Here is a 253074-nt window from a genome sequence, read left to right as displayed (position 1 = left end):
TTCAACAGCATCGTCAACTATTTTATCTTGGCTCCATCTCTCAGTGAATCAATGTGTTTCTCGGAGTCCCATCTGGTCTGTCACATCTCAAACTCACGGTTTATTGTATTTAAGAAATATTTGGGGACTAATTAGATCATGAATAATTCAGAGCACCTGAACTGGTGGCCAAATTTCAACGTTTTCTGCGAGACAAATTTACACCTCACATGAACACCTAAAACACGGCCAGAGGAATGTAGGGCAGGGCTCCTGTTTGGCCTCTTCGCTTCATCAGGTGACTCAGACAGGACTACAAGATGCAGACATATGTGCTCTGCTGTAGGCCTGAGCTACAGGGAATATGCTACGTAATATGCACCACCCGAGTGCTTCCTGGCTGTGTGATTACTGTGGCTACTGTTGCCACGACAGGCTCAGCAGAGGTCATTTGCATACTTTATGACTGCAGGTAAAAGGAGACATGTGAGACAGGCAGGGAGTGACAGCGAAACGGAGAAGGGAAAGAGATGATAAAAGTGTGCGTCAGTCACAAGGGCCGGCAGTTAAAAACTTCCAATTCATCGAGAGGCCCCGAGATGTGCTGATGGGTGAAAAGCAAACAGCTCGGAGGTAGGTTGCTTTTTGACAGTTTGTTTTCTCGGGCAGGACACATGTTTTGTAGCCAAACCTCCTGTGATGCAGTCTTTCTGCTGCTGCTGTTGTTTTTGTAGCTTGCTCTTGACTCTCGGGGCTAGTTGGAGCTCAGGCCTGGGTAACTACACACTTGTCTCTGTTTGCCTCCTCCTGTTTTGTCTGTAGTAGATCAAATGGAGTGCTATAAGAAGTGTTTATCTTATTTGAAATCACTTAATAAACAGGTCTCCAGGCGGGCTGCATTGAAAGAGGGAATAAAGGAGCTGAGGGTTGGGGGATGAAAGATTACATGGATCCCTATTATTTTAATTAAAGAAAATCAAGTACCTTCTGTTCTTGGTATTGAGTAGATTTTGTACATTTTGTTTGCCGAGTCAGAAAGAGAAAGGCAGTGTACTTTAACCTACATGAGTAAACGATTGTGTAATCATTTACACAAGCACAGAGTGCATCATAGTGCGTGGAGCTTTCAGCTAGAGATGCAGACTAGTCTGTTCTTGAATGACATGTCTTAATGATTCATTAAATGCCAACATTTATGCTATAATTTTTTTTATTCATCTGTTCCATTTGTTTCTAATGAATGACTAATTGGCAGCTGAAAGTGATTGACAGGTCACAGTAACTAGAAGAGGTATCGGAGCTCAGAAATATGGCTTATCCAAAACTAATTACATGTAATGACTTATTGCCAGGGAAAGCATTCTGACAGACTGCGGTATCACATTTAAACTGAGATTAAAGGGAGTGTTTAGTGCAAGAATAAAACATATGCAGGTTGATTTAGGGACAAAGTGGAAACACACAGAATTGTAAGCAAAGTTGATCAGTGCAATTTCAAGTAGGACAGAAACAATAAACCTGTTGGAGAGGCTGTTAAGGCGAGGCTCTTGGATGTGAATTACAAAGCAGCTGTTGCCGTCAGCAAACCACCAATTTTCCTGTTGGGGTTTTTAGGATTACACGTTGCAAATATTTTTGGAGACAAATAATGAAGCAGGCAAGTTCACTTCTCATTAACAAAAAAACACACACAAAAAGATGTGAATCTCAATAAAGTTCTGTGTGCAGGTGCGGCCACATTATTCAGACAAATTAGTTCTCCTGAATGCTAACCAGCTCATAAACACCAACATGCAACAGCATCATATTACTGAACTGTACACCTCAGAGTGGTCCTAATTTGTTTATCCTCAAATTAAAGAATAATAGATGTCTATTTTAAACTCGTTGCAGCTCCATCAGGATTTTATACAATACTATGAGTTTAATTATATGCTTGTCTGCACAGTGGGGTAGTGGTTAGATATACAGTAACCCTTGATTTGGCAGTTTGTATTTTCTCTCTTTGCATGTGTGGGCTTTATTCGAGTTCTGGTCTCTACTCTGACCACATGATATCATTGATTTGAGAGTATTTGTGAGACTCTAAAATATCTGCGTTAATGAGACTACGTGTAGATGTACTCCGTGTACTGGGAGAAAATAGAATATAGCAGAATAGAAAATGCTTTAATGGGTGATTATTATTTAGTGTAAGACTGAATTTATACTTGCAGGTCCTCAACAAGCACATTCACTTTTCCCAATAGGCCTGTTGTGACCTCACTGTCTTTACTGGAACTTCCAGTAGTTAAGCTGATAATCCACTTGCTCATATTTTGAGGAAGAGTTGCACTCCCACCTTAACTTTACAGGGTCATAAAAGCTATAAATCTTTCGAGAGATAGTGTCTTTGTACATACGACCTGTGCAAGCCGTATTGCTTTCTGTAGCTAGTAATCATGCCACATATTAAAATAGATTTTTGTTTGTTTATTAGTTTATTTGCTTTTTTGTTGTTTACCATTTGGTCAGCAAGATGAGCTGACCCAGTGTAAAACCGGCATGTGGTTATCAGTAAAAACATTGACTCAAAGAATTGCTTTTTTTTCTTTTTGCGTATTTGTGCATGTTGTATTGATGAAACTTGTAGTTATTTCTTTTGGACTGCAATTCTTGCCTTTGTTGAAATGTCTCCTGAACACCAGGGTCACTCCTCCCTATCTCCACAGAGGCCTCTCTGATCTGCTGCCCTTCCTTTGAGATTGTTTATGTGTGTAGGAGCTCAGTTCTTACGCGGGAAGCAGAACAAAGGCTGCTGAAAAATATTCAACCGAAAGAACATTTCCTATTAGGAAATCAATAGTATCACAGATTATCAGTGTGGTTGAACTATCTACCCTTTGAATTTGTTTACCACTGTACTTATTCCTACTCGTCAGTCTCAATGAGTTGGCGAGTAAAATTTATTTTAAAATGCACAACACTGACAGAAAAAGCAAACCTTTTTGGCTTTTTATATTGAATTATAGAAATATTCAAATGAGAGTGCCACAAGAATGCAAAGGACTGGAGTGAGTGCAAATACATCCCAATAATAAGGTAATTGGGGGGGGGGGGCAACTTGAAGTCATTAGAACATTTGTGATATCTGATACTGTGCCAAGCAGACTATGGAGCTGTTGCAGAAGCCTGTAGTTTAGTTTGACTCTGATAACAGGGTCATTCACCTCTTTTAAGTACTGTATTCCAGAGGAGCTCTTTACATACACTGCTGAGAATTCAGCAGTGTGGCTCCCAAAGAAAATTAAGATCTGTCTTTGGGTCAGTAAACTCTCTTTTCTTGTCAGCTTAGCACAGCTGGCTCAGGGAGAGGCATGAGACCTGCCTGAGGGAGAGCAGGACGCTGATAGCTAGTGAGGTGCAGTATTGCAGTGAAAGTGATGCAGAGGCACAAAGGAGATTCCTGCAGCTCCCATAGGCTGCTGCTGATATTGCTGTAGAAACTCTGAGGTTGTTGTGTTCCACAGCCTTGCAGGGTTGAAAATGAATGGCTGCAGTGTGTGGCTATACTGTTGAAAGCCAGATGTGCCATCATATTTGCATCTGAATGGCATTCCATTAGCAAAGTGCTGACCTAGCAATTCTGGCAGGAATGGCTGAGATTGAATCGTAGTAGAAATGCTGAAACAAAATTAACAGAAAATAAGATAAGTCCATATAGCTGTGCTTAATGTGACTTTATATCCATACATTGTATTGATAAAAACAAGCACAGCCATATAAAGGTTTGTAATATCAACAGGACTGCATTTGCACAGAGTAGATTTCTTTTCCTTGCGCTTACCCTCATGCTTCCACTATCTAATGATGTTTCTAAGCTAGATGCATTGATGTAAGCACATCTTGGCTAGACTTCCTGTCTCTTCTTCTTCAAAAGGGAAGGCCAGCAGTTGATTAAAGCACTGTCACCTAGTGGCTGAAGAGGGGGCACAGTTTTTGTTCCTGCTAATGGCCACTTAACACAACCTTAACCCCCTCAGATGGGAAATGTTTCACACTGGTTGCCCTTTCTCATGCAACTAACTGGTGGATCACCTGATCCTTTGTGATAAATATGGAATGGAGCATCTAAAACACCTTTTCTCACAGTGGGATTAAAAAAAATCCCCAGACTTACAGTATTTCAACATATTATATTCTTTGTATCTTTTATGCCATGCACCATGTATCAAATTTGTCATACGACAAATGACTATTGTATTAAAAAAATTTTTTTTAATTAAACGTTTTTTTTTTTACAAATTGTCATACGGCTGGGTGCCATTTCATAAAATTTGCCAAACCTGATTTAGTCTCACACAGTTTCACTTGTGGAAGATCTTCTTTGGAGTTCTTAAACAGCAATGCATGATTTTAAAGGAATACAACACAGCTTAGAGCAGAACTCCAGACTACACTCCCAAATGTCCATAGAGATGAACTGCACATCAACAAAATAGCCTTCATTGAGGTTGAATTCACTGCAAGGGCTCCATCTGACTAATGTGTCCTAATAAAGCTGCAACTGAGTATACCTGATGGGGACAGGGTTAGATATGTGGCCTCCAGGAAGACAAGCCAAGACTGGATGAATTTGCTACTTGAGAATCCAGGGACACTGTCACTCTCGTACTCGGGAGAGCAACCAATGGAAAGCACCCATTTGGGCAAATTTGGGGGAAAATGAAGGTTTTGGAACATACTGGGGCAGTGAATGGCCCAAGGAGAAGTGGATTAGGGACTGGGTTAAAGAGTTTCAATGGACATTCTAATGCCTTCTTTTACCATGAAACTGGGTCAGAATTATAATTCTTTGTACCCATCATGAATTTGATGTGCAGTCCTCTGCGAAGGCACAAGCAGGTAGCTAAAAACTTCTATAAGCCTATTGGCATAGGTATTTAAAAAGTGAAATGTCCCTCAAATGTAGCTGTGGCTCCTTGTGGTGATGGAAACTTTTGTTGGTGTATCGACTTCTGTCTTTAAGTTTGTCGGATGCTGCCGCTTCAACGAAAAACAGATCTCAAATATAGATCTCACAGACATTGACTGAAGATTATGTGTGCCAAATGTCATAGTCAAAGTCATATATTAGAATAAACAAATGCATTAAGGTCATTTTAGAGGCATCAAGGTGGGAAATAAAGGTGCCATAGGCTTGGAAAAGGAGTTAGAGTGAGAGCAATTGTCAGTACGTGTTTGCAAGTTTGTAGGATACTTTTAAAATTCTTCTATAAACCTTCCAAGCATGCTCACCTCACATCTTAGTGGGTTGAAATATCAAACTGTTTCTGGATTGTTGTTAGAAAATGAATTTGTCCTTTCCTCATCTCAATTGGAAACTGACTTTTATTGCAGGGTGAAAGATCAGACAACCAGCCTGAGCAACCATGCAAACAGTAAAATATTTGAAACATTTCAATCAGATCCAAAACACTAGGTTTTTTTGGGGGGGAATTACAAATATTTTGCAACTCTATCATCAATCCAGGTGAAAAATGAAACGTGTTCGGTAATAACATAACGCACAAATTGACAGAGAACAATGACAGCCCAAGCGGAATGCTCCATATAATTGCAGTCTATTTACTTGTTATATTGCTGATACTAATGCAGGGGCATGGAAACAAACAACGAACAAACAAAGAAAGTAATACAAGAGAGCAGAATGTTAAGACAAGACCTAAAACAAGGACAATGTACTGGGAAAACGAAAGACAAAATACAGCCCAAAACCTTGGGGCAAATACAGGCGTGATATCATGAGAGCATCTCTGATATAGGATGAATCTTGTTGACAATTAGAGGTCATGTAGTGTAATTGTCTGTTGGGTTGTGGTCCGCTGTGTGGTGGATATGACAGGTTGTCGTGGTCATGTCAGTACGTCATTGAGTTGAAGGAAGAAGCCTTGTTGGAAAGCCAGGCAGCAATTGATGTGGCCGTGGACCTGGACGACAGCTGATCAGTGTTAAAAGGTAATTGACGGCTTTCTTAACCCCTGGAAGCCACAACCCTTTGGAGAGTAGCAGAGAGTGCCGGTGGCTTTGTCCAAGAGGTGTTTGTGGCTAAACTTGTGGGATTTGTGCTTGTAGGGAGCTTAGTGTGTTTTTGTGTAACTCCTTCCTTTCCCATTTGTTGGCTGCTGACTTGTTAATGGATATTGATTGCTGAGTATTTGATAATTGTGTATCTTTTTTTCTTGGATGTTTTTGTTTTAGCTCTGCCTTATGCAAGAACTTCCTTTTCTTCACCCTCTTTAGCTTTGTGTTTACTGTATTCCACATTAACTTTGATTGGCACAATTTTGTTTTCGTTCTTTGTGCAGCAATCTTTTAGTTATTTCAGAAAACAAAAATTAATAACTTCAACCAAAATTCCACTTCACCATGAAACCTTGAGTAATAATAATAATAATAGTAATGCTCACTTCAAAGTACAAAAGAACTTGCATGCAATGTCCAAGTGTTAAAAGTTCATCAGAAAGTCGCTCGTGTAATTATTTCAAATTCATCAACATCTCCTTGAACTTACCTCCACACAGTGTGCAGTACGTTGTCTCACAGCGGTGAAGCTGTATGGAGCTCATGATGGAGATGGAGCTCGACAGAGGGAAAAAAAAGACAGATTGAACGAAGAAGCACAGGGACCATTATACCCTTCAGAGGGTTATGGCGACCCCCTTGTAACTGATGTTGCAGTCATTCTCCGCTGTCCTCTGCTCTCAAGCTGTATGACAAATATCTGTTTTCTCTTTCGATCATCCTAGGGGCTGAAATAATGCACTTTGCCATCCCTAGTCCCCAAATGCCAGGCACGCATCAGCACTTATATCCTCTCAATACTTGGTTTTTCCCTTTTCTGGTAGCACTACACTTTCTCCCTTGCTCCCTCTTTGCTCTTTTCTCTGGGCTTTCTTTGGAACTAATGATACAGTGTAAAGCTGATGCCAGCGCCTGATGGCCATAGTCTTGTGAAAAAGTAGTCCAAAAAGTGGCAAAAAGGACTCATTTCAATTATTCTCTGTGCTCCTAGTAGAAGATTAAAATGATGATCTGGAAAACACTTCACACTGTGTGGTTTTCGTTCTCCGGAGAACTGTGTTCATTGTGTTTTGTAACACTGCGGCTGCAATGCAAATCACAATCATACCCTCTCTTGTTACTTCTTATCTGTTCTTTAGATGTGGAATCGGAAGAGAGTCCTTGAGCTGGGCTTTTCTAAAACACCCACTCACAGATTTTTTTTCTTTCTTTTTTTACAGACAAGTTCTTTGTTTCAGTCTTTTTTCATCTTTTATTTTTTTGATATAAGCACACAACTCACAGACACGTACAGCTATTTTTGACATATGGCGAGAGTGAATTCTTAGAGCTGTTGTTTACTTCCGAAGCTTATGCTTGACGTGATTTCAGAGTGAAGGTGGTACTGAGCTGTCCTTCTCTTGTGCGTTGCATGTTTCAAAAGACCAGGCTTGAAAGCTGTGCAAGTAAATGCAGCACATACTCAATTATACAAGCATTTGATGGAATGGCGTTTTGAAGCGTATACTGGACCTCCATAGGAACCTCAGCCATTTGTTCCTTTGAACAGTAAAATAACCACCTCTTTGAAAATATAAACTTAACCAGTGACTGAAGGCTGGAGCACATAATGAATTGGAAAAACTATTGGAGGACAATGTGATTGGAGTGTATTTATCCTACCACAAACACTCTGATAGCTGGACTACAACATTGATCTTACAATTCAATTTAACTGGTCTCAAAAATACAGCTTGGCATTGCCAGCAAAACAAATTGTGATTCTCTTCCACTCCTTACCCATCACCAACATTCTGGCTCAGCCATTACCGAATGGCCTTGAGTTCTCAAATTCGTTGGGCCATTAGAGTGCTTATTTTGGCATCTTTGCAAGTGAGGGAGCCTTGAGTTTCCCATGACAGTAAATAAAACATCCATGAAGTCGCATTAAATAATGTAAACACACGGAGAGTAGGTAAAACCTGAACAGAAAGAGGAAATGGAGCGTTAAAAGGTGGCACATTTGTCAGGACTACCCTTGGGCCAAAAAGCCCATCCCGATCCCCACCTGCCTCACATACTGTAATCTTCAAAGTCTTCACAGTACATCAGGTGAATGTTGTGCAGCATGATGTGAACACAGACAGGCAACATGACTTTGGAACTTGGTATTAAAAAACAAATCCCTTCAAATAAACACATGGACACAAGATTGTAGTGTGATGCGTGTGGTCTGATCAGGAGTCAACATAGATAACTTGGATAGTGGTTTATATTTGGATCATAGCATATACCATAATGGTGTAATGGTTGAATTAGCTATGTTTAAATACACTTGTAGAGATCAGATCAGGTTCTTTTTCTCTGTGCATCTTCTTATTCTTGCTAAATGTAAAACCTGAGTTTCCAATAAGTAAATAATAATAAAAAAAACGTTTCCCAATTCTCAAAACTGGTCTTGACTAAATCTCTGTTTTGTGCAAAATATGATCTCATCAAACATTTTACTTTTGTCATGTCCTTTACGCCCTTTTAAATAATATAGTGTGATGGGGTTTTGAATTAACATCTTCAACCATTGGCTAACATTTACATACTTGAGTCCTGATTGCTGCTTGTTGCATGTGTTGTTTATCATTGCTGATTTGATGCTGGTGTTTCATTTAAAACAAAAAAAATACTTCAACCAAGTAACTGAGTGAATTTGTAATACACATGCCTTTCAGTGTAGTAAAGAAGTTAAAAATGGTGGAAGAGTTATTCTTTCAATTATATGGATACATTTGAAGTAACTGACTGTAGTAACTTGTAAAGTATCTTTATTACATCTTGAAGAAGCGCTTGTATAACATAGTTGTGTAGCACATTTATTTATGCTGCATCATAGTTCAATGACTGAATGACTCATCTTGATTTTGAATATTAAATAGAATATGGATACAATTTGTGTGTGTTATTATTATAATTTTTTTTTTTTTAACAATATTTAATTATGAAACACAATGACAAGACAATCAGTTGTGGCATTTTTAATAAAGGTCACACTTGATGTTGCTGCATAAAAAATGGCATGGCAGACCTGTTTGTTTATCATCTGTGTAATCACACTTGAGTAGCTAGTAAAACACGTCATAAATATTTTACAACAGTCTTTGTTCCATGTGGAAAACGGTGCTGTTGGTCATGCTTGCTTTGACTTTTATCTTTTGTCAGTGATTTGACATATTAGTTGATGTGGCATTTGTAGAACTGTGATCAAAAGGATAAAGTTTCCATTGCATCATTAAAGCAGAAGATTCTGGTCCTTTTTTAGTTTAATTTTTTTTAAATTTTTTTTTTTTTTATGCACATTGTAGTAAAACAACCACATCGCACTTAATAAAGAGTGTTATACTGCGTAATCTCCACATGCTGAGACATAGCCCTGTCCTGAGATTTGCTGAGTGTAGGTGATAATAATTCTTAGAACAGGTGCTGCACCATAAGCCCCAAGGCCTGGGGAAGTGAATGATTAGTGGCACTCCCCCAAGATGCATTGCTCTTCTGTATTAAAACCAAACTCTGCCTTTTATTCCCTCCAGGGTTTATTAAGTGGGCCAGTTGCCATAGCGACGCTTTGGCAGGATATTGCCAGGATAAGCCGTAATGGGTCTCCTGACGCAGTTCACTCTCCTCCTGTGGAAGAACTTCACTCTCCGGAAAAGACAAAAGGTACACTTGTGCTCACCAGCCCCCCCACTGCAAATCAACCTATATCTGCCAAAATTGGTCCGCAATGGTGGGGAGATGAGGGGATGGTCCTAAAGTTGTGTTATCAAGGGCAACTAAGGTATTCGTGGAATGGATCGGTAATAGGGAGGATTTACTACGAAAATTGGCTCCTATAGAAGTAAGCCTCCTCTAACTCTCCCACCAGAAAAGAAGAACAATCTTGCCTTAATGCCAACCAATTCAAAGTGTCACCTTCAATTTTTGGTGATTTATCTCAAGTGGATGTTATGTCACATAGCCAGTACTTTACCTTGAACAAAGCTCATGTTCTAGTTTCCAGCTCTCCAGTGAATGTGGTCCAGGAGTGTTAAATGCTTTGTTTGAAGGGCATTTACTCTTTTTTATTGTCTTCCTATCAGCAACCTCACCTAAGAAATACTGTCCAAGTTGAATAGAAGTGCCATTCAAAGTAATCACAAAAATAAAAATCAAGCATAGTTAATTTCTATCTTTTACCAAATAGCTCTAACACTAAATGTTCTCTTTCAACTTTTATCAATCGAGTTTTATCAGTTTAAACAAACTTTCTGCTTTCAGTGATGAAATCATCTCATCTTCTTACAACCTTTAGACTCTGAAAACTGCTTTGGCTACTTCAGAGTTTTTGCCCACACTTCATCTGCTTCATCTAAAACTGCATCTCCATGTCTGCTGTGTACAGTTTGAAGTCACTCTTATCAAAGTGAAAATGCACTGTCTGAAGCTCACCAGAAGAGTGCATATGAACCAATCTAAATACACTCTTGCTCTTTTAATGATTCAGTTTTCAGGAGTGAGGACAGATTTGTCAGAAAGTAGTCATCAAGGCTTGTTGGTAGAAAAACAAAACTGCATTGTGAAGGTGACACCTGAGATGAATTTGAGGTTTTGTTTGATACTTCACTTGGTTGAGGTGAAGTACACAACACTAAGATTTGCTGATAGATAATCCCTGTCCTTCTATTAGTGATTGTATATTTGTAACTAATGACATTATCTCATAATTGTCCTTCGAGGCCCACGACGACCTGGTTCGCTCATTTTCAAACGAAAAAAAAAAGTTTTGTTGCGTTTTTGGTGTCTGTTTACATGGCAATGGTGCTCAGAGCCATTGGAAATTAATTTTTTTGAAAATGGCTCCCAAGGAGAAACTTTTTATAGCAATAATAATAATAATAATGAAATGTAAAACCCACTTTAAAATCAAACAGCATTTCAAGGTGCTTGGTAAAATTGTACGTGCCATTGTTAATATTCATAGCCTATTGTACTCTGCACATATGTGGTTTCATTACCTAAACAAGAAACAGCACCCACTAGTGGCCCATTATGAAAACCAAATAGTTTTTCACCATTTCTGCTGTTTCCTTGTAAATGGACATCGTTTTAAAAATGTCGCTATGCAAGGGTGAAACTTTCTAAAACAAAAACAATGTATAAATTCAAATGGGGCCTAAGATCTTCAATACAACTCAGGAACATCTCCAGAAGAGAAGTTGAAGCCAGCAAAACAAAAATGTAAAGTTCAATATTTATTTTAGCAGTGTTTACATGAATTGTAAACTATAATATGAAATAAACAAACACAACACGATTGACTGAAGGCCTGTTTGTTTGCTGATTATTATCAACTTTTATGAGCACCAATGTATCTGACTACACCTTAATAACCTGAAATAATGTTTTTACATCAACCTTTTTCTATTTATGAGTATTTTACCATGTCTTGATTGTGTCGATTTTGAATGAGGAAATACAGAAATGTGTCCAAACCAAGAATTTCCTAAGTACTCTGAACTGAAATATAGCCCTGTCAGACAACCATGTCTATGTCCTTGTACCAAACCTTTAGCATTATAAACCATTGATATATTGCTGACATAATGGCCTATGGCGTCAAACATTACACCACACCAGTCAGGAGTTCACATGCTGCAAGAAGATAACAGTTGACTATGTGTTGCAAAAGCATTTCAAGGGTCTGAATAAGTCATTAAGGAATGTGGTTAGCCATATGAGTCATTTCTTTTAGAGAGATATTGCCGTTCGTGAGAGCTGCAGCATGTTCTTTGATTTATACCCTTGCAGTTATGATCGAAGCAACATCCACCCACTTGTTTTGTTCCGGGTTCAGGCACAACAGCGTGCCTGTTGCTGGAGATGAACAGAAGACAGACACAAAAAAAATTAAAATCTGCTTCCAATCAAAGTTCACACTTTCTTTGAATAACTCGAGGCTTTTGCAATTTTACAACGTTGTATCTGGGAAGCATTTCTTTTGATAATTTTATCAACCAGCGGAGAGAACCGGCTGGTATCCTTTTGTATCAAAAAGAAATATGCAGCTGCTCCCTTGCAGAACTATGTAAGGGGACGCTGGCAGTTTTGTGCATGAAATGTCGGATATTTGGCCAATGTCAACATGAAATATTGTTATTAGACAAAACCAGTGGGAGCTAGCAAGGACAATGGTGCTTCTGGAGGGCTTGTGGAGGTTAATGACCAATTATATGAATGCCTCACCAAGCATTTTAAGATTTTATAACAGGCATGAAACTGATTTTATGGTCCAGTATTTCACATAATTTCATAGGAGGAGATTATCTATTCACAAAGGCTCTGGTGTCCGATGGCAAATGCCTGGGGAGTCAGACATTGAAAAAGTCCCCATGATCTTTGTGTTCCCTCTGCATGCCTTTTCTTTGGAATATATTATGATAATTCACCCTCTCAGCAGAACTGCCACTGACACACACAGACCGGATGGAATTAAAGAAGTGAATTTGAAATTCTGTCTAGTTGCCTTTGAAATATATGAAATGTGATTTCCTGCTATTTTCTCATCAGCAAGTCACTGATGAATTCCACAATTGAAGTTTCACATTATGCCTGAATACCAACTGAGCTAAATAAAGTGTGCTCAACTCTCACTTCAATTCGTAAGGTTTCCGCGGTGTTGTGGCATAACAAGGAGCACACTGTGTGTTAATAAATTTCCCTCACCTCTGCCTACCCTCCCATTTAATTATGAAGAGAATAACATGTCTTCTCTTATTATCTGTGGCAAAATGTCATTAAATACAATGCCTGAACATTTTATGGAGGCGAGAGAGGGAGGGAGTGGCTCACTGGGGCTTTCCAGCTGATGCCCCTGAGCAGGTCACTTTATTAGAAATGTTGGGAGAGATGAGTGTGCAGGCCCATCGGGTCAGCTGAGGTTAGAGAGAGGGCTCGGAGGGGTGTGGGATGGTGAGTGATGGTGTGGTGAGGGACACATAAAAGCCTAGATGGCACATGGCATGAGCTGTGCCGTCGAAGAAAGATGAGCTATAGCCCCGTGACTTCTGCACTCTAATATATGACTATACAGCACTGTATGAGGTTTGTGTATTTTTCTGCTGATAGGAAAAAGTCCACAAAGGGACGAACTGCTTGAGTTTGTGCTTTTATGAAGCATATTCCTGTATCATAATGATCACAAAAATAAATATGCAGCATATTTGGTTTATGTGGAAGCTTGAAACTGCCCTAAAGACAACATAGAGACCAGACCCTTGAAATCCATCAAGCATTTAAAATATTAAATGTATTGTAAGCAGTGATGCTGGTAACACATTACTTCGTAATCTGACGCGTTACTATTTATAAACTAGTAATCAGATTAAAGTTCCTTGTCCAAGTCACTGTGCGTTACTATTGCAGTGTCCCGCAGTGCTCCACAAGCTCACCTGATCTGCCCCCTTCTTCACTCTAAACCAATCACAAGCCAACTCGCTCTAACGGTGCGTTCAGGTGACACAAAAGAATCGGAACTCACAAACATCATCAATAAAACTTGTCATTGCATCAAGAACACAACTGCAGAGATGTTGCATTATTTTAGTAATTTTCCTGAGAAAATTATATATTGGCAGGCAGCTGGTGGATGAGAACGGGCAGTGCAAATAAATAGATACATAATGCAACAACAGATTACGGCTACATCACCAGGTAAATAAATGTACAACAGTAATATGTTCAGGGTTCTCTGTTATGAGGTAACTTGTTTTTCTGTAAAAAGAAAACAAAAAAACCAAAAAAAACCCAAATGAAATAAAACATTTCTGTATTGGCAGTGGCAAATAGCTTGTTTTTTTTTAAAGATTCTTTTTAAAATTTGAGATTAAAAAAACCAACATACAATGAAAAGTTTAAACTTCTGTTTGGGGACACTTTACCTGTTGTTCCTTTTTTGTTTGTTTTGTTTTTAGTTTATTTTCCAGTAATGTATAGCGCAACTGGGTATATGGAATTAAATAATTTGTATTTCTCTCTGCATCCTTTGTCAGTCTCTGACAAGTATCCTCTGATGTGGAGTTTTGTAGCATTATTTTAGGGTGCTGCTTTAAAATATTTTATTAGACATCACCTCTGTGGTTGCTGCTCTCTCCTTTTGGAGGACAACATATTGCCCTGACATTGGGCACATATATAAAGTATATACTCTCTATCAGAATAACCAGAGAAGGAAGAAAAATGAAGTAAAACCTTGAGGTTCATGGTTTGTGCTTTGTTGCTTTCTCTCTTTACCCATTCCCCAGGGTGGAATAAAAACCCAGTGTGTCACATGGGGCACTACCTGCTGGCAGGCATGAAGTGGTGGTATTAAAGCAGGGAATTGGTTGACACTCTTCATCCAGGAGAGGATTGAGTGTAGCTAGAGATGTAAAGGAGTGCGTGAAGGCTTCAGCTTAGGGAATCACAAGCAGGGGCAGCTGTTTCAGTCTTCTGCTTGAGGTGATAGCAAAAGTAAAAGCACAACATATGGACTTGGGCATTTGTGTCTACATTGCACATATGTCAACACGGATAAAAATAGCCTCACACATCCCTCACACAAGGCACCTAAGGCTTGGAACATTGGAACAATATTTAAAAAAATAGGATTGGAAAATGAAACTTGTATTTTCAATTCATGTTATCCTGTAATTTGTCTTTCAGTTTATTTATACCTTGTACGTTTTCCATTGTTAAAATGTACTGGCCACCTAGCTTAGCATCACACAAACATTACAACTGAGGAAATACTACCTTGGCTCCATTCACAGGTGATACAATCCATCTACCCTTTGTACACCACTAAAGCTCACTTATTTATTAATTAAACCACCTAAAACATAAATGTAGTAAGGGTATTTTACTGTTTGAAGTGAGGTTAGGGTCTGAACTATATCTTGGCATTTTGTGGCATTTGTCAGTTTATAGTGCTGCTAAGGAAAACCAACTGGCTGCTGGCCTTACGTTGGTCACATAGACGTAGCACAAACCTTCTCCCAAATGTCAAGCTCTTCAGTCAAAGCCAATAAAAAATACTGCTCATTTACAAGATGGCAATTAAAATGTGTCAGAAAATAAAATATAACTGAATTGTCCTTTGTACAGGTGCGGCTGGTCACTGAAATTGTCTGGCCTCTGTTTCTCTTCTTCATCCTCGTGTGGGTGCGATCTACCAATCAGCCATTATACAAAAACCAATGTGAGTACTGGCCTCTTTGAGCTATTTAACACATCACACATTCAGTTCCTATTCCACATCAATCCATTAAATATGCACAAATATGTTTATTGTTGTTTAAGGAAATAATTGATGTCAGCAAAAGGGCAAACTTTGCCTGTGCTGTTATTCCATATGTATCCCCAAAGGTTGGTGGAATAATAAATGTTCATCTCTGCTCCTTCAGGTCACTATCCAAACAAAGCCATGCCGTCAGCTGGCGTGCTGCCCTGGCTTCAGGGCATGATGTGTAATATCGACAATCCCTGTTTGAACTATCCAACTCCAGGGGAAACACCAGGCCAAGTCAATAACTTCAACAACTCCATGTAAGTACAGGGATGTTCCATGTGCTTTCTTTCAATACATTACAGAATCTGTTGGAGCGCAACATTTTAGTTAGGATTTTAGACTTTACTCACAATGTATGATGTTTCTCTCTGTTTTTGTTAAACCAGAATCTCTGGGATGTTGATAGAGCTGCAGACCACGTTGGTGAACAGATCTATTCTCAGCAGCGCGCGGTTGCTCGTAGACGACATTGAGCAGTGGGCTTCTGTCCTGCCACTGTCTAACCCTGGTAATGGCTATTTGAATGCCGATGATAGTGCTAATTGCATTACACATTATCTGATGTACTGTAACACAATGCTCGTTGCAAGATAAGCTTTATTGTGAGTGTTTTACCACCAAAAAACATGAGCGGATTGAAGAGTAAGGTCAAAAAGTACTTTCTTCTTTATTTGTGTAAAAGTTTAATTGCCACTGAGTAATGTTTCAAAAAGTAATTGATATTGTAAATACTCTGCCTCAGCAACAATAACTCTGCTATGCTTTTGTTAAGTACTCTTCATCAAGGAAAGTATCCCCTTCATGTGGATGACAAGTTTGAGGATTTGTTATTCTCCTTTATCCCTCAAAAACAATGGCGTGTGATTATTTATGATGCAATTTGCTGTGCAGACTGACAGATCGTTTGTCTTGATAAGTTGCTGCTTTGCATTAGGCTCATTTAGCCTGATGATATTCAGATTTTCATACGCCACCTAATTTGCAAAAAGGCAGGGGAGGAGGGGGGCTGCTGCTGTTCAACAAGCGGCTTGTGGGCCATTTGCATCTTGGGGTCGCTGGCTTGTAATATACAAGATTAAATCCATCAAAGATCTAAGCCTGGGCATAATTAATGGGACTCGCTGTCTGAAGCGAGAGCACAAAAGGTCATTAACACGAATGGGGAATGGAGAACTATCAAAAGACTATGGAGGCAAAGGTGATTGTGTTGTTCTTTTTTTTGTTTTCACCATGGGTTGATTAAAAAGACTCAGGTGGTCACTTCAATCAAAAAGGCAACTGTGCTCAGGAAGCACACGGACCATGTTCTGCTTCCCTGTAATCTAACCCTGCCAATTTCTGCTGATGGCTCTGTAGTCATGGGGCGCATAGTAATACGACTTCAGTCGGGATCACAGCCTGTTGTCTAAGGTGAAAGCAGACTATGAAAGACTGTGATTAATTCCACTTGTTTTCACCAAACATTTATCTTAATTGAGCTTTAGATGGCTCAGCATGAGTCACTTCCTCCCCTTCATCCCCCATCCACATAATTGGCTGACTTTCCCCTTTTACAATTGCCAAAGTGATAATTTCATTACATAAGCACTTCATCATTTCAACCACACATGCCGACATCCCAGCAAGAGGAAAACGCATGTTCAACATTAGGGATGAGACAATTACTTTAAATCATGGTAATATCTTTGACTGTTTGGGCTAGTGAATCAAATCATCTTCACAATCTTCTTATTCTTCCGGCAGTTTGCTGTTAAGGTTCAGCTGTCTCTTGTATCTTCTTTCCTCCTTCCTTTCACCAATCGCATGGATGTCTTCCTTCACTCCATCTATGAAAGTCTCTCTATCATCTCGCCTCCAAACATCAACATCATTTCTCCCGGATTCCCACCAAGCTGTCCAATTTGAACTGTCCATCTGATGTACTCAATCTGTCCATTTCCATCACTTACTGTGAAAACATAAACATCCTCAGCTTTGCCATGTCGAGTTTGTTCTTCAAATCAAATTCCCATCAAAACAAACCTGCATAATAACCCATGTAGCAACCAATATTGTAACAGGGACCAATAACATATGCACACATGAAACATACTGGTAGTTATTTTCTTGTTATATTCTTATCCTCATCTGTTGGACTAATATGTGTACGTGTTGGGGTGACATTTCATTCAGCAGCTGTGCTTCAGGGACTTTAAAGACAGGGCTTAAGCTTTAACCTTGTCCTTTCAACATCTGAGTCAATCCAGCGGTGCTTTTTGATCAACCTTCTGTATTGGAAGGGTTTTTGTCCTGCTTTCTCTGGCTCTCAATGTTTGACTGATAGATGTTCATTTCAGTAACAAATACAAACAACACAAAGGTTTTTGCATGCATTCTGATTTTTGTGCAGTAGTTGGCTTTTGGCTGCATAATATCTACTGAACAGATGGAAAGTAAAGAGGATTAATGTCCAAAACTATCAAAATGAGACCCAGGTTAATAAGAAACTAATTATTACCCGTTCATGTATTCCATATCTTACCAGTTGTGTATATCATACCTTCAAACATTAAGTAAACTACTGATGATAAACTGTGATTTAATGGTTTTTCATTTTTATGTTGAAGCTCAACCAGTTTTCCTGAGGGGCATTCTGGGAAGCAATGAAACTTTCTCAACCTACCTGGAAGATGATTTATCAGTACCACCATCGGTGATCCAAAGCCTCATGAATGCTAAAATTCAACTCAATCCAGTAAGTATCACTCCACATCTCTGCTGGCATGCTAAAATAAAACCACCAGACAGAATTCAAACTACTTACAAAGTAGATCCCCCACCACCACCAGCATCACCACCTTGTGTAAATGAAAAGTGCTAAATGTTACCAAAGTGTTCAAAAGACCGAATGTGCCAAGAGGGCCATGTTTGAACATTCCAACATAAAAATGTCCTGGCTAAGAGCCGCCTCTGGGACTCTTTGTCTTGACAGTCACAATCAAAGCATTCTCTAGTATTTGCTGAGCAAAAAGTGTTTTGAAGCTGCCAAGGATAGGCAATTTGGACTGAAACGGATTGTAATAAGTGTAATAAGTATTTTGTCTCAGAATGTTCCCCAATTGATAGTGCTGAACGCACCGAGTATTATCAGATTAACTGCAAGAAGGTGATTATGTTTCACTGACAAAGATGACAGGGACAGCTAAATACATTTTGTAGTGACTAAAAGATTCCAACGATGCAGGAGAATGTTTGATGGTTGCAATGGGCTCTGGTGTGAACTACAGTGTGCTCCTCCATAGTAAAATATCCACTTCACATGCCATACTCTGTCACAAGTCACCTAATGTCACTTTGACATTTGTGCATACATGTTAAGCTTTTAATCATAAATCATGATGCTTCTTAAAATGCAGATTTATTTTTTAGATGCGTGCCTTCCCAAGGCCAAACGACCTGAGGAGTATCCTATGTGAAGGGCAAGATCTGGATGAGTATGTCCAATTCAGCAACCAGGCTGAAAAGGAGTCTTTTCAAAATGTCAGCTGCTCCCTCACTTCACAGCAGCTGATTAACACCCAGCAAGTGCTCCTGCAAAACCTGGACAGGAGGAAAGTACTTTCCGAGGTAAGCTTTCCTCGCAGTCCCCTGCAGAACCAGTCAGAACTTTATCAAAGTCCAATTTGACTTTGATAAAGCTTAAATGTAAAGTACCTTGGGCACAATTAGTATGGTTTTGACAAATCTTGGGAAGTCAATGTGTTTGGGAACTGTGTTTACACTGATTGGTCTGATGGGGACACAGCGGTGTTACTGGCCAAGATGTCAATATTCAAAATGCTTTTATTTCCTGCCCAGAAAGGTCATCCACATCAAGCCTTGTTCCAAACTGCAGTGTCAGTGCTAACGGAGGTGATTTTTGAAATGTAAATTAAAGCTTTTGTAATATTTCAACCACAGACACTGCAGTCAAGTAATTGTGTCTGACAAAGCATTGAACCTCTACTTTGTAAATCAGAGTGAAATTTATGGGGGCAAAAAAAAAAAAAGTGTTGCTGTTAAGCACTGTCAATGCCTGTGATCCATCACTGACCAGAGAATATTCTAGTTTGTAGTCTCAGAAAGTGCATGGCATCTGTCTTAAGTCATCCACCAAACACCCACACCTGGACTTCACTATTTTGCCATGTTATATTACTCTCTGCTGAGTCATTGGCAGCTTCTGGACAGCTTACAGCTGTCGGTAGCTGGAGCCAGTCGCCGTCGTCTGTCATTCAGGAGCCCAGATGTGGTGATAGAAAACAAATTTCGTTTGCAGTCTGCGCTCATCCGGATCTTCAAAGAGTAGCGAACTGATGAAGCAATGACTGCTGCACGTTGCAGCTCATATAAAGCTGGCTTACTTCTTTCTTTAGGTAGTGTACCACAATGGAGTATTTGAAACCATCTTTAATATTATTGTTGTTTAATGATGCTTTGCATACTTGCAGAAAAAAAACCATTTATTTACACTGGCTAAACAGATAGTTTTGAGTAAAAGGAATTTTGACTGGTGTAAATCTTTGAGTTTTAATATTAGTCTTCAGCTTTCGTTTGAATAAAAGGCAAGAAATAAAGGCAGAAACCAATTAACAATATAACTTCAGCAAAAGTCTCCTCAGACATTTCACAAGGGTTTATAATACCTTCGAGTATCAAATCAATATATAGTGAAACAAAGTTGGTATTACCAACAATAATACAATAATATCATGTTGTACAAAAGCTTTATTTATGAAGAAAGGAGGTTCAGAAAAATAGGTTATTTAAAATAAAAACTATTCTTGCTTTTCCTAGTTCTGCATATCTCATAAATAATGTAACTTTTTACTGAGCTGCACATATGACGAAATGAGTTATGAATACAAAAAAAATCTATGCATTTCAGATTCAAAGACTAGAACTCCAGAAAATTTAAGGAATAATTTATGCAAATTGGAACACAAGCAGGTGAGCATTGACAAGGACATAGCCGCAGCATATGTACACAGGCAAACATCAAAATATGAACCAAGAACAGTGAAAACTCAACCATGAGTGGGGAAAAAAAACATAAATGAAAGACAAGGTAAACATTCAGTAAGACCTAAGCAAAGACGGAACCCAAAACACCAGAACCAGCGCTGTGGCATGGCATGTGTGATTACTGTGATTAGGCTTTGTAGAAGAAAAAAAAAAATGTCTTGAACAGCGTGAAATGACGTGCTTCTCTGTAAACAATCTCCATGGATTATAGTGTCTTTCCTCTTGTTCCTCACAGTTTCTATCTTCAGTGCCTTCCAGTAAGTGCAGTGAGGTCAGAAAAAAAAAGTGGTTCTTCTGCTGAGTGAACCACTTTATGCCACTGGGCTATCCTGTCCACGTAGAATTGCTGAAATTGATGGTTATGGTCATAAATTATTGGATGTGATGCTGGGAATTTTACACCTAAGCAAAAACGAAATGCCACAGTAGTGCAGTCCAGAATATTGTGTTGAGTCTTCTTTTTAAGGGTTTTCTGAGTGGAAGGTACTCCCCCTAATTCGAAGCATAGAAAAGGAAAAAAAAGAAATGGAAAATGGCCACATAAGGTCATTTTCAACTTGGATATTCCATCTTCACGTCTTGATGAAAGTATCATCCTCGCATGACTTGCAGCAAATTGAATATAAAGACAATATTCTGTGCCATCCAATTGGAAAAGCAAATTTAAGTTAAATGTTGCGCTTGTCTAACTCTGTGACTTGAAGAGAAAGAAAGAAAGAAAGTTAAACCTTGTTAATGGATCATTCAAGTCCAAACCCTCCAGCACCTGTTTTTTTTACTAACACTATCTCGATGTATTTCGACAGAAGGGCAGATTCATGTTTCTACTGTCCTTGCTTTTGGAATTGTCTCTGTCACGTCCACCTCTGAATGTCTTCCAATGATTTTACTCAAATCCATGCAATCAGGTGGGAATTATTTATTAGGACCAGTGTTTTCTCGAGTTCCTTTTAAATCTCTTGGTTCCCTTTGGGATGATGAAAGCCTGCACTTTTCTTTGACTTTATCTTTGAGAGAAAATATATGGGACAGCAAATCCAATAAATAAGTGATAAGGCAGGAAGTTCGTTGGGGAGAGCATTTGAACAATTTAAGCCCACGGGCATTTTCAGACACAGAAATAAAAAGGAAAGCCTGGACAAGATATGGTGGAAAAGCTCTTTGGCGCCTCAAGCAGATGGATGGAAAAGAACATCAAGCCTTCACACTTAAGACTCGACGTCACTGAATGATTGTGATAACAACAAGAGCAGCATAAAGAAAAGGACAAGAGGAGAAGTCAGTTTTTATCACAGAGGTACTGAGCGGCAGACGGTGATTTAGACGTTTTTACAATTTTGTTTTGGGATTATTTTTTGGAAGTCATTTCAGAATACAGGCCTCACAGAAGACTCGATAGAAAATGTATTTAAATATTGAAATATGCAACTCAACAGAGGACATGCAAAAGTCATCCAGCTTTTACCTGTTTGCTTTCTTAATTCAAACAAATGTTTTCATCACTTAAATATATATTTGTCAATTTATATCATACCATTGTGAATAACTATACTCAAATGGAAACTCTTGAAAGAAGTCCAGGTGGAGTGGGAAGTGGGACAGATGATGAGATCAGAAGTTATTTTACCCAAATCTACCTCATGGTACATCTGGGGACAATATATGCAATACATTTGTAAATCTGCAGTTTGTAAGTAATGGCGAGTTAATTAAGAATAAGGGAACTCTGTAAACAGAAGATTTCTTCATGGTCTGAAGTTACACAGTGCATCAACATCTGCTCTGTGTTAAGTCAACGACTTGAATCAAGCAGAGAAAGATAATTCAAAGCTAATTCAATACTCTATCGACAATATTTATTTTTTGGTGCACTCAGAGTCCACAGTGTAGTGCAAAGAAACAGAGCTACATACTATGGCAAATAATAAAATAAATAGGAACTTCAGCTTAGAGTTCAGAATAATAAACAGGCTAAATCTACAATAGTAATATTATACCCTGAGTGAATCTGGCCATCTTTAAGCACATGAACTAATGTTCCCCTCATTAATTCACAATTATAGCTGCTTTTTGCTCTCGTCTGACTACTTTGCATTTCCCCTCCTCTGTCATTGTGGCTACCAGTTGTCTTCACACATAATGTAGTTTTTATGCACCTCTCGTCAGAGAAGGCCTTGACCAATCTCATTTTGTTGAAAACCAAACTTCAACATACTAAAGCAATGAACACTGACCAATCAGACAGCCACTATGACAGGACAAGAAGTAAATTGGCTACTGAGATAAATCATGTATGAGAGCATTTCATTTGACCTGTGTTTCACTATTTTCACTATACTGTGCTCCTAATGTTACAATGCTCAACTCCTTTTCTTCCATCCATCACTTTCAGACGATTTTTAGCCGTTCTGCTGAAAATTGTCCAAGACTCCACTTTTCCACTCCATCTGCTCCTTTTGTCTGTCCTCCACTCACTAACAGTAGAAATGGTGCTAAATGAATACACTCAAGACTCAATCAGTGGCTCGGCGTTTGTTGAAGCCATGCTTGAAAGAGCTACTGTTTGTAAATAGAGCTTTATTTCGTATTTTGAATGCAGTGTTATCTATTCAGCTCTTAGACCCTGTGGTCTGTATGCTTGTGCTCTTTCAGGACCTTTGTGCTGCATATATTTCAAGTCTTTGTCATTTTATATGCTGAAAGACAATGCAGGCAACCCTCATACAGGCTATACTTGACACTTGATGCATGAAAATGACAGTGGTTGAAAGGGCATGCCATTTAGTTCCTCTAATTGGACTCATACTGTGTACCTTCAGAATGTCACTGTAACACTGAGTAACACTTGTCATTTTAATGCAGCTTTTATAAACCAGAGCCAGGGAAGATGTTGTTGAGACATAATTTACAGGTCAAGACGGACAAATTAGTAAGGGGAAAGTAAATAGAGGCTTTTGTTTGTTGCCATGCCAGTGAGTATAAATAAAAGGTTAATGTAGAACTGGTCTGCTCGGGCTCTGTAGCCAGCGTGTCCGTGCCACCTCCTACTGCCAAAGTGGAACAAGCATGTTTTTGGAAACAAGTGTGGGCATATTGTATACGGATGCCGTTTGCAGCCAGAGTGTTCATATGAGTGACTGTGCCATGATGCCACAGTATTAGGATCCCACCCATATCCAATAACAATTAATGTGATTGTTAATCATTATAATTAATCTAGTTTTCATGACATGTTAAGGAATCTTACTGGAACACTGAAAAATCAGTCAGTCAACTGACCGTCATATTGAATTAACATTGAGTCATGTTGTATTGTTCTTATTAAACTTTGGACTAATCTGATCTTGTGCTCTACAGCTCAGCTTTCTGGATTCAATCATGTATTTAGCTGCAGTTCACCTTCTCACTGATTTCACATTATAATATCACCCCAACTTAAGCCTAAAGCCACTGGTTTCCTGCTTGTAACTGGAAAAACCTGCAGTTTGCACACAAACATGTCGAAACAGTAAATATTGGAATACCTATTGTTTGTGGCATGTGTGCATGAATATTTGCTTTTTTGTAAAATGTTTCAAGTAATCATTTTTATACTGACATGGGCGTGTCTCCAGTCAGTATAACAGACAAGCGTTTGCCATCTTGGCTTCTCAACTTTGTAGAGAATTTCCTGAAAAGATTGGCCCGCTGAAGCAGTGGCTTCTTTTAAATCACTTTTTAATACACCTGTTTATGGACTTGCCTCTGTGTGATGTCATCATTTTTATAGCCTTTTGTTTTTATGTTCTTGTTTTTATCCCTCAATATTCTATCCATCCAAATCTTATTCATGTCATTTTTATTTGTCTGTTTTCTATCTCAGAGTCCATTTTTTGCCCATATTTTGTGTCTTTGCTTTAAAGTATCCTATTCTAACCTTGCATTAAATGTCTTTGCTGTTGAAAATCTTGGTTGAGTCACGTTTGCTGAAGTAGTTTTTAAACACAGTTTGAAAATGTTATGTGAATGCCAAAGGGTTCAGTTTCAAAACATTTACCTTTCCGAGCATTCTTTTGTATTCTGTTCATATATTTTACATTTACATTTTACATCCATCTTACTATTCTGCTCCTCTTTTAGATCAATTCAGCTTTCAATCTGAATGCACCAGACACATTGGCACTAATGCGGAAGACCTCCCAGAATGCATTGCCAGTCATTGAGGAGGTTAGTGTTGATTTCTTGTTAATAGTTATCTTGCTTAGTGATTTATGATGACAAAACTGTTTATTAGAAGAAAAAAAATCTTTAAATTTTTTTTTTTTACAAATTCCCATTTTTAGGTGGCCAGGTTGCAGCGCTCCATTTCCTTTCAGGCTGCGAGTTCACTGGATTTCCGAGCGGACATGATTGGCAGTGTCAATATGCTCCTGTGTGGAAAGGAGACCGACTTCAATTCCACCAATATGACTCTCGGTTTTCCCTCACCTAGACAGATGGCTAACAACCAATCAATTTCCATCATGGGCAACGGTTCCGGTAAGTGCAGCTGCAAGCTTCTTTATAAGGCAAAGCTGTCACAGACGACCTGTGTCTTAATCATTTATCTGCATCTCAGCTCAACAGCACTATATTTAGTCATGGAGCCAGGAAATTGAGAATACTCACAAACAAATGATGCGTAATGTTCAGTATCACGTGACATGGCAAATGATTAGTGGTCATTTTCTCACCATGGTTATTCTGTATGTCTACATTTTTTAATGTAAATTTTTTTTTTCAGTTTCATGGGGTAATTCTTCTACTCTTGCCAATATAGTGCAATATACAAATAACAGGAATGTAAAGGTGCAGTCAAAATGTATTGATGGATTGTAGGTGAACTGTGGTTGTCTAAGGAATAAGGCTCAAAAATAATTTGAGGGCGACCGTGGCTCAGGTGGTAGAGTGGTCGTCTTTCGGAGTGAGAGGTCGGAGGTTCGATCCCAGTCTACACCGGTCTATGTGTCGAAGTGTCCTTGGGCAAGACACTGAACCCTAAATTGCTCCCAGTGGTTCATTAGTGCCTTGCATGGCAGCTCTGTCCCATTGGTGTGTGAATGTGAGCGTGAATGGGTGAGTGAGCTGATATGTAAAGCGCTTTGGGACTGCACTCAGTGTGGTTAGAAGGCGCTATATAAATCCAGACCATTTACCATTTTTTTACCAATAAAAATATCTCTGCAGGGGAAAAAAATAGTTTAGTGCAGGATGCAGTCGGCAGAACATAATGTGCATGATATGACCACTTCACATGCGGGAAGAGGCACCTGTGGCACAGCTGGCACCTCTGCTGGAGCTGAAAACTAGGTTTGATTAGGAATACATTATCACAAGTTGGATCAGGTCCTGGCTTCAGTCGTCGCCAATCAAATTAGCTCCTCTCATTACATTTAAAAGCTGTCTTCCTCCCACCCCTGACATAATGTCATTTTCAAAATGGGAAGGGAAGTCCACGGCAACTTACCCCGAGTGAAAAGTGATGTTTAGTAGATGGTGACATGACATCTTAAAGATGAACATATGGAAATCCAAACTTTCCACCCAGGACAGATGGTGTCAATACAGCTTTTTCTGGGGTTGTCAACAGGCTTTTCTTCTGTTTAGAAAAGGAAAATATCCATGGCAGCCATACTGTCAGTCAGCTGTTCTGCTCAAATTCTCCAGAGCAGTTTGAAATACACTGAGGCTGGCTCTGCTTGACTTCCAGCGGTTGAAAAGAGTAAGTGCCATTCAAGTGAACAACAGCCAAATTCAAGCTGTTATGAAATATTGCATCCATTGAAAGAAAAAAGTTTCCATCCTCCAGATAAGTGGACTTTTGACTCACTTAATTGTGCTCCAACTATGCCCGGCTCTCTTCTATTGTTGCCAGTGTAATATGTGTGTGAAGCAGTTATTTGGTGTGCTCTCTATTAATTTATTATATATAAGCATTCTAATAACAAAAAAAATATATAGATTTCAGTAAAAGGCAGTCTTGATCGAGTTCAGTGTTGTAGAGTTGGGAGAGGAACTTTACACTTTGGAAAGATTTCACAATTTCTATTTCCGGTGCATCCCCAGGATGTCATCGTCTCTGGTCCTCATAATAATATGCTGCATACCAACCTGGCAACATGGTACAGTGTTGCTTTCACAGCCAGAGTTGAGTACTTTCCAGCAGTGTGGTGCTCCTTATGAAATATTTATTCCAAGTAGCCACCCTGAATGAAACTGCTGGATATTCACACTACTTTAAAAACTGGGAACTCTCTGTCCATGTCTGCCCTGTTGTAGCAGGTGAAGGAGTGTCCTGATGCCTGCCTGTCTTGTATTAATAAAAGGGAAAAAAGAGGCTTTACATGTGAGCATGGATCAACCTTTGATCTAATCCGGTAGACACTCTTTTCTCCTGTCCTTCAAATGTGTTGTTGATGGTGAAATCAGTTTAACTCACACACTGTGAGTACATAAAAGTTATTTGTCAATGGCTACACACAAACCACGATGCCAGTGTCTCCCTTAAGCCATGGTCACGAGTGTGTGTCCATGGAGACTGTTCACAGTAATACTATCTGAAAAGGTAAAACATGCAAGCTGTAGTTCCTATTCTCCTTAATCCATTGCCTGATTTTCATTTTTGACATTTTTCAATGCACTAAATATTTCATAATCAACAAGGAACCATCTGTTCGTGTGCATGTATGTGTCTGTGCACATCAGCTGTCTGTATCCACCCAGTGATCCAGGCTCCGTTATCACAGTGCTGCTCTTCAACTCACTGCTTTCTGTCAAACCTGGAGAAGCAATCATGTAGGTCAGATTTGTGCGACAACTGACTCACGGCTGTTTGTCAGCGTGTGTGGCGAGACAGCAGTCTCTCGTTGAGTGCCGCTCTGGATTTTCTTGAACTTGTCGAACCATGTTCAGGTCAGTCGGCGGATTAAAATTGTGTGAACTGTCCTGGGCAGTCTGGCAGTAGTATGGAAATCTCTACATCTGTATAACATTCTTCTTATTCCTCCCTACATGGCTCGGCGGAGCCCGAGAGACGTTATGGATTATCACACAGCGGACTGTGTAAAACAAGACCTGACCTGGCCTCGTGTGTGCTCTTGATGTATGGGTAGATCCCCAAATGCTGACAAACTTTTTGTCATGCGCACCTGTTTAAGCACACCTGATCCTATTTTCACCCATTTAAAGAAGAAAGCTGTTTTCTGATTTAGAATACATATGTTCTTTTCTTGTTTTCCAGACAGGAAAATATAGTTAAACTCAAATTAATAAAAAAAAAATTAATCTATATAATATCGAGGTAATTACATATAGTGATAAGCACTCTTGCCTCAGAACATTATCCTTGCTTTGAGTTCAGGCTTGTTGGCCATATGATTCAGAATTTGCATGTTTATTCTGCATGCATGCATACATATGTACATCTCCGGTCACAGAAAATGTGTTTGAGGTTAATTGGTGACACTAAAATTGCAAATGGATTGAAAAATGGAATGAATTGAATGTGGGTTTGTGTGACTGATCTTGTGTGTTTGTCCACTGAAGGACTCACAGCCTGTACATGTATTAAATTATATACATTTGGATGAAACAGTACAGACGATGAATGAAATAGATATGCTGTGATCTCGTGAATTGTACATTTTCAATTGGAAATCAATAAGCTTTTTTTTGAATAAACTTTTGTCACTGTATCCAAAGGAAACCAGAAATCAAAATTTCACAACAAGTTTATTTGGCAAGGGCAGGCAAGAATGTGTTTCCTCCCTGAAACGCTTGGGAAATATATATCTTCAGTGTGATGTCATGCAGCCTCATGCTCATTAGAGATCGTGCAGTCCTGTTTCATTAAAAGCCTGTTCTTTGGAGGAATCTGCACAAAATTAGATTTTAATAAGAAGCCTCTATTCCTTGGGAATAACGTTTCACCACAAAGTGGAATTGCATGCTAGTGCCAGCACAAATTAGCAAAAACATTGTATCTTCCTTACATAATAAGCAGTAACATCTCTGTTAGCATGCTAATGGCTGTTTTGGCTTTGCAGTGGCATTTCATTGTGCTGCACTATGTATAGTTAAATGGATCTGGAATATGCAGTGTGTCTGCATAATGGCCAATTACAACTCCTTTGTAAGTGTAAAAGTACACTCAAAGGAATAGCAAAACAGCAACAATAAAGGCCAACTCTGGGGTTTTGTAAATGGCTCAGTAATGCTCGTTCCTCTATTAATTGTTGACAGCAAGTTCTGACTCACTACATAGGGTAGTTGGGATGGTAGCTACTCCTGTGAACAATTTTTTTTAAGATGATTATTCTTTTATATTTTGTCCACAGAAGTTGAAATAATGAGGGGATGAGGTGGCTTGCTTATACTATGCTTGAAGTTAGATGTCTTATGAAGGGCCACATTAAGAAAACCCGCTATAATCTAGATTTACTCTTCATATAGAAGTCATTTCCTGCTATTTGTATTTTTCTGCACCAATATAAAACACATTTGCAGGTATTAGATTAGATGTAGAATTAGATGTTTATTTCAGTCCTGATGTCCTGCTAAAATATATTTGTGATATGCTGCTGGTATCTACCAAAGTTAGCAACTTATCCAACTTCCATCAGCCTGTTTATTTTTAAAGTACACGTTTGCACCTTTAGGTGGTGTTTTGAGTGTTTCAATGAGTCAAAGGAAAAAACAGTTAACCCACCAGTGGCTTTTTATTATAGTGTGGTCTGTCTTTTACATACTGAACCTAATCAGGAAAACTGCAACTAGAAAGCCAAAACTTTCAAAAGCTAAATATAAATGGCAGATAAAGTGAGTCAGTACACCAATCTACAAAAGATGACTTGAATACATGTGAGACAGGATAATCCAAGTGGTTCAATTATGGATCGGACAAGTAAAAAAAAAAAAAAAATGTTGCTGCTTAGATCATAATGAGAATAATTATGTGCTGTAACCGACTGTAGCTGTGATTATTTTTTTCTTCCGACAATATGTCACAATCTGATTTACACTTTAATTTTTTGTTCACCCAGAATTTGCACATTGATGTATGAATAATGAGTAAACACTATCCTTTTTCTGCTGTAATAGGAGGTACTGGAGCCAGTGAGGGGATAATAGGTGTTTGTCATGACAGTAATTGAGAGTAAACATCGCTCACCTGATACCTCTGGATGCCAAAAGCAGCCTCCCTGTGCCTGTTGTGACAGAACGACGTCAATGACATTTATTCAAGTTTATTTTCCTTTTCTGCACAGATGCCGTGAGACAGCACTTGATATGTGCTGCTTGTAGAAAAGAAAAGAAATAAAAAAACACATGCCCTTTGATTGATGCACAGACTAGTTCACTCCGACTGTCTGTCGTGACTGGCCCGGTCACTTTGGGTACGTGTGTCTGGCCTGTGCCTTGTGTTTGTTGGCTCCTGACTGCTTTGCATGAAATTCCTGAAGTATGGGTAATGAAAACTACAATTAATATCATCGTCTTCGTGTGGGGGTGCACTGCGTAAATGCACGTGCTTGCCAGCAAGGAGTGCCAGCATTTGTAGCGCGTCATCAGTGCTGTCTCACAGTAGTGCTGAATTGAGCTCATCTCCAGGGTACACCTCAAATTGATTACATTTGCCAGGTAAGTTGAGGCGCTGACTTGAGGCTCCAAGCAATTATTTGACTGTAGCTAAACCAGGTTGTAAAGAACAGATTCTCTCCTCGTTCAGATGGCTGTTTTGTAATAAAGTAAAGTTCTCTTGTCAAAAAGAACCACACAGCTCAGGAGAATCTGTAACCCTCTGTAATCTGATGCCCCCTTTAGTACACACAAATATCCAAAACCGATATATCTCTCCCAGGAAACTGCTATCTAATATTGGAGTGCCATGCATTCATCACTGCCATCTATATTCATATGCTATTGTTGAGTGAAGCCTTCTGTTCTCATAATCACTTTCATAATCACAAACACATTTTTGAAAAGGGGGATCTTGCTGTGTGCAGAGATGAAGTGTCAAAGGATTTAAATAGGAAAAACTGACACATTGCAGACACTCATATTGAGGTAAGATGAAAAATAGGATTATTTTTAGAATGTATTGGTGCAGGGCATAGGGATATGGATATTGCTCTCTCATCTGTTGTCCTATATATTCATTGCAGTTGTGTCCAGGACAGTCTGTCTTGACTGGGTGACGATGCAGGTCAAAATGACCCCTGCAGCATCAGTAGGCCACACAGTGGTGTAATAATTTCCGTGTTGCCTTTGCATTTTCTAACATGGAAATGTAAACACTTGTTTCTGTGTGGTTGCCTGTGAATGAATGGACTGGTGATCCGTCCCCATTGTCAACTGATTTGTATAAAGCAGGCTCTTTTTAGATGTGAAGTATTTTGTTTTGCATTTGACTGAATTATGAGTGCCCTACAAACAAAGATTGTTCGATTGATAAGATAGATGACGATGCATTACATCACCATATTGAAATAACTAAGAATATCTGTCTGTAACTCATGAGCCTTTGAAGAAGTTAAAAGCAGTAAGGAGTCAATTTGAAGGATGTGAAAGCAGCGATACACTAGTAAAATGTAGGAAAGTGTAAACAAAAAAATAAAAGTGCTGGAGTTAAATACAGATACATAAAAGCTCAAAAAGATCCTAAAATGGGATTATGTGGATTTCCTAGCAATTAGATGTGTAATTATTACTAGTTTTGAATGTTCAGTAACAATGATCTAACTGGTAATTGAATTCACCGTTTTCATATTTCAGAGATCAAAATATAATTTAAAAAGGCTATGAAGTGAAAAGTACATATTTTTCTATTTCAATTTTTTAACACTTCATGTTTATTATTGTTTTGACAGATAGTAATAAGTCACATTTCCCCACCTATTTGGCTTTTTGCAATGGCCAGTGTCATCTTTGCTGTTTGTTTTTACCATAAAGCCTCATGTTGCAGTAAAATTACCATATCATTATTAGCTGGACTCATTCTGATGATTTATTGGCAATTACTGCCATGGCGATTCACGAAGCATCATGCCCAGACTTTGGAAGAAAATGCAACAGTAACAAAGTGTGAGCACGTCTTGTTTTTAGCCTGTGAAGGAAGTGACCGCACATTCACTCGGGGAAAAAGTGCTCTACTAACTTCAGTTTAGAGGCAAGATTGCTAATTAGTTGCTCTGCTGCAGCACATTAAATAGCATTTAAGATAACCAGGGAACACCACCTGGGTCCTGTAAGAAGCTTTTTTGCTCTTTACTCTTCGGTAACAATGACAACACACTGTGTGCCCATGACATGTAGCTCCAGCTAAACTTTGTTTACTTTGTGTCTTGCTCCCTGAGGTGTAACACCGGCGCATAGCTGCTGTCAATCACACACAAGCCCACCTCTCCAGCTGCTTGACAGGATGAGGCAGTTTCTGAATTTCACCAAGTGTATTTTCCCTTCACTTTGCATGTCCAAAATATATATCATAGCACATTCAGAGTGTGCAGATGTTATCTTGTGCTGCATCAATGAAAAGCCATTTGTGAGTGTCATTGGACTTTAAGATGATCAGTGTGTCCTCTAGTTTTAATTGCGGTACTGGTTGGGTTGTGTGAATACTAATGGCGTCGTTGTCTATAAACAATCTAAAACCAATCATCTTACTGAGATTGAATTGCATGTATTTTTTTTTTCACAAGTACAGAAAATGTTTCAATTTTCTTTGTTTCCACGGGCACATCGAACAGCCTATTGAGCAGAGAGGCTAAGGTGTGTATCACACACACTCCTTGTCTTTCAAGTGTTTTGATTGCATGAGGTGGCATCTGTGTAGCCTGTGGAGGGAACAGCTGGCCAGACCCAGACTGAGGGGTAGCCATTAGCTCTGCGCACACTGACCTCTGAGGAGCACCTGGGAAAGATGGCCAGCAGGCAGAGAGGCTAACATTTAATTGCACTGAAAATGGCCGCTAAAATCTCCCTGATGGGGACAAATGGTTGCTCTGGTGAGATGAAAGGAGAGTATGGAGCTCGATCCAGGCCTGAAGGTTTGTTCATTTAAAAAAAACAAATAATTAATTGGAAAAAAAAATTTTTAAACTAAATGTTCAAGGTTTGAGCTTCAATTTTGAAAAATTAAAACACTATTCAAAATAAAAATAAGGGGGTGGTGAAAGAAGGGTGGAAAGAACACTGTTGCAATGACAGGTGGTGGAACAGAACCACAGTTAGTGACAGATCAAAGAGGCGGACGTCCAGGTTGACTGGCACACGACAACCTGAACTGATCAATTGTCACATGCTCGCATGGCACACAATTCCAAAGAGGCATTTACAGTGGAGACAAACCAGACCCAGCAGAAGAACAAGCTTTCTAACCACTCCAGGTTCTACTGCTGGCAGCACAGCTCCTTGTGTAACTTATTCAGCACTCTCCCAACCTCGCAATATTCACATTGACAGAAGTTAAATTAATAATGATCCTGCTGCTGCTGAGCATATTGGCTTTTTTTTCACTCTGTTCACAGAAGATTTTCCTCATGTACTCTGGTCTGAACTCTTGCTTCGTGTTTCCCTCTGCCCATGTGTTTTTTTAAGTCATAATTGACCTCTTTGATGAGGAATTAATTATTTGTGAAGTTTTCTGTCCTCAAAGTTGTTTTTTTACAGTACCAGTGACTGTATCAAAATAGATTAGATTAAGCATTTTATTGAATAAACATTGAATAATAATTGAATGCTTTCTGTGGAAAAATAGCATAAAACTGTATATTTGATGAGGCTTGGATTATCTCTCTAGACAACAGACTACAAAAATGATAATCTCCAAAAGTTTTTGTCTAAAAGTTCAATAGGAGCAAACTTTTTTTTTCTTTCATTCCACTTGGTTAAACATTGATGGTAAGCCAATTAGTGAATGAAAGTGAGCTGATGCGAGATTGACGTAGAGTGAGAGAAAATACGAAGCAAACAAACAAAAAAATACAACAATTAGACCGACACAAACCTTCTCAAGTGAATTTTTTTCTCCAAGATAACCTGAACGTGATGTGCTCCAGAATCAACGTCAATCCATGACTGAAACAGAAGCCTCCTGCAACAGCATCCATCCATCTTCGACACTGGTGTTTTTCAGCTTAGGGTTGAGACGATGCAGTCTTTACCAGGCGTCACAGGGCAAATACAGTGGCAAACAAACACATACACACACATATGGATATTTTTGAATTGAGGGCGGGAACCAGGAGAAAACTTGTGCATACCCAGGAAGAACATGGAAACTACACAGAAATGCTCTCAAGCCTTAATTAATAATTACTTAGGCTAATTTGACTTTCTGTATCAACTATAAATACGTTAGCTGTAGAAAATACCAAGAATTCTCTCGCTGAACATGTATTATTTACTTTAGATTCATAACTTGACTGCTTTAAATACCAATATTTGCCTTATCTTATGTCAACAACATTAACCATTATTTGCTTCACTTTTGAAAAGCTTGTGTGGTGTCTAATAGGAATGGGTCATTTTGTGTTTATGGCAGTTTACTAGTCAGAAGCTTGTTTTCTCTTTTATGGCAACATGTTTACAGACAGTCACAGATAACACACACTTCTGACTGACCACACCCTTTTGAGGTCTGAAATGGTATTTCAAATTACAGAAGTACCCAAACTTTTTTGATTGTTTGAACATATTTTAGAAGGTGCTGCTCAATTGTTAGATTAAATACATTTTAAAAAAAATGGATCGGTACACAGTTATTTCCTTTTTCTACTCATGATTGTTTCAGGACCAACAGTATACACTAATTGGAAATTATGTAAAACAGAGTCAGTTCAGCAAATGCATCACTGCTCCCCCTCTGGAGTAAATATGTAAAACAATTTAAGTTCTGTACAGGAATGTTTTTGTTTATTTTAGCTTGCAGTTGCCATTAGGTGCGTTTCTCTTTGAAAAGCTGTTCTTAGATGCAAAAGACTGCAAAATGTGATTGATGAAAATATTTGATTTAAATATCATCAAACAAGCTTAATTGGCTAGATAATGTATGCATGTTCTGGTCTTTAAACGTTCAAGTAAAATGTGCTTATATCATATCTAATTTACTTAACTGACACCATGTTTATACAGTATTTGCTCCCGCTATGTTGAGTTAGTGTTGAAAGGTGGTTGTCATGGTAGTGCCATGTTAGTTTAAAGCTCATGTGCAATATTTATCATGTTTGCTTCTTGGACTTCTCAGATTTATGTGAAGATCAGACAGTGTTTTCTCCAGCCTTGGTCCCACGCTGTCCGATACAGTACATACACTGGAGTTTAAAATTCATAGGTGTGTTTTTTTTTTTAATGCTTTCCTTGACTTTCCCTGTCTTTTCTCCTCACCCCTTCTCTTCTGCAGATGCTTTTTGTCAGAGCCTCGTTGACACCCTGGAGGGCACACCTGGTCTGCGCTACTTTTGGAACACCTTGAAGCCATTACTGCAAGGGAAAGTCCTCTACACGCCTGATACACCTGCTGCTCGTCTCCTGGTGAAAGAAGTAGGTTTAGACGAAAACTGTTGTCTTCTTGAAAATGTTGCTTGTGTTGGTTTAAAGTCACAGTTCATTTTAAGATTAAAATCAGACTAATCTAGAGTGTCGATGGGAAGACGCCTCTGAAAAATAAAACAGGATCTTACAAGTTGTTGCCACGGAATATCGTGGACACTTTGGTTTGTCTTTTCCCAACCTGACATTTCTTTGAGAGATTAGTTCGAGTTTAATCACTGCATAAGCAAAACAAACAATAGACACGCAGAGAGGATTTTGCACTCAGAATACATAATGAGTGTGAGCCAAACCTGTCGAATTCACAGCGAGCGGTCCGGTGTTTGTGTGCGAGACCCTCTTCACACCAGACACAGGCAGATTGTTTACAAGTCAGTGTTCAGGGGTAAATAACCCCATTTACATGCATCACCATGGGGGGTGGAGGGTGTGTGAGTGTTACGATGTGATGAGTTTCTCTGGGGATTAACTGAAAGTGCAAATGTGGAGTCCTTTCATGTCTGTGTTGGCTCAGCATGAGGAGAGGAAGGCTCATCGGCTATACTTTCAGTCAGGGGACATCGAGATAAATGTACTTTGAATGTTGTTTTTGTTTGTTTGCTTTTAGGCAAATTCCACGTTCAACTCCTTGGCTATGCTGAAAGAACTTGCAGATTCTTGGGAGGAACTTGGGCCGCGTGTTTGGGATTATCTACAGAATAGTCCTCAAATCAATAGCCTTCGGGTGAGATTCCTCTGGAAAACACTCAACATGACTTTACATTACGTTTGTAGCATTTATGTATTTCAGAAAAGTTGAGGAAGACTGGAATTTGTTATTATTTGTAAAAATCCTTGAAATACCTCTATTTTTCTAATACAAATAGCAGTTCATACTGCAAGATAGTGACGTGAGTCTGTTCTCAAATATAACAGAGCTAGAGGTTGTCAATCTTGGTGACTGTTAATGATCCATATTCCATCAGACTGTACTTTGAGCACCAATCCTGAAGTTTTTAAGTAACAGAAACAAAGTAAGTTATTATCACTCAAGCTACATTCAGTGGCTGGATAAATGTGTTGATAGTAATATGCCAAAGAAAATACAAGAAATTACAAGACTTATATTAAATATCACATATTGTATTTAGATTCTAAATATTACATGTTTTTTTTAATACTTTTTACACTGAATGGCCCAGAGATCAAGGCAGGACTTGTACATATTCAACATATGTAGATTAATATACTTTTTCTATACATCCAATACATTTTTTTCTTCTATGTGAAAAATCTACCTATTCATTCCCAAATACTGGACTACTTATAGAGCCATCTAGTACTGTTACTGATGCATGCTGAAACACACCAATATAGTGAGATACTCGGTTAAAATCTTGAAATTCAAAAAAAGGAAACTGTGGCATCTTTTTTAAATGGTCTGTAAAATATTAAAAATGAGCCTCACAGATGCTGCAGGTGAGAATACCCATACTATGTACATCAATTTGTTGCAGCATCTGTTAGATATGCAGACTGAGGGAGGAAAGTAATTATGGATAAGTGCAGGATAATTTTCATCTTGGCAGAAAGGATTATCTATAGAAGTAAAGGACATGGACTCTTAGCCATCACTTCTCTCTACCTTCTCTCTCTCTCTCTCTCTCTCTCTCTCTCTCTCTCTCTCTCTCTCTCTCTCTCTCTCTCTCTCCGTATTTCCTTGACACTGACATTACTCCAGTGTCACTCCAAATGAGCTTATAGGCAGCTGGAGGGAAGCAGACATTGGGAGCTCCATATAGCGAGGGTATTCATTACCCTAGCCCTAACCTTTACACAAATGGACCAGCAATCCTCCTTTGTCTTCATTTTCTCCCAGCCCGGCTCTCTCCTTCTGCACCTCTCACTAAGAAGCTGGTGGCTTTAGAGGTTTGTCATCCTTCGAGGTCCTTCAAGGTCGCAGACACGTTTTGCGTTGATGGACCAATTACCATCACCACCACAACTACATTTGAGATGGAACATTTAGGGTTCAGCACTGTATAGAAGGACACACTGTACAATTGCATATTCACTGAAATTGCTGGAAAATATTTTCCACTTAACTATTTTTGCCTTTTCATTGTCCAAGTTAAAAACCTCAAAGTTTCAGTGACCCGTGATTGCAACTGTGGTTCCTTTGGCACCAAATCACTATTTGTGTGAGGTTGGTCATTGCATGAGCTTTATTCTCAGTGCAACCCTTTCATAACAAAGCATTTTATTGTACACATGACCAACAAGCTTAAATGACATTCTTGTAACTGTTTAGTGCAAATGCCACAGAGTTTAAATAGCGTACAGCACATTTTATCATATTCAATAGTCTCCAAATGAAGATATTCAACCTCTAAGCCAGTGCAGGAGCTATGGTCAATTTGCCAGCAGGACTTTCAAACACATCTCTATAAAATATACACATTTTTGATGGGTTATGGCCTCAATGTAGTGGTCACAAAGAGAGATGTACTGATTTTTGTAAAAGGTCACATGCAGCATGGAGATGACTTAATTTGACACTTTGTCCTTAGGTTAAGCAGAATATCATCAGAAGTGTTGACACTGAAATGCCACTGAGCACACAGGCCACAATATATCTGAATCTCAATTCTCAATTTCACACTGGAGAGGTCCAAATGCCCCATAGGCAATGTGACACCTGTCCCTGTCCAAAAAGTCGGGGCCACTTTGAAAAGGTGCAGCTCCCAAGCTACATGTACAAATGATCCTCAAAAGGTGCTTTAATTGACTTATTCTCTTAGTGGGTTTTAATTTCCTTTTTGCCAATCTCCCTGGTGTACATGACAGGCAAATTATCAGTGTTTAATTTAAGTGTATGTAGAAACACTGTCATTACAGCGCCGGTGTCATATTATTACTTGAGTCTTAATTTCACAGCACTAGAAAAGCGGAGCAAATACTGGGTGAGAGGGAGGAGAAGGGTTGTGGCTACTAAATAGAGGGTAACACATGGGTGGGAGTGAAATTGCCTTATTATACAAGAGTTATTGTACGAGGAGCTTTGAGACATTTATTTCTCTCAACAAAACTCACACATATGCACACATTCATCACTATTTTGCCAAGGTTATATTTGCTCCCTGATGAACATATCACCCTGTTATTTTGTTCCATGAGTCAAACAATTGCAGTTTGATCCATGACTGGTACTGACTAACTGACATGCATGTTCCTGTCCGTGTTGGTGAAATAGAATGAGAAGCGGGTATATCCTGTCTTTTCCCCTCTATATGGCTTTTATATGTTGTCTGTGTATTGTCTACACATAGGATTTTAGATTTGCATTCATTTATGGTTTTTAATGGATGTGTGCACCATGCAAATGTGCATCTGATTTGTGCGGTCATACAGTACATAATGCATGCTCTAAATGGGAGGGGAAAAAAATTGTGGATATCCATCTTAGAGTGGCAACGCTAACATCTATGTTAAGGCTCCTAATTAATTCTGCAGGAAAAAAAAAATGAAAGCCCGCTTCACTAAAGAGCAGAGCTGAACTCCCAAGCCTTTACTTCTGTATAATACACTGGTTTTAGACCCTGTTCAGCTTCATGAATATTCATTCACATTCATATCATATTTCTTTTATATCTGTAACAACTGACCACTGTCACTGTGAATAACTCCATGTTCTTGTTGTTAAAATCAGGCCTTGCTGAAGAATCCCGTGTTTGTGGAGTTGCTCAACCAACGCGTCACCGCAACAAGCTGGACCCCTGAGCTCCTGTCCAACTTTCTGTACAATGGACCCCCGGAGGATCGTCCTGCTGACGTGCCACAGTATGACTGGAGGGATGTATACAACTCCACGACACAGATCCTGGAGCTCCTCTCGACTTTCATCGGTGTATGTAACGTATATGTCACCTTGCAAACATCACTCATGGACCAAAAGAGGTTTTGAGATTTCGTCACCAACGCTTTTAGACAGATTGTTCTCAGACACCGAGTTATTTTTTAAACACAAACTAAATGTTAAAATGTTTTGAATTTTGCGAAAAGTCTTCCTTTGGCTTACTGGCTTGCAAAAACCTCATTGTGAATACAAGCAATTCTTGTATTCCTGATCTTTTTACTGTAATTTACTCTATCACTGCTCACAACTGACACACAGCTCTGGTTGAACATCATGGAAGCTTCGATGTGTAAGCCGAGTGCCTTGCAACTAAAGCACAATGCATCCATGTTTGGCATTGTGCTGTTTTTTTTCCATCCAGTTTCACAGCTCTTTTGTTGAAGTGTCTGGGCTTTGCTATTGTTCAAATCAAAATCAAGGCTGCTTTTCATCCTCTGCTCGCTGAGCTTTTGTACTTTTTCAAAACAAGCAAGAAAATAAATAAATGCTTCAGTCTTTTGTTCATTAAACTTTAATATCCTTGACTTAATGAACTGTCTCACACACACGGGAAGATCTGTCCCTACATTTCTTCCAACGATGATCATGAAAACACATTGTTCAGTACGAAACTGCAGCCGAAGTGGCATCAAACAGAGTTGTGTCTGTGAGACGGAACACAGACGTAGTCGACACTGATATACAGTATTGACTGTGGCACAGTTTGGTGCAAAGCCGTCCTTTGTCTGTCTGCAATGTGTGATCAAACACACACACACACACACACACACACACACACACACACACACACACACACACACACACACACACACACACACACACACACACACACACACACACACACACACACACACACACACACACACACACACACACACACACACACACACACCTCACAGTGGTGCAGTAGTTAGGACTGTTGCCTCATTGCCAGAATGTTTCTTGTTTGATTCCAGTTGAAGGCCTTTTATCGCTCCTCTTCCATGATTGGGGTTTCTCAGGGCTCTCCAGTCCAAAATTGTAAAGAAAAAAAAAAAAAAAATAGATCTGAGGTCAATTGCTGACTCTAAATTGTCCCGAGTTGTGAGCATGAGTTTGTCTGATGGACACGCAAAGCTGTCCTCCATCCTGCATGACCCAGAATTAGATAAAGTGATATTGAAGTTAATTGGAGGCAGTCATTTTGAGAAGCGAATGGATATTTTATCGATTACAGTAATTAGTAGCATAATGCTTTTGATGCGATATTTTCATGTATTGATCAATATAGTTGAGGAATAACCTATTTTTGCATATCTTCCCTGATGTTGCATCAGGTTAAGTCATGGATCCTGGGTGGGGAGAACCTGGGTTTGAATCCCCATTGTACTTTACAGGAAGCAATAACACCTGTAAAAGGGTTAGTCAACACTAGTATAATGGTGAAGAGTATATACTTTGACAAACAGGATACAATTATTTGCAGAGTATTATGTCACAACGTACCTTTAATAGAAAATGTACCGATATGTCCATGACTAAGCTTAATTGGGACCAAATATGATTGATTTTGATTATGTGCAATTGAGTCGGAGTTTTCACGATTGAAAATCCATTGTTTCTGGTCCCCTTGCTGTTATGGCTCCCATGTATTTACCACAGTTTACAATATGTATATCCTCAGTACAACCTAATCTTCTATACAGTTTGTCCACAAATGCAAATGAAAAGAAGTATCGTTAAAAAAAAAGGCTTTCACAGACAGGAAGGAAAACCAAGGTCTTTACTATTCATCTGAAAGTGTTTCAGCTACTGTGTCCTTAGGTGTATTTGCAATTGTGAGGTTTAGTTTGATTAAAATGCACCTGTTGTTAGTGTGATGGAACCCAGATGAACCCAAACAAGACTGTATGAATAGCATCGCTACAACCTCTTAATGACCAAATGGAGCACGATGACTCCTATGTCTCAGTCACAGACCCTCAATTATACAACGTGTTTCAAATGCATTTGTCAGTTGTGAGCTTGTAAGGATACTACACGGATCTTCACCCACATATTAAAAAGAATTCAGTGAAATAGTCAACAGTGTAATGGAAGTTATGAAAGGCTAGGCAAAATGTTTGTTTTAAACATTTGTGCAGAAGACGGAACTGTCCGTTTTCACTTCACAAAATGCCATTTAGGCTGCTGGTATTCAGTATCAATTTGTGGAATTTGGCACCAGCTTCATTGTCATGGGAAGTACAGTACTATAAAACCTGGATTACCTCTCAAGCATTCACATGAGCCAGTATTTTCTCTTTGAATGGCTTTCCTGAACATGCAGTTGACTTCATGATATGCCAAATTAATTATGAACATTAACATTATATTTGTAATAAAAAAACTTCATATATCCTGATTAAATTCATTGTCCATCACTGTTTTTGTATGCAGACTATGCACGGCGAGCAACCACCCACAGCCTGTGTCAGAACAAGCTGATTGCTTGCATATATGAGGAAAAACAGGTTAACAAGTGTCAATACTCAGCAGCAACAAGACAGGAGGCAGATCTTTTGAGAATATCTGCACACACATTATCATGTTTAAAATATTATCCAGTTTAAACAAATTATCCAATGAAGATCAAAGTGCAATGTTTTTCAGTCATTTAATTTTTTTTTATTTATAGCACATATAGAAATTACAGCCAGATCTTTCATTTATACACTATGAAAACAATTTATTATTAGTTAATAAATTAATATATTAATATTAATTTATTTCTGGACAAAAGTAACATTTATATTTAAAAGAACATACATTAAACTATGCAGAACTGTATTTTGTACTGAGTGCTGTTGAAAAATCTGCATAAAACCTAAAGGAGTTGAATGTCTAACTGAGCAGGTGTTTATGGAGAATATATCAATTGGATTCTTGTATTTTAAACATTTCAAAATCCACATCAGGTTTCACCAGTCCCTCAGCTCGAGCAGATCAAATATTAAGCTCTATTCCCCAATATCTCCGCTAACATCTCATTTTTTCAAAGCACCTTTGTGCTTGGATATAACAGACATTTGCATCAAATCTACTTTCCAACATTGGTTTTGCTGTCAAGAGACTTGGATTACTAAGAAAGCCATTGAAGTTTAATGCCACTGTCCCGTGTGAGAGAAAAAGCAACCTAAACAAAGTAAGAGCTTCACAAATAATGCCCAAACAAAGAAAGAAAACTGATTATCAGACATTTACTTTAAGTCATTCCGAGCAGAGGGGTAAACCAGCGCACAGCGTTAAGGTAACTCCAGTCTTTACCAAAGATGATGAGGCATGGACACGGCGACTGGGATTTATTTCAATCTAAAGTTGATTGATTGGTTGTCCGAATGAGCACAGAACATTTAGATCTAATATCCATATCTCTTGAAAAGAAAGTAAAACAGTTAAAGCAAGAGAAAAATGTAACTAAAGGCCAGGTTGGCCTTGTGATGGATGAACACTGTCCTTTGTGTTATTTGCCTCTTGCTCAATATTGACGGGCAATAAGCACCGGCTTGCCATGATGTTTCTCTGAATAGAAGTGATGATTCTGAACGGATGAATGGGCAAAATTCAATGAGTGTAAAATGCTGCGTTTATTGATAATAAAGCACATCAGGGTGGGATAAGGGAGAACTCGGAGCTTCATGGGGCCATCAGTGCAAACTGCAGCTGACATCTTAAACTCCACTGTTGAAAGAAACACACCAACACAGGAAACACCACGATTAGTGCTGGTGCAATTTGTGAGGGGCGGGTGTAAACATATCAGACATATCAGCATAAGTAGGGTGAATTAAAATCCACTGTAATGTTTTAGACTGAGCTTTCGCACGTCTAGCGCATTTTGGTTCAATTCAGGGTTTCTTTCTCAGTGGAAAACTACCTGCAGCCACTTGTTGCGTTTTGTTTGAACGTCATCATTACATTATTACATAGCATTTTGATAGTATGAGGTTGTGCTGAAGCAGTGGTGTCACAAATTGCAGGTGGGCAAAAAGGGGTCCATTATAAGGCATTGTGTGGCTTGAGGATGACTTTTAAAAGTGTAAAAGTTTCAAAGAAGAATTCACTTGAGATTTAGAGTAGCAGATATCAGACCTGGCTTGAAATCCAGAAAAGTAGAATAATAGCAAAGCTAAATTTTAATTTGTGCCAGAAGGGGGTAAAATGTTCACAAACATTTTTTATTCAAAAACCATTATGTGACAATATTATTGATTGGAATTCAACATGAATTGCAGCCAATAGCTCTTCTCTTGCTGCAAGCTTTGCACGTTGCAATACCAGTCATACTGTTATTGTATATATTAACAGGGTCCACTCATATTGATCCAATCACTTGGATATCAATCAGGAGCACCAGCTTTGGGCAGTGTGAAGCCAAACCATGTCTGCTCAACAGCATGTGTTGCCCCACTGATTGGATTGGCAAGCTCTCAACAGGGCCTGTTTCTCAGTCTGCAGTTGGAGTTAGATTGTTGATATAGGATTGCTTGGCTTTAGCTACGAGCCCATTGGGAAGAGAGAAGAATAGCACAGAAATCATAAAACATGGTTTCTCTTTCAATTCGAGGAAGATCCTAGCTGGCGTGAATAGTTGTGACAAAGTATGGAGAAGTGAGTGCTGAAAGGCCAAAATGGACATTTAAATTGAGGAAATACTAATCGTAAAAAACACCAACAGATGTAACGAGAACTGAAGCTTGTATTCAGTAATGTACAGTATACATTGTTCCTAGTCAAATCAGTTCATGCCCAAACTTTGGGCTAGTGTGGCTTCATTCCGCTCTGATTTACCCGATACTTTGTTCTGAACAAATGTTGTTGCTGTGATTTTTGTTTCCCACCATAGTTTGATATCGAATGCAGCCTCCTGAGGGAGAAATGATAAACCTATTGCTGCAGTAAGAAGTGTAGACAGCTGTCAGGTGTGACTGCCTCCCAGGATAGCTTGCTCATTACCATCTCATGAAACAGAGGGACAAGCCTACAGAGCAAGGGAGTGCTAGCTAGACTGTATCTCATTTTCTTGTCTCTGCTGAAGCACCAAACATTTCCCACCCCCTGGCAGCTCCAGATAATTTGGAACTGCATTCTGCCCGGTTTAGTCAATAGCTGAGTGATACTTTTTGCTAAATACCCATCTGTTGTACAGCATGCCTGGCTCAGTTGCATGACCTTTTTGCTTGATATTAAGTAACGACGTTAAAGAACTGACTTGCTTTAAGTGTACTGGAAACAAATAAATAAGCCCGCTGTGTGATACCTCTGTGTTTGTTGACAGTGTTTGGATCTGAATAAGTTCGAGGCGGCACCCACTGAAGGCCATCTGGTGAGCAAAGCCTTGGAGCTCCTGCAAAACGATACGTTCTGGGCCAGTGTTGTCTTTGAAAACCTCCAGCCAAACTCCAGCCGCCCCCCTCCATATGTCAAGTACAAGATCCGCATGGACGTCGAAGACATAGAAAAAACCAGCAAGATAAAAGAAAGGTATGTACCAGAGCTCAACCTCCTCACTGAAAGCACTGTGAAGTTTGTTAATTGACCGTTGTTTTGTCACAAATCAAAGTGGAAGCCCCCAGATTTGACACGCTGTCTTGTCGACTGGAGCATATTTACCTCTTGAAGACTTGTGCGTTAATTTAACTTACTGTGTTATTTGTTATTTGTTTTCTTTAGGTTTTTTTAATATTCCATACAAACATTTGCTTTCAGACTAATTTCTCTTTTGCTAATTTAATCTAATTGCCTGCTATTTGTACTTAAAATGCTCAACTATTCCAAAAGGAGCTTCACTCTGCAGTACTGTATTCGAAGAGGATGTGTTTTTTTCCCCTAATTATTAAAACAACCATGCCCTTAAAAAAAAAGAAAATTGTACATGAAGGAATGAATCCTCCAAGCATAATTTATAATTGTCGACAAAACCAGTACTGGTCTGGGCCAGTTTAGTTTGGGAATTTGATCTCATCATTTCAAACATTCTGACATAGACTTGACAGTGAAGTATTAGAGATGTTTTTCACAGCAGGGAAACTTTGAAATTACATTTGCATATTTATAGAGGGGGCCATTTTAATGAATATGAGGCAGGAGATGTCATTTGAATGTTGTTTGTTTCCCCCCCAAATAATTGGAATTGCTTTTTTTTTTCTGAGAAAAAGAAATCACATCTAGAAATTATTACTGAAAGTAGTGCATTTACTATACATCTTGGGACATGTCTGCAGGGGATCTTATTATTTAATTTACAGAGTTGTGAGTGGTATAAATCCAACTCTTTGGTTCAAAGCTCAGCAGGATATCCCACACTATCCAAAATACTCACATCAGCCCACATATGTTGCTGTTTTTATTTGTAATCATATTTGCTGTCCTTTTGTATGACCTCTACAATAATAGTCTCACCGTCTCTGAGGTTGTCATTTACTTCATACCATGTCATCATTTTCATAAGGTCGTGGTCTCCTGGAGCCAAAGACAACTCTTTTAACGACCTGCGCTATATCTGGGGAGGCTTTGCCTACCTGCAGGACATGATGGACCACGGCATTATCCGAGTGCAGACATCAAACACCCGACCACTTGGTGTTTTTGTCCAGCAAATGCCATATCCCTGCTTCGTGGATGATGTGTGAGTACAAAGGCAGTTGTTCTTTTTGTTTTTTGTTTTGCTCTTGTCATTCCAGTGATTAGAGGAAGAAGAAAGACATATTACAGCAATGCATTTCAGCTCACTCCGGGGAGTTGCCACTCACTGCCACCACAGAGTTGAGTTATGGTCTTATCATGCACTTAGGCCCTCTACATTTCCCCATGGAAGGATGCTCCTTCGTATTTGTCTAACTTACCCTTCCTTTAATATCTTTGCAGTTTTTTTCCAGCTTCTGTCCTCCTCCCTGACTGCATACAGATGAAAGAACTAAGATAAAGATCTCCTCAAACAATGTCATTGATGAAAGTAAATTATAAGTCTTTGAGAGTGAACATAATCATGCGTTGAAGGTTATCAAAGAAGAAGAACTGATTGAAAGCAGTGGGATGGAAACAGTGAGTCAAAACCATCGATTTTTGTCAAACCACAGGAAGTTTCTAAATAGTTGGTGGATGCTGAATTATTTAAGCAACCACTTTGAGTCCCTTCCCTCCTTGTATTTCATCCTCAACAAAGTGAGCATAACGGAGCCCAAGCCCAACATTGCTCCATAACCTGCAAAAGATTGATAGCAGCACTCCATCTGTGTTGCCTATGTATCCATTGATAGCTCTGGCTTCTATCGTGTTAGATCAGTCACCCAGGGACACAAATGATGTGATATCACACTGAATCTTCCACAGCCAAGATTTCCTCAGAGTCTTGGAAATTACTTCCATCCACACACCATTATGATCTCCATTAATAAAGTAAAAGCCCAGCGATGCCATCAAGAGAAGAGATAATTACCAGGGAGATTTAAGTCCAACAACACAATACACCCCACCACACCCCCCCTCACCTCTTTTTCAGTTGACACAAAATATCCACAACCCCTGGGAATATGCAGTTCCAGAGATTAGGCATCTCATTTCCAAAATATTATGTGCTTTGGATTGCACTGAACTTCCAGTGAATCAACCTTCAGGGGAGAGTTTGGATCAACATACTGTATTTAAAGAGACCGAAGCCAAAGGAAACATGGAGTGCGGGGTTTTGTATTAAAGATGCATTTGGGTTTCACGTTCCTACAAGCATCCTGCAATTGAAATACAAGTTTTGAATAATAATGACACGTGTTTTGTCTTAAAGGCATAGCAACTAAAAATGCATTAGCCACAAAAAACAGAAATCGCGGCGGTTTTACTGATCTGATGTCATCATCTCTATTTCCTATTGGTTATGAACAGCAGTAGTAGTCAAAAAGGTACACTGCATGAAAGTTTTGTCACATTTAATTCTGAGAGGATGAATGATTAGATTAAAATACATTTTTATGCCAGCAATTATTTCTCCTGATTTAGAGTCACATTGTGGCTTCAAGGTGAAATGCAATTTTACTGATTTGTGCTCTATTTTGTTGCTGATTTAGTCAAAAATAAATCAATGTTAGATTGGTGTACCATTGGTGCAGCATGCTAGGCAACGGGGTGGCTTGAGGGTGAAAGCTGGACTAAATATTGCACTCAATGGAGATAGTGGATCTTTAATGCGTGTTGCCATTAAAAATTGAAATGCAAGCTTATTCACTCTCGATAACAGAATATATACACTTCATAGACAGTCAGTGACGGATACCTCCCCCAGTGACCATTTAACTGTTTTTAATGCACCTGATTTTTAGAAGAACACTAACAACCAACCCTCCAGCTGCTAATAATTCACATTTTCAGAGGCACAATTTCCTTTTTGTTCGCATTTGTATCTCATTGTTGTGATAACGATCTGAAATTAAACGGTCATGGTACAGCTTATTTGCTCATGCCGACCTCGTTGCTTCAGTGCCCATCTTCCTAAAACAAAGGATTAATAATTATAGAAGATAAATCAAGGCCATAAAGCACTGCAATACCCCCAGTCCCTCCGCCATTTACTCTTTCGCCTGCTGAGACATTTGGGCATTTCTATCAATTATTAACACTTGAAAACTGCTTTTTCATTCATAAATAATTGAGAGTGAAATCACACAAAGGAAGATGTGCTAAAACACAGAGAGGCATGATGGGATAGACTTTGGTGGTAATTATTTTCTTCTCTGTGTGTCGCCAAACAATAAAAAGAGAGGACATGATGTATTCAGAGGAATGTGTCTGTGGTTTGCTGGCATTTCTAATTTCAGAGAAGCTATACCTCTACATACTCCATCAAGAATCCATGAAAATGTTATAATAAAGTTATGCAGGTAAAATACAACTGGCATTGGCAGAATGTAGCCCATTTCTGCAGGAATTCAACATGAATTGCAGCCATTTTTCTGATTTCACCACACAAGAGTAGAGTATATTCAAACAGAGATCAAGGACACTAACTATATCATACATTTCTGAGACATTATCTTTTTTGTTCCGTTCCTTTCATTTTTTTTTCTCTCCCAAACAATATTTTCCTCGTAGTTAACAATCCACTTTTATCTGCTGTGACCCCGACACTCATCAGCAAACCTGACTTTAATTTCCTTTTTGTGTTCCTCATTTCCTCCTCAAAGCTTTTGGCAGTAACACATGCAATGAACTACCAGCAATCTGAGCTACTTCAACCAAGTCTGACCCTGTTGGCTTTTTGAACCTGAGATAACCAAACTGTGATAGTTCGTGCTTTGTGTACACGCTGTGCACAGGCTTCCGATGGTTGTGTGGGATAAAGCCGAACCCCCACAGGGCCTAATAGCACGTGAACTTGTACTTTATCATTGGCCTCCGCGCTGTGGCATGCTCCTGAATCAGAGGCACGTCCTTTTGGGATCCTGAGGCGATGCTACCCATCAGTGGGTCCATCACTTTCACGTGGTGCTGATGTTAGATCAGACATAGTTCAAGCCTGTAATGGAACGAGGTAAAAAAAAAAAAAATCAAAATGTGGTCATTTTACTAAATCTCTATGATGGAATTGCCTCCATCTTTGGCATATACACTATGTATGGCCATGACACCAACATTCATTAAATTAGGTGCAGCAAAAAAAAAAGATTGAGCAGACATCAAAGGGGACATTTACCAGATTAGTTGAATGATTAACTTTATACAAAAATGGTTTGCCAAATAATGCACATGTTGCTTTTACCATGTCCACTGTGTTTAAAAAAAAAATCTAAAAAAAATCACATTTGCATAGTTATTATCTGAAAAAGAAAATGTCAGTGGCAATGTCAAAGTGGGGGGAAAAAAAAATCATCCCATGCAGTATGATGCATGCAGACACTGCACTTACATGTTCACCTTTGAGCATAACAAAGAAGTAATTTTTCATTCATCTATTATTCTTGCTTTACCCAGGAGGACATTCGAAGTGTGGTTGAGCTTCTTGTGGGCAGATGGTCATTTATGCATGAGCCATTATAATTATTTTCATGTAAATGAGCTTAAACTTCCTCTATAGTCTGGATTGTATCTCTGTCAACTATGGTCTTTATAGGAAGGCACACATGTCATTGCTACCTCAAGAGGAGCAAATAATAACGAGCACCTGCTTATAGTTAGTTGTTGTCAAAGATGACAAATTAATTGTTCTTAACAGTCAATACTTGAAAATGTCATCCTAATTTTTAGAAATTTCAGTTTCTTCTTCTCCAGCTAATTATATTTAACTAAAATACATAATCGAAGCGATAGGAAACCATCCATGAATACATTTATTCTCCTTTAAATGTATTTCTGAATAATACATCTTCAAAAAAATCTAACGTTTAGTTTTACTGTATCTGATCTTATAGATATAATCCATGTGTTAGATGAAAATATAAAAAGCCATATACAGTCTTAAGTACACTTTACGTCAGATTGACAAATGCATTCCTTCTTTAGATAATAATTTATACCAGCAGTAAAGGGATCCACATTTAAAAAATAAAGCCTCTTCTCCTCAATGAATTGCCCATTTTATGCACGCCAAGAAGCTCAAGCTCAGTAGTATATTTGCTTGAAATGAGACGAGAGCCTTTTTTTTTTTTTTTTTTAAAGAATAGTACACCAACCTCTGGGGAGGCTGTGCTCTACTATCTCTCGATTTACTGAGAAATCAGTCTTCCAGCTTTCCTAAATTTAGGTCAGGCTGCCAATGTAACTGGAGCTCCATAACACAGACCTGCCTGGAGTTCTATTACTTAAGCACCTTTGATCGATCAGCGAATGTATAATTCAAGAGCATCTGGTGGCAAGGTTGTCAGTGTCAGACACGGTGTGCATGACTGATCTTTTCCCTTCCGGTGCTCGGAGTTGCAGAAGGAGTTAACACAGTCAGCTGTTACAGAAACATTAGGGTGCGATCGAGACAATATAAGACCAGAATTGGTATTCTGTTTGATGAACTTTGCAACTTCACCCAGTTCACTTCCTGTAAAAAGATGCTAATGTTTGAATAAGCTATTAGTAGAAGTATTGCTGTATACTTCTCATTAAATGAGCAATTTCATTAGTGTCTTCTTGGGTTTAGTTGCTCCCATGTCTAAACTTTTAGAGACTCTGTGTCAACCTATCCTTTCCGGGAGCTTTGAAGGCTTGGTTTGAAAAGTGATCCTTCCCACGAGGGCATTGTAAGTGTCCTCGAAAACAAGTGTGTCTGTCTGTCATTCAAGTTCTCATGTAACTGAACTTCTTCCACTGGGCAGCTAACTTAATCTCTTTCTTGCGCCGGCAAGAAAGTCCCATACTTTTATAATCAGTGGAGATGCTTTATTAAAAATAGCCGTGTTCATTGCCTTATTCAAATGTTGTTTTTCGTTTAAACTTTGTAAAATGTCAATTTAGTCTTTAACATAAAAGTGCTGCGAGATATTAGCGAGAGGACAAGTGAATGATAATTATAAGTTGGGCTGTTTGAAAAGACGTGAAAATTTGCAAAAAAACAACTGACTGAAGCAAAAAAAAAAAAAAAACACCTTTTGAAAAAGCACTTACACAGAGCTAACTGGCAATTAAGTAAAGTAGATGTTTGAGTGAACCGTTCCCACTTGGCAGTGATTCAGGAAGGCTTTAAAATCTAACTTGTCCAAAATTACAGGAGAAAATCATTTCATGCACATGTGCTGAAAGTGTATTATCCCAATTGTTTATGTTAAATGGCTTAGAAGACGAGTGCCGTTCTGCCAATTATAGCAGATTTACTTTGTGCTGCATTATGCTTTTTTTTTTTTTACTTGCATCTCTCTTCAATATTTATGCCACTGAATCATCAGTGAAAAGTAGATCCATACTTGGTCAGAATGCATTTGATGTCCCTCCTTCACTGTCTCATAAAGCGAAGGAAGCACTTTATTTTATTGGCAGTGGAGATGATATTGACATGGCATTTTGGTGGCATTATGAAGCTGGTTTAATATCACCTTATTGTGGAGTAACAGCATCAAATCATACATCATCTCTGGCATGAGGTGAGGCACTAAAGGCTCGATTGAGCTGATGCACAATGTTTGCAAAGGTTAGCGCAGCGTAAACGTGATAACACCTCAAAGATGTTAAGTCGATGAGTAAATCTGGATCGAGAGTGTCAAACATGCGGCTTGTGGGCCAAAATAGGCCTACAAAAAGGTTCAGATGGATGACTTTGTGTAATGCTGTGTGAAGTTTAAAAATGGCAAAAAAGTGATTAGTTGGAACAAGTAATTGCTGTTCTTCATTTGCCCACTAGGGGCGCACTGTTTTGGTCAGAGAAATTCATAGCACAGTAATTGGCTCCACAACGAGGTAATTTGATAAATTCATGAATATTTCCAGTTTTCATTGTTTTTTTTTTTTCAAATATCCACAAAGCTTGTATTAGAATTGTCTAGTTCTTTGCACGTGATACCGCAATACTGGGTAGAGAGTGGATTCATCACCACAAGGCTTCCTTGTGAGCTGCTGTACTACATTCATGAACATTCTGAGATGATTCATTATCAGGAAAATAGATGTTAGAGTAGCACTGTCTGCTCACAAAGTGCCTGAATGCTGCTTTAGAGAGAAATTGTGTTGCCTGGTAGTTTATGTGCAATAAAGATCACAAAGTCGTCGGAGCTCACATTGAAATGGAAAAACATTGAAGAAACTTAATCATTGAAGGAATATTTTTAGTTAGCTATATTTTTCACAGCAGTTTTAAAGTTTCCCATTATGTTGAAAAAAGAAGTGACGCATAGGTGGATTTATGAAAACAGAAATTATCAAAACCTTTTAAAAGAAGGCTGCTATTTTTTATTTATTGTATATTGATGTATAGAAGAAGCCTTATTAATATATTTCACATTTCCAGACACATTGACTATTCTTCGCATGTGGACTAAGCATGAATTAATGTCTTTGGTTAGGGATATCATCCATCCATTCATCCATTCATGGAGGGTTATATGAATTTACTGTCTATACATAAAGTCATTAAGGGAATATATTAAAATCATAAGACATCTGTGTTTTTACTCATGTGATCTCAACCAATTATAAAATAAATGTGCTTCATGATGCCCCTGAGCTGAAATGACTTCAACAACCTAAAAGAAGACTTTGAATTGCATTTTCTTTAACAAATAATGAAAAAAAAATACCCATGCTGTATTTTGTAAAATAAAGTGTTTAGCCAGGGTTGCAGTTTTGTTTCATGAGTGAGGTTGTATGATGTATAGCTTGTCAGATCAATTGCTTTAAACAAGAACACCCCTTTTGCTCATAAACCTTCACTTTCACATACATACGGGGATCAAAGCGTTGGCAGCAGTGCACTCGTCTGGCACTGCTGCCTCTGTATCACCATTTCTTTTAGTTGTTAGCTTGAAGTTCTGATCTCTTTCAATTGCTTTCCTCTGCAAGCAGCTTCATACAGAGCATTGGAACCATGCTCCCCATGTTCCTGGTAGTGGCCTTCATGTACACTGTGTCCATGACCATCAAAAGTCTGGTTCTGGAGAAGGAGCTTCGACTGAAGGAGGTGATGCGAGCCGTGGGTATTCAGAACGGTGCCCTCTGGACCGCAACGCTCACAGAAAACATTGTTCTTCTCACAGTCCCCTGTGTGCTCATAAGTGTCATGGTTAAGGTCAGTAGAAATGAGTGACTTAATGCAGACTACCAAAACACAAAGCAGAATATTGAAGTTAAGCACATTATCATTATATAGGTTAAAAAAAAAAAAACACAACTTGCATATCTCAGCAATAACCTCAGCCTTTTAGTATACTGTAATTTGAAGATTTCTAGTCTCAGTGTCTCAAATACATGTGACTAAAAACAAAATACTGGATAAGCATCACTTGAAAATGCACTTTCATTAAAGAATCAGACTATGACTTTTAAATGAGGCACAGCCAAGAATAACAGGCGTTGAACAGAATGCATCCAACCAAGTAATCTAAGGCTGTCCTGGGTCATTCAGGGCAGGGGATAGTTCTTGCTTTGTGTTATGGTATTCTTTCTGTTGGTAATCATCACTAATCACGCAGCGGAGCACAGAATCAAATCATTATCTCTGATTCTTTCAAATCATTCCTCTTGGAATAATTAATTGAGCATGCAATCTGAACTAGAGTTTTTCTAATTAAAATCGCACCAATACCACTCCCTCCTATTTCCTATAATTGTTCTGGCTTCTTGCTGGCTGGTACTGTATATTTATATTTTTTAATATGCTCTGCTCTGATATGTTAACTGCTGAGTCAAACTGGAACAAATAAGATTATTTGGCCTGAAATTCTTCTGCGCCCACTAGAAATTGTGCCCCGAAGAAGACTCTGGAAGGAAGCACCGTTTTCTCATTTAATTCCTTAACAGTATTCATATTTACTGTATCTATTATTTCACCAGTGATCTACCACATGCAAAATGTAGACGAAACAAATCAAAATTAGGAGGCAGTGTTTTTTTTTTTAGTAGTATCTCCATGCACCTGATGTGTTATGCGTTGTAACTTGATTGATAGAATGGATCCAACTTCATCAGACATGGATGCATATTTGAGGGAAAAAAATTCAAGAAAATAAAGGAATTACACTAAATAAATCCAAACATTAAGTACAGTTTAGTGTTTTCCTTAGGAATCAATGTTTGGGCGTGATATCGTTGATCAAATGGTCCCCACACTTAAGAACCAGTTAGGGAATAACTACTGTTATAAAAAAGGAAGCCATTTATGCTTTTGGTGACATACTGTACGCCATCAGTCACCTTTAGATGGAGCATATCCATCAGCAGCTCCTTGTTTTGGAGACACCGGTAATCAAATCAAAAAGGATGGTTATTTCAGATTGGCCTAATCAATTTTTGCAGTTTAATTGGAAAATGCATCTGGTAAATAAAAACTGGTATTTGAACAGCTGGGTGAAATGTAATTTCCCATCAGCCTAATGTGTTTGCGAGTCATCAACAATTTGTAAACATTAATAACAATAAATCGAGTTAGTGGAGTGCCTTGGAGGAACAACTGCAAGCAGGATGCGTATTCAGATCACAGGACCATTCTAAATGATAATTTCACAGTCATTTTCTGCACATTAATAATAATAGCAAATCAAATGGTAATTATCATAAGGCTGTATCTGGATTAGTTGTGACAACAACCAGTTTTTTCATATGCACCTGAGTCCTCTGTCACGTTACACTTGTTCTCTCTTCCATTATGGAGGAGGTAATGCATTTACTGCTCGGCCTCCAGACGGATATATTTACACTGCTCGCTCACTTGGCTCCCACCTCAAATCAGCTAAATCAGGTGTTTGTTTGACAGGATTTCCTGTTCAAAAACCAACACTGATCAGTGACAATCAATACACATTTCCTCTCACAAACAGCCTGTCCTTGTTTTGACAACGTGAAACCAAATGTTTGTCACGTTTGAACTTGGTCATTAAAATTTGATTAATTTGTTGGGCACAACAACAATGAGAGCTGGGGGGGGGGGGGGGGATATGCAAATGACGGTGACAAAGAACACCTTCACAGTTGGAGAAGCTACTGACATCTAATTATTCACTCATGCATGCAGGGCAAAAGCTAGATAAGAACTAGAAGGGAAGTCAGAGAACACAGGTCTCTGTCAAGACCAACTGTTCACTCATTTATGATGTGCAAATCTGCAAATGCAGACGATATTTAGATCTAGGTACATTTCCAAAAGGACTTGAAACACACACATATATATATACACACACACACACACATATATATATATATATATATGTGTGTGTGTGTGTGTATATATATATATATATATATATATACACACACACACACACACGTGTAGAATACATGATATGGAGTTACTCTCTATGATGGCTTTTATATCATATTGTTTTTTTTGTTTTTTTTGTCTTTTTCTACCTCATTAAATGTGTCTAGAACTGAGGAAGGAATTAATTTGAAGCTAGTTTTGTTATACTGCAAACAAAATCATTATTTTGTGCTGTATTTATAAAATTTCATAACGACATTGTAAACCAGCACAGATGTTTTATTAAACTTTAGGCTGTTTCACATTTTGAAGGTTCGGGCTATTTTTAGCTTGCTGATTTACTTGTTTGAGATATTTTATCAATGTGAACTGTTTTAGTCCCTATATATAATTAATGCTGCTGTGCCGTAAGCAGCTAAGTCAGAGGTTCACCTTTGTTTCGGTACCTTGTTTCCAATCATTGTGCGTGTAAATGTTCACGGGAACCACAATCTCCTGGCAAGATAAAAAGTTGACCACCATTGCTTTTCTTGCATCTTCAGTCAAACCCCCTTCGCCACGGAGGGACAACAGAGAAACAAAAATGTCTGCCCTCGCAGATCTTCAAGAAGCAGAGATTACACTGCAAGCTTCACAGAAGGAATACGTGACCAGGGACTTCTATACTTGTGTGACATTTGTGTGACTTTCACTCTGAACACATCTCACATCTTTGACCAGTTCCCAGCAGTGACCTTTCCATTGGCGTTGGTTCTTAGAATTTGGTCCCTGCATTGAAGAACTGTACTTTCCCTTGAAAGAAAAGAAAAACAAATTGTTCCAAGTCAGATTGTGTCAATTTGAATTAAAATTGTTATTTTCAATTACATTTATTTGATCATTTAACTAATTGATAAGTGGGATGATCTTGATTCTTAGCTTACCAATCCTGTTGATGCTATATCATGCCTTAGAAGGTTTAACTGTGCAGCGAGCCAGTGTGTTAGTGCACAACACTGGCGACTCTTTCTGTCTGATTTTCATATTAAGGTCATATTGCAGGCAGAGCAAGATAATGAACACATTAACAAAGGATATAAATACAAATGCTTGTCAACAAATAGATGTCTTTATCACATCATGTATCCTGATACGATTACATTGTAATATCGGGTATGAATGGAGTCGTCATCACCATCGTAGTGTCTCGTCTGGCTCCTTCACCTTCCAGGTTTCTCCGCTCACTGGCGCGCTCCCTCCCCTTATTCATGACTCTGGCCTGGATCTACTCGGTGGCCATGGTTGTTAAGGGTATTGTGGCAGAGAAAGAGGCCAGGCTTAAGGAGACTGTGAGGATCATGGGCCTGAGAAGTGCCATCTATTGGCTGAGCTGGGCGGTGTCCAGTGTCCTGCCGCTGGCTGTCAGCGCTGTACTCATTTCCCTTATACTCAAGGTGATCTCATAATGATTTAACAGTGATTCAAGGAGGACCCATCTCTACTTTTAGAAAGTTTTGAACCATCACACCTCATTAGCTAATAAGACTTTTTGTTCATGAAATGATGAATACAAATGTCATACTATGAATGGAAAGCACAGCAGTGAAATGGACTCATTTTACTGACACTGTTGTACCTAAGAGTTAATTTATCCCGTGCAAATTTAGAGCTTGCTTTAATGGAAAGTCACATCTCACAGTCCTCTGTGAGGACATCAGTCATAATTGCATCCATACAATGGTCTTTTTATCGCAACGTTGCAAATGCTTTTTTGAGAGGGACTCTGGGACGACATCAGCATAATTTTGTATTGTTGTATGCACAAGTAGTTCTCTAAAATCAGAGAAGGGGCCTCCTTCAAACTGGTGGAATAAGAGAGTGACATTGTTAAGGGCTTTGCTATCATGTGGTTGTATCTCTTACCATTCCATACCTCTTAATCTACCATATCTGAAAATTCAGCATCAATAATCATATTTCCTGAATCTCAATGCCGGCTTGCTTGATATCTGCACTTGACCTTTAAACACTTCAAGGAACACTCATATTTTTCATCAAGTGTTAATACCTCTGTCATTTTCTCCTCCCCGCTCCATTCTTCCAACACAGTACGGCAAAATCCTGCAATACAGTGACCCCTCGGTCATCTTTGTCTTCCTGCTGGTGTTCTGCGTGGCCACCATCACCCAGTGCTTCTTGATTAGCGTCTTCTTCTCTAAGGCCAACTTAGCAGCGGCATGTGGTGGCCTCATCTTCTTTGTCCTCTACCTGCCACACGTCCTCTGCTACGCCTGGAGGGACGTCATGGGTTTCCAGGCCAAGGTTGCGGTGGTAAGTTTGACTCTGACATGGTTTTTAATATCTTCCCCCTGTTATCATTTATGAGCCATATCTTGTATTCAGAGGTGTATTTCCAGGTTATGTTTCCACCACTATAATCACACTCCGTCCCACAGCTTTTAAATCCAAGCATAGGTCTGATTTCCATCAGGAAATATGGTCCTACTTCCTTTGCCAATAGTACCTGCCCCATTTTTGTTGCTATCGTGAGTATCAGTCTCCTGGTGATTAGGTGTGTGCCTGAAAGAGGAATTTTGTGGTCTGAGGCCATTAACATTGCAGCAGAATTGCATGTGGAGGGTGTTTTAAAAATTCATAACGTCACTGCAAACTGCTTTTTGCTTGATCTCGCATATTTTGCTTGGATTTTGTTTGAAGTGGCCACACTCAAGTTATTCAAACTTGAAACATTTCCATGAAAGCAAAAGCTTGACACACACACACACACACACACACACACACACACACACACACACACACACACACTCAGGAAGTTGGGGATTTTCTCCTTTTCTCTGGGGGATAAAGATAAATAGTGTACCATTGCTCAACTTTCAGTGTAGCCTTTCTACGTGACCTTTATGGCGGTGGTGGTAGCATTTGTCCTCAAGCTGTCTCGGGTAGACAAAGGCGCACAGAATCTTGAATCTTCATTTCAGCGCGCGGAGATGCATCTCTGCAGAATTCTAATCAGGTCATGTTTTCTTTTTTGTCACTTTCAACAATGCAGTATGAGCGGCCAGTCTCATGTTTCTTAAATATCAATTTGAAATGGTGGCAGTCAATAATATCTTATGTTGGCATCAGACAGAAGTACTCTCTCCTTTTATCTTTCATCTTCACCTTCTCTTTTAAGTTCGCCTTGTTTTTCGTCAACAAGCAGAGCCACATCGGCAAGAACCGCTCGCCTTCGTGCTGCTACTTTAAAATGATGTAAATCCTTTTTAAATAAAACTTTTCAGTTCCTTTTGCAGACTGCATGCTGGCGAGGTTGGCGTTTTACATATAAAGCAGAGCGAGCCTTATTTAATCTCTACACAAAGTGCCATTGCTGGGTCCTCCCCTGGCGCACAGACTCTTCTCCCCTGCTCCAAGTAGATGGATAGCCCTCTAGCCCTCTAATTAGCATGAGCAATGTTCCTCTGACCAAACCACTATCCAGTTCATCCCCACACTTTATCAGAGATGTGTGTGTGTGTGTGTGTGTGTGTGTGTGTGTGTGTGTGTGTGTGTGTGTGTGTGTGTGTGTGTGTGTGTGTGTGTGTGTGTGTGTGTGTGTGTGTGTGTGTGTGAGTTTCTCTCTTCTTTCCCAACTCGAACAAAACTACGTCGTGCCGAGGCATACAAATTCTTCCCCACGTTGTCCCTGATAATGAAGTCTTTAATCGGAATAGAATTTCAAAAGATCACCTGAATTTATATGAACACTTTTTGATTGCACCTGCGTGCCAAGAGAGAGCCACAGGCAATGTACCAGAGAAGTACAATCTGTATGTTAACTGTTTTCTCCTTTCTTTTTCCTCCAGTTTTTAATGAGGTAAAAACAAGAAAGAGTCTGCAGTTCTTTAATGTGCTCGTAAACCAGGGATATTTTCAATCATTCAATTAGTTCTAAAACAAAAATACAAAATTGAAATTCCTTAAATATAATATAAAGCCTGCCACAATTTTCTCTGGTTAAATTGGTTTATTGATCTGACAGCTTTTGTGCCTCTCTTTATAATATACTGTATAAGGCGCAGTCAATGCAATGATTGGGGTTATTTGGAGATTTATCTCTGGAGCAAACCATAAAGCTACAGACAGGAAATGAGCAGAAAGGAACTATATGCCACATAATTTCCCGGCTGTGTCGGTATCTGCTTTAACCATTCAGCTATCACAGTGGCCTGCTGATATTTGAGTAAATGCCTGTACACATGAAGGCTCCAAATTGCTTGTTTAGTCCAACAAATCGACCAAACCAAAAACATCCGTGCTGCTAATTCCAACGTCTGAAAAGATAAAAAAAAAATAAAGACTCAGTATTGACTTAATATTTGGACTTGGAAAATGACTTCAACAATTGCAGAATTATGAAAATACAAGCCAATTCTCTGTCAGTCGATTACTGGATTAATTATCGGAGCTCTCGCTTCCTCTCGGCCTTTCAAAATGCAATTCATTTTGAAAAACCTTTTTCAGAGCAAATTTCTACACTGACATTTTTATGCAAATCTGGTTGATACAGCTGTAAAAGGAAACCCGTTCACACTGAACACATTTGTTTCTGAGATCCAGCTCAGCTCATTCAAAATGTCCGTCTTGGAGAGAGGAGGCTGACTGGACTACCTGTTCACCTGGCCTTTCATATCTGCTTTCATACGTGTTCAGCAGAGGGAGTATTTTCAGTTTCCAAACTAATGCCCCCCCTTTTTTTTTATCATGCCCTTTTCTGAAAAGTCATAGGAGTCGCTTTGTCAGTCGTTCATATAGAGGTTGAAGGATGTTTGCCCGGCGAGCCCTGCTGTCAGCCCTCATCCAATGACTGATGGGCAGATGAGCGGTGGAGAATTACACAGAAACTTGCCAGCACGGTGCGCAGCCAGGCTGGCATCACTGCAGTGCTCTTCAGACTCTGCCTGGTAGAATATCATCGGGTAAACCATATCTACGATGACTCGTCTCTAAAGCTTCCGCAAACACTTCTGCCAGAGAAAAAAATGCTGTGAGCAAATGAGGCGTGATGAAACAGCTGGCAGGCAACATGGCAACGTGGAGTGAGGGGCCATCGCAGATGATGTCTAATGGGCACGGCATCATTTGCAGTTTCCTACTGTATGAAAGATCCCACAAATCTTTGTTTGCAGCAGTCATTCTAATATTCATCACATAGGAGTTTAAAGACCTGAGAGATGCTCACAAAGGTAATTAGCCAATGAATGTGTGGGTAATGTCCCTTTCTTCATTGCTGATGTTTATGAATGGCTAATAGTTGTGGTCTGTGGTGTTCGATCTAATAGCTTCCACATGATTATTATTTTATAACGTGCAGAGAGTGTTGAGATTATTAACAGATGTCCATAGTTGTGCATTGATGTAAAAGTTGCTCTTTAAATTGAAAAATCTGTTTCAATGTAACTTGCTGTATCTCTACATCTTCAATTCTATTCAGAAATAAAAGTGTGGAAACTAAACCAATTTATGGGTTGACAATAACTTGTGTGCCAAACTAGTTCTTGGCTCGGACCGTTCACCAGGCAAGCACCCAAAACACCAGAGCCAGGCTGGCTGTTTCCCTCTGTTTCAGTCTTTATACTCTGCTAAGATGACCAGCTGCTCACTCCAGCCACATATTTAGTGTCAAATATGACAGTGGTACAAACCTCTCATCTGACTCTTAGCAGGGGGAAAAAAAAAAACCAAAACAAATGAGACTACTTTCCAAATTCCTGTACTTCATTAGCGGTTTGTGTTTTTCATTTGCAGAGCTTGTTATCAAGTGTGGCCTTTGGTTACGGATGCGAAACCTTCTCCAAGTACGAAGAACAAGGCATCGGTATTCAGTGGTACAACATTAACCAGAGTCCGGAGGACGGGGAACGCTATACTTTCATCATATCCATCCTCATGATGCTGTGTGATGCTGCTCTGCACTGGGTGCTCACCTGGTACATTGAAAATGTATTTCCAGGTATGTGTTGTGTACTGACTTCATAATATTTCTAAGATGTTGTGGATGAATGCTTTCATGAAATAGCAGCATAGTAAAAATATGTTAAGATGATGAAATACAAAGTCTTTTTTTTTATTGATGGCTCCTGAATCAACAACTTCTTAATTCCACTCGGTTTAACATCAATGAATCCATTATAGTGAAATAATACATAGCTTGATAGTTCAGTGAAACTACAGGCCATTTGCATTGCACACTTTAAAGTGAAGGTGTTGAAACAAGATCTTATGGAGGATAAATGACTTGATCATTTTTAACAACAACGTAGGCCAATTTACAAGAGGTGATTTTGAGGGTTTTGTCGAAACAATTGAGAACTCTATTTTAGGAAGGTGCTGACAAGATTATACAACTATTTACTGTAATCCAGTAAGACATCTTGCTACTGGTATTTAATTCCATCCACTTTTAAGTTACAAATCTTAAAAAGATGAGGTTTTGTCTTTCTACTTTTAAATGTATTTTATGTATAACTATTGTGCAGTGCTGACCACTTCTCACTGAGGGTAGCACACTTGTACAATTTAGTTGCTCGTGTTGCTATATCAACGGGCCAAAGTTTTTTTTCTCATTGATTCTAATTAAATGAACATCGGATTTGTGCCAGCCTGTCAAGGCGAAACCTACACTGTAAAGCAGCATATTCCCACTAGCCAAGCTGAAATTAAAATGTGAATAATGTTTTCCTTGATTGATCCCAGGCCAATACGGAATCCCTAAGCCGTGGTACTTCCCTTTCACTTCATCTTATTGGTGTGGGAAGCCATCAGAGACTGATGGGAACTCTGGCTTGCTGGAAGAGTCCAGTGTGCATAACGGTAAGATTTCACCTTTGGTGTTCAGCTGCAGCCCAGTGAGCCAGTGTGCGTTTGTTCACTCTACAGGGAGACGACTGCTGTTCTAACAAGAAATGCAAGTTAATTGGCATGGGTTGCAAACAAACATTAGCACCTTATTTGCCACGTACGGTGATAATGGAGCTTGTCGCTTTTTTGGGGGAGAAGGTGCAGATAGAATGTGTTTCAAGTGAGGAATTTCATCTAAAACAACAATTTCCAATTAACAATTGGCGCAGTGAGACGTGATCCGTTATTTTTAGCTGTCAGGGTTGACAAGTGTTTTTAGTTTCCCTTTATTTTTGTATTTATTTTTTTTAGCACAGTTTAGCTATTAACAAATATTCACATACAAAAGAGGACAAATTGTTGAGAGAAGTGATTTGCAGTGTGATTTGTGATGGGAGCAAAAGGGGGATGCTTTTTTTTAATGGGGGCATAAGAAGCCTTCATCAGGGTGTAAAACTAATATAAACTTTTTTCAACAAGAAGCTTTACAGTGTATTATATTATTAAAAATGAATATGATGCATAAATGATGTCATGTAGACCGGTGATAACTATATAGAATTTAAAATACAAGTATTTTAAGTTTTGTCCCATCTGCTGGTGAAGTGACTAACGATGCAGAGAATACTTTTTCTCCCTTGTGGTAAAAAATAATCAAGCAAAATGAAGGATATATGGACCAGAGGCGAGTATTACCCAACACCCCTCAAAGCAAATCACACCCTGCAGTTCTTTGTGTATATTACTTAGTCCATTATCTGAGTCTTTAATACACATTTTTAGCTTCACGATGTCCCCAATGAATTTTAGTTGGCTCTAAATATTTAATTTTAGCCACAGTTAGAGTCAGTGTCTCTATTCATAAGTATGCGTGTGTGTGTGTGTGTGTGTGTGTATGTGCGTGTGTATTTATGAATATATGCATGTTGTTGTGAAGCATATCTGGAGAAACCGCCGCCTAATGTGAGAGCTGGAGTCTCAGTCCGTAATCTCATCAAGATCTACAAGACTGGAAAGAAGGTCGCTGTGGACGGACTGAGCATGGACTTCTATGAGAATCAGATCACATCATTTCTTGGCCACAATGGAGCTGGAAAAACAACCACAATGTGAGCTCTAATATCTATTTCTCCAATGTTTTGCCACTTGGCTCGGCGCTCCTGTGATTTTGCAGGGTGCAACTAATCTAAATTGTACACAATGGCAACCGGACTGTCGCTACATCAATTCAGTGGTCAGTGCGTTCAAAGAGTGACATCTTCTGAGAGAACATTTATCACACAGAATCAGCTGTTGTGTTGATGGTGGGAGTTATCTAATTGGTGTTTAAAAAAAAAAAAAAATTGTAGAAAGGTTGGAAGGGGTTTAGGATGACAGGGAATAAACGAAACCCAGTGGCCCAGAAAGTATGAGCGACAGAAAGAGCAAGCGATGCAAGACTAAGGGCTGTGGGGGAAGACAGCTGCTCTGAGCAACTGGAACGAGATGTAACGGAGAACAATAAGAGAAAGGACAGAGAAAGGACGGAGGAAGGACAGAGGAAGGATTCTGGCGCACACTGAGGCTTTGTGTTGATTCGTTCACAGAGCGCAGCGTACGTCTGTGAGAAGTGTCATTGTAACTTTAAAACAAAAAGTTTACTTTTCGTGCGATTAATGCATCATTAATGAGCAGAGTAACTAAACCTAAAGGGAAATGGGACTTTTTTTCACATTTTATTTTCAGAAGCTGCAATGTTTGTCCACAAATGTGCCAAAACTGGGAAATTTACCATTAAATATTAATTTGTTATCCCCTCGTAAGTTTCAAAAGCTTTGTGTTTTTTTTTTCATTCACTGTTAGCTATTTACTTTTCTTTAGCTTTATTTTTATTTTATTTTACAACAAATTAATTCACTCCACATCCAGTAACATTATTCACGGGTTTGGTACCAGACTTTGCTCTGATGGTGAAATAAAAGCTCAACCCAGGCCCATTTCGCTTCTTCGTTTAGCTCCATGATCAACATTTATAAAACTTGTTGTTGTGAAGTCATATCTTTAGAGGTGTAACTGTAAAACAATAACTCTCCTTATTAACATTGTTCAATGGCCGGACTTTCTCTTTTACATCCTGTGGGGTTCAAAAATGAATGAAAATGTCTCGCTTCTGTTGGTTTTCAAAATACATTTTTAAATATTGATAACATGTTATTTAAATTGACTCTACCAGAAATAGTCAGAAATAATATCATGTTTTGTGTTTAATTAACTAGTATCTTTGAGATTCTCCAAGTTTATAGGTTTATATCATAATAAAAACACAGCAAGACATTTTTTGAAGATGAATTTTCTGAATCACAATAGTGATTCACAACATTATTCCGTACTTTTAAATAATTTATTTTCCTAATAAAACTAGTCAAAGAAGCCTTTATTTCTATATGTTCTTTTAATTGAATAATATTACAAGTCTATTTATTTTATTTATTTTACTAGAAGCATTGTGGAGATTTTCACATTTCTTTTGCAGCATTGACTGTCAAAAATCCCCAAATCTGTGAATTTCTAGATTTATTTGGTCATAGAGGAAGAATATTGTGTTGCAGTATAACTGTTTTTAACCACACGATGGTATTATATTTGAAATATAGTGTAATTAGATGAGCTTGGAGTGAATTTTATGTATCTTAAGGGCATATTTTAGTATATTAACTGTTCAAACTGAAAATACAGTCTCTTTACTTTTGACAGAATGAACAAAAATACTGTAGTCGGATAGTTGGATGTTTCCATGGGATTTAAACAAGAGAGTCTTCTGCTTTTGAGGGCAACAAACATGAATGTGGACATGAATTATACTCCTGATAATAACATTTTACTCCCCTTTCTAATATATTGGAACTACGAATAATCCTGGCTGCATTGTGAATACAGAGTATCGATGAGTCTTATTTGTTTTCTTTCCTCTGCAGGTCAATTCTGACAGGACTGTTCCCTCCTACGTCAGGAACAGCTCTCATCAATGGATGTGACATTCGCACTGACATGGACAACATCCGGAAGAGCCTGGGAATGTGTCCTCAGCATAATGTGTTATTTAATGAGTGAGTGAAATAAGCAGAACGCTTTGTTTTCAATTGGATTTAGTAGGACTATGCTTTATTTATTTATTTATTTATTTATTTGTTTGTTTGTTTGTTTGTTTATTTATTTATTTATTCATCTCTCCATTTATTTTTTATGTATTTATTCATTTATTTAAGTATAAATGAGGTAGGATCATTGCAGTGTAATTTATTCATATACATAAGAAAAAATTTGTCTTTAGCTCATGTTTCTCTTCAAACACGCCATTATCACTTTCCCTTTTTCTTTATAATACAAAATGACCTCTGTTCACTCGGTCCTCCACATTCCTGCTAATAGCATCACTTTCAACCAACACAATACTTTTTGTTTCACCTTTGTTTCACCCTTTATTTCTCTCTGTTCACAAACTGATTACCTGGAAGTCGACACTACTCTTACATCATAATTATGGCTGAGCACCTGCAAATTACTTGCATTAATATTAATTCCAGGGAGTGAAGGCGTCTATATTAAGTAGGGTTAAAATATTCATGCAGGCACAGACATAGGCTCCATGCCGTATTATTTCCTGAGCTGTGAAGCAGTCAAGACATTTTGATATAAGTCGAGGCTTTTCTATACTTAAGTTCACAAGCGTTTAATTACCCTAGTGGAGGTGGATTGTTAATGCAAAATGCATTAACGTGACACCTTGGATACTTCAAACACTTGGATATTCTGAAGTGGCAGGCATTGCCCTCTTTGGTCACTTCTTGGGTGTCACTCAAACGGGGTTTCTTCTGATGTTATTCCTCACTTTGCAGGCTGACAGTGGAGGAGCACATTTACTTTTATGCCCGACTGAAAGGACGCAGCCGCAGCGAAGTTAAAATTGAAATCGACCAGATGATTAATGACGTCGGCTTACCACATAAGCGGAAGGAACTCTCAAAGAACCTGTCAGGTGTGGCTCCATGAATGCATGTTGACATATTTTGTATCTGTGTGTGTCACGGGCGACATTAATGTCGGCATGTGTGAGTGCGCGCGTGCATTCGAGGTGGATATTATTAGGAGATTATCCTCTTCGCTCAGGATATACTATTCTCCTAGCGGCACATGTGCATGCTATCCGTCTCTACGCACACATCCACTGGAGCTGAGTGTCACAGGTTGTAATTCATTGTCTGGGGGGCATGAGCAAGTCCTACTTGATAAATTGTCCCCAGTCATGGATTGCTTGTGAGCAAAATCACTGAAATATGACTTTCAAGGTTGATCTATGCTGACATTTCCACTACATTAGCGCTGCATTGGATGCATTTTGAAGAGCTTGCTAAGAGAGTAAGCTGAAATTATGCTCAGAAGGTGTATCTGCCTCCCTATCAATCATTCCATGACGTGCAAAAAGACAATAAAATATAGAAAGATGTATCATGGCATTTTTTATTCCATCATCACATACCACTTCCGTTTTATATGTGAAACCAATTACTGACAGGCTGCAGTAGAATGTCTATGATACCAGGCAGAAGTGGTGCATGCGATTTGTGGGTTTCTTCTTTTTCTTTTTTTTTGTCATTCTAGTAGTCAGCCTTCTCATGGTGTTGCTACAATAACCCAACTCACTGTTTTGTCTTTCAGGCGGCATGCAGAGAAAGCTATCTGTGGCTATAGCATTTGCTGGTGGTTCAAAAATTGTCATCCTCGACGAACCTACCGCAGGAGTGGACCCCTATGCCCGCAGGGGTATCTGGGAACTGCTGTTAAAGTACAAACAAGGTATGGGATCAGTGGTAAGAACCGAGGCTGCACTAAAGTCTTTGAAGCCCTTATTTTTGGTAGAATTGACTGGATTGCGCAGAGTGCATGTTTGATCTCTATCAAACTGAGAAACTTTTCAAAACTGAGCTGAGCTCAAGGTAAACTTTTAACCAACAAGACTCAAACGTGTCCAGTATGAGAGCTGTTAAGGTAATGAATGGACTTTGGAGCCTGCAGGGGGATTCTTCTTTTTAGCCTTGCTGCCTGTGACACTCAATCATAGATGCTGAGAAATTGTGAATTGTGCTTAAAGGGATTGAAATGGAAGCGAGGACAAGTCGATCCCAGAAGCTTTAATTGACATTGCTATTTAACAGAGTCCCTAATTGTCTGCCAAATCAGTCAGCTTGTCACTCGAGTCTATACACTTTGTGGGTGCCAGTGGATGGAGGCAGGGCTTGGACATTATAGTAACACATTCTCTCAGCAGATGTCTAAATGTTTAATGTGCATTGAGTGACACTCCGCCCTCACTGTGTCATTAGCTTCTCTCTCTCTAATCAAGTCCTTTCCCTTCAATTGGGAGCCGGAGATAACTCTGCTATAATGAGAGCCCCCAACATTCTCGCTGCTTGAATGACTCGTGTTTTGTTCCTTTCTGGTCTTATTTGCACCGCAGCGTTGCTACGGTTTGTCATTAAGAGGCAAAAAAAATGTTAAAGGCAGTCTATTTGTATGAAAAAGCTGAAGGCTGAAATTGGACTTAATGCAGTGGTTCTTCATAGTTAATTAAGCGTGCAGGTTTTCCACACAGACAGGTTGAACACATTGCCCCAAGTGGATGTTGTTTTGATTAAATTCAGTGGAGGATTATTTTGTCTGCAGTACTCTAAACTTAACTCGAGCTCCTACAACCACTAAGGATACAGAGGAACTATTCATATGATCTTATAGTTAAAATAATGAAGTCGGCATTGCTTGCTATGGTGTGTCCTCTAAAAGGAATTGGATGTCCAAGTGTGAAAAAAGGCAACATGCAATTTTCTATTTGCAGGTTAGGTTTCAATAAAAATTACCATAACATATTTTAAGACTTAAAGCAAAAATTAACAAAATATGGATTTTTAATTATTATCCATTACTGGAAGTTGATTACTATTAAATTACCTCTCTCATTATTTTATAAAATGGGCCTTGAGGATGATATTAATATAATGGATTTCATACATTTATACAAGTGCCTTCAGCCTTGTGTATCTTTGCAGTGCATCAGTTTTTTGTCACTTGATTTATTGATGCTGATTGATATTTTACCCAACTTGTAAGTGTTGTGTCTAGAGGCATGACATACTTTGATTTTACTCTATATGGCACATGTAGCTAATACTGCCACGCCATTATACGTCTTGTACACACACACACACACACACACACACACACACACACACACACACACACACACACACACACACACACACACACACACACACACACACACACACACACACACCTTGTAAGTGAGAATTCCTTTTAATTTCAGCAGCTTTTATCAGCAGGCTTGAAATCACTGTAAAACAACGTTACTATTCAATAGGTTATTTATGAGGAATTAATCAGATGCTGCAGTTGATTAACCATGCATTAGGTCATGTCGGTGTATTTAACTGCATTAAGAGTAAAGAGTAATTTTATTGCTGGAGTAATTCAACGGCAGCCGATTTAGAGAGAAGGTGACAAAAGAGGAGAAAATATGTGTTAAAAGAAATAAGGGACACCCTTTTTATTTATGTACTTTGAATTATTTTTTAATTTCCATATTGAAGTAACAGGACTAAACTTTAAATATGGATGGGGGTGGAAATACATGTAAATGGTGACATACAAGGACCCACAAGAAAAAAAAAAAGGGTGCTATAAAAAGTGAAAGCACATAACTAGTTGTTATTACAAATCCATTTGAGAAAAAGCTGGCTGCCAATGGGCACCATAATTGTCTCTCTTCCAGCACTTACCTTGACAACATATTTACTGACAAAACCCATGTTGGACATTTGCAACAATCCCATTTATTGTTGACTCTGAGTGCAGCTGCATTCTCCTTTGTACTATACATAATGCATTTTTTTTTCTTTTTTGTGTGCCAAGAATGGAAATTAGTGCTGGGGTGAAGCCAAGCAACACAAATGAGATAAAAATGCATGGCTGTTTGTATTTTGGGTGGAGATTTTTTATGCTTGGTAAGTTGTTTTCATGACACGGGGGGGTGGGACCATTGTCAAGATTGCGAGGGAAATGTGTTAGGAATCAAACCTTTTCAGTGCAACATAATATAGACGGGAAACATGGGCAGTCTTTGAAACATTTAGCTTCATACTGAAACACAAGCGAAACACAGGGGCATCTGGTCGTTATAACTCAGTGGACAGGCTGTAAATGGCATGAAAGTAATTTGACAATTTATAGATTTAAATTGATTGCCAGAAACAACAGTTATGTCAGTTTTGTCAAATAATTCATTTTAATGCGGATGTACATAAACACTGTAAAATCAATTTCTATCAACTTGATTTAGGGGGAAGGAAGCTGAATAACAGAACCCAGATTTCCAGCCTCATACTATCGTACAGTGTGTGAGTACTAGCAATTTACCTGAACACACCCAACTCCATTTGATATATCACTTTGGGCTGTAATGCACCACAACACACTATAAATCAGAATACCTTTGTGGGCCATCTGCAGTCCAAACACATTTATTTTTCTCCCAACTCACAAATGATGCAGTGCTTTTTGAGTTGTTTTTTTTCCACCCTTGTAAACCACAACAAATCCCCAGGAAAATCATCTGTAAGTTTGAGCATCCCATACGAAATGAGCTGGCACAGTCAAACTAAACCTCAAGCAATCTTCCTCAGCCCTCCCCCCGTCATAAGCATAGCCCCCCCCCAATATGTTAAATTGACTGGTCTGTGGGCATTCACTCAACTTGGGTATTTTGTTGGAATTTGTATAGGGAGGTATCCAGACTTGCTTGGCATAGCATGAGGCAGTGATACTTAACGGAGGAGGGATGGATTTAGCCTCTCAGCTGGTAGTGGGGCTCATAAGAGGTGGGGTGGCGGGGGAATGTGAGAAGGGGTGACAGAGCGGAAATAGTTGTCCCAGCAAAACGGCTGTGTCGTGGCTGCATTTAATGACCTCCGAATGTGTCCTTGTGCCTCAGATAATGTGACCTGTGAGAATATGTTTTTAACTACCTCAGAGCAAAAACAACCATGCTCAGCACAGCCTCTGACCTTTTGCAATAAACACCTGCAAATTAGACAGGGTGAAACTCAAAAAGACTATTAAATTTTGTGGGCTGCTACGTGGCTAATGTTGACATACCTCCCAGGACACTGTCAAACTCTGACGGTGCTGCAAGAAAAGTGAAGAGATTTCAAAACTAAGTACTTTCTGACGACAGAAAACCTGTCTCTTACCATCCACATAATGATTTGTAGTCAGGAAGTCCTGCCATAGTTAGTATAAGACACAATAATAATAAAGAATAACATTTTTCAACCAGAAATGTAATGTAACAGTAATGTTCTCTGTTTTTGCAGGAGTAAGTTATTAGGTCACCTTACATAAGAAAATAAATAAAAACATGACAATGAACAACAAACCTATATCATTGGTAGCTTTTTTTTTTTTTTTTAATTGAACAGCGTTCCTTATTTCTACACTTGCAACTTCATACTCACATGTCAAGCAAATTAGAAATTCTTCGACCTGCTGCTCAACCAACGAGCTGAACAAACATGTTGCAGTTTTTACTAAAACTTTTGAGAAATGAATGTGTTTAATTGATCTTGAAGATTGCAAAGTCAATTTGTAATAGTCCAATAAAGAAACCAGGTTAACTCAATGTTTAAGCAGTGGAAAAGTGCTGTGTAAGTGTAATCAATTTACTATTCATTATTTACAAATGATGGGCGATTATATGTTGTGTGTGTGCATGTTGTCCAAGTGTAGTTAAAGAGTCTGTTGTTAATTCAGAGAACATCGTTTCTGATCTGGGAGTCGGTGTCTAAGTTTGGCGCTGGTTGAAAAAGCAACATTTCCATTGCTTTGTTTTCTTCTGAAGGATTTCAAAGGGTTAACATAACAAGTATGTCTTTGGATTTTGTCAAACACAACATAAAAGTCCCACCATGGACCACAAGCAAACCAAGGTCTTCTTGCTGGTGAGAAGCTCTGGAAAACACATTATCTCAACATTTTAAAAATATCTTTTTTAATCCCAATACAGATAAAGGTTAAATATTTTCTTCTCTAGAACATGACTGACTGAAACATTACCTGATCATATTTGGCACTGCTTTCATGCGTCTGCATGAAAGCAGTGCCAAATATTATCAGGTAATGCAGAGACATGACCATGCTGTGACTTCATTACAGATTTCGTGGTTTTTTTTTTCTGATTTCTTGGGTATGTGATAATTAACGTGCGCTATCTAATACGGCGTGATATGAAAGGACTAGAACACCTGTGAAAAATCTTGCGATGCCCACTGTAGTTGTCATTGGAGTTGTGTTCGGTTTGATGCCTTTTGAATCAAAGAACTTGCAGAACAAAAAAGAAATGGGAGAGATAAAATGAAACGTGGCCTCGTAAAATCAATGTAAAGTAGGCTTATAGGGTGGCCTCATCATCATTTTAATTCTGTCCCAGATTCCTGCCCACGCACTCTTCTGGAGTCTGCTTTGTTGCCGTGCAAATAAGCAGGTAGTGGAAAACAAAGTGGAATCAGCAGTAAGGAGATAAGTGACTACCCTGCAGAGACAGATTGTTATACTGTTTTTTAATTTGAACAGTTTTGATCTGTGGCATCTATCCCTGTGTGGGTGCCATTTAATAAGAACAGCTGTTAAAACAAACAAGGTCCAAAGAGAAAAATGCTTTTTTTTTGTCTGCAGTTTCTCTCTTTTTTTTTCTTCATATTTGCCATCTCGTATTTTTGATTTTCTTCTGCTCACACAGCAGCATGCACTATCTCGTCTTGCTCATTCAGGTGGCATCGATTGTGTGTATTTCTCTTTCTTCAGGTCGAACTATCATTTTGTCGACACACCACATGGATGAGGCAGACATTCTCGGCGATCGCATTGCTATCATCTCCCATGGCAAGATGCGATGCTGTGGCTCCTCCCTCTTCCTGAAAAAGTGTTTTGGGAGTGGGTACTACCTCACTCTGGTCAGAGATGGCAGTGAAAAAATGGCTTCTCAGCGCAGCGGCATCATAAGCACTCAGGACAAAGGCAGACAGACGGTAGGCATCTTGAACATCAACGTGTGTCCTATGATGGCTGGTTTAGTTGTACGAGACAACAGGGTGACATCTGATATTGTTTCATAAATTATTTTGCATATTTGGAGGAAATCTCACAAACCATAAATAATGTCTTTCGGGAACTCGCCTATAAAAAAAAAGAAAGTCGGGGGACGTGGGATCTTTGGGAGCTACAATCAAACAACTAATTTTAGTTCGCTGCTGATGATGCTGCGCATTCAGCAGCCAATGTAAAGCAAAACTACTAAATAACAAAAAATCAATAAATTGAAAGAAAACTGTGGTCATTACCAAATTAAATACATGATTTTGGCATGTGACAGAGCTACACTGAGAGTTGGGCCAAAATTGATTAAAACTACACTTGAATCATAATGTACTCCCAATGGAAGTCAAGCATTTTGCATGGCCGCTGTCACCATTTATGTGCATGAATGGTGAATGTGAATAACAGTGTGAAGTGTAAGGTTAATTAGAGGCTATAAACATGTAGATTTCAATTGAAGTGTATTTAAGAGACTTCTAATTTTCCCTGGTTATACACCACGTCAAATCTTGACCTTGAATAGGTTTGAATGCAAATGAATGAAAACGAGCATCCGGCTTAAAAACAAGCTAGCTGAAAAGACTCATCATTCAAGCACAAGGGCGCATCAGAATTATGGCTTCCCCCAGTATCAGTTTGATGAACAGGACTAATATATCTCTGAATGAGACTTAATCCATCGACCGGCACAGATTTAAAATGTCACCTTAAATGCATAGTTAATTTAATAATTACAATTAGAATTGAGTTTAAACTTTAAATGGCCTCCCTCCCAAATCATCACTAAAACCAATTAACTTAGTGATTTTTGGAAATGGGATGGGCACTGCATGCCTTCCAGCCACCACTTGTTGTGAAGGCATTATGGAAATGATATGGCACTCACTCACCACAGACGTCTTTATTAATGAAACCATTGTTTTTCTCAGTGTAGCCAACATCCCTCTGTGAGTTATGATGAACCTTAACACTGCTGACTCACTCCAGTCATAGCAAGGCAGTAATTGCACTTTGAAGGGACAGTCTATGATTGGGCCAAAATAAATTTTTCTTATAATTCTGGCCTTTGATGGATGGATAGATCATGATCCGGCTGCACATCTTTTGTCAAGATCATTTGTCACCCAATTCTAGCCGCTAATGGACATCCACTTTACAGTTGAGCTGAAGGGATGCTTTATGGATGTCCCACAAAGTTGACTATTCATTGGGAAGGTGGGGATAAACCATGATGACAGGGTAGTTTTAGCTTTCAAGTCCTCACTTGTGGCTCTCTTACTGATGTATGACAAACACATTTGAGAAAATTGTGAACCTCATCATCGTCAACAATTTTATTAATTCTCCATGACTTGATACTGAGAAATACGATGTAGATTGTATATGGAGGGAATTTGGACCAGATAACACACACTCAATTAAAACTTCCTCCATAGAAATGATTGATTCAGGATTGTACTGAGATTTGCTATCTTGTTTGAATCATACTGTTGCATCACTGAATACTAATTGAATGAATCATACCTATTATGATATCTACTACTCACAGTTTCTTTAGTTTTGCTAGTTTTTATTTTACACACTCCTTTGCTTGTCTTGCTGTATGATTTATCAGTCTGATGTCATCTTTAATTGATATCAGAGGCTCCAAGACACTCTTGAACTACTGAAAAAGACATAATACTAACTATTATGTCTTTTTATTGGGTAAAAAAAAGAAACATGAGGGAGAACCATAATTTCATTATCCTGAAAGATCTTTCACCTGTGCACATAGCTTTTGACACTCAGCATTGCAAATGTGTTCTCATTATTATCCCAAAACAGACCCTGGCCTGACCACACAATTACCCAGTCTTTTCTTAAAAAAGAAAAAAAAATATTCTTATTAAAATAACTTAGCATGACCCCACTTTAATTGGATGAGACTTCAAATTGGGAAAAAAGGCTCCAAGTCATCTGACCCAATAATCACCTTTATCTAGTGTATTATTGAATATTCTTTTGAATTTGCAGTGTTCTTTATCTTTTACGTCCCCGTCCCCTCCGTAATGATCATTGTTTAGTCTCTCCCAGCACGAGGACGAGGAACCGCTGACGTGCTGGATGATACTAATTGTCACCGTGCAGAGGGGTGATTCACACGTTGCTCGGCAATGGCGTTTCTCACACTTAGTTTTAATCAATTGAAGCGAATGAACAAGATGCACGGCTGCCAGTAGGACGAGCGCAATTAAAATTTGTCTCAAGGCTATTTGAGGTAAACAGAGTCATTTGTTTGAAATAAATAAATAAATAAACATCCAAAACACCTTTATGTGTGAAGTATAGAAGTATCCCCCTTTTCTGGCTGACACTTTTAGTAATTAATTGGAAGAGTTTGCAATTACACAGCCCATATAACTGGGAAACAGACTTGGACAAACTGTGGCTGCCCTGATCTCTTTTCAGTGTGATTAAACCCCTTTATTAAATGTCATAAAGTTCCTTAAAAATGCAGGGAGATTTATTCAACCTTTGCTGAAATTAAAGTGCACTCTTCATTTGCAGGTGTTGTCTCTGACTGAAAAGACCGTGGCCTTATATTCCATTACAGATTAACAGCATTACTTGTTGATGCTTGCATACGGCTTTATTTAGAGCAATTAAATAGAAACTTCTGGGTGCCAGTTATTTGATTAATGTATGACAGGAGTTGTCAAGGAGCGACTGTTCATCATTCTAAGTGGTAAGGCATGATAAAGCCGTTCTAATCCAATTCTGATTAACAGGAGACAGACTGTCCTTTGAGCAGCAGCCCAGATGAAGGCATCGGCAGCCAAAGCTGGAGCAACTCTGATCCCTCAGGTACAGACTCTATCACCGTTACTGTCAGTCACCCTTTTTACGACTCCTGCTATGTAAACCAATATGTGCTGTACACGCTATAGGCATTTTATATACTTTCCTAAATAAACAATTTGAACAAGTGCTCACAGTCATATCTAGGTCTTCCACGTCTTCCTATCTCGGTGCGAGCAGGTTCAAAACAGGCAGAGATTCAGCTGAAAAAACCTGCATAACTGCATCCATCACACACTCTTAAGTGCGCAAGCTAAGATATTTGTGGTGTGCCTAGCATAGTTAGAACATATACTTCCATTGTGAAGAGCAAGTAAGGAATTGTTTTATACATTTTTTTGGATTAGAAAATTAAAACCAAAAAAAATGGTTCTTGTGCTAATCAAGGTCCTCATGAGTGCTCATTGTCAGGACCCAAAGACAAGTTCAACTCACTGTTGTTTCTGCTCTCGGATCATGGGGGTGTTCAAAAGAACAGACAGACATCTGGAACGGCAATTATTTTCTTCTTCTTTGTTGCATCATCAGTTGTGGTTGATTTGCATTGTTTGTAGTTATTCTAGCTCTTCTTTTTCATATTCTTCTGTTTTTAATTGCTAATAATATCAACAATAAGAAAAGGTATTTTATCTACTTTGAAATCAATGACATATAGCTATAGTCACTGTCAACAATACTAAGGATTTAGGTCAATGTGACCGAATCAGAATCACAGATGTTTAAAAAGGATGCTCATAGCTATCAACTTTACGTGCTTTACCACTTGAATCCACAACTTCTGTGTAAATCTTACTTCCTGGAGCCACTTCCAGTGTAATGTCTCACTGTCCCATAACGTCTCAAAGTGCTATATTGTTTCTATTGAACCTTCCATTAAACATACTCAGGTGTATATTAAACATTAGCTTATCTTTCTAAGCTTATTTGGGGACAAATCAAATTTAGTTCAATAGAAAACACTAAAACACTAATCATGTCCATGACACAAGTTATAATAATTTGCTTTTGTGACCACTAGACTACTGCCATCTGCACAAGGGTTTCATAGAAATGTAAATATGAAGCGTTTTGCTGTACTATTTGACTTGTTTTGATCATACTACTGATGTAATACTGATCAAAAGAACAATGCAAGAAAGGGAATCTGTTTTCTATATATGAAGAATGAATCAGAATCCACTTTTATGTTAAATAAGAGTCAGAACTTGGCATGAAAGTAACTATCTTTCCCGAAGTGACAGCACAGTTGTCTTCATTAATACACACCAGTGAGCCTAGTGAAGCACACACAATCACAAATAATTCAGTCTGATGTGTGAAGAAGATCCATTTACTTCTTCATAAAGCACCAGGCCAGCAGTTGTTAAGCTGCAGTAATTATGTATGAGAGGTTCCGGATCAATAATGGATGTGGTGCGTTGTGCAACACTGTCCGAATTGATTCTCCCTGAGATCCAGCTTCAGAAAGGACGAGGAAGCGGAATTATGTCCACTGATCTGTTACTGTTTTTCTAAATGTCACATCAGCAGGTATGTCAGCTCTGATTAAAATATATTATATTTGTTTTTAGATTTGATTAGGAACATTTCATTGGTGCACTACAACATTAAGTTTAAAATAGATCGATTAAGTTTAGAATTTGTTTTTTAATTATACTTCAGAGTCATAAAGCTTCTTTTGCATCCCTCAAATAGTTTAGTATAGAAAACATCACAGGAAACATACAAATATCTATTGACTGCTTTTTCCCAGAAAGGAAAAAAATATTTTTGAGTTTGTTGAGGGGTTGATTCTTGTCTGTTATCATCCAGCAGATTTAACGGCTGTGAATCAACTTGTGCGGCGCCACATCCCAGAGGCGGTCTTCTTGGAGAGCATTGGTCAGGAGATCACCTACATACTGCCCTACAACGGTGCCAGAGATGGGACCTTTGCTGGGCTCTTCTACGAACTCGACCTCGCAATGGCTGACCTTGGCCTGACCAGCTATGGGATCTCTGACACCACTCTGGAGGAGGTAAAGCATTGACCACCCAGCCAAAGATAACAGCTTGCATCTATATACATATGAAATTACTATTTACATTCACGGAGGAGTACATAAGTATACAACAATTCCTTCTAGTGTTTCTTTTTCTTCTCTGTTACTCTTCATATACGTTTGCTCAGTATCATCATTCTGTGTCCTCGGATGGTGGAGTCCGTTCCAGGCTGGGACGCACTCAGGACAGTGCACAAGTTTACTCACGGGGCAAACCCCGAGACAAACAGGCACACAGACAAGCAATTCACAAGATGTGAATTTTTGAACTGTCGGAGAAAACCAGCGTATCCAAAGAAAATCTTGATATGCACCGAGTTTGAAAACTTCATGCAGAAGCTTCTCTGAATGTAACGAGAGTATTAAACACTATATCAACTTTTGGTCCACCTAGCATTGTTTCCATAGTAATAATGACAAAGTGAGAAAGGACATCCTTTGTAAATTCATAAAAGAAGGAACTATGGAGATGCAACATCAAAAAAATATGAAAAAAACCCAGAAGAGAATACTATCTAATGGAGGAGTCAATTATCTGTAACCATGAGTTTGAGAATCATCGAGTCCATTAAGGTATTGATTTTTACTCTCACCATGTTGATGATAGAAGCCAGAGAGCACAAGGACCAAGCTAATGTGTTAATGTTATTATAAAACTGACCTTGGAGCAGCTACATATTTACCAAAACTCTACCACAGAGAGACTTGAATCTCTGTGAGAATGTACGTGATGCATATTTCATCTTCTTGCATCATGTTAACTTCACAGGTTTTTTTTTTTTTTGGGGGGGGGGTTGGTAATTTGTCATGAATCATTACTATGATCACATATTTTTCAGGGTGAACTGTTTATTAATTCTATACCAAACTAATATCTAAATAGAATTTATTGAATAAGCTTTAATATGTTGCTCTCATCATGTATTATTACTTTACAGAGTGTTTCACATAATGTGCATCTCAGACATGCATTAGACACTAGTGGTCTGCAGGCGATGTGAATAATTCCTTTTGAATTTCTAAAGTTCAATGGTGGAATGGTTGGTTAATCCATCCATGTTTTCTTTTGAAGTTCATTAATTTTCATCAGAAATATGCTTTTGTTCTGCTTTGCAGCACTAATAAACAGGAGCTGAGACAATGGAAGAGTCACAAAATGTAATTTGGCACATTTTACATATTAAAGTATAACAAGGTTTAACATGCAAAACATGGTTAAATTGTATTGATCACAGGGGAAGGTTTCACAGGTAAGGATATAGATTATCTCTGACACATGGCTTGTTGTGCATTTTGTAATATTTAAAACATTTCAAACAGAAACCTGACTGTAATAACTCCACTGACGCTCTGAGTTCCAGAGCAGCTTGCATTCCTGCAGCTTGTGTGCTCGGGTGGTGGGAAACATAACATACTTACTCAGGCTCATGCATTATTGATAATCATGAGCAATTTGTTTATTTTGCAGATATTTCTTAAAGTGGCAGAAGACACCGGGGTGGATGCAGAAATAACAAGTGAGAGGACAGTGTGTATGTATGTTGACGCGTGTTTGGGGAAAAAACAGTTCACACTTTGGAGGTGATGATATAGTTTAACTGTGAAAACACGAAAAGCCTACCAAGCACATTTGTCAACCTCCTGGTGAGAATGTACTAAAGTCAGAAGCTCTGTGGGGGGGCAGAACTTCAGACAAACACCTTCACTATTAATTTTTAAAACACATCTTAAAACCCATTTTTATTAATTGGCTTTTAACCCAGCTTGAGACGCGGCTCCTGTTTCTATCGTTGCCATTATATTGTTTTTATGATTTTAGGCTTTTATGTCTATTTATGTATAGCACTTTGGTTCAGCTGTTGTCATTTTAAAGTGCTTTGCAAATAAAGTCGAGTTGAAATTATCTCACCACATTAATGTAATACACATTCGCCGAATAGCCACTGAGAAAAAGGAAGCTGTTTTCATACTCTACACATCAAGACAATAAATGTCTTTTTTCTACTACAAGCATATTTTGCTTGATATTTTCAACAGAAACTGGTCAAATGGTTAGATTTGGGTTTTTTACTCGGGATGATCTGAGGGCAATTTTTTTTTTTTTTAAAGGACTAGTACGAACACTAAACTAGCCTTTAGCTCGTTGTTGAAAGTTTAATTCATACTCCATATGCAAACGATGTGCGAAGGCTGTGCGTTGCCACGAAATACACTTGGCAAGCAACTTTGTTTTTATTTTTCCATTTCCAAATATGCATATCCATTTTTTTTGTTTGTTTTTTTTGTTTTTTACTTTTTCTGTAAAAACAACACACAAAAAACACCTGGGTTTATGCTTTTACAGGAAATAATATGGCATCTTGCAGGGCAGGTAGCTTTTCTTATTGTTATTTATAACCCTAAATTGGGTCAGGCCAAAACAACATATCTTATTTGTATTCCCACAGCAACAAAGGAGCTGCTGGAGAGAGACTGCAAACGAAGCTCCCGCGAATCCAGGAGAAACAGTATCGCGAGCGTTCGTACAAAAACAGGCAAGATCCTCCAAATCTGTCAGGAATATTTTTCATGTAATCAAAAATATATGTCCTTTTCAAATTTCTCATCTTTGTGGAGGAGGAGAGCATAAACTGACTTGCAATTCCTGCTTGATTCTTTTTGTTTTATGTTTCTCATGTAGAATCGAAGGAAAAGTTGACAAATAAAGTAGAGGGTAAGTCATGTATTCTGTGATTTCTAGTTATCGAATTTATTTTTCCCCTCACGTTATTTATTTTGAACTGTGTAACTTCATTGAGTGTAGCATCACAGGTGCATCCCAACCAATTGGGAAATACGCTGATTTTCCCCAGCATGCAAATTAAACTTGACACACACACACACACACACACACACACACACACACACACACACACACACACACACACACACACACACACACACACACACCAAGTTACAAGCCAAGCAGCCCCCCTCCTGGGAGCCAGACCACCTAAAGCGCCACCCCTTCACCCTATAACTAAGCCTCCTGGGCTCCACTCGCTGAGAGGCCAGGAGAAGAAGAGACCCCCAGCCCCAGAGGCAAGACCCTGGAGCAATTGGATGCAGTTGGCCACCCGCCGCACCCCCAGCCTCGACACGCGCCCACCACGGCCAGCCTATACACTTTATTAGCCCCCCCCCCCTCTTTCTGTTTCGCAATAAATCTTCTTTCATCAAAATGGCTTTTATAAGAATTAGCTTTATTATCATATTGACTACTGTTATGTTTTCATTGTCGGTACACTTGCAGATATTTAAAACCGAGGTGTCTATAAAGGCCGTATTTATCACCATTTTCCTCCTGAGTCGTGCCCAAATACCATTACCTAATCCATGAGTTGTGAAAATGAAAGTTTCTACATTGAGGAATGAGCTAAAGCTGCTGCCAGGTGCAACACTTAAGTTCTATTTGATAAGCCCATTAGCTCTGCAAAAATGCATGCTCAGCAGCTCTTTTACATATGCATAGTTGATAAATAACGCTGCGGGTTAATGTCCACTCCAGATCTGAGGAGAAGCACTAGTCTCATTGGGAGCGGGTCTGTGGTCATCACCGGATGGAAGCTGATCAGAAGGCAGTTCCTGGCTCTCTTTATCAAGCGCTTCCACCACGCCCGGAGGAGCCGCAAGGGACTCATTGCCCAGGTAATGGCCTCAGTCTGTCATATTGATGAATTGAAGGGTTATACTAGTGGACTTGCATGGGAAGATCAGGGTAGAATTGTGTGAAATACATGTTGGCCTTCAAAATCACTTAATGACATATATGATAAAGTGAACTAATTTGAAATCTTCGGGGAGAAAATAGCTCATCATGAGGGAGTCTATAGTTGTGGAATTAAAGTTGTTGAGAAGGAAATCTTCACTGAAGGCAGTATATAAGTGTTGAAAGCTGTTGATGTAATGCAGACCTGGTCTAGCCCCCGGGCCACATGCAACTCTTTGGCTGTCGCTGACCGGAAGTTGTGAATTGAAGAGAAATGACAAATGTTTTACTTTAATTGTGAAAGTAGCACCCCCATTCCAAAAACCAAAAAAAAAAGTGGGCCTATTATGATGTTTTTAACAGTTTAAAGACATAGGTAAACACTATTACATGGATTTTAATTGTTTTAAAATGTAATGCATTTCATCTGTAAAATTTTTTTTTTTCTCCAACCTGTACATTTGTTTTAAACTCCTTCACAATATGAGTTGGTATTAGAAATTTACCACAGTTTGGTCGGGGAAAAATTGAAGAAAGGTGCAAATATGATCACTCTACCAAAAAAAGATTAAAACTTAAGTATTTTAACAACAATCACACACACACCAAAAACTAAGCTGATATGATCCAGTGACACAAAAAGTTCAGAATGTAAAATAATAATCAAATTGTGGTAAATTAAATCAAACTACCTTTAAAAAGATATGCCAGGGAAACAGTATAAAAATATGATGAGCAGAGGAATAAGAGTAAAATGACAAAAGACTGAAATATTGGAAAAAAATCTAATATAAAATATTACTTGAATGTAGGTGTTTATTTGCATCTTTTAAAACGTTCTTCAAGAGAAATCACAGATTCTACGAGCTTTTTGTATGCAGGCATGCCTTCCACCCAAGGATCTAAGGCTCGCAATTGAGATGGGTTCAACATCTCAGAAATGTTTGGGGGGTGTTTGGGTTAAAATCAATGCTAAAACATCCAGGGGGGCAATAAAGAGAAGCTAAACTGGACTTATGTGATGTATTCTGTCAAAATCAATAAGATACCCAGGCGTTTGACAGAAAAAAAATTCACCAGTTTTCTCTAAATCTAAAGGCACAATTATTGTTTAAAATGTTTTCATACAAGAACATTACAACCAATGTTCCGGTGACGGTTGTTGGAGACCTTGTGTGAATAATGAAGCGAACCACTTTCATGTATTCTGGGATTGCCAGGTGAGTAGAAATTATTGGGAACAAGTTCATGACCATTTAAATAATGTATTTGGTGGAACCATCCCTCTTCGATGTGAAACAATTTATTTGGGCAACATAATACAGGAAAAATAGACAGCAATAACACAAAAAGCTACGTGCCATACTACTGGCAACAAGTAAATAAAGCATCGCGAGGAAATGGTTGAAAGTAAAACCACCCACCATTGAGGAATGGATTGACAGCATACATGAGGTGTACATTATGGAAAAGTTCTTCCTCAGGATGCAAAAGGAAAAGTTTAATCGAATTTGGACTAAATGGACTGAGTATGTGAAACTCACATGGTCAGACTTTAATTGATACCACCTGTAAGTGTAATCAAGTCTCTTTATCTGCATTCTATAATGAAAGCTAGAATCGCAAATGTTAAGCTCCCTTTGTATGGTTGTTCTTGTGGGTTCATAAATTAGTGACATGTTAAAATACTCAAAGGCAAGAGAGATAAGGATTTGACAACACTGCTGTTTTTATTCTATACATATATTATCTTTGATGTAAACAAAAAAATAGAAGCAATGAAAGTCCTGCTGAAGTGTCCTGCTTTTCAAATAAAAAGAAAACTGGAAAATAAAAATGTTTCCATACGACATTCCTGACATCGAGTACTAAAAAAATACTGAATAGATTGAATGCCTCTTGAAATGATTATTTGTTGCTCCACTAAATTTCACAAACAATAATTATCCCTACTTCAAAAGAAAATCACAGGATGGAAATAGAAGTCCTCATTGTCTGTGATCAAAAGAAAAGAAGAAAAGAGTGAAAGCCAAAAAGGAAGTCATCGCTTGTGTAGCAGAGTATTCATGTGGCTCAGTAGGTAACATCAGTTTCACCTGATCGCAGTGATTGGCACGAGAAAGCCAAAGTGACACTCATGATTTGTTTTCCCCTCAATTTATTGTGTACTAATCATATCTTTTCATTAGCTATGTATTGAAAGTGATTGCATAACAATTACATAGACGACAGGCTGCTATTAGCTTATTAGGTGTGTGTCTATATTGTTTTGTGCCCCATAAACATGATTTCGGAAGTCAAAAGCAAAATATAATTCAAGCAAGTCAAAACCAATTTCTACGAGTAGCAATTCTCAAGGTACTTTAATGATTTTAACACAACTTCCAAAAAGTGTGTCCAGGCTTGAATTGCATTAACAAACCCAACAACCACCCCCACTTTATATTTGGTGTGTGTGTGTGTGTGTGTGTGTGTGTGTGTGTGTGTGTGTGTGTGTGTGTGTGTGTGTGTGTGTGTGCGTGTGTGTGTGCGTGCGTGCGTGCGTGCGTGCGTGCGTGCGTGCGTGCGTGCGTGCGTGCGTGCGCGCGTAATATGACATCAGTTCTGACAGTTGCCATCATGCTGCAATTTGAACCAAAAGAGTCTACATTATCACAGCATTTGCGAGCAACATGGGCATGAAAAGCCGAAATGGGGGAGACAGAACAATGTTTCACCTTTGTGAAGTGTACTTCTTGTAATTTGCTGCAGTACCAAACCCCATTAGTCACTGTCGATCCCGGACGTCCCTCTTTAGTGGGGGGACGCAGAGCAGGATGGAAGGATAAGCCAGCGAGTGTGTTCATACAAGGGTGCACATTGTCTGCAAGGACACACCTACTACCTCTTCCTCTTTATTCATCTGGCGAAAGGTTTTTTTTTTTTTTTTTTTTTTTTTCCTCCTCCTTACCGCCCATCATGTCAACAGCTCCCATTGTCAGCAGATATGATTGTGTAGTTGAGGTAATCTCCTCAAATACAAGTGGTTAGGGGAATATAAAAGAGATTATGGTGTGGAACACAAAAGGAGTGATTTATGGGGTTGGAAGTTGGAGACAGGCGACTCTTGGTGATGTCAGAATCCGAGAGAGGCAGTTATTGCATCTTTTGTGGTGGGTGAGTTGAAGGCTTCTGGTATGTGGAGCCGGATTCATGCGGGCATTTTGTATTCCAAATGTGATTTCAACTTCAGCGTGTTTCTGAATGTTCAGAGTTTCTATTTTCATTTTGTTTATTGTCGTTTGTTCCAGTTTTTAACATGGGCATAATGGGTTTAATAGCCATTTGGTCTATTGTATTTGAAGGCTGTGAAAGGAAAATCCCTCATTATTGCAGCCGTAAAAGAAATATCCAAGGTGATGCTATTATCCACTTCAATGCAAGGCGCAGCAGTTAAGCTATTATTCACAAATAAAATTGGGGAGACATAAATGATCGTCATAGGAAATAACCTCAATCTAATGAGGCATTTGACTTTGCGGGAAAATAAAACACATCTTAATCATGTTGTGGTGTTTATAGTTTGGTTTTTTTTTGTGCATATAATCCCATGCTATTCTTTAAATCCTCACTAAACTTGAGAAGGCAATAAACTCGTGCATTGTTCATGGGAGTGCTTTGGCTTTGTGAGCGTAATGACTTTTCCCTGGTTTTTTGCAGATTTCTCTCAATGGAAAAAGCGCCAGCTGTCACCTGCAATTACTGTTGAGACAGAGAGGGAAAGACAAAGCAACAGAACCAGAATACCTCTTTCTTCAGCAGTCTAGCCATTAAGCTCTTCGGTCTCGTTGCTGCTCTTTATCTTCTTTCCCAAGCACATTTTTTGTAGCCGCGACTCCACGCTGTAAATTTTCAGATTTTCAATTGTAGGCCTCTTGAATTGACCTGGCAAATTGCGCACACGGCAATTAATCAAGTGTATGCAAACCTCCCCGACCCAACAATGATTAACCAGTAAAGATATTGTGCATTTTTTTTTCTGTCTCGCTGACCTTTTTAACTGTTCTAACAATGCAATAAAAAGAGAATTACATGATGAAGAAAAGTGGATTGGATGAGGGGAGGGTTGTTGGGGAAGCATGAAAGCATCTTTTTTTTTCTTCATTTTTCATATTGGGGGGACACATACACACAAAAGACAAGAGAATAGCAAGAAACTAATTATATCCGAGTGGCCCGATGATGGTGGTGGCGTTGAAAGTGTTTAATCAAACTCATAAAGCATGCAGAAGGGCCCAAACAAGTTGGCGGGGTGCATATTAATGTGCGCGCATTATTACATCGCTCCTGCGTTATTGTTGATTGCATCAGTCGTTTTGCATTTTGCTGCACGTAATGACAGAAAGGGGACTCGGGGAGGGGAGTGATGAAATTGATCTCTCATTGACTGTTTGAGTGCTGGAACGCTTGCACACGTAAACACACATCTGTACGACTCGTGCAAACACCCCGTAAAGACTAATAATGCTTGTTTAGTTTTTTGGTTTTTTTTTTTATTTGAAGGAGGCCAGCTATAATTTAATTGCTCATAAGCGTGCCGCTGTGTATTGTAACATTACGCTTGTCGTAAAATGAATACAGCTTGTTTCCTCAGATAAAGTGACACATTATCCAGCATGTGAACACTGACGAAAATAAGCATGATTAAGTGAAACTACAAGGTAGAAAATGTACAAAAATCCCTGATTAAAAGTTTGTATCTGTTGCAGAATGAATGTATAAAGAAGACTACTGACTGTTTAATGAGATTTTCTGACTTTAAATGTGTCTTCACCCTTCCAGGTGATCCTGCCTGCTGTTTTCGTCTGCCTTTCTCTGATCTTCTCCCTCATCGTGCCGCCATTCACCGAGTATCCAAGTCTGGAGCTGCAACCCTGGATGTACGATCTACCTCAAACCACCTTTTACAGGTAAGTGTGTTGCAGCTTCAAAAACCAATGTAAATCATAAAACATTGTAAATCTTTTTTTTTTCTGTATTTAAAATTATTTTTTTATTAACAGTGCATATTGTGAACGATTCAAACACGAGTAATGAAAAGAAGGAAGTTTACTCAGTATGAAAATAGCAATTTTGTAACCTCTAAAAAACATGCAGTATTAAATAAGACGGTAGACGAATTACACAATGGGGAAGGGGAAAGGAAAAAAAAAATTCCAAAAAACAAGAGGTCAAATCAGGTTCGACATCAGAGAAGCTTTTCAGCAGCAGTGACAACTGAGCGAGCTGAAGGACCCGCACAGTGACCCACGAAGGCTGCATTTCTGTCAGACAAGCAATTATCTGGTTATTTCTGGGGCCCATTTCTGGCATTTCCTCACATGTGAATGAAGCATGAGGTAGTTGAAATCTGTACCCTGTGGCAATGATGAACTACACTCCTCGCTCTCTTTTGTGGACACCAGCTTGTATTTTTTAGGCAGGCCTGCATGGAGGGAGTGGGCCCCAGTTGGTTACTTTCAAAATCTGGCTTGATCTTGCTTTTTTCTTTAAGAGTGCCAATCTTAGGAGCTTACTACATTTGCTTCTTACTACATAAGCAACCTAAAAGTCATTATCGTCATAAACAATGGTGGTGACTGCTTTGTAAGGAGTCCTTGCACGATGGGGAGGGCTCCACTGTATCATTGCCCAAGGACCGTACACTGCATAAAATGGTCTATATGTGAAACAGCTCGACACTTTATGTATTGTGTGAAGACCCTGATTTAAAATCCCTCAATTTATCTTGGATCCAGCATTATCCAACTCAGGGTCATGAGAGACTACAGCTGATCTCAGCTGTCCATGGGTGAAGGCCCTATACACCATCATCAGACACACTTGATTTATGCCTACAGACAATTTAGACTCATCATTTTGCCTTAAATGCATGTTTTTGGACTGTGTGAGAAATGTTCTGTACCTGGAGAAAATCCAGCTGCACTTGAACCAGGAACATTTTGCCCCCCCCCCCCCCCCCCCCCCCCCCCCCATCCACAGAGCATCACCGTGGCTTAAACTACATCATATAGCATATAGATACTTATTGTTTTCATCTAAAGTGGCATTCAAGCTGAATTTTGTCTACATTTTGGAGAGTTTTGATTTGAATGGCTCGTTGTAGATCAGTTTTTTCCGTACTTTCCCAAAATGTCTGTAGTCTTTAAAATTATTATACAAAAAACAAAGAAATCTAAAGTGTAAACATTCATCATCACATTGTGCTCATCGTTTCATTGGCAACAGATTTTGCATGGCAAAGGTCCTCAATTTGAACAGCATACCGTTCTTGACTCCAGCTTCATGTCGCTGTGAATCACAACTATAATTAGTGACAGGCCTCGCCTTGATGGATTTTAACTGAGCACAAGCACCCAGTGCAGTGAGATGTGTTCAGCCGTTCCTCTATAAGAATTTCAGAAAGTAGAGACAGTTCTTGTAATTGCAGAGATGCTTCATAAAGAATGACGATTGTAACGTAAGGCTGTTTTATATTGGTGCATTGTTGAAATATCCACATGTTCATGCTCGTAATATCACATATTTTGTCTTCCTGTCTGCCAACAAAATGATATAAAAATCTGCTGAATTCTAATGTGGATCACAGGTTACAGCATCTGTGTGAACTATCACACTAATCTTGACAGTGTATTCATATTGTGCTCTTTTGACATGAAGCTGTCTTTGCTTATCCAGTCTGCAGGTATTTCATTTCCCCTGGAAGCACTTTGTAGATATTCTCTTTGAGGATGTCAAGACACAATAACTGCAGCCTCATGTGAAACCAGTTTATACAAGATAGAATAGAAACTCCTGGTCAGATTGAAAAGCTGTTCACTTTATATTTGTATGCTTTCATTTGAAACAACCACATATCTGTCAACCAAATATTCTCATCTCAGACCACAGGAATCCAAAAGCACAGACTGTCCATAATGCAGAACTGTAGTACATGTTTAGGCCTCTCTTTTTACTGAGTAGAATCGATGATCATATTGCTTTTCAAATCCACTTTTACACTTCCACAATTATTTACTCTACTGGAGACTTATTAATTTGGAACCATTATGGTCTAACTTACTTTTAATAGTTTATGGTATATTTTATTAAATATCATCCAAGCATAGTTTTGTTTTTCTTCTGTAATAATATATAATAGAGCACCGACACCATAGCAGTATTGGATCCAATACTGCACAGACTACTTGTATGCATGAAAGCTCCCTGATACATCGCCGGCAGGTATGCAAGAGAGGACGAACGAAAGAGTTGTGGGGCTCACATACATGCTAAACATGATTGGGGTATGACTGATGACACGCATTCCAATTGGCATAGCATAACTGTTTTAAAAAGAACAGGACTGAAATGTGAGAATTATATGATCGCAATCCTCCTTTGAACATTGGGGCTAATCAGTCAAAACATCACAGAGAAAGAAAAATCATTAGGCCAAATCCAGCCGTCAGTGAGCTGAACTAAAAGAGTGAGCAACGAAAATTGATCAAACTTGCAGTTTGCTGTAAGGCTTTTATACTCGGAGAATAAAAAACAACTGCATTTTGTACACTCACGTGCTTATTTTCTATTACAAATATCATAAAAAGATGTGAAACTGAATAAATACATATTTACCCAGTCTTGTTTGCTGTAACATTAGAATTCTGTCCTGCCTCTCTCCATGGTGCTGAAACATACAAATTCAGGACATGTCTCTTTCTCTCTCCAACCCCCCCAATTGAATCTCTTCCCAATTCATTCAAGTCACTTTCCACAGTGATGAAACCTTCCTGGTCTGTATACTTCAGTCTTCAGTGCAGCTGAGCAACCACTGCTTTCAACTCTAAAACATGCCCTGGCTAACAAACACCTAAAGTGGCACCAAGTGGCTCTAAATGCTAAATGATTTTACCTAAATAGTCTCTACAAACACACAAAAAGGAGCACGGTTCCCCCAACCATGGTAGGATAACCTCTGTTATTCGAGTACTATAGTATAGTACGTGGTTTAGATTTCACACGTGAAAGATCTTGACAGTAACAATATTCTTTAGTCACTGCTGAAATGCATTCGAAATGCATGTTGTTTCCAAATTCCGTGGAGTTGTTTATGTCTGGAGCTTTTTTCTTTGTTCAGAGACTTTGAATGAAACCCCAAGAGGTAGGCTACTTTTCCTCTCACAGTCATCATCAAGTCTAACAGTTTAAAGGTGCATGGTTTTACTGTGCTACTTCAAGCTTTGAAGGCATTTAACAATGTATAGCTGTGACAATATTATCAAGATGAGAACCGGTGTATTTTTAGATTTTGGTTTGTTCAATTAATTTTCAAAAACGATGGCCTCGTAGTCTAGTAACCTGCAGTCAAGATAATAAGTAGTGGTTGCCAAATGCTCTGGGTAATTCTCACAATTCAAAGACTGAGTTAAAAGTGTAACTTTTGTTTTATGACATGAGGGGCAAGTCTACACTATAACCTGGACGTTATAGAAGCAGGTTTGAATCCCATTTCTGCCTGGTCCACCCTTTGGATCCTGAGCAAGGTCACGATCTTCCACATTTATAAAAAATCAAACACATGCATCACATGGATCATTGCGGTGACCATATAAGGTAGGGATGAGATCTCAGGAAAGAAAACTCTCTGACTTTATATCTTTCAAGCGGGCTTTTTATTACCTTATTATGGAACCACATGACTTTCCTCTCTCACTTCTTGTATGATGTTTCATTTTGACAAATGAATATCCATTAGTTCCGCCAGTTCTGTGTGTATGCACAAGTCTTCATTTTGGATTCCTCCAATAGTTTTATTATCTTAAATAACATGGTAACCCAGCCATTGTTAATTGCAAAACAGATGGCTGCACATAATCCATTTTTACAATCGGACCACTTCAGTTGCACTCAGTGGTGGCCAAAGAAATGACCTTCATGGAGACGCCTCTAAATGAGACAATGAACACTGTATTAATCCAAATGGTTGGCTGTGCTGTGACCACTGCTGGCAGAAAGCCATCACGATGGTCTTTATGAAACACTGTGTTTTAAGTCCCCCAGTACTCTTAAGATAAAGGGCAGGCTGTGTGGTTAGTAATGAAAATGAAATTGGAATGGGAAGATTGTTTAACGGAGTCACAGGGCTTAGATATGTACAGGACACTCAGATTATAATGAAAGGCTGTGAAGAGCTCACACTGTACACAGAATCTTGAAGAGGCTCCTATCTGTGAGCTTGCACAAGAATACACACCGGGAGGCAGCCGGACTTGAGTAACAGAGAACATTACTTCATCGTCAGCAATGTTTTGGGAATCATGTTTTTAACTATTTTGCTTGATAAGAGTTGATCAACTCAAGGATTGATCTTCCCTCCTTTATTAAGCAAACCCCAGTGGCGCGTATCATTGCTATTGAGTATTTATTTAAAATATACCACATCCAATTGCACAGTGTATATGCATATTGTCCTTGGAGGCCTGTGCGGATGTCAAAATGAGTTTAGGAGTTATGATCATCTAAACTCCTGTGATTTGCCAGTGGGAAGAAACAGATAAGCTGACTTGTAAAATCTAGATCAGCTGTGACAGAAGACAGATTAGTGGATCTGTAGAATCCAAACCAAGTGTGGCTGAAGATGGATTAGAAATTTTGTTGGCAAAGGCCTAACAAGTTTTAGCGTCTCAGTTTCAGAAAGATGACTAAAGATAAATTACATTTATGGTGTGTGTGTGTGTGTGTGTGTGTGTGTGTGTGTGTGTGTGTGTGTGTGTGTGTGTGTGTGTGTGTGTGTGTGCGTGTAGGGTTTATTTTTAATAATTACTTTATTTAATCAAGGTTGCAAATGTGAAGAATGTATTATCCTTCTGTACATTGATTCAATTGATTAAGTTGGCATAATTGTCTTCAGCCAACCCCCATAATTACAACAGATTTCAGCCAATCTTGACCACTACAAGTATAATTAGTTTTGCAATTTGATTGCGATAACCCCACAGAAAATCAAGCTTGGTGACCCTCAGATTTCAACATTAAGTCAATCCACTTTAAACTTACAACACTTATTTTATGTGAACCTATAAACTTCACCAAAAGAGGGTCACTGTCCAAGTTTTTTGTTCAGCACTTGTCTCAGAACATAAAAAACACTTAATGCTTGTTGGTCCGTTTTATTGACATTGTGACAGATTGGCGAACACTTAAAGTGACACTTGGTTGTTCTGCGAGATGAAACTGACAATTTTATTGCATGTGCAAGTCTTTCAACATGAATATGTATTTATTATTGTCCAACATATTCACAGCAACGACCTGCCAGAGAATGCTGAAGTATCCAAGGTGGTGGAAACCTTGTTAAGCAAGCCAGGCTTTGGGACTCGCTGCATGGATGGAGACCCCATACCGTAAGTATTCCTCAGAATTAAAAAGTCTCGAATGAAGCAGCGCAAGAATTCAGCCATTTGTGTGTGCCAAGTTATGCAGATAAATTGTTACATGTGTTTGTTTCTAGAGATTTAGCTGCAGAAGCTATTAAAAAATAACCCAGACAAGATTTAATGAAAAGGTTGATCAATAAATAACAAGCTTTTCACATCTAGTGTATATAATCCTGATTGGAGTAGTCACAATAATGAATGCTGATTTAAAGCCACACAAATCCCACATAGTTTTTGTGCATCACACATGCTTTAAATGGTTCATTTTGCTCACAAATTAAGCACTTTTAATTACAGATATATTATGCAGCAGTTATGAAATATAATTATTTGTAAATAACATTCTCTATGCTATTAAAAAAAAAAAAAAAAACCTCCTGGAGCTTAAAATATGAAGTTAGTATTCATTATATCTCAGTTCATTGGTTAATAGGCTTATTGATTTATAGGCTTAATTTCTCAAATTTTTCCCACACTGTGTAGCTGAAGTCAGAAATATTTGTCTTTTCCATACTCCCTACTCATGTCCATGGCTGGTAAACTTGATGCAGGGAACAAGTTCAACTGGTACAAGACTGAGTTAAATACACAAATGAGGTAGACACAGGTGAAACACATTAATGTGGGGCAATGCAGCAAGCACACAGAGGAAGCCACAAGGGCCAACCTGAAATGAGAGGAGGTGATGAAATAAAAATTAAACAGGAAAAACAGACAACGAACAAAACACTTGGTGAAAACTGACACTCATGCACGGCTGTCGGGGGCCAAGCTTTAACACGCCCCATCAATTCTGCTCCATATGACTATATCTCTTTCCAAAAAGCAGTGTTGCATGGTTTAAAAAAAAAAAAAAAAATCTGCAGTTCTTGCTCTGCATCAGCCAAAGTCCTGTTTTCTTTTTGTGTTTTGGTCAATGATGGTGATTACAAATATAATTGATCAATGTAGCATGAATGGATACACAAACACAAGCATGAACTAAATATAATAAGAATATGAAGTAGCCCATCTTAAAATGAAATCAAAGTAGTTGTCATGCAAATATCACACAAAAAAGTCTCTTGTTGAGAATCCTGCCTGGTCAAAGGGCCTCAAGTGTTCTGTCAGCTGACCAGTGTACAGGTCTGCAACATAGCTCAACAGATAGGTGACAATGCAACTGATTAGTTAATAATCTCGGATTACTTTGTTGTTCAGTGCCGATTTGTCAGTGGCTTTGTTATACTTCCAACTGTTTCTGCTTTTTAGCACTGCTGCCAAAGTAAACAACAACCTCTGATTCCTCATGTCAACAAAGATGGGTGATCTTCCTGTTTACACATAAATGACCAAGCACATACATAATGCATGGCTTATGAGCACATTAAAACAACTTCAGGCTGAACTTTCAATAAATCTTGACAACATATTAGTGGAATTAGAGAGTCCTGATGACTGTTATGTTCTTCTTGGTTTCAGTGACTACAGTTACTGTCAGGTTAAAAAACAGCTGATGTTTTGTATAAGATGACAACTATAACAGGCACCTTCTCTTAATGTTTTCCAGGAAGTTGCCCTGTTCTTCCCATGGGACCGATTGGGTCACTCCCCCTGTGGATCCGTCAATCACTGACATCTTTGTGAATGGGAACTGGAATATGTCTAACCCCTCTCCTTCATGTCAGTGCAGCACTCCTACACGGACCATTTTTTTACCTGACTGTTCACCTGGTGCAGGAGGTCTCCCTCCACCACAGGTGCGTATCTTACCCTGGAGGTGTGCCTTTCGATGGTAATGTCTGTAGAAAGGCATCCTGTTTGAATTTAACGTCTGAAGACTGATCAGCAACAGGGAATATGTCAGTGTCTGTCTGAGAGCCCTGAAGGCAGACATTATGTGATTCCTCCTTCAGGATCACTGTTACTGTCTGACTGCAACTCACTGGTGAAATGTGTGCACTTTCTGTTTGGGTGTGTACCCAAGATGCAAGGAGAGGGTGGATTGGCGAAAAATTAATATATAAATAGATAATTAAATAAATAAATCAGTGACGCAACAGCACAATAAAAGTGCTTATCATAGAAGCTTTGGGCTTATGGTCTGAAATTCCCAGTCAGCATCATTTCGATTTGAGAATGTAAAGGTACTTATGAACAAGGAATTTGCATTGCATTGCAGAATGTAAATCAGCCCTTTTGTGCTGCTTCTCTTTTGTGAACAAGTGTGCATGCATGAAAGTGGGGCCAAAATTGATTCGACTGGAAATACTCTGAATCGGTCATCGCCTGAAATTCGGCTGGTTCCACTACCTGCTAAAATTAGAGATAAGATATCCTCACAGTGTGTCTCTTCATCTCTTTCACCTACATGCCAACATTTCACATTTTAGCATCTCTCTCGGCTTTTTATTGCAGGCAGTGCCCGCGTAGACATTTTGAAAGTACCTCACCCTTTCTGCTCACATCTTGAATCCTGGGACCTTTGCGTGTCTCATCCTCTCGAAGTCAATACCAATCCTTCAGAGGCTATTACTTTGACAATATACATGGCCAAATGCATTGAGGGCAAATGTTATTCGGTCTAACCCGAAGAGATGTGATCCAGGCTGGGATCAATGGCTGAGTTAGGGACCCCACGATGCTGCCTATATCTGCCACCACCTGCTGACTGAACCAATTACGGTGCAGAAAAGAAGTGGTGTCTAATTTAGAGCCAAATGATTTGTACTGCTGTCTCCCAACGATAATGAAAAATCTGAGCCTGAGAGAGAATAGATTGAGAAGCTGCCACCATCACTCCAATGTCCTTCTATTAAAGATGGCTTTGTCTATTTATTTAGGCTTTGTGGCTTGTGGCTGCATTTTAAGAGACTTGAGTTTGAATGTTTTATAGTAAACCTCTTTGAAATCTGACACTATTTCTCCTTTCGTGGTTGTGAATTTAATGGATTTATCTTTTAATTCAGATAGGTGAAGAAGACTCTTGGTATCAGATATCCTGATATTCAGCAGTAAAACACTAGGATTTGGTTTATTTATGTGTTTTTTTTTAGTTTGGTTTTGTTTTGTTTTTGTGTTGTTGTTTTTTTATGTCCAGTGCAGTCTGAGCTGATAAGCATGGCTGCTGCTGAAATAAAAAGCACATTAGATAGCCTACTGTTCTCATGAAAAACATCCCGAACAAAAATATTTTTTGGCAGCAACATGCAAATCCATAAAAATGTCTTTATCATATGAAAACAGCTTTCTGGCAGATTTCCTTTCTTCTCTGTAGCTTGTAATCAGCACTCAGGAGTAATTTGGGTAATTATTGAGACATAACTTACACTAACTGCGGCTGGGTGGGGGGTGGTTCGGGTTCTCCACAGCGGTGTAGCAGTTAGCACATTGCACTCAAAGCATAAATGTGCCCTGTTTGAGTCTGCGTTGGGCTTGCAACCCCTTCTGTGCAGAGTGTATAACCCTCACTGTGCATGTGTGGGCTTTCTCTGGATGCTAAAGTTTCCTTCACGAGTCTAAAGAACATGCATTTGATGCTGTCCGTCAATCCACATTTGATCTGTGACTATGGTGAATACACAGTCTTTTAGATCGTCAGTTTCGATCTACTCGTGTGCTTCATGACCCTGAGATGATTGAGGGGGGGCTCCTGGAGCTCGGTGATGGCAGTATTTGGGGAATAGGACTGCAGACTCTGTTGTGCTCTTGTGTTTCAAATTGACATGCTGGGTGATTCTGACTATGTGGTTTCTGTAAGTCTGAATAGAAAAAAAAAATACAATTGTCTTAATAAGCACATATAAATGGATAAGCTGCGTTGTCATTTAAAAAAACACCTGCAATGGTTGACAATGTTCTTATGTAATCTCATAATTTATTATTACCAAACACTCCATACCATCCACATGTTTCCCATGCAGATCGACCTCTCTACTGCTGCCACTTAATAAATAATTGATACCAAATAGGCTACATTTCATGCCCGTTTTTCCATATTTCTGCCCACACATCTTTTGTTGCACTTATTTGAAAAGCATACATATATTTATCCACTTTTGTAGTTACCTGAAACCGAAACAATCACAGGAGTGACTTTAAATATTAAATAAATAAATTCACACGGTCGGTATGGTTGTAAAACAGATTGTAGCACTTAACATCAGCGGCTAGTCTAATCACGTAACTAAGCATTTATGCATTTATCTCTGTTGTACATCAAGATCAAACGGCTTTGTCAGTGCATCCCATTCTCTTACACTTACCCTTCCTATAAATCAGTGGCTTCCACAGCTATAATCATAATGGTACAATTAAACACAATTTACAGTCTTTCATATATACCTTCAGTCCCTACTTTGAAGCTTTAGACAATCACCCATCTTTTATTGTCACTGTGTTCAAGGGCCTTAGTTGCATCTACTAAATTATGTAGTACTACCAGTGATTATTGGATTAGCACTCTAAATGAGAAAGTTGAAGGAAATGAGACGAGTCATTGAATTAAGTATATTATAGATCTGGAATGATATACAGAAGGTTCTAGTATTTGTAATATTTCAACTTTAGAAATATAATAATATTCTTATGAAGCAATTTGGCCAAAAGTTATTTGTCACCTTTGTCAATACTAACTGTGAAAGTAAGGCTGTTATGAGGAAATTAGATTATGCCACACATCCTACACATTTTCACACCAGGGTCACCAAGGGGCCAAAATGCATTGTTGCCGACATAGGCAGGACAGGTTGCCATTTAATCACAGGGCTAACAGACTGACAATCGCCCACATATACACTCATACCTATGGGCAATTTATAGTCACCAATTAACCTTACAAGCATGTATTCACAAAGTGGGAGAAAGCCAGAGTGCCTGCAAAGCACTCAAACAGCAAAATAACATCACACAGAAAGCCTTCTCTGGCGAACAGGTTTAATAAAATATTAGGAACCTTGTTGAGGGAATGCAAATGTAGCCTTATAATTGCCCTATTATTCCCCTCTTTGAATGGTAAATGTGCTTGGATATATCGTTTAGGAAGGACAAATGAGACTGCAGTTTAGATGAACAAGTGCATCGGCCCAGTGAGTGACTTCCAACAAGGAGGCCATCAGATGACACAGTTTGAAACCGCCAGGCTCATTTTACACTCCTATTTCCCCACAAATCTACTATAGCATCCCCATAGTGTCATGATATGCAGTGTACTATTTCCCCTCTTGAGGTTTGATGTGTAATTCTTTGAACTTGTGTGAGTATTGGCCCTGTGCTTCTTCCTGTGACAAGGCCATCCAGGGCCATTTGAAAGGGGCAACTGTCCTGGTATCATGTTCAAGGATGATTGTTGCGACAGTCAAACAAGAGCAGTGCCCTTTGCTTGACCTTTTCCTAACCCTGATGTTCATGTCTACCTTATGACAGCGGTGTCGAGGAGTGCCCCATTTGTTGAGCTGCTGCTTGTATCTTTGTGTCTTCCAGGTAGTTGTTTAGGCTGTCAAGGTTTCTCATATTTTTTTCATTGTCAGTGCTATTCTGCCTGATTTTCTTTTAAATATATTTTATGAATTGTTACTACCTCTGCAGCGCTACAGCATGTTTTTTTGTTTTGTTTTTCATGTCATTGATCAGGTGGATCATGTCGACATACTTATCACTTTTATGAAAGCCAATTATTTGCTACATCTTGTTACATTCACTTGCATCATATCCTGTATACTCCTGTATTTACAACATTTCACTTGTTCATTCCAGATCCTGTAAAATGATTAATACAATACTTGAAACAACAGTGATGACATTAAGTTATTTTCATGAAACAAGATCATTGCCTGTGGCCATAGGAACTTTATATTTCGAACCTGTTACAAGTGGAGAATACATCAGGAGACAGATGAGGGCACGAGATCGTTTGTATGCACTGCGTGTGCTGTTAACAGTGACTTTTCTGTCTTCATCGCCCCCTCTGTGCATAATGCAAGGCTTTATTTATTTGGCAGAGGTCAATTTCTGTTACACACTAAGTCAGCCAGCTTTATAGGCCTTTATTTCATCATCTGCGATCTTTAAAGATTCATGCCACTGTGGTAGTGTTTGGCCTCATGTGGTGGAAAGATGAAGCATGATTTTGTGATGAAATGGCTTATCATGATCCTCTTTTTAAATATTAGAGGAAATGCTCCTCCTTAATAGTCAAAACAGCAGTTTTCTTTATAAATGACAGGGAATTAAAGTATAAAACTGCATCACTCAATACATCAATCTTTAGCCCTTATGGACCCCCTGCTGTGAAATCCAATTCACCAGTGGCTCATATCACACTTGTTACAGCTACACAGTGTAGCGTGTAATTTCATGTAAGGGACATACACATACAACAATACAGTCGGTAAACGGAGCACATAATTAAAGAAAAACATTGTTTGGTCGATCGTTTGTCGTGACAATACATTTCCAATAAATTACATAGAATTGGAAAGGCAGCTGATAGCCCATTTAAATGTGGCTACATTTTTAATGAACTTGGATTTGTGAGATGTGCAGCAGGGTTGAATACTTGATGTGGCAAATTCTCAGTGGCGGCACCAAATAGTTATTTCTGGAGTTAGTCTTGTTTTAAGCTTCTGTTCCCCAGCAGTCCTGATATCAACCTTATTGAACTTTTGTGGGATCGGCTCCAGCGTGCCGTTTGTGCCAGAGTGACCAACACATTGCAAATGTGGCACCATTCAACACAGAAACCAAACAGCTTTTTCAATCATATGAGATGTCTTGTGACCTACCAGCATTACAACAAGAAATAAATCTACCAAGAATGCATTTTTATTACTTTTTTTATTGCTAAGTTGGGAGAAAATAGTTGGAGGAAACAAAGTGACAGCGATAAAAGAATGAGTGCCTCCAAACACATATGTGCACTTTTACATGCTTGTCTACGTGCATAAAAACATATGCATTAATCATCATTGCTGCATTGCTCACCTGCCCAGCACAGTAGGTCATGGGGAGGGTCATAAACTAATGCAAGTCCAAGGCGAAGACCACCCACAGAAGCCGAGCACATCATGAGGATGTATTCCCTTTGACCTGAAAGCCTCCCCCTGTTGAATAAATCATGACAAAGAGTACTAGACTCAAACTAGTTTTCTGTTTTATCTTTCATCCTGTCGATCCTCTGAATATGCCCTTGAGAGACTATGGAAAATGCGAAAGAGAGAGAGAAAAACATGGACCGAACACCACAGGAGGTAGTGTGAAATCATTGTTTCCATGGTAATGGCAGGGAACACTAAGCCCACTATCAATTCTGAGGTATTGACTCTCATTCACTGGCGATATTTAACCTTCATAGATGAATAGGCCGTCATGCATGCAGAGGAATTGATAAAGCCGCCACGTTCGTCGTATTACGATTGATGTCTTTATCATTTGGAGACTGGCCTAACTACAGCTTGCAAATTACTCTCCTTGGCCTCATCTATCAGGTTATTGAAGCTACACATCGCCTTACTATTGGTGTGGAGAAAAAGGAGACATTTCCACTTGGGAAATTCAACAACCATTATCGTCATTAGTTTGTTTAATGAAGAAAATTGCTTAAACACAAGTTTTCATCGATTTCAAGTTGTAAAGAGTCCATGTGTACTTGGGGTTTTTATTGTTAGTCTTTTTTTTTCCTTTGTAATGTCTTTGGAAAGGATGGAACAGGTTTATATTTAAGTGTACTAGTACACTGGTCCATTGTGATGAATGCAGCACATTCTTAGGGTGAATTTGTCAAATTGTGAAACATCGCGCATTTCGGCAGGGACAATTGATCTCCATGTGAACAGAGTTGTATCAGCTGCGGTAGAACTCAGAACTATATACAGCCATTGTTTAAACTTGATGTTTTAAAAATGTGCTCCCTGCATGAATGTGCAGTTGTTGTACACTACATGAAGAATCACATAGTTGATTTTTTGCAAGACCTCAATCAAAGCAGTTCTTTGTAGATGGCAGGTGAAACACAATTTTGAAAGTAGCCATCCAATCAGATATGATCAGCACTGCAAAACCGTCAGTCACATTTTCTAAACAAAGCCCATGTTGGTGGTAAAACAAATCATCCTGGAACTAAATGTAGAAAAGTTATTCTGTGGTAACTAGTATAGTAGTTTGGTAAAGTTACTTTGTTCCAATAGCAAACTCAACTTTTGTTTGAAACACTTTATTGTTAAGAGGACCTTTAAAAAAAGAGAAGAAAACAATTTCATAATCCCTTCATATGGAATTTGTAGAAGGAACGGTTAAAAAAAAAAATGTTTTGAATGCCAGACTGCTTTGGAAACATGTGCAAAATTTAACTAAATACGAGTTCCCTTTAGACCTTATTATTTAGAACCAGAGAAAACCTACACGCAAGCTCTGCTCAGAATTACCTAAGTATCAAACTGGAAATATTCTTGCTTTAAGCAAAAGAGTTTCCCAATATTATAATACATTGCTTGATTCATAACTGTCAGTAAATCTTCTATTTTTGTGATGAGATCAATAAAGATACATTGCTCATCATCCCACAACCCCACTGGAGTGCAAGATCCCCATCCTTTTTCTGCCAAGCCTTGTACATTTGTCACTCTGACTGCCAAAGTGAATGGATCCAATTAATTGTCAAATGACCAGTCCACAGCCACCCTCTCGGCACAAAGCAAGTGATGCTCAAAAACAAAGGCAAGAAAGCTCATTGACTTGCAAGGAAAGGCCAATGGAGGTTGAGGTAGTGGTTTCCTTTTGTTTCTGCAAAACAGAACAGAATGGGGTTCGGGGGAAAAACTCATCTGGTGAAGGCGTGTGAAACTCAATCTCTCATGAGCAGCCTTTTTGTTGTGGTTAGCAACACTGAGCTTGTAACCCAGCTAGTGCTCGAAACACGACATCAGCTAATGGCGCTGTTTGGCTCAGTTTAAAATGACTGTCAGGATGTGATCATGTTAGACATAATCACACAACACGTTGAGAAAGACACAATACTGAATAACTCGCCTAACATACATGGTGAGAAAGACACACGCACACAATAGGCCACCTGCCACTTCCATTACGAGACATCATTTGACAAAAGGGTTTTAAAATTTCAAAATAACTCTGCACATAGAGGAGCACATCATTGTGCATAAACCTAATTCACCTGTTCTCTGTTGTGACAGTTCAACTGAATGTGACACGTTTCATCAAAGAAGATCCTGCTTCTTTAAGATTGCCTTTTCTCTGTGTACATAAGATAAAAGTTTGATTTTACCATAGAGGTGCAGTACAATATAACAAGTGCCAAGATTGATATAAACAGGGTGAGGTCTCTTATCTCTCCCATGCTTGCGCATGTCAGCTCATTCAGCAGATTTGATTACTCCTTAGTTTACATTTCCCTCTCCCCTACTTGCTTACCCAGCTATCAAGCTAGAGAACTGATGTCATGCACTGAATGCCAAATGCACTGAAGCTGTTTGCAGGTAATGAACAAGAGATGCAGACGCAGGTATTGCATAATCACAAAATGTTCCCATTTCCATGTCTTTTTGATGAGGGATATGGACCCAGGCCAAAATAATTAGACCCACACTGACTTCATGCCCACGTTTAAACTCATTGTACACACAGTGGAGTGTAAAGGCTCCTATTTTCAGTTCTGTTTGTTTCGGCGTTCCTGTGGCTTTTTCGAAAGAGATGCATGTTTGTTCAGAGATAAGCCAAGGTTGCCGTCCCTCCTCCTTATCTCTGATTCATAAGCCAGATGGGTCCTTTCCTTTCTCTGCTTCCTCCTTCTGTTTGTTCTTTGCCTTGTGGTTTGAGTTCTCCTCCCCCCCCCCCTTTTCCACACTTATGCTCTTTTCTACATTTTTAACTTATGTTTCCAACCTCCTCCTCCTCTTCTAAGAGCACGGTAACTTCTTTAATGTCACTGTCCATCCCCCCTTCCTGGTTTTACCTCCACTTTCTCTTTCTGCTCAACAGCATCCTCTGTTCCCCAAGGATCAAACCTGTCATATACTATAAAACCAAAAATGGTTGCTCAGAATGTTTTTACACCAATGAACTCAATTTAGGATGCAAAATAAGCCCCTCTCTGCTCACTGACACCTGCGCATCTGCTCCTTTTAAAGTCAACTACTATATGGGATATTAAAAGAGGAAAACACTTGGGTAATTGACACAAAGAGATAACCAATTAAACACCTCACCATGTGTACCTAAAGCTCACATCAAGCTGTTTGTACACAAGGGCAGATAGCCGGTGCAACTCAGTGTGTTGGTAAATTGCATTGCAGTCAGGGGTCTCAATTGCACTTTATCAAAGATCAGTCTGCTAATTAACATAGTGTTACCTCTCTAAATAGGCAGGCTAGAGCAGCTCAGTGTTGCTGCGCGCTGGGTATCACTCCACACTAGGTGGAGTGTATTCATAGCAGTGTGCCGCACCCTCTCCTAATTGGATGTTTGAATGTAGCCATTTATCCACAGAAGAGCATCTAATTAAGGTTCTTTGACATTAGACACGGCTTTCCCAGTTTGGCAGGGGTCTAGATTTCAGCCAGGCTTCCCATAGCCAAGCTTAATTAACTATTATGGTTAGGGTTGAGAAAATATGTTCCACGGTGGCGTGAACTGATTGCACCTGCAAAATTATTCTTGCTTAGAAGTTGGGTGGATGAGTTTTTATGGGTGGCTGAGCAGTTGCATCTGCTGGAGACAGTCTGTAGTGAGTCTTTCTTTTTTTTTTGCTCATAGGCTGCCGCAGGAAAATACAGGCACAGTTTAATGTGCAAAAGTTTCAAATTCTCCCACAAGTGAAATAACATGCATTGCACCTGTGAGAATGTCTCGCGCATCACCTTAAGATTAACCTTGAATTTAGTTTTTCAAACTGCAGAAACAGTTTAAAATAGCCTCATGCATCCAAAAGTTCAAGCTGTTCCAAGCATTGTTTTTATATTAGCACTGAATGACCGAGCTGAATGTAATGCAAAAGATTTCGCTCATACCCACAAACCTACAGAGGATTATCACTTAGCAGTTCCTGTCAGCTCCGTGGGGCATTTGCAGCTCATTGTTTTGGTTTTATGGTCCACTGACTTAATGTATTGCCCTGGCAAAATCTCATTTTAGGCAGCAGGAGGCAGCTGTTTTTAGTAAGAAAGCTCTCGGAGAGCAAGGCATTGTAGGCCACCTGCTCAGTCGCTGCAGCAGGAAGTTCAGGCGCTGGTCATAAAGTGTAGCACCAGACTCGGTTTTATGTTTTGCACATCAATTGGATCAACTTTATAAGGTATGACTTCGTTAGTTGTGAGTTTCCACCTCGTTTGGCTGACCCAAGGGTAAAATGGTATCACTAACACTGTTTACTTTTCTTTTTTTAACAGAGGATACAGAACACAACAGACACTCTGCTGGATTTAACCGGGAGGAACTTGTCAGACTTCTTGGTGAAGACTTATGAACACCAGGGTAAAACTAGGTAATACTTTTTACTGTGATTGTAGACAATGGTGGTCTGTTACTAAAAACAAACAAAAAAAACAGGTAAGACACACTATGAAATCTAACAAACACATCCCAAATAGTATTGAATTACTATGTTGGTGTAGTTATAAAAAAAAAAAAGGTACTATTTACTGTTTACATATTAATAACCCCCATATATCATAATATAAAAGGGTATATCTAATCGATTGTACGGTCTAAATAATTTTTCAAATTATATAATCATGGAGTAACTAATAAAGGATGAAACAGTGCTACAGCTCAGTGGAGTTATGGTAACTCATCACTGCCAACAGGAGAGCCAGATCTTTTCATACATCAGGGTTGATGATAATGAGGTCCTGAGACTACAATGTGGATCTGGATGTCACATCGTACTCACAAAAAGATTCCTCCTATGCTATGATCATCACATTTCTTCCAATTTATAATCACTATTTAATATTTTTTGGATGAATTATCATGGAGGAGGTATACCAATTACTTCTGCAATTGATAGTCATATGAAAGAAGACAAAGTCCTGCAGACCTTTGAGCCTTTTCCATCTCTGTGCATTATGCAGTTGTCATGTTTTGACAAATCCTGCTGGGCCGCTCTTTGACACGCTTCCCTTAACCTGTCATTTGGCTGTATGAAAACATTTAGAGCAAACTGTCACTGAGGGAAATGATTAATTGTAAGCTGTAGGTTGACGTGTTTGTTCAGCCTTGTGAAAGTGAGGTTACATTTTCAGTACATGGCATTTAGTTCAGTCTCTGCTTAACACTGTGTGTCTGTTTCTGTTGTATGACAATGCAGAATAAGTGGAAAACATTGAAATCATGCAAACTGTGTGGACATTTGATTCTTGGCAGAGAAAAGTCCATCACTGAGAAAACCATTCAGACAAAACTTCTTGTGAATGCAGTGTTTGTCTCATCCTCACAGCAAAAGCCCCTCAAAGTAATTACAGCATGTTGAGAAGAATGGCTGTGCTCGGCTGAGATTTCAGATGCTGCAGTTTTTCTTTCGAGTGAGATAGATTTGAGTTCACACTTGTTGATTTATTTATTTGCACAGGCCCAGGATGCATTAAAAGGGTAAGCGGGTTCAAAGCAACCGCATTTGGATTTTTGCACCAACACCTCTGTGTGTGTCCTTGGCATTATTCATGCGCACTTTCCTCCACTTGAACCTCTGTTTTTCATATCTCCAGGTATGGAGGGATCTCTGTCGGAGCAATCAACTCGCAGGTCCGTCTGACCGAGGCAGCTATTGAAGATGCCTTTAGGGATTTGAAAGACCTTTTCAGTTCATTTCAGGTATGCAATAAATGTATGACTCCGGGAGTCAAATGAGTTTATACCAAAGGCTTATATGTTTCTTACAGGGAGAAGAATATTTGTTTGGTACAAGGTCAGAAGTAATTTTGAAAATGGCCCAGAGAAATATGCCAAGACTCATGAAGCTTTAGAATTATGTCAAGTACACCGCATACAGTAATGTAAGCATAAACTGAAGACAGATTATGGCATCGGCCATGGAGACACACACACACACGCACACACACACACACGCACACACACACACACACACACACACACACACACACACACACACACACACACACACACACACACACACACACACACACACACACACACACACACACAGTCTTTAATTAAGGCTACCTATTTGGGGCTGATCTTTTTCCCACTTTCGAATGAAACCTGCTACTAAATTGTATGTTGCTGTGTGTTTCCTCTGTGGTGGGCAATTCCAAAACAGAACGAAAGTATAATAAGTGTTTGTCCCTCTTTTTGTTGCAGTTTATATTTTTTACTTGCTTGCAAGTAAGGCAAAGTTGTGATTCAGCCCAACGCCATTCTAAGCATTTTTGAATTGCTTTACAATACAGTTTATTTCATCACAGGCTTATTGAAATGTACTGCTTTGGAAACTAACAATGAGTCATGATCAGGATGGTGGTTTTGTGTTGCAATCTCATGCCCGACTTCATTGTGTGTTTGAACTCATTTTGATGACCGTGGACACATTTTAGAAGCTGGTTCTTTGCTGTCAAGGCTGCAGTTTCCCTCTTGTCTTCTGAGTGCGGCGCTCCTAATTGGAGTGCTGCGTTCTTTGTTCCGCCAGCTCAGTATCTTGGATACAGGTGATGTTATTTAGTGGACTTTTGGACCCTGTTGGATTCTTGAACAATTGAGAGTGAAGAATGAATTCAAAGTAGTGAGGAGGTTTAGATTCTTCAAATCCGTTTTGGTGAGTGTCCATGGCAACAGGCTATGATTGTGCATTGCTTTGAATAAATCAGAAAACCTCAGTCTTGGGTGCATAAAAATACGCGTGTTCACACAACCCTACAGTTCTTTTTACTTTTGCGTTTATTTAACTTAATATCAGTTTAATTTATTCAGCTTTCATTTTTATTTCCTAACCACTTCAGCTCACTCAGTCTTTCATGTCACTTCCATGATGCTCTACCCAAACAGTGTTTGATAAGCAACTCAAGTTGTCCCCTTCTTGTTTCCCTCCATTTCTCTCTCTCTCTCTCTCTCTCTCTCTCTCTCTCTCTCTCTCTATTTCTCAGCCTCATTCTTGTAGTCTCTCATTAACATTTCAAATTTTGGACATTCAAACTACTTTGAGATCAGCACATTGCTTTGCCCTCAGGCGTCTCCGGCCTCAGCCCTACCCAGGCTCCCTTCTCTGTCTCCGAGATCTTGACGCTAATGTGACTTTAATTCGTGCGGCAGCAGTGATGTAACCCTAATGGCTGGGCATTAGCCATCCCAGCTCTGCATTCCTTGTTATTAAAGTGCTGCACTGTCCTTGGGAAATGTCTGGCTCTCTGCTGCTGCTCGGCAAGCATTGTGATGTGAGATGGTAACTGGAAGTCGCGTGTTTTTTGCACTCTGGGCCACGTTTGCCGACTGGGAAGTAGGCTGTTTAATTGCATTTCCATGTGTCTAGCAGGTAAAAAGGAGGTGATGGGAAAGGTGAAAGCAAGAAGGTCTATGTGCCGTTAATGGCATAATTAAGCTCCAAAATGGCACACTGCTGTAGGTAGTGTTAATCTTTCCCCATTCTCTGAAATATCTATTCTACCATATCCCTTTCTATATTTGAATTATTCAAAGGATCAAACCCTTAATTTAATCAAATCTAAACTCCTTTCTGGCAGGTTCTCATACACTTAAACTCACACATGTCAGCACACTGCTGCACACACCGTTTGACCACTGATGTATGCAGGCCACTTTAGAATACCGGCTGCCCCCCCCCCACAAAAAAGTCACCACACACTCGAGTGGCTTTATTGCTGTCCCGTCAGCCATGGCACCGACAGCTCTGCTGGCCAAACCAGCCTTGTCATTGTCCTTGAGTGGGGAGGAGTTTGTCAAGGATTAGACCCAGGCAGCTGCTGGCCCACTTCTCATCTCATTTCAGCCACCGCTAATCCTCAGGAAGGCAGCCTATTGGAGCTGCTCGCCGCTACTTGGCACTATTCAAACCGGAGTGAAGTAAAAAGACAATAACGCAGGATATTCCTTCGCTTCTGCAGTAGGACGCAACACAGACAAGAGCAGGAGTATTGTTCTTTGCCCAGTGTGTGAATAGGTAATGACGCGGAACAGAGGGGATGTTATTTACCACAAATACTTCTGTCAGGGTGAATAGGGGTGTCTCTTCCTCTCCTCTCACACTGCGATATGGAGGGAGATAAAGAGTTCGTGCTGTGTTACTGAAATGATGTGTAAACATTTTGTTACACAACAAAAGAAGACTGGTTCTATAGCAGGGCAAAAAAGAGCTCTGAATACACTCTTAAGATGGTTCTACAGTTTGTAGAAAGTCACAGCATGGTATAAAATTGGCTGACTGAAGGATTGTGGGATGGAAATAAAAAAACAGACCTGGTATGATCTCCTCCGGTAACTGTCTTGGGGCTGGTGATATCTTTTTGTCTCTTTCTTTCTGCTCTCCCTGTTTTAGTCCAGACAAGCACTCGCACCTGAGCACACTCCAGCATTCTTGGGATGTCTCTCTTGATTTTTCTCCTCCTATTCTTCCCGGCCCCCCACCATCACCCAGTCTTCACCTGCACTTTACCTTCATCGACCTCTCCTGCCCCCCCCCCACACCTTTCCCACTCTCCTCCTCTACTATAACCCTCCAATGAAGGCAGAGTCCAACAGGAGGTCCATTTGCATTTATATCACATAAGTATTATGGCCGGGCTGAACAGCATGGTATCAACATGACACTCAGGGAATCGCACGCCTGTCATCTCAAGCATTCATCCCAAGGCTCATTTCACGTGAAACATGAGTGCAGGAAAGGGGCCTTTAATGCAACCTGTCCAGTCGACCATCTCCCTACCATTTTCATCTCCTTACCTTGCCACAAAGACCTGGCTGAAAGCCTCTGAAACAACACCTCTTCTGCTGTTATTTATTTTTCAGCTCACTTCCCCTACCTAAATCTACATTGGGTAATTAGGCAAACTGTGTTAACTGTGTTTGATGCGTTCTCTCACTTCTCATTTTAATTATTTTGCAATATTTAATTAAGCAGAAATGTCAAAAAAAAAAAAGGAAAAGTAGCCACAATAACAGGGGGCACACATTTTTCCCCCAAGTCTATGGAAAATAAGTGGCTCAGTACACCCAAATACTCTCCGGAAGTCTTAATTCTTGTCTTCATCTGCCTCATGTTTTGCATTTCAAAGAGCAGCGGTGGTTTTCCAAGTGTATCCAATTAAGTCTCCAACTTGTGATTTTTTTTTTTTTTTAATCTTGTTTTCTTCCTCTTCATTAGGATAATGTGACTGATCAGATTTTCCAGAATGCTGAGACAGTGCTGAAGAATCTGGGAACCAAAGACAACGTCAAGGTACTTCATTCATCGTCAGGCACCGTTACAATTCATCAAATCCGATGAACATTTAATGATTGTGGAGGTGAATTTAATCTGATTTGTTTTCACCTTTCGGGAAGGCACTGAAGTGAAAGCAGGGCATGAGTAGTGTAGGGACAAACCTGAATCTTCTTCTCTCATATCTCACTTGACCAATCCAATCTCATGATATACTGTCACAGTTGTTCTTTCAAAAACATTTGTATAGCTTCACACTTGTATTTAATTCCAACAATACAATCTACTCTAAGAAAGAAAAGGCCATTATTCTACTTTTAGTTGGCAAATATCAAAGTTTTTTTGCGGCATCAATAATATATATTTATAGAGAATATTTATAATTGTGATGATAGAAAAACTGGATCATTATTTCTTCCAACCTTTACAGATGATGATTCAGACTTACAGCTGACAGTAAAAGTAATCCCTATTGCTGCAAAAGTTGTTGAAAAAGTGCCAAAGTATTTTCTTTTATTCCAGGTTTTGTTTTGGTTTATTTTCTGACTGTACTCTATTAACTCACTGTATTCACAATGATACAATTTTATCATGAGGATATAACAATAATTAGTATCTGTGTGTGTAGAAATGTGCATACATAATTATAATCCTTTGTAAAAGGCTTTGTGCATTCATTATATTGTAATCTGTACTTCTCTGTTTGGATTGGTACAAGTTTTTTTACAGTTTATTACAGTAGGGACTATTTAGATTTTTGTGCACATGTAAATCTTCCTTTCCCTCTTCAGCAGAGAGGGTAAGTGTCCTGGAAATCTACCACAGACACTTCAAGTAAAAGTGATAAACGGTTTTGAAATGGGCTCAACTACAGAATGTTAACTTGATTCATGTTGCCCCTTCTAAGCATCTCAGAGCCACATTATTATGTGTCACTTATAATGCTTTCTCGCTGATTTAACAGCCCCCAAATTGATTTTCATTGTCCATCATTGTTAGTTACATTGTTGCTGGGAGCAATTTGTGATTCAGTGCCTTGCTCAAGGACACTTAAAAAGAGAGTCGGATGAATGTCGGATTAAATCTGCAACCTTTGATTAATCTAATTGTATAACTAAACACTTGTATAAAGGAGTACAATAAATAACTAATCAGAGGAAGAATAACCTATTATCGATTGTGGATTAAACTTCAGCAGAGCTCGTCACTGACGAGATACCACTATGGTCATATAAGTACTGGTAGTTTTCCAGATACCAGAATGCTGCCACATAAACTGCAGTGGGTGATGTGTTTCCACTTTCATGACTTTAAGTGTCAATCTCCCATTTACAAACAGTAATACACAAGCAGTGGCTGAGATGCTGCACAAAGTGCTCATCGTCCACCTCTGAGTGCCGTAATAAAACCATCAACTTCACAATTGAAGCACTACTGGCTCTGTCACCAAAGCTGAAGCCAAACTGATGGTTCTAAACGGTTGCCTACATCATATTCAACTAAACAGTTACATAAAGGATTAGAAAAACTGTCTGTCCATCCTCTATGGTGTTTCATCATTTAATGATTCATTTGTGTAGAGTATGTTAGCAATTATACTGTCAATGACAAATGTGTCAGTAAGTAAACTTTATTTATATAGTGTTTTTCACAGACAACGGTCAAAAAGTAAACATGTCTAAAAGATCATGCGATCAAGTACAAAGTTTAAAAAAACTTAAAATGCATAAGATGTAACTCGACACAGGGTTAGTTGGTCTGTATAGTTGTCAATTTTGTTTTGTTTTGCATTAATTACAAAATAGCCATCTCAAGGCACTTTTCCATGAAATTAGCACTTCAAATAAACAAAGAATTTCGAAGCAAGGGAAGTAGAAAATATGTTTTTTTCTTTCTGCAGGATCAGACTCGTAAATAATAAGATAATTTTTTTAGACATGGAGTCTTAACCTATAGCAGCCAAACTAGAAAATGGTGCAGGGTGACCTGAACCAGCCATAACTTTTGTGAATCTGAAGGTTTTTAATCTTAAAGGTTGCAGCTATGTTTACCTTCCTAACTGAAACTGGACGCGAGTTCCACCTGAGAGGAGCCTGATAGCCGAAAGCTCTGCCGCTGCCTCCCAATTTTGATGTTGGATGCTCGGTTTTTTAAACCTGCAGTGACCCTTTAGGTTCTGAATAAATTACCTTAAAGGTAGGGTCTGGCTCTGTTGCTCTGTCTTTTACTAAAATACTTATGTTCTCACTTTTGGCTGAGAATACAAACTGAAGAGCACCTCATAATTCAAAAGCTTTTTATTGCGACTTTGCTAAATTTGATAAGTGCCAGCCCAACCTTGACTTTCCCCAACGGCAACAAATTAATGTTTCCACATTCATTATAATACAATAAAACAAACAGTAGTATACACTAAGCAAGTGTGCTGTTTAAAGTGGACTACATTTCTATTTATTCTTAAGGTTGAGTTGACACCAGTGACTTCCAAATATCTCATAAGTATTTTCTACTTGAATTGTGCTCCTCCTCAAAAGGTTAATGCTTTAAGTAGTTTCCGAGTACAAATCTGCCTTCCGACTTATCCTAACATATTTTTCACTCTCTCTGTCACCCCTGTGTATTTATCAAATATATGCTCTTTATTATCTGTTATCTGGAATACATCAAATACAGTTTTAGCTGCAGACTTTTCCGAAAGTATCGGATGAATAAAATGCAATACGGAAAGACATTTTTGTCAAACTGGATTTGTGAGATACAGCTAGAACAGAGGGAGAAGTTAGCCACAAACAGAATGAGTGTGTCTGTATGTGTGCATCTATGTGTGTACTCAAATTTCTCCATATCCTCCTCTGTGATGCAGTGTTATGTTGGGCTGACACTCAAACACCACCGACTCTTAATTAGCGCTGCACTATCAGCAGGGAGCCTTCTCTCACTCCTACACTCTTTCATCCATTCTTTTTCTTCCACACCCCAGAAGCTACAAACTCACAGAATCACTTATATTAAAAAGAATGTCAGTGAAGATGTTTTCTGCTCCGCAGCTATCATGCTATGTCACATCGGGATTTAGTATTCACTGTGGCCCCTTATCTTACATTAAATGAGAAGTAATGTTTGTCAGTTCTGTTGCCTATGGAAGTGTTGACGTCCCTTTCAGAAATGTTTTGGATAATTTGAACCCCTCTCCTCCAAGCACCCTTTTTCCCCTTGGTGGACAAAAATATCTTGCAGAGCCATACTATATTCTTTGGGGATCTTCAATAATAACATCATACTGTTTCACTGCCATGCATCTTGCATGTGGAATGAGAGCTTCTCTGAAAGTGTCAACCGTATTTCTTCTCCACTGACAGGCCTTCCTCAATTTCTTCTATTGTGCAAAAGACATGTTTCTACTTTAAGTGATTTGATGTGCTTTCAGACAGCCATGTTGATGGTATACAGAGCTCTCACAATTCTAACAACCACACTTTTAAAACACAGATTCTTCCCTGATCCTTGTTTTTGTTGCACAGTATCTTTCTTTGGTGGTGTACAGGTGAGTAATCTTGGCAACACAATGGCAGACATGGGAATGTTTCTTTTGTTAACTGGGTGATGTATGGTGAGGAAGAAGACAATTCAGATATCGTGATTTCTTAATGAATTATAATGTAACCTCATAACCTATTTATTCTATAACTGGTTCACACTACTTACATCATCATTTGAAATGTTTCTCTATTCATAACCTCTTTGTTTAAGTTTCCTCTATTGTTTGTCCATGAACAAATTAATTTTCTATGGCCGGGTGTAGTTGCTAGGAGACATCTGACGAAACTGCAAAGCCTCCACATGCTGTTCTCAATGCCGGTGCCTGTCTCTTCCACCACAGGTATGGTTCTACAACCAGGCATACCACGGCATGGTGTCCTTCCTCAGTGTGGCCAACAACGGTATCCTGAGAGGAAATCTGCCAGCAGGACAGGACCCACGCCAGTATGGCATGTCTGTGTCCAACCATCCCCTCAACTTGACCAAAGAGCAGCTCTCCTTTGTGGCAATGTAAGTTTCCAGGCTTAAAAATGGGGTTAAAGGGTAGACGCTGCTATGGTTGTTACAGATGATTGTATCATGTGACTTTTTTGGCTTTGCAGTGAAAAAAGAAAAAAGTTCTTGCTGTTGACCTGTGTGGAATCTAACAAACGTATTGGTTAGATATGCAGGCAAATCTACACTGGCTGTGGATATGAAAGTGAACATCCACATCTGTGTTTATCATTGACTCATTCAGAAGGTGGACATCATATCTCCATAAATACTGCAATCTTGCATGGTGAAATAATTTTCAAGCACATTCAACACTTCTTTTTTTTTATACACTTTTGTTCTTTTTTTTTTCTTCATGAAGTTCTTCCCAATTGCACAGGGTCATTCACATAACAAGTCTCTGTTTTTAGGATCAATGAACATGTCACTAATATTGATTTGTGCCAGTAGAAAGTAAATGTACAGGAGCTTTTATGATTCAAAATAAGGCCTGCCTGAAGTTTTCCTCAGCTGCTCCAGTGCGCTTTCCTCTTGTTGGAAGCCAGTTTTGGATTTTATAACAATGCATCATGAGATGCCGGAGAGCGAGAGAATGACAGTGAATGAGAAGCCAAGAGAAATAAGGCACAGTGAGAGGAACGGACAAATTAAGTGAGGTAAGAAAAAAAAGCCACATCGACAGAACAGATGAACAAGATTGAATGTAATAGAAAGCCTAAGACAGATAGATAGATAAAGGATTTGTTTGAGTATGCACAGATTTGGAGGCCCATGGGAGCCCCTTACGAGGATATATCATCTTTTTTTCTCCTGTCTTATCCCAGGGCTAGCCAGCAAGCCTTTCCCCATGAGAGTCAGAGATTAATGACGTGCTAAATCGCAATATATTGTCCCACACCATATAGATCTAATTGCTCTCTCTATTGTTATGTTTTATGATCATGGCCAGCAATAGTTAAATAATGTGGAATCCTCAACATTATCAGTTGTTGACTTTTCACATTCTGTCTGTTCACAGTCCTCAGCGTGATCAATATGTTCAATAAAAAGCTGTTTGAATGCATCCCTCTGGAGCAAATTATCGTACAGTGCCAGGACTGCGGCTCCTGACAGTACACCGGCAATTCAGTGGCTGCTACCAATCATGGTAGTTTTATTCCATGGTCCCTCACGGCTGCAGCCCAATCCTCAGTTAGGTATTTATGTAGTGATCAGGCGCTGACGACAGCCATGAGTTAGAGAGGGAGGCCGCGCCAGGGTTACAGATAATTACAACATCCTGCGTGCCGTAGATTCAGGATGAGCCTCTTTTCCTCCCTTGCCTCTCTGTGCAGTGTGACGATGACAATTTATGAACTATGATGTCCAGATTAGCTTGGACACTGCTTCATTGTTGAATAACTGTGCAGGTTTTTACACAAGATGAAGGGAACAGGGGAGTGAGTAAATGTCTGGAGGAGCTGACTAAGCAGAATGTTAAAGCTCAATTTATCAATATATCAATTTTTTATATGTTCACTGGATCAAATGACAGTGCTTGTCGCGTGAAAGGTTCTGCTCATTCTGACGGAGCCCTGCAGAGATGGTTAGCCTTTGCTGCTTTGCCAATTTGGTTTGAAGACCTCTATGCTCCTCTCCTATCAACCCCATTTTTAGCAGCAGCAGGGGGTTCTTTTCTTTCCACAAACCTTAAAATTGTCTGTATGCTGCAGCCCCCTCACCAATAATCCAGGAGACAAACTATCTACAAACCAGCAACAGCTGGTGGAGAGGGGAATATGTTTAGTGGCTGAAGAATGGCATTTTCTCTCGGGCTCAGACCAAAATAGAACTAAACTGAGTATATACTTGACTCATGTTTATTAAGTTGCCGGAAACACAACTCCAAATGGATGCTGATGGTACTACCCGCAGGCTATTTGTGGAAATAAGCAATTGTTTGCTGTTTTTCAGTCGGTTCTCAGTCCTTTATGTACACACACATTTTACTATATCCAACTTTAAGTACTTGTGTTAAAGTCAGTATAATATGTAAAGGACAAACAATAGATGGTGTGAATCTAAATTTGTTGATGTTAGTTTCATGAATTCACTGGGAATAGTCTTGTAATTGTGAGTTGCAATATACTACCTGGTTTTATCTGGGACAAAGTTCAAGTTGTGATAAATAAGTAAACAATCAAAACAGCAAGAAAAAAAAGACTGTTCAGCAGATATAATCCTTCAGAGAAGAATGATGCATCTTTTGCACAAAAGTACATCAGTTGGATTATTCTCAACCTAGACTATTACAGATCGATTTAGCTACTACAATATACCCTTTTGTTTTTGTTTTTATTTTGTGTGAGATTGCTCACTGCCATCAAATTCAAAATTCATAAAGGCATTTCTTGAAGACCTTCCTGAAGCGACTTCTAAGAAATCCTGCAAACCCTTTTCTGATTTCTGATTGGCTCAAACCTTAAAGTGAAGCCAAATGCTGGTGGACACTCACTTTAACAAACATACAAAAGAATGACCATTCAAAATAAAAATTATTGAGCAGTTTTCTGGCTTCACTTTATATTTTTTTGAACATTAACTGTGTTTTTATTTTTGTTGTTGTTTTATTTAGGGTAAGAGAAATGCTTAGAGAATCCTTAGAGAAAGCAATGCCTTGGAAATCCCTTGTGAATTGTACCATCCCCGAGGGGGGCCAAGACATTGGGCTGTGAACCACTAGTCCAGCAAATGTACAAATGTATATTGTCTTAAAAATTGGAAAATTGACATAATTATCTATTTTTTGTCGTCAAGTTCATTTACTATCTGCGTCTCTCATCTGTTTGTGAAGTTTACTTTCATGTCCTTGCTGCCAATCAAAGTAAATTCTGTGGACTGATGGATTTTTTTTCTCTCTCCTAAATTACCATGAAATAACAAAACCACAATAATTTACCAAAAGCCAAAAAAGTGTCTCAGATACCTTGTCAAAAGTATTTGACATCTAAAGGAATCTGAGTATCAAATATAAAGTTCCGAATGAGAAGAGAAGCCATTGTGGAGCTGCTAATTTAGATCATAATTCTCCCATAATGACTCATTCCTTTTCAAGAGTTTGGACTCCGAAACGGCGCTGCGCCATCTAATCTGAAGTGACACTCCCCTCTAGTACGATTCATGACTAATTTCAATGCAGGTGATGTCACGAGTCACAAAACAAGGAACAGGGTGTGCAGGTGAGAAGAAGGTCAATGTTCACACCCACTCCATTTGCTACTTCGTTCTCTCAAGGTCTTTGTGCTTCATCTGATTAGCCATCAAAAATGGTGCCCTCTAATTTCCTCTATCATCTTCAGAAATGTCAGCTTTGGCAGCATTTCATTACTGAAAGATACATATTGCATTTTAATTGCTGGAGAATATCAACTTGGCAACTCACAGAAACGTCTCTTCTCACTGCTCCCTTGAATTTGACGTGTGAGTTATTTGTAATCAGCAAATTGAAAGCTCTTCAAAAGCATCCCAGCTAAAATTTATATTTTCAGCAGCCAAATTAATTAGGGACAACACAGTCAACATCAAACGTCTTCCACGTTACCTATGCAATGTTTCAGGATTCAAACAATAATGGCCCAAATGTTGTCCACTGCACTTGAGATTCAATACTTATCTCATATTTTCAGGCCGACCTGACAAAAACAAAACAGTAAAAAAACCTTGAGGAAAGCAGAACACATTACTTAACTCCCCCTGCTCATCTTTCTTGGGTTTCGATTATTAGTTAATTAGCAGATTGCTTGCTCCTTTTTCCATAGCAATTAGCCACCTTCAAGCGCTCAGGGTTACATCGTTCACAGCTTTGTCCCCTACATTACCTCTCCACCCAAACATGATGCGCAGCCCTTGAAAACCTGGGGAAATGTGGGCTGGCAACCCACCGCTGTCAATGATTCCATATTTATGTGTTCTAATTGCGCCTGGTTGGTGATGATAAATAATGTCGCTGCGTGGGTCAGCTTATTTAATATGGTAATTACGCAGTGGGATGTCTTGTGAAACATTATCAAAGGCCAAGGGTGAAAGATATGGGCGGTGAGGGCCAAAATAGTTGAATCTAATGCTAATTGAGGAGATGTGATGGAGGACATTTTCAAAGGTAAGGTGTCATGAAGGAAGATGTAAAACAGTGAAGTAAGAATCCCTTTGTTACGAGGAGAAAGAACCAATTTGTGATGAAAACTACTAAATGTACAGTCCATTCTTGAGCATTGATTGCTTGGTGATGGATTAATTACCACTCTTGACTCAAAGTGATAAGATCCCAGGTTGATTCCAGGCTCAATGCCTTTCTTCTTAATGTGTTGAAAGTTGAGAGTTATTTCTGATGGACATTTGATCACTCTCGGGTGAATTTTTCCTTTTGCCTGTTGTCAGCTAGGATTGGCTCCATCTATTCACAACTGCAGCTTGGACAAAGGCAGTACAGTACTGATGGCTATACATTGATTATGTATGAAATAGTCCTATGTGCCCTTTATACATGTTAAATTATGTTGAATATGTCACCATTTCTTGCTCATAAAGTCTCAAATAGAGATCCACTTCTCACTACTTTACAGTTAGAGATTGTGACATGCTATTGAGCACAGCTGTCACTCTATCTAATGCATGATTAAAAAAAATTAATAAACTACCATAAATATGACTTACTGAAGCCCTGTTTACACAACAACATTTTCAAGTGGAAACTGAAAGTTTTCATTATGTTTTATTTGAAAACGCAACTTTTGAAAACTGCTCAAAAGTGGGGATAATTGAGAATTCTCTTGACTCCTTTTCCGTTTAGATGGGGAGAAAAAAAACACAATCTTTTTTTTTTTAAATGCTGCTCCTGCACATGTGCACCACAGCAGTAGAAAACAGTTTTGCACATACATGAGAAGATGGACAATAACAATGGGGGCCTCCAGTGTCCATTCCAGATTCTCCTGGGACGTAACAGCAGTTATGAAATACAGTGTCTAGCGCGATATAAGATTAAGTTGCCAAGGAACCAAAATTATCTTGAACTGTGTTTTGCTTGGTTTTGGTGAGACGAGGTACATGTCTTTTCTCAGAAAATCTTTACTGGGACAACATGCTCCACCAGTCTGGCATCTCTCTCCTTCTCTTTTATGTTCACTGAAGTCGTTGTGTTGATGGCCTTGTGAATATTGACAAAAGCGAATGTTATGGTATATCATAGTGCCGAGTACCCACTGGACTGGAAAATCAAGTTAGCCAGTATTCCTCATGAAATCCATAGAAATGCAGTGAACATCATGAAAGAACTTTAATCAGTTTCATTGGAAGCATGGGACCCTTTAATTTAGATTTCAAATTGACTGAAGGTCTGCGTTTCGTAAAGACTTTGTATGTGTTTCTCATACAGCATTTCATGGGACCAATTTAATCCAGAGCAGCAATTGCAATTTTATATTTATTGCAATTAAAACTTCTCTGTTGTTTACACCTATTTGATGTAAATATTGATGGGTAAATATTATGCCTTCCCAAGTTTTCTGTTGCATGTTTTCCTGACTGGGCAATAGAACTACGATTTGTCAATACCAGCCTATAAGCAAATCATCAGTCCTGCATGATTCCTGGAGTATTATGTTTTGAGTGCAATCATCAGTTGTGCAAAAAAAATAACTAAATAAATAAACTAAAAAATCTCTAAATATTACACTTTGAGTTTTATATCAGATATTACAAAAACAAACTGCAAAAGGTTTCAACTGCAAATAATACATCTCACTTTGAGTTTTATTTCAGATATTAAAGAAAAAGAACTTTATCTTCTTGAAATGATTTTGGGGTTTTTAGGCTTCAATGAATTTCAAGATTTTAGCAAGGGACCATTTATTATTTAAGAAGGGGAAAAAAATGAAAGATGCTATCTGATGCCGTGTAAAGTTTGATTTGGGGAAACTGAAAAACAAGTTTGGCTGTTCAGTTTAAAATGTTGAGTTTAAGCATGAGATTTCACTAAGTATCACTTCACACTGTTTTGACAGCTTAGTTTAGATAAACCTACACACTGTAGTCATTCTGTCCCCGGTTTCCTTTTCTGCAGCTGCAAGGCGATGAAGCAGATGTCAAATTACAACAAGACAGTGCTGTATGTTAGCAGAATTAGTTGCTGTTTTTGTTTAGTTTTTTCAGAAACAGTTGCCAAACAGACTAAACACAGTTTGAAAGAAATTATTATACAAGTTGTTTGAAGGTTATTTGAAGAGGAACTAAATATATTCACATTTATTCAGGAGTTGTTCTTAGTTTGTCTTATGTGCTCTTTTCAACTCTGAGTTTTCTGTGTTCTCTCTTCGATCTCAGGGCCTCAACCTCCACCGATGTGGTCGTGTCCATCTGCGTCATCTTTGCCATGTCCTTCATCCCTGCCAGCTTTGTCCTTTTCCTCATCCAAGAGAGGGTGAACAAAGCCAAGCATCTGCAATTTGTCAGTGGAGTGAACCCAGCTGTCTACTGGTTGGCTAATTTTGCCTGGGACATGGTAAGTAACAGCTTCATCAGGATGCCCTCACAGCCACTAAATGGCAAACCTGATATGCTAAAACATTCACAGGAGCTCCAGTTGCATTATTTTATCCACATTTTAATCCCCCCCCCCCCCCCATTCTGAATAATTTATTTTCACCTAAGGCTATATGTTAAGAAATATAAAGCCTATCTCCTGTAATTGATAATATGGCTTTGACGCTGCTGCCCACTGGTAGAGACTTCATCTGCGCAACAGTTATTGGCTGAGGCGTAATTATCGACAGCAGCCTCCCCGCTGGTGAGGCTCAACAAGCTTACCAGCAGTTTCCCTGAGGCGCAGTGCAAGTAAACATTTCAACAGCTACCTTTGGTGAAGAAATGTCATTAGGACACTCATCATTATGGTGGATAAATGCTGTTTGAGTGCAAGACAAATGCACCTGAGCAGCCAGAATAATGATTCAAGCCTGAAGCCTAATGCTTGATCAAAATAGGAACATTACAGAGAATCCAGGTAGAAGGCTCTTTAATATCTCTGTATGATATTTTTTCTGTGAATGATGAATAAGTATGCATCGTTGCAGTCCAACTGTCTGTTTGCTTCATCTGTAATATATTACTTTTTCACCAAAGGCATATTAATCAAGTGTTTGATGTTTAATAATGGCATCATCAATTATTTAGGTTTAGCTCTTTGGCGGGGGAAAAAATTTACTCTGGAAAGCGTTTTTTTTTTTTTTATATCTTGAAAAAGCGTTGAATGATTACGGGTCTCTCACCCTCCTGCAGTTCAATGTGTCACTGAGCGACCATTTCCTTCAAGCAGAAGAGAATCAGACACGTCGGGCATTCACTGAATTAATTAGAAAATTAAAGCTCAATACATTTGAGTGCTAATTAAAAAGTCATCCACAGACTTCATAATTACATGTCCCTTCAGTTTGTCTTCATAAAAAAGAACGTCAAAAGCATTTTCACGTAGCTGTAAATGGCCCAAAGTGCAATTTGTTAATCATGTACAGACGACTTCTCCTGATGAAGAAAACTGCTTATTTTCTTTGTTTTTCTTTGTGTTTTGACAGTGTAACTACATCGTCCCCTGCTTGATTGTGATTGTGATCTTCCTCTGCTTTCAACAAGAGGCATACGTTTCTCCACAAAACCTTCCTGCTTTGATATTGTTGCTTATTTTATATGGGTAAGTTAAAAAAAAAAATCCAAAAAACCTTCCACCATTCACCTTGAATTTCATTCTTTTTTGTCTTTTTTTTTTTTATATTTGAAATTGCAGTAAATTATGAAGATAGTTTTGTGCTAAGGTTACTTTTTAATTGGGTTCATAGATTAACTATTTTGGTAGCCTTATTTTTCCATTGTTTTTCCTACCGCACTGTATTCACATTTTACAACATTGGAGCTCTACTGTTTCATATTTAAAGGGTCCCTGAAATAATTCTATTAAAATACACCAGTATTTAGCATTATTTTTCCCCCTTTCGAATGATATATGACACACCAATGACAATCACACCACTATCTTGCTCTTGAGCGCCGAACGTCTAAAAATGCCTTTAAATCTCCCGCCCTGTGAATCTGACCTAGTTTTCCCAACTTGCCGTAGTTTTGCGCTGTGACGTATGAGGAGTTATTTACTTCCGCCCACAACAGCTGATCGTAGTGTCTTGTTTACATGTGCTCTGCATTATCGCGTTATTTAGCAGTTTTTTAGAGTCATGCCTAAGCGTTGTGTTGCGGCTGGGTGTTCCCAAATGCCCAGTCCGTCTGTAAGTGTCCATAAATTCCCAAAAGATGAAACTTTGAGGAGATTATGGACAAAACAAGTGCAGCGCACTCGCTCCAACTGGACACCAACAGAGGCCTCCTATCTCTGCAGTCAACATTTCACGGATGACTGTTACGAAACAGCACCCGCAATCCGAGAGTCACTTGGTTTTGATGTGAAGAGGAAACGTATCCTGAAACCTGGTTCTGTCCCCACCATTTTTAAACGGCTTTTTAACGGATTTTTAAACCCAACCTTCAGTAAGTCTTTTTAAAACCTGCTAAAACTTAAGACAAATAGACCAATAAACTTTGCAAAACACCCACTCTGACACAAGGGTAAATACCCGGTCACACACAATATGTGCACACGGGTAAATACCCGGTCACGCACAATATGTGCACACGGGTAAATACCCGGTCACGCACAATATGTGCACACGGGTAAATACCCGGTCACGCACAATATGTGCACACGGGTAAATACCCGGTCACGCACAATATGTGCACACGGGTAAATACCCGGTCACGCACAATATGTGCACACGGGTAAATACCCGGTCACACACAATATGTACTCACGGGTAAATACCCGGTCACACACAATATGTACTCACGGCTCAAACATGTATGGTTGAACGCCTTGATTTTCTTCTAATTCTTCCTCCGATGATTCCTCTCCTTCATCTTCGTCCAAAACCAACGATACGTCACTTAAATCTTCGCTAACATCGCTCCTAGGTGCTTCTGTATCGCCAAACCCCTCCATTCTTCAATCAGCTGATGTTGTTTTGGCTGGGACATATAACCCCTCGTACGTCATATCCGGTCTAGCTCAGGCGGCTCACATTTATGGCCCGCAAATATACCGTCGTCTGCTGCATCATGTAAAGTCAATTAAAAGGGTCGGAATTCGGACTTTTATCTGGGAATGTTATATACCTTTCGAAAGCATATTTATTCTTCTTTCTAAAGATGAAATCTGAAAAACATTTCAGTTACCCTTTAATACTCCCATCTAGTATAATTACATTGAGTATGCCTTAATAATTATAATTTTTTTGTTTTTCTTTATTTTATTGTTTTATTTTCATTGCTGTAGAATTGCCAAAACAATGTAGCAACCTCCGTACAAACTAGCCAAGGCTAGTTGCAATGATTTGCTTTGGCACCCCCTGTAGAAGGAATTAGCCAAATGTACTCTTTTGTTACAGACTTTTTTTGTTACAGATAAACTCGTGGTTATTTTATTAGTTTTTTGTGGGGTTTTTTCAGGAAAATAATGTTATGTGTGTGACACTGGTGAATCTTCACTCATTATAACTAATGCTTTTTCAGCACAGTGCTCTATAGTTCTGCTTTCTTGTCATTGTTTTGATTTCAAGATATACTTTAATCAATCTAAAAGTTATAATAAAAACATGTTCACATAAACAATCCTGTCAGCAATGACACCGCAGTGTTCCACATATAGAGATATGGAAAAAAGTTCCAACTTTTTTGAAATATCCAGATTCAAAATGCCATGTTTAATAAACTGCAATGACATCATATAGCAAATTGTATACATAATTCTTGAACAAAAGCCTGTGATACAGTGTGAACTGAAGCAGACCATTTTAATTAAATGGTAATTCCATGAGACATTACTGTTCTTAAGTGGGCGTTTTTAAATATAGTGTATATATGTTTTTCTGTGACAGTTTCCTCCTCTGATAAATTCACAACTAATCTAAGGAGTACAATAATATAGCATTATTTCTCAGTAGCTGTTAGTATTACTTCAACGGAACAAAATGCTCTCAGAGGTCATGTTTAGAAGAGAGGTTGGTGCTGCTGGATGCACAGGACAATCATTGTGACAACAGTGCCTCACTTCATCTACTTCTCATGCTGAATTTGAACCACTGACTGCCAAGTGTGGGTGGCATTCATTCCTTGATGCTTTTATGGGTCACTTACTGGAAATTCAAATGATCAGAAGAGGCTGGTGGTGCCATGAAGCGGTACGGCTGACCTAGTAATCAGCATACATGAATAGGAAATAGCATGGATTCAGTAACACTTCAGCATGATATCTGCCTCTCCTGTTAACCCTGACTGTGGGCTTAATGAGTGTGGGCCATGTTTTGTTATCCCAACTTGTTATGGTTTGACTTGAATAGAATCAGGGGATTTTTATCTGTCATCCATGTGGCTATGTTTTAATTTTTTTAGGTGGGCCATCACCCCCATGATGTATCCTGCCTCCTTCATCTTCAATGTGCCCAGCACAGCTTACGTAATACTGACCTCCATCAACCTCTTCATCGGCATGAACGGCAGCATGGCCACCTTCATCATGGAGCTCATTGATGATGATGTAAGTGGCGGCCCCACACACTTGCACATGAATACGAAGGATACATACATGGAACTCCTGTGGCTCAGTTGGGAATTGGGATCTCCTCTAATCCCTGTGTTTTATGTGTCATCTCACCCTGTGCATACGTCAAAGTGTCTCTTGGCAAAACACTGATCCCAAGTTTATTTAAATGGTGTAACACCTTGCATGGAAGTCCACGGAATTGCTATGCGAGTGGTTTGAGTGAATGCAATAAATCATGTTAAATGACAATCTATTGTATAAGTCCATTTGAAGTCCATTAACTTTCACAATGCGATTGCCGCATATAATGCAATGCAGTTTTCTTCCAATCTGCCCAGCAGAGTCAACATATTGGAAAATTAAAACATCTTCACTTGTCTTTGTAAAGCAAAACGGATTAGCAAAGGAGTCCTAGATAATTTCGGATTGTACACGTGTACCTGAAGAAATGCATTTGCATGTGCACCAATCAAACACAACAGAAGGCACAAGTCGTATATAAGACCAGGCAAGAGCTTTCAGACTCTTATAGCTGCATTGAAATGGTTTTCATGGGCAGAGCGTAGCTGGAGATGGCTAATTGACTTGAATCATAGATAAACGCTCTGTGTTTTCACACCAAAGGCTTCCACGCATGTGTGGGTGGAGTGTACCCACCTGGTATAACTTTTAATATATTTCCTTTATCCTCTCAAGGATTTTTCAAAGGAGTTTTTTTCCCTATTCTCTTTAATGTTTAATCGTTTGTTGAGAATTGGGTCTTCGGAGAACTTTCCTCATCCATCTTTTAGCAAGTGTTCATTTTAACTGCAAGCTGCTTCAGTCTCCCAGGAATCAAAAGACAAAGACACCAAAAATGAGCTAAATAAGAAATGGAGAGTAGGAGAGGAGAGAGGGGATTGCTGACTGTCAGTCATTCGACTTTTGATTATAATTTAAATCAATTTCATGAAAATATATAAATTAATAGCCTGTCTGAAGTGCAGGTTTTGTGCAGCAGTCAGCGCTCTCAGTAGCAGGAACTCGGAGCCTCACAGGTGACTATCATGAGGAAAATGATCTATTTCTTCTTGATATCTTCTTCATTTGCTCTCAAAACTAAATGTGTCTAATTTAAAATTTTAGACTTGAGAATTATTTGCTTGAATAGCCCACGTCAGCTGCTCTTGAATTTTTCTGCAACCCATATTTTTAGCCGCGTGCCGATCAGCAACCCGTCAGCAACACGTCACCATGACAATCTGCTTATGCATCTGATGCTTCATCAGGACGTCTCCCGCAGCCCTCATGTGACACTTCAGACACGCCGTTATGTTGTCGGAAAGACTTTGCATCTGCGTAGTCTGTCCGCTCCGATTTGAATGTTTCCTGTGGCGCAGAGCGGCGATGGCATGGGACGATTCCTGTCTCCTAACCAGGCTGACTCATTTGCATTGTGAATTCATTATGAGCAGCATTCATTAACAATTTGTACTTTTCAGTTGGCACGTCTCAGCCCCTCACAAGTGGCTGTTGCCATTTTGTTGTCTCTGCATTCTCTTTATTTATTGATACAGCGTTAGTGGAGCCCATTACTCATAAAGGGTGCCGTTGTTGATAATTTAATGGACAGCGCGTTGCCCACTGGCAGTGTAAAGGGACGGATTTACAGCGCACTCCTCTTGTTCAAGGCATTAGCAACAGCGATAGTGTTTCTCTGAGGCTTGACAGGGACATGGGTCTGTGATAATTCTGCTAATCTGGCTTGATTTAACTGCTGATAGGAGATCCTGATGGGTCAGCATCAGTCAACAAATGCAACAACTCTCCGGGTCTCCATGTCCCCGCTTGCAGAGCTGCTATCTCCACAGAACAGGCTTTTCGCAAAATAACTAAAGTGAATGTGACAGTGCTCCGATGTGCTCCAGTTCACCAGAAAAGGTAGATCCCACACATGACAGCTCAATCCAGTCGTCTCGTTTTGTAGCTTTCAAAGCTTTGTCTCATCATTTTTAGACTCCTCTGCGGTGGCATTAGTTAAACACTGTCGCTCAGAAGCAAAGCTACAGGCTTCAGTCTGTTCTCTGTTTTCAGGCACAGGGTGAATCTAGATCCCTTTTGGGCATAGCACCATTTTTCCAACAGAGGGAATAAGAAAGAAAAAGTAGCAGGGAGTGAAAGCAGAGCTGGGGTGTTACAGACTCTGTGCCCTAGTTTTGTCTCGAGACCAATGGAAGATTTTCCTCCCCTCAGGAGTGTCCAACTCCCTGTGGACTGCATCAATCCCAGGCTGCCTTGTATGCTCAAAGCAGTGTCTGAGTCAATACTTCCACCATGTGCCACTTGGAGATAACCACAAGCACACATCCACCGTGCACGATAAAGCTATAGGTGTGGCAGGCACTACTTAGCTCATGTAATGTAATTGGAGTGCATTGTGTCAGAATCTGAATGATTTATTGACAAACTGTTTAAAAGAGAAGCAGTTTTATACACTTCATTCTTTCGACCTGATTTTTTTTTTAAAATCACTTGCACAGCCTGTGAATCAAACAGATCTTTAACAGAAGCCCTCACTGTACAACACAGCCTACACAAGCTCAAAAAAACTATGAATATCATATACAGAAAAAATAAAAACCCACTATAGCATACGACTCATATATTGTGTCTGCTTTTATTGTGATCCACAGCATTATGAATGAAGCTGTGCTGTGGGAATAAGCGCAGGACGCGATATGGGTCAGATAGGCGCAACACGACTTTGCCACCTTCAATACCATGTGAGAATGATTTATGGGCAAGAGGTAACAACGTAAGGGGGAAAATTGTCCAGCATTTCATCATCCCTGACTAAGAAGCTCTTAGGTCTCCTTGATGAACACCCAGACCAGAGAAGATGTGTTATTTAATGTATTGATCTCAATTAGGTCTCCCTTTCTTTGCATTCCTATGCCAGACAGACGGGATGTTTGCAGCCAAGGTCATAGCTGCTGTTTATCTCGACTTTCTTATCTGAGGTCAGGCTTAATGTTGAATGTAAAGAACTGTGGTGCCTTCAGGAAATTGCAACATATGCATCCCTGTGTGTGATTGGATGAACATCACCAACAGGGGAATAAACTAGACATTAAATGATTAGAATCAGTAGTGTCATAATAATCATTATTGCTTACAGTGGACTAGCTAATAAATATGTTTCTTTCTATATTCAATTGAAAATACTGCCAACAGACAAATATATTGGAGAGTAAATACTGTCAACAAATGTTATTCTAAACCATCTTCCTAAATTTGACTATTCATTTCTTTTTCAAGGTGTTAAGGAATCATGATAAACGACGATTTGAAGATGCACTATGTAATATTATTTTACTCTACAGGCATGATTTACAACATCTGCTGCTTAGAGCTGTGGAATATGATTGCAGCTCTATCTCCCCTTTTGTCCTCGAGCAAATGCATAAATGTAGATAAAAGGAGTGATGACTTATTGTTGAGCACATTGCCGGACATCTGAAGGTTTGCTTTGACATCATGATCAGTGAGACCTTTTCATCAGGCACAAAACTGCCAGAGAGAAACTAGGCCAGTGACCACCTACTTCTACAAAGAAAAGAAAAAAAAAAATCATCTCACATATTCATCTGCCCACTTTTGATCTTGAGCATCACTGTGTGTTTTGCTACAAAGGAAGAAAATTAAGTTTATCTGCTTTCTTCTCTTTGACCTGCATATCCTTGTGTGACATATTACAAATAATACTATGCTCTATGAATACTTAAGAAGACAAGATTCACATAAATCCATTCAAATCTGTGATTTATTTTTTTTCCTCCTGAATAAATGTTTATTTTAATCTATTCAGAAATGGTAAGAACGCTATTAGAAAAGCATATATTTGGTTTGTAACAAAAAACCGTCAGTACAGTCAGATGTTTTGTCTTGTTTGTGATCATATTTCTCCATTTGTGTCACAACAGAGGCGGCCTGCTCCCAAAACAACACATATCTATTACATTACAATGCATTAGTGGGAGTTTATACCACATCTCCAACACTGTCCGTTTGGTCTGTTTCATATCATTGTTTAGTACATGACGTAAACTTGTGTTTGATTTTTGAGTTAGTTCACTGCAGGAGAAGTACGTCGAAGGCATTATGGAAAACATGCTGAGAAAGAGATAGAAATCATAATACATATTGTGTTTTTACATTTCAGCTTGACATGAGAAAAACCAACAACCTTTAGTGACAAAACTAACTCCAAAAGCCGATGAAGAGAAGTCATTTCAACTGTGTGAGACATTCTAATCTTGTAAATGCACTTGATTTATACAATTTAAATATTTAACCCATAAAATCCTGCTCTCAAATTTGAATATCTGTTATACAAATCAGAAATTTTGGAGTGGTTTCCCCTTGAGAACTGCCATCATATGATTTAACCTCCTCCCAAGTGTTTTACTGATGATCACAGTGCATTAAAAGGGAATTGGTTTACATTGGTCACAGATGTTTAAAACAATGAGGCAAGAAAAACACATTGCCATTGCATTTGTTTCCTGAGGGAGAAATGCCTATTGTGTTGCTTCACCTCTTCAGGGGTTAAATAATATTTAAGAGCCTCTTTTAGGAGACTGTTTGAATGTCTCCTTTAAATTAGTCTATCCACACGGAATCTGCTCCAGCTCTGCAGACAAGGTTACTTAACTAGCTACAATGTACACAAATGCATTTGTTCCATTCTCATCCCTTCCTTGCATCATTTTTCCCATCTTTTGTGCATGAAATTTTCCAATAAATATACAGAACAATAGTTGTTTTATGTGGCAGTTTGCCATCTATTCTTTCTTTTTGATGTGGGGAAGATGCACAAGGATTTTTTTAGAAAAATGAAAATAACTTGAGAGCTCTGTTCAGGTGCACAAACTAAATAACCTTAACCAATGAGAAGGGATACAATATATACTTTGTTTTCTCTCTCTCTCAGAGTTTCACTGAAATCCACTTCATAAATATACAATTTACATGATATCATGCACTGTGTGTGTGTTTGTGTGTGTGTGTGTGTGTGTGTGTGTGTGTGTGTGTGTGTGTGTGTGTGTGTGTGTGTGTGTGTGTGTGTGTGTGTGTGTGTGTGTGTGTGTGTGTGTGTGTGTGTGTGTGTGTGTGTGTGTGTATTATAGAGAAGATAGAGGTGATGCATACTGTATACAAACTTGCCTAATAAACTGAGCAAGGTTCAGCATGACAGATGTGCAGCATCAGATACACGCCACAAAAGGCATACCTTGGTTAAACTATCTGCTTGCAATCCAGAACATAAATGAAAAGGAATAAATTGGCAATGTTCATAACTTGTCACATTTGGACTTTGAATGACTGATTTGTAACAATCTTCTTTTCTGACATCCACCAAACAAACCTGACTAAAATACAGTATATTTAAAACTTGTAATTTTCTTTTCCAGGAAGGAGAGACTCATAACAATTAATGCACTCATCATTTTTGCCAATAAAAAGCCTAGTCACTGAAGCTAAATTCACAGAGCTGTTACACATCCATGAATAAATTTAGCCACAAAAGCGACCATTATCTTGAAATCCTGCACACAGCTTTAACAACTCACGGCCCCCACCCAGCCTAATCTTTACCCGGGCTTGCCCGAAAACCGAAATGATGAATTTATAGTTTTTCTCCCTGTGTACAAAAGCTTTGAAGACTATGCTGCAATGAAGCAGAATGCATAATGCATGAACTTGGTTTTTGAACACTACGCTGCACCAAACCTCATAATATTTTGTCTCCCCTCCTTCAGCGGTTTCCCTCGTCTCACCCCTTTCTCACTTACTGTACTTCCTCCCTTATCAAAGCAGGTTTATTCTAGCCTTGTTCATCACATCCTCCGTTAATTACTCATTGCCTTTTTGCTTTACTAGGCTACCATTGAAACTGTTGGTCATAAGGGGAGGAAAGCAAATATGGGACGACACAGTTCTGTAACAATGATAAGACATAGGCAGGAAATGTCCCGTTAAGATGCAACTAGCTTATTTTGTATCTCTTGTAACACAGTGGGGGCAAAACATTTTTTATGTATGTATATATATATATATTTGCCTTTCAGTTGTTGCATGCATTATCAGAAGAAAAAGGAAAAAAAAGGCACACACATTGTCTGTTCTGTTTTTTTTCACTGTATAACTTGACTCACTTAACTGTGAGTTATATTTACACTGCTGTAAGCAAATCTGGCTCAAACCTGACTTTTGCCACATCCAATTATTTTTTTTATTTTTTTTTATTCCAGCCAAGGCCACTTTCATATATAGTCTAAAATGCAATTAATGCCCTTAGGGACAAAGACAAATAACAGTAGACTGCAGAGTTATAGAAGCAGATGATAACTGAACTGCTACTGCTAGATGGAGCATAAGTATCGTGGCCATATTGGATGAGGACTTTCTTTGCCTCAGGTGCCTTTGCCTCTATTGAGGGTCGTCTTTAAACCATCAAAATAATAACTCTCTGAACTTGTCAACCTCTTTTCATGCTCTTGCACATTCAAATGTTGCCTTTCACTCTAAAATACTTTATGCAAATAGTAGCGACGGTGGTTGTTTCCGGTTCAAGTCGCAACATAGCTTGTTACATATTTAAGATGAATGGGGCATGTCTGCAGATATTGTTCTGTGCTTGTGCGTTCATTCAGGGGTGTACACTGTTCAAATAATGTATGTTTGATTATAGTGGCATTTGCAATATGTGGAAAAGAAATCACATGATCATATGAACACATGTGCCTCGTTCAAAGATTGTGCATGATGCTTCATAATATTTGCTCAAATCCAGCATGGAGGAGGTGAATCATTTTTCATGCAGGGTTCCAATTAGAGACCCCCAACACAACTGTGCTCAGTGTGCAAAATGAAATGGTGAAGTCGCTTACGCACCATCGATCGAACAACTCACCTATCCGGTCCTGCTGATTCAAGAGGACAAGGCAACATAATGGGCTTGTGCTATACTTCATTCCCCATCAGTTTCAGATATCCAAAGCCGCTTGTTTATATTTGTGTGTATGCGTGTGTATTCTCCTTCTCAGAATGTCTCCCACATCAACGACATCGTGAAGCAGGTGCTGTTGATCTTCCCACACTTCTGTTTGGGCCGGGGGCTGATTGACATGGCAAAGAACCAGGCGATGGCCACACTTTTCAGCAGCTTTGGTGAGAAGCACACAGTCACATTTATGATGTAAAGAGACGACGCTAGAATAATCATTGGAAGGAAAAATCACATTTTAAGATTTGAGATGTATTATTCATATTTCCAGCAACCAAAAGTATAAAGATCTGACAGAGGAACAAGATGAAAACTTGTAAAACTCCTTTGATGAGATTATTTCTTTCAACCACTATAAAAAGACAATGCTGAGGGATTACTTACTACACGGGTTTCCAGGCACTGTAGTCCATAAAAAGAGACTTGAAAAGCTTAGTACATATTCATCATTGTGTGTGTCCTTGTAATATACTTTACATATGTGCCAAGTTTCACAGTTTTCACATCTGATATTTTGTATCAGTACTTAGATAAGACATTGCATTAGTTGTAGTAATGTTAGAATTTTACAAAAATCAACAAACGTCCGACTGTAAAACTGTTTAATAACGTTGCCTTAAAAGTTGTTTTTTTCTTTTTGTGAATCACTTTACGTTACCTCAAAATGTGAATAATAGTCAAAAACTATAAATGTAATTGGTAAGATATTTGAAAACCTATATATATATATATATATATATATATATATATATATATAGATATATAATTTCCAATTTCAACCATTGTGGCATTCTCTCGGATGTCCAACATTAACCAAAATTGGATTATCTGTGCTGTATCAGTTTCACTCTCACTGCGAGAGAGTTGGCATCTCTGCTTTACTTGGATTTTAAAGTACATTTGTTTGATGTGTTGTGTCCGGTCTCTAGTGAGGCAGCTTTAATTACTGTGAGAGGGAAATAGATTTTATCTTTTCCCTGTGTTAGAAATAATTCAGCAGAAAAGGGACCGCTTCGACCAGACGGGGGGGGCGTAGATCTTCTTATCCCCCTGGCAAATCGCACTGCTTTTATTACAGCCCTCAACATATATGAATCTGGAGACACATTATAGTGTTTGCCTTTTGGCTGAGGTGCAGCGCTATAAGTGCTGATATTCAAGTGTTGGCTCCCTAAATGGGTGATCAGAAATGAAGTAATTGCTGGTTTAATGTTGCAACTTTCCATATCAAGTTATCATTAAATACTCTTTTCCACGCACAAGGTTTCAAATTGATTTTCTTTTGATAATTCAATTTTTCATTCAGATGCACAGACACCCAATTTCACTTTATATTATGAAAAAATATATATTACAAAAAACGTTAAAAAAAACCTTCAACAAAAATAAAAACATTCAGGACTTTGCAGTACAACAACATCATTAAGCATCATTCATGCAAAAAGAGGCCCAAACAAGTATTGAGTGCATGGAAATGAACATGTTTTTCAGAGGCCTGACATTTGTGCTTTTTTGATTGGTTCTATGTGATACTCCAATTTTCTGAGACACAAAATTTTAGATTTGCATCATCTCTAAGCCATAATCATCAAAATTACAAGAAATAAAGGCTTGAAATATTTCCATCTCTGTGATGATGAATGATTCTATATAATATGAGTTTCACTTTCTGAAGTGACTGATAAAAAAATATTGAAGTTTTTCAAGACATTCCATTTTTTTTTAGATGTACCTGTTGTCCATTAGCGACGATATCTGTGGTTTAAGATGTCCTTTCAGTGTGGAATTTTCATGTTTCTATTTTTAATAGTCTTGTTTACACCTGCAAAACTGTGTTTGGGATCAATTGGTGATTTCACCATGAGTGGTTGCCTTTGATTTGTGTCGGTATTTCTAATTCATTAAGGACCTCTGCAGAAAGATCAGTCGATCCATCCATTAGCCTTTATTTTTGAAGCACTTTTCAGACAATAAATACAAGACAGTTCTTTACAGAAATGTGATAAGTCCCAGTAATGTGGTGATACTGAGCCACTTGTGACAGCTTAAAGCATGCGCCAGGTTTGCACACCTGTGTGGGAAAACATTTGATCTTTAACAAAGCTCCCAACCCTCCACTCGAGCTCTTCTCTTTCTGCATGACTTAAATCTAGACAAGGCAGAGGGAGAAGGCTGGAACCGTTGTTGAAGAGGTGGAGCCGGGGGTTGAGGAGGCCATCAAGAGGCAAAGAGGCACATGAAAAGAGGAAGAGGAGTCTTATCTGTAGAGAGATGGAGCAGGGAATAGTGGTTGGACGAATCATTTGCAGCAGTTGTGGAGAGCAGGAAGAGAAAAGCAATCACAACTTAAAAGGGCGAGTGTGGAGAGGGCTATTTACCAGAGAATGAGACTGAAAGCGCTTTCGTTTTTCTTGTTTCCTCACTCGCGCCCCCATAGGCTCATGGGTTGTAGATGCTGACATGGGGAGCAGAGAGAGAGAGAGAGAGAGAGAGAGAGAGAGAGGGAGAGATGGAGGGAAACAAGAAGGGGACAACTTGAGTTGCGTATCAAACACTGAGAGTCAGTGGTTTACTTATGAGTTCATTAGCCAAAAAAGGCTTCAACATGAAAAGTACAGGATGTCAGCAGTTTCCTTACATGACATGGGTGACAGCAATATTTTTTTGATATGTTTTTATTTTCAGTGTTTTATGGCCAAGTGGTGTTTTAAAATGCCAGCCTTCACCAATAGATATGTCTCAGAAAGTCTTCAGAGAGCTGACAAAATCCAGCTTTCCACCAAGTTTTGACAGCGATACTTTTGTCTGTCCATGAAAGAATAGTCCCATCTGGTAATTTATATCTGTTTTGACAACGTTTGTGCTAAATCGCCATGTGAAATTGTTGAGAGAAGAGCTGAGAAAAGACACATGGTTTTATTGTATTTTGATTCTGTTATTCATTCTGTATGTATTGACCTTATTTATTCACTGCTTCTTCTTTCGCCACCTCCACTTCTTTCTTTTTCTTTTTCTTTCCTCCTATTACCTTCTCATTTTATATATCAGGGGAAGATCGCTTCAAAGACCCACTGAGCTGGGAAATGGTGGGAAAAAACCTTTGCGCCATGTGCATCCAGGGAATTGTAATGTTTACCACTACAATCCTGATCCAGTATAAATTCTTCTGCAAACCAAGGTAGAAGTGGCTGTTTCATTTTGTTTACAACTACAATTGAACTGAATGTAACCCTCCAAAACATAGTCTGTGCTTGTCCTTTGTTTGAAACAGATGTCCTATTTATGTCTATTTTCTTACAATAACAAAAAGATTTGTCTGCTTTATAAATCAGCGTGATACTACACATTCCCTTGACTTAACATGTGTCTCCAATGTGTTTGTCAAATGTGCTGCAATGTCTCTTGAAGTTTTCTTAAAGTGATCTTTCTCCACAAACAAATGCTACTTATGACAATTACTTTCAACTATTTCTAAACTCGATACCATGTGCGTTCTTCACTCCCTGTCAGACTGATTTCAGCAAAGTCACAAGCTGAGGAGGAAGAGGACATCGATGTCACCCAGGAACGCAAGCGTGTGTACGAAGGCAAAGCCAAGAACGACCTTCTCAGGGTCTGTGACCTCACCAAGGTATGTCGTTTTCGGGGAAAAATAACTACTCCTTGTTACTGCCATTACTGGTGTATTCTTTCCATCGAACATTTGCAGTAAATATTAACCAAGGCTGGATGAGATTTATTTGGCGTCTCAGGTGTGAGTAAGTAATCCCTCCTCTGGTACCTTCTGCTGAGTTACTTCTAACACAAGGAGAGGTATAATATATCTCCCCGGCATTGTGACAAAATCTACTTCACCATCAGACTGGGCCATAAGCATCAAATGTCAGAGAAATCCAAGGAAAGCAAAGCGTGAAGAGAGAAACTCACACGATGAACTCTAATCTCACACTCATCCTGCACACCACATGCACCAAATCTCTCTCTTCTCACCATTCTCTCACATAAGACCAGATTCTTTATAAATATGTATGTCAGCATGCACACACAAGATCACAAGAGCAACACAGTCTTCCCTTTTGTCAACAGTACTGTGAACTGTGTCCTCTGACCTTAGTCTTTTACTGACCTCTGAACCTTTGACCATCCCCAGCACTTTTGCATATGAACACGCACTGCATTCTACTTCTACAGTCGTAGGATGTCAATTTCCACAATACAAATTATTCAGCTCATATTTGTTGTTATTGGTTTTATTCTTTTTTTTCATTGTCACATCTCATAACAACAATGTTTGTTGTTTAAAAAAAACATAGATACATGCCTGAGTAGCTTTTTTGTTGATAGTTTCAGACAACTGTAGACACTGTTCTGATCATATTTAATGCATCTGAATATGGCCATCAGCTTCATGCACTTGCAGTCAGCAAGACAATGAGCCAGGGGTGAAATTACAAAATGGCACAACTTCACTCTTAACTTCTCAGGTGAAGGCAGCATCCAAGGTCAGCGGTCCATACACACACAGACAACACACTCACATTTATGCCAATTTGGAAACATAAAGTATCGTTGAAGAAGGTTTTTGGGTTGTGAGAGGAAACTGGAGCATGTAGTGAAAGCATGCAAATTCCACAGTGCTAAGCACTACACATCTGTGCAGAACCTCATGTCTTACAGTTGTGGGATATTTGAATGTCAAAGCAAGCTCCAAAGTACACATTCTTCAGCTCACATTTACAGTTTGTTTTTTTTAAACCGCTGACTTTATTTTTTGTTTACATTTTCTTCAAACTTGATTTCAAAATTATTAATTACAGTAAGTTTGTTTGCTATGAATGGGTTTGTGTGTGGCATAGTTAATTAAAAAAACAAAAACAAAACCTCGACATGCACCTCCATTACTCCCATTTGCAAGGCAAATTGGAGAGACAGGTTGGTAGCCTGCAGCTGTGCCAATTCACAAACCTCGTAAATTGGCACAAGAGTCGAACAAGGTCCCATTTTCAGGTGGTATAAGTGCCTGTACACCTATACAGCTCTGGCCCTCCCCTCGTCGTGACAGGTGAAATCAAGTGCACTGTAGCAGCGCGTGCCGCGACACCGCTGAGATTAACGCTTCATCCATCGGCAGATGTTCCCTCCCCGTGGGCTGCGGGGCAGCGGGAAGTGTCACCACGGCAGCCTGCTTTGTGGCTCCAGAGCCGACAGCTGGACGATCTAACAGCCTTTTGCTTCGCACCACCGTTCTTCACTCTTTACTACCCCTGTCTCCTCAGTCTCACCTTACTTAATCTTTCACTCTCAGCCATGTGCCACACTCACCAGGATAATTACTGAGCAAGTGCTACGTGAAGCTGTTGGCTGGATAATGTATTTCAGATCATCTTACTGGGTGAAAAGTTCTTTAGAGTTGACAGTAATGTTCCTTCTCACTCTACTTTAGTTCAAAGATTCAGAATTTAAACACATGATACTCAGCTGTTTGTACACACAATTATACAATACCCAATGCTAAAATATAAAATAATAGTGTTGAGAGTTCCTTTTTATGATGACTGATATTTGTGTTCAGCAAGAACACAGAGAAAAAACAACTTACCCTGTGGATGTTGCCTCAAACATTTGTACCCGAGTTCTGTAGTTGTATTGGTTTTTCAGCACAGGTGGGAAATTGGCTTTTGACATCTGATTGCAAACGGTCTGTATTTTTTCCATTTCAATTCGTTTTTGTAACAATTCTGTCTCTAATCTATCCACCCCCCCATCCATATTTTATGCCCCTTTCATCCAGACTAGGGTCATGAAGGCTGCAGTTTACTGCACCTGGTATTTTACTGAAAGGCAGGGTTCACTCTAAAGGTTCTTTGTCAATTGCATGGCCAACAGAGTCAATCTCACACATGTGCACCTTTAGCCAGTCCAAACTTGTCAGCTGACCTAAAATCAAACTCTAAGATAGATTTGAGCTCCTCCTGCTGTCTTTCTCCATCGTGGGCCGAGAGCGCATTTTTAGTACAATCCAATAGTCTGCTGTAGTGCAAATGTGCCTTTATCATCAGGTTGATCTGAACTTGTTTACTTTTGACAGCAAAATCCTTGCATGCACTTTCATAGTTGAAAGCTTGCCTCAGAAATGAGACACAGTGGCCCATCACCACAAATGTACACACACACACACACACACACACACACACACACACACACACACACACACACACACACACACACACACACACAGACACAGACACAGAGGCATGAAAAAAGCCAAAGCAAAAAACAGCAGTGCATTGGCATAAGGCATCAGGATCCTTCCTTCCTGCAGTGCCCTCATTGACTCCCACCACAGCTGTGCCCCATCTATTTGGGGTGTAGATAACAAATTGATCAATGAGCACATAGCTTTGGTGGCCATGCGCCACGGGCTGGGGTCCTGTCATAAATCTAGGCATGCCTCTGAAGCGATTGACAGGCCATCAATCATGTGTCAAATTCCTGCTCCTCCCCTTCCTCTTCCTGCTCTAAGCAGGAGCATTTTGCTAGGCGCCCCACCTGCTAGCTTCCACTTAGCTGCTGCATTAGCGTCGGCACCGTAATCGATGGAGACTGTAATGGAAGTGTGTCCGTCTGTGAGCGTTTTTCAGGCCCTGGGCTGTCAGTTTAACCTTCCAGTCAGTCACTAAGTTGACAGTGAAAGTTTTTTTTTTTAAAGAACCTTGTGACAGCTGTTTGAACTGAAGAGACTGAGTGATAAGTGGCACCCTGGCATACTACAGGTATGCTGATGTGCTGATATGTACTCTGGGCAGTAATATGCTCCATTGACAGACATTTTTTGTGAGCTTATTACAGACAAGAAAGATGTTCAAAATCAGACCTTTTTCCATTCTCATAAAATAGTTCCTCTTTTTAAATTAATGAATATATTCCATTTCACACAAACAAATCTATAATTTTGATGGTTTTCTCATCTATCATACCATTTTATACAATAAATTCCCACCAAGGGACATCCTCATTGTGGTGTTTGCAAGAGCAATAATCACTTTGTTAAAACATAATGCCTTTTAATTTCATTGCAAGTCAATGACTTGGTCAGAATGTGACAAATGTGACAATGCAATACAGACAAAATAAAATGAGACACTTGCAATAGATTTTACTTTCAAAAGCCTCCATTGCATATGCCTCTGAAATTAACAGTATAGTCCATAACTCCACTCACATATAAGGAAGTACTGACCACACATAAACCATGAAAATTCACAGCTCACACCAAACACGGGTTTCATTCAAGACACTACATTTTGCATGATTATTTATGAAATATTAAAAACACTGGTTTCTCCAGGAGTATTTTACTAGGACTCAGGACATGGGGAGTAGTGGGATTGAAAGATATAAGCTCTTCTCACAGAATGGACCCATGAGCTAACAAATAATGTTGGAAACCTCTGCCTTCGGGTACTTCAAGATCGCCCCCAATGGTGCTATGAGTCATGTAATGGATGGACCCCACAACGGTGAGTTCTGGTATAAAGCACTGTGAGTGTTAACGTTACACCCTGAAATATAGCATTCACATCCCAAAGCGTGCCATTTTACAACCTAAATCTATATTTAAAGCCTGTGCTAATGCCGCCATCTCATTTTCTCGACTGTCTCATCTGATGAGATGTCGGCCTGCTTATCGTGACGGCTGCAGTGGTGCTCAAGTCAGAGGGGAATTATCCTTTAATTGCCTCCCTCCGTAGATGTATCTACTGCTTTGATGTTGCGTTAGCACTGTAGACTATCACTAAAAGGTGGCGTATATAATCCAGATTGATAAGTAGTGAGTGCAGCTGCCAGATGGCATGGGAATAGTGATGGATCTCTGCAACTCTTGCTTTTATCAAATGCTTTTGATGTGCCAACTGTGTAAATGTATAAATGTTATGTCATTGTCAGCCTTGAAGTTGCAATTCTACATTTATATTTGCTTGGTTGCAGTGAGACTATAGCTGATTCTTTCTATTGGAAGATGTTTTGTTTAGATACAAGAACGTATACTTTTAATGGTGAGAAATGTCAGCTGTCATTTACTTATTTTTAAATAAATGTTTCAGTTTTATTACATTCAGATACAGATTTGTAAACAGACACTATAATCCAAGAACAGTGCTCAAACTTTGAAAAACAGCCACTCTTTCATAACTCAAAAGGGCACAGCGTAGTCCTTGGTTCTGAATGCTGAATGTGTCAACTGTCACACTCAGCTGCAACAAAGACCTTGTCTTGTCTTTTCATGCAAGAGTAAGACAACACTGCTTTCAAATCTCTTTGAAAGGAAATCACAATAGTACATTGACTTGGATCCAGGAACAATACAATGAATGAATACCTCGTTTTTTTAATACTGGTCAGAAAAGTTAAAGCTGTTTGGATTTGAGTATACTTCAGAGACCTTCAGTGATTGTGCGAAAATAATTCAATTCAGAGTTTAAAAAAACTAAACAAAACAAAAAAGTAAAAAACATTTCATTGTTTTTGGTGCAACAACAGGATACTGAATCACAAGTAATAGCTTCATTTTTTTTCTTTATTTATTTTTTCTTTCTTTCTTGAAATGCTAGTGTACAACACTAGTGTTTCAAGAAACAAGGCTGAATATTCTCAGATGAAGATATACTGGTTACAAAATATGGTGTGCCACGACAATTTCAAATACATTGTGCAAAGAAACAACTCAAGCTTAATCCATTCATCAATTCATCCATCCATCTCGCTATGATAGCTTTTTGTAAGTGTAGGGTCACCAGAGGCTGAGAAAGGATGAAGGCAGAATACATCCTGGACAGGCCATGAGACAATCACACACTCACATTCACACTTAACAGTGATTTGAAGTCACCTGTTTATCTCAAATGCATGTTTTTGGACTGTGTGAGGAAAAGTGGAGTGCCTCTTGAGAGAAAATACAAACTCTGAACAGAAAGCTCCTCAGCCCAAACGTAAACTTGAGTTTTGCTCACTGTGAGACCTTAGCTTGGGTTATAAAAGAAGCTGGTGTTGTCTTTTCAAACTGATAATACAAAATGAAGAAAGCAGTCTTTAAATGCTTGCTGCCATTTGTTTGCCTCTGCTGAATGTGTAAAAGTGGGTGCTGACCTAAAAAGAATAGTGACAAAAGGCAAGGTTTTCTATTAACACTTTCTATGTGAGTAAGAATGTCAATTTAGAAACTGTCCAAAATGCCATTCATACTGGCGTGAATGCATTTTTAGACTTTGTTATGGTAGCAGTTAGTCCAAGGCAAGGCAGCAACAGGAGTAGAGTTTTCCATCCATACAACTGTTATGTGATGTGCACAGACTTTGATGTGGTTACATTTTCTCTTATCTACATAAACTGTGTTTAATGGAGTAATTTCAAGGTTTTTTTTTCTTTCTTTCTCTTTTTTTTACTTAACAGAGAACAAAGTGTTTTGTCATCAAGGTCATCACTTTATACTGACACTGCTTAAAGCAGCTGTGCCTGAAGTTGGCATCCATGCATAAAATAATAATATAATAATCAGCTTTTGAGAGTGTTGATGGTTATCAAAGAAACTGAAGAGACACTCAAAGTTAAGATGGAGTTCCTCGTCAGTGCAGTCATTGCAGATGCAAATACACAATGTTTTGTCCTCGACGACTCTTCTCTGTGCAAGTAACTTTTTCAAGATGGATTTTCCCATCTGGCTCTTCCTAAATGTCGGTAATGATCTCTCCTTGTTAAAATGAGTTTCCTCCACTATTTCTCTCTCTTCCCTATCATTCCCACCTGATTCCTTCATCTCTCCTCTTCCCTGCTGCTCTGGTCTATCGCTTCATATATTCTCATGCCATCCTCCGTGCTATCTTTTATACTGTCTGCACCCCACCTCCTGCCTTATTTCTCCCTCTTCCTCTCTTTCTCTCTGCCTGGTTGGTTGATTCATTTTATTGTCTGCTCCCCGCAGGTGTACTCTCGGAAGAGCACCCCTGCCGTGGACAGGCTATGTGTGGGCGTACCTGCCGCAGAGGTGAGCCAGATGCTGCTGAATCGCACAAGCATCCAGTCCGTTTTGCTTTATGTCCACGTCAGAAGACTTTCATGCATTTGCACATTGGATCAGCTTGGAAAATGTCTTGTGCGGTTTCATCTAAAAATGGAAATATGAGTTATATGACTGAAAAAGACACAATTTGAATATTGGTGATAATATTTACAAAATATTGATGTGTGAAAAGAGAAAGCAGTGAGTGCAAGAAAACGTTCTGGCTGTCGTTTATGGCGTGCTGTTGAATTCAAATCTGAATGTTTGGCTCAGTGTTTCCTCGATCTGAGTCGAATCAAAATATCTTCGAAGCGCCACATAGAGAAGGCATTAGGACAAACAGTAATCCCCTTGCCAGGCTTATTTCATGCTATTATACAACTGCCAGGCATGTATGTGCTATAAAAACACAGACCGCAGCAGTAGGAGCATGCAGATCCTATAATGATTGGTTCTGCTTACCTGACAGGAAATAATAAAAAAAAAAAATTCAATGAGAGAATGCAAAGAAGTGAACTTTTTGGACAAAGTGACATGTCCCAATTCATTGTGAGAGGTTAGATATATTAAATACAGCAAGGCACGCACACACGGACACACTGTACTACTGCAAGCTCGATTTAAACATAATCTCAAATACTGACAGCCATCCGTGCTCTGTGGGCTTTCTGCTCATATCCATCCGCCCGCTTGTGTTTACTCAGAGCGCAATGTAAATGCCAGTGGAATATTGTGATTCACGGGGCTCTGCTGATCACACACTACATTTCCATGCATTATTTACATCAAGCTTAGCCTTCTCCTATGCATTCACGAGCACAGGTCACAAACAAGCAGGGATCAATGAATGACAGAAATCAAATATTTATGCCGGAGCCGGAGCGCCCAAGGTAGGTCACGTGACCAGGGGGCTCCGCAGAGGCGACTTCCTGCCACAGTGGCCTCCAGAGGGGCGCAAAATCAGCAGCATCAGGAAGAAAATACAGAGTGAGGCGAGTGTTTGTTGTAGCAATTTACCAAGGCAGGGAGGGATGCTTTTGGGACTAGTAGGGTTTTCACCGTATTTGTTCCTGTGTGCCTGTCATGTTGATTTACTGGCTCTTGTTTTGTCCGTTTACAGAATACATACATTTTGTTATTTCACTAAACATGCATCATGACTATTTTTGCAATTATAAACAGGAAATAAATATTTGAACAGTGTGTAAGTAGATTCTATTAAAGAGCTAAATAGACAGTATTTATTTAGATAATTGTAATTGGAAATGTCATGGCGCATGGTTCTCTTCTTTTTGCTTTCCAATGAGGCTTGTATCTACAAAACCTTTTCCTAACAGACCACTCCTCATTGTCTCCACCAGTGCTTCGGTTTGCTGGGAATCAACGGGGCTGGAAAAACCACCACGTTCAAGATGCTGACAGGAGACATCCCAGTCTCCAGTGGAGAGGCTTTCCTAAATGGATACAGGTGGGGCGCTAAATCCCACTAGTGCTCCGAGTAACTCATCATAATTAGCCACCCAAGATGGCAGTTCAGATGGCGATCGGGCTGGAGTTGAGATTTTTTTTTTTCCTCCTGTAGTAGCTACACCCGTTCACAGCGTCTTCGCTGTAATCCTGCTTTCTATTTTTCCTTTTCAGATACTTTCTGCCTTTGTTTTTCTTGTCCAGGTACTTTCACTCTCTCTCTCTCAAACATGCTGCCATCTCTGCCTCTTTTTCTTTTTGTCTCCTCTCTGCTATATTCTCAGAAATGCTGAAAACTCTTCTTTTTTTTTTTTCTTACACCTCTTGCAGAGCTTGCACATATCTCATTCCTTTTCACATCTTCGCCCTGTACCGCACTGTGTTTTTTGTCTCAGCCTCAAAAATATCAGTCATAAGAAATCTTTGTACATGCCTGAGAAATACCTTGACACCACCGATACAAGACTCGGGCACACGAGAGAAAGGAGGCTTGCTATTCCTTATTTTTAGGAACAAACAACTGTGTTCCTCTACCTCAGCATGCATCTGTGAGTTGGCGCATCCGAACATGGTTGAGTGTGAGCTGCCGTTGGTTGTGCGTCACAGCGGCTGCTATAGATATTCATTTACGCTGACGGTAATTGACTTTGTGTACAAAAAAAAAAAAAGAAGGAAAGAGAGCTGAAAAGAGAAATGTTTTATGTACATCAGTGTTAATGTTGATTAATGTGGGTGAGGAACATCAAAGGAAAATCTTAGAGACCTTTAGGGGAAAAGAAAACTGAAAAGACAGAGAAGACAGAAGCAGATCTGAGTACACCCACTCCTCTATTTTCAGCTCATTATGCTTTCTGTGCATTGGCAGCAGTGATCGGCAGAAGAGGAAAAGCACCTTCTTCTAAATGAAACTTTTGCTCTCAACAATTGTCTCTCTTATCTGTGATTGTTGGCTCCCAAAGAATAGCTGGACATCCCAACAATGAACATCTATTTGCTGCTTCATGTTCGTGTTGAATGCTAACTGCATGTAGTGGCTTATTCACAGCCTCCAAGCCTTTTTTGTTAGCGGTGAGTGGGGGCGTTGACGGTATAAGTGGATTCCCTAAGTTAGACTGAAAAGGCTGATATATTAAAGTAGTATACAGCTTTCACTGTACACATAAAGCGCAAAGGCTAAATGTGAAATGGCAGCTTGTTAGCAGCTTCATGTTACATAAATACAGATAGCAAGATGAGTCAACTTGTCTGTAAAAAATTCAAAGGAATTTCTTCTCTATTATCTATACAGCAACATGTAACACATAGAAACCTATAAACGTGTTTATATCAGTTTTTGTTTCTCCAACCAGTTTATCTTATCTGTCTCTTTAAATCACTTTTAATTCTTGGCTGATAGCATCCTTCACACACCCGATACTTTTAACTATTTTTAAGCTGACCATCCCTCTTGGAATAGCATTTTTAGGCAAAATTGTGCCAAAAATTCAGCTATAAACAGAAAAAAATGTGTTACTTGTATGTATTATTAATATTATTATTGTAGATTGCTTGTTGCTTATTGCATTCATTATTGCTGCTGACAGTTTGCTTCCCTCAACACAGCATTTGCTGGTTATTAAGAATTGAATATCTCTAAAGATAGCAGCTTTGTAAGATGGCACAGCTTTCTCTCCTCTTTTTTGAGTGTGTGTGTGTTTGCTTGTTTGTTCTTTGCTACCAAGAGAGAGAGTTTTGGGGACACTTACTTGTGACTACAAGTGCAGAATGTGAAATGAACCTCCCTGCTGCTCTATATTAGTTTGGAGGGATTTCAAAAAGAAGTAGAGCCTTGACGGGGTCAGTTCTGATTTTTTTTGTTGCTTATTAGTAAGTTTTGTGAATATTTGATAACTCTTTCTGAGTCAGACTAAGACGTAATTTTATACATTTCAAGGAGGACCTAAATAAACCGTAAGCATAACCTTTTGATATTTTTCATTGTACATTAGACATGGTATCCTTGATCTTAGAAAAAACAATTGTTGTGGCTCTAAGGCCTTTTTATCTGACATATTAAAGCTATCACTTATTAACTTCCCTGTCTTTTCCAGCATTCGGACTGAAATGAGAGACGTTCATCAGAACCTGGGTTATTGTCCCCAGTTTGATGCTATCAATGATTTGCTGACTGGACGAGAGCATCTGGAGTTTTACGGCCGACTACGAGGGGTACCAGAAAACGAAGTTGCCATGGTAACACATCATATTCTTTGTAAATTTGACCCGAGTTAAGTCGCAGTTTCACTCACAAACCACTCAAACAGTCTTCTGCGCCACAGATTTGTTTCTTCTCTTAATTCCTTTTGTTTTCCTTATCAAATTACATGTAAGCCAAAATGCATGTAGGGCAAACTGAAGTGCATGTCGAAGTGATAGATAACCTCAATGGGAGAAGTCGTACATAATGAGAAATGGCTGCTGGAAGAAAAGAAGCAGCTGTGGGTTATGGCTCTACATTATTCACCAGGCCCAGTGGTGTGGCCCGCCCTAGGCGGCCTCCCTACACTCCTCCCGCACTGCCCTCTTCTGCCACAGTGAGATCAAAAGAGGAGGAGGCTGGCGGTGACCATGGGCCTCAGACCCGGTGCCAGGCCTTTGATGTCTTTAGCTGCAGTGCAAAGGGACCCAATTCTGTGCTGCTCGCAGAACTCTTAATTTCACTGTGGCCCATTGTGATATGGCTTCTGTCGGTGGCCAGTTCCTATTCAAAGTGAGCGTGTATTGCCCAATTTGCATAAGCAGTAAACAAATACATCCACATGCTCATGAAACTATGATGTTGGTCCTGAAGCATGCATTTCTTGGACACCCCCCCCCACACACACACACACACACACACACACACACACACACACACACACAAACACACAGACACACACTCCTGATTGCTTGTATTCGATGAAATGTTGTTGAAATAGCTGTGAGTACCTCAGCAGCCTGTGATTAAGGTCTTACAGCGAGACCAGCTGTCATGACTTGTCCTTGAAAATGACAGAGCTGCAATACGCTGAAAATACAAGGCAAAATATCATCCATCATGGTATCATCATGTCTCGAGTTGGAGCTCATGTGAACACTCCTGTTGACACCAGTTTGCTTTGTGTGATCAAAAAGGTGGCAGAGTGGGGGATCCAGAAGTTGGGGCTGGTGAAGTATGCCAGTAAGACTGCAGGGACCTACAGCGGTGGGAACAAACGCAAACTTTCCACAGCGATAGCCCTGATTGGCTGTCCTCCAGTGGTTTTCCTGGTGAGATATGTCTTTATTGATATGGTGTCAATGTGAGAGACTTGTTTTATGAAGAATGTAGTACTTCAAGTGCAGATCATGTGCAGATTCAATTCAACTTTATTTATATAGCACCAAATACAACAGATACTAAACAATGTATGGTAACATGTGAAGAGTATATACAACAAAGACATTTATAACATTTACAATGCTGTCGACAGATAACTGGTACATTACTTGCAGAGGGGACAAGTCTACTTTCTGCAGGTCACCTACTGGCTGTATTGAATTTATATATTTCCGGGAAAGAGCCAATTATTTGAGAAAATGTTGAGCACATAGAACTGTGTGTGCACATATTAAGTTCCTCTTCATCAGGACTTAAAACTCAGTGCCAAACCATTTTCTCATCAGTGGGAAAAGTAATGAAGGCATGACTCAGAATACGCTGCTTCACATGCGCTCAATTAAGTGGCTTAAGGAAGTTGTGTCGTGATTTTATGAGGGATTAAGTTTAATGAGTTAACGTGTATTTTGAGATCCCAGAGAGTCTCAACCGGTGACACATGTTCACACTATTTGCACAGTTTGTGTTTTTGCATGTGTAAACGCATCATTGCATTGTGGAAATACCAACATTTTAAAGTATTCGTGATCCAATTTATTTTTCCCATTAATATTGTCCACCTGTAAATCAATTGTGTTATGTTTGATGAACTGTATTGGATTATGCTCTTAATAATAATTTTAGTCAAGTAATGAGTAATCCTTGATGAATTACATGTCATGGATTAATCTTTCCAGACGTTTCTGGCTGGGTTTATAAGCTTTCAGGCAACACTGCTTCCAAATGCTGTTTTTTGACTCGCCGCAGCCAGACTGGCCTTCACTTTGAGGCAATTTGTTGTCAGTGTCTGTGTCAATTTCAGTATTGTGTGTTAGCCCAGGGAATCCAGGCAGCCTTGAGGTAGCGCCACGCAGGGTTTGCACAGGGACACATTGGGCACGGTGATGGAAATACCCCCCGGGATTTGTGGGATTCTGCTAGTGAGGGGAAGCAGGCCTGGAACCAAACCAGCCAATGGACTGAGTACTGTCACTCTCTAATCATGCATGGACAGACTAGCCCCGAGGAAAAGAAACAGCAAGTCACTGAGACTCTGTATATGTATGTGTGTATGTGAGCTGTGCTGTGTTGGAGTGTGCTTCAATATGTGTCCACATTGTGTTCTGATGTTTCCTTTGAGTTATATATGTATACACGTGCGAGTGCATGCTTGTGCTTGTGTGTGTGTGTGTGTGTGTGTGTGTGTGTGTGTGTGTGTGTGTGTGTGTGTGTGTGTGTGTGTGTGTGTGTGTGTGTGTGTGTGTGTGTGTGTGTGTGTGTGTGTGTGTGTGTGTGTGTGTGTGTGTGTGTGTGTGTGTGTGTGTGTGTGTGTGTGTGTGTGTGAGTGTGTGTGTCAAATTCTGGTCCCAGATTAATGGTTTCGCTAACCACAGCTATTCAGAACCGCTTTGATTCACCTTGTCTCTGTCCAGGATTCACCCTGCATTTGCCCATAACCCATTGGGATCAGCTCCAGAACCCCACAGCTCTGAATATGTTGCAGTGCTATAAAAGATGGATGCACACCTTGAAATTGTGTTTTAAAAGTGCTTCTTTGCAATGAATTTCCTGTTGTCACTCAGAAGTTTGTTTTTCATAGATTTGCATACGTTGAATTGAATGAAAATGTTTTTCAAAGACGTTTTGTTTACCTCAGGATGAGCCAACCACTGGGATGGACCCCAAAGCCCGACGTTTCTTGTGGGACTGCATCCTTAGTGTCATCAAGGAGGGACGCTCAGTCATCCTCACATCACACAGGTACAGCATCACTCATCTATCAATTGAGCTGTGATGGGTCGACACTTCACCCACTATGACAAAGTCAAAATATTTGGACTCTTCACCGAGGAAAGCACAGCAACCAGATTGCTCTCACATGAATGTGCGCCATAAATATTGTAATTATAATTGATTGGAGTTACACTTTAGTTGAAAGGTATTGTTTCCTGTGTGGCAGTTAATATTGGCTGCCAGAAACACACTGGCTGCTATAAAGCTTTCATGAAGCGTGAGGGCATATTGACTGACTGCAGCTTTTTTTTTCTCCCCCCCATGAAAAGAGAAACTGTCAATATCTGTGCTGGAGTCTTTTCATTATCCAAGACTTCCTGGAGCAAAGTTAAGTTTGCTAAGTTTTACTTCTGTTGCTCTGGCCACCAGGTTTTTTGTCATGGTTTTGAGCAACGAGGTGAAAAGAAATCCAAACTTTTGTCTGAAACTTCAAAGTTGACGGCCCAAATCGATATAGAACATTTAACAGTGTGCTCCCTTTTTGTTTTAAGATTTCCCCAACTGAATCATTTGCACTCCTGCCAGCATGAATACTTAAGCTCTGCTGCTGCTTCATTCAGAATATATTATCCTCATTACACGTGTTGCAGTCATGGAGAAATAAAAGCATTTGTTGTCGTCTTGGGCAAATGTGGCTGAGCTGCATCCAGTCGTCCATGCCACGACCAGGTGGTTGTGTTTTGTTAAGTGGCAAATTCACCAGGTTTTACAAAGTCATAATACTAATTGCAGCATTCTTCAGAAAGGTGTCACAGTTTCTGCCTCAGCTGCATATGACTCCTGCTTCAGCCTAACCATGAAAGAGAGAGAAAAATGAGAGGATAATGGCTACAGATGGTACTGTCCTCTGTCTCTCTAATTGCTAAATGTGTTGTCCACTTAAGGTGTCAGCGCAGACATGTAAAAATCCAAGATTGAGCTGTAAGTGAGAAAAGAGTTCATAAATGTCTAAAGATGTCGGGATAATTAAGCTCCACCTTATGAGACACACATAAGTAGTGCACATGTTGACTTCAAAAGGATCCCTGAAAAAAATGTCTTAGATGTCTGAGATTTGCTGCAAATAATTGTATTCTTTCTTTCTATAGTATGGAGGAGTGTGAAGCTCTGTGCACACGCATGGCCATCATGGTGAACGGGCGTTTCAAGTGCCTTGGAAGCATCCAGCATCTGAAAAGCAGGTAAGGGTCTTTCTTTAGTCACTCAGTACCAAGACAAAGACCAAGAACAGTAAAAAAAAAAAAAAAAAAAAATCTTTGAACTGCCTTGAATTGAGATGAAAGGTTTCCTTGTCCCCTGCTGAAGTCCTCTCTTATTTAAAGTGTATGTATAAATAACATAATAGCATGTATATGGGTAATAAAAAGGAATATAGAATTAGATTCAAGTTTTTCAAAGAAGGAATGGAAGGCTTGCTTATGCCTCTTTTATTATTTATCACTGCGGCTAAGGAGGACTGTAAAGGAGTTTATCAAAAAGTACAGTATACCAGTGAAAGTTCACACAAACTCTGTAGTGTTGGTGTTGTGAAAGGGTAAGTTCAATATCTTGCTAAACGTGTATGCCAATAACTAAAAGAGAGGACTGATTTCACTCGCATCTGAACATTTGAAATGGGAAAATCCTCAAAATCCCTTAACCGAATAGATATAGTATGTATTCCTCCCAAAATATGTTGGTGCAGCTAATCTAAAGTATAATTAACCAAATATGTGATTTTTGTTTCTATTTTCTGTTGGGCTTTTTTCAACCCGTATCTTTATTATCCTATTAAATAGACATCTACGCTTCGATCAAGCAATCAGTGAACAATGAATGATGAGATGCTAAAAGCTCACTTTGAAAATATGTACTCACAAACAAATGCACAATTTGTTGTTTTTGCATATATTTAAAAAGACAATCATTTTGAGCTCATCTGTCTGAGTGCAGACACTAATAACAATAGCTCCACATGTTTGGTTTCACCTCGATGCAGAAAAAAAATGAATCCCCTCTTGTAGTGACATTTACGTGATGCATGTCTGCTTCTGGGCAGCACAGTAGTACTGTGGTCACATGTACTTCCTTCAACAATCTGTAAACATACATATTAGGATAACCGTGAAATCCACATCACTCTTTGCCATCATCCAGTGGACTGGTGGTCTATCCAGGTCAGGGTGCTGATAGACTTCATGCCCAATTAAAGCTGGGACAAGTCCAAAGCTCTGGTTCAATATTAATACATTAATGGTAGAAAACATGGATGGATATTTAGATTCCTGCTGACAAACGCAAACATAAAATACTGTCTATATACCAAGGGGTGACATGTTCTATTTCAGTTCATTTATCTATGACCCCATAATTAAAACTTCACCCTTTTAACACATTATGTTGACAGTAATGCTGTTTTTACTGGTCAATACCAATATTTTGTGTCATAGCCAGAATATACCAGTCAATTATTTCTCATTTTATATTACTGCCACACTGTGATACTGCCTATCACTGATTTTTTTTAATGTGAAATATGCTTTCATACTCATAATTAAAAGGATGGTGGCAATATTAAAAACAAACCATAAGTCCAGATTTTTACAACTAATAGAGGTTAACATAAAAACATTGATCAGACATTGGAAACCACACACACACACACACACACACACACACACACACACACACACACACACACACACACACACACACACACACACACACACACACACACACATTCATACCCATATCCAAAACCATTTTAGAATGATCAGCGTGTACCTTGTTGGACTGTGAGAGGAAACACAGAAATAACATGCAAACTCCACACAGTAAAAAGAGTCCAAGTTCCAGGATTTAGTGTGCAGTGTCATCATTTAACTAAAAAGTAAAGTGTTTGTTTGCTTGATTTTATCTAACAAGAATAATATTGTCTAAATTTTACCACATGTAATGTCACATATACCAGTACAATAAGCTATGTATTGCATGTAAAGCCTTATCACATCCATTTCACATAAAAATTCACAGTCAGGTCTTTAGGGTTAATGTCCCAAATCTTTCACCATCATCTCGATTTTGCATCTTTCTCTTTGCAGCCCCATAAATTCAATTTCCAGCACGCCCGTCCTCATTCACAGCTGTAATAGGCTTTGTAGACATCCCTTGATGTGTTTTGTTATATGTCCATCATAGGCATCTCATGCCATTAACTCTTCGCACTCAGGTGTGCTGTCTGATTTTCATCTGACATTTCCCAAGGCCAGCACTTATGCCCCGAGCTCTGCGTCAAACAGGGAGGCCAATCCATTACCTTAGGTACAGTGTGGTGACATTATTACCACTCCTTTGTGTGAGCTTGTAACAGGAAGGACATTCCTCACACACGCACACTGACACACACAAGAGCTACATGCATGACAGGGATATGTTGGGGCAATCACTGGGTGGAGAGAAAGATCAATACACCTGGGATGAGGGGTGGAGCACACCATTTTTCAAGTTTGTGCGGGGGATTAGGGGGAACGCCTGGAACAGCAAGGAGGGGGCAGCAGTGTCAAGGGTATTTCTCATCAAGACTGTTAATGTCATTTCAATGGCTGGGCTTTTAGATCGCTGCAGATAGAGAATAGGTGACTTGTAGACAGCTTGTTGAGAGAAGAAGGACCACGTAGGAGCGCAATATACTATTCAGTTCCTCGCAGATGTTGAAGTAATTGGCAGATCCTTCATGTCATTTACATCCTGTTGGAAGGGGTGAGAGCATTGTGCCGTAAATAATTTATGAACCACGCAGGAGGTATAGTATAGGTAAGAGCCGTGAGGGTGACGGAGGGAGGGAGGGGTTGAGCAAGAAACAGGAGAGGGAGAACACAGGGTTAACACATGTCCTACTTCACATGCTATCAGGTAAAGAGTGGGATCGCACTTCACAAGACAAGCAAGTGAGAGGAAGCCAGATAAGCAGGACGTTTCCACTAGATTGTCACTGAGCTTATTTTAGATCTCACACAGGCAATTTACATGCCACCGAAATGCTATCGTTCAGTTCTCGCCATGCAGTGAATAATTTCTAATTAAGCGTCCCTATCTCCACTGCGCTCGGTGTAATTAATGTTTCATGAGGTGTGGGACCCTGTTAATGACTGAAAAGGCAATTAAGGAATGTCTTCCATGTTTTCCTTTCTCGCCGCTATCCCGCCACATGTTTGTGCTGTCATGTTGTCCCCACACACACTCCCACCCTGGAAACGGTGAGCATGCAGTGCTTTTTTTTTTAAGGTTCCTGCATGTTTTCCATGAAGCAAGAATGAAAGGGTTGATTTTCAAGCTGTTGCCCATTTTTAAATGGGAAGATGTCCATCAGCCAGCAGGGGTTTCCTTGGTGGGAGGAGGCATTGCAATGGAGGCAGGTGGTGCAAGCCGTTGTCCCACGGCGTAAGCAGCTGACCTGCCAAGCTGGGGGGGGGGGTGGGTGCATCTTCGTCCCACCGCTCCCTCGCTCACTCACTCCTCCATCTCTTTTTCATCACTGGCCCCAGAAAGAAGTGCAGAATCTCACCGCGGGAGCAGCTCTCACATTTTGACCCCCTATTGCTCATATGTAATACATGCTCACCCTCCCACATTCACAGCCCACGTGCCTCCACCCCATCACCTCATCCCACTACTCCCCTCCTTCAAAGACCTCTCAACATATTACCCTTATTTATTCCTCCATCCCTCTCTCTGCTCTCAGGTGGCGAGGCTTCCGACTCAGCCATCCAATTCCTTGTTAGTGCTGCCCCCTTTAGTTCAGCTCTGACCGTTGTCTCAATCACTCAGATGCCCTTCTGCTTGCTTTTAACAACCCTGCCTCTGTGTATCAATCAAGCCCCAAACGAGCCAAAAAACACATTTAAACCACCGGAGATGGTGGTCAGTGTGTGAGAGGGAAGCTGACAATTTGGCTTAACAATTTCAAAATGCCTCTTCATTATCTTCATGCGGCTGTTAAAAATCATCCTCTTCACCTGTCCTGAAATCGAGTTCCCTTGAATCGATCACTCTTCCTTGAATTTATAACAGACCGAAGGCGAAAGGGAGAAATAAATAAGTTGGGGAAATACGCACAAGAGGCTGTAAACAGGGTTTTAGTATAGCAGCGTACTGGCGTGAAAGCTCCCAGGTGTTAAGTAAACCCAAATGAAGTGGAGGAACCAATAAAAGAAGCTTCAAAGCTCCCCTATAATCTTGTCAGCCTGGAAGGACACCCGTTGCAGGATTTTTCACTGATTGATATCATTCATATCCCTGCCTCGTAGAGTACCTGCAATAAGTACACCACATTGCCTCAAGTCTTATTTTCTCCTTGCTTAAAGCACGTCATGATATAAAAGTGGAGTGTAAAGTGCCTTTAATGCATTAAGGTAATGCGCTGTGGGCGCTTGAGAGTTTTTACAAGAGTGGTGTCTAAAAGTTTGGATCAATCCCCCTGAAGTTGACGTTGAGAAGTCCAATAAACTCCCACTCACTTTGCGTCTGCTCTGCAGGTGTACCATTAACTAAATAGTTTACGGCTTTTAAGTGCATGTCACCCACAGAGATGGATGACAAAATAATTCTCTTTACAGTTTACAGTGCATCAGCAACGTAGGTGTAATTAAGACTGCAGGAACATTGTTGACATGAACCAGATGGTACACAGTATACAGTATATACAATGTGCATGTCTGAGAGGCATCTGAAAAAATGTTTATCTTCGCCTTTGATGAGAATCTTGATTAATGTGTATGTTTGATGTTGCTTTTATGTTATGTTTAGTTTGTGCTGCCAGCCAGACCAAGCTTCTACATTTACATTTGGTTGCAGAAATGCTGCAGAAATGGTTACATGTCTCTCTATTTTATGGGATGGATGTTGATGGTGATGCATGCAGGAGAATCCTGCAGCAATAACTTTAACAAGCTATGTGAAGGCCGTCCTTTAAGATTACTTATGAAATGCCATATTGGATGCAAACAGCTTGTAAAAGTACTTTAAATAAGTTTTGATACAGTGTCACGCACTATATCGATCATTTAAAAAACTTGAATAATTACCAGGGAAAATATTTCCTGATTAAGAATAAGTATTAAAGCTGAATTTTTTGTTAGCTGTGTGGACACAATGGCACTTACTGGTGCCATCATATGTCCTGCATCTATTGTCCATCTGTATTGATAGATTATCCATCCATCCATCCATCCATGTATCACTTGGCCGCTGGCTGAGCCCCCCCCCCCCCCCCCCCCCCCCCCCAAAGCACCGAGAAAGTTTTTTGGATGACTTCCTATCTGATAAAAGCGTCGCACCACCCCAGTGACCTCTTGCCTTGTGACCGCCCTCCCTCCCATGGACACAAATACAAGATTTGGCAGCTTTGAGGGTGACCTTTCTCGACTCCCTCAGATGAAGGAAGGCAGCCGAATTATTTTCTGCCTGTCATGCCCTTATCTGTGTCTGGCTGTTGTTTGTTTTAAATTACATGGAAGAACGACTTTCCTGCGGACCAGGGTGGAGGAGAGGATTGAGGCAGAATAATGAAAATGAAGAAGGAAGAACTGCATCGCAGATATTATGGCTGCTCTGCCGTGCTGTGTTGAGCCGCTGCATCATATCTGTAATGTAAAATATTATGAAAGGATTAGTGGAGACAATGCATTGCAGCCATGACTGAAAATATCATCATTTCGTTATTTTCTCACAGGCTGTCTTCAACCCCAACTTGCAAAAATTCAGCTTTTAGTTTTTACTCCACCAGTTAAAAGTCCATTAATTGTTTGAAACCTGCTGTGCTATTGTTATGACTATGCTGAGCTGTGCAGGCCTCACATTAATATCCATCCTTACCTTCCACACACAGGCAGAGTTTATTCCAGGAGAGCCAAGACAGTCTATCAAAGATGAAAGAAGTTGTTTTGTTGTGAATGCAGAAGCTGAGTAAAAGTGATGAATATGAAAGAAAGATTTTTTTTTCCAAAGTCCTCCATGTGTCGTTGCAGCGGGAAGGGAAATAAAAGTGGGAGCAGGCAGGGAGAGGGAATGAGGGGAAGCTAATTGATAAGTTCCACAGACAAGCAGCATTTCATTACCCACATACACACCAAACCCACCAAACCCCGGCCGCCACAATGCCTCCATGCCTTATTGAATCTTTGCAAACATGTTTTTGCATCTTGGCTGAGCCTGACAGTCCTTGGACAAAGGATATGTCCTGGGCTGGCAGTTATCATAAACACAAGGGATTATGGTCAGAGACTTGATTGGATGACGAATTAAGCTTGATATGTAAGGATGCCTGTGATGTTGTGGTACTAGTGTCTGTTTACAGATTGTGTGGTCTGTTACATCTCATTAAAATCATCAAGTGTGATGTGACTTCGCTCAGCAGGAGGCATGTTCTGGCTGTTCTTGACATAAAATGTGTGCTTTATTTGTGGAAGACTGTGCGACTTGTGCGAATCAAAGTGATGTTCATACTTGAAGGAAAATGCTTTTCATACAGGTTCTGTACATTTAGAGTCAATATAAACAGCTTGAAACAGCTTTTTTTCACTATGTCACAATTTGTTTTAGTAATGTCTTCCTAACGGTGATGTTTGACACGAAGTAGTGAAAGCAAACGCCATCATGAATAGTACAGATTTTTTTCTATAGTGGCTGCACTGCAGTGTAAACATTGGCATTCTCACATGATAGTGAGAGGATCCACATTTTGAATCTTCCAAGGTTGACCTTCGGGGGCTTTCTCTGTAAAGTTTGCTTGTTCTCCTTAGATTTGTGTGGATTTTCTCCATGTAACCACATTTTCTCTTATAACCTTAAATGATACATTGCACATACATATGCGTGTCTGTTTATTCACACGTTGGAGTGGTGACCTTTCCAGGTTACCCACTGCCTTTATCCATGTAATCTGTGATTGAATCCAGAATGCAGTGAACCTGAGTTGGATAAAATGCTATCGATAGATAGACGTTTTTCTCTTAATTGCAGTGTTGGCCAATTTACCATCTATGTCGGGCATTGGTGAAGTATTCCAAATCATGTCTGTCTTCTGGTGAAGGTTACGATTTTGCAAATTGCACTCAAATATTGCAATTTTCATGGTTTATGCAGAAATCGATCCCAAAACATGATTCTGATGCTGTTTGTCTCCTGTCCAGCTCCATTATGGCATACTAGCCACTCCTCTCTGGAGACTTGTAGCAGTATATTTCACTGTCGGTACTTAGGAATCAGGTGAAAAAGATTTGTTTCACATTAGAAGCTTCAAATAATTGAAGCACCCAGAGGACAGGGCAGGATTCCTTTGTACCTCACAAAGAGAGAACTGGGGTTCAAAATGTACTAACTGGAGCTTTTGGCCATGGAATAACAGTTACAGTCTGTGGACTGAGCACCTGGCCAAGGTAAACGCACATGTTTTTCTCTCTAACAATTGAACATTATGAGACATTCAATATTTTTTTTTTTTCTCACAGAGCTTTCACATCATTTCCAGCTAAATAAATAATTTACAAAAGAACAGTGTCTAATCGCTGCCCTGGGTTCAGTGCAGTCTAATTTGGAATGGTTGAAAGGTTCGCCCGTGCACACACATGCTGATACTTGCAGGCTGCCCAGAGCAGAATCCACATGATGCGTACAACATAATGTGTTTTACCGGGATGCTTTTGATTACCCACGGTGTGCAGCCCCTGGGGAGATCACAGTGCAGACACAGTTCTTGGAGCCTCCCTGTGGGATGAAGGCTGATGTTGAGGATGGTCAGCATGCAGCCAGGTCTATACTATGTGGATTAACCCCATCTCTGCCAGAAGGTGCCTGCATTATTGTCTCTTGTGTTCTCAACAAAGCAATTGTGCACATATTATTGATTATGAACATTCCCATTCTTGTGGTAATTTTGATTTTGTTTCATGTTCATTCTTTCATTCATTCATTTATTACTTGTGGGGACATCATCAGAACTCAAATCAGTTTTCTGTATCGTCTCTTTTTTAATGATGCAACTAATTTATGTTTAAGCTACATCGTGTCTTTGATTACGTTCAAGTACAATAAAGCCAGCGAGTTCATTTGAGTCCCTTCAGGATGCGGAGGACAATGTGTGCTCTATTCTACACTCTCCAAAGACTCATGATGATCATGAAAGAAAACAAAACCTTGGAAGGCTACAGGTCAAAATCTGAGTTTTATGACCTTGTGCAATTTAAAATGTCCAACTTTGCCTAAGGAAAGAAAACCTCAAATATAGTAAAAACATTTAAATATATCTCACTAGAACTTTATTTAATGAAAAATTAGCAAGCTAATCATGTGCTTTAATTGTAATATTTGATCATTTAGTAATGTACTGGAATTTGAGGTTTATATTATAATGCGTTTTTCGAGAAGCAAGATTTTGATCTGCAAGTCATTGTTCCTCAGCCTGATCCGTTTTCAAAAGGAGCATTAAAAACACTTATTCGTTTATAATTAAAAATAGATATCAAACAAGCACTCCTATATGCAATTTATGCAAATTCACACTATATCTGCACTGTGGCTCTTCAACTTCAAGCATTCATGTTTTTACTAAAGGGACTCTTCTACCCATGGGTTTGGTTCATTGTACTTATCCATGCGAGCGCAGAGCTTCACTTCCCCTCTTACTCCCTTTGGGATCATGTAGGTCTGCAGTTTATTCACCATATCTCTAATTGCCACTGAGGGAGCCTCTGACTCTACTTGCATGTTGCTCGCTACTAGCCACAATGGACATTTCCATGAGTAAATCCAACATTAGGGAATTAATTAGGCAGAAAACAATGGGTCATAAGAGTGCTAACGACAGAATAACAAGGCACAGAGTTTTATTTGGTGCTCACTAGACGTAGCACACATTCGGGAAGATGCAGAATGTTAATTAGCTTTAGAGCTTAGCAATATCCCATTTTCATCTGTGACAATATTTTATGTTTGGGAATTGTTTATGAAGTAAACTTTTGCCTGTTATGCATTTTGATATGTTTGGTAAATAAAGCATGCATTCTAATAATGATAACTTGGAGCAACAACATTTGTCTTATATTCTTTTAAATATCAGTCTGTTAAATCCTTAGCATTTTAAGGAGACAAATAAAGGTAAGTCAATAGCACCTCCTGCTTCATTGTTAGTACTGTAGAGTGAGAGAAGACACTGCTGGTTTGTATTTCTGGAGGATGGACTGACGTCACTTCTTTCACAACTAAAGTGACGTTTATTTTGGTTCCTAAAGAGCTCCCGAGGGTAAAAAATCTGTCTCTTTGGCTGCTAAATGCTAAATTATGTTCTCCAGCTTGTGGCTACCTTTTTAATGCTGCATTGAGTATGATGGAGATGTCACAGCTTTTTTTTGTTGTTGTTTCTAAAAACAACTTCCAATCTGCTGGACAGTTGCTTTATCGTGTGTGCAATCTGTTGTTGTTCTCCGGGGAAACATGAGACATTCATATTATGTTGTTTGTCTTTGCTGTTGAAGCCATGTGAGGACGCAGAAATAATATTCACACTTTCCTAAAAGCTTTTTTTTTTTGTCTTATCTTCTTACCTTTCAATCACACTGTTGTTTTCTTTCACATCCAGAACAGATGATTGTGTTGATTCCACCTCTTTGAACAAAGGGTCCTGAACCTGAGTGCACTGAAATTTGTCCATCAACAACTGAAGTAACTTGTAATGTTAAAGTGAGGCTGGCTTTGCTTTTGGCAGTGAGTGACTCACCTTCTGCTCCAACCCACTTCATCCAGGAAGCTCAAATTGGCTGGGGAAATATGTGGGCAATTATAATCTGAAAATGTATTCATATCTCTTCGCTTCCTGCCCCATCTGTGCCCGACGGTACACCACTCTGTCATCCATCACACCATGCCACGACCACAAGACAACAAAGATAATTATTGAGACAACCAACCGAGAGCAATTTGGCACTTGAGTGCTTGTTTTTCTTATTTTTGTTTAGTTTAGTTTTGTAGCAGTGAGTCTAATAGCCGCCCCTCTTGCAGATTCGGAGATGGCTACACGGTGATCGTGAGGGTCGGCGGCTCTCCTCCTGCTCTGAGACCAGTGGAGGAATTTGTTCAAGAGATCTTCCCCGGCAGCATTCTCAAGGAGAAGCACCACAACACGCTGCAGTATCAGGTTCCACACGCACAGGGAGCTCTGGCCCACATCTTCAGCCAGTTCAATAGCAGCCAGGAGAGGCTGAGCGTGGAGGACTACTCTGTGTCTCAGACTACTTTGGATCAGGTGAGGCAAAGAAACATTCATTTCCTTTCAATTAATAATACTACAGCTATTATCGATTGGGATATTTTACATATTGTTCATTGTTTGACTCAACAGTGAGCCAAAAAATTGGGAGTAATCACAATATTATTATAAAAAAATCTGATATGTTCACCTTGCGCTTCAGAAAACAGTTTTAAAAACCCTGTTTTAATTGTGTTGGTAGATTAAAAAAGTGACATTGATATCATTTATATTTTTGACGATATTGGCCTGTAAATGATGAGGCATCCTGACGATATACAGTAGTGTCTCTTGTCAGATTAAAATCTCTAGTCTTATAAGATACAAAGCCTCCCCACTTTACAGTCCTTTCCACAACAACAGACGGCTTAAATTCTGGCAGAGACAGAAACTTTACAGTTACTGTCTCAATATGTTGCAAAATGCTATGAGCTGTCATGAGCTACAGACTCTAATAGCCAATGAGAATGTTGCAGAGAGTAACATGACAATCAATGCCACAGCAGCCCAGCACCTAGACATTAGTTTGCAGTTTCTCAAGGAGATAAAAGTGATGTACATGGATGACTGAGAAATTCAGCTTGAATAAAACTTGCTAAAATCATTTGTAGGAAAAGAGTGATGCAAGCCTTCCAGTCAGGCAAGAAAAATGTAAGGGTCAGGGCCTTAACCCAACATATTTGATATCCTTTTAAACTTTTTAAAGAAATCACGATTAGAAGAAATAGTAGGAGGGTAAAGCTATTTTGTTAAAACAAGCATAGTCATTCATGCCAGTTGCAGTCTGTATATAAAGATACACCAGATTCCATATTGAAAGCATGCAAATAGCACAAGAGATTTTTTTTTTTATTGCTTATGGACGGTTGTTAATAATTACACCTGACAAAGTGAAAAATATTCAAGAATCTTTGATTCAGTCATGAATCACAACTTGGTGTTAAATAAAACATCTATAAGACTTAAAGAGCACAATTTGGTTCAAGCGCTTTGAAGTAGGCCTCTATTTTTCTCTTTATGTTTTTTTCTTACTCCGCAGTTCTTCTGACTTTTATTCCACTTTAGAACTTCAAAAGACTTTATGGAGGCACCACTTATCAACAGTAGGCAACTGTTATGTTATACATCCATATAGATTTAGAGATTATATACCACCACTTTAGTAAGTTGTTCAGTATTTTGACAAAACATTAACAAGTTCTTTATTGATTCCTGTAGTTATGCTAATTAGCAAAACAACAATTTGAGTTGTTTTCAGATTATTTCCCTGCAGAGTTCACCTTTGAGATGAGTAAAATTGAGGCTGAGGGTATTTGGGACCCCGCTGTAATTCTGTGCACCGACAGCTTCGTTTAGCAGAACATTCGCTCATCAGTCAATGCATTCAGCATCTTAAATGCACTCACTTAGTGCAAGTCTGCTCAGTGGAGGATAAGATTTAAAGTTCTGTTGGTGTCTACACATTGTCGCCTGCCATTTGAGCTGTCATGCTGACCAACGAGGACCAGGGTGAAACAGTTGAGCTGCCAGCCTCTGGTATTGATCACAAATCTGGACTGATCTATACAAAAAGCTCACACAGCTCGATACCTTTTTATAAAGAATTCCAGCCCCAGTGTACTGGATAGGTTCCTTGATCGGTGCGATAAACCGAGCGCCAAATGTTAAGACCCAGCTTCACCTTGCATTTTCTAAGCAGCCCCTGGGACCTGATACAATCAGATGCTCAGCAGCGAGTATGAGTCTGTTTTTGCAAACCCACCATTAGCGCAGCGGCAGATGAGCAGGTGGGAGGTGGGGATGACCTCCGAAGGGTCCCAAAAGGTCATCAGTCCATTCCAGCATGTGGGCAAAAGAGCCTCTCATTCTCTTAAAAAAGAAATAGACGCTTCAAGATGAAAGTAGGTATTATGTCTGATCCTTTATGTTTTCTTTTGCCGCTAACTGAAATTATGTCACATGGAGAGTCCTTCATTGATGTCAAGGATTTCATTAATACCATGACCCCTCCTCTTGGATAACTCATAATTTGAGATAAAACGGACTTTTGTTGCACCATTTAAATAAATGATGCCCTTTAGGTGGCACTTATCTCATCACTTTTAAAGTAATGCACATTATGAAGGCTAAATACTCTAACATGTGGTTTAATTTGGCACTACACGGGTCATTGTTTTTTAGGCATGCCGTAACCTCGCCCATGCATAATCTCTGCTTTAACCTGAATGCCAGCTTACGCCACATTCTCCACTGGTCAATATTTACCAGATCAGAAGCAGTAAATAAATCATACTTGGTCCAGGAGGTCACAGGGTTGAAACAAAGATGGGGAGGGCTGGAGAACCTGCAGAGACCCAGACAGTCACCTTTCAGCTGGTGATTTATAGAGATGAGCCTTGACCTATAGTATAACACCCGACTTGCACTACAATTAATATTGATCCACAGAGCCTTGAGCTCAGGCGTTAATGCTGATGGCCAAGACAGTGCAGGGCAGATTTAAAAGGAAAATGGGACTTTCTCAGCTGTCGCTAGGCCACAGATTGAGTGTTAAGAATGTGAAATAAGTGTTGCTTTGTGTGTGAACAATTGGCGCCGCATTATCACCAGGAACCAGAATAACAACACATCTGGGTGTGTTGGATTTCTACAATTATTCAGCCATTTTGGAAAAGTATGCCGTCTGAACCTGTGCACGAATATCATGCTGACCAAAAACCCTTTTCGTCTGCTTCCAAACAAACTGGTGCCGTTCGATTGAAGTATAAACGCAATATGTGACAAATGTCACCGCTGCAGTGGCGAGTGTCACTATTTTGATTCCTTTTATAGGTTTCATTGGCAATTGCAAGCTTTCATATGGTAAAAATTGCACTATCATCCTTCCACAAGTGCATTTAGCTTTGCTGTGGAGGTTATAACAGCCCTGTTGCATCATAACTGTCATAAAAGCATCCAATATTACATGTTTTGCTTTGATGGTGAGAATATCAATGAAAAAATGTGAACTCATGTAGTTTGCCATTAATGTATGTAAGATATTGTTTTGAGGTCATCAGGGGAATAGAAGAAAAATGGCTCAAAACAAAAACATTATCGTTGTAATACTCACATATTTAGCAGCATATTGTGTTAATATCTACAAGTGCTTCCAAAGGGCCAAGAATCTATGACTGCAGGTTTAAATTTGAATAAATTTGAATAAATCATACTTCATTTATGTTTAAAAGTGTAATCTCTGGCCTATTAACATCTTCATTGCACTTATCAGGAGTTTTTAATTCACAGGATTTAACTAAAGTTAGGTTGGTCACAAAGTCAAAATATTTTCTAATCAAAATAATTATATTACAACAGCACAACAGAGGAGCCAATGAACATGTGGTTGGCATGTGCTGAATGCAGACTACATCCTGCAAAGCCTTCTTTGATATATAGCAGAGGTTAATTGGGTGATTCACGTTCCTTCCCCTCCTGTGTTCTGCCTCAATGGGCACCAAATAAACACCCGAGCGCAGCTTCTGTAATGTAATTAATGCCTGTATCCATCTGGTATTAAGAAAATGCCACTCAGTGGCACTGATGCATAACGTTCAGGTCATGAATGGATGGCTGGCTAAATACAGAAAGTGAACATTAGCAAATAATCACACCACAAAGCCAGAGCCGAATTCACCACAGTTGCCTTTCATGATTCGACATGAAAGCTCTTCTGTACTTTCTCATCTGAGGAGTCTTATGGAAAGTTAAGCACAAACAGTGCTTTTGCAATTCCGCTGCACAAGTATGCAGCCTTGACTAGGAATACAAAATGCTGTGCATGCCTCAGCACATCAAGCCAATACGACCCAGTGGCAGGGTCAGAGGCCGAGGATGACGGGTGGAGGGTGTATTTGTTGCTGCTGTCATTCTTATCCTCTTACTCATTCTCCCCTGATAAGATGCCTTGACAACTGTGACCTTGATACACTCTGCTGATGGTATGACATCACACACTGAAGTGTACTGTAGCCCCGGGCTTTCTGCAGGCAGAGACCCAACTAGCCACCAGGTGCCTGAGCTCACACTTCCCAGCGTCTTGGTCAAGACATTTTACTTACATAGTTACTATGTTTTCATGGCACTGACAAGATTTTTTTTGCATTAGAAAGACTGAGATAAGACTCTGCAGGTCCTCTCATCGACATGTGGTCAGTCTAGAGATGGAAGTAACCGTCAGCAGAGAGGAGAGACCCACACCACTCTGCACCCACAGTGCAAATGAATTGTGCAAAGCTGCCAATTTTAAACCTGAGTACAGAAAAGCCGATTGGCAAAAAAAAAATCCATGGAAAAAGCAAATCATTGTAATTGAATACATACATTCTAGCTATGACATTTATTGAATGCGATATCAGTTTTTAGAATGAAAATTTTTTTTTTAGATGTTTTAGTTTTTCTCTGTTTTGTTGTTTTGCAACTCCAGACAAATTATATCTGTTGGAAAATGGCAAAAACAGCTATTTTGGTCATTATGGTTGCAGACCCCTGGTCTGCTGTGTCTTTTCAGTTGCTCCCCTCTTACAGGGGGTTGCTGTAGAAATGAATTACCTGGCAAAGCATCAACATCACTAAGTTATTTTGAAAAATCTTTGCCTATTTCTCTGGCAAAACTAACAAGGAATCAATACAAGAAAGTTTGCTTCAAGTCCTAAATCCTGACTGGGAAGTAGAAAGAATAATCGCTTGTAATCTCCAACAAAAGTGGAGTCAAGATACATATGTAATATTTGGAAATATTTACAATGATGTCCATTGTTGTAACTCCAGGTTGTTAACTTTCTGGCTCACTGTTTACAGTTGACGAACTGAAAGAGTGTGTATTAAACAACAAACTCCTGTGCATGTACGCCAGGACAGAAGCAGATCTCCATGGTTTAGTAGCTCCACTAAGCTGCAAACATAATCCACAGGGTTGCTCAACACCAGGTACATTACAGCAGAACAGCTTTCAGTTTTGGTGAGGTGTGGGAGCATGTGCACTCTGCAGTGTTCTGTCTTGTCCTCCTCCCTTCCAGGTCTCTGATAGCAAACCATCAGGCAAGTACTGGACCCATCATCCATCCCTTCAAATGGCTCTTAAGCTGCAGCAGCCACAGCACACGCAGTCTGCTCCAGCGGTGCCTCGATCCCTTGGGGTCGTTGGCATTTGGGATCCAGCAATGGCAAAAGATAAAAGCCACAGAGGAGCACAGTAATCTGAGAAGTCTCCAGACTTTATTTCGGAATCCCCAGTCAAAATAATTTCACTCTGAAGTTCAAACCTTGAGGCAAAGGCGCAGAATGTGTCAGCGCTCATTACTGCTGCCAACCTTCCCTTCAGCAAGGCATTTAACCTCCAACTTCCTCAGCTGCTCGTCTGTGCCGCGGCCAGCAGTGACGATACGAGACAGTCTGCAAATGCCGCGCCGCTTCCAGGAGTCATTTCAAACCACCACTTTCCTAGAGAACTGTACATCTGCTCAGTGAATTCACCCTGCAAAATGGGGGAGATTGAAAACACAGCGACAAGCACAATAACACTGAAGTTGCATTAGCACATAACAAAAAGAGGGTGAAATGAATAGAAACAAACGTGTGAAAGAATATGAAAGTATAGGATCTTAATCCTTGAAAGGAGCCTACAGTTACTTTATACTGCATATTGGACGTAAATAGATATTATGAATATATTATAAATATTATTGATTCAAATAGATAAAAGCTTAATAAAAAAATATTAAGAGAGGGCATAGAAATAGATTCAAATGAGTAAATCTCGTCTTTTTAATGTACTGTATGGGATCTAATGAGAAAATGTTTCAGTTTGTAGCTATTGGATTGTACCACATTCAATTAAACTTCTAAACTCGTCTTTTCAAGGCAATAAGGCCGCATCATTGCAACACAAGTTAATTTTTACTGCTGCATTCAAACCATACTTACAGTAAAACTGGAAAAACAACATTGTTTCATATATGTATACAATAAATAACTTATTTTCTGAGGTACTTAGATGAGTCATGTCTGTGAGTTTCTTTTGGAGCTTGTGCCAGAGGGCGATTGGCCAAGCGAAGCGTAAAAAAAAAAAACTTGATGCAGGAGGATGAGGGGAGCAGCTATCTAACTTTTATCTCAGAGTTCAAAGATCCGCCTGCCAGCAGGGAAACGCTCTCATTTAAATGTTGTAGCTCATTTGTGTAATCCACACAAACTGAGATGTAAAAGCACCCACTGGTAGTTTCAGAGGGACTTCTGTGATGTTATTACTTCTTGTCTGTCCACTCACTGCAAGCCTTAAAAGTGCCGCTACCTTTTTTTTTTTTTTTTTAGTTTTGAGAGAGGAAGTCGAGATTAATAACGTGAAGATAATGATCATCTTTGGTTCTAAAATGTATGTCAAAATCCAGTGATATCAATTATCTGAACTAAATTAAAAAAAACAATAACATTGGGTTACTTTTAATTAATGCTCTTGCTTTTTTTCATTAAGTTGGCTGATAAAATTTTTTCTGATATTTGCATTTTGCCTCTTAACGATATTTCCAATAACCACAAAGTAAATATAGTAAAGCGGGACTGTTTTTCTTCAAGAAAACAGAACTTTCCAATGCTAATAATGATCTCTTTAAATATTACAATTTCAGGATTAAGATTATATGTGTTAGTTAATTAAAAATGGAGACTTCAAAGCCTGACTGTGTAGATTGTTAATGCTGTTTTTGTTTTTAATCGTCTGAGCTTCACAAAAGCAATAGAAAGCCATTTCTGTCTGATCAACTACATTTTTCAGTTCATTTCTTGTCGCACTTGTTTATTTGTGGCTATGAAGAAGGATTTAACTCAAATGGAGTCTGAGTGGTTTCTGATAGATGCAGTTTGGATGACTTTGTGTTTCTTTTTTCTTCCAGCAGGATCTTTAATGCAATCTAGTAATTCACATGGCCTTTTATATTCACTCGCCCAATGAAAATCATTTAATGAAAAAGCAATGCTCTTATCATTTTTTACGACCCTCTTTGGAGCCCTTTTCTACTGGAGGGTAAAAGTTTTTGTGTAGCTTTTGCCGCTAATGCTAAGAGAGTAAAAAGCCCGCACTACAGCGGTGTTTACAGCACAATGAAATCCACACAGCTTTTTATGAACGCCATAGGATTGATTTTGTCTGACATTAAATGGGCATCACAGAGAGAAGAATGATTGTTTTATTCTCTTTCTCAGCTGGTCAAAGATGTCAAACTGACATTCACTGTGTGAGCCCAGACGCTTTACTTGATGCTTCATAGCCCTTGTCTGGCAACTCATTCACAAGCACGCCGTCGTCTGGAGCACTGTTTGTTTGTTTTAAAAGCAGGGTGTGTGTGTGTGTGTGTGTGTGTGTGTGTGTGTGTGTGTGTGTGTGTGTGTGTGTGTGTGTGTGTGTGTGTGTGTGTGTGTGTGTGTGTGTGTGTGTGTGTGTGTGTGTGTGTGTGTGTGTGTGTGTGTGTGTGTGTGTTGAGGGGCATAAATGAGATGGGTAGACAAATGTCCACAGCCTCTCTGGTACTGTGTGTGTTACAAGTGCTTTTTCCTTCATCTGTTTCTCTCTTGTTAATATTGCAGGTCTTTGTGAATTTTGCGAGTCACCAGCATGGTGAAGAGGACCCTCAGGCTTACACCAAAGAGGTGGATCTTTCCGATGAACTGCCACTGGACCCATTGAAGTCCACCCGAGAAGCACAGAAAGTATAATGACTCTCAGAAAACCGTTTTTATTTTATTTTTAAATGCACTTACAGTACGGTGGGGCCAGCAATATACCCTGCACAAATGTGAATGAGGAAACCAGCAGCAATAATCTCAATCAGTGGTACAATTGCATTTCATTACTTTGTGTTTTCACAGCTGGTTCTTGCACATCTGCCAAACTTTTTGCAAAGTCACACTCAATCTACAAATGCTTTAAAGCACATCCAACAATGGCAAATAATCATTCACATTGTTTCCTATTACCAGTCACGCACAAGCTTAAGCAACACTGACACAACTGATTTTATGAGGGCCACACTTTCAGATCGTCTACTGTTAACCCCTCAAAAGGACACTCGGCAAAATGCTTGGAAATTGATCATTTCAATTCCAGAGTGTAATCAAAGGAAATCTTAAGACTTTAAGACTTTGAGGTGTACGTGCACCCCTTCATGTGTCACATATTTGTAATAAAATGTCTTCAACGGCCTTGAATTGATGAAAAATGGCATACAACTAATTTCTAGCATGGACATTGAATATACTAGAAAAAAATGTGAACTTAGAATTATTAATATGGAGGAAACTTGAAAGTCACCAAAGATTCTCTATTTTCACGATAAAGGCTTTAAATGAATTACTCTCAAGTTGCAGCAAAACCTGCAAGAGGTTTTCATTGCTTCATTGCTGCTGTCATTTTAAGAAAACAATCCTCAATACAGTTTAATATTTAAAGATTTTTTGACACATTAGTTGTGTTAACTGAGCTGCACCAGAGAGCAGCAGTCAGTCATGGTTAATGAAACTGTACATTATCTTTATATCACTAATCGGCTCTTTCTATCAGATTGATTAAACTATAAAAGAGCTCATTTCAAAGAAAACACAGTTGCTTCAAACCTTCACATTGTCTTGATCTATTGCTGATTGAAAAAAAAAAAGAATCCCTTGATTAGAAATGTATCAATGTGGATTGACAATACTCTGTGTGATCTATTGCGCCCTTAAAATTGAGCACATCATTGCGGGACAACTAAGATTACATTATATGAACTGTTATGAATACTAAATTGAAATAGATTGTAATATTCTTTGCATATGTATGTTTTTTTTTTGAGGCATTACTGCTGTGCAGCAGTAATGCCAATTTCAAACATCCGAGTTCAGGTCTGTTTGGAGTAGCATTACTAATCACACAGTACCTCATTTACAATGAAGAGTGAAATTCATCTCAGATATCTTATTTGATGATTTATGAATCATTTACATCTGCTTCTATTTGTATTGTACTTAATGAGCTGCTTTTAAATGCTGTTATATTTCGGAGTACTGGGATCACAGTGATCAGGTTGGATTTTGTTTCACTGCAAAAAAAGGTGGGGTCACTATGAATCCTCAATGAATCAAAGGACACCAATGAGCCACTAATGTAAGAGTCTTTTCTTTTGTCAACACAGACGCCAAAAGACATTTAAGAATAGTTAAGTTCACCCCCCCCCCCCCCCATTATTTTGACTCACACGTACTCCGGTGATTGCCACTGACTAAAAAATGATTCATAACATCTCTGTCAGACGAGTTGGCTTTGATTCTCCAAAGGAGCCTCCAATTAGCTGCAGCTCGGTGACAGACACCGAGGTCACCGCAGTGGGACGATGGAGGCTGAGTCAGAGTCAAGCGCCTGTCACATGTCACGACAGACGCACCACAGCTCAGAGGCTTTACGTGCAGCTCGCTGAAATTTAACAGGCCACATATCAGGAACACTTCAGGAGCAATGACTTAAAAACACATTTATACGCATGAGCTTTTTGTTCTTAAGGTACTGATCAAATGCTTCCTTTAAAAACGTTTGTCTTCATACATACTGCTGTCGGCACTTGTTGTTGTTTATGAGCACCACAGACAAACACTTGTATAACTACATATATAAATATGTTTTTTTTTTTTTATAGTGCGGCTCTTAGCAAGAAGCAGTGCCAATAAAGTATTACCTGTCCTTAGCGTAATATTATTGGACACTATGAATGTAATAAATCCAATAACATATGAACGTGCCAATAGTAGAATACAATATTTGGGCCAAAAATCATAATTTGCCAATAATGTTAATGTACTGTAATATAGTTTTTATTAATGCTGCTCAAATAAAAAAGTTGCATTAATTAAAAATCCATTGAATATAATAACTGCATCCACTAATGTAATAATACTAAAATCAGGCTGCATTATCTTTGCAGCTTTTGTGTAGCAGTTTACGACAATTGGTATAATGGAGGGGGAAAATACTGTTGTTTTTTTTTAATGAATGCTGTAAGTCATTACAGCGTTGGATAAATGTATTACTGGCTCAACTATTGTATTATATTATTGCATTATTATTATACCAAATTAGTATGTAATTGGCAGGTATTACTTTATTGGCCATTTTCTGGGTGTTCTATGCCTTCTTGGCTTTTAAACTCATGTCTGTAAAACTAAGATTAGCTTTGAAAGTAATGTTTTAGCTTGGGAACCTGTATTTATTAACTTTGCAATAAACTTTATCGCTATTTTTTTTATTATTCCTGGTTCTACTTGGGAATACCAGCTGTGATGTCTCAAACAATTTCCTTGTTAAAATGGGTTTTTTTTTTATCTCAAACTAAACTCAGGAATTTTTACATGCAGTTTCACATATTATTTATTGCAGCATTCTTGGTGGTTATTGTTTGTACTGTTCGTACTGTAAAACAGCAGGTGACTGTCAATGTTCAAGCAATATGTTGGTGTAACGCTTGTATTTCTTGATGGTCCCGTGCTCCCAATCTAAATAATTTGCCAAGTCAGCCCTCACAGCCTCCTGGTTTACTTTCAGAACTTGACAGAATTTGTATGCTCAGCTGTGTTAAGTCCTCACATTACTATCACGCCTGTTGCAAAGAATAATGAATCCTATTTGTACTGAATATTGCTTTATGCCAAGACAAGTGATTAAATATTTGCACAAATTGTAAAGTGACTCTTGGTGTTTGTGCACTGCTGTGTTTGTCCAATGAATCATTGGATTTCAGTGTGAAATTATCTTTGGGTGAAACTTTTCTGCATGCCTTCTGACTGTCTCGGCCTTTTCTTCCGCTCGCACGTTTTCCGGGCCTCAAATCCTTTCAGCCGAGTCCACGGGATGCCAGACTACAGACTGCACCACACAGGGTAAGGCGTTTTATTTCCCATTTAGTGGAGTGGCTCTTTCTCAGAGGCGTTGGAGACATTTTGTCTGCCAGATGTCTTGGAGTGAATTTATTTTCCTGTCAAACTATCACACAGGCACTTCTGGCACTTCGGCTTTCTATTTATTTAGCTTACTTTTTTCTGAGCCAAATGAAAACCAAGGATGCGTGAAGTTAAACCAATAGTCTCCCCAATTTCATTTCAGCATTTGTAGCGCTCATTTTGGAATAGATGCCAATAATTCATTAAGATATCTCATTCTCATGTCATTCTACAAGACATTTCCAATGCCTTTTTTTTCCGCTTCTCTCATTCTGGATTAGTCAAAACTCTGAGTGATATATTGATGCTTTTCCTGTATTTACAGTCAAAATTATAAAGATGAATGTTTTTTTTATTTTTGTTTCATTCTTCAGTTACATGTATTTGGTTTCGTTTGTGAGCGGCAGTCGGGGGAAGCGGAGTTTCTGTTTGCGAAGTTGGTCCTGATGTGGAAGGTGTACAACATTATCTCTTTACAGAATCAAATCTTTTCCAGTGAATAAGAAGAACTATATGATATCCGGTCATCTTAATGGAAGCTCATGCACGCACAGGGAGAATGTATAAATTCTTCACAGAACTCTGCTCAAACCAGGGTATTTTCATACTGTGAGGCTTGCCACCACACTTGAACTCGCTGAACAGTATGAACTTAATGAGTTCATGGCATTGGCTTAAAATATTGAATTATTTATTTTAGTTTTGATGACTTCAGTTTAGTCCTTATTGTTTTAAAAAGTTCTCCTTCTCTACAGCATAGCGCTGCCCTCTAGAAACATTACATTTCTGGTTCTGATTCTGGCCTTATTCGATTTTCTTCTTATATTTTCTTATTTTCATGAATGTTTTTTTAAAACATTGCGGGATATGTTTCAATCAAACAAAGTCAGGGTTTCAATTGGGTTCAGGATTTTGTCAGAGATTTGGACATTTCCAGGAGCAAAGTCAAATGTGACACAGTGATGGCTAATGATAAGACTGAAACTACATTTCTACATTGTTAAATAATAATAACTTGGTCAGGGATGTTTTGTTTTTTTTAATCCGATTTTTATTTCTTGTTTATATACTTACATTATGTCGCTTCATTCAATGCTCCAGAGCAACGTCATGCTGCACTTTTGGTGATTTTACCAATCGTTCGGTATCTCTTGTTTGTGTTCCATCATTTGGCGTCTTCATTCATCATTCACCAACACCTTTGTGACCGACACATGAACCATAACGTTCTCAATAAGTGATATGCATGTTTCACCTTCCAAAATAAAAAGTCAAAGGGCCACAACCGTGTTTACTTTCTACTTCCAGTTTCCTCACGCAGTGAGGAGTCTGCAGCCAAGTGGTGAGGATTTGTTCTACTTGAATGCTGCTTTTGAAATGGACTTCTGCCACCAATCACACCACTGCTGCTTTTCCTCTCCATTAGAACAAGGAGGTGAGGGGGAGGGGCCATTCTGCCAGAAGTCATCAATGAGGCGTTAACTTTAAAAAAGCAACAACTCTAAGGTGAGATCATTTGCCACATTTTGCTGTTATTCCCTAACACATTTTGTCTCGGTGTTCTGCTGGGCTTTGGAGAGTTGCTCGTGCAGGTTTGAGCTGAAAGGCTGTTTATACGTTGCAATCACAGAAATGTTTTCAATGATTGGAACTTGTATCCTCTTATAGGAACTGAATTATTTAGCATTTGAAGTGGGGTTTTTTTTGGATTTAATGTTTGAATGAAAATTTGGGATTGAAAAGGTGAAAGCTGATGCAATAACGTTACACACCTATGAATACTGCAACAAAAATCACTTTAGCTCTGACTGTGCAACAAACGTGATTACATACAATTTCCAATTATGTTGCGTAATTGCATGAGCAATATGATGAAACAACCTGTAAACACCATGGGTTTTCTAATTTTGGCCGGTATTATGACAAATGCAATATTGCTCGACAAGGTGAGGAACTGCTTTGAGTAAAATAAAAAAGAGAGAATGGCGCCATGCATTTTTCCCCTCCATCATCTGATAGTGACCAGAACTCCAACCGTGTGTCATTGATTCTCCAATGGTCTGGAGAATACAAAAGTCACCCGCAAAATACAGGACGATGCAAAGCTATGAATTCAAACTTTGCAAAAAAAGGGAGAGAAAATTCCTGATGGAAGTTGGCAGCACATTATACAATAAAGGGTTTTGGTCTTGGATCTGGTTCTGCATGTTTGCCTTGAATCTGGATGCGATGACTTCAGAGTGCCCACCGTGCTGACCGTGAAACATGCAAATGGAGGAATGCTGACGTGGAGCTGCAATCCAGCAGTGTACATCATGGAAAGGGCATTTCTCCTTGGCGCTATGAATGGATGTTGTCTCACTTTTAACGTGGCCTTCGCATTATTATTCAGCAAAACACCACGAGTCGAAAAAAAATATTCTGCAGAACAGCAGACAATATAGAAGCGATTTCCATTTCAAGGAACCGACTGTCACAGCAGCGTCTTTGGACTCCGGCTTTTCATTGCCTTTCCTTTCTGTGTATCATCGTTTGTCATCAAATTACTTTGTTTGTGTTTACTTGAGTTTTCGTACAATCAGTGGAGGATAAGTTCACAAACAAGCACATATTATGCTGATAACAGGTTTTTATCGATAGCACTGTACACAGAATAGTCTCTCCCATCGCTGAACATTTTGCCAATCTCCGTGTCAAGTATGAGAATACAATAAAAGGCATTGTCAGTGGGAATGGGAAGATTACAGGAGTTGGAGGAGATTCAATGATCTGCTCGACAGGCGAGCTTTACAGAAAGCTGCTGCCATCCTTTCAGACTGTAATCATCCTCTGTACTGCGAGTTTGCTGTTCTTGCTTCGGGGTATGTTTTATAGGCTGCCTTGAGTAGCTAGTAATTGGTACAATGTCTCTGTTCATCTCATTCCTGTTAAACTACTGTAGACACCTCAGAGAACGTGTACTTCTTGTTTGTCTCGAAGGATTTTTGAAATTATCTTGTGTTTTTTTGATGTTTTTCTTCTTAATGATTGCACCTCCATGGTAGGCCTATCTCTTGTCCTTTCATGCAGATGCTGGTTTATTATCAGTCGCAACCTGAAATGAACCTTGTTGGAGAAATAGCTGTGAAGTTTATTGTACTTTGAGATTTTTTGCATATTGCGGCCAACTCTGGAACATTGTCATTTTTGCAGTTGTGAAACAGAAGCAGTGCAAAAAGAAAACCCCGCACAAGCTCACAAATCCATTTTCACTTCTGGCGGTCTCCAAGTTAACATGTGGCGTTTCCAAGACTGAACCTGTTAAAGGAACATCATGGGATGGAACTAATGACTAAATTGGAGGGTGTACTTTGTAAATCAGTGCATCAGTCTAATCACCGTATTCGGGGATCATTTAAATAACTTGATGTCTTAATTGGAAAGAATTCTATCAGATTGATCAAAAAGTGACTGCAAGCTCTGTGTTTTCATCTCTAGACAATCTGCTTCCTTTACTGGCGGCAAACCTTAATTTTATTCTTTAAGGAGAGTTCAAGTGAGGGAAGGAATAATCTTATTGAGTTCAGCAATCAGGCAAAGAAAGCAACAACATGGGCATGACCCAGACTAATGGAGAGATGAGTCTGTCCCCATAAAGTCTGGCTGCTGGTGGTGGAGTAGAATGGTTAACGGCTGAAGGAGGGATTAATTGACTCTTCAGTTGGACATGGATCAGTGCTGATTGACTCGAGATAGGTGGACTGAAATGTCACTGGATGGGGGTGGGGGGATGAGAAAACCGACTGTCAGTTGGGTTTTTTTACAACATGGTCGGTAAAATCTGATAATTTCTCAATTTCTCAATTATTTAAGTAGGAATGGTACAAAATGCTATATTATCTGATAAAGGCAGTTAGATTATGATAAATCATTTTCATTAAAACGTGGATTCCTCTAACTGCTAATCTGATGTGTATCTTTCATTCACATCTGCACACGTTAAAATAAATTGAAATTGTTTCAAAATATATTGCGCTAGTTGCAAAGTGAGGAGACGATCGAGTCGATAAACATACATAATGGAGCAGAAAGTAAACAAAATCACACGTAGAGTGAAGAGGTGACACATTTCATGTCAAACACAAGAGACACTGTCCTGTAAATACTGAAAGCAGCTTCCCCATTCATAAAAAAATGATTTAACATCTCCTCAGTTCAATAATTGAAAGCTCTCCGCAGTAGCAGCAGTGGGCTGATAATGTTTTAACAAGCCTCACACTGCAGCCGATTATGAAGATCCAACAAACACGTGAACTTATGTACTAACATTGCATTTTTCTTGATAAATACACTCATTGACCACCAGTTTGGAATCACATTTCCCATCGTAGGATCCATGTGGATCATCCTTGCAGGCTTAAATAATGATATTTTTTTTCCATTTTGATTTAATACATTTTAGGATTTGCAGTTCTCATGCCCGCAGGCAAAAACATTGTGGTGCCTGAAGCTGCTCTGTACATGAAAGGAAAAAGCTGATATTTGGGGATTGTTACCAGAAACACCTCCTTTTACAGCCGTCATTGTGATTGGAAATCTGTTGTGAAATGTAATATGGTTTTGACATTTGTTTCTCTAAAGTTACGCAAGTAGATATTTTATTGAGGTTATATTTAATGTATACATTTTTTACAAATTAAATTGTGTATTTACTTTATCTGTATGGATAAAGCACAGCAGACCTTCACTTTAGGATGCAATGATTTGACTGGCCTGAATTGCTTTTTTTAATCTTTTTTTAATGAGACTGTTTCATATATCAGGGAATTCTGAGGTAAAAATTAAATATGAATTAAAATGTTGTGTGAACTAGTAATCACTCACTGTCCTGTTTGCCATGCAATATTAGCCACTCACTCAAATGTTGCATGATTGAAAAAAGTCTGCTTATATGTTTTGGCTCTCCAAGATTTCTCATCGTGGAGAAAAGTGACATTTGTTTATGTGTTTATAGAATACATGTCTGTAAACTGAGCATGCTAAAACTGATTCTTGGACGAGCTAATGACTTCATGTAAAGTGATCACTGCAGAGGCAGTCACTTAGCTCTTTGTCAACTTTTTTTTCTTCATAATATTAATGCATTTTTTTCCATGATTTGAGGAACTTCCACGACCAATCTGTTCTCCCATTTTGCAAATACTAGTCAGCTAGCCTTTCCAGAGGTATTTTGGAGCATGGCATGCCTCCAAAAATGTTTAACCCTTTATAGGGCACTTCAATACTTTGAACGCTTCTACTTTTGGAATTTCTATTTCAACATTTAATTTTGTGACTTTTTAAAGTATGTCTAAATCTTTGTATTTAAACAATATGAATATTTCTCAGGGAGGAAATACTTTTAATATTAGACTATATTTGGACATCCTTGAACAATTACGACTATTAAGATTCTAAAAAGAAAATATGAACTACAACTTCAGAGTAATTGCTTCACATTGTTTGCAGTGTGTTCACAAAGCAATTAATGTATTCATGATACCCGCTGAATGATTAAATGCATACTGTTACATGCATACTGTTTGTGTGACAGTGTTGAGCTGATAATTACATTCTCACACTTAATAGAGCAATGATATCTATGCAAATATCAGTTGATAATGTCAGTGATATCAGTAAAAATTCATTTTGCTGTTTATTATCAGCATTAAGCTGCAGCTCAGCACAGAAAAATGTTTCTCAAATCCTGAAGTTTGACACACAATGCCAAAGTCAATAATGTTTCGGTAACTGTGCAAACATTCCCGATCTTTTATCTGCCACTGTGGTAGACTCAAGTCTTCTCTCCAAACTTGGCATTTATAGAAAGACCAAAAAAAAGTTGTCCTCATGTTACCTGCCTGCAGTGTTGCAAATTCACCCTACAGCCTGGGTCAAACCTTCTATCGCTCTGCCATCATTTATTTTGCCTCTGCAATGAAAACTCCTGATAAGAGAGAAAATGAATTGATAAGCTGAGGTACAAAACAGGAGAAATAACTTGTATTTTCAGTTGAAATACTCATGGGCTTTCACTGAAAAGATGCTTGACTTGCCAATGTAGGAAAAGCACAAATGGAGATAATAAGGATCCAGCTATTAAGCCCCGTTTCCAGCGCTCAAAAAGTGCGGGACTGGACCGGTAGAGTCCTTTAAGATTCAGGTTTCCACCGCAAGAATTTGGGATTTTCCGAAAACAACCGCTCGAGAGGTGGTCGCTTTTCTGCCACCTCTCCATTGGGGCACTCAGGACCATAGATCGGGTCTGATTTTGTGGAGCCGTCTGCTGATTGGTCAGTGATTTACTACACGCCTTCAACATTTTAAGATTTTGGCTGTATGAGTCCTCTGTTGTCAACATATTCAGCTTTCCACTGTTTTTTTTTTTTGCTGCGCAACTTTCATGTTGCTCACAAAAGAGCAGACGCGAGGCAGGGACGGACTCAACTTTGGACTCTGACATGTGCATTTTAATCTTTTGGTTGTGATAGCTTCTATGAAATCCATACACAAATGGACGTCGCCATGTGACCCTGCTAGCAACTGGAGCAGAAAGCCAGGTTTTGTCGTCCTGCCTCATCGAAAAGCTTGTCTTAATTGCCTTTGTTGGCTTTTTCTATGCAGTCTCTTGTCTGCTCCTTTGTTTTAAAGGATGAAAATACCAGCCTCTGTCTTCCTCTTGTCATTTATTCATGCTCCAGATATGGTGTAACCGCTTCGTAATTATTATTTTTTTATATATATATACTCCTTTTATACTTGAGTGTTAGTCACTGATATTTTTGGTTTCATTGGTGGGGGTTATTTCTTCAATCTGCAAGCTTTTGTCTGACGTGTAGTAGATGCAGTGACTGCTGATGCTGCCATTTGCATAAAACGCTGCCTTGGACTATTTTCAGCAAGTTTGGAGCTCTGTTCTGACGTCTATATAGTGCAGTTTGACCCTTGTGGCTGATGGCGTCGAGGTCCAGGGGGCTGGTATGACGCATTCCTGTGACAAGGTTCAGTTTGATCGAAGCTCTGATCTTTAACAAGGCGAAAATGCTTCAGAAATGGCGACCAAGACCGATTATTATCGCACTTTTATACCAGCGCTGTTTAAGCTACACAGTCGCACATCTCTCTGGGGCTTCATGCTGGGGGATGATGAGGGTTCAAGCTTGCTGCGTGGGCCTTGATTCTCTTTTGATTGGTGGCCATGCAGGATCTCCTGCAGGGATGAATGCTGCAACAGTGCTGTAAAGTCGGAGGCATTTCTCAGTGTCTTCTCCATGCATTTATTTATTTGAGGTGGAGGTTGGGTCTTCACAAGAACAGCATGGTGCACATGGCGTAATGGCGAATTATTTGGATTTGCTAAACATTTTTGATGTAGACAAGAACAAGTATGCTACATTTAATGCTTTGAATTTTGTAGGATTTCAGATGGGGTGCCATAGCTTTCACATAATATGCAAGCGTTGTATATTGAAAGAGCAATACGTATCTTGTCACAGCCCTACTGTGTCTTCCTTGTTTCTTTAGCCATCCAGAATGGACTGTTCAATCCCTCCTCCATGGTTGGCCGGTGTCTAACTGGCCATGCCCACAAACAAATTAAGGCTGCAACTGTAATTTTTTTCCTTTTTTTTCTTCTTCTTTTTTTTTTTTTAGGTACATCAAAAGCAACTGTAATTGAAAGTTGTCTTGTTGTAGTCATTTTCCAAACCTTATCAGTCATCTGGAACAGCTGATATTTATTAAGAGCACCGCTTCACTGAGACATTCATATGTTTTTCTTTATTTTTTAGCAACATGCATTTGTAAAACTTCTTAAAATTAATTTGTCATTTTGACATTATTGGTCGCTACAGGAGAGCAAACAGATAACTGATTCAGAACAGATGAAACACATTTTAAAATGTTTTCTATTGTCTCTTTTCCTTTAGCAGCATCTTCCAGCCGTCCACCATTCAACTTTAATACATAAAGTCATGCACATTGCAAGTTCCTTATACAACTTAATAGTTTGGGTGGTAACATGCCACTATGGACAAGTAGTCCAAAAAATCCAATAGTGTAATTACAACCATCTTGCAGGAATATTAGTTTGGAAATTTTGTCTTTGTTGATTTTTGTGCAGTAACCTAAGAAAAAAAGCCAGACAAAATGTTGTGTAGCACGGCAGAATCTTAAAATATTATGTAAGTTGAATGGGATCTCAACGCATTATTTTTCAGTTAGGTGATTTAACATGACACAAGCCTGTAGCTGCTTGATTCAGCTTTTCGCTAGTTGCTTTTGCAGTCACTGGGTCCCTTCACATTTCATTACATCACGTCTCTTTTGGACTTGCTTAGCTTGTACAAATTTCAATTGTCGTTTTTAGGTGGAGGGAGGTTGATTGGATTATTACACCGCCTCAATTACATCAGTGGAAAATTAACCACCCACAGACACCTTAAGGACAAACAATCAAGCCAAGTACATAACTAATTTGTCTTGTACAAATTTTCCTGCTACAACTATCCCCCAGCAAGCATAATTCAGTAGTTTGCTTTCTTGTTTCTCCTGAGCAGTTTCATCTTTGGCCATCATAAAATATATAATACACCTACTGTGAGGTGACTTGAATTCAATAAGACAATCTACTTGTTTTTTTTTGTTTTTTGTTAAAGCTGTATTGGATATTTCCAGCATTTGCTTTTGGTCAAAGGTCGTTTTCTGCTCGACTTCAAACAGTGAGAAGATTACATGACATTCTCAACAAACTCAGAACAAAGAATTAATCATAATGAAGTAATGCAAAATGTTTTCATGAAGTGATGAACCTTAAACACAATCTTTTAACAGACCAGCCATGCTCAACTATGAGCCTTATGCAACTATGTTGCATTTCAAGGGCTTTAATGGAAGTTGTCAAGTGAACACATCAGTTTGTATCACTGTGGCAGGGAGGTGATTAAGCCCCTGATGTGATTCAGGTGTGCTGCCTCACCTCTCTGCCTATAAAGGATGAGCTGCCAGGACACAGGATGACAGGCAGAGGAGACGCAGACAGTGTCTGTGTATGTGTGTTTTGTGTTTTCATTTATTTAGATTAAAGAACTATGGTTTTTGAAAGCCCTGACTCTGTGGGTGAACCTGTGGGTGAGCATGTGGCATGCTCTACTGCCACAGTCACTTTGGCCAGTTTAGAGTTGTGTGGTGATCCTGATTGTGGACGATCCAGGATACATCATGACCAGGTTGCCAATCTGGGCAAACACAGAGAGACAGACAATCACACAGACTGACATCCATGCCTTAGAGCCATCATTAAATGTGCACGTTTTTGGCTGTGAAAAAAAAAAAAAAAAAACACTTCATGACTGTGCAGCTCTTCAAATGATGAAGAATACTAGATCAAAGTAATTTGACATAATCAGAGTTGAGTTACCTTGATCTGTCTTTTTGAAGTTGTGTGAGGTATCACATTTTCGGGGGGCAGGAGGGTCACTCTGCCACAAATGAACGAGGACTTGCCAACAAAAAATTGATATAGTCATAATTAATTCATTTTCTGGACAGACTTTGTGGAGCTTGTCATCCAGAAAGGTTAGAGGCTTTGGCAGTCATAAGAGTCAAAACAAATCTAATTCTTGTCTCTGTGACATTAAAAAAGCATTTTGGACTTGGACAACGTGCCCTGCAACGAATTACTGTTTCTGAGCTGCCAGCCAGACCCCATAAATAATTTGTACAGTCATGGTATGCTTGTAGATATACTACAGATTACACATGCCTCCAATCGTGTTTTGACAGCCTTGGTTGTCTTTCCACTTAGATCTGTCCTCCATCTTGTTGAGTTTGTTTTATTGTCTTGTCTTGTGCTGACTTTGTATCTAACCTTGTCTGGGAAGCGATGCACTCGCTTGAAAAGGCACCAGTGTTCTTGTTGACAATAGAGGCGAAATAACGAGCAGGCTCTCACTGCCTATTGCCACTTCAAAACCTCACAGTCTAATGGGTTGTTGAAGAGGCTCGGTTTTCCAACAAGGTTGCAGGAGGAAGGGAAAAGCAGTAAAGAAGGGGGGAAAGAAAACTGAAGGAGAGTTCATGGCCCAGACTCTCTCGTGCCCTTCTGTTTCTCTTCTCTCTCTCTCTTCCTAATGCCTCCCAGCGCTTTCCAATCTGTTTTGTAGCCAGGCATACTACTCCACTCCCAGTGTTTATCTGACATCATGAGGGGTTTCGGCTTTCCCCCCGATTCGCTGACAGCTCAAACCCTTCAGTGTGCACACAAGCCAACTTCAGCACATGACAAAGTGCTGCTCAGCCTGTCGGTAGATGCACGCAGCTCCCAGCATGCTTTGCCCTCAGCACGTCACCTACCTGGTCTGGCATAGACTCAGCCTGGGAGACCACCTCATTATTCACTTTGACAGGGTTTTATGACCCAGCAGCTACATCCAGGCTTATTCTGGGAGCATAAGCAGATGCTTGAATCCGGAGCTATGGCACTGTTATCAAACTGTAACTGACTATGGAAGCATAAATATATGCAGTAAATAAACAAAGACAAATACAGTAGATGGGTTGAGGGCTTGTTCTGTGTTTATTTTCTGCTGAACATCCTGTCTTTATAGAATACATCTTCATCATGGAGAGCCAAGAAAGGGCAATTTCTTCTATGGAAAAACCATTAACAGTTACCGTACTTCCTCTTCATTCAACATATTTTTATCACTGAACATGAAGTATCTCAAGGTTAGGGAGAAAAAATTAATTTACATAAGTTGCAGTTTGGCCAAAAATACTTGAATATGGAGTTTCCTTAAGACAACTTCTGTGGGATCATGGCATCTGAGAATAAATGTTCGTTACAATACCCATGCTCATTATGAGCATGATTATGGGTTTATGAGTTAAACAAGACTTAATTATACCACTGCATGTGTTGTTAGTATTCATGGTTACAGGATTATATATGTACATTGTTTGGTGAGAGTTTAGCATCTGGAATGCCTGTTTTACAAAGATAACACATAACAATTTTTCTTTGAACAAAACAATTATTTAGTTAACCTTGACTACATAAGCTGAAACTAAAAAGACATTTCATAGTATTCCGAGTACCAATGTTCCCACCAACGGAAATCGTAACATGACAGGTTTTTTTGCTACCTTAATCAAAACAATATAGTAACAATATATGTTCTGCACTTTGTTGATCATTTACCATAAAACAGTAATATATATAATAATAATTAAAGCAACTACAAAAAGAAATGTTAAAAATGTGTCTTCATGGCCTATTTAGTGCCAACACATTGTCACAACTCGATGAAATATGGACTTACCTTGTCATTATTAGTAATAGTTCTTGAAATCCTATGCCTTTTTTTTTTTTTTTTTTGTTTTTTTTACAAAACTGCTTGACTATGTTTCAAAAAAGTCCCTGCTCGGCCATTAAAAATTGCCATTGTCATGTTAATTACCGGAAAAATATTATGCATTTGTTTTCAGGGTACACTGGCAGCCCACAGATAAATGTTCTTTGCAGTACAATGTCCACTCAGGAATATGTACAATACTAACAATGCTTTTGGTCCGACATGCAACACAGGGGTTGCAATGTTACTCAGGGTCATTCAACAAGGTCTTCATGCTGATGGTACTATCTAGAACTGTTCTTAAAGAACCAACTTGGTTCAACATGTTGGTTCCCAGACCCAGTAAAACAAAGTTATTTCTGCATTTTGTGGCAAAGCAGTAATTTTTATCTAATATTTTTTCTCTTCTTTCAAATCAAATGAGGTTTGACTGCACCATCATTGGAATATAAAGTAGTCAAGACAGAAGGCTACTCTACCGATGTGAATGGGGCGCCACAGCTTGGAAGCTAACAGTATCGGCACCCTGCACTCTCACAGATAAGCTCAGTTAGCGAAAAACGAAGGGAGATACATATGTTTACCATCACTGTACTTTGCTGCATCAGGGAAAAAATGGTAAGGACATGCAAAATGGCTGACCTTCAAAATGCTGCAGCAGCTGGACAAACTCCTCATATACAGTAATCCTCACTTTTTTTTCTTTGAAGATCGCCAAAGTCAAAATCCCACCGAAGCCAGCTCTGAAATTTTAATGAAGGAACGGTGAAACATTAAAGCGGAGTTTGTGAAATAGTCTGCCTTTATCTATTTCTCATTGCTACTTCTCTGGAGTAAATCACCCTCTGCATTACTTCCCGAACACCTTTGTTGAAGTTCTTTTTGTAAGTGTGGTAAAAACAGATTGTTTTAGCTTTTGTCATAACGATACTGAAGTAATCATTGGGTCTTATCATACAAGTTATGACAGTCTGAAAGAATTGTTTTGTTTATTAGTGCTTCTAAATAATACATTGCACCATTGTTACATCTTGATGTGTGAAGGTGCTTGTGTGTAGACCCATTCATGCTTGTATTGTCCAAAGAGTGAGCATGTGTGTACAGTGCCAGTGAAAGGCCAAGCCGATCGATCAGCAGGGGCTTAACAGCTTTAGTCAAAGAGCACATTCCGGCTTGCTGGTCTGTTCTCGGCAGGCTTCCCAGGCTGCACTTGTTCTATCACTGAATTCAAATGTCTGGACTCCAAACATGCCGGCTAAGCCCCAAAGGGCTACATTTTTTTATAAAAAAAAAAAAAAAAAAACTTTTTCACAAAGTACTTGTGAAGTTTGCCAGCCACTTTGGTTCAGCTGAGTTGGACATATAAAGCAATAATGAAGATAGTCAAGAGCTTTGTGATGGCCCAAGGATTTCACTCTTTACTTAGATGTACAGTCAATAGATGTTTAATACTGCAGTGGTCCAAAGATTTGATGTCAAAATCCTCTCTGACATTTTGATCACTCTGAAGAGATACCCCCATCAAATTGACTTCATGAGTTCCCACCATTATCAACGCAACATTTTTCCAGAATTTTTTTCCAAAGATTAGAACATACAATTACCCACCTGATGTCTGTTGTGATCATATCAGCAGAGCAGTGAACTGTGAGAAATCTGACCAGCGCAGTCTACAGGCGAGCAGACTCTGTGGAAGTCTGCAGTGAGTCCACACTAAATATTCGCTCCAGAGCTTTTGCAGATGAGATGAATTTTGGCAAAGGCCTGCCCTAACCCCTCTGCAAAGCCCGCAAGTCAGCAGGTCTGGGCAAGTGAGGACTTTCTGGATTCAGCTTGTCTGCTCTCTTTACCGCCTCGAGTTGTCTTACTGCATTTGAAAGCCCGCGAGGAAACAAGAAGCCCGAGCAAAGACTAGCAGCTCGAGTGACTGACTTCAACTCCGTGCCCCAAATCCCAGCATCAGTTGGAGTGACAAGCTTAATGTTTTTGTTCTTGACACCTTGTGCTTGGCTGACTGATTTATTTATAGAGGTCTCGCATATGCCTGTAGGTAAGGAAATTAACTGATGTGTGTTTTGAGTCTGTGTTTGAGCTTTCTAGGAGCAGGAGTAAAGAATGCATTCTGATCCGGCAACATCTGTAGCGTAAAATCGTAAATGCTCGGTCCTTGATTGTGAAGGAATTTGATCGTATTGCCTTTCATGCTTTCTTGAGTGAAATAAAAGACTGTCAAAACAAGGTCTACAGTTTTCTTTGTGGGTTTTTTTTTTTTAGTGTTTATGTTTCACATTGACACAAAAATTCCATTTGTGGTAAAGATCTCAATACATGATTGGAGCTGGAAAGATCTTACAAATAGATTTTTTTGTGTTGAGTGACAGTGGGTTGATTATTCTCTACAAAAAAAAACTTTCTTTTCTTGCAGGTGCACAAAAATAAAAGGAGTATCGACTGAACCAAATAGCTTTTTCTAAAATTATCACCAATAATTGCTTTTCGGAGTCCAGTAATTTCTTATCAACCCAAACCACATTTCTAGAGTTGGTTACTGAGGGTTGCGTCCTGTGCATGTTCTTATCTTAACCCTTCTGGTTAGACAGTTAATCAAACCACTTGTCAAATGGATCACCTGAAACTGCACACAATGGCTCTCGGCTCTGGGGAAGAGGGGGTTTGCGTCTGTCTGGTCCCAGCCTTGCAGCTGGTTGTTTGTGTTTCCAGCAGCTTTGATTACCGTACTCCAGCCCACTTGGCATCCCACATCACCAGAATACGCTGACAGTGGAGAGGAGGAGGCGATGCTCCTCTGCACGCAGTCGTCTCTGAGGATGGACCAGACAGAAGAGAGGGAGAGAGACGGAGAAATATTTAACGCTCATGCTGTGGTCTAAAAATAAACACACTGGTGGCATCATGAGGTGCAAGTCAACAGTAATGGCAACTCGTCTTCTCATTAAGTGGCTGAGATGAGCCAGCTCTCACGCAACTCAAACAGCTTAGTGCTTGTGGCAAAATTCTAAATTAATTTAAATTTATATATTACTAATAGGGAGTATTTGCAGATGATGAAATATTGGTGTAAATATACACAGTGTAATCAGGGAATAAATAATGCTATGCCAGCAACCACTCATTTTCTAAAAGAGAATGAACATAAAACACTTCCATGTTATGCAGTTGAAGAACACTTTGGATTTAAGTGAAAAAAAAGAAGCATAATTTTGTCTGAAAGCAGCTTTAGATGAATGAGAGAAAAAGAACGAGGATTAGACAAAGATTTTTAAAGAACAGGGTACAGCAAAGCGAAGGCTTTGAAAGCAGTCTCATATGTGGAGTCATTATGTCGGATTACGATGGACCTGACTTGCATTTTTACTTGGAGCAGATGTTTTTAGTTGTAATATGGACATACAATAAATGGTAAATCTGTAATTTGCTCCACGTATACACCTCACCTTTGTGATCAGTCGCTCTGGCACGTCATGTTCCCGTGACTACTGAACATGACCACGAGGAGTGTCAGGTCCCCGTGACTACTAAGCATAACAGAGAGCTCAGTGTTGACATGGCAATGACTGATGTTCCCCTGAGTACTTTCTGCTGCTTGTCAAACCACCGTTTCCTTTTCCGCATCGTTGCGTCACCACTCTTTGATATATTCCATACTAATTCTGGTGGGTTTTCGAAAGGCTCTGTTCTGAAACGTGCTGAAAAGGCCTCCATGGCCTCAAGTTATCAACTTTTATCATTACTAAACACTCATGGCAGCATGAATGATGCAGCCAGCTTTTGCAGCAAGGATACCTCCAGCATTACCATTTCCCCAATCTATTTTACTCATGTTGGTTGTAGATGTAGGTGAATTCAAGGTTTACTGGCATGGATTACTGCAGCCACAACTGAAGTATCCATGGGGAATGCTATCAGTATGAATTGGTTGTCCAGGTAGATAAAATCCACCAGTCACATCAATTTCCAATGGGTTTGCGAATCTTTAAATGCCAGTTTGTAGACTTGCAATACCATTAACATTCATGAAAAGGATGGGCAGTTGCCACTGCATCCCCTATGTTGTTTCCTGTTTTAATATAAATAGATATGATTAAGAATTGCATGTCAGATGAAGGTCAACACCGTTCAGTTGAGTTGTTGTACCATCTTTGCCCTCAGCCAAAATGAGCAGTTGTTCATTATTTCATTTTCAAGAAAAGTGAACCCCTGAGTGAAATGGCCTTCGACTGGGCCTTTCTGGGCAGAGTTTGCATGTTCTCCCTGTGTATGTTTGAAATTCCTCCTCCTCTGGTTTTATCTGACTGTCCAGAGATCCATTCAAAGTTAATCTGTCATTTTAAATTACCCCTTGGTGTGAATGTGTATTTATGTGATTGTCTTTCTCCCTGTGTTTGAACAGTGATGGACTGGCGATCTGACCAAAGTTAATGCTGCCTTCCCCAAAAATCAGCTGGTACCAGTTCAAGCATCAAATATACTCTGACTAAACTAATGTCCATGTATAAGTAGCTGAGATATTCAGGGAAATTTCATAAAAGACTGGCAGGAGCAGTGATGTTTTGAAGTTTGACATCACTGTGGGATGGTAGTTGGACTCATGAGAACACAGCATACCATGTAACTTTATAAAGAGAAACACAAGTCAGAATCATTCTTTTAATTACTGAGCCGTACCAGTTCTGGAAGATAGATTTTTGAACTTTAGATTTCAGCCTAGCTATTCCTCCTTCCAGTTAATCAGCATCAAGCTATTGCTTCATGGTCATGGCAAAGGTCGAGAGTAGTATTGATCTTTCCATCTAATTCTCCTGCAAGAACACAAATATCCGTATTCTCCAAACCGTTCATCTCCCTTTGTAATGAGGGTTGTGGTGGGGCGTCCGTCAGTTTGCTTTATGTTAGCCCTTTTTTTTTTCTTTTTTTGATATTTTCAGTTTCTAGTATGCCTGTTTGTAGGTTTGTAATTTCCTATGATCTGTTTTGAGCTGAACTTGGTGTTGGGTTTGTAATTGCGTGTTTACCCAAAATGCCCAGGGGGTCACCCTGCTTCTGATCTATCTCCATATGAATAGTTTTTTCAATCCTCTCTGCAGACATGGAGGTTAAATTCTGAGCTACTTCGATTCACAGGGTTTATTTATCTGATTCCCAAACCCATACTGGCGATTTTTCAGATAGGAATAACAATCATGGAGACGGACACTTATAATATTTCAAAGATGAGAAGTTCACTGAGTCTCGTGCCCTCGGTACCATTCAGAAGCCAGCAGTCAGCTCTCCGCAGCCTCATGCATTGCTCATTTTCTTGCTCTCGCTGGACAGAAAGGGACATCTGGGATGACATTCTGAAGCAGATGCAAAGAGTCCATTACGGTTGCCCCCCAGCTCCGTAGCCATATTTCCTCTGTCAGTGTAACCACAGCAATGAGATTCTAAAAGAGGTGACCAGGAGCTTGGCCCCATCTCCAGTACAATCTGCTTTCAGCACGGTAGAGGACACTTGGTGGCGTAAAGACAGGCCCACTCTCACTCACACACCAGGGTGCCATATGGCCACGCTACATAATGAGGGTCATTAATGTGTCGGAGAAATGAGTGATTGGCGGGTATTATCTGTGCTGAGTGGCAGGTCCATATACTATCGAAGTGAAGATGCTGGGGATGTCACAAGAGCACGGGCAGAAGCACTGCAGAGCTGTTTATTTTATGATGATGTGCTGGTGACATTGTCAAAGCTTTTACCTGGAATGGCCATCCTGTCCCAATGAGTCTTTTGATGATATTGTTTGGATTTTTTTTTTCTTTAAGTTTAAGAGGCTTTTCTGCCCACTGCCATGAACCAAACTACCCGGCCATTTTCGTCGTGCCTGTTCTACTCGGCTTGAAGGGCTGTCGCAGCTCGACATGATTATATTAGGCCTTTACCAGCTAAAAAGAGAGAGAATTTCCTCAAATATAACCGGAAATACCACCAACTTTAAAGGGTCCTCAGTCTATGACCCCTAAACTTGAAGTGTCAAAAAGAAGAAAAGAAGTTTGACCTCTTTCTTGAGTGTCTGTGAAACACACAAAATGTATTGATCACATTTTATGTTTTTTTTCATGGAAATTGAATTCCAATATATTTACCTTTATTGATTTAATGACTTAATTTCATGACCATTATGAGTCAGTTTAAACTTGACGGTAGTTATTTAAATTGGACAGTAGGAGACAGTGTGGTATAACAGTGACTCGCATCCAGCTTCCGTCACAGACTTTCTGGAAGCAAACTCTCTCGTGGCTTCTTCAGTCTGCCCGTGGAGCTATGTTAAAACGGAAGTTCACCGACGCACGTCTCAATTATTTCTGATGTTTTACAGTCCACAGATCGGACGTGTAACATGTGCATTTTGAATTCGTGTTTTTTACATTAGTAACGGTGACAATGTCTATCCATCAGACTTTTATGCTGATTTCTCAACTTTGCGTGAGGCTGGAGTGGATCCCAGCTGAATATGGGCAAAAGGCCGGGTAAAACCTGGACAGGCCAAGATTTGGACGCAGGGCAAACAGGCAGGCAACCACACACAGACCCTCATTCAGAATATGCCAACTGACCTCATGTCTTTTGACTGTGGGAGAAAAACCAGGCAAAATCAGTCCATGCATTGGTAAAAGCCCATAAACAAACTATAGTTATTCTCACTCTGTGATAATTGCTAACCACTACACCACAGCACACTCAAAAATTGATTTATATGAGAGCATACATTTTGTAAAAAGAGTCATGAGAATCAAATAATTCACTGGAAATAAAAGGCACAGTGTGATGCAGCATAAAAAATGTCATCCACAACAATACCATTTACATATACATTATTTTATCTGAATTTGAAAAAAATTGGTATTGTCTTTGGAACAGCAAACAGGTCACGGGGCAGCTTAAATATATTTGTCCAAGTAAAGGTCAGAAAGCAGATAAAGCTTGCAGGATTTCGTGGTATTGTTGATGTCGGTGTCAGCCGAAAGTTCAAACTTTATTGTGGAGAGCCTTTTACCGGCCTGTCCAGAGCGCTGAGCTCAGTCAGGACCTGAAAAACATTTTCCTTATAGCTTACAGAACACTTTCACCTTCACCGTGAAACTCCAAATGCTAAAATTTGCTTTTGAATATTCTGTTCTGGCATTTCCAGCTTTAATAACTTTTCCACAAACATTTAGCTGTTTATTAGTGCTGCAAATCAATGTCTGTGTGAGTGCCCGGCTGCTCTGCCTGAACTTATTAGGCTGGATTTGTTATGACAAGTTACAGACGGATGTTTGCAAATGTTTGCAGACGTGGTTAAAATGATTGAGCTGTAATAAATCACATTACTTTAAGTCGTATATGGAGAAACAAATGGATGCTTCAAGCAATTATACTTTCCCAAATGAATCTTTCTTCTCGTCAACTTACAGGAAAATGGGTAAACCTCATAAAAAAATAAATAGCCGAGCAAAATCAATAACGAAACAAGTATCGGTCGGCGTTTGGATTTGTATTATTGGACCATTTCTACCTGGCAGCTGCTTTCCTTAAGTTTTACAGTGTTTTTATATTTAGTTTATGACATAAGTGCACTTTGAGAGCAGTTAAACTGTGCCTGGTGAGACTTGTTTCTCTGTACAGTTCAGTTCGAATGCAAGAGGTTACGAATTATAATAAAATCAGAATTCTCTTCAAACTTGACAATGACATCTTTTGGCAGGACGTTTTAAAAATAAATAAAATAACAACCCACCAAATTCAAAAGTTTATTTTCTTGAAGATGTGTTTTGTTTCCTTTCGTAGACACTGGAGAATCGCTGTGCAAAGTTGGTTGTAAAATTCAGAAAAAGTTTCTGACCTCTGTTTTTACCTTAAATGTCAGTTTAATGTGTGTCTATAAAAGCCAATATATCTTTAAGCTGATACTACAAGAAAGGTCAGCTCACTTCCAAAATGACACACATTACCCTACAATGGCCCTCTGTGAAATATCTCTATACTAAGTGACGTGAGGGGATTTGATTGGTAGTGATAAATAGTAACGGGCACATTGGACATTTGTCATCATGGTTTACAGCAACAAAAAATAATAATGTACTTGGATGGACATTGTTTGCTAAAGTTTCTAGCCTGCTATAGCCATCCATCCATTTCCTATACTGATTTTTCCAATGTAGGCTTGTGGGATGCTCAAGCTAATCCCTGTTGTCTATGGGTGAAGGTGTGGTACACAGGAGGTAAACAGAAGGGAAACAATCACACTCGGTCATACAGGAATCTTCACAAATTTACCTCAAACACTAGAAAGCGGGAGTTCTTAGAGAAAGGCCATGCAAACTAAAGGACAACATGGCTACTCCACACAGAACAACCGCCAATTATACTGAAACCAGGTCTTACTGTTCAAACATGAATTACTATTCATACAAGATGATTGATTTTTTTTGTTTGTTTGTTTGTTTTCCAAAAATCACAAATAGACTTCACTTATGTGTCACATGCTCACTGCTCCCACACTCTCAAAGAGCTTTTCACTGTAGCATTTGTTCATTCACACACCAATGGTAATGGCTGACATGTAAGTTGTTTAACCTCTTTTGTGAGTATTTTGGGATTCAGTGTCTTGCTCGAGGACACTTTGACATATAGGGACAGGGTGAGATCAGGGATCAAACTCATGAAGTTGCAATTGCATGAGAATTTAGTTTACTTTAATATCAAACCATTGAATTCACAGTAATGTCCATGTCAAAGTTGTGTGCGTGTGTGTGTGCGTGCAAAGAAGCAGATGTTCCCAGATATCTAAGATTACATGAACTTCATCTTTAAGAATTAACTTTAATTATTTACCTATTTCATCTTCAAGTTGATAAGAATAATACCAGACAGTCCAACACAACAATTTTTTGAGAGTATTTTTGAACTACAACTTCACTGTGAAGTCACTTAATCAAGGTGGCTGGTTTTCAAGTCTTCCAAAATTGTTGTATTTGATTTTTGGGGTGTTGAGTACAAAGCCACTTTCTGTCATCTGTTGGATGAAGTACCCTTTTCGGGTGTTTTGATTGCAAGAGAATTGCAGGGCCAAGTTAAGTAAAGCCCAGGTCACAGCATGTGGGGCCAAGGGCACATGATTGACATTTCCAAAGACCTCCAGGGCCACAGTCAGAGCCTAAAAGCTGCCGGATTTCCAGCCGTGCGAGCGGCCCCCTCGTATGCCCATCAATGCAGAGGCTGTGTGTGTTCCACCCACATTAGGCGTCTCCTGCTGTCAGGGAGACATTACCTGGCAGGTTGTGCCCTGTCCTCCGTACTGAAACACCAGGCTTTTCCTGTTGACTGTTTACTTTTCATGGGCTTTCTGCGAGGGGCTCACAGACAACTTTCCAATTTTTCCAATTGGATCATACATCTAAGCCATTGTGCCGTCTGCTGTGATAGTTTAAAAGAGCAAAGTAGGACTTTTGCCTCTCGGTGACAGCCAGTTTTACTCCTCTAAATCTGAGGTCATTAAGTCGATCAAAAACGGTTATCTCGCACCCTGATTGGTTCCCGCTGGTTACAATTCAGCAGTGACAGTCATTTAGCAGATTAAACACTGAGTAGAAGCAGAGCTCGAGAAGCAGACCTCACCCCCGCAAAGTCAACCTGATGCCCAAAGACCTTTTTGTTTTTCTCACTTTGTCAGACAGCCTATGGGGAAATTAACTGATGAAATCATGCTGGAAACAGCGTTGCTATAGAAACTTCACATATAAGACTTAGGCTGGAGTTTGTCACCAGAGAGAAAACAAGAGAGAGAGATAGACGGAGAGACAAAGAGGTGGCTGTGTTGAATGCTCACTGGAGAGTCATCGAAGGTGGAGCCATTTGCAACACCGCATTAATACCATGCTTTATTTCTTCTCTTGTATTTCCGCATCCTTGCTGCAATTTTCCCTCCAAGTCATCACATTCCTGCTGCAGGGCCTGGCTGGGACAGCAGATAGGGAGGTTCTCTTTACCCTGCAGCACAGGAGGTCATAAATATTAAGGGGAGACGCCATCCTTTTTGGTTATGAGATGATCAACGGAGTTGGACAATAAACCATACTTATTACCTATCAGCACAACACTCCTTGCGGTCAGAGTGGGTTTGCGTATTTCACTTTGGAAATAAGGTGTTTTGTGGTGAAATTGTGAGAGGTGTCAGTGTACATCCTGACTCTCCACTGCCGTGGTACATCTTAATCACATGTTCTGTTACTGGCCCCTAGTGGTTCAGGTCAGAATTAGGACAGCAGCATCACAAATGTCACATTTTTATTGCACAGTTGGCTGTTCATAGTGTGTATTAACTATAATGTAATGTGATTTGATTCAATGTTTTCTATCAAAGGTGTTGGTCTATCTAGTTCCTTGTAAAGCTAATTGAAATTCTACTTGACATCTCAAGTGCAATTTTACTGTAAATATTAGGTTTATGATGAGGTGCGGTTGATATTTCTGTTACTGAAAACAAATGAATATCCACTTACACCTATAACAGACTGAAAAGAAGAAGATGCACTAGTTTTTTTTTAAGGGTTTTCCTATAAAGACATTACCTACACTTGCCATTAAACCTCTCTTCATTTTAAGACCAGCTGAGAAAAGATGTACCTGCAGAGATGAGAGATTAAAAGTGATTAAACGGCAAAATTCATTTATAGTCGCGACAGTCGCCACGGCTCTGCCCCCTGATTTACGACTGTCAGAGCCCGTCCTAATTTCAGTGGGTGACAGTGAGTGTCAGCACCAGGCCGGCTTCAGGCGCTGACAGGAGACTCACTGCACTGTCTGCCATCTTTCACTCCTTCCTCCCACCGCTCTTGATCCTCCTCTTCCTATACGGCTCTCTCTTTTCAGCTCCCTGACTTTTAGAGGAGAGGACTGAGCATTGTCATGCCAAGCTAAGCTTCGCACATCTTTATCACGTATCAGTGCCCGCTGGAAAAAATAAAAAAGTGTTTTAGGTTGAGAAAACCATTTATTTCTGCCCATCCTCATCTCTCCTTGCACAGACTGCCAATGGGAAGAAGCAAATGTTTGCAGGGAGCGAACGCAGGCACACAAACACACCGTGAGACGTTCAAAGCCAGATACAGCCGATTTGAGACTCTAACACAGGCACACTCTCCCCTGCTCCATCTTCACATTGTAAACGAAGTAAACAAACACAAAGAGTATCCACCTCTTTTTGTAGTTATTCTTGGCAGAGCAATGCTTCACTCGGATCTCTTTCTCAGAATAAACCCAACCTGGAGTTTAGTGAAGTTGGAACAAGAGAGAGCGAGAGAGACAGAAAGTTGGAATGTCACCTTCTGCTCCTTGGCATCTCAGCTGGGAAGGCCACGGAGAGTGCAACGGGGCACAGAGGGGCCCCTCTGAACCTTAGCTTTGGGACAGATGGTGAGACGAGACCCTCGGACCTGCTAATGAGCAGGTCATGCCAGGCAGTGTAGGACACCAGATCAGAGGTGAGGTCGCTCCATCAAAGGCATGAGGTGCCATGTCAATGAGGTGAGGCCACGCCCAGCTGTGTCGACGGTGGTTACACAGAGTACAGCGGATAATGATGGCTTGATGCCAGGGGCTCATGTTGGCCTAAAAACGCCAAGCTGGTCAGGGATGCAGATTGACTGTTGGATGTAAACACAAACTGCCACTGGCATTGCCTGGACAACTTGGATAGAGGGGTGTTTGAACTACTTAGCATGCATGCAAACTAACAGATGGTTTACATGGAGAAAAATTACCTCATTTAAAAGGAAAAGGAGAGCTTCTTAAAGATTTCCCCTGCTGATTCAATATTTCATTGCTGTAAGATTGTCAGACGTGAGAAAAGATCGCATGAGCTCACTTCTGTCTAACTTCACAGCCCCAGATTTTCATCTCAAAGTCCCAGCTGACTGTGACTCGAAGGACATTGCATGAGTTATCAAATTTTATGCCGCTCCCTCTGAAGACACTGAGGGCTTTACATGAATTTTATGTCACCGTCCGGCAACAGCCATAAGCTGGAGGCATTGGCCTGCCATTTGTCACACCCTATCTTATTAAGGCAACGCCACCTTGCTGCTTCCCCAGGATATATTATGTCACATATGTTCATTCCTTTTACAAAGATGAGTTGATTAGACTGTTCAAGCCAGAAGTCTAATATCTTCTTCATGGTGACATCAGGTAATCTGTTCTCACAGAAGCTTGAAGATGTGTTCATGGGCAAATGTAAAAGTCACTATGACCCCGTGTTTGTGATGTTTCACGAATGCAATAATGGATCAATGTTTATCAACTGCAACTTTTTCTTATTGGGAAGAATAAATTCCCTTTGCGGGACTTTCACAGATTGCTATAATTTTAGTTTCACATAGTCCACCATGAATTATCACAATAAACTTTTATTTATAAAATAAATTTTAAAATATATTTGCAAAGTGTGATTTAGAAGGGTGATGGCTGGGTGTGAAATGACCCCTATTGTGCAGGAAATTTTTTAATGCATGCTGACGGTAAAACAAGGCTTGGGCTCAGTTGGAGTGAGCAAAAATCAAACGATTATTTTACCCATGTTGCTCTCTTTAGTGCAAAATTCTGTCTTTGTGTTGCCATCACACTGCTGTAGCTCAGCAAGGAAACAGCTACTGAGGAAAGACAAAAAGTCTAATTTGTCCAAAACATATATTCATTGATCACTCCAGTTCACATTTGTATGGAATGGTAATACCTAACAAGGCTGTAAAATATTGCTATTTTTATATCTCCATGCTGAAACGTTACTTAGGAGGATTGCCAAATTTCTCTCCAACTGAATTTCTCTCCAAAGGCAAATAGATTCAGTAAATATAACATTATAAATAAATCCTTTTGACGCATGATGACTGTGATAGTACCATTGGTTATCTTTTCCTATGTAGACTAAGATAACTTGAGGGTGATGCATACAGGATTAGACAGTTGATTAAACATAATGTACAACCATAGACATTTAATTAGAGAACACATTAAGACCTCAAATTCACTATATTGATGATTTTTTTTCTTGTGAATTTTTTTTCCTCACTTTTTTAATAGCTCTAGATCAATGCAAATGAAGGCATGAATACCAGATAAAGCTCTCTCTGGCATTTCTTCTAGACTTTTAGAAAACCTGTGTTTGTTCTCCCCTTTCTCTCCCGACTTTTCATAATCCACAGATTCATTTTTTTTTATTTTGCCCTATTATGGCCACAACATACAGGGGATGTTCATGCAGGAGATCATTGATCTTGTGGCGATATATTTTGATTGATGGTGTATGCATCTTTCAAATTGTATCTCACATGTATAATAGAACGAGTTAATGCAGCTGACATATATATTTGATGCACTTGGCATTCATACTCGCGATAATAGTAGATTCCATGTTCATCCTACAGATGGTGCTGGATTTCCCCCTTTTGGAACTCACTCTTATTTGATCAGTTTTGTTTTATTAAGACAATGATGTTGCTCTGTGAGGACCGCTGCATTCAAGAGAGTCACCCACATTTACCTGATTGTACAGTCCATTTTCGAATCTATTTCATATCCTGTGTGGAAAAAAACAATACAGAAGTGTGCGTAACGGCAAACACTGCAGGACACATCCCTGCCAGGAAACATTTTCACACCACAGACATCTGCATTTTACACTTCAGCATCAGGCTGATGGATCTCAATAGTAGTCACTGAAGTCGATCCAAGCCATGATTAGCTCCATGTCGGCAGGAAACGTAATTGCATGGAGTTGAATATATTCCAGTTTCCTAATAACCTTTTCTCGCACCCAAGAGATCTGACAGCATGATGATTCTTTGTCGATATGTATTTGTTTTCTATTTCAAATGAATGCAAAAGCTTCTAATCAGCAATTCTGATGAATCCAGCAATTCAGAAAGGCAGTGAAAAACACAAAAACGGGTGATTACAGGAGCGGCCAGAGGCAACAACTCTTTGCGATGCCTTTTATCTTAACACTAAAACAGATTCATGATATGCATTCATATCCATTCCAGTTATCGATCTCCTGCTCAGATATAGAGCTGTTTTTGTTTGAGGCAACGCTTGAAGAATGATGTAAAATGGCTGGTATTGGTGGGGCCGCATCCTGGGAGCTCATTTGTAAAGAGTACAGGTGTAAGGAGAAAGAGAAGAGACAGGCAGGAACCTGTGATGGATGATGAGGGTACACAGTGGACCAGTGACAGGAGAACATCAGTGTAAAGCATCAATGATATATTGCATTTTGTAGTTTTGCAACGCTCGGTGGAAGTTGAAAGTAGTTTGGGGCTTGCAGCAGCCCACACCCGGCGCTTTGCTTTGTCATATTTAGTGGGCGTGATGCTTTTGAAACATTATTGTCATGCATAATCAGTCATCAGTCCGCTCACTGGAGGCTTTTTTGTTCCTCCAATCAAAGAGCTGAAGGGCAGCTGATTGACAGTGCATGACAGTGCTGCATGCAGTCTGCAAAGCAAATTCCCAGGTCCTCCTTCTTTGATATTACCCCTGTGTGTGTGTGTGTGTGTGTGTGTGTGTGTGTGTGTGTGTGTGTGTGTGTGTGTGTGTGTGTGTGTGTGTGTGTGTGTGTGTGTGTGTGTGTGTGTGTGTGTGTGTGTGTGTGTGTGTGTGTGTGTGTGTGTGTGTGTGTGTGTGTGTGTGTGTGTGTGTGTGCGTAACCTTAGCATATCCTGTTAAGTCTTGCTTAGCATGCAAACCCCTTCACCACCAATGTCCTGCTTTACCTTCACACATATTTACAGACTTAAAGAGCCCAGATCAAACAGAACTCCTTACTGTTGGCAGCTCCACAAGAACAGCTCAGCCAAATACCTTGCTCAAGGGCACTTAATTGTCGAAAGTTTGTATGACTCATTGTTGTTGTTTTTTTTATTAAAGTTTTGTAACTATACTCAATTGGGTGACTTAATCTAATATCCACAATTACACCTCCAAAGAAACATGTAAACAAAGATCCAGACACTTTAATGTCATTTCAATGTCAGCAATGAACAGGAGAGCTCTTTGGATTAGAGCTGATGAGTCCAGTAGTCCAATTTTGGCTTATTTTCCATGAGTCACATTGTACAGGCAGACAAAACATAAAATAAATCAATTACTGCCTGATTATTATTATTCTACTGTCACCCCGCGCAATCAAATTCGAATTGAGAATTATATGCCAAAGTTAATATTCAGCACAAAGGGGCTTTAATATACTCCTGAGACTCACAAAAGACATTTTTGTTCAGACACTTTCCAGACTCCCAGCTAGTTACGCCCACTTCCCTCCACGGATCCTCGTGGGAGAAGAATAATTGTTCGGTTATGCTGACGAGATGGTTCCGATACGCACAAATTATACCCGCAGCAGTCTTTTCCTTTAAGTCTCCACAACAGTGTGAAACATACATGTGTAAACCTATGAAACAAAAACAGTTTTGCTCAGAAAATATGGCTTATCTACACATTTCAGTTCATCTTCAATTCATTTAAACAGCATGTAACTCGGACCACTGAGTCTGGGGTCGATGCTTGTCACAGCATGACATCATACTCCTGTTGAACTGAGGTCTGTGCTGCATCATTGTTTCTGGGCAGCAAACAGCTCGTCTCTCTCTTCTGCAATGAAACAGTGCCATCTATAGAGATACTCAGCCTTTTATTTGATGCAGATAAACCCTTGAGAGACTTCTTAATATTTTACCCTCCTCAGTGGGATTTTATTTTACTGTGCACAGCAATTTTTTTGTTTGTTTGCAAAGGCTTCAAAAGTATCTCCTTTGACTGGATTGCTATTTATTTCTATCTGACCTCATTTAGATTACCTTTGAGTTTTTCTTTTTTCTATTTCTTTTTCTTTTTTTTAGGAATGGAGCGTGAGCAGAGAAATGGTTCCAAAAAATTGTTGTGGATAAATCCAGAGGCTTATGTGACTGTAAATATCCGTGTGACAGTTAGAAATGGCAGTAATATGCCAAGCTTGGCTGCTGTCCGTCATACTTAGAGGTTGATGCAAAGACTTGTCCCTTCAAAGCTACCTCGGGATTCATCAAATCCTCACATTTCCCACCCCTCATTTTTGTCAGCAATACTGCTGCTAAATGTACATGTGAGGGTTTCTAGCTTTGGTAGCAGAACATATGAGCTGATTATGAGTTTAGGATCTTTGATCCCTGCATTTAGTATCTTATCTTATCTTATCTTATCTTATTAAGAGGCGTTGCTTTGATTTGGCAGTTTTTTCCTGTTGCAAAACCTGTTTTCTTTCTTTCTTTCTTTTTTTACCAGAATAATTGACAGTTGATATTGAGATTTTTCACCTTTTATCCATCCATCCACACTGACAAAATGTGTGATATTTTAGGAAATTATGGTTTATTGCAATGAAATGCATTTCCATTTGTCCATGTGGAAGTTATACTGGCAAGGCCTAATTACTTGATTTTGCATAAAAAAAAGAGTTGCATTAATTAATGGTCTGTATCAAAGCAGAGGCTTTCCATGTTGATTTTCACACTTTTTAAAAATGCCTTATCAAGAGTTTAAAGATAAACACAAACGTCAGCATGCTTTTTAAACTATAAATTTCATTGCAGCTCACACTTGGCTTGTTTCCTTCCCTCCTGTTACCACAGGGATTTGAAGCCAGGTCAAGACTCAACCATAACTTAACATAGGCTACCACCCCCGATTGACTATCTTGCTATATCTTACTACTTTTAATCCACGTTGGCATTGCACATTAAAGAAAATACAGGCTCTCTTCACTGCATAATGCAGCCAATTTTCCTTTAAACCTTATAAATGTTTGAGTTATGAAGTTATTGTAAATATTTTCTGCCTCAGGTGGCACTGCTGTTAAGTTCTTAAGCTGTAATTATTGTAATAGTGTTTTGTTTATTCAATTAGGAAGAAAAAAATCTAAATATCTTAAAACAATTACAAAATAATACATTTGTTCTGGAATATCGCAGGAGCAAAGCTCAAACTAGCTGGAACACGTAGCCCTTCCACTGCTGGATTCTGGGTTTTTATTTCAAGTGTGTTAAATTGAGGATATCTTTGTTCTCAAACCGTATATGTCCTCTCCTTCAGGTAGCTGTTCTGTCCTACCCCCTGCTAGCTACAAAGAGTTTTGTTCCTGGAAAGTTGCTCTGACTTTCCCTGAAGAAGAGAGTCAGTTGGTAAGAACAGCCGGAGACAACCTGCGAACAAGCATGGAGTCCTCTTTCTCTGTTTCCATTCTCTTTTAAATGAGAAGTATATCTGCCCCCAGCCCAGGCTGAGCATTCTGGGAATGAGCCAGTGCCCAAGGATTGAGGGAGGCTAGGGCTTCGGCCCTTGAGGGGCCAAGAGCTTGTCCGTTCCTCTCGCAGTCTTAGCCCTCAATTACTGAATCAAAGGCGAGAGTATGGCCAAATCCCATCCTGCGCTGGCTCCTCATCTCACCCTGCGAGACCCGACAGGCTATCTGTGTCTGCTTGTTCACTCACTCTAACTTGAACACACTCTGAGCGCAGCTCCTGGGAACCCTGCAAGTGAGCCGCTGGTTGCGCTCCAAAGAAACTTCAAAGTTCATTGCTCTTTCTCGGCTGGTGTGTAGATGGGGTGAGTCCTCCATATCTCCTCACCTTCCGTTTCCCACACACTCCCTCACATGTTGCTTATTCCTAAGCTGCTCCCACATGAGTGCGTGCAGATGAGGCATGTCAGCGTTGTTTTCATCCCACATCCAATGCGTTATCTCCCCGCCTGTCCTATGAAGAAATGCACTTTTTTTCCCCCACGTTGTTATTTACTAAACAATTTCAAGGCTTATGGCATAAGTAGCGAGAAGCTTATCCCAGTAGAAAAACCACTGCAGTGACAGTTAGAATATGAGTATGACTGACATCACTTGACTGGTTTATGTGAAAAGCCTCTTTTTTTATTTTCCTTGGGCACAGCGTAGATTTAAGGCGGATATTCTCCAGACGATTTGGACGGAGGAGTGAAGCACAAAAGTGCCCCAGCTCTCATGAAGGAAAAATGAAAAAAACTTGATAGAAGCAGACTCTCACAGTTAAGGTAGTGTATTGTAGTTTCTGGGAAGCCGTTTTCTGGGAAACTGAATGAAGATTGTGACAGAAAGTTGTGTATATACATAGTCATGCTACCATAGCTCAACGTTTGTCAGGACAAAAAGGAAAATAAAAATAAAATGGAATTGTCAAGTTCATAACAAAATCCTCTAAAAAGATACACTGCCAATGTAAAAACAAAAAGCTGAAGCGGAACCATAAATGTCTACAATACTTTCGACTTAAGCCAACTTGTATATCGATGCTTATATCCTCACCTCCTTAAACTAATGTCAATTTGGAGAAGAAAAAAAAAGCCATACTAGGTAAAGAATATTTTACTTCTGCCTGGTGGTGGATGGTTGGTTGGTTAATAGTTACGGTAATAAAAAAGAAAAACTACCTATAGATATCATTTCAGTAAATAAATGCCAACATATGATTTTGAAGATTAAATCACGTCATCCCTGTACCAAGAACTGGATCATATTCTTGCCAGACGGTGGTATGTGCTCTCTGGGTGTCTTCAATATATTGCTATTTAAAAATAACATTACATTATGTTTTAGATTTAATATAAAGAATCTTGACATTGATGATCATGAGGGCACAAAATCATTTAAATGTAAAGTGACAAGCATCAGCCAAACATGGCTCCTATTCAAAATATATAGAAATTGATCAAGAAATGATTTACTTTAGCCATTATTTAAAACAGGTGTTGGATTGTGTACAGAGTAAATTACATTTTCCACAACCCACCTCTTTGATTCTCAGCCGCATTTGTAACAAACATGTATTTGGAGTAGAGCAGCAGAGGCTTTCTGATAAAGCTAAATGGCTCGTTCATTGAGCCTCATTTTGATCTGGGAGCTTCTGGTACCCGCGGGGCGTTTACGATGCTGGGAGCTGTTTGCATTTCGAAATGAATGATTGGCACCTCTCATTGCAGAGAGATATCAAGATGAGATTGTTCAGCCGCTGGCAATCCACAGTGTGTGACCAAACTCCATCCTCCAGGATAAGTGGGTTTCATCAGAGACTACCTCCACAATTTGTGAGTGGAGAGGATGAAATGGCCTGCCAGCAGGCCTTTACCGCAACCGCCGTTGAATACTCACAGGATCATCTTGGCCGTGCTGTTCATACCAGAGCAACCAGCACAATCCCGGTGCTTGACTTGTGACAAATGCAGAACTGTAGAACAGGTTGCCATCCAGCAACAGTGTGTTTTCAGGCTGCTGAGCACTGTGGGGAGAGGAGGTGGCAGGACGCTGTGGCTGTGTATCACATTTCTTGAATGTATGAATTCACAGTATGTCTTGCTTCTCCAGCCTTTCATTATGTAAACCATCGACTAACACCTAAATAGAAGAGAGTGTCCTCCCAACTCAGACATTCATCTTGTGTATTTGTGGTTGTAAAGTTTGTATTCTTATGGTTGTTTATAGAGCAGACTGAGCCATTCAAATCAAAATCAACACATTTCACGGATATTAGATAGAGTTTGATTACGAGAAAATGGTGAGTGTTCCTACTCATTTTTAATCTTTCCACACCATCACTTGTTGCTGTTTACTTTAATGTCAGCACGTCTGAGATTTCCAAGATGTCAGAAAATCATAGCATGCAAATGCTGAGACTTTTCACGGATTCTTTTTGCTTGTTAATGCTCAAAAATAACCTAAAAAGAATATGTATATAGTAGAAGACTTTATTCAGGATTTTAAAGTAGGATTCATGTAATTTATTCTACAAGCTTCTTCCGATTCAAAGTAGCTTAAAAACTTAAGCTGTATCCTCCACATTTAGCTAAACTGCAGTTTTAACTTGGAAACTTCATAAGTGTTCTTTAGGCGGTATTGTCTGACGACGTTTTATTCCGGATGACCCTTTGCAAGTTTCCACGTGTCTTGTTCCAACAAGTCAGTGCATTTAGTTCACATTTGCATGTCTAATTCAAACGTCAATGGGTTCATAAATATTTTCAACCGGTCCCTGCTGTAATATAAACTGACTTGCATCAGCAAACAGGCGCCGACTGTAACAGTGTTCCTGTATTTTCCTGTGTTTTAAATCAACTTCACTCTGTAGTGACTGCTGTTGTTGATGAGCCACACTGCTCCTAGAAGTCGGCGAGAGGCAATGGATAGATTTTTAATAGACATCTCTGGCTTTCATTACTCAAGGCGACAACAACTGTGTACATGTTGCCTTGTTTTTGCAGTTCTCTAACAAGCTGCCTTGCAGCGCAGCGGAGGAGAGCTGCGGCTTAAGTGAGAACAATTGATATTTAACTTAACAATGTGCTGAATGAGGGAAGCAGGAGAGCTGATCCCGAGCCAAAAATAAAGTGATTAGTTCTTTAGGACCATTACTCAGTGCTGTCTGCGAGGCTGTGGGCTGGTTTCGAAAACTGTTGATTCTCACCAGTGTGTGCAACATGGTTTGCACATTATTTTCTGTATTTATTGTTGACGCGTTAACACTCCTGTCGTGTTTTTTTCTCGAATGACGATCTCCTCGGTCATTACTGTGTCTGCAAACAAATAGTGTGTTAGCTCTGTGATCATGAGGTATTTTCACCATGGTGACAGTCTGGAAAATTAGGCTTCAGGATTCAGGTGTCACAAGATTGCAACCTGAACCACAACAAAGTCCTTAAAACAAAAGGAAGCCAGTGGTTCATATATATATGTATACTTTCATTGAGGATACAAACTCAAACACCTGTAAAAAATGTTAGCTATTGGCAAGTTACGAGCTTGTCATTCAGAATTACCAAAATTATTATGGTATTGGTAATTGTTCTGTTATTGGTTGGGGAAAAGAGCAAACATTTATAAACTAACAATCAAAATGCTTCCTTTTTCAAATAAAACTTTAAATTAAAATTAATCAACACATTTTTCTAATGAAGAATATTCTAAAATTCACACTTAGTTTTAAAATAATTCCGTTAAATACTGGCATGTTATCTTCGAGCCATATATCCAACCCCTACTGCTTTCTTTAACAAGCTCAGGGATAATAATAATAAAAAAAGTAACATTTAAGGGAAATAATTGGCAAAAAAGCAAAGCATGTCGTTATCCCAAAAACTGAGTGCTATAGTCTCAGGAATGTGGCAAATGATTTGAGGGAGGAATTCACAGTTGGACACTTTCACTCCCAGCTGGCAGGGAGGCTGTTAAAAACCCCGTCAATAAGTGTTGATTTGTCAGGGGCAGGTGTTGATTGGAAAGTTTTCTGTTCACAACTTGTATGGCTTCAAGAACGGTGCTCACAACAACCTGCTGTGGTGTCAGGAGTAATTCTATGAGAGAAAAATATAAAGAAAAAGGGAAGAGGGTTTATAGGCAAACAAAGGAGAAAGTGGGTGAATCCTTACAAGTTGAATTAGCACAGTTTTCTTCCGGAATAAATAATTACTTTGAAAGGCTTGTTTGTAAAATGTCACTTTGTGAAAGAAATGGGGAATGGCAAAGACAGTACAAATACGTCTATGTAATTATGTAGCAACAAGACCCTTTCCTCCGTTCTGCAGAGGTGGCATTTGTGAGCACATGTAGACAAACAGTGCCTAATTACAATGCAATCCAAACATAAACAAGTGACAAAAAAACATGCACTCAAAAAAATAAAAAAATAAATACAGTAGTATTATCAGAGGTTATAAAGATTCTTTAAGAAATATGTGTGAAATGTATGTACTAAAAAACATTTAAACATACAGAAAATAACCTTTTTTTTTTTTTTTTAATCGGCTGGAGTACAAAATAAAAACAATTACTGATAATTTAAGAATATCACATTAGATCACAACTCAAGCCCCAGAATGGTTGGGACAGTGTGTAAATATACATGGTGCAACTAGAACTACTGTTCTTGTGTGTCAGTGAATCCATCAGCTAAACAATCAGTATCATTGTTGGGAGTAAGAAATAATTTCATAATAAAACTTTTAAATAGATAACCACTTGAAATCAGTATTCTCTTTGAAACATGACCTTTGACCTTGAATCCAAGAACTATTTATATAGCTTGATCATGACATCTGTACCTTCAGTTTTGATGATTTGCTTCCATCTTTTCAATGCGACCAGGTTGATTGTAAAAAGTATTTTTTTTTTATTGTTTTTGTTAAATGTTCAGACATTTGCATTCAAGAGATGTGAGCACACGTCAAAGGTTATCATCAAGGTACAGATACCTGCAAATTCGAAGTAAAACGCACATCCCATCTCTGATTAAAACTGCACGAGTCTGTCTTTATTTATTGTTTTGCTTCAGTTGAACAAAGCATCTTTTCCTCATTCATCATTTCTCTAATATTACCACTCTGAATGAGAAAGATGTCACAAAGCCTTCAACCCACTGCTGCATACTTCCTGGTTCGTTACAGATCCTAATTAGACACGGGGTTCTTAGATGTGCATTGAAGAGACACGATTCTCATTTTGTCTTCAGAGGAAAAAGAGTAAGCATCATCTCTTTCAGGAGTGCAGTGATATGCTATTGCCAGGAGAAATTGCCTCATCACGACTGCAGCTTCATTTGGGGAGAATTGCGTTTTGACTTTCAGTCACAGCATTAATTCAAATGCATGAGTGGTTCTTTTGTTGTTGTTTTTTTTTTTTTTTTGGGGGGGGGGGGTTATGTGTATGTGTCCCCAATTCTCTTCATGGTTCCCCAAATCCAATGTCCCCCACGTCCACAGTGCCAGCTCCATCATTGCTCTTTTAATGAGGTGATATCCAAACACATGGGAGCAGATGTTGCAAGGAAAACACACTGTGACGTGATTGTGATCGATGCGCGCCTCCCACCACATCCACTGCATAATTTGGCGGATGGCATCGGGATAACAACCTGCATTATGAGGAGACAGCTGTCGCCATGGCGCCCGGGCGGCTATCACATTGGCTCCCGCCTTTTTTTCAGGCAGAGGCGGGAAAGCCAATTAGGGTGATTTACAGCTCGCTGGTGTCGTCACCACCTTGCAAACCATGTGTCCCAGTCCGGCTGAGGAAAACGCACAGCTACCTGGGTGGTAATGAGGAGGGCATGCTGGAAAGGACCACAGAGGCCAAAATAAAACGATTCATTCCCCAAACTGAAGCTAATGAGAATTCATCCTTTGTCTAAAGTAGAATTGTTTTGCTTTGAAAACACTGCAATAACTTCAATAAATCCAAAGGAGCCATGTGTACAATTCAACTAATCCCACATCTGTGCATTAGTGAGTCACTTTAATATTCAGCTTGTCTTTGATTCACTTATTTTGCAGAGTAAAGTCTGTAGGAAATGCACCCTCTCTGCTCAAGACTGATCCAATTCTTCAAACATGAAGCAATCATAAACAACGCCAACCTTTTCAGATGTTATAAATCACACCGTGCATGGTCAATTTAATCAATTTGCATGAACCCCTCCTTCTATTTCACACAATGTTACATATTTGTCGAGGCAAATGTGCTAAATGGAGTGTTGTGTTGATTTGATGTCTTTCAGATGCAATCCTCACTGCAACCAGTGAGTTCATCTTCTTCCACATGAATATGAATGCAATATTACTTATTCAAACCTGAAGGAGATCAAACTGTAGATGAGGCAATTACCAGACTGGAATAGCTGAAAGTGTCTTATCTTTAGGAGCCTTCAACATAGACAACTGCTGTTTCATTTTTCTCCCTTCTTTTTAGACGCTTTACATGAAATCATATTGAATATAATGTGCCAACTGCAGTTCTGCCCTTTTTTTGTTGTTGATTAAACTAAGATTAGAATTTCAAATTTAAAACAAGTTGTAGTTACATATTTGAACCAAGAGAAAATAAAACTGATGAACTTGAAGTTGCCGATTAAAGATGTTTACTTTCAAATATATGGGGAAGTCTCTATAAAGGCCTCATCTGTTCCACATGTGGAATTGATGCTGTTGGTCAATATTATTTTTTTTTTAGTTAAAAAAAAAATTCAGTGCATCGTAAAACTGAATTCAAATTTTATCTTTTTTCATGTAATCTCTTTCAAACCATAAATAGGAGTTAAGTATTCCCACATTTTAAAAAGAAAATTATGATTTGTTCCCCCCCCTTTATGATCTTTGTACTCAAAACAAATGCTGTTTGTCTCCAAACCTGTCCTCTGAATGTAAATATTATATATATGTTATACATCCATGCACCTGCCACACTGCTTTATGCAGTCCAGGAACATTGGAGCACACCTCGTCTCACTATAGATGACCCCTATGGACGATTTATTAACCTCCCACTTGTTTTATGTACTGTGAGGAAAGTCATGTACAGGGTGAACTCGCAATCTCTGTACTGAGCTTTTGAGATGAGTACTTTGTAAGTCATCTTTACCACACCATTTTATTCAAACAAATAACTTTACATGGAGACTGTCTAACGCTTTTTTTAATTGTCTCTGTAAATTCTTCTGCATAATAACTACTCCGAGTCACATTTTACCTACAGAAAGACTTCACTGTTTATGCACAGTTCTGCATACATTAATAGGACATGCATAACGCATACATCCATTGGCAGAAAATTTGAATGTATGTCCTCTTGTTTTGCCTTATTGTCGACATAGTAGCATAAATATGTGCAACCCATGTGTGGTAATTATGCTTCACCTTTGAGAAACTCCTTTGAAACAAACGCCGCTTCACCACCAGTAAGGACAGTTCTGTGTGTTAGTAGAATGTGACAACCTGAATGATGCAAATGAGCGGCGGCAGCAGGATTGAAGGTTTTTGTGGTATAATGAATCCGATACGCAGCATTTGATGAAACGGTGAGGCAGATGGAAACGGGGAGATGGCAAGACCGTGTGAAATATAGGGAGAGGCCTCGTGATTGACTGTCACTAGTAATCCAGGGAAGCTTTGAAGTGTAAAAAAAATGATGATGGGATATAGTTAAAATGTATTTGCACTTCCATCAACAGCTTGAGAGGTCAGAGGAAAGGAACCCCCACTGTGAGATAAAGGTTTCGTCAAAATACAGATGGTTGTATATTCACAGAATGTGCTGTAGCATCACACTGACGGTCTCTGTTGCAGCTCCAGAAAAAGCCCCCCATTTGTTTTAAAGAGGAAACCTATTGACGACATGTATTTGTCAAACTACAAATTGTAGCATCCACTGCTCGAGGGCCAATTTCCAACATCATTGACAAAAGGGATGATTGTCATTTAAAAGCAACATATCAAAAGGTGAAAAGATTTCAATCTGATCAGGTCGAGGCAAGAAGGCAATCAGATCACATGAATCATTGTGGTGATTCCAGAAAGGAGTGTAATATTTCTAATAATAATTTACTATTTTGTTGTCGTTCGCTAGATTAGTACATGAAGATACTTGAGGTGTTCACACACACACACACACACACACACACACACACACACACACACACACACACACACACACACACACACACACACACACACACACACACACACACACACACACACACACACACACACACACAACCAAATAATGGTATGTACCATCAGTATTTAACGACTACTGCACCATGTCATACGATAAGGCAACTGTAACAGGCATATAAAGAAAAATATATTTACTGTTAACTGAGCTGCATGGCTGTGTTGTAATTAGCACTGTCATCAAGATTCACATTTTTAGAATTTCTCTCTTGGGTTTCCATGTCCTCCCTGATCATGTCTCCCACAGTTTGAGGTTAATTGGTTATTCACATTTGTTTGAGTCACCATCATCATATAGAGAAGAAGAAAATGTATCTCCTGACATATCGGCAATAAAATGATCTCTTTTATAGATTTGAACCCATCATGAATACATCTGAATAATCTGAATGCATCTCTGATTGACGAGTAGAATATGAAACATCCAGACCCCTGTGGTCCTCAGAAAGAGGTTTACTCAGCTGCGTAACAAACTTCCTGATGACACACACTGTTTTTGAATCAGAACTCAAAACACTAATATTTACTCAGACTTTCTATTCAACACTCAATGTTTCTTATATGTGTAAAAGCTTTATTAAGATACAGGTAATAAAATGTCTCTGATTTATATGCCTTTCTCAATCGATTTGTTTTAATGCATTTCAAATTCTTTACGGCTTTAGATTTCCTTTATTTGCCTGTAAAGTACAGTGAATTGAATTGATCTAAATGGTGCCATAGAAATACATTTGCCTTGAATAGGTGCAATGCCGAAACTGTCCAGCAGATGGAAGAAGCAACATGCGATCAGCTCGTAAGCACCAAAACATAGAAAGAAGAAGAATTGGTTACCGCGTCATCTTCCTGCGACGTTTTCCCACTTGTTTGAATCCTTTTTTTCTGGGGAGAAAGTGGTTTTCATTCAGTTTTAAAATGCTCAAAAGGAAGTCAAGTGGCTCTGACAAGAAGAGGAAACATTCGCAATGTGAGGAGCGACGCGACGGCAGCAAACGCAGGAGCACGGAGTGCAGCGTCGAAGTGAGACGTTACAGATAATGCCTCACTTTGTGTTCACTGTTCTCTTGTTGTTATTTACCAGATTGAGTGTATCTCTGTTGCAACATTCGAGAGGCACATTAATGAGCAATCAGTGTAGTTAGTGTGATATACACTTCAACATTTGACTGTGTTCGGTAAATACAAAAATGGGTTTCTTTGACGGATATATGTGTTCTTTGAAGGTGAACTATGTGTTATAGTTCTTTCAGTGGATAAAAACATTCCTTTACAAACACCCTCAGACCCGTTTTCAAAAATTAAAAAAAGAATTTGTTAAATTTATATTGAACAATATCTACACTTGCCATTCGGTCGATGGGGCTTAAAAGGTCCAAAGTTGGTGGTATTACTGGGCAACTCAGTTGAGGTCTGTATTGTTATATTTTTGAATAAATGAATCTCCTCGTTGTGTCAAATGAAAGAGCGCAATCTTAAATGACCTCTTCCCCTATACCTATGCTTTGACACAATAAGAAGATCCAATTGCAAAGCATATGATAAAGATATTTTGCAATGTAGAATAATATTTAAACCAACCAACTCAATTTAGCCTTACATGCTGTATCCAGTCCTATATACCAGGAATAACTAATGCAACATTGAAACTACAGAATGCTAAAGGGTTTAGAACGATGGAGGATCTATATTTGCAGGAGTTAAATACTATGCAAATGAAAATAATGTAAACTTACACTCCGAACCTGTCCTCTGAGGAGTGGTTGAACAAAGATAGCGTCCATAGGCATATAGCAGAGTTTTACCACCTGCTGACAAACCACTAACCAGAAAATACAAAAACTAAACTGAATGCTTGGAAGAAAAACAATCCTGAGTACCAAGCCATTTGTTTGAGCCAGAGCTGCTCAGCCGAGAGATGTTTGAGAAAAGGGAAATATGAAAAAAGAATTCTCATGTGATAGACCAGCAAGAAACTCTCGGATTCTTTAGGAAACATTCTTCCAAAGAGACTGATGTTACTTCTACCGATGTCCATAACAGATCCAAATACAAAAGCAGAGAAAGGAAAAGTGAACAGCGGGAACTGAAAATATCTAACATTCATTCCAATCAATCATTGAATGTACAAGAAAATCTGGAATACAAGCAAAAATGATGACATCCAGCAAAGTTTTGAAAACCTCAGCAAGTCAATTATTGCAGACGTTTACATGTCAAGGCAAATGTATTTATTGAGCACTGATGCTTTACAAAGGAATAAAAATAAATACATTAAAGCTTTACAAAAACCTTGCACCTGAAAAACAGGAGCGGGCATGATTGTCTCGCCAGCAACTTTGATTGCTCTGGAATTTTATATCAAAATCCACTTTATCCAGTGGAAATAATGTGACATGCCTCTATTTTTGAGTACTTATCACATCTGTTCAGACATACATTCATTAAAATTTCACATAAGAACATATCATATGCAATGTATGGGAATACAGTGATGTAACTTTCTCACTTGTTGTTTTTCTTCACTTCAAGGACCCAAAAGATGAGCTGGCCGATCCTGAGCTGGACCGCATTGGCAGCGACACAGAGGAAGGGGGGCTGGACCTCAGCCAGCTCTTCCAGCCCATCACGGCTTACGTCAGTAACAAGCAGGAGATGCTCCAGCAGTGTTTCCAGGTGCTGGGGGAGAAGAAGCTGCGGAAAATGTTGCCTGATGAATTCAAGGTAATTTGTGTACATGTGCCACATACATTTAAGAAAAAGTTGAAAACAGGAGCTAAAAACAGTTTGTATACATTTGCATACTTAAGTGCTGGAGTCCATCACACTGCAGGACAAGCATTGTTTTGTTTATGTTTCATATTATTTATTAGAATAATTTTCGTTGAGGAAAAGCGATTTAAAACTGCAGGTTCTCCAACAAAGCCTGACGTATCATGAAGTCAGTGGATTCAATTTGCAGCTTCAACTTGATTAATTGGTTTAAGTGATGTTTTTGATTGTTGGTAAGTTTTTCTTCTTCAAGCAGTTTTGGGTGGAGTCGGGTTAAGCCGAAGTCGCCCGAGATGTTTATCAAAAGCGACAGCATTATATCAAAGCAAAATATATGAAATGATTGGATGGATGAATTGATTAAAAAAACAAAACATGAAACATCAAAAAGCTTTGTCCACCTAATGACACAAACTGATAAAAAACAAGCAGATTACATATTTATTCTGCATTTTCTTACTGGGAACACATGTATGTGTTTGTCAGAACTGGCATGTGGGTTTTCTGGATCATATTTCCTGAGCAAGTTTTGTTTCAGAAAATATAATTTTGGGAGACAACTTTGGTTATAGTTGCTAAATTACAGCAGCATTGTTGTCCTGTAGCCTTTTCACAGCCACCTGAAAAAAAGCTAATCAAATGTTCATTTTCCTTCAATTCTTTATGACCCAACATATTGCTGCTCAGATCTTCATATAACCAGTTTAATTGTAAAATGTGCTGCCAGAACTTGTAAACCTCTTCAAGAGGTTTTATGTAAAGAGGTTTCATGTAGACTGGAGTGTTGAGGCCTATCTTGTTCATGTTTTCTTGGGACACAAATACAGCAATCCACCATCAAATGTGCTTGTTAAACACCTTCTCATTCACAGGCCTGTAGTTTAGAGGAAATCAAAACACTGTGCTGGGAACAACTGGAGCCCATCTCTGAGAAGAATCTTATTCAGATCCTGGCAGGTAAGATTCAAAGCCAGTTTGGCTTTTGGTTTATTTTGATTTTCTTTTGGCATTTCTGTCTGACAAAACATTTGTATTCATTGAATCTGTTGTTTGTGTGCAAGGGGAAGAACTGGCAGCTGGAAGTTATGGCAAAAACTCTGAAGAGACATTAGAAAGCCAGTGTGTATTAACTTCCAAATGAATACATTTTGAACAAATAACTTATTTATAGGACAGTTTTGGATTAGCTGTAGATTGTAATCTTTTTTTGTCCTCGTCTAGACAAGACAACAATGTAGACTCTACATCATGCTTGAAGGAAACAGCAAAAACTGAAGACCTGAAGCAAGGTAATTCATATTGACTTAAATCACTGTTCGACTGACTGAAAACCTGAAGGCGCTCAGTCATAGGCAGGAAGAAGTCATAAAAGGACATTTTCTACTTAAATTGACCGTGCGTAACTTTCTTCTCTCTGCAGAAGGTGGCGGCTCTGGCGAGGAGAGCGATGTCCTCAGCATAAACGCAGACACTTATGATAGTGACATAGAGGGGCCCAAAGACGAGCAGACTGTTAAATCTGCCGATGTGGCAGTGAAAGTGAGAGAGGATGGGAAGCGGTGCCCCGAGTCGGCTGGAAAGCCTGACCCAGCAAATCCAGAGCCCAAGAAAGACATTCAAAGTGACATTGACAAAAGTGTCAGTGAGATTTTAGCTCTGCCGTCTACTTCCAGCAGCGACGTCTCAAAAGAAATAAGTGTCCCGCTGCAGTCTGTGGACCTCGGTTTACCGGTTCAAGGTGCACCCGCTTCAAGTGCAGTTTGCCAGCCGTCAATTCAGCAACTGGAGCTTCTGGAGCTGGAAATGAGGTCCAGGGCCATAAAGGCTCTAATGAAAGCAAGTGATGGGAAAAAACCTGGTCCACCCAAGAATGACTAGAGAAAGTTACGTTTTGGGTTTAAGTTATGTTGTATTTCAATGGTTTCTCCTCAAACAGGTATCAGAATATCATTACGAACGTTTTGCATCCACAACAAGGACTTACTCATCTCCTTCACCTGAGTTACTCTTTCAAATCATTCAAACTGATGTTTTCACTCTATTTTAGATGGACTTTACAGGCTTTTTTTTATTTAATTGAAATCCTACCTTCACCTTCTAAATAAATGTTTTTCTTGTCCATCCATCCATCATATGTACTGTTTAATTCAGTTGAGGGAGCCTGTCCCAGAGGCCCACAAGGGAAGACAGGCCACGCATGGTTTTAGACCGCTGGCAGTTAATATGTAGTGTGCTATCACTATCGGTACAAAAGCGAAATTGTGCTTTCCCGGGATGTAAATAAAGAAAACAATGAATATGTTCAACTGCAGATAATAAACACAACATGCGAACTTCCAAGTTCAAACAAGGTACATTCCTTGTTTTGGGGCGACAGTTGCAACCACAACACCACTGTAAAGCCAAATGATCTTTGCAGATACACATATTTCTGTGCGTAGTATATTTTTTAGGCACAAGATGGCAGTGGCACTCTGCCGCAGTTTAGTGGACCGTGTTTAATATCTGCAGAGGCAGTAATCAGACACCCCAACCCCAAAAGTGATGTCAGTGATGTGGTTCCCCTTGAGTCATTGTTACGGTATGAGGCGGGTATTTTGTATGTGGACCACGGTGTGGGAGCCAAAGCAGGTGGCTTCATTGTTCTTTTTCACACCTGTTTGGCTTGTTGCATAGAGAGCAGGTATAGTCATGTCTTCTTCTGTGTGGATCTTTTGAACAAATAGTTGTTAACCTTTTATTTTTCCTCCTTCCTGGGAAGCAGCCAATTTTCCTCTAACAAAGGATGCAAAGTCTACTTTTGTTTATTGATTCACTAGTAATGAAACTTTAAAACCCAATGAATTCAGGTGGGCATAAATACCAAATCTGGAACCATAACAATGGCATCTCCTGTAGACTGTAGAGTTTTTTGTTTTTTTTTCTCACACGTCTCGTTATAACTGTCCTTGGAGAAGATAAGTCCCGCCCACAAGGTGCCCTGGATTGCAGGTTCTCTACTGTGTTTGTCCCTCCATATGTTTCCATATATTACAGATCATTTAAATCTTAAATGAATGTTTTCAAAGAAAAGAATCCGCTCATTTATTCACATTAGTAACTTTAAATTAAATTCTACATGCACGTATCGACGGGAATTAAAAGCGTCCTTTCATCTAATGTGTAGTGTTCTCCTGTAATTCATTCTGAAGCTGCTTTGTTAAGCTGCATGGCTGCTCTCTCTCTCTCTGTCTCTCTTTCTCGCTTTCTCTCTCTTTCTCTCTGTGTGTGTTGTGTGTTGCATATGCAGAAAGAAAAGCTACTCTCCACCACCAGCCCAAAAGAGACAATAAAATGTAAGATAAGAAACCAGTTGCCTCATGGGTATTTGCATTTAAAAGGTTTATTTCATGGAAGAGGCGAGGGTAGGAGGGTTAAATGTGTCATTCTGCATGCATTTATCTGCAGGTATCTCGGAACTCGCTGATGATGTATTGAGGAAAATGTCCACTTTGGTAAAAAGGGATGTGAAGATTTAGAAGTGCTTTTGGTGTCTATGATTGGTGAGTATTTATCAGTGTCATTTCACTGCTATTAGAATGCCAATTATGACTTGGTGTGTGCGAATAAATGGCTTTTTAAGGAGACCTCTGAATGAGTAGGCCGGGAAATGGATTGATGGAGGTGCGACGACACTGCTTAGCGGAAGAGTTTCCTTATGAATTCAGATGAATTGTATAAAAAATACAGACATGCGATGCTTCTTTCAATGGCGCTGTTCTAAAAGTCAACAACAAGGTTGTACTCATTGTGGATCATTGAGGTAATAGTCGCGCCTGTCATTTTCTTAAGTATTATGAAATGAACGTCTGAACGAGTGGTGCTCATTACAGCTCTCAAAAGACTCCAGTTATTCCAAAGTGGATTTTCCTCTCAACTTTTTAACTCTCACTTTTCAAGATGAAACGCAAGAGCAGGTTGTCCTGTAATCACAAAGTTGGTAGTTTGATCAGGTGTTGGAAGTGTCTTGCTCAAGGACTTGAACCACAAGTCACTCCCGAAGGTCATGGCAGCTGTCGTTGATAGCTTATGGGTGAACGTGACAACTGTAAAGCACTGCTGAAAGGGCTTTTATATACTACATAACATGTCCATATGATGTAGAAAGTTGTATGCAGACACTGAAAGACTCGGTGTACTTCATACCACCAGTATCGAGATGTGCCTGTCGCCTGCAAACACCTCCTCTCTGTATGACATTTCCATCAGTCTTTCCTTTCTCTCCGACTCCCTGAATGGATTGTACCTTTATTGTGATGTATTATCATTCTGTGGCGTATGTACACGCTGTAAAATGTGTCCCACATTTGGGGAGCGAAGATTATTGGTGCTGTGGCCAAAACACATACCAGTGGGGAAACTGCAAACATGGGGGAGGACTGTGCTCCAGACTTGCCTTGAAAACCCAAACAAACAGACACAAAAAAAGCAAAAGCATCAATGAGAGCCGCTCCGAATGCACAGCGCTCCAAATGTCAAAGCACCACAGAAATGTGCAGCATGGGAGAGGAGTGTTTAGCAGCTCTCGGAATGAGGACGTCAGCTCTCGTCCGTCTTTGAGTCCTCTTTAGTCGCCAAATGGCTCGCTGTTCAAATTTGTACAGACGGCCATGGTCCTCAGAGTGCGGATAATTTGATCCCCTTACTTTTCATCGATGCTGCCACCAGCAGGTAAACTTTCCACTCATCCAACACTTCACTCCATGACAAGATATGGAACATGAAAAATGAATGAGTCGCAGTCAGAGCTGCCAGGAGGGATGCTCCACAACCATGTTGATGTTTTAGGTAAATAAAAGGACTAAAGTTGAAACGCATATAGAACTTCTGATTCCAACATGATGCTGGAAACAAAACAAAACAAAACTCAATTTGCAGAGTCCAAGTTGTTCCTATTAATCAGCATTCTCATATAGGAAATGTAGCATATCATACAATGTCATTGTGTTTCCAGGAGAGCATCAAGTATCAAGAAATGGCAAGCCTGCTTTTGATCTCTCTAGATGTACCATCCTACAAGCAAATAGTCCTAATTATTGAATATTATTATAAAAACACCAACTTTAATCCTATTATTCAAAATGTGACTTATCTATGCAGTCATAGGCAATTCTACAAATCAAGAATTTACAAATGATATTCTGAATTAGTGATTTTCTTGACTGACACTAAAGTAATGTGCCTCGCTGTAAGTCCATATTTTACTGCCATTCTTGTTGATACATTTGTCGCTGGGCCAAGTCTTCCAAAGAATACCGGAATAACTCAACCAGCTGACACCATGTTGATTATATGAAAGGAGCTGATGATGATGTCAGTAAAGTACATTTAAATGTGTAGTAAAAAAAAGGTTTGATTTTGCATTACTTTTTAACAAAAATATTAAGTAGAATTAGTTATTAATCCACCAATTCTAATGTGGAATGAGCAACAGAACTTTACATGTCTCATGAAACTGATCTCATTATCAGCGTTGCCCTTTAATTGTTTTGGGAATTGGTACTCTATCACTGTCTATTGGTATATTTTTCCCACTTAAATCTTTATTAGAAAACACATTTTTCATATACTATACAATGTAATTACAAACCTAAATCTAAAGAACCAATGAGATTTAACGTGGGATTTGTCTTAGTGTTAGACGGCCATATACATTGCTTTCTGTTTATAAGCCAATATGGGCCTTTTAATTCCATTTCCTTCATTGTTTTTTCCTTTTGTTGCTTCTTGAACTCTGAGTATGTGTGTTAGCTTTTCTATTAAGAAGATGTCTTGCACGATCTTTAGCCACGGACCCTTTCTTCGTGTTGTTTAGTTCCAACTAGCAATATTTTAACCAGATATTTGTCATTCTGTGGGACAATTCATTCAGGGAATTTATAAAAATGTAGGAACAAATAGTTGTTGAGGATTTCATTTAATTCTCGACTTACAGTTTCCCCAAAAGCTGTTATTTTCTGGGTTTTTCCTAAAAAGAAGAGAACGATCCACACCAAAATGTCCACAGTTTCTCCAGTGTACTTGTTGGACATGTTGCTTGCTTTTATTTTTTACAATGATAAAGACACCAATCAGATTCTTCCACTAGAATTGACTGTGGCTGTTAATGCAATAATATGAACGTAATGGACACAGCATTGTTGCATGAGGGTTAAAGCTAACAGTTGTTTCAGTGTACAGTACAAATATAGAAAGCAGTTGTGCAGTTCGACTGTTTTCATAATAGTTACCAACTGAAATGTCACTAATTATAGTGATTTTACGTTTGTAATTAGTCACTAACACACTTCTGCCAACAGTAGTGGCATTACAGCAACACATTGTCATATGTTGTTTCCTCATTTTCCTTCCTTTTGTGTCTTTCAGTGGATTCCTTTGTTGTTTGAATTTCACTGTTGGAAAAAGTTTTTGCTGTTAGTAAGAAATGTATTGGTAATTCAACCTGTCAGCCCATTATGAAACACTGGATGTTAATGTGGCACCATGGAGAAATACTATAGGGGGGGTACAAAAAGAGTATTGAAAAATGTTGATGATGGGTTGTTTTTTTTAGCGAGGCATCCTGTTTGCATGAATAAAGTAATTCTCTTCAAATTTCCTCTGTAGCGTCTCTGTTCTTTTCTGCAGCTCAAAATTAAATTGAACTAACAGCTCTTGCTGACAGGCAATAAATAACTTAGCACCTCTGTATGACTAAATGAATTGATTTCCCCAAGCAATGACTCATCGGACACATTTCATTTTCTTCAAGATGTAGGAAAAACACTTTTCCCCCCCTGAAAATATGAGAGATTTTAAATGCTGTGCTTACTTTTGCTTGATTAAATGTCTAATTGTGCCAGCGTTAATTCTAATTTATCTTTTATGATCTTTGTCTCCAAGACTAATTAAAGTACACGCATATGAAGTAATTCAATATATTTTCTGAAAATTCTTCCAGTATCTGAAGACGTGTTGTGAGTCTTTTGTAAAGCCTTTTAGCGGGGGTAATTTTGATCTTTTTGGTGGTTTACCAGCATACTGGCCCTGAAATAACACGTCCTTCTGTTTCCTTTTGAGTCGCGTGTCATTGAATGGAAACGGAGTTGTTTGATCACAGGTGTGCTGCACATCTGTTCTCTATTCACTTCATTTGCGCGTGTAAATGCTCGTCTTTTTTTGAAAAAAAAAAAAAAAGAAAAAGAAGATATATACTTGGCAGAAACCTATTCGGGAAAATGTGAAGTGGGTTTTTGTAAGATTGAAAGAGAAGAGCTCCTCCTCTTATTTTTTTTATAGTCACACTCCAAAATCCCTGAAAGAGATTTGAACATTTGATATTCCACTCCAGTGTAGCATCTGCGTTTGGAGAAAATTCCTCCCCTCCACTGACTCCACTGACATCTGACTTTCAGATTCCATGCATGTTCTCTCCATGTGGGCTTTTGCCTGCACCCCCCTACCCCCACCCCGCCACCCCAACTTCAGGTTCTGCATTCAAATGGTGCATTAATACCATCAAACAACCATTGAAATTCTGCTGGGCAGACCAGCGAGCCAATAAAGCAAAATGCTTTTGAAGGATATCGGGAGACATCAGCCGGTATGGATGACCTCCCACAATCAAATCAGCATAATCAAATGAAATATCACAATATCACATCAAAGCCGACTCCCACTGCGGCGGCCACTGCAACACCATCAACAAGCTGGATCCTTGGGGGGGATCCGCGCCTTCCCCTCGGAAATGTGCCGCTTGATGGCCTTGAGTGAATATATTTTTTTCGCAGCTAATAGAGCAGGTTTCGTTGATCTGTAATGTTGTGTGCCTTTTGAATGTTCATGTAATCTATGATTAATCTTCAATCAGTAAACATGAGAGCGCATCGCTAATCTGAGATGCTGCACAAAGATTTAGAACTCCTTTGAGAATTAACGTCTTTCCCATGAAAGACAATTATACAAGAATCTGAAAATTTGTCTTCATTTCCATCAATAAAACAAAACTGTGCACTGAGCACAAATAACTCTACAAAGCGCTTTTATGTCAAATGCAATGGACATTTTTGTTTTTGTTATTTTACAAAATTCTCACTTTGTAATGACTTATATTGCAATCATTTCATTGTGATTACAGATGTGAGTAAGAAATATATTTAACACTTATTCAGACACTGTGTCACAGTCGTCCTTTAATTGAATAATAAATCCCTTCAAACTATTTTAAGAAGTTAGCAAACTTTCTGCATATTCAGATAAGTTTTACTTTGCAGTGTTGGACAATTGTCTGACGATTATTGGAAATAAGCTGTTAAAATACTGTCTTACTTCTTCAGACGTTTACAGCCTAAATTGTCCTGCTAGGAACGAACCAGAACTGTGAAAAATTTGTTTCAACCTGCCTGCCTTTTTAAAAACTAGTGTCAAATTCATTTTAGTTGAGCTTTAACAAGATGGACCAGTAGAATTGTGTGTAATAATCTCTTATTAACAATAACTTTAAATGTTTTGATTTGGTTTGATGTAAAGAAAGAACGTTGTTAAAAAGAGTGTCTTAAATGAAAGAAGTTAAAATTTGTCTCAAAAATAAGTCAATATTTCATTATGTAATTTTTAATGAAAAATGCAATGAGAAGTGCCACAGTCTTTGTCTTAATTAGCTTAAACTTTTCTCAGAGTTTTACTGCTAAAAAAATGCAACTGGTGTGAGTATTGCACAGCGAGCTAATTGTAAAGTCTAGTTGCCTAGAAGAAGAAGAGTAATTATCAAAGAGACTCTACGCTCCAGCACATGTCTGTCTTTGTATGACCTTGCATTAAGCAAGAGCTTCCAAAAAGAGCAAGACTAAACTCCAACCTCACAAATAATACTAATAAAAAAAAAAAAAGTATAATACTTTACAAATGGCTTTGTGCTTTGTTTCATTCTTCAAATCTCCTGAGAGATTGCAAATGCTATCTAAGTCTGTTTTTCTTTGTTCGCAAAAAAACAATGCAAATGCTACATTGTTAGCAATAACAGGAAGCTTCTACTTGTCTCGGTCAATGATTTCTGAGTAATGTTTCTGGTTGAAATCGCTTTTTTTGTGGCGGGCGTGGTGCATATTTGACGGCCCTGCTTTAAGCTAATTGCCCTCTATGAGCTTTCCAAAGCTTCGTGGTTATGGTGCCATGGACAGCAAAGGACCAACAAAGTGTCCCCTAGACGGATGATGGATGGCGGCACTCCGTCCCGATAGCTTGTACTTTTATTTTTCCTTTTATTTTTTTTTACGATGCTAGGTGACGATGGCACACTAGTTGTGATGGGGTTGAAAGACACTGGACTGTCAAATCCTGGTGGGGTGTCATTTCTTTATGTTTATTTGGATGATTTATTTCCCGCTGAAGCACAAAAGGACTCAGCCGAGTAAATTACTTTTGTCAACATTGTGATAAAACTGTCAAATTGCTTTGCACCGCCAGCTGGCAAGCAATTGTATTACATAAGTAATTGTCAAAAGGAATGGCAAGAGAGGGCTATATTGCTCTGTGAGTTTCTGTCCGTCTTTCCATCGGGGATTACATCATGTTTCCTGCCTTCTTTTAATGGTCCTTGTAGTTTGCCTTTACTGCAGGGATGCATGTGGTAAAACCTTAGTGCAGTTACAAAAAACAAAATAAATCCTGTTTGTCTTGCGTTTTTAAATTTAAGTATGATGAAAAGAATTTGTGTTTTCTTTTTTGTTAGACATTTGGAAGGGATATACCCCCCCACCCCCCCCCGGTCCCTGTATCCACCATTTATGCGAACTTTGTTCTACCATAGAAAAGATGAAAATTTGTAATGCTTTCTATTAACGTTTTGTCACATTCAACATCTAATTCTATGACCACATTTGTTTTCTTAATTTGTAGACAAAGCTGACATATAACACAACCCATAAAGCACATGTTTGAATAGAGGGAAACTAACACTGATAAGAAACTCAATTTGCTTCCGCAGCCAGGAAAGACTTAATAATGAATTAACAATGTGTTTATGTTATACTCAAACTGCTCCCAAAATTTAAACCACTTGGCTAAAATGGAAATCAAATCATTCTGCAAAAAGATGCAACTGAAGCTACATAAGGTGGCAACAATATTAATAATAATAATGCATTTTATTCATAGGCACCTTTCAGCCACTTAAGTTCACCTCACAAAGGTAAAAAATGCAACATAAAAACCAACACAAGGCAGAATAAAACACTAAACTGCAACTATCTGTAGCCAACATGTCTATAACATGTATTATTTAGTCTGTATTATGTTATTTTATCACATTTATTTCCTAATTGAGTAAACATGTGATGCAGTCACTGAACTTTAGTGTTTCACAATGAAAATATAACTGAAAATCCTTCAGGTTTCTGTGCATTTTGAGAGATGAGGAGTCAGATAGATGTTGTAGCCGTCGCTTTAGCTATCATAAAGTAACCATGAGGCAATCTGAGCCACACATTTTACCCCAACAACTCCCTTCAACTTCCCACATGTACACCGCTGTCTTCTTCATCTCATCACCAGAATGAAGTGCTGTTTCACTTCTACTCCTTGACAGCCAATTAAGCCGCCAGTGTCTGCTTTAGGCTTCTACAAACTGATTGCTTATCCTCCACTCTGATTGTGAGAGGCCTCACAGAAACACTACTTTTGCAACTTAAATGGCATTTTGATGCGAAAACAATCAGAAGAAGCTGCTTTAATGGCAGCAGTGTATCAACGTGATCTCCGAGTGCCGTGCGCTCTCCCTAGTTTTTTATTGTTCTGAATCAGAAGAAGGTATTTACAATGAACTCGGCAAAATAACAGTTTCCTCCAGCTGCTTGCCTCTGAGTACACCTGTGTAACATGGATTCCCACTATGAGCACTGAAAAACCACACAAATTGGGAATAAAGTGCATCAGAAAATGGAAAATTTGCTAAACTGGGCCAACACGGTTTAACACTAACTTTCTTCCAGTCGTGGCTGTATAGATGCTGAAACGATACGTACAGTTCATGAGGAAATCTCACTGTAATGTGTTTATTATGTCAAGAGCATCAATCAATACATTAGGGGAAAACACTATAGATTATAACATTGCATGCATTCCTATTTCACTTTGGTTTGGAAGTAATCATGTGAACATGTTCTATTCCTGAAACAATCAGTAGGGTTAATAATAGTATTAATAAAACAAAAATGCCCAGAGCATTACATTTATAGAAAGTATAATGTTGTCTTTCTTAGTTGAGCTAAACTAAACTCGATTCTGACTTTTCAATAAAAAGCTAGAAATAAAATAGTTGGTTAAGCTTTGAGAGTACTGTGCAAATGTGACAACATCAAAACATGTAGAATGATTCTGCTAATTTTGTCATGTTTGTTGTTTGCAACACTAAAAAACTGATAATTGTTATTTTTGGTAAGTTAGGCAAGATATAGCATAAGACACATTATATGAATTGGATAGAATCAGAAACCTTGGCATCTATAAATGTTCTATATTTCACAATAGATGTCCAAGTAAACAAAGGCATACTGGTTTATCCTTCTAAGGGTTATAGGTACACTGGAGCCAATTAAATTCAAGGAAGAACATGCAGTCTCCGCACAGAACCACCGCCAAGCCCAATGTGGACTGAACCAGGGACATTCTCACTACGGGAGTACTCATCACGACGGCTCAATGTAGCAGCAGGATTTTCTTCAGGGGTTGATGGAGACCAAAAACAGAGATAAAGTGACTCATGTATTTTGGAGCTAAAACATTATGTTTCCCTGTTAAAAAAAGAAAAAAAAGATTGCACATTACATCTGCGGTTTTAGCCTCCATTGTCCAATCTGCATCCAGTGAATTGAACCACCAGTTTTGATTAGGATTTGTCCACTCTAAGGCTTGAAATCCCACAAGGACAAAGAGAGCTGCAAGATGAGGACATGATGGCTCTTGTGTAATCAATGTGCCCTTCACCGTGATGGTCTTCCTGCTCACTTAATTAACGAGCTCCTCAAGTTGTTGCCTTTGAAAGTTCGGTCATCATACCTGCAACGCTAAAGCAAAGAGATTCAATCAGGCAAACACGGACAGATGTTTAAATGTCATCCCCGGCACGTACCTAAGTGAGAACAGGTGTTACTGGGCCAGCTGGTGAATGGAGTGGACTTGCTTGGAGGAGAAGAGGGGTTTATCTTTGTGGCCAAGCATGTAAAACTTCTGGAGCTGCTCCAGCCCCTCAGGACCCGCGAGCCCCGCCTGAAGTGCTAAGTGTGGCTCTGCACGGTCATCCATTTAACTGTGCAAATAATGAAATTATGTCAGCATGTGTCATGTCTGCAAACGGGAGCGCAGCCATTCGGTGGAATGATGATGAGCAAAAGGTGTTGCGGTCAAATGAGTTGGTGATGTGTGTGTTGTTGCAGGTTTGTAAAATGAGCTATTTGTTTGTCAGGGACTAAACAGTTCATTGCACCAATAATGATTTCTCTGGAATTAATCAAGGTGAGTTTGAAGTGATTGTAACATTAATCAACCTTTGCCAATCAGTTTAATCTGGTCCAACCCAAACTAATCAGTAGCAGGCAAGACAGCCTCCCTCAAGACTTCACAATTGAGCTTGTGCGCCACTTTTTGCTGCAGAGATGAATTGGCTATCATTTTGTACAATTAAAGGTCATATGGAAGTGATGACTCACTTCAAAAATCAACATCTAAAAACCAAAAGATCCATCATGAGTCATCCTGTATTCACAGCAAAGGTCCACCTATTATAGGCCTCCTCAATATTGATAGCCTCACCTCAACCTATTCCTAGGTGACTCATTAGTCACTGAAGTAATGATATGTCATAAAAGAGCAATCAGTGTTCCTCATGTGAGTGATGGCTGTGAGCTTAAGTCATGCAAGCTGTGATGCGGCGCACGTCTGATCGGGCTGGGCTTGGTATTTGCGGCCGCGGTCGAGAGCGATGCCCTCCCCTATCTCTGTTTTCTCCAGTCCCTGGAGGTAAACAAACAACATCCTGCCACCGAGAGTTAGACTCAGCATTCACCCAAGCCCTCTTTATTTATTCGAGATAGCTGAGAAGTCATAACCACCATGTCGGATGTTTCATCAAAGCTTTATCATCCTTACACCAGACTCATTACATGGGTGCGGAGACGGGATAATAAAACGTGACTTAATCAAAACCAAGCAGGCCTCCAGAAAATTGGCTCCCCACCGCTGAATGTGTGAAACAATTGGGCAGGGGCTACTGTTGTACTTAACCTCATCAAGGTCCTCATTTAGGTGATGGAGGACACGGACGCTGAGGCGTGGGGCTGCTAGGGGGCTGTTATTTTCAATTTATGCATGATAAAATGACTCAGCAGTTTAGGGATAATTACAGTAGTATGTTTTATTATGTGGTGCATTTTTATCCTATGTTAAAAGCTGAACGCCGGGTAATTGTTTTCAACGTTTCTGGGTGCCTGAGAGGATTTTCTTTAAGAGTTTTTGGCTGGCAGTGTTTGCTTCTTCCTAAAAGAAAACTGGACAGCATTCAGACTTGAACGGGAAAACGTTGACAGCGAAACCCACAAAATCAGGTTTTAACTTTGAGTAACAGACGTTTGCAGGTTTTTGGGGGTTTTTTTTATGCTGGGGTTGAAATCTTCCCCTGAAAGTGCTTCCGAAGTGATGTGTAAGTGTCTGTTTCTGTAATGGGCTATGCCATGGAAATGTTTCCATGGTAACATGGCAAAGGCGCTCGCACAGCTCAATGCCGCTCTCTGGGGAGTATCTGTGGAGCTTCTGCTTACTGGGAAATGATGATAATAGCGCGCAGTGTTGGATAAAACTCAACTGGGGAAGACTAACCCCTTTATATTACAGGGAGAGGAGACAGTGTTCATCTTCTTTTGCAAAGTCTTTTGCTTCCTTTTTCACCAGTTTCCTGAAATATGTTCTGTATTCATTGCTTCCATGTTTTTAATTTAGTATATTGCAGTGGGATAGACCATATGGTGAAATAAGACCAACCCCTCAGATGACCTTTTTTATGATACAGGTTTTACTTTTAAATTTATGACTACCGTAGTGCTGTTTCCTAACTTATAGGCTGGTCTTTGGAGCTCCACCTGCTCTAAAGTAAAAAAACAAAAAACAAAAAACTAACAACAACCAAAAAAACAAATAAAACCCTCTGTGAATGTTTTTCAATATTCAGCCTGACACACTGAGGAAAATGTTCTTGTTGCAGTTGCTGCATTTCTTGTAGAAAATAGTTGGAAACTCACAGAGATTGGAAACATCTTTGCATAATTCCTCGCACGGCGGTCTCAGAGAGAAGCAGCCGCAGCCTGTGCAACTGTGCGGCCCAATGACTCCCCTTGCAGGGAGAAACCTCTGCAGGCAGCGGATACCTGTTTATACCCCACTGGTACCCTGTTGCTCTTTTCCCCCGTGCACGTGCGCATTGTCTCCGTTTTAGATATCAGATTTTTAGTGGTTTAGAAAACACAGCTTCATATTAGATCACAACTGTGCAAAAATTAGATCTATGGCTAGTAATGGATGCGAGGAAATAACTGAAGACTGAAAGTCTTTGGTGTTGTAAATGTCACATTAATTTCAACACATTACCCCCTGCCGGAAGACTTAATGAAGAAGCCCATTAGAATGTCATACCTGCTTACTTGTGAATATTCTCGAAAGTTTATTTCATATGTCTGAGTCAATTAGCCAAAGTCTTTGTGATAAGAAACTGCTCAGTGGACCTGAACCCACAGTCTTCTTGGGGAGCAGTTGGATATTTCACACACAGCTGTGCTTTGAATAAATTTCCTGACAGAAATTCTTCTTTGGAAGGCACTCTATTTTCCCCCTGCCAGCTTAAAGGTTTTGTCCTTGACGTCACTTTGCAAAGTATGTGCAACTGATATGAAATAAAGTCTTAAATATCTGTATTAAGAAGTGCCCGAATTGCTTTTTCAAGACCCTGCAAATAGAGAGTGACAGGGTGCGGCAAAAAATGCGGCCAAGAGACAGTCTTATGACTTTTAAATAGAACAAAAAGCATTTCTCACTTTTCTTTCAAGCGTCATTTTCCGGTTTAATACTAATTTTATTCCACGCTGGAAAGATGTAGGAATATTCGTCAGGGTTTAAGGGGCAATTTAACATTGCACTTCTGTTAATTTGCAAGAGACAGATTCTTTAAAAGGTCAGCATTAAAGCAGCAAAGGCCAAGATTTCTAGCTTTTAGTCCCGAGAAGGGTTCACGTCCAAAAACAGTCATTCCTACAGTTCTTAAGTAGTGAAACTTGGAAATTCTTTCATTACATTCCTCACGCTTCTCTAGCTCATTGCCCACGCCTATCAAATGCCACTTCGAAACTATGTAAAACAGATTTTCTATTGAAGTTACCGTATGTAAGAATTAAGTGCTGCTGTTGAAGTACTTTGTCCAACTTTTGGATTTTTACCAGTCGGATGTTTTTTTGTACAGTCAGATTAAACATACTAGTTGAATAAAAAAAAAAATGTCTTGGCTTCATGTCATAGAATAAATGAGATAGTTTTTAGTTTTATTAAACTTAGTTTTGCAGGACAAAACGCTCTGTTTCTATAAATTCGCCAAAGATGTTAATTGTTCAATCAAAGTCAGTATTCTTGAAATTTGCATCTAATTAACCCGAGATGTACTGGTATCTGGTCTGATACTGCACGGAGTATTGGTACTTACGAAGGCTCCGTGATACCACCTGACGAGCACTATGTGACGTCACGCACAGCAGTGTCACTCACAGGTACGCAAGAGAGCACAACCAGTTTGGAGATTGTTTGAAATTAACGAGAATTACGAACGTAAAGCAAACTGTAAATGATTATCGACCAAAATACCAATGGGAGGAGCAAAAGCTAGTTCATACGACACCAGGAACTTAGTCTTCCGTGACATTTGGACCAGCAGAGTCAACCCAATGTCATTCAGTCTTTTTACTGCTCAGTGGATCCAGTAGCACCGAGATGTGCAACATGCTAAATAGTTTTGGGGCTCACACACCAGGGATGCTGCATGCTAAACCTGATTAAAGTATGACTGAAAGAGTCAACAGGTGGATGCTATGCACTGCTCTATGTTTACTGTCGGCTGTTTCAGGTGTGTGTAGCGTCAATGCAGAGGCTGTGTGGCGGTAGTTCGTGGCAACGTATGATTAGGCAACGTAGGCAATTGCCTTGTGCCCTGAGCTTTAAGAAAGCACCCCCCAAGATGGCAGACATTGGTCTATAGCAATGAAAAACAGAACGCGTTTTCTTAGATACTGGCTGCAATGATAATATGTCAGGAGTAACGTTAATGGGGCTCCCGTTACTGGATAGTGGCGTACAATATTTGTCTTGAGGTGTTGTAACATCTGTTCACATTATGTTTAAACTCCATCACAATCCTTTTTTCTTTGTCAGCACTCTCACTGCTGAGTTTTTTTTTTCTCTCTCCACGGACACAAAAGCATTTTTTTTTTTTTTTTTCGGTGGCCTCCTCAGACACATTTCAGGAGTGCTGGGACAAACACCGGATGAGTGACTAAGAAAACAATTCCCCTGGATATGGCCGTTGTTTCGCTCTTCCCCCCTCTCATGCTCTTTCTGTGTCTCTTTGGGGTTGAATCACATTTCTCAAGCTTCCCTCCAATGTGTCTCTGTCATATATAGGTGCATGGGCATACACACACACACACACACACACACACACACACACACACACACACACACACACACACACACACACACACACACACACACACACACACACACACACACACACACACACACACAGCCTGACAAATCCCCCCTTCTGCCAAAAAGTCGATAAATAAATGCATTGTCTCTTCACTTTCTGCTGTTGGCATCAGCCTGTCTAAATTGTCTGAGAAAGCAGTGGAGTGTGAAATTGAGTTCAGAACTGTACGCTGTGTGAGGTGGCACAAGATGAGCGTATGTTTGCTTATTTATTCATATTGCGGCAGCATTCAGTCGCGGTTTCGCAAGAAAGGGTCAGTTAAACACACCGAGGTGTTGTTGCTGGAAATTTGACAAGTTTAAAGGAAGGAGCTTAGGTGGAGGCATTTTGCCCTTTCGAAGGGAGCAATAGGTTATTCATCTTAAGGGTAAATGAAGCTTTAAAGTGAAATTGTGCCATTACAGAGTCCGGCAAGTTTTTTTTTTTTTTTCTTTCCCCTGGGTGCTTTGAACCAGGATGCCTTTTTTTTTTTTTTTTTTGACAGTCACTATCATTGTTCTAAATGCCATCTGCACCGAGGCCCAGTAGTTGCATGCAAAGCAAAAAGGTAATTTTACTTAAATCACTCGGTAGTGATTGAATAACTTCACAGTGATTTGCCCTCCTTTTTTTTCTTTTTCTTTTTTTAAAAGATGAATTTCCATCTCAAAGCTAAAGAGTTCATGCGAGAATAATAGCACCTGCCCGGACTAATTTCCCAAGAACAAATGATTTTGCTTGAGAATGTAACTTTTGTTCTGCTTTCCAGAGATTTAATCATTGGTATTACGCAAACCTTTCCTTCCTCAGCTCTTTTGCTTGCCATTGTGTGATGAATGTGTTGTTACCAGATGATGTATGTTTAAAGATTGCATGGGATAACTGTTGTTTTGAAGAGTTATAGCTTCTCCTGGCATCACGGAAAGCGTCTCTGTGTGAAAATCACTCAGGGGTTTCAGGTTTGTCTCTCAATTCCAGGAAGCACAACACATGATGAATGTGCATTTGTTTAAAAAAATAAAAAATGTACCCAAACTTTATTTCCAGATCTCTCTCTCTCTCGCTCTCTCTCTCTCTCTCTCTCTCTCTCTCTCTCTCTCTCTCTCTCTCTCTCTCTCTCTCTCTCTCTCTCTCTCTCTCTCTCTTTCTCTCTCTTTCTCTCTCTCTCTTTTTTTTTTTTCTTGACAAGAGAGCTTGAACGTCAGTTTCCACTGGCACGCGGTGGAAAAATGATTTCCCCCTTTCATTGTATTTTTTTTTTTTTTTTTTTTTTTTTTAAGATTAGCTGCAGACGTTTAAAGTGTCCTTCCCTGTCATAGAATCAGGCGTGTGAAGGTCATCCTCCTGGACATTTTGGAGTGACAGAAATTAGAGTGGCAGCATAAATTCCACCAAAGTCTTTGCATCCTCAGCATTGCCTTTAAGAACCACCCAGAGGTCAACAGATAGTGGCGCCTTCATTTCCACAGAGCTCACTCACCCATCTGTCACACTAATGCATTCCATTAAAAAAGTGTTAAAGCAAAAAGGCAACCTTTTATTTGATTGTTTCCCTTCATCTACATGAAATTATATGCTGTCAAGCATGGGCTGAGCGTAATCTATGGGTGGGCTCAAAATGACAGTTATCTTGGAATACAATTGGGAAAAAAAGCATAAACATAACAAAAAAGGTCCTCTTTTGGAGTTTTTGTAAACAAATAAGTGGTAACTGTAAAGTTTGAACCTCCAATCTTTTGGTTTTGTTTACATTTCTTTGCATCATAAAGCATTTGATGAATGTTAAAGTAAATGACACATCTCTGCTTTTCAAGCAGGGATGACAAATACTTATTAAATATATTGCACTTTTCTTGAGAATTGAGTTTGTTTTTAATTTTTTTGCTTTGTCATATTTCCCCTCTCTCCTTGCATTTTTTAAAAACTGGCTTGTTTGAAACCCTATGGGGATGCAAAAAGTTTGCAGTTTGTTCCAGTAAAACTAAAACACAAAAGGAAAATTGCACCAGCAAGGTTAATGCAAATTCATGTGGGGTAATAATATCCTCAACAGTTGATGAAAAATCCAAAACACACAAGATTTTGTGACCTTTATTTGTACTTTACTGGCCTTGTATAGTCAGAGAGAAATAAACATAAGTATATACCATTAGTGTCTCAGAATAATATGACTAAAAATCACACACGGTCCATTTCTCATGTCTCAGAAAAAAGTCTCCTCAAGGGAAAAACTCCCTGCAGATCTGTAAAAGGCCATACATTCCTTTTCACACATTTGACACACTGCTGAGTAGGGTTGTCCTACAACATAATGCATTATTAGCCAACAGAGCCCTAATTAAGTCATTTGCACGATGTATTTCATCAGATAGGATGTTGACGAGGAAAAAGAATGGTTCTTCTATTGTCATGGGAGATTTGAGAATGGACTTTATAATTTTTAGCTATTAAAGATTCCCTGCACAATCTACACACGTCAGTGCCCAGCTTTGGTTTGATAACCTTACCATAATTAGATTTAAATATACAGAAAGAAACGTGTGTACCTAAATATATATATATATATATATATATATGTCCAAATGTTTGCCTCAGTATAGTAAATTAATTGTATCCATTGCAACCATCTGTGGCTCTCCGAGAAATGACTTCCTGCTTTGTGTGACTAAATAATGTGAGTCCAGGTTTATATTCTACGGAGACAATGTTTTTATTTCCCACTATAACACTCAGCATAATATATTAAATCACCACCACCATGACTGGACTATAAATCTCAATAAGGACTATGACCATGTCTAAATGGAAAAAAAGAGAGCTAATTTTTATGTTAATCACACTACCTCAAGGACGTATCAACCGATTGCCTACTTTTAAGTATCTGCACCCATTAACTGAGTAAATACACAATCACTGTCATGCTAATTAACATATTATTTAGCCCTGTCTTTAATTTCCAAGCAGCTAATGTCTCCAATCGCCACATTATTGTGACACACAGGCTCACGGATCATACGCTGTACTATAGGAGCTGTTTACCCTTTTCTGAAATGCAAAGCTATTTTAATGTGCTTAATGAGGTAATCACTCTATAAGAAGAAAAAAAAAGAAGCACCACAGCCACAACTGTGACGCCTGTGCCTGTTTGATTTTCACGAACTGTCAGATCGAATGGGGATATATCCATCTTCAGTGGCTCGAGGCTCACTTCTGAGGCATGAACTTGAAATGTGCTAAGCACATAATGAACACAAACATGTAAAGCTGTTTTTGTCGGGGGATGCACGTCGAGCATATGGTTGTATAGTATAGATTATACTCGGACTTATCTTTTGTGTTTACAAATTGTGCTGTTGCCATATGAAAGTGCTGTCAGTCAGTGCTGCCTTTAAAAGTCACAATCTGGTATCAACAAGTAATTGTCAGTAAATTCTCCCCAACACCCTCCAGTATTGAAGTCTCACCCGACTTTAGAGTCACTAAATGTGAAGGTTGGTATGCTTTCTCTTGTGTTTTGGAGTCTCTGAAAGCCATCAGCTCCGTAGACACAGTTCCATTATACAAAAAGCCAGCCGCAACTCCCTTGAAGTTTACTTGAATCAATATTTCAGTGCTGAATGGCAAGTTCGTCCTTAAACAAAAATAATTTTCCTTGACAACCTGAACAAGCGTTAAGCCAGTTAGAGGAGGTTCGCCCTCCTCTGTGCCCATTAAAATGCCTTAATGAGGGGAGAGTGAAAGGCAGCAGTGGACCCCCTGCTGGCTTTTGATACAATGCACTGTCACCTCATTAAATCGTGATGATGGTCGGTGGTATTTCTGGACCACTGTGGGACCCATGTGTTACTCAGCGGACGCTCGGTCGCCATGGGGGCACTACTCGGGGGAGCGGCGGGTACCAGCTGGACTTGGCATCACAGCTTGGCTCTAGACGGTGATAATGGCGTCTCCTTTTCTTGTTCACATCACATGCTTTGTCACATTAAACTGCTCTGTCTTTATGGGCTGCCATGAATTGGGCAATAAAGGGGGATATGTGGCAACCCAAATAGAATAGTAAGCAAGCTGGGATGTTTGCTAAGGAGGCCGGTTTTTCTGTTTGCAAGGTTTTTGTTTTAATGCCAGTTGATGGTTTACAGATGTTTTCTGTCAATCTCTCTCACAATGAATTTACACACACACACACACACACACACACACACACACACACACACACACACACACACACACACACACACACACACACACACACACACACACACACACACACATATATATTTTAATGGTGCTTCTTTTAAATTGATTTTCGTAAATGCAAGCTTCTTCCAATTAGCTGTAATCTCGGGAATGTGTCACCCCAAGAAACAGAGTATCTTGTATTTAATTACTGCACTGCTCATTTACTTTCTGCTCCTTACACTTTTAAAACTAAATTGTTATTTCTTCAAACCTCTGTGAAGACCATTCAGTGTCATAGTAAAATGATCAACTTCCTGTGGACCATAACATGTCATAAAGCTATGATAAACGTTGGATTGTTTTTTTTTCCCATGTAATGATTTTACCTGATTTATCCATACTGACAAACATAGTGGTGCAATAACAATAGTTAAATTGTGTATTCAAGGCAATGCAAGTTAATATGCATATGGTCCCTCACCAAACTCCCCAACAAAAATGTAAAATGCCTTTCATACTTTTCTTTAAATGTACCATTTTTACTTTAAAGAAGTATTTTTACTTTGAAAAAAGTCTGAGAATGTGAGTTTATTTGCTACCTTTGTTAGGCCCAAAGCTTATTTTGCATGCTGAGAAATCAGACAAAATATAAAAGAAACAAAAAGGCCAACAAAGAAACCATGTGTCAATGTTTGGAATATATGTGTGCTCAATTCAAAATGAACAAAAGAAAAAACAGACATCACACAATTCCTTTGGTCTTCATGTGGCTTTAAGATAGTAGGACATTGTTCAAGGATACATCAGATTTTGAGAGCTTTTTCTTATTGCTTGGTGATAACATGGTCATGTCTTGCTTTTTGTTTTGTTTTTTCTCATTTGACAAAATGTCTCAATTAAAAATTTCCTGCGAACCTCCCTTTTAAATCCCGAGGCTTGTTTGGCAGTAATATATGTTAAGCACTATCAGTAACATTTGCCAAAAGGTCCCTTTGTTTGCATGTTTGTATCCTTTTATTATTAGGCCCCATTTACATGATGTCTTGAAGTGAAAACAGAAAACCTTTCATGCATTTTGGGTGTCTGTTTACATGACAACACTACTGAGAGCGACTGAGAACGCAACTTTTGAAAAACAGCTTGTGGGACTTCTTGAAAATGCAATAGGCCTTTTGCATTGCTTCCATTACAGGGTAATATTTTATACACCGTGAAGTCTGGTTAAATAACTGATGGTGGCATATTTGTATTGTTTGAAGAAAAGAAATGCAAAAAAGTTGCAGTGAAACAATATTCATTGTTAATAGCTAAAAAAAAGCAAAACCAGAGTTGTAAAGGCACACCACAAAATACTATTTTCCCAAGCCTCAGCAGAGACAGCAAAATAAACTAACTTTGATTATTTTTCACAATGTGACAACAGAACTGATGGACAAATTAAATACCACTTTCTTTTGGTTTCCTCTGAAATACATCATTTTCAACCTGGAGGCATTTGATAAATTGATGTCTGGAGAGAAGAAAGCATCTCACTCTTTCTGCATTGTGTTTGGGTTCTGTGAACAATATCATGTTGTTGTTGTTGTTTTTATTTTTTGTTTTCTTAATTCTAAATATGCAAAATGCCCCGGCTTCTGCTATTAAGACGTTCTTGGCTTGATGCGAAGCTATTCCTCGGTAAGAAAAAAACGCATGAGCAAATCATGTCACTGTTGTGAGTCTATATTGTTTTTCAATTTGAATTAGAGCCTAAATGAAGCATTATGACAGATGCACACAACCTCTTGGTTTATTATCCCGGGCTTTTCTGCAGTTGCGGCATTTTAATCACATTGAAGCATGGTTTAAATGGAATAAGGAAACAAATGAGGATGCTAATTTTAACGGTTTCCATTTTTCACTTGTCTCGAGCGGAAGGTATTTTTAAAGGCTGTATATGAATGTGTGTCTGAGCTGAATACCGTGTGAATGAATGTCCTGAGACACTCGCGGCTGTGCAGCATCATAATACAGACATCAGAGAAACACAACAGTCATACAGGAATGTCAGTCACAGATTGCACTGAAGTACAGCAGGTGGGGGGGAAAGGTAACTTGAAGCAAGGTGCTGTATGAATATAATTTACTCACTCAAGAATACAGCCACCTTCTGCCTTTTTAGTGTAGCTTCATTATCCTTTGTAATGTCACACAAGGGCTGAACTGTGTGTAGTGGGAAGCCAAAGCATCCCCCAGGAAGCAAAACCTCCAGTTCTTTGAGTGATGAAGGAGGCGGAAATCTGCACTGCACTCTGCGCTCCAGAAATTCCCAGAAAGGATTATTCTGGTGTGATTGGAGTGCGGGCTTATTTCCTGTCTCCCTTTACTGGTTTACATCACTTCATTTCATTGTCCCAACTTGTTCCGTATTATATTTCCCCCGATTTACTGGTCTTGACCCCCCCCAGCCCCCATTTTGTAGCGCTCTTCCCAGCAGAGAATGATAACCAGCTGACACTGATTGTGTGAAATCTTTTTTTTTCTGCTTTTCCTGCCTTTTGTGGACTACAGCTGCTGAAGTGGGTCTGTTTATGGGCATGACTGAGTTAATTGAAAGCAGGCAAGGTCTCTATGAAACTACAGAGACTTTGGGTTTACTTTTTTGAAAAGTGAACGTGCAAATTACAGTGTAAGTGTGCTGAATTGAAGTGAATTGAGTTGAATGAGAAAGCCCTCACTCTGTTTGGTGCCAGGGGTGGATGGTGACAAAATTGTGTGCTTTTATAACAAAGTTTTTGAGATGCAGGAACCTGCATGCAGTCGGTATTTTCAGCTCACAACTGTCCAACCTGCCCTTCACCCGTAGTTATCTTGGATGGATAGATGGGCAGTTTTTTTGAATTAATCGCAATATCCAAATTGTCATTGAGACATGCAATCTTCAAGTGAATGTGATTATATTTTGATGTAACTATAATAAGGCATTTCCAATGTATTGTGCAGTCTTACCTATAACTACAGGAGACATAGTAGGAAACCCTTACAGAGTAGCATGACGCCATGGATAAAGATGAGCTGTGTCAGTGTTGCACATGTTGTGTAACAGTAATTTCACTTTTTTTTTTTTTTTTTTGGCAGCAACGGTCTAAAGCTGCTCTTTTCAAAGTCAGTTTGACCTTAACTCTGAGTTTGAGCCTTCACTGTTCTTTGCTGAGTGGCTGGTGCGCCGTTAAGGAGCTACGTGCTGAGGGTTTCGTTAAGTGGGTGATGTGAAGGGAGAAGACAGTTTGTCTTTGGTCTGACGGAGAAACAGAGGCAAGGCAAATTTACAAAGAGGCAATGTAAAGGGCACAGCAAATAGTGACTAAATTAATATTACGATATCAGATGTAGATGAGTGTTATGTAATCAACATAGCCATGTGAAGATATGTAAGGCATCATGAAACTTTCACCATCACATTCATACAATGGAGCTCAAACCCAGAATAAGCACAAGTCTGTGAGTTCGCTAATATGTTATCCTATCAAGAGTGACCTATTTCATGTTGCAAGGGTTTTGTTTTTTCTTGCCATGAGTGTATCGTGAGTAAATCTTCCATATTAATGTTTTCCTGAACCTGCGATCACTTATTTTTTGGCCACTTTGGGGACAGCTTAAATAAGCCAGTCGGTGCAGCAACATGTTGGCATTCAGTGGCCTGTTTCCACATCAGCCAGACATTAGGATTAGCATTCTGTGAGGTGTTAAGTTTGTGTTTTTATTTTGTAGGCTACTTTGTGTTCAAAGCAGCCTACAAACCAGCTAAATCAGGTTAATGAGAGCTTTTTATCTGCTGTTGAGCAAGCTACTAATTTAATAAACTACAACTAGAATACAGATAGGACGTAGTTACTTCTCTTAAAGGTTTTAGAGGTATTTAACTGAAGTATGTACTTGTACTTGGTACTTGTGAAATTCTAATTAGTTGTGTGTTATTTACAATATGTTAATGGCTAGAAGCATAGAAGTTGCTGAAATATATTATAAAGGTTGGCTAGTGTTTATTCAGAGCTGTGTATACATGTATAGCACTGTGCAATATAAGAAGTAACTAGGTCTCCAACTGTTTTCATTTTTACGAAATAAAGTAACAAGCAAAGTGAAAGTGAGTTCAATTTCATCATAATAATCCCTTATTAACATATTACTGCAAAGACTTGCACCGTTTGTTAGCGGTAATTAAACAGAAACAAATGATGGGAATTAAGTATGATCAGAATGAAAGTAAGCCTGGATACATAAGTTCCTTGATGTAAAATGTGGCATCCCCCAAGGCTCAATCTTGGCCCCCTTGCCCTCTGATTGTACATGTTTCCACTTATGAATGCCATCAGGGGACAAACATTCACAGCTAACTTGGTCCTGAGGATAAAAGAGAGGAACCAATCAATATATCTGAACACTTCAGAAAAATCAGAGTGCTATTTTTGACTCTGAACTTAATGTTATTCTATATATGAAACAGGTTTTTAATCATCTTAAGATGAGGGTTGGGTGGGTTTGTGGTTGAAGGTGGGAACTCTGTTTGTAAAGCACGTTGTCCCGCGTTTTAGAGTATGGAAAATGCTCTATGAATAAAGGTTGATCCTGTGTGATGCTTCACACTTGATGTTTTGAAAAGGTGACAAAGCACAAGGGGTAAATTCAGGTGACAGCAGCCCTATCAAATATATAATTGTGACTTCTTCATCTGACTCTGAACAAGGAGAATGTTTGTTTTTTGTAGACTCTGATAGGTGAGCTGAGAAATCCATCTTCGATCCCTTTTGTTTCCAGCCAGAACCTAAAAACATAGTTTTAGTACTTTTGCATTACAATTATGATGATCCCTGGTTCGCCTGTCTGTACTTTAGGTCGTCAGGTTTCTTCCCAATGTTGAAAAAACATGCATTTAAGGTTAATTGGTGTCTGAATAAATACGCTTGTGTGTGACTTTTTTTTAGAGCCTATGTGTACCATTTTATCTTCCGAACAATGTATTTCACTTGCCTTTAGAACTTTGATAAATACAATCATAAACTGTTGTCCCTTTCTCTTCCATTTATTGTGTGTTTTCATCTATATTACCTTAATTTAGGATCTATTTATTCAGGGAAACTTATTAATTGATACACTCAGCTTGCAGCCACTTTTTCACAACAGAGTTGGGTTTATAAACTGTCTTCTGCCTAATTTCTCTGTTTACATGCATAAAACTGTCTCTATTTGACAACAGCTATTTGCCACTTTGGCATTTGTTGCAGCAATTACATATGAGTCTCTTTTTAAAATTCTCATTGCTTTTCAGTCATCTGGACAAAGACAGAAGGAGTCATTCTTCATACCATTCTGCATGCCCACTTACTCACTGTCACAGGCACTGTTTGTAATTAGACTACTATTACTGCCTGCCAAATTACTGGTTGTTTTTCCTTCAGAGGCTCCAAATCATCATATGCCTATATTTGCCAGTGAGAAACTGAAACCATTTTGCCCATACTGGGAGAGATGCATAATTGATATTGTGAAATTCATTTGAAATATGTAACTTGGCTGAGGAACCTGTTCCTGGCTGCTGGAGATTTGATAAGCCTCCTGCCCTTTTGTCAAGTTGAACAGACTGTAAAGGCAGAGGGATGTACCCTAGGGACCAATGAACTGCTAAACAGATGACATGAATCCGAGCAAGACTTCCAATGAACTTTCCTTGAACTAGAAAGGACCGCTGATCCATGGCCGTGCATGTGTCTCTCGCCTCTCACTCTTCCTACGTTCCTCCCTCCTCTGACTGTACCCTTCTCTTTAAAAAAAAAAAAAATTCATTTCCCTGGCTCTTTTCCCTTGCAGAAAGAGCCAAATGCAGTAGTAGTTCTTAAGCTAAAGTCACTAACAAGGCGCTGTCACAGTGCAGTGCCACTTCACTGCTTCCCCATCATGTGGGATTTTGGTTTGAAAGACGGTAGTTCATTTTCCAGTGTGTGGGCTTTCACTCCTAACATCGCCTCCTCTCTCCCATTGTGACTGACCAGGAGGGTTCTCAGGCCATTGGTTTGATTTATCCACTCTGCACAGACAGTAAGCAACAATACAGCACATACCTTGAAAATTCTCCTTTTTCTGTAAGACAAACTTGATTTCCCTGCTTAAATGAATATATCATCGATCAGTGATTGCTTGCTAGTTGTAGCATTGTCGGAACACAAATTGATATTACTGCTTTTGCATGCACACATGATAAAGGCCTACATAATGCTGTATGTTGCACAGACTGCATTAATAATGTCTCATGCAGCCATTTCCACATAATACACCCACAGTTAATTCTGTATTTTAGTTATTTACAAGTCATTTTGACATTATGCAGTTCAATTGTGTAATGCAAACTTAGTGGGTTTCATTGATGCACTGTACATTTATGACTATCACCAACAGGGGGCAGTGTAAGAATTCATAATGAAGCCTCTTCTATCTTTGTCGCCAGCAGCCACAGCCTGTCCTTTCAGATACACAAAGGAGCAAGAAGGCATCGATCTGCATACATCAGTGGTGTCTTTAAAATACTTTTCAAACGCTCATAATATCCCTGTCTGCTCCAAATCTCTGGTTTTTTTCATAGTGAAATTCGAATAAATTGATTATTTTGGAATCTATTTGTGGATTAGACATGTCTGCAGTAAGTGTAGACAAAAACAACCTAAAATGTATAATGCACCTGTAAATCCCAAATGTCTTAATATTTAAAACGATATCACCTCAGCGTTTTAGGACAATCTAACTATAAATCTTGGGGAAGGTGGTTAAAAAGTCCTTTCTTGATGATTGAATGCGCTTTGTTCAGTTTGATGAATCTGTCAGTAACCCTGCAGACAAGCTGAAGAGGCGGCTCATTTTATACCGAAGTCCCAAGTAATTTCAAGCCATTTGTTTATGTTACTTTTAGAAGAGAAAAATAAATTATGTGTATCACAGTTTTCCAGTGGAAATTAATGCCGCTGCTGTGACAACGGAGCATTGTGGAGAAAAACAGAACTTCATCACTTGTGTCAGACACGTCATGACTGCTTTGACTTGCCAGTCTTGACCTTTCCATCAGCTCTAATGGGTCTCATCTATTTCAAGAGCTTCAAATAGTCATTTTCTCTACCTGGATTCACTTGTTTTCCCCCCAGCAAAATAAACACAAAAGGTTCAGTAAATAATAGCTTTTATTAGTGCTTTTTAGGAAGCTGTTGAAATGGCCATGACACTGACAGGCCTGTGGCGCTGATGTGTGAATGTTAAAGATCGGCAAGTCGAGCAGTTTAACAGACAAACAAATAATCAGTAATAAAGTCATAAGAGGAGAAATCCAACTGAAACGTACAATCACTTCGCCTCTCTGGCAAAGCTATCACTGAAGTATTCTTTGGTTATAGTAAGCTTTAATAGTTATGTGCTGAATTGTTTGGCCTTTAATTGATTCTGAAAAAAAGTCCTCCCAGTTATGTTGACTGACTAAATGAACAGCCAGTTTTGTGTTTTAATGTCTTTTTCTTCATGAAAGCCTGATTGAAGCTCTTCCGGATGCAAGTTTGATATTATTCTGATGGTTTCTGGACCTGGTCTGCATTCTGTATTGCATCTAGTCTCTTTTAGGCGACGAAAGCGAACCTCTTGGCTACACCTCTTGTGTCAAACTATATGGGAGAGACTTTTCCAAGATACTTTGCATGACAAATCTACACCTGTCAGCAGTAATAGTCAATGTGAAAATCCTCGGGGTGAAAATGTCACATTTGTTTGCAGGTTTCCAGGTGTTACAGAGTTTGTAGAATCTGTATGAGTGAAACACTGGAGAAATGTTAAAATGCTACAATATTTTCTCATTACACAGCTAACAGGGAAAAACTGTGTATTAAGTGAGGTACTGTAATGCTTAATGATGAGTAATGAATAGATAATGAAGTATCACCTAAGTATCTAACAACACATTTGGCCTAGTGCGCATTGGAAGCTTAGTGCAATTATTAATCTAACGTAAATCATAATTATGGACTAAGTACTGAGTGGAGTTTTCGAGGTGTCACAGCAGGCAGATTATCCACTACCTGCCCATTGCACATTTAATTGTTCTTAATTGTCGTCACATACGTTTAATTATCTGCAAATAAGCCATTGCACTCATTTGGCTCCAGCCCAGGAGACTGTTTCAGAGATTGTTTTAGAGTTGCGCTCTTTAGAGTTTTTAAAGTTTAAGCAATCAAAAGTACCTTGGTTGAATTTACAAACTATGGAGAGCAGTCTTCGCAGTTCTACAATAACAGGTGCATGATGGGACTTCTGATGTGTATCATTTGGTTCAGCTAAAATGTGCAAAATACCTCTTGAGAGATTCAAGCAGAGCACTATAGAATTGTGGAGTGATCTGTGAGAGATGGCTACTAAAAAAGTGAACAATCTTTTGCAAAGGTTCAAACTTTAACTCGAAGTCAAAAGAAATGTGCAATAGTCAACATTTGATTGTTTCTTAGTCAAACTGATCACAATTAGTATAGTTATATGGCCCATTGTACTGAATGAAAGCAAAAGAAGATTATCTTTGTTTTAAAGGATCACATGATCACAAAATGTTGGCTTAGTAATATTTCAATTCAGTTTAGTGTAAATAAAACAAAAATATCAGCATAAAGGGACAAAACATGTCATGATATCACTACAAAGGCTATTTTGTGATTTGTGGTATAACTGTCCAACTTGCCCCAGCCTGTTTCGCCTATTTCCTCCTCACAAGAGGGTGTATTGAGTCACGGAAAGAAGCAGCACAAGAAATTACTAACACAGTAGTTGAAGTCTATGGCCTCATTTACACAACTACATTCCAATTGAAAACACTTCGTTTTGGCATTTTCATTGCAGTAATGTTTTGTGTTTACTCTGCAATATTTGAAAAGAATGTTTGTTGAGACAGAAAGCAGAAACACTAAAAATACTGTTGGATGTTTTTGTAATGAAACCACACATGCATGCGGACTGCAATACATTATAAATATTAACAATGGTGAGTACACTTATTATTTTTTCAGCACGTTGCTGGAAGCTTAGATAATGTCTATATGTAGAAGGTACAGCAAGATGTAACATGTTAGTAGAAGGGGTGTACACTGTCTGTCTGAAAGTGTCCGTTTATCTGAATTCACTCCGAGTACGTATTTAAAAAAAAAGCAATGACGTGTTCCTGTTTTAGACAGAGTGATTCAAGTTGTGATTTTTATGCCTTTGTGATCATCCTCGTCAATGACTGGTGGTTTTAAAAAGTTAATCCAGATGCAGGATTATGTCTTTGCTGTAAAACTATAGGCCCCCCAGTCTGTCTGTCTAAATACTACAACAAAACCATGCAACTGGATAAATATACTAATATTCAAAATCTGTTTAAAATGTTAAAATGTAGTGTCTCTTCTGCAGATTTATTCCAAAGCAAATAATTAGCTGTTGGCAATGAACAAAGTGTTAACTTGAGGGCATTTTTCTTAAAGGATCCTCTCCTCACTGACGCCCATCTCGGCTTGCATCACTGTTCAAAGTGACGCTTTAAGACACGCTGGATATCATTGATAGTCTGTTTTGAAAATAGTCACTGGTAAGCAATTATATCAGTAATTGTGATTAGACCTGGAGCTTTCTCAAAGTGTTTTGTTGACATCACTTTTTTATCAGGCATTTAGTAGCAGGAAGCCTCATGAAAAATTAAGCGACGGAGGAGCGATACGGCGCTGAGAGAGTGCAGGGAATGTTAAAAGACTGGCTCTTCTACTTCTGCTTTTGACTTCATGAGGCCACAAGAAGCTCTATTTAGGGGATTAAGGTCACAATTTCTCTTATCAGTAGAGCAGAGTCCTCCCCTTTAGCCAGCTGGTCCTTACAGATGAGATCTGGTCCTGACTGCCTCTGACAGCTAGATTGGCAGTTTATAACCCTCGGCTCAATATAACTCTTATCCTGAGCCCTCTCATAATAGAGTAGGTGCCAACAAAGTGGACATGCTGAGGACATTACTGTGAACACAGAATCAGTTGGATCATCGAGACATATATAGAAATCCAAATATATGCATCCGCAAACTTTATTTATTAGTCCAGTATCACCAGCTTTAATCTCTCTGTCCTGTGTTTTACACTCCTGAGCTGAATGAAGAAAAACTCCTATATAAAAAAAGATCTACTGGGAAAAACATGGGAGAAATGTCTCATCCTCAATGGACAAACATGGAAGAAATAATACTTGTACAGGATAGAGTGACATGGTGAAGTCACCATATGAGACCTAGGAGTAACAATATACTGTATGAATGCAGAGCAGACCTTGTGGCGCCTGAATAGATGGCCACAATGGGAAAAAGATGTGAAGCAAATTTGGATGAACTTTTCACATAAATGCTCAGGCTGTTATAAGTAACAATTTAATAGGCATATTTAAACAAATAGAAGTGCATCATCGTGTTTTGCAGCTTTACATGCTATATATTTAAAGCAGCATTAAGAGCAATTCAAGCATTTATTTGATTTTTTAAACCATTCATGCAAATGAATGCATTAGGAGATAGACGTTCACATGGAATGGGAAGACCTCACCAAGACTAATAGTCTACATCTTCTATGATATGCAAATTTGCAGCCATGACATATTGTATGTCTGTGTGTTACTCAAAAGCTTTGAGAAATGTGTCAGAGAATGCCTCAGCAAAGCCTCGTGGACTTCTGAATCTAATTTGAGATATGGAGTTGTTGTACTGTCACTATTTACGTGTTTTTAAGAGGGCAAAAAAATACCTGATCCCACAATGCAAATCAAAGGTAAAAAATAATTTGTGAATTTGCATTTGATTGGGCCTTGTTTTGAAATGAAAATAAGTGTTTTTCTTTCGTCCGTTAGTCTGTTTTACCGAACATAATGAAATCCATCTTGAAGGGTTTTCTATAATCCTCTTGACAAACAACAAACAAATAGCACCAGCCACCTTGGTGGAGGTAATAACACAAAACCTAAACAGCAAAAACAAATATCCTGGAAAACAGACCGCTCGTATCTTTCCACACATTTTCTCATAATAACGAGGTGATGATATCTTGTGCTTACTCATGTCGCCTCAGAATGAAAGTGGCTAACGACTTATCCAAGATTAAATATCAGAACAGTTAATAGAGTCAATGAGGATGTTTGAGGCTATTCTGCACGTCTTTATTTGATTGTTAGTATTTGACAATGTGGGATAGTGCCGCCTATATTTATATAAATATATGCATAAATAAATAAGTGAACGAATAAAAACATGAATAATATACAGGATAGTTTCATTTGAACATGTTTTGTATAGTTACTGTAAAATTATTTAACACAACTTTCAGTCAACATCACTTTGGAAGTTTTACTCAGGTAAAATGTAAGTAAAACAGTGAGTAAGGAATGAAAAGATAACTTTCAATTTCCACCACCATAGCTATTTATAAACACTATTTATACAATTTTGTTTGAGAGTTGTTCTTAAGGCGACATCTCTGTATTTTCCCCTTTGGCCCCTTTTTTGGCTGCCCCTCTCAGCTGCTTTGAAATTGTCCTTTTGTGACTAAACTTAAGCTGTGATGCTCAGATGTCAGATGCGAGTGAGTGAGTATGAACAGGTGGTAGATGTAGATGCTGTATTTTCCTGGCACCGGCTACCACAGGGCGGTCCCAGGCTTTTCAGCCACACTGCTGAGCCACAGATGTCATATTTATGCTTCAGCATACATGACATTTCTTTGTCTGGTATTTTGCTACTGCTGACAGTTTTCTCAGCTAATGGTATCTGTTCTCAGTCTCTGTTTTTTCAGACCTCTTATGCTCAATATTTCTCTTGTGCTTCATCAATAATTACTTCGTGACTTGTTCTCCGTCATGTACGAAGCCGGTTTGATGCACACAATCTTTTGCTTATGCCAAGATTGTTTTAAAAAAAACAAGCTGTTGCTTCAGAGTAGTTTCCCTCCTAAGTTCACCTCAGTTCGTCGCGCCTTAACATTCTGACAGGCTGCTCATGAAAAATAAAAGGAACAGTAGCTTTAATCAGTCAGTCGACTATGATTTTTTTTTCTTCCCTTTCCTGTTTGTGTTTTTCTCATATATTAGTAGATGATTGAATTTCGATGACTTTAAATTCGGTTATTGTTTTTGCATATCCCTTATTGCTGTGTCATTTAATTTTTTTTTAATAAAAACCTCAGCTTTCAGTTCAAAATACTGGTAAATATTAATATAATTGCAGTTGAATGTCTTTAAAAAGACCAAAACTTATTCCACTAACACTATATTTAGATAGCACTTCATGGCTTCTATTCTTGAGACTAAGGTATGCATGTAATTTTACCCAGCACCCATTATCTGGTGTATTATTGCTTTGAAAAGTGCATGGGCGCATCACTTAAGGGTTCCACTAAGTGATATAATGGGGATTATCTAACCTCCCCTTTGTGGATTCTGTATTTAAAGCTGTGTGGACAAGTTCATAAATCACTCACTTAGCTAATGTGGATATCCTTTTTGGAGAAAATTACTATGGATTTGGAGGTGATGTGATTGCAGAATGAAAATAAGCACATTTGTCATTGTTATCATTCAGACTGGTGCTGGTCACTGTGGACACTATTCAGGAAATGATGGGACCAGGGCATCTGAATAGGCTGGCTGAGCTGAGGTAAATAGGAAATGTACTTACATTTGGCCATTACATCTGTTAGCCCTTCTTTTAGGTGTCTTCTGAGCAGCTGGGGGAAAAAAATGTTTATATAATGGAACATGTAAGGAAAAGGTCAGTAAATAATTTTAAGCACTCAGCATCCATAGGTGACGGCAGGGATGATATCAACAAACCACCCCGAGATTACAGATTTCAAAGAGCGTTTGCTTCAGTCAGAGCTGTATCACCGTGCACATTGCCGACCAGATCCAAGAAGCTTTCAAGTCTCATACTTGAAAGAGGCTGGTTGGAACCAATGTATTTGACAGTTGCATCATTTGGATACTAGAAGGGGTTGGCTGCTTAAAACGCATCCGCTGTCAGCGCTTTTTAAACATTCGCTTCTGTTGCCTGTGGCGAGAAATGATAACACAAAGTTTACCAGACACTCTTATTTGTGCTATCAGATTGATCCAGCTCCATTAAACATCAGGGTGAAGCTGGATGCATTCTGTCAGTAATGAGCAAATATTTGAATGCAGTATCAGCAGCACAATAGGCATAGCAACACAATTATTATGTTTAAATTAAATAAAATCGACTGACACCTTCTCAGTTAACCGTGGTATCATTGTTTTAAAGCACCTTTCTAATTACGTAGTTTTAATTCACTAAATAGAAAATTATATTGTAAATCACAGGAATATTTTTCTTTTCCACTTGAGGAGCAGCAGCCTCTCCTGTAGTCATAAGCTTCTGTGTGTGTGTGTGTTCAAGATCAAGCATACAATTGGTGTTATGCAACTCGAACTGCAACCTCAATTCCTGACCTGAGACCTTATCTTGACCTTCATCCAAAGCTGATGCAGTTGGACATCACCTGTATGAGTCCAGAGCTCAATGAATTCAGCCTGTTTCACCTCTGTCCTCCAGAAGACGACTCCTATAAATCCACCCTACATGCAGATGTATGTTTGTTGAATAATAATAATCACACATTGGTATGACAGAGTAGAATAGAATAGAAATATGTTATTAATCCACAAGGTAAATTTATAAAAGCGATGAGTCAGGGGAATGTCCTTATGCCCTTTTCTCACAAAGGGGAATCCCTAAATATATTGAGAACATTTCACACATAATGCATTTAGTTCTTTTGCATCGATAAACATAGAATATCAGGTGTGCGTTCCACATTGCCGGTGAAGAGTTAATGCTAATAGATTAATCTCACACAGTTTGTGGTGTTGATGATTGTGTCTGCTTTTGATGTGTTGGAAGAGAGGTGCATATAGCTCAGCCTCATGCTGCCGTTGTGCAAGACTTTAATTTTTTTTTGCAGACTTTATTACAACAAATTTCCATTGCCGTCTTTTCGAAAGCTCTTCTCTTGCTCGTCTTTTCTCCACAGCTTTGACTTTGTGACCAAGTATCTCCCACATTTGTTTTTTCTTGCCGTAATGCTCAGATAATATGTTTAATCATTTCCTTCACACACACATCCATAGTTTCCAGCAAACCATCCTGGTGTAAACAAGACCATTATGTGTTGATCACCTGCAAAGTTTACACATACTGAGGTCACAATCTATGTGCGTGATCATGTAATTTCCTGGCATGATTTTTAGGCGATACAAGTCAGTCAGGCAAAACAAGCAGAATAACACGTAGACTGAGATAGATTTTATTTGCGTTGATATCCTGATGGCTGAACAGGTTTTTGTTGAGAATGTGAAAAGTTGTACTTGTATTGATCTGTTCATCCAGCCTAACCTCTTGTTTATAACTATTCTTTTAGAAACAAAAATGACCTCTAATGAATCTGAGTATAATAGCCTGTAAGCATTTCAGTAAGTAAAATAAAGTGGGATTTTATGTGAAACCCAATGGTCACTTCAACATTACTTTTAAATAATAAAAAAAAGTTTTATATATTCATATGTACAATTTGAATATCTGTCCGGTTTTGTACAGTAAAAAAAATGGTCACTGTGTTCTTTTATCCTAAAACACACTAGTACACCCTTTAAAGCCATCCCCATGTGGCGATGGGGGGGAAGGGAGAATAAAAGTTTTGACAAAATCAAATTTGATACAAATTGCATTTGCTCCCAAGGAGGAGACATCGAAACCTTTTCGGAAGAATAAGCTGACAGTGATTTCATTTGTCTAAGTAGATAAATCATACATATTGAACTTGTCTCTCTCAGCATGTCACTGTTCAGACTTGATTTAATTTGTCACTTTCTGGCGGAGCAAGAAGCCATGCTTAAACATAGAAACTCTGAAGGTTACACCATTTCAGCATTTTAATTAGCTGCATAGTTCCCTTCCTTTCTGCAGCCTGTAAGTGGATAAGTTAATGCCTGCAAAAATTCTCTCTTGTCCTCTTTAACTGGAGATTTATGCCCTTTTTCTTTTTTTTTTTCTTTATTTCTTGAGCCGACTTTGAATTATGAATCCCAGAAAAGCGGAATGGTGCTTCCAATCCTTAAAAATATAACTTGTGCTTCTCAAAGACCTTTTTGAGAATTTGGGCTCGTGTGGTATCTCTGTGCAGACACTGTTCACTGTAAAGGCACTGCTTAAAAATCAAATGAGGGAATTCAAAGAGTACCCTAGAAAATGCTCAGTTAAATTGGGTGGGGTTGGAGGGTTCAAGAGCACCTGATGGGGAGATCAATTGTATTGGAGTGCGGCAGTAACACTTATGATGCTCTCTGCAACAGGGTGGGGGCGGTGGGTGCCATGTCTGACAAGAGGACAGAAGCAGTCACAGGGAAAAGCGGTGATGAAAGACAAACCATTTGTGCCCACGACTGAATTCTGAAAGCTATATTTTACGGCTGCTATTCTACCAAATTGCTTTTGTGCGTTGGGGTGGCTTTTTAAATAATGCAATCGGTTAAAAGCTCCCTGTAAATGCTATGCTTGTATAGCGTGGGAAGCTGGAATGGAATTGAGTGCATTTTTAGGAAAGAGGGTTATAATTTATGCAGCATTGAAATATGGCCACATTATGTTTTTCTTTGCCACTTTGATTCAATAGGATTCGACATGTATACAATCTGTTCAAAGATAAGTTCACCTTTGGTCCAATGTCTTTAATCCAATTCATTCATTCATTCAGATGTGTCTGGTCTGATTTAATAGTGTGTTTTTTCAAGCATGTTATGATACAATGGTGGCAGCATCTGACCTTTGCTTGATTTTGCTTTTCCAAACAAATTATTAAAATTCACACCACCAGTAAAGCACCATTTACTGACACAACAGCATTTTTGTGCAGTGGTATCACCAATGCTAAGAGCTGCACACATCCAGCCTCTCATCCGCCTCCTTCTCTGCTGTAATTAAAAGCTGTAAGTGGCAGTTGTTAGCATGGTCATGCATTCATTGAGGAGGTGTAGCTCGTTGACCCTCCCCACCGCTGTTTATTGCTGCTTCTCATTGGAAAAACACGGTTCGCCCTCTGGACAATGGCTGACAAAATGATGGATCAGTTCTTCTATATTGGCCTGTTGATCCACAGCCACCCCCTCCCTTTTGCCCCCGCCTACAGAGTGGATATTGGCATTTGCCACTCAGGCAACGGCATCCTTGGGTCCCGTAACTGCTGATTAGTCAAATGAGACCCGGCCTGTGGGATTAATGTTTAACATTGGAGTCTTTACTCTTTTGGACGATCAAATGGCACAGAGGTGAGCTTGGCGATAGAGATTGGACAGCGGGGGTCTGGCACCCTGTGAGGAAGAAGGCTGCAGCTGGATCAATGTTAATGCTATCCCAGGTTATCCTCAGCATACTTGTCAGCGGATACGCAGAGGTCAAGGCAGGGCCTAGTCTTTAATCATCTATTAATTAATTTGTTTGCTGTTTATTAAATCCAGGAGGCCTTTATCGCAGCAGGAGCTCAGAGGGGATTCATGTGTTTGTCACAATGACGCCGTATGTTTGCACACACTCAGCTTTTATTTTGAATCCTTGTTACTGTAGCTTCATGGTTCATGGACGACCATATTGCTCCGTAAATCTAATGATTGGTCAGTCCACTACTGGGGTCACACTAAACCATTACTAGATGGATTGAGTCTGGTAAAACATCTCCACTGGAAAAAGATGGATTAGTAACAGTTTCTTGCAGACATTTCTGATCCCCTGAGAATAAATCCAAATGAATTTGGGGATCGACCAGTATTTCCTTTAGTGATGTGGCCACACCTCGGCAGAGTCCTTCAATATCTTCATGAACTGGAGATCCTTGGAGCAGTCTGATTGGCAGCTAGCATTGCCTCTGAGCCTTTCCCGTCCTCATCAATGAGATGTGTTGCTGATGTTGTTTGTTATCTGCCAAAAAAAAAATCAAAATGATGTACTTCTTTTTTTTTGTTGCGACTTTGTTAATTCATGTTCCTGCTTGAAAATCATGTTAATATCCAGACGGTGCTGCTCAAGTTTGTTTAATACAACAACAGTTGGAAAGTGTTTGGATCAGTGGGATAACTGTAAATAGTATATGCATTAACAATAGTGTTGTCTGTTGTTGCAAAAAGTATTTATTTCAATATTCTAATATTAACCAAAAATATGCCACAGAACAGTGAAATGTCACAAAAACAAGTCAAAGTCCTCTATTTGTGATATTGAGCAGCCTTCATGCCTGCTTTTATATACTCACCTCCTCAGCTTTGATGGTGATGTTACTTCACAAACAATATGGCAGCTTGCTTTCACTGCTTTCACCACTGCATTGCTGATCTCTATGTTGCTGTTGTCATGAGAGCTAAAGAGGTGCTGTACCGTGTCAGGATGAGTTTAAGTGCCCGTTATAATGTTGTACAGTGTTGTCGAGTGCAGTTGGCTAAAATGATCAAAGAAGAATCCTCATATTAGGAGTAAACATGTTTCCTTTGTGAACTGTCCATAGCTAATCCTGTAAGCCTCTGCAACTATTGTATGTATACATTGGTCATAGTGAAAAGATGAAGGTTTTTGCAGATGGTACGTTACACACTGCTAAACTGGAATCACCTGTAATATGGGACATTATGGATTTTTATTGTGTGAAACCATTCGCTTTATTTAAAATGATTGGAAAATTGTTCTGGGTTGAACTATCCTATATTTTAATTCTCTTTGCACCCTCTCTGTAAAGCATAATATTTTCTGTGCAAAACCAGACAAACATTAATGCAGTTCCATCCATTACTAATGATGCATAAAATCTTTCTTTGCACAATCACATAGGCACACAAATAACACAATGATCTCAAAGTGATGAAAAAAAATGAAAAAGAAAAGAAAACAATGGAATAACTCAACCCTGGTTAGATTGTAAACATCTGAAAGCTCCTCCGAATGACTTGCAGGCACGTTTGAATTGGATGTACTATTTTTCATTTTGAAGTAATGAAATATTTAAGAGGCAGACACAAGTCTGTGCTACAAGCTTGACCTTCATAGTCGAACGTCTGCCCTGTTATTACAGTATTTATATGGCTGTCCCCTCCCGCATAAGCATTGATATAAAAATATTTAATTACTCAATTAACTGAGGTGGAATATGACCCTGTACGAAACAGGTGAGGGAATAGGGCACACGTGACCGGACTGAACAAAAGGGGGAAGCCAAGGCAGAAGACAAATTAACACTGGAAAGGAGAGCATGCTTTATGTGTTATAATGTTATATTATTAAGTTAATTTACATGGTAGCATTTGAGAAGTGGGGGAAATGTGGTTAAATTTCAGTCATTATCCAGAGACAGTTCCACATTGAGATGACACCTCTGAATGACATTGACGGAGGAATAATGGTGGGCTCAGTGGAAGTAAACCAATAGATTCCTAAATGGAGGAGAGTGCCGTATTGTTTTCTTTCTTTTTTTTTTAAAAGGCTTTGTGCACCGAGAACATGTTCTCTCTTTAGCTCTGTCACTGCATTTCACCCGTGATGTTATGGATTTATGGGGGGGAGAGAACAGTCATATCCCAGATGGGGGCTCTAATGTGGCCAGATTCAGTTCATTATCGATTGCTCCTCTTTTAACTGCACCAAAAGTGTTCAAAGCAGTGATGAGAAAGGGATTACCGTCAGCAGGCTGGAATGAAACTTTCATAGGAGCAGTTTGCTATTCCTTAATGCACCGAGCTATTTTGAAAGTGAAATTCCACATTTAAATTTCACGTCGCTTCACGAACCGGTTTGGGACTGTCCAGTCCAGTGGGGTAGCGCTTGTCTGGGAACACGTGATGATTCACCATTTATATTCTGTTCCAGTCGTACAAGTAGTTTAATTTTGTGGTTACAACAAATGTATTCACAAAATAGTGATTAAGGATGCATATATGTAACGAAAGAGCAAAACAACTAATCTGCTCCATAATCAGTCCTTTTCTGTGTATTTACTTTAAGTTGATGAGGCAAAAAGGTTTATATTGTATTTTACAAATGTATTTGACAGTATGTGTGTTAAGCAATGATGATGAATACAAAAGCAGATGACAATAACAAACCTTGGTTGCAATCTGCAGTTCCACGGGGAAACTCAGAGTCAAAACTGACAAAAGTCACACTCTTTCTTCTCTTGGAAAGAAGAAAAAAATAATTATTTTTCTTTTCTGTCTCCAGCAGACATTGATTAATCATCTCTTGAGGAGTTTGAAGGTCCATTCATAAAAAGGCGGCTCCATTTCACAAGCTTTATGGGAGAGATTAATCATGTTTTGATTTGTTAAGAGACTGCTGACTTGGAGTCGTCATAGAAACCCATTTGATCATTTTTTGCCCATTTTTCTAATAAGCACTCTTGCGCTGACTGCAGACAAATATATATAGAACAGCAGTGGCAAGCATATGGCCCGTGGACCAAAACTGGCCCGCCAGAAAAATAAATCCAGCAGGGGCCATAATCTTCTTGAAAATTGCTTAAAAAGAAGATACTAAAATCTCTCTATATTTTTTTTTTAATGGTGATGGTTTGGTTTAGTAAGTAGCAGATGCAAGATCCAGAGCTATTTTAGTTTCACCCAGGTAGCATCCGCATTTGTCTAAGGATATAAATAAAAATGTAAGGCAAAATCCTAGCATAAAACTGAATGGATTCATGTTTTTTTTTTTAAGTATCATTTACTAAATGTTGCCTTTTTCAAATCAAAGTTGGAATCATCTTTTGAGGAGTTTGAAGGTCCTTTCATAAAAAGGCAGCTTCACTCACCAGAGGGCAAAATACTATCTATCAGTACTAAAAATAGCTTGGCAGCCTTTGTTTTGAATACGTTTATCAAAACAGTAGCACCATCACTTTTATTAAGGTGTTGCTTCAAAACCACAGAATGGCACAAGATGAAAGCTCAACGATGCATTAAAGATGGATGAGTCAGAAGACATTTAATTCATTACATCTTTGCATGCAATTAATTATGTATTGCAATACATTTGCATCCAGACTTCTAGAATTCTTTGTGTAAATAATGGTTTTCTTCACACAATATGGTGATTATAAGTTGCCCTTAGAGTGTATGTGTATGTGTATGTGTATGTGTATGTGTATGTGTATGTGTGTTGATGTGTTGGTGTGTTTGCTAAGCTCAAACCAACTTCTGCACCCTGCGAACTAAGTTAGATGAACTGGGATAAAAGGTGTATCGATGGGTATGTGTACGTGTGTGGGATTGTTTTCATCAATATCCATCAGCTTTTCAGAAGTGATTTTACCTCGCGAGACTATTTTTATTCTGTGTGGGAACTGCATGGTTCTTCTTTAGGAGAAAGTAAATAGTAGTGAAACGTAAACATTGGTATTATGCTGACATCATATAAAGACCCTATTAAATGATCGCAGGAGATATTAAGTTCGAATAATCAAAGTTTATGATAGTTTAACATTTTTCTTCCCTCTGGTGGCACATCAGGTTTGAGTCCTAATTGCAGCAGTGAGTGAATCCCATGTGACATCGATCAAAGTCTGCAAGTCACAATTAGCCTTGAAGGCTCCAGCTCAGGAGCCTGCAGCTTTTACCACCAAAATAGCCGTTTTCGTCAGTTTTGACCAATTCAAAATGTACCTGTACACTACAGTCACAGGACTTGCACATAACCACCGCCGAGCTTTCAATCTGATGAGTTGACTTGGCCCATTTACTTCACCTAAAAAGAACCCCTCCGCTTTTAGACTGAACTTAAAAATAAATATACAAATTAGAAAGCTGGAGTAGTTTGTAGAAGATGATGCAGCGATAAAGACTAACGAGTGAATGATGTAAAGTTTCTGATAGCATTTGTGGTTTCATTCAGTGACTCATTATCAGTTACATTTTTTGAGACACACAAATAAAAGCCTTAGAATAAAATGTGGAAACCAATAAAAGCAGCAACTTCATAACAAGAAAAGCTGAAAAAAAACAACAACAAGAAAAACAGAGTTTCTAATACTTAACAGATTTATTTTTGTGTTTTAATAATGTTAGCAATGAGAGAACAGTAGAATGTAGAGAGAAAACACTAAACAGAAAGGCCATTGCAACAAATTCAAACTACAGTTATTTACATGTTTGAAATTGCTTGATTTCACCAACATCAATGTAAACAAAAGTTGGTTATAAAACAAACATACAACAATAAGATTCCATTTTATGTAATTGTATGTTATGTTTGTGTGAAACAGACTTGCTATGTTGTGCACATATCAGCTTCCACTGATCCATTGGCTCGTCACTGTTTTTCCCCCTTAATCAAAACATGAGACAAACCTTCAGAAGGATCAATATTTGCACCATTAGTCTTTCCTTGAGGACTCAAATAGTCATACAATTCAACAATTAACACAATACAAACACCACCTTCAAACAGGTTTGTGTGTCTGTGGGGGCTTGTTAACATCCTTATTAGCTTGCATTAGCCAAGACGAACACTCCCAAGAGATCATACTGTGAGAGCATTGCAGTATCTCCTTCTGAGAACACACAATCCCTCCTATGTTTCTGTATCATGTAACCCAGGAGCTCTACGCGGGATGACTGAAACCATATTTCATGTGTGTGCGTGAAGCTACAAAGCCTGAAATCTCAAAGAGATCCCATGATAGAGGCATGATCAGGAATACATTACCACTGTCACCCTCCATGTAACAGTAGACCTCAGCACAAACATGAGAAGACTTAAGACCCATATTATTATGTAAAACCCACATCTTGCATATTGATGGACTTCCCGGAGTGTCAGCCACACATCTTCACCTTGAACGCTTTGTCCGGTTAAGGATCACATGCAAGTGACATATACTGACCTTTTCTCCAAACATTATCTAACTGCTATTCACGCTAGCGTTACATTACGGTAAATATTTGAAAGTTGAGGTTGAAGTCGTCACCGTCAAAGGTCAGAAGCAAACGACTCAGTCTGCATCATACTGTATGCTTGCTGGTACATTTGGAAGGCAGTCATAACCAAACCAATTTATTCGGAAGGACTAATGCCAGACAGCTGCGCAATTACACCTCGGCACAAAGCTAAGCCAATCTACGAAAGACAGTAATGGCTCACATTGATATGCCTGTATCTGTCTGAACAGTTCCCACACACTGAATTGTCAACATAATGTCACACTCGCATCTCAGGTTGAGCGGTGAAGCTTTTTTTTTTTTTTTCCTCCAGCGCTTGTTACTTGATAATGAAAGCGAGATGATGGCAGTGAAATGCACCCATATTAATCTCTCAGCATTTTCTACCATGACAGCACAATTTTCAGTGCCTCCTCGAACGATCAGCCGCCTCAGTATGTACGTCTCTCCGAGCAGATGCAGGCTACGCTCACATCTCCCAGATCCAATTTGGATATAATGTTTAATGTAGAGAGAGAGAGAGAGAGAGAGAGAGAGAGAGAGAGTGAAACATGAAACAAACTCCAGGAAACATTTAAGATTTTTCTTTAGAGTTTAAAATATTAAATATGTGGTTTCATAGCAGGATCCCAAAGTGTCACAGCTTGAGAGGGGGAGAGTCGGAATATGTATGTGTAAACCTGGGAATGACTGGCATTAATTGCCTTTTCTGCATATTCCCTGCACGAAGTTATCGGGTGAGGATTTTGGAAAAGTATTCCTCTGTTGTGGTCTGATCACTTACAGCTTTATTATTTGCTTCCACAAATTGAATGTTGTCCAAAATATAAACACCACTCATGTTGCGATCTTTGCTCAGGTTATGTTCCTGTGACCTGTGCTTTGTTTTTTAAGCAACAAAATGAGAAACTTGCCCTCTTACAGTTCCATTTATATAGTCATGCACATGACTTCCGCTGTACCGGACAAGTTAAAAGTATTTCAGCAGGATGTAGGTTTTCTTTTGCAAATGCTAGATACATTGCTTCCTTCTGTGGTGATTGTAATTACAAATTTCTTCCTCCTAAGAACTTACAGCACAATACATTTTACCTGCTAGTTTATTGCCATGCAGTCCTGCCTGGTGTGACTATAGTGCCACAAAATATCATTATAGCATCCGCTGGGATATAGTAAGTGGCCAGCAAGCACACAGGGTAGTTTCATGCCCTGTACTCGGGTAACTTGCCATTATTTGAAATGTTAGACATTTTCCTTTAACATTTGCTTGTTTGCCGTTGTCCTATTTCTTTTCCATTTGTTGCGTTTGTGACAAGTGTTGAATGCACTGGATGCAGAACACAAGCAAAAGTAATTACAGAAAGATTCCTTGTTACTTTGGTTGCCCGAAAGCACCCAGAAGAATGCCTGACATTCCTGGAATCAATTACAAAACACATTTTCCCTTGAGATGTACCAATATATCACATAATGTTAAGTTAGCATGCAACGCTGAATCAAAATGTCCTGAATCCCGATCAAGCTTGATACTTTTTCTTTTTTAACTTTCAACTTCTTGCTGGCATTTGTGGTGTCCTTAAAGTCTGTCTTGACATTGGATTACTATAAACTGGAAACGACTGAGGCTTTATTCAAAGCCGACCTTTCTTTGTGACACTAAAAAGAGCAATAGACTAAGGACGCACTTTACAGCTCTGTCAGTTCGGAGCGACAGTGATGCCTTGTGTAGAGTTATAGCTGGCCATGGTGTCTCCTTGAGAGACAACACATAAGTAGGAGCGGTGGAATTCTAATGTCTTTCTGTTCGCCTCTTTTCTCAAAATTTTTTTTTTTTTTTTTTTTAAAGAATCAGTAAGGATAAGCCATCTTGGACTAACAGCTCCTCAAATACTGTTGCTTTGCTGCTGTGTGTACACACTTGCCAAGGCTGTGATTGGCTTTGTGTCTCAGTAACAGGCTTTAAAAAGGAAAAAGACTGCAGACATTAGGGGGAGTCAGAGGAAGCAACAACAATAAAATCTACGCAATGGCTCTGACTTTGGGTATAGACTCGGCTGTGATATTTCCCATAAAGGTTGTCTGCCTTTCTCTGTTATCTCCTCTTCCGCTTACTCACTCTCTTGTTCACACTTTAGCTTTCTTTCTGTCTCCCACGCCCTATTTCCCGGGACCGTTTTCTGACAGGAAACATTACCGCCATTACAGATCGCGAGATACCGTTCACTGGATGTCAAAGGAATCGGATTGATCACATGGCACGACAGAAGTGTTGCACTGTGGCAAAGGGGACAGTCAAATGGCAGAAAATAATAGGGTGCTTGCCAGGCCTGACAGATAACTTGGAGGAAGCCATAC

General features: G+C 39.2%; 2 protein-coding genes across 2 annotated transcripts; both read left to right on the top strand.

The window, feature by feature from the left end:
• Positions 1-9666: 9666 nt before the first annotated feature.
• Positions 9667-164735, top strand: LOC308147287 (phospholipid-transporting ATPase ABCA1; the record flags this gene model as incomplete). Its single annotated transcript, XM_080519394.1, has 49 exons — positions 9667-9732; positions 15193-15286; positions 15492-15633; positions 15763-15884; positions 17983-18110; positions 18785-18982; positions 24539-24625; positions 24742-24937; positions 34839-34978; positions 35595-35711; positions 38676-38873; positions 44179-44384; positions 45352-45528; positions 52368-52590; positions 56806-57027; positions 60505-60709; positions 61453-61569; positions 62534-62705; positions 64551-64682; positions 65472-65611; positions 66292-66429; positions 71503-71726; positions 74565-74640; positions 76447-76652; positions 78145-78193; positions 79124-79210; positions 79357-79389; positions 80224-80363; positions 85246-85373; positions 90750-90848; positions 92431-92620; positions 102260-102354; positions 103577-103682; positions 107200-107274; positions 111137-111306; positions 117652-117829; positions 118899-119014; positions 121816-121960; positions 129055-129178; positions 132063-132192; positions 132525-132645; positions 138994-139056; positions 140433-140539; positions 142629-142770; positions 143692-143826; positions 145572-145675; positions 146797-146889; positions 156740-156983; positions 164607-164735. The coding sequence occupies 49 exons, from the start codon at positions 9667-9669 to the stop codon at positions 164733-164735; spliced, it is 6729 nt and encodes a 2242-aa protein (XP_080375520.1).
• Positions 164736-205838: 41103 nt separating this feature from the next.
• caap1 (caspase activity and apoptosis inhibitor 1) lies at positions 205839-209798 on the top strand. The gene is made up of 6 exons (XM_080518840.1): positions 205839-205967; positions 207477-207668; positions 208589-208673; positions 208778-208835; positions 208938-209005; positions 209137-209798. Exons 1-6 carry the CDS (start codon positions 205863-205865, stop codon positions 209592-209594), a joined length of 966 nt encoding a protein of 321 aa, XP_080374966.1. The 5' UTR covers positions 205839-205862; the 3' UTR covers positions 209595-209798.
• The last annotated feature ends 43276 nt before the right edge of the window (positions 209799-253074 follow it).

This window comes from Blennius ocellaris, assembly GCF_963422515.1.
Source record: "Blennius ocellaris genome assembly, chromosome: 23".
NCBI lineage: Eukaryota > Metazoa > Chordata > Actinopteri > Blenniiformes > Blenniidae > Blennius > Blennius ocellaris.
Note: the sequence above shows the minus strand (reverse complement) of the source record. Positions and strands in the feature narration are given on the sequence as shown.

What these genes read in the sequence shown, in the direction of transcription:
- caap1 (XM_080518840.1), top strand. Translation starts at nt 205,863, where the DNA reads ATGCTCAAAAGGAAGTCAAGTGGCTCTGACAAGAAGAGGAAACATTCG. An exon ending in TCTTATTCAGATCCTGGCAG is followed by an intron (nt 208,674 to 208,777) that starts GTAAGATTCAAA and finishes TTTGTGTGCAAG; the next exon opens with GGGAAGAACTGGCAGCTGGA. An exon ending in GAAGAGACATTAGAAAGCCA is followed by an intron (nt 208,836 to 208,937) that starts GTGTGTATTAAC and finishes GTCCTCGTCTAG; the next exon opens with ACAAGACAACAATGTAGACT.